This window comes from Eubalaena glacialis, chromosome 1, assembly GCF_028564815.1.
Source record: "Eubalaena glacialis isolate mEubGla1 chromosome 1, mEubGla1.1.hap2.+ XY, whole genome shotgun sequence".
In the NCBI taxonomy this organism is placed as follows: domain Eukaryota; kingdom Metazoa; phylum Chordata; class Mammalia; order Artiodactyla; family Balaenidae; genus Eubalaena; species Eubalaena glacialis.
In genome coordinates, this window is record NC_083716.1 from 66,308,865 (window position 1) to 66,597,222 (window position 288,358).

At 37.2% G+C, this 288,358-nt stretch overlaps 3 protein-coding genes, 2 non-coding genes and 1 pseudogene across 13 annotated transcripts; 3 read left to right on the forward strand and 3 right to left on the reverse strand.

Moving 5' to 3' along the window:
- The first annotated feature begins 16,124 nt into the window (after nt 1-16,124).
- Nucleotides 16,125-147,306, forward strand: HERC4 (HECT and RLD domain containing E3 ubiquitin protein ligase 4). 8 transcript variants are annotated; one of them, XM_061197753.1, is made up of 24 exons: nt 16,125-16,416; nt 18,197-18,501; nt 42,018-42,177; nt 49,300-49,376; nt 52,481-52,702; nt 53,809-53,900; nt 62,616-62,746; nt 75,199-75,359; nt 92,197-92,273; nt 92,869-92,993; nt 94,804-94,863; nt 95,008-95,119; nt 95,720-95,909; nt 97,262-97,434; nt 107,843-107,962; nt 119,652-119,750; nt 121,496-121,663; nt 121,890-122,033; nt 133,535-133,701; nt 134,354-134,420; nt 137,168-137,250; nt 140,668-140,851; nt 145,647-145,749; nt 146,634-147,306. In XM_061197753.1, exons 2-24 carry the CDS (start codon nt 18,276-18,278, stop codon nt 146,840-146,842), a joined length of 3,150 nt encoding a protein of 1,049 aa, XP_061053736.1. In that variant the 5' UTR covers nt 16,125-16,416; nt 18,197-18,275; the 3' UTR covers nt 146,843-147,306. The 8 variants fall into 8 exon arrangements, with proteins under 8 accessions (XP_061053736.1, XP_061053750.1, XP_061053742.1 ...); XM_061197767.1 differs by having other exon boundaries at nt 16,125-16,400; XM_061197759.1 differs by having other exon boundaries at nt 16,125-16,229.
- LOC133078890 (U6 spliceosomal RNA) lies at nt 39,388-39,492 on the reverse strand. Its single transcript, XR_009697966.1, has one exon. It is a non-coding gene; the product is annotated as a U6 spliceosomal RNA (small nuclear RNA).
- Nucleotides 147,307-151,081: 3,775 nt separating the features above from the next.
- SIRT1 (sirtuin 1) lies at nt 151,082-173,093 on the reverse strand. 2 transcript variants are annotated; one of them, XM_061197820.1, is made up of 9 exons: nt 172,663-173,093; nt 171,210-171,326; nt 169,889-170,130; nt 168,443-168,595; nt 159,751-159,898; nt 158,979-159,058; nt 157,958-158,144; nt 155,900-156,463; nt 151,082-153,109 (listed from the first exon to the last, which is right to left on the reverse strand). In XM_061197820.1, the coding sequence occupies exons 1-9, from the start codon at nt 173,039-173,041 to the stop codon at nt 152,781-152,783; spliced, it is 2,199 nt and encodes a 732-aa protein (XP_061053803.1). In that variant the 5' UTR covers nt 173,042-173,093; the 3' UTR covers nt 151,082-152,780. The 2 variants fall into 2 exon arrangements, with proteins under 2 accessions (XP_061053803.1, XP_061053812.1); XM_061197829.1 differs by lacking the exons at nt 168,443-168,595; nt 169,889-170,130; nt 171,210-171,326; nt 172,663-173,093 and adding an exon at nt 160,404-160,518.
- Nucleotides 173,094-221,256: 48,163 nt separating this feature from the next.
- LOC133078926 (U6 spliceosomal RNA) lies at nt 221,257-221,363 on the reverse strand. The gene has a single exon (XR_009697975.1). It is a non-coding gene; the product is annotated as a U6 spliceosomal RNA (small nuclear RNA).
- Nucleotides 221,364-237,994: 16,631 nt separating this feature from the next.
- DNAJC12 (DnaJ heat shock protein family (Hsp40) member C12) lies at nt 237,995-267,844 on the forward strand. The gene is made up of 5 exons (XM_061197841.1): nt 237,995-238,225; nt 245,103-245,181; nt 255,186-255,325; nt 261,902-262,106; nt 267,332-267,844. The coding sequence occupies exons 1-5, from the start codon at nt 238,148-238,150 to the stop codon at nt 267,424-267,426; spliced, it is 597 nt and encodes a 198-aa protein (XP_061053824.1). The 5' UTR covers nt 237,995-238,147; the 3' UTR covers nt 267,427-267,844.
- A 6,457-nt stretch (nt 267,845-274,301) lies between these two features.
- LOC133096301 (ferritin light chain-like) lies at nt 274,302-274,784 on the forward strand (annotated as a pseudogene).
- The last annotated feature ends 13,574 nt before the right edge of the window (nt 274,785-288,358 follow it).

The following is a 288,358-nucleotide window of genomic DNA, read 5'->3' on the forward strand; positions in this document are numbered from 1 at the left end:
AGAATAAGGATGCATGTGAATCAAATTTAAGAAAGATCCATCACCTCTTTTCAGAAACAAATAATAACTAGTACAGAAAGATGAGCAGTTTTAAAGTTGAGACATTGATATATGCCCTGTTTGATTTGAACATAGAGTGTTTAAAATTTATATCAGTGGTATAGTAAGATGTTTAAAAGAAAAAGTCAAATAAATGCTATAATTAGGCAGAGAGAAATTGTATTTAGAGCTGGATTCTACCTCCACCACTTATTATCTGAGAAGCCTTAGGCAAGTTATTTAATTTCTCTGTGCTTTAGTTTCCTCAGCTCTAAAAAATGGGTGAAATATTAGTACCTAACTCATGGGATTGCTGTGAGAATTAAGTAAATACTCTTAGAATAATACCTGGCTCCTAGCAAGTGGCCAATAAATGTTAACTATCATTATTACCATTCTTATCATAAAAAGATATATTTTAAGTAAACATATTTTAATCTGGCTTTGTGAAGTCACAGGGAGTGAAGTATACACATTTGCGCTGAGCTGTAAAGTCTAAGGAAAGGCCGGAGGCTGAATGGGCCATCTAGACTGATGACTCAGACACAGCCGCAGTTCAGGTTTCCAGACTGATTCAGTCCTTGGCTTCTGTCCTGACACTGACAACAAAAATGCCAATTAGTGCAAGAGTGATGAGTTTTTTTAACATAGGTGCTGTTCATTAGAGATTCAAATCAGATCACTTACAACTTGTATAGGACACCAATAGTGATCAACCAAGTTTAGTTGTAAACCAATGATATGGAGGTAAAATGCTTCATATCTAGTTACCGTGCTCCTGAACCATCTGCATCTGAATTCTAAATTCTCAACTCAGCTACTGCCAAGGGGCTAAACATAGCTAAAGGGTTGAAATTATAATTTGATCTGACAACTCAAGTATCAAACAAGCCTACTTTAGCCAAATAAGTAGAGTGGTGACAAATATCAGAGCAGTATATCCACTCTGTGGTATGTGCTTTATGACAAGAAAATAATTATTGAGAGTATTGGTAAATATCTTATTTCTTATCTGATCTAGAAAAGGGTGTCAGCATAGATTGGTATAAAACTTTGGGCTGACAAAACTATTGTTAAGGTTAAGTGATTTAGAGAGGAGAAATCTAGGGAAGTGAGGGATAACTTAGAATTCCCATGATCCTGAATTGTCTAATAGACTAATGTTGAATGTATATGAACACCACATGGAATAAGATAAAGAAGATTGAGATCTACTAAATAAATGCCGCTAATGATAATGATGATGAAGTGGAGTAGATGTCAAATACAAAGAGCAATGATGTTTTAAATCCTATTATTTAAATGATCTTTTGTACTAACACTACATTTGACAAGTGTTTTATTGTTTTTTATTAGCTATTTCTCATCAGAGTCCTGTCAGTAGATCTGATTTAATACTCACATTTTATATATGAGGAAGCTGACATAAAGAATAATTAACTAGTTAGGGGCTTCCCTGATGGCTCAGTGGTTAAGAATCTGCCTGCCAATGCAGGGGACACAGGTTCGAGCCCTGGTCCGGGAAGATCCCACATGCCGCAGAGCAGCTAAGCCCGTGCACCACAACTACTGAGCCTGCACTCTAGAGCCCGCGAGCCACAACTACTGAAGCCCGCATGCCACAACTACTGAAGCCTGCGAGCCTAGAGCCCATGCTCCGCAACAAGAGAAGCCATCGCAATGAGAAGCCCCCACACTGCAATGAAGAGTAGCCCCCGCGCACCGCAACTAGAGAAAGCCTGCGCACAGCAACGAAGACCCAATGCAGCCATAAATAAATAAATAAATAAATAAATAAATAAATAAATAAAATACAAAAAAAACTTGCCAACTTAAAAAAAAAACCATCTTCAGTCTTTTGAAACTCTTTATACAATATATGAATAAAATAAATCCTTGACATTCACAGTAGGGTGTACCCTAAGCCATTTGTGGATCCCTTATACCATTGTTGTATTTGATTTTTCAGATAAAATGTGTATGAGATCATAATTAGAGAACTGATGGTTGCTTAGGCTCAGGGACCATGTAAGTGACTAGCCCTGAACCCCCAGCTCCAGGTGTACATGTTCAAAGTGATACCTCAGCAAAATCACAAATTATTGTGTCATGGCCTTTCAGGATAGTTCCTTGTTTAGTCAAAAATGCCAAATGTTAAATGTGTGAATGCCAAGGGCTTTTTTGTATTTTTGATCAAATTCCTAAGTCCATGGCTGAGTGGCACTGCCAGTGGCAGGAAAGGGATGCTCACACTTGAGGAAGCCATGAATTCACTCAAGCTAGGTCCTCGGATGAAGTGAAGCCAGTTTGCAACCAAACAAACCCCTGGGTCCAGGATGTAGAGAGTAGGCTGTGGCCAGAGCTGGAGTGGGTCTGGCCTGGTTTAAACTCTGCTCCAGCCTAATAAGGAAAAACCAGCTGGTTTTGGGTCTCTGCCTTTGCCTTTAAGTCCTGATGTGACTTCTTTTCCCCAGGGTTTCTAATTAAAGAATAAAATTTAACTAGTTAAAAAAAAAATTAGTTCAGTGAGAAAGAATTAGTTCGGTTCTGAGAGTTTGAAACCTATACTCGTATATACCTCTTTAAACTTTAGTTATTCATTTTTAAAGAGCAATAAAGCTTGTATAAGATTTAAAAAAAAAAAGTCTTCAAAACAGTATTTATCATATGACCCTGTTTTATTTTTTTAAATTTTGGAGTACAATATTCCAAAATGTTAACTGGTTATAACTAGGTAGTGGAACTATGGAAGATTTTTCTCTCATATTTTTTCTTAGCTGTACTTTTAAAAAAACTTCTAATAAGGGTGTATTATATTTATAAAGAGAAAAAAAATGGTAAAAGTTGCCCCCAAGGCAAAAAAAGAAAAAAAAAAAAAAGCTTCAAGGACACCAGTAGAAAAAAGAAGCAAAATTTGGCTGTAGCCTAACTGATGGTCTCTACCTACCTATCTGTAAAATATATGTTTTTATATAAATATGTGTATCTATATCTACATCTGAAGAGATAATTGGAATTACCAGTAGGAAAGGGAAATCAAAGAAGAAAGAATCAGCAGTGTTCATCCAAGAGAGCCTATCTGCTCCTGATGGTAGGTAGTGCTGGCAGCTCCAGACCAACACTACCAGATGCCATAACCAATTACTTACCTTGCTCCAATCCATGCTCATACAACAGCATTCTGATTTCAATTGAGTTTTCTTTTTTTAAATAGACTTCTTTTATTTATTTTTATTTTTATTTTTTAAAATAAAATTTATTTATTTATTTTTGGCTGCATTGGGTCTTCGTTGCGGTGCGTGGGCTTCTCATTGCGGTGGCTTCTATTGTTGCAGAGCATGGGCTCTAGGTGCATGGGCTTCAGTAGTTGTGGCAGGCGGGCTCAGTAGTTGTGACTCATGGGCTCTAGAGTGCAGGCTCAGTAGTCGTGGCGCACGGGCTTAGTTGCTCCGCGGCATGTGGGATCTTCCCGGATCAGGGCTTGAACCCGTGTCCCCTGCATTGGCAGGCGGATTCTTAACCACTGCACCACCAGGGAAGTCCCTAGACTTCTTTTAAATAATAAGTTGGTAGGCGAATATGGCACTTAGTTTCCTCTCAAGCCATGTTTCTCATTGTAAATTAACAAATTGGAAATGTGGATGCTGCATTACTCCCTTGGGAGTTTGATTAATGTAAATACCTTGCAAAAGGACTGGATCGCCATAAGAGTTTTTGAAAAACAAATTAGGTTTCTGATCTTGGATAGCTGAGGACCAGACAATGAAACCTGGTGATTTCATCAAGGTAATTACAAGCTGCAAGATCTTATGACAGTCAACCAACTGGACTTCCCTAAGAAGCAATCCTGTAATTCAATGTGTGACCTTTAGCATGAAATAAATACATGGCAGGTGTGTCTTGGAGACCCTGCCATAAGATACTTCCACAATATGAACGATGGGGATGGCGTTTTAGCTATGATCCAGCCTATCTTTCTTAGCTTGGAGTTGTAGAGAAACTGAGGACCAGAGGAAGTAAGTCGGTTATCTAAGATTGCAGTTGATATCAGCTCAAACTTGAAATTATAATTGGTGCCTCCTAGTCCAGCATATGAAACTGTTTTCCATAGCCTTTATGAAATAATATCACAGCTGTAAAATGCACACATCCATGACTATATCTTCGTTTCCTGTTTTAAAAGGTATTTATTAACTAGTATGTTCAAAGCACTCTGCTAAGTTAAGATTTTCTTCAAATCTGCTCTATATGTTTTATAATATGAGTAAATGTTTAACACTGGGAGTAGGGTAGAGGAAAATATGGCTCTTTACTAAGAAGCTAATACATGCCAGGCACTGTTCTAGATACACTGCATCTTACTTTCATTTATTATATGATTAAATGCTTTTCAATAATGACGATTTTTATTTAATGATCATCTTGGATATGACCTGATGCAGTGAAGTGCATTCATTTAGGGCAGCAGTCCCTAACCCTTTTGGCACCAGGGACCAGTTTCATGGAAGACAATTTTTCCATGGACTGGGGCTGAGGGGGATGGTTTCGGGATGATTCAAGTGCATTACATTATTGTGCACTTTATTTCTATTATTATTACATTGTAAGATATAATGAAATTATTATACAACTCACCATAATGCTGACAGGAGCCGGAGCTCAGGCGGTAATGTGAGCGATGGGGAGCGTCTGTAAATACAGATGAAGCTTCGCTCAGTTGCTTGCTCCTCACCTCCTGCCGTGCGGCCCGGTTCCTAACAGGCCACGGACTGGTAGTGGTCCGTGGCCCGGCGGTTGGGGACCCCTGATTTAGCGTATCATTAGAGAACTTATATGGTACATGTCCAAAGGTTTTAGTAAATAATAAGTGAAAGTAATACTCCCAACGGAAGAGGTTCTTTTCTCTCTCGCTACACACTAAGCATCCCTCCCACCCCCCAAAAAAGCTCACAAAAGACCACATATTGTGTGATTCCATTTATATGAAATGTCCAGAATAGACAAATCTACAGAAACAGATAGTAAATTTGTGGTTGCCTAGGGTTGTGGGTGAGGGGAATGTGGGAAGAAAAGAGGAGCCACTGCTCTTGGGTATGGGTTTTTGTGGGGAGGGTGAGGAAACGTTCTACAGTTGATTGTGGCAATGGTTGCAAAGCTCTGTAGATATACTAAAAACCACTGAATTGTACACTTTAAATAGGTGAATTGTATGGTATGTGAATTATATCTCAATACAGCTGTAATTTTTTTAAAGTTCTAAATTTCTGCTGTCCAATTGCACAGTCCCTTCAGATCAACCCTGTGAGATACCCTCTTAATAGGATGAGAGGGTTTTACCATTAGTGAGTAGTAACTTCAAAAAAAAACAGGTAATATAAAAATGAATTCCAGCACAGAAGATAGGAACTTACAGAAACCATGGTGAGTGATAGATAAAATACGCCGACTGGGAATAGCTCATGTGCGTCCTAAAGTAAGTCACTGATCTAGTTCTTTATGAAACAACAACACAGGAAATCCTGGCCTCCTCCAGGATTCTGCTGTCTGTCTTCGACCAGCTCAACCACTCTGTACTTTGCCCATGAACAAAGCACACTGTGGCCCACTGAGTCCTATTTGTGGTATCTCTAATCTTTCCTTTTCGGACCTGCAGTATCTCATCCGTTTTTTTAATATCACTTGGAAGTGCTCTTTCCTCATTCTTCTTCCACCTGGTTTTACAGATTTTCTAGGACAGCCTCCTCCCTTTACCCCAACACTTGAAAAAAAACAGCACCTACACACCCCAGAGAGCCGCAGTTCAACAAGGTGAAAAGGTGTGGTTCAGATGAATACCTTGGGTGAGGATGGATACAAGAATAGTTTTATTGCTCTCTTAAGCATTAGATTCCTGGAGGCACCTGTTTACTAGGCAATATTAAATCTTTCCATTGTCTGGACATTCCCTTAAGAAATCGCTTGCTTTACCTCCCAAGGTGAGTTCTGAGGGAGGGCCTTACCTGGCACAAACTGCAGTGGATCTCCACAGGCTAAGGAGGGTTCCACCGGGGCTCCTGGCCCTTCCCCTCACTTGCTGAGTGCAGGGAAATCTGCCGTGGCTTTCCCTTCCTGGGCTTGCCCATCCTGCTAATTTTAGGCTGCTTCCTCATGCAGCCACCTTGGGTATCAGCATGTGGCTCCCCTCAGAGGAGCTATTTTCTCCTATGAGTCTCATTTGTTTACAACTTCTCTCCCTTTTCCTCCTCAACCCCACCTCTGTATAGCTGAGCTATTTCTTAGTAATAAATAAAATATCTTCCAGAATTATGCTTACTCTAATCTGAGTTTATTCCTGAATTCAAGGGACTAAGGAAAACTTTTTATATTAGATTTTAGTTGTACTTCCCAGTAGCCAGATTTCCAAATCATGTTTATCTAACAAATAAATTAGGTTTCTACTGTGGATAAGATATTAGGTCACAGGGATACAATGATGAGCGAAGCACATGTGTATTTCACTGATGTAATCTCAATAACAGATTTATCAAACTTCCACTGTGTTCCGTGCTCTCTGTTCAGACGTGGGAATAAAAAATTAATAAAGCAGAGCCCCTGTCCTCAAAGAGCTCATTAGATATTTCAGTATACATAGAGATTCAAAGAGGCAGGGCTTACAAATTCCTGAGACTTAGTTTTTATATAATGAATGGAAATTATGTCTTCATACATGTTATAGACATAATCAAACAAATTGCTTATTAACTTAAAGGATATAAATATACAAGGGCAGTAGACAAAATGGATACACTAAGCAGCATCTCATGGCTCTCCTTTACATGTCCCCTGGAGCATTTTGTTATTCTGTGGAGCCAGAGGGGTTGACGAACCTGGAGAAGCCATTCTAGGCAATCAAAGCACAGATGATGACTATCAATATAACAAGACACATTCAACTTAAGAGTTTTAGAGGTGATGGCAATGTTAATTAATGTATGTGGTATTCATTTCACAGTACATATGTGTATCAAATCATGACATTTTACACCTTAAACCTACGCAATATTATATGTCAATTATACCTCAATAATGCTGAAAAAAAAGATTTTTATTCTACTTGAACAGAATAAGACTGAACATATCCATTATTTATATGTGTGGATAATTGGCCCTGTAAGTTCATGGTGTGGGCATGTCTTCTACGTGAACATAACTAAGCTCCCCAATACTTGGAAAGAGGTCCTTAGCACCTTGTTGAGTAAAAATAGTTACAAAATTCCAAGATCCATTGAGTAAACATACTGATTTCTGTGTCTGTGCAACATACTTTGGAGTATGAAAAAACATCAGAATGATGTTCAGTAAATGTTCCCAGTATGTATCTCCTGAGGTGGTACCTCTGATATTTTCTTCTTTATATTTTACTGAATTGTTTAAATTATTAACAGTAATCATTAATATTTTAAAATAAAATCTATTTTAATTTTTAAATGAGAATTTCCCATACTAAACAAATTTAATTTTAAACAGAATAATTTTTTGTTAAATAAAAGAAACCATCTTATCCAGTCCCTCTATTTGTAACTAGGAGAAGGATGATAAGGTGTATCACCCTTACCATAGATTCAGTGTACAATTTTATTCTCTGATGATGTAGTACTTTTTAAAAAAAATGTTTTCCACACGAGAAACAATTCTAACATTCACCATTCCACAGGATTTCTATTTTATTGTCAACACTCTCAGTGCTTGCAAATGGGAGCAGTTTGAAAGCTGCTCTTTGGAAGTTAGCTTGCTGGGTAGTGCTTCCTTTTAAAGACTGAACAGATGAAGTTTGTTGTTTGTTGAAAGTGAACAGCACACGACCCTTCAATTCACCTCTTAATACCCCAATGTTTACAAAGAGTAATTTTTCTTCTCTTTATTTTTTTAAAGTAAAACAGCAGCTTGAACTGCATGGCATTTTTCTTGGGCAAACATTTTTGTCATTTTAATGTGGTTAAACTGTATTTAGGCGCTGTGGAGGTGGCAACTATAATTTGTCTTCTAGGAACACTCTGTCCTTCCTAGTCACTGATGCTCAACTGTTCCTTTAGGCTATCAGATCTCCACTGAGACAATAAAAATATATTTTTAAACTGTAATGAAAATCTGTCCACAAAAATGTGTTTTATTTATTTCTAAATGCCAGCTATTATGGCAATCTATTTCATTTTTCCTAAAGAAGCATGAGTAACAGTACACATTTTTTCAACATTTGCAATCAATGTGTATGAAAGTTATCTGTATGCTGAAGGCAACCAACAGTTGGTTCTAGAGCACGTAAGGAGTTCTGGGGGGTAGGGGAAAAGGGAAGGGAGTTTAAAAACCTTTTCAGTCTCCTTACTTTTGTGGCCTCTGTGCTGCTTTCATAAGATTTTTAATGCTTAATTAAGAAATGTGTTGTCGGGAATCCCCTGGTGGCCCAGTGGTTAGGACTCTGTGTTTTCACTGCAGGGGGCACGGGTTCGATCCCTGGTTGGGGAACTAAGATCCTGCATGCTGTGAGGCCAAAAAAAAAAATGTCAATTTCTCTTATAAAAAGTGATAATTGAATAAGATGCACAGCAAGTCTGTTTCTTTTATACCATTAGTTTGAAAGTTAGTAATAAAGGATTTAATAGATGAAGATACTCATGCTGTGGTTGACTTCTATGAAAGAAATAGTATTGTTAATTTGACTAAAACCTGTAGTTACAATTAGTTTTAGTCCTGATTCTATTTGAAGGCTGTGAGGCATGCCACTTAAAAATATACATATGTACATATGTATATATATGTGTGATATATGTGTGTTTGTATATATATATATATAAGATCTGGGCTTCCCTGGTGGCGCACTGGTTAAGAATCTGCCTGCCAATGCAAGGGACAGGGGTTTGAGCCCTGGCCCGGGAAGATCCCACATGCCGCGGCGCAACTAAGCCCGTGTGCCACAACTACTGAGCCTGAGCTCTAGAGCCCACAAGCCACAACTACTGAGCCCACGTGCCACAACTTACTGAAGCCTGCACGCCTAGAGCCCGTGCTCCGCAACAAGAGAAGCCATGACAATAAGAAGCCCACACACCGCAACGAAGAGTAGCCCCCCGCTCACCACAACTAGAGAAAGCCCATGCACAGCAACGAAGACCCAACACAGCCATAAATAAATAAATAAATAAATAAATAAATAAATAAATAAGATCTCACCCTTTGGCTTGATGCAGGTTATATTGCTGATTTACTTTGGTATGGGACCTGGCACAAGGAACAAAAAAAAGCAAACTTCCCAGATTTCATATTTCTTACAGCTAAATTTGAACTTTTCAACCTCAAATATCTTTATGAGACCGTTTGAAATCAGTAGCAACAAAATAGCTCAATTTGCAACCCAAAGTTTGACTGTTAAGCTCTAGTAGTTGAGATTCCGTCTCTTTATTGCTATTTTAATTGTTTTCTTTAAAAGAAAAACACATAGGGACTTCCCTGGTGGCGCGGTGGTTAAGAATCCGCCTGCCAATGCAGGGGACATAGGTTCGATCCCTGGTCCGGGAAGATCCCACATGCCTCGGAGCAGCTAAGCTCCGTGCGCCACAACTACTGAAGCACTCGTGCCTAGAGCCCGTGCCCCGCAACAAGAGAAGCCACTGCAATGAGAAGCACACGCACCGCAAGAGTAGCCCCTGCTCGCCGCAACTAGAGAAAGCCTGCGCACAGCAACGAAGACCCAACACAGCCAAAAATAAAAAAATAAGTAAATTTATTTTTAAAAAAATAGAAAAGAAAAACACATAGACTTAAAAGATTCATATATGTACAGACCCCACACTTAATACCATATTTCTTTGGTGATGCTCATTATTAATTAGAACTTGCAGAATTCTCATCTTGTGATTGCTGTGGGATAAAATTAATTTTAAAGCATAGTTTATCATACAGTTAAGACTTTGTTTTTAAAGACAACTTTTTTTTTTCTGCCAACCCTCCCCCCGCAAAAACAAAAGAAAACAACAACAACAAACACCATAGTCATTCTGAGCACTTTCTCTGTTTAGAAAGTATAGTAACTGGAATAATCACACTGTAATTTCAAAGGCATGGACACATCCCCACATACTGGTCAATGGCCACATTACATGTGATTTTTTTCAGGCTTATGCCTGTTTGAATGCGAGCTGAATTCCTGTAATTAGGGGATGGAAAACAAACACAAAGAAATTATAGAGAGTTATAAAAAGAGAGCATTTAAAAAATATTTCAGGTATTTATAATATGATCATTACTACTGTTTCACGCTGGGATACTGAGAAGAAAATTGGAGTCAGAATGTAAATTTAGAGCAGGAAATGAGATTAGTATAAATGTGAGAATGAAAGTTGAGAAGGATTCTATAATAAATATCCAGAATTATTATTCTTTATGTTGTTAAGTGGCATATATCATAACATGTAATATTATGAATAAAATTGTTTTGCTTGCATCTATTAAAAAGAGGGGGAATTTTTTTTCTGTGCTTTCTCATTTATGTGGCAGAAGAGAATTCTTTCTCCTATCTCACTCACTTCTGGGCTAGGCCCATACCCTGTAGGATAACAGAAAAAGGACTTTTTATGATGCAGTTCAAAAGGAAGAAAAAAATTGTTATGGGCTGAATTGTGTCCCCCTGCCAAATTCACATGCTTAAGTCCCAATCTCCAGTACCTCAGAATATGACTGTATTTGGAGATGGAGCTTTAAAGTGGTAATTAAGGTAAAATGAGTGGGCCCCAACCCAGTACACCTGGTGTCTCTATAAGAAGAAGAGACTAGGGCAGAGAGAATGCACAGAGGGAGGAATGGCCATAGGAACACCCAGCGAGGAGGTAGCCATCTGTAAGTCAAGGAGAGATGCCTCAGAAGAAACCAAACCTGCCAACACCTTGATGTCTGACTTCTAGCCTCCGGAACTGTGAGAAAATCAATTTCTGTTGTTTAAGCCACCCAGTCTGTGGTATTTTGGTATGGCAGCCGTACCAAACTAATACAGAAACACACTCTTGATTTTTCAAACTTAAAAAACAGACCACTTCATTTCTCCTAGTCAAAACCTGTCCTTCTCCTTCTTCCCTCAGCAGCTATCCTCATCTTGGTAAATGTCCTCAAGTCAGAAAACTACCAGTGGCCCAGCACTCCTCCCATTCTCTGCTCCCCTACAAACCATCCATCACAACTCTGTTAATTCTATTCCCAAAGTATGTTTTAAATCTACCTTCTTTACTTTATCTCCATCACAACCACCTTAGTCCCCACCGCTATTATCTCCCACTTGGATTATTATAAAAGCCTCCTAAATAATTTATCTCTGCCCATGTTCACCCTCCTGTAATTCAGCAATACTGTGCAGTTCAGCAACAAGAGTAATCTTTTTCTCAACAAATATAATCATTGCCCTCCTCTCCTGGCTTAAAACCCCTGAGCAGTACTTAGAGTAAAACTCCTTAATGTGGTCTTACTGACTGCCTATCACCAAACATTTCTTGTACCCTTGTGCTCCATCTATACTAATTTTCTTTCAGTTCCTGGAAAATGCCAAGTTCTTTCCTGCCTCAAGGGCTTCGTGTTTCTCCCTCCACCTAGAATATTTTCTCATCCCTATCTTCACAAGGCTTGATCCTTCTCTTTGGTTTCAGTTTTAATAGCAACCCCTCCACTGAGGACTTCACTGTCCGTTCTGTTCAAGGACTTACTCTATTATTCTCCATCTCTATCTCTTGTTTGTTTCCTTAGTATTTATTACAATTTGGAATACTTTTATTTGCCTGCCTACTTGTTTTTTCCTATCTCTACTACTAGAACGGGAAGGCAGCACAGAGTAGGTGTTCAGTAAAGATTTGTTGAAGAATCTTAAAATATCTGACTGCCATGTGTATATTCTGAGCTGACCAATGAGAAGGGATGACCATGGGGCCCATAAGACAGGGGATTAAAAGGACAGAATTCTCCAGATGGAGGGACTCACTGAGGGACTGAAGAAAACATGGCCATGCAACTGCTTGATTGAAGGCTCCAACCTTGGAAAGCAAGGGTGTGTAAAATAAAATAAAACGGGCTTTTCCTGTTGTCCACTCAAGGTGGAATCTACAATTTGGTGGCAATAGGTGATAAATTCTTTCGGACAATACCATCCTGTCCTTTCTCCCTTCCTTTTTTTTTTTTTTTTTTTTGCCATTCCTCACGGCTTATGAGATCTTAGTTCCCTGACCAAGGATCGATCCTGGGCCCCCAGCAGTGGAAGCACAGAGTCCGAAACACTGAACTGCCAGAGAATTCCCCATCCTGTCCTTTCAAAGTTAACAATAAAAGGATTAACCTTGCCATACATATCATTTCCCCACTGTTGGAACTTATGTTGTTTTTAATTTTTGCTTTTAGAAATAATATAACAATAAACATCTTTGTTCACAGTTTTATTTGCCTGCCTTTTTGTTTTTATCTCTCTCACCTACCAGAATTGGGAAAGAGGCACATAGTAGGTGCTTAATAAAGATTTGTTGAATGCACCTTGTATTTCCTTAGGACAGAGTCCAGAAGTGATATAATGTAGGTAAATAGTTCTGTGCAGTGTCTCACAATAATTATTGCTATTAATATGAACTATTGTTAAATGAAATTTACTGACTCTTGAAACATATTGCCAAATTTATTTATAAAAAGGTTGTAATAATTTACGTTGCCAGCACCATTAATTAATTAATTCAATAAATAATTTTTGAGCACATGCTATAGGCCAGGAACTGTTCAAGGTATTAAGGAACAGAGCACTTAGGAAAACAGACAAAGTCCCTGCCTTTATGGAGTTTTCTTTCTAGTGAAAAAGACAAACATTTATATATCTACCTATATAATATATATAGATTTTACATAATTATTTTATCTTTTAATTTTTTATAAATTTATTATTTTATTTTTGGCTGCGTTGGGTCTTTGTTGCTGTGCACAGGCTTTCTCTAGTAGCGGCGCACAGGCTTTCTCTAGTTGCTTCGTTGTGGTGCGTGGGCTTCTCATTGCGGTGGCTTCTCTTGTTGCAGAGCACGGGCTCTGGGCGCGCAGGCTCAATAGTTGTGGTGCACGGGCTTAGTTGCTCTGCAGCATGTGGGATCTTCCCGGACCATGGCTCGAACCCGTGTCCCCTGCATTGGCAGGCAGATTCTTAACCACCGTGCCACCAGGAAGTCCCAACATAATTATTTTAAATTTATCTATATATAACATATGTAATATAATAAATATATTATACATTTATGTATTATACAATAAATATCAGGTAGTGATAACAGATATAAGAGAAAATAAAGCAGGATAAGTTATTGAGAGTGAGGGGCTAATTTTTTGGATAGGGTGATCAGGGAAGACTGGGGAGGTGACATGAGCAGAGACTTGAATGAAGGAGGTTAGGTGGGGTACAGCACAAGCAGTATGGCTATATGGAAAGGAGCAGGGGAAAGAGTGGGACAGGATGAATATCTAGTTTTAGTGGTCTCTCAACAGTCTGAGCATTTTTTTAAATGAAAATAACACGATAGGTAAAAAATATTTTACTTTTGTTCTAAATAAAAATTATATCATCATTTGTGATATGGAATGCTTTCCCAAAAGTTCTCTTACTACTTGTTAGTTCAGGAGAGATAATGTTAGCAATAATAAAGCTAACATTTACAAAATACTGGCCATGTTCAAGGCACTGTACATGTTACCTTATTAAATCCTCACAACCCAGTGAGGCATGGATTATTAACTTCCCCCATTTATAGAAATTGTGACTGAGAAGTAATTTTCTGTAAAACAGACCATTAGTAAATGTCTATAGGTGTCTTTGGGAGGAGAGAAGGACAGAGGTCTGAGTGGCCTGTAGGCTCAGGCTCTGAATCCAGACAAACCAGCACCACAGGCCATACTCATCATCAATTACTCATGCTGCTTTTATACAACAAATTCACATTATCCTAATAAACTTCTGATGCTATACTTGTTTCACTTTTAAGGTAATCACAGGCTATTTTCTGAGATCTTGTACCACAGTTTCATAGATTTATAAGGTTAAAAGGAACATCTAGAAAAGTCTTTTCCACTTTCTACAAGCAAGACCTATATTTAAAAATATTCTAGAGAGAGATGCATCCATGTAGCAGAGATAGCTGTCCACTAATTCATGCTCTCTCTTCTATGGTATAAAGTAGTACCAGCGAACTCAGCAGGGTTTATGTTTCCCAGTCCCCTTGCATCTAGGGGTGTAGTAGTTCTAGCTAACATTATATGTGCAGATGTGATATGTGGCACCTCCCACACAAAAGTTTTAAGAAGCTCCTGGTGCCCTCATCTCCCCAAGTTCCTGGAAATTAGTTTTGACTCATTAGGAACACCCACTTGGAATGTTAAAAAGGTAAAAAATACACTCTTATCATGTTAACACTCATATTTTAGTGTTTATTTGTTGCAGCATCGATTACATATCTTAAAGACCCAAATCCCATAACTTCCCCTTTAATGATATATTCTGAGGCATCAAGTCCTGAAGATTAAAAGACAACAAAAGCCCTACAAGGGCAATGAAGCTATCAAAATAAGAATTAAGTATGTTTCATGGGCAACATCACCACTCCTAATATTGAAATTATGCTTTTTTTGCTTAAGTATCTTGTCATTTTTATTCTTATTTCTGTAATATACAGAAATAAGGTTGTGGATTGAATGGGGTTGCCAAGAGATGGTTGAAGTCCCAGCTTCCAGTGCCTGAGAATGTGACCTTATTGGGAAACAGGGTCTTTGTAGATGCAATCCAGTTAAAAAGAGGTCACAATGGATTAGGGTGGGTCTTAATCTAATGACTAGTGTCCTTATAAGAGGGACATTTGGACACAGAAACACAGGGAAGAACACCATATGGAGATGGAGGCAGGGATTTGAGTGGTGCATCTACAAGCCAAAGAATGCCAAGGATTGTCAGCAGCCACCAGAAGCTAGGAGAGAAGTATGGAGAAGATTCTCTGAGACCCCAAGAGACAACCAGTCCTGCTGCCTCTTTGATTTCAGATTTTGGCCTCCATAACTGTGAGACAATAAATTTCTGTTGTTTCAAGCCATCCAATTTGTGGTATAGTGTTATGGCAGCCCTAAGAAACTAAAACCCATACATATTCTAGCACAAACACTTTCCAATCTGAAATATATTTTTCAGTGAGATAAAGAAACATGGCTTACTGTGGAATTCTTTCTAGGTTCTCAACATTCACTCTGAAGTCAAGGTACTAGAAAAGTCTGACATAAAATTTCAAGAGTGCCTTGTTTCAAGTTTTCCTCCTTGACTGGCCTAGGAAATCCGGAGTTTGTTTTTGTGAGACAGGGACTCTAGCCATACACATTACTTAATTTTCTCTGAATGAAGGAGACCCTGCGTTATAAGTTTATCTTCCAGGGAGAGTGCAGAAAGTGATGGCAGCCAACACTTTATCGGGAGCCTGAACTGGTGGTGTTGATATTTAATGACAGTAGGCTCCATCATTGCTGCAATACATCTGGCATCCTCAGAATAGCTCTAGTTGCGGCTAAGGGATAAAATAAAAGACTTCAACAACCTTTATATCCGTATTTGTGATGTTTTATCTGCTACTTCAAATTCTCCTTGGATAAAGGTGGAATAAAATAATAGAAACTGGAACCAATAGGCAAAAAGACAACCTAGCCAAAAAAGGAAGAGATTTCCTTCACTAAAAGGCCCTAGTGCACGCTGAAACGCTGTGACAAGACACACCAAACACCTCCATTTATCTTGCAAATGCCAACTTCTGTGCTTCGCATTTTTCTCTTACGGCTACGCAAAGCACCACGCTGCGCAGGCGCCCGGGTCGGTGTGCCCTGGGAGGATTCCGGCGCAGGCGCGCGGGCCGCGAAGTGGGCGGGCCCGCGCGCGTGCTCCGCCGTTCACTTCCGGCCGACGCCGACCCCGACCCCTCCCCCGCGTTGCCTCCTCCCCCTCTCCCTTCTCCTCCCCAGTCTCTGCCCCAACTCTTCCCCGCCCCTTGCGCTCTCCGCCTCGCTCGCCTCCTGTCCTTCCCCTCCCGCTCCATCCGGGTTGCTGACGGCTGGCTCTGGGCTAGCGAGCAGTGGCGGCTGCTTTTCTCTGAGGAACCCGGTAAAGTTTCACAGGAGCCGAAGAGGTGAGCAGCGGAGCAGCTTCACCGACGCCGGAGGAGCTCTGGTGTTCGCAGCCACTGGCTGAAGGAGGAGGGTCCGGGAGCTGGAGACCTGTCTCAGCTGCTGCGCTGCCTCCCTCTTGCGGGAGGCGCCGCCCCCAGCCGCCCTGGGCTTCCCCTGCCTTGAGGGGCAGGGTGAGTCGTTGCCCCGGTGGGTTTGGGGGCGTGTGACGGCGTTAGGGAGGGGGCTGGGCGGATACAGGCCGGCCTGGCGCTGGGTGCTTTCTCAGCGTTTCCTCGGGCGGGGGGTGGGGGGGCGGAACGAGGGCAGTGTCGGGCCCCCTGGCCCGGGGGCTGGAATGTCGTACCTCCCTGGGGAAGGGCCTCCCTGGGACAAGGGCCGCCGAGGTGCCGAGCCTCGTCCGCTGGCCTCTGCGGCTGCTGCGAGCGGACGGCTGCAGTAGTTGACTGGTCGGCCCGCGAGGTTGGGTGTGTGCCGATGATTTCTCTCTCCCGGTCCCCCTCAGCTGATCTCAGTGCATATTCAGGGAATGATGGGAATAAACTGCTTCTCTTTCCCCTACCTGTTGCTGGCGAGAGGACGCCTTTCCCATTACCCCTCTTTTTTAAAGAAAAGTATTATTAAACCTCGTGCGTTGGAATTTGGGGTGTTGTCCTGTCCTGTCCTTAAAAAAACAAAACAAAAACCGGGAAGACAGTGCAGAACTCTCGGGAACTGTCGGGTTCTGATGCCCCAAAAGAATGAAATCAAACTTTTCTTAATGGATGGGTCATGGATGGAATGAGACAGCTTCAGCACTTGCTAGCCCGCACTTAGGAAAGTTGGATTTTGAAACTTCTTAGGTTCTGTGTAAGGAATGTGGGTACCTACACGGGAATAAGGCTGACTTCCTGTAATTGTGTTATTTAGTAACGCGATGTATCTAAAAATCTGTGTAGGTTTAGATGAAGTGGACTCTTTGTTATCCGTGTCTATATAAGCGAAGAAATATTCAGTCACCGTACTGGAAAGTTCTACAGATTTCGCCACCATACTCTTAGTGTCCCAGTCCGCATTTCTATTCTTGAAAACTCGGCAGTGCCGAGAGTTATTTGCAGTTTTTTTTCCATCTTCAAATAATTATCTCAGGGGTATAGATAGATGTAGATCGCCTTGGGGAGATATTTTTCAGTCATGGTTCCCACTCGAAATAGAAAATGTTGAATTTTGGGGGAGAGTCTTGATCTTTAAACTGCATACTTTTGTATTATAATTAGGTACACTGATTTAGTTTTTAAATTAAATTAGTAGTGAGGTCAGAGTGTTAATATTTTGATTTGTAAAGTATGATCTTTGGAGGTGATTTTCTTAAGATCAAAGCTTAACTAGAGAACTGTAATTTTATCTGGGGCCTGTTAGTTGGAAGAGTCTTTTAAGTTGTGGGAAACTCAAAGTTTCCATTATTGGCTTTATTTCTAGTACAGATAAGAACTTCAGTTTTCTGTTAATGTGGAGGTAGGTGTTAGAAAGTCTAATTATTCTGTGACTTGAGGGAGATTGCAAGGTTTTATGTTTCTTTAGTTGGCTAAATTTTTCACTGAGTATATATCTGATTTTGGGGGCAGTGGATAAATGTCGTATTTCTTGCTCCCACTGAAATTATTCAAAGCAAAAAGGAAAAAAAAGATTAACTTCATCAGGATACTTAATATTTCAATTTGATTAGTCTATTATAAGGCAACAGAAAGTCAAAACTAGTTAATATTTAGATTTTGCAAAGAATCATGGGGAGTGATGTATTTTTCCTAAACATTTCTGTATGATAATTTAAAAAATAACAACTGATTGGTTTTTGAAATTGAATGATACTTCTGTAACACATTATAAATTTCATGTTTACTACATAGTGATTATTGTAGCCTAGCACTTGAAAGAGCAGTTATACATTGTTTCCTTTGAGGTCATATTAACTTTTTTTCTATCTTCTCAGACATAGGGATACCTCCAACTTGCCAGTGTTTCAGAAGGGAGTGTTTTATTGAAACTGGAAGACCAAAAGAATTACAAACATGTTGTGCTGGGGAAATGCATCTTTTGGACAGCTAGGTTTGGGTGGAATTGATGAAGAAATTGTACTAGAGCCCAGAAAAAGTGACTTTTTTATAAATAAAAAGGTTCGAGATGTAGGATGTGGACTCAGACATACTGTATTTGTTCTGGATGATGGAACAGTATACACATGTGGATGTAATGATCTAGGGCAGCTAGGTCATGAAAAATCCAGAAAGAAACCAGGTAAGTTGAAAATTTTTTGTTTGCTATTTCTAATAATTATATCATTTAAGTTTGAAATGTCAAACAATTTCTCTAGTCCTAAACCCATGTTTTCTTTTTATCAAGCTTTGAAAGCAAACCAGGCATTAAATAGATCCTTTGCAGTTCGCATGCTTCTAAGTACTTTAATTATTTTGTGGTTTCTTTTTTAAACTACTGCTATTATAAACCCTTATTGTATGAAGCTGTGGTTTCAGAACATAATTATGGTGATGTAAAACAATATCGAAAACCACCCTGCAGTGTATAGATCTTCTTTGGTACTAAGTATATTGGTATATTGGTATACAGTATGTAGGTCCTCTTTTGTCAGTACTGTTCAGCCACCCTGGGCAGATTTTATTTTTTATCTTCTTATTTTTTTTTTCTGGGCAGATTTTAAATGCATAATTTACTGTGTTGTGTACCATATATCAGAAAGGGGGAAGATTAAGATGAAAGCTTTTTACTTTCACTTACTTGCCAAAAATATAATCCTAATTATTCTCTTGTTCTTCCTATTATATTTTAAATACATGATTTCATTTAGTTTGAAATATCTTTTATTTCCCTAGTATCTTACTGTCAAGTAATAACACTAGCTATTAAAAGTTTTGTGTCTATGAGATGTCCTGATTATGTAGTAGCCATCGGAACCAAATTTAAAATAATTTGTAGGATAATGAGAATTTTGAGGAATTTGGTCACATTTCATGTTCTGTTTTCCTGGATATACATATTTTAAAGTCAAATATTACCACACTTAGAAAAATTGTTATGTGAATTTCACTTTCAGTTGTGTTAACTAAAAGTTAATTCTTAAGATGGTAAATTCAGGTAAGATTACAGCTGTACTGATTTACAGTTTCTTTTAACTTTAACAATAATGGCACCTCAGTATTTTCTATGGCAGTTATCTTTCTTTACCACGTCATTATTTAAGTGGTTTCTATTGTTAGGCTACTTTTGAGAGGTTAATGTAAGTATAAGATATTAAGGTATTAAATTAAGGTATGTTACTCTTTTTTCATACCATCTCACCACCATGCCCAACCTCACTTTTCTACCTTGTAAATTACGGTGTAGTTTTCATCCTTCGTTGATAGGGTTTTAATCTCTTTTCTTCTGCCTTGATTTGTAATTTAATTTTTTTGGATGAATAGTAGTGATGCTTAATACAATAGGTTTAATTATTGTGAAACTCAAGGTAAATGGTAGTTTTCTTGTACTCTACCTCATGAAGAATATTCTATGGAATCTTATCAGATTTTCATAATCTTAGGCATTGAGGTTGTCATGTTGTTAGACATGAGTGGTAATTTATTGATATGTATTTGTTATCACTGCTTCAGAGGCAGATGGATCCTTTACCTTTTTTGCTTAGCTTGGAATGCTGCCTCAGGTTGAGATTTTCATGGTATTGGGGCTGTTACTATTCTTATACTTAACGTGCCCCACAGAAATAACTGAACATATCTCTGTATTGCTTTAGTAATTTGTCAGAGGCTTCAGGGCAAGTAGAAAGTACAAAGCTAGCACAAAGAAATTGCCAATATAGTTACTGAAATTTACTAAGATTTACATTTTTTAAATGTTATTAAACATCTGTTTTGTGTCCAACACAAGGGTGGTAGACACTGTGCACTAATAGTATAATGATTATTACAGTGCCTGGAACAGCTTTTAACCCTATAGGTGAGGTTCTGAGAAACTTAACTAGCCAGAAGAGGCTTCTTTGTGGTCATGCTGACACTGTGATGATTACATTGTGACATTTATATCACTCTGTTGATTCATCCTGGAAGCAATATTTGGTGATATAAAGTTGGGAGGGTGGGTTTACCTAATTTTTGATACCTCTTTAGGATTGCCTTGTTGTCCAGAGTACATCACAGTCTATGGAATAGAAAAATGAAAGGCATAAACTTTGTCTTTGAAAAATTTAGAGCCTGGGTTGGGCATTAAGGCATATGTAAATGAAATAACTAGAGAGAATTGAAATTTGACATAATGTGGTATGTATTTTGAGACTGGGAAGTTTAAATGATGGGAAATGTCATTGTGGGATAGAATTGAAGATTTCTGGGAGAAATTGAAGCCTTAAGTTTAATTCAGTGATTGGTCACATAAATAGCCAGAAGAAAATAAATCTAGAGCTGAAATAGCTTTATGGAAGAGAATCCTTATCCTGAGAAAAACTTTTTATTGCTAGAAGTCCAGATTCAATGATGTATTGAAGTGTACCTAGTTAAAGAGGTAGGAAAAAGTAAAAGTTCAAAGGGAGGTAGTTGCTCTGATAGGAACTTAATCTTTTAACCTCAGTTTTGATTTAAGGGGATTGAGTGGAAAAATGTAATAATGTCTTTAACCAAAATTATTTCCCTTTGGAATAATTCCTTAATGATTTAAATATACTCCTTTTCTAGCCTTTTTTTTTTTTTTTTTTTTTTAATTTGTGAGTTTGAGGAATGAATTAGAAGATACAGAGTTCTCATTTAATTGCTTTTGAAGTCTTTGGGTAACAGAATGAGTCTGGTTGAATTTTAGGACCATGTAATAAACATAGTTCACCTCATCAGAGCTTTAAACTTGTGTCATGAAGAAAGCAAACAGAAAGCTAAGAATTGTTTTCTTATAGAGATTGGCTTTATAAGCATACTGAATATTAAGGAGTAAAAGAGAAAGAGGTCGCCTCATTCATTAAGGATAAGCTATTCTTGAGAGTCATGGTAACCTACTGGAGGACTCAGCCTTACAGTGTAGTAAATAGATTTGACCTATGGCCTGTTGGGAGAAGTTTCCATTCTGGACATTCTAGTAACCACATGGGAAGATTTCACTCATTTCCTTTATTATACCAAGAGTGCAGATTACGTCCATGTTCATCTCCGTTCTCTTGTATATGTATAATCCTTACTGTCACTACTAGCTCTTTCTGAACTATTTCCAGAGAAGTGAACATCTATTTCACTTTCATGTATGTATTTTTCCTTCATAGGAATTTTTTTAAACCTTTTAAAATCTAGAGGCTCTCAATTTTTTCCTTAATTCGTAGCTAACAGGTAAATAGTATATTTAATCTTCAAAGTGCTAGGTCAGTCCCCCTAAATAAACTGTTAGTTTTATTTTTGTACTTCCAGATTTGCTTCTGGAAATTTTAAGATAACATTTAGAAAGTGTACTTTTCTTAATAAGATTATTTACTCACTGTGTAGCCAGCCATAGGTAAAATTTGGTGTCCATGGACCTAAATATATGTTTTACACACCTGTTTCCATTTGTTTTGTGTTAGAAACAGTGCTAAACTATTTTATGTCCATAATTTGCAAATAATGTGATACAGTTTGTTAAAAATGACTGTTTTAGTAGCATTTTATGGTGTACAAAGTTCTTTTGAATAGATTATGTATCTTATTTAATCCTCACAACAGTCTTGCTTGTTAGCTAGGGCAGGTGTTATGGTCCCTCTTTTTCAGATGAGGAAACTGAAGTTAAAAGAGCTTAACCACTAGAGTAGCAAATATTAAGAGAACACTCTAAACCCTGTGGTTTTATCTTTATCCCACAAAGTTTTGCCCCTGCCATATTTAGAAGGTAGAGGAATATTTATTCAAGGAGGAAACTAGTTTACATCATTATTTTAATGTAATTCTGAGGGTTTAAAAAACTCTTAAAAATTACTATTTTATGACTAAACGTATACAATGATGACATCATGTTTTTTTAATCCCTCCCCAGTCCCTTCCCTGTGCATAAATTCAAAGAGAAGCCATTTTAGGAACCGTGTAAGAAGGTTGAGAATTCTAGTTTCAGATGTAATATTGTATCAACACAAACTAAAAATTCAAATATATATGTTTTATTCTTGAACTGAAGACTGACTTCATTGCAAAGCCAGTAGTAGATGAAGTTTTAAATAGTATGATAAAATTTTTTGTAGCTTGTGCTCAACTCTTCTACTGAAGATAAAAATATTATGAGCATTGATTCTGTTTTTTGTGGCCCAAAATGGTAATTTCTACTGTTGATCATTCCAATAAAAACATTTTGGTCATATAGCAGTAATTTGCTTGCCTTTCTTGCTTCTTCATTTTCTGACCTGCTCTCTCTGTTCATAAAACATAAATCTATAAATGAACTCCTTAAGATATAGTTGAAATTTAAAAAGCAGTATAGCAAAATAAATGAATATATGTGGGAAATAAAATTATTCATATTAGAGTGGATTAAAAAATTCAAATAATCCCATATATTCCTTAATGAACCAAAGAAGCTCATTATGTTTTATAACTCCTAATTTTCATAATACCTTTTAAGGAAGAGAAGGATGTGGATGATATGAAGACTTGAAAAAATAATTACTTGGTTCAGGAATGGAGGCTTGCTTTGGATGCTTTACTTTGAGAAAGGTTAGTGTCCAAGAATCACAGTGTCGAGGGTAGGGAAAAAAAATCATAATGCAAACAGATGACTACTGTTAGAGAGATGTATAATAATACTTTACTTTGTGTAGGACCCTACATCTGAGGAATTTCAAGAGCATTACACAATAACTCATGGTTCCTTTCAAAATGCTTGTGACACAATTTGCAAGAATTATCCTCATCTTAGGGGATAAATTTACGGAGAAATGGCAGCACAAGTTGGTAAGTAACTTGTCAAAACAGCAGGTGACTGGTGAACAGCTATAAATTGAATCTGAAAATTTAAGTCTACCAGTCTCCTACCTTATTCACTAAATTGTGCTTATGTTTAGAATTATTTACAGTAGTATCTTCTATTTGAGGCAGATCAAATACTAATGCACAGATTGTTTTTTTGCCATTCTATTGATGGCCTATTGAAATGAATCATTATTTTATCAAGATGCTTGCATTGTGATACCACTTTGGTATTTCATTATAACCTTGTGTGGTATGAAGAATATTTAAACAAAGGAACAAACACTTACTGTGGTAACACACAGGCTTCTTTCCTCTGTTATATATCATATTCTCTATCCCTTTGTTATCTAATGCTGTGCTGTGCTACTATCCAAGGTCCATAGTAACTGCCAGGCACAACTGATTTGGTGGCTAACATTGGAACTTGGATTAATTATGTTGTATCAAGTCTGCCATGTATCTCTCTGTAGGATGCATTGGTTTGGTGAATGCGTTATAAAACCATTAACCCACAGAGAAGCAATGATAGTAGTAGATGCCTAATCTGAACAGTCTAACAAATAGAGCCTTCTTTAAATGATTTGGAACCAATGATTTTCTCTTTGTGTTTGGTATGTTAGTGTTTTTATTTGATTGGAAGTGAGCCACATATGTTCCTTGAAAGAACAGGAGTATGGAAAGTTTCACAGTTTGAGCAGTTACTCAGGATTCTTGTTACAGATGATAGCCAAGATGGTCTAGGTTCTATCACCTTAGTATAAGTACAGTCGTCTCTCAGAATCCGTGGAGGATTGGTTCCAGGACGCTCGAAGATACCAAAATCCATGGATGCTCAAGTCCCTTATATAAAATGGCATAGTATTTGCATATAACCTACACATATATTTTAAATCATTTCTAGATTACTTATAATACCTAATACAATGTAAATAGCTATAAATACAATGTAAATGATATGTAAATAGCTGCTGGCATGGGAAATTCAAGTTTTGCTTTTTGGAAATTTCTGGAATTTTTTTTTTTTCCCCCAAATACAGTTGACCTTTGAACAACATGGGTGTTAGGGGTACTGATCCCCCATGCAAGTGAAAGGCTCCATACTGCTATCTTTGCCTTAAAAACAAAGGGATTGAAAGTGACTCACCCAAGGGCAAGAAGCTGAAACAGTTTGGATAGAATCAGAACTCAAACCCTAGTTTTATATTACACATTTTGTGGTCTCTGAGCATAAACTTTCCCTTACACAAAGATCTGTAAAATGAAAATACAGGCATTATATTTATTGAAGTAAACCGATGTGTAAGTGGATCCTTGCAGTTCAAACCCATCTTGTTCAAGGGTCAGCTGTATTTTCCATCCACGTGTTGGTTGAATGCTGAGATGCGGAACTCACGGATAAGGAGGGCCAACTGTATTCTTTGGGTTGCATGTCCCCGATATGTCGTATGAGTGTAGCACTGTTGTTAAAGCTCATTTCTCACAAACCCCATGTATTTTTAAAATTGCTTTGAAGAAATAAATCAATTCTCACTTCATAGATATTAAGATTTCCTAGGCGGTAAGGCATATCAGGTACTTGGGATACATATTAAAACTAATAGAGAAAATGTATTCAGCCATTGTTATAGGGTTTCTTTGGACTAGGATTGTGTTAAGTGAGTAGAAAAGTGGTAAACATTAATAAAGAATCCATATTAAAAAGTCCATGGTTTATCTTGTTTCAGCTTCTATGGCTTTTTTTTTCCCCCATGCTGATGGAACTTAAAAGGCAATAATTATTTTTATATCTTAATGAATTGTTGTGATTACTTTACATGCTAGAAAAATCTGTTCTGTGTACAGTTGTATTACTGGAGTTAATTTTGTTAAAAGGGAAATTTCTTGAATTTTGGTGGCTTTCTTTAAACCATAATATTTTATTTACCTGGAATTACTCTTTTTTCTTCAGTTCTAGTATGGCAGAATTTTATTTTAGCTTTTCTTGGCCATAAGGAAAACATTCTGTAATTCTTTAGTAATGTGTTTTTCATGTTATTTTAAAATACCTTATTTCTTTATTAATATCTAAGTTTAGTTTCATTTTATTCCTTTGCTGGGTGTCATACTATTCTGAAATAACACATTTTTAGTTTTTCATAGTTTTATTACACATTCTTTTTTTAAAACTTATTTATTTATTTTTATTTTTGGCTACGTTGGGTCTTCGTTTCTGCATGAGGGCTTTCTTTAGCTGTGGTGAGTGGGGGCTACTCTTCGTTGCAGTGCACGGGCTTCTCATCGTGGTGGCTTCTCTTGCTGTGGAGCACGGGCTCTAGGCACACGGGCTTCAGTAGTTGTGGCTTGGGGGCTCTAGAGCGCAGGCTCAGTAGTTGTGGCACACGGGCTTAGTTGCTCCACGACATGTGAGATCTTCCCAGACCAGGGCTTGAACCCGTGTCCCCTGCATTGGCAGGCGGATTCTTAACCACTGCGCCACCAGGGAAGTCCCTTATTACATATTCTTGGGAGGGGAATCAGGAAATATAGGGAAAATAAAAATCAACTATAATGCCATCATGCACAGATAAATACTGCTGTCATTTGACAGTTTTTCTATACTCATATATGTTTCTGATTATGGACTGGGAATATGTTCTTCTTTCTCAACTTTTTTTTTCAGTAATAATTGAATAACACTTTAGTAAATATTTCCCCATGGTTTTAAAATACTGTTTAGGGATATTTTAATGATTATTTAACCTTTCATCATTTAAAAAAAAATTTATTTATTTTATTTATATTTGCTGTGTTGGGTCTTCGTTGCTGCACCCGGGCGTTCTCTAGTTGCAGCGAGCAGGGGCTACTCTTCGTTGCAGTGCGCGGGCTTCTCGTTGCGGTGGCTTCTCTTGTTGCGGAGCACGGGCTGTAGAGCGCAGGCTCAGTAGTTGTGGCTTGTGGGCTCTAGAGCGCTGGCTCAGTAGTTGTGGCACATGGGCTTTGTTGCTCCGCGGCATGTGGGATCTTCCTGGACCAGGGCTCGAACCTGTGTCCCCTGCATTGGCAGGCAGATTGTTAACCACTGTGCCACCAGGGAAGTCCCCAAGGAAACAAAGGTTTTGAAATCACAAGATGCAGTCACGTAGAAGTTCTTGATTTCACTAATAGCTGAAATAATTGTAACTATAAATTGTATATGTGCTGGTATGTAGGCAAGAGCCCCTGGGAAATGTGCCCTCTGAGAGAATGATGTTGCTTCTGTGAAAGAGAAATGAAAGTGAGGAAGGGATAGGGTAAGGCTAAAAGACCCTAAGGAGCAGAATTAGGAGTTTCTGAAGACAATTGGAGGAAAGTTTAGGTGCTTTACCTATAAGTTATACAATCTAAAAAATAAAACAAACTAGTGAAGATAACAAAAAAGAAACAGAGATACAGAGCACAAAATAGTGGTTACAGGTGAGGAGAGGGAAGGAAGGAGGGGCAAGATAGGGGTAGGGAATTAAGAGGCACTACTATGTATAAAGTAAATAAGCTACAAGGATATATTGCGCAGCACAGGGAATGTAGCCAATATTTTATAACTATAAATGGAGTATAATCTTTAAAAATTGTGAATCACTATGTTGTACACTTGAAACTTAGATAATATTGTAAATCAACTATACCTCAATTAAAAAACAAAACTTAGTGGAAACGAGATTCAATTAGATGTCAACAATCAAAGCAAAGGCAGCATTTACAATAGCAAGAAAAAGACAAAATGACTTAGGCATAACCTAAGAAATGTGTGAGACATAATATGAAGAAGACTTGAAAGCACATATGAGGGATAGAAAAAACTTGAAAAATTGAAACCACATTTGTGGATAGGAATACTCAACCTACATAGACCTGTCAGTTTCTCTAAAATTAATATCAGTTTAATATGATCCTAATAAAAATAGCAAGTGTTTTTTTTTTTCCCCCGCCAGGAACTCGACAAATGGATTCTCTAGTTCATATGGAAAAAATAAACCAATGTAGCCAGGAAAACTCTGAAAAACGAGAGCGAAATATATATATATATAAATAGATAGTAACATATTTTAATTTTAAAGCCTTGGTAGTTAAAACTGCCCCACAAATAGACATATTAAATAAAATAGAATAGAAAGACCAGACATAAACTTATAATCAACGGAGAAAAAAATTCAAGTGAGGGATAGTCAATAAATGATCTTGGTATAAGTAGGAGCATCATCTAGGGAATAAAAAAGTTGGATTAATACCTGACGCCGTGTATGTATTGGATAAATTCCAAATGAATCACATATTTAAATGTAAAGGCTACAATGATAAATGTGCTCAAAGAAAACATGGACTAATTTTTTTTTTTTAATTTTTTTTTATTAAAAAAATTTTTTTTTAAAACATCTTTATTGAAGTATAATTGCTTTACAATGGTGTGTTAGCTTCTGCTTTATAACAAAGTGAATCAGTTATACATATACATATGTTCCCATATCTTTTCCCTCTTGCATCTCCCTCCCTCCCACCCTCCCTATCTGGACTAATTTTTTAAAAATTATTTTGGAGTCAGGAAATCCTTTCTGAATTGTGAAAAGATAAAGTAAACTGCATGGAAGTAAAAATAATTTTGCTATGTAGAAGTCACTGTAAAAGTTAAAAGACAAATAGGAAATATTTATGAATTTTAATATTTATGTTGAAATCAAAATGCAAGTCTCCGAGATATAAAGCACTCCTAGAAATTGATGAGATAAGGAGAAGACAGTAGCAAAATGGGCAAAGGATAGGAAGAGGCACTTCACAGAAAAGGAAATACAAATGACTTTTAAACAGTGAATACTCTTCAGACTCATTCATACTAAGAGAAATGCGGAAGACTGTGTATGACTGGGGTATCCATCTCTGTATAGTGAGGCTGTCAGTAAATAAGTGTTCATAGGTTGTTAGTGTAAATTGATAAACCCTTATGAGGGTTATTTTGCCAGCATATATCAGAATTACAAATGCATAAACCCTTTCTCCAAGAAGTCCCAAGAGTATATAGCTCTTGATTTGATAGCTACGTTTGTACATATACAAAATGAGTGTTACTGCAACATTGTTTATAATAGCAAATATTAGAAACAATCTTATGACAGTCTGTTGGGAACTGGTAAAATAATTCAGTCAGTGTAATGCTATATAGTTATGAAGAGAATGAAGGAGTTTTTTGCATACTAATATAGAAAGAGCTCTAAGATAAATTAAGTAAAAAGAGCAAGGTGTAGAACATTGTGTATAAAGCTGTATTTTGGATTAAAAAAAGACAAATATACGTTTGTATTTGCTTATAGACATATTAAGAAAAACCCTGGAAGAATATATCCAACTAATAATGGTATTTATTCTTGGTGCAGAGGTAAGATGAGGGGTGAGAACTAGACTGGTAGAAGACATGGATGATAGACACAGATTTTTCCCTACATGTATTTAAAATAAAATGTAGACATATTATCTGTTAATTTTTTAAAAATAAAAGGGTAGGCTCTGGAATTAGAGTGCTTGGATACAAATCCTGGCTCTTTCACTTCTTAGCTATGTTATCTTGGGCACATAGCTTAGTCTCTGTGTTAAGTATTCTTTTCTGTAAAATTAGGATAATCATGCCAAGGGTGGTTGTAAGGGATTAATTAAGATATCACATGAAGTGCAAAGAACAATGCCTGGCATGTGGTAAGTGCTCAATAAATGTTTTCTTAAAAGAAAAAAGCCATTAATGTTAGTGTGAGAATGTAATTTTAGGTAAGCCTTACACTGAAGTGGCTATATGCTGTTTCTGTATGTTCCTTGAGATCGACAATACGTATCTTTTCATTTACAACTGAAATTCAGGCATTTATTCAACAGAGGATGTCTGCTTTGTCCTAGACATTGTGCTAACCATGAAAGTACTTCTTTATGTTTAGTCTTCAGTTACCTTGTTGGAGCTCATATTCAGAAATTACACCAAAATTTCCCAAAAATGTATGTTTGTTTTGTTTAGAGGTAATGTTATATCGGAGCAAGATATAAAATAAATTCGATTCCTTTACTGTTAGACTCTAAAGATATAGTAATAACAGAAAAAACATAGATGCCTTTTTTGTTCTTGTGAGAAGCACATAAATGATGGGAGTTAGATTCATCGTTTATTTTCAAAAGTTTATTTACTGAAGAGTAATTAATTAGAACATTTCTTGGTCCATTCAGGCTGCTACAACAAAATTACTATAGTCTGGGTGGTTTAAACAACAAACCTGTATTTCTCTCGGTTTTTGAGGCTGGGGAATCCAAGATCAAGGTGCTAGCAGATTTGTTACCTAGTGAGGACTTGCTTCTTGGTTCGTAGATGCCATCGTTTCATTGTGTCCTTATATGGTAGAAGGGTGAGGGAGCTGTCTAAGAAAGGGCACTAATCATGAGGGCTTCACCCTTATGACCTAATTACCTCCCAAAGCCCTACCTCCTAATACCATAACATTGGGGGCTAGAATTTCAGCATATGAATTTGGGGGAGGGGGTGACACAAACATACAGTCTATAACAGAAGGTATAGTTTGTGTACTGATGTTTTGAGGAACAGACACTTAAATTCTGCTTATTCATACTTTTAAACCTGCCCCTCCCAAAGTGATAAGCTGACCTTTAAATTTAAATTTTTAAATTTGTAAACTGTTCTAAGAATGTACATGTTGGATATGTTGGATATGGTATGGTAAAGTCATTGTGGCCATAAAGGGAAGAGAGAATGAGGCTTGGAAGTTCATTATGCTCACTGGTTCCAGAGAGAGGAGGTCACACTGCATGCCACACAGAGCTGCAGGGGAAGATACCAGGGTAGTCAGGAGGCAGAAAACAAGGGCTCAGGGGAGATTTTAGGGTTGTAGCCTTATTGAGGTTTTCCTGGGAAGGGCAAACTAGGCAGAATAAACAGTTTAGGATTGGCTAGTTTGATTTATTCCTCCAGGCTTTGGTCTATAGGGTTGGTTTCTTGTTTCCTGGTACCTGGCCCTGGGATGATTTAAGGTAAGGGAAATATGGGTTTGGTGTGTGAGAGTTAGATAAGGAGATAGTTGGTGGAATAAACTCTGGATTGGTCAGTTTGCATATGAAAGGCAGGTGTTGGTAGGAAGTTGTTATCTTTAGGAATTATCTAGTCCTGGGAGGCTCCGACTCTTCTGGTGTCTATAAGCCCCTCCCCCCACCAGTCCTATGTCAGCATCAAGAATATAGAAAGTAAGAATATAGTTAATTGTCTCTGTGATGAATGAATGCCAAATATACTAAAAAGAATCTAAGAAAGCACAGAACAAAAATTCTGGCAGTATATTCTGTGGGTTCATTCTTGCTAGTCTTAAAAAGAAATTGAAGTAAAGCAGCTATTTGATTGATAGTATATTTATGTTGGAGTTTCCCCTTCAAAGCAGTTAATTTCAGCAGTTCCTAGCCATCAAGAAAGGACTCTACTGAAGAAAAAATAATGTAAAGCCCCAAGTATTTATACAGTTTTAAGTATGTTTTGAAAATAGATTATTAAAGCATAACCTTGTTGTTTAAGTATTATTAACAAAAGGACAACAGTTCAATCAATAGGGAAATGTTTATATCTTAGTGCCTTTATCCGTGTAGTAGGGATGATGGTATACCTGTCTCATGGTATTATGAGGATTAAATGAGATTAAATAAACAAAGGGCTTAGCACAGTGCCAGGCACATAATCGTCTTGTGTATGTTACCTGTATACCTGTATGTAGGTACAAATGCATAAAAGGGATATGGGCTTGTAAACATATCCGTTATAAAGAATTTTTTAATCTAGTTACATCTCCATATGAACATTATTGTGGGCTGTCAACCAAGACATGTAAGTTACTGTATGTTAAGTTTTGGTTTTATCAAAGAACTCGTTAAAATGTTTTCATGACTATGAGTTGTACCATTCCAAATTCTTATTGGTAATTATTGGTGATAATTTTAGAGAATAAGCATTTTCATTAAATATTTTATGTTTTAGTTTTATTTAATTCTTAATTTTTTAGAATATATTTTATGATGATCATTATATGATTATATTAGACATCCTTTAAAAAGTGTCAGGAAACAATAATTTTACTTTAGGAATAGGGAAATAACATGCTGCCTTGAGTGAAGTAGCCATTTGGTTATTTGTTATCTCTATCACAAAATTAGCAATATGATTATTTAAAGTAAAAAAAAAAGCATTCTGAATTATTTATTGGTGTTATTCACTAATTCCAAGTGACTAATGTCTTCATCTTTTAAAAATTCAGCATCGTAAAATACATCAACTACACATTCACTTGTTCAATTAAACAATTAAAGAACCTAAAAGAAAAAAAACACTTGTAGATAATCAGTGTTGACAGTTTAGTATTTATTTTTCCAGTCTTTTCTCTGCATATATATTGGGGCTGTATGTGACATATTTTTATACAAGAATGGCGTTACACAGTACCTTTTTAATTTCACAATATAGCATCTTGTGAACATTAAGTTTCTAGAGATGGATATAAGTGAACTTTGCATTGCTCTAGTTGGAGTTTTGAGTTATTCAGAGAGAAGGGAAGAGGAAAATCTATATTTACAGCAACTAGTGAGGCATAGTAGGCAGAGGATTCTGGCTGAATTAAACATTTACTAAGTAATTGATATGGAGCTGCTTTTTTTTTTTTTTGGCTGCGTTGGGTCTTTGTTGCTGCACGCAGGCTTACTCTAGTTGCGTCGAGTGGGGGCTACTCTTAGTTGTGGTATATGGGCTTCTCATTGCGGTGGCTTCTCTTGTTGCAGAGCACGGGCTCTAGGCGCGTGGGCTTCGGTGGTTGTGGCTCACGGGCTCTAGAGTGCAGGCTCAGTAGTTGTGGCGCACGGGCTTAGTTGCTCCGCAGCATGTGGGATCTTCCCAGACCAGGGCTCGAACCTTTGTCCCATGCATTGGCAGGCGGATTCTCAACCACTGCGCCACCAGGGAAGCCCTGAATTGTGTTTTTAAAAACTCTAAAATTTTCTTTGCTCATGGAAATACTGCTAGATATCATAAATAGGTTTTCAAACCAATCTGTAAAACACATTATACCTAAGTGTAATACTCTATCAATAATTATATTTAACTGAGCTTTGTAACATTTTCTGTAGAAAAATTCATTGGAGTTTTACATTTGGGTGTCAGAATTTATCTTCACGCATCACTTATCCTGGCTTGTTTAGCTCTCTTGCTTTGTTGGTTCCAGAAAGCTTAAGATAGATATTTGTGAGCAGCATTTAACTTAACTATGTATCACATTTGAAATGTAAATAATACTTGACTATAGCCACTGTTTCCTAGAGAAGAAAATTTATCAGACCAGGTTAGTTATTTCCCTGGTATTTTGATTTGGAGAAACAAAGCACATTTGTTCCTGTGGGGTTTGGGGTCAGTTATAATTTGGGGACTGCCTATATCTTAAAAAAAAAATTCTTTTTTCCCCTGATTACCAAAATAGTACATTTCTATAACTTTTTAAAAGTTACAGAAATACATGATTTGAAAAGTGGAAGCCACTTTTTCCCTACATCCTAAAGATGACTACTACTATTTCTTTATATTTTCATATCTTTTATACCTGTATTAAAATACGTAATCCTGTACACATATACATAAAGTTCTGTGGTTCTCTTTTTCATTTAACGTATTTTTATCTTTTCATGTTATACTGTATAGACATTCATTTTAATAGAAGCACCAATTTCTATTACATGGATATTCCATAATTTATTTACCTACCTGTTACTGGAAGTCACGTTATTTCCTGTTGTTGTTGTTGTTGTTTCCCAGAAGGAAAGTTTCTGGGTCAGAGGACTTGCGTGTTTAGAATTGTAATACGCATTGCCAACTTGCTCTTGCTCTCTAAAAAGCTTTTTTTTTTTTTTTTTGAGCTTGTATTTTAAAGATCGTTTAGAGAAATGTGTCTTTTGCCAATTTTGTGTAAATTTTTTTTGCCATTTGAAAAGTTGTTTGGTATGGAAATAATGTAATTTGAACTAGAAACTTCTAAATTTCAAAATCAAGTTTATCTGTGATTGAATTATTCAGAATAAGTTATTTATTTCTGTGGATCACCTTTAAAACACAGATGGTAGTACTTGGGTAACTTGACACGAATGTTTTGAACCCAAAAATATTTATTTAAGTGTATTTGTTTGCTAGGGCTGCCATAACAAAGTACCACAAACTGGGTGGCTTAAGTAACAGAAATGTATTGTTTCACAGTTCTGGAGGCTAGAAATCCAACATCAGGGTGTCCTCAGCGTTGGTTCGTTCTAAAGATTATGAAGGAAGGATCCATTCCAGGCCTCTCTCCTAGCTTCTGGTGGTTTGCAAGCAATCGTTCACATGCATTTTCTTTGTGTGCTTTCTGTGATGACGTTTCCTCTTTTATTGGGACACAAGTCAAATTAAGGGCCTACCCTGCTCTGTGTGACCTCATCTTAACTAATTACATCCTTGATGGCCATTTTTCACATAAGGTCACATTCTGGGGTACTGGGGATTAGGACTTTCAGCATATGAATTTGGGGGTAACCCAATTTATCCCATAACAACAAGGTTTTGAGATCTGTAGATGAAAGAGGATACAGAGTAATGGTAATGTTTATATTTTCCTTCAAATAGCTGTTTTAGAATTTCGAATAAGATGCAACTTTTAAGAGATGCTAGTTGTGAATATGTTACTAATGGTGTGTCTGTAGTATTACCTTTATACCCAAAACACATTTTTTTACTGTTTACAAGGTTCTCAGAGCATGTTGTTACTGGTGATTATATCTTATTATCAGGTTAAAACCCGCTTAGCAAAAGACTTAATAGACCATCTTGTATATTTTGTGATTGGTTGTCTAGGAAGAAGTGTTTATGTGTACTGTTATTATTGATAAATCAGTCTGGGTCATAGTCAGTCAATACTCACAGAGCTTTTCATGGTCATTCCTGGACATGCACACATGCAGGGCAAAATACATGAGTCTCCCGATGTGTAGATTCCCAGCTGAGGTTCAACAAAGCACTGTTTTGCCTTCCTGTTACGTCCTTTTTGTGGTATATTTAGTGCCACATTTTTTGCATTTTTGTACTTTTTGTTGGTGATTTCAGTGTTTAAAATGACCCCCAAGCATACTGCTGAGGTGCTATCTAGTGTTCCTAAGCACAAGAAGGCTATGAAGTGTCGTAGAAAAAAATTCATTGAGGCATGAGTTTACAGTGCTGTTGGCTGTGAATTCAATGTTAATGAATCAATAATATAATTAAGATGTCTTTAAATGGAAACGCACATAACACAAGGTTATGAATTGATCATTTGATGAAATGTTGTGATCAGAGGCTTGTAGCAACCTAATCTTGTATTTTCCCTAGGGGCAGTCATTCAGTATTTGCTAAATAAGTATTTGTGGTGACTTTATGGAACATAACTACTGTGAATAACAAGAATTGATGTATTCCCAACTAGACTAAAATAAAAAGACTAAAATTTATAAGTGGAACAGTGATGGGGTTTCCTAGAAGGGTGGTGCAGTGGTGAAATAAATCATATGTAGCATTCTTTTCTTCATACATTGTGCAGAGTTTTGCATTATCTTTCAAGGAAGTGTGAAAGAAGTTTGGAGTCACTGTTTTTGTAGTTTTTATTTTTCTCTTTGTACCTTTCATTAACCACAGTTGAGAATGAAAAAAAAAATTTTTTTCTGTCCATAATGGCAAAGAGAAGAAAACTGACAGAGGAACATGTTCATAATTATGAGACAAATCAGAAGGTGAATGTAGATACACTGCTGTATGGATATGGTGAAATTGATCATGTAAGTGAACTCTTAAAGAATGAGTCTGGAGATGATATTCTACATGAATTTTCACAAACTCAGGAATTGGTGAACATATTTGTTAGATCCCAAAGGAAATAGGTTGTTCTTATTCAGTTACTTATTCAGATGGAAGGATTTTATCATGTAACATTTTACAGCAAGAACCTGGACCTATTCTGTGTTGCTAAAAGGATGTGCAACCGTATTCTTTCTTTTATGATGTTTCTGCAGCAAAATTTATTTGATGCAGTTTGTTAGTGAACAACTGCTGAAGTCAGAGGTGGATACAGGGGTAATTGGGAGGAAATAAATGATGTAGAAATGAAAACCGTCATTAGGTTGAACATTTTAATTGGTTTTTACAAATCTAAAAATGACAACATTTTGTGTTTATGGAGCAAAGAAGATGGCCTTTTTCTCCTTAATAAAATGATGCACCATCAGTTTTCAAAAATATTGCATTTTAACATTACAAGTGTAAGAAGAACCAGAAGTAATGATGAGCTAGGGCTTATTAGATTTGTATTTGGAATATATCTGCTGTCAGTATTTACAAGATGGATATGTTATATCTCTCTAGTTCTTTATCTTTTCTGTTTTTGCTCCTGTCTCTGAAAAATGTATTTTTTTCCTGCCTTTTTCAAGACAGTCTCCTCCACTTAAGTTTTCTTTGCTTTTTTGTGCCTCCCTAAACTAAATGTTCCTTTTTTCTTTCCTTGAAGAGAAATGTTGCGAACCATAAATACTGATATGAACAGTGTTACTTTTCTCAAACTTTTTATATGAACGTTTTGAAGCATAAAGAAAAGTAGAAAGAATAGCACAGTGACCAACAGTTAATATTTTACCACGTGTTTTTATCTGTACGTATTTGTATTTTTTTTAAAAAGTACCTTATTTCTGAACTATAGTCAACTGTAAGGATCGTGTGCTGTTATTAAACCTTTTCCAACAAGTTTAGCGTCATATGCTCATAATTCTAACATCTTCTTGTAGCTCCCATTTATCAAAGGAATCAATTGTTTTTGTTTTTTTTAGGAAATTTTCTTTTTTAAAAAATTAATTTATTTTTGGCTACATTGTGTCTTCATTGCTGCATGCAGGCTTTCTCTAGTTGCGGCGAGCGGGGGGCTACTCTTTGTTGCAGTGCGTGGGCTTCTCATTGCAATGGCTTCTCTTTGTTGCGGAGCACGGGCTCTAGGCGTGTGGGGCTTCAGTAGATGTGGTGCGCAGGCTCAGTAATTGTGGCTCGCGGGCTCTAGAGCGCAGGCTCAGTGATTGTGGCGCATGGGCTTAGTTGCCCCGCGGCATGTGGGATCTTCCTGGACCAGGGATCGAACCCGTGTCCCCTGCATTGGCAGGCGGATTCTTAACCACTGCACCACCAGGGAAGCCCCTCAGTTGTTTTTTAATGGGCTTTCTTGACAAGTTTTTCTTTTGTTTTCTGTCCTCTTCCATATATATCCATACTCAACCTAAATTAAAGTGAATTTAATCCCCACTTAACCCTCCCTTTTCTGTGTTCGTTGGCCTTGAAAGGCAAATGTAGCTTGGTGATTAAAACTTTGAGTTAGCATAATACCTGGTACATAGTAAACACTCAACAAATCTTAGCTGTTAGGTTTGGTATGAATTCTGTTTTGTTTTTTTCTCTTTCTCATACAGGGCATCATTAAGCCAGGTTTTCTAGTGAATTTTTTGGTTTGTTTTGCTGGGTTCATTTATTCCCCCTTCTTTCTTGCTTATCATTGACTCCTTTTTGCAAGCCACCTCGTTTCGAGCATTCATCCAGAATTTGACCTGGATGTGAAATGTCTCAATATAACATCTATCTAACTTTCTAGCATACTGGGGGGAAACAGTTGAGGTTTTTCATTTTAATTAGCCATTTGGAAAAAATAAGTAGTTTTTAATAATTGTACAGAGAACTTATCAGTTTGTATATTTGTTGTCTGAAAAGCCTGTATTAAGTAGTAGTCCCAAGACATATGTTATTATGTTTCTTTAATAATATATTTCTCAGTAGTTATTCATTCTCAAAATAGGTATCTTAGTAATTTGATGGGGCTCAAATTCTGAAAGAACCAAAATTATTTATCTTGAGTTTTTAGTATGTAGGAAAAGAAGTAAAGAGCCCAGTTCAGTTTTAAAGTGAAAAAAATGGTTTTTATACATTGCTTTAACTATTTTCTCTAATGTTCTATTTACTTTTTAAAATAATTTTAATTTTAATTTTGAATAGATAATATATTCACATGGTTCAAAAATCAAACTAATATAAATACACATTGAGAAGGTTTGCTCTTACACTTGACCACCCTATTTCCCCTTCTACCCACATCCCCTGTAGGCAACTATGTTTATTAGTTTTTTGTTTATCTTTTCAAAGTTTCTTTATGTAAATGTAAGCAAATATGAATATATATTCATATTCTTTCCTCTTCCTTACACAAAAAATAGCAAGTCATGTACATTATTCCACGTCTTGATTTTCTTTCCTACTTTGATAATATACCCTTGAGATCTTTCCATATCAGCATGTAGCATTTCCTCTTTATTTATGTTTTCAGAGCATAGTATCCCAGTGTGTGGATGGAATCCTTTATTGATGGATACTTGGAATATTTCCAGTCTTTTGTTATTATATACAGTACTGCAAACACGTAAATACACACCCATTCACACACACACGCACATATGTTTTTGTACTCTACCCTCCTAGGTTCTCCAGCTGGGGCTTGTCTAGACAAAGGACAGATTAACAAGGAGAAAAACAAAACAAGTTTATTGCCTTGCGTTTACATGCAGGAGCACTCAGTAATGAGTAACTTAAGGTGGTAGTAGAACATGGGCTTATATAGCATCTTAACAAAAGAACAATAAATAGAGAAGTAACAAGACGAAAAGGACTTTGAGTTTCTGGGGTGGGAAATTTTAGGAAGGTAAATATGTGGGGGAACTTAGATAAGGGCTGGTTAGTAAAGTTTGTTACGTAGTTTCTGCTGGTGCTGTCTCTGAGCTGATAAAGGTCTAGAGTTGCCTCCAGTGATTAATTCTTGTCCTTCCTGGTAGAGAGGGAAGGCGGGACACTTTTACAAATTTATGTCCTGCTTTTAGGCACATAGGAGAGCAGAGAGCTTTTCTTCTTAGTGGCCTTCAGGTCAAAGCAGTCCTTATGCCAAAGTGGCATATTTTGGGTTGGCATATTCTGCTGCCCTTTAGTACTTAGATGTATCTGCAGGGTATGGAATTGCTGGATCCAAAAGGTAGTTGCATATGTTTTGTTAGGTTTTGCCACATTCTTTTGCAAAAAGGTGGTTCTGTTTTGTACTTCCACTATCAATATACAAAAGTGCCTTATCCCCCAACAGATTGTCATCAAACTTATGGATTTTTATGAGATGAAAAATGTTATCTTGGTGTGTGTGTATTTATAAATAAACTTTTTTTAATTAATAAACTTTTTAAGAGCAGTTTAAAGTTCACAGCAAAATTGAGCAGAAAGTACAGAGTTCCCATACACTCTATACTACACGTATACAACCTCCCCCACTATCTGCAGCCTGTACCACAGTGGTACCTTTATTACCATTAATGAACCTGCATTGACACATCATTGTCATCCAGAGTCCATAGTTTACATTAGCATTCACTCTGTGTTGTACATTCAATGGGTTTTGATGACTGCATAATGATACTTAGTATTGTACAGAAGAGTAATAATATCGTACAGAATAGTTTCACTACCCTAAAAATCCCCTCTGCTCTGCCTGTTCATCCCTCCCTCCCTCTAACCCCAAGCAACCACTAATCTTTTTACTGTCTCCAAAGTTTTGCCTTTTCCAGAATGTCAAATGGTTGGATCGTACATTTTGTAGCCTTTTCAGATTGGCTTCTTTCACTTAGTTTCACACATTTTAGTTTCCTCCATGTGTTTTGTGGCTTGATAGCTCATTTCTTTTTAGCACTGAATAATATTCCACTGTCTGGATATACCACAGTTTATCCATTCACTTACTGAAGGACATTTTGATTGCTTCCAAGTTTTGGCAATTATGAATAAAGATGCTATAAACATCTGTGTGCACGTTTTTCTGTGGACATAAGTTTTCAACTCCTTTGAGTAAATACGAAAGAGCACAATTCCTGGATCATATAATGGTATGGTTTGTTTTGTAAGAAACTACCAAACTGTCTTCCAAAGTGTCTGTATCATTTTGCATGCCCATTAGCAATGAATGAGAGTTATTGTTGCTCTGTATCCTTACCAGTGTTTGGTATTGTCAGTGTTTTGGGTTTTGGCCATTTTTTTTTTTTTTTTGGATACTTTAGGTACTTTTTTATTGAAAAAAATATGGAACGCTTCACGAATTTGCGTGTCATCCTTGCACAGGGGCCATGCTAATCTTCTCTGTATTGTTCCAATTTTAGTATATGTGCTGCCGAAGCGAGCCATTTTAATAGGTTTATAGTGGTATCTCATTTAAATTTGCAGTTCCCTGTTGATATATGATGTACAACATGCCTTCATATGGTTATTTGCCATCTTTATGTCTTCTTGGTGTGGTGTCGGCTCACGTCTTTTGCACTGTTTTTTTAATTGGGTTGTTTATTTTCTTATTGTTGAGTTTTAAGAGGGTGGTTTTTTTTGTTTTTTTTTTTTTTGTGGATAACAGTCCTTTATTAGATGTGTCTTTTGCAGATATTTTCTCCCAGTCAGTGCGTTGTCTTCTCATTCCTTTGATAAACTTTTATAATTAAGTATGCAAAATAAAAGTGTATGGCTTTATGAATTTTCTAAGTGAACGTATTATTGGCTTCTCATTGTAGTTTGAATTTTCATTTCTCTCATCAGTGAAGTTGAACATCTTTTCATAGGATTAAGGGCCATTTCTGTTTCCTCTTTGTGTGAACTATCAGTTCACATCTTTTGCCCATTTTTCATTGAATTACTGCTCTCCCCAACCCCCGCCCCAGTTAGTCTTTAAATATTAGGGAGGTTATTTCTTTATTTGACATGAATAACGTTTTTCCTGTTTTTTTTTTTTAATCAGTCTTTTCACTTTGCTTTTAGTTTGTTTTGCTGTATTTGAAGAAATGATTTGAATTTTCTCTAATGGGTACATGGAATCTCTTCCTCTTTCCTTACCTACATAGCTTAGTGTCACTGTCTTCCAGAATTCTTCTTAGTATCTTTCAGGGCTTTAAAAAGTATCTCATGTTCCCCTGGTACCTTTTGTATATCTTTACCTTTGCATTTAATAACAATCCTTATCTCGCTTGTTTTTCTATAGACTGTAAACTCCTTGAGGACGAGAACTGTTTTATTTATCTTTGTGTGTCTAGTGCTTGGAGCACACATGGTATACAATAAATATTAGCGTTTGGTATGCATGATTGTTTCTTTGTTGCTTGGATTTTTGGTGCCTTTGATTTTACAGCCATTGCTATCTAATTTAAGTACTCTTCATATATTATTGTTGAACCAGCCAGTCTTATTCATCCTTCTTGTCATCCTTTCATTTCTGCTCTTTACTACATTTCCTTTCAGGATAGTTTTGGAGAGATATTGACTCATTTCAGGGGCCTCTGTGAAAGATTAACAGTTCTTTTGTGCATTTTACTTCTTTCTTTGTAATTAAGATTTATGGGATGCTTTGATGTAAATAAATGATGCCATACTTTTAAGTCCTTTTTCTTTTTTTTTTTTTTTGGTGGGGGGAGGCAATGTGTTATATATGTTTTGTTTTTATATGTTTCTACAATATAATTTTATAAGAACATATAAACAAAATATACACAAAAAGTGAGAGATTAGTATAGTGAACTTCCATGTACTATTCATCAACTTTACGAGTTATTAATTTGTAGTACTTTAAGGTAAGTACTTAAAATAACATATCATTAGAGTTATACAGATTCCTGAAGGCCGTCTAAGGGCTGACCTCCCACCCCAAAATGCAGAATAAGTAACCCAGATACAATTTGAATTTCTCTGTACATAGGGATTCAAACTTCTTTCATGTAATCTGCTTTATTATTGAACAACTGCATTTGTACATTGATCTAAAATGTGCTTCTGAAGAAACCCTGATTCAGTTTTAACAGCTCTGCAACAAGAGACTTTCAGTTAATGAAGACATAGCTTTCTTATTAGGCTAAAGAAGGTTAATTTTTTTAAAAAAAGGTTAATTTTAAATGGTGTCTTAAAAAAACTTGTACTAGTAAAAAAAAAACTGATAGACAATGCACATCTTAAAGAGACTAAGGAAGCAATTTCACTTTCTTTACTGATTTGTCAGTGGCTATTGACAGTCTTATGAAGGGCCAATATTTTAAATTAATTTCTGGTTAAAAGCTTGGACATGTTTTAACCACATGTGGAATTTTTATGTCTTTGATGTTAAAAGTAGCAGCCCATAAACTGATATCTATTTGTTATGGTCACATTGCCTTTCAGTTCTCTCCTCAGCGTATCTAGTAGATGCTTTATTTATGAGGTCTGTAAATAATTTGTTTCCTGTCAGAAATTGCTAATTCAGATTATTTCCTTAATTTCAGGATCACTCCATAGTAGTATCCATTTGGTAATGTATATGTCAGTTATGATTTTATTGTTAAAAAACAGCTGAGTTATTTAAATGGTTCCCTTTCAGCTGGACTCCTTTCTTTTATTGGTAATGGCTTTGAATGAAGAGCACTTTCGGAGAGAATCTTTATAAACCCTTAATTTCTTTCCCCAAATGTTAAAGTCACTTAGTATTCTGAGTTGATTATGCCCTATGACATATCTCTGTATCTACCACAGCAAGAATTTTGTATGGAACATATTTGTTAGGTTTTTGAGAATAACTGAAGTTATACTTAGTCTGTATTTCAGCATTTCCTTAGCTTTTTTGTACAAGATGAAGACTATTGTTTTATTCTTCTTGGGAGTTTAAAACTAGAATGTAATGTCTCTCTTCTTGATTTCTGTAGAGCAGGTTGTTGCACTGGATGCCCAAAATATCGTAGCTGTTTCGTGTGGAGAAGCTCATACATTAGCACTAAACGACAAGGGCCAGGTGTATGCTTGGGGTCTCGATTCTGATGGACAACTTGGCCTGCTAGGATCAGAGGAATGTATCAGAGTACCCAGGTAACGAAGGTGACCGACAAGAGGTCTTTAACAATCTTTTATAATAAATTTGCTATCTAAATTATTCTAATTACTACTGGGCATTTAAGAGTTGACACCGAATTACTTCTCCCCTTTGAGTTCTTAAGGCATTTACTAAGTAAGTTCTTGCCTTTAATTTGGATTGAGTGCTGTTTTTTATATACTCCGTATTTCCCCAAATTATTTATGTTTGTAAAGAAAAGGGGTAGGGAATGCATACTTTATTATAAATTTTCTCTCACTAAAAATTTTAAGTGGGTTAAGACTAATTTAAACCATTAATTATACTATCTTGAGTACCTCAGCTACTGAAATATTTATTAAATATTGGTTGTTTGCATGGTTCTTTTGTTTTTTTAGTCTTTATTGTTTTTATTGAATATAGAAGTCCCACATGCTTAAAGTGTAGAAAGAATAAGTCACTTTCTACGTTTTTACATAGCAGTGACCACAATTTAATTTATGCTAACCACTAATTCATCATAGAATTATTTCAAAATTTAAAAATAAGCAATGCTTCATCAATGTTGTAGTCTTACAGGTTTATATAGGACATAACCATTGCTGTAATATTAAAAACTGTAAGCGTGAACATAAAGATTTAAAGAAGAGTATCCAGTTCTTTTAGACATATAATTAATACACTAACTCATGCTTAGTGTTTAAAATTATACAAATTCTTGCCTCCTTAAACTCTTGTTTTTTGTTTTCTTTTTTCCCCCTAGTATTAGTTATAGGGACAAAAGAGAACTCTCCAGGGAACCAAGGTATTACACTAATTTTAGATATATTCCAGCTAGCATTTTTTGTAATATACACATATAGATATTTTGTTTTTAATTTAACATTGATAATGTTTGTTTTGGTTTAAGAAGTAGATGTAACTACTAGGATAAGAAAATGGAGCACAGGAACTAATATATTTCAGAACAGGAGGGAATTCCCTGGTGGTCCAGTGGTTAAGACTCCACGCTTTCACTGCTGCGGGCTTGGGTTCAATCTCTGGTCGGGTAACTAAGATCCCACAAGCTGCGCAGTGCAAAAAAAACAAAACAACAAACAAAAAAACAGAACAGGAGCTCTTATCGTTAGAAATGAGTTTTTTAAATAAAAAGCCCATAACCTTCCTCCATATATATATGTATGTCTGTTTAAAAACTTAAAGTATACATTTGAAGTATTTGCTTTGTTTTAGCATAGTAAAACGTTTTTTCATCTTTTGTTTGACATTTTATGTTTGTTCTAGTAATGAACTGTCTTTTGAGACTTTGGGATACACACATTAGCATGTTTTGTTTATTGAACTTGTAACCAAATTCCACAAAACTCCCCAAACAAATTTCTTCCCCTTTGTTTCTTCTGCAGTAGCAATTAAAAAACACACTTCCCATTATGCTTTTAGTGCCTCTTAATGATGGTGCTGTTGGGAGAGAAATTTTTTTCTTTAAGCTAAGTAAATTGAATTTTTTTAGTCATTTCAGTTTTGATTTCTTTTAGAAAATGTTAATTTGCAGCCAAATGGCTGTTGGCTACAAAATACAAAGCATTCATAGGAACAGAGTGATCTCACATTTGTCATATTGTCTACTGATTTTATTTCCTTCCACAAGTAATTGTTGTAGAATGGGATTTTTTATTTAAGATTTTTAAGAACTTTGTGTTTTTAGGATTGAAGAGAGACTTACATGTTAGATTTTCTAAGTCAGTATTTTCAAAACCATGATTCACAGCAAGGCTGTCTAGTTTCTCTATTTTTACTCCACTTAATTCTCTTAATTCTCATACTTAGTTTTTTTTTTTTTTTCTGTTCAGTTCTGGTATAAGAGATTTCAGTCAGTAATCCATAGATGATTAGTAAATGGAGAGAAAGGTAATTATAAGGAGAAGAGTTTATTATATAACGATTTATTTGAAGGTTGCCCAATAATTCTGTATTTGTGACTTTACTCTTTATGAACCTGGATGGGGACCTGTAAGAGATCTTGAGTCCTTTGGTTTAAACTTCTCTGTTTGTGTATTTACTGAACATCTATATTAATTTTAAGCTGTGTATTAAGGCATCTTTCCTGTTCAGTCTTCTCAGTTTTTCATGGACTAATCTGATTTGTTGTGACATATATATATCATTTTTACTGATGCTTTCATGTCTTAAAGGGCAATTTAATATTTCAGTAGAAATATATTTTTATGAAAGACCACCATTGATTTTTTTTTTTTTCTTTTTAAATCTCAGCACCAAATCATTTTTTAGATGCAAGGCTTTTTCTAGGTGCTTAGAGATGTCAGCCAACTTTGTAACTTTCACATGCATTTTGAATAAAATGTGTAGAGTATAGGAGGAAACTCAGACATATGTGAATAGGTTTTTAAAAATTAGTGTTTATGATTTTCATAAGAATGATCAGAAAAGTGAATATTCATATTAGGCTGTATTTTCTTGAGAACAAAACCCATTTTTATGTTAATAGATGAGAGTATGTAAATTAAGCAACACTTTAATTTTAAAGATGAATGTAAAATTAATAATAAATAGATTGTATTTGAAACTCTTACTCTTTGATAATCTTTTCCTACTTCTGATTTTGTTTTGTTTTGAAATCATTATTTCTTGGGGAAAGACAAATTATTCAATATCAGTGGTCTCTGTGGACCTGCATTTCTGGCTAGTCATTTCTTTTTATATGTAGGATATATGTTATTTATTTTTAAAAAAGTTAATCTGATTTTACTATCTTTTAGTTTAATGTAAATAGAAAAACAATTGTTGGCAATAAGGTTGTAGTTTATTTTTTAAAGTTCTGTTTTTTTTTGGACTTTGTAAGAAAAAATTATGACAGGATGGTATAATATGATGATTCTTGTGAGAACAGTGATTTCTGGGCTACAGGAACTAATTAAACATGTTTGAATTGTCACTTTGGTCAAAAATAAAATTTATTTTCTTGATTGAACTTTTAAAAGCATATTACAGGGAATTCCCTGGCGGTCCAGTGGTTAGGAGTTGGCGCTTTCACTGCCATGGCCCTGGTTTTTGATCCTGGTCGGGGAACTAAGATTCTGCAAGCCATGTGGCACTGCCCACCCCCCCCCAAAAAAGAAGTTTATTACAATTTCTGCCTAATATTAGCATCTGAAAGTGCAGAACATTTCAGATTAAAAAGAAAATTAAAAAAAAAAATTAGAAGAGTTTTTAATGGTAGAGACTAGATCAGTTGTTAGCCTAAATTTTTCAAAATCAAAGAGTTGGTGCTAAGACTTTTCTCAAATCAGTAAGAAAGTTGTGGCTTAATTGAAAAATAGAAAATTGTTGATTATGTTTTACTGGCAAAATATATTTTTAAAACCACTTTATTGAGGTATGATTGGCGTACAAAAAGCGGTACTTAATGTATACACCTTGATGAGTTTGAAATTGGCAAAATATTTAATGCTTTAGTTGTTCAGCTTCTTGATTATATAATATAAACTTTTCACTAGTCCTTGTTAACAGTTGTTAAAGAATTTTACCTTAACAGACAATTGGAAATGCCTGGTTTTTGTCTATATTGCCACTGTACATTAAGTTTGAAAAATGTAACAACACAACAGTACACATATTCAACAGTATATGTTTTGACTTCAAGACTTCCTAAGGGAGAGGTGTATAAATCTTATTTCCAAGTTTATTAACTGTTTTCTTACAAATTTCAAACATGTTTCAAAATTCAGTAAAAAATTATTCTTTTTCTTTTTTTTTGTGGTGAAGGAAAGTGTAGCATTTATTGCAAGGTGACAAGCAAGGAGAACGGGCAGCTAATACTCAAAAGACCCAAACTTCCTAATGGTTTTTAGGGATGGGTTTTTAAAGACAAAGTGAGGATGAGGGTCATGGGGAATGTGATCAGTTCATGCAATCTTCTGATTGGTGTGTGGTGAGGTAACCAGGTGAGGTCACAGAGATTGATCACGTTATCAGTCTTCAGGCTCCAGCCAGTCTGGGGGCTACGTGCTCATGGTCATCATTCTCTGTCTGGTTGGGGTCTGGTTTCTGTAAAAAAACTTCTTCCAAGGAGCTGAAATCACTTGATTCCACACATTCAAAGGCAAATGGCAAATACACCGGGCCATTTCTACATCCAAAAAGTCATGGCAGTAATTTGCAGAAAAGTCATCCAGATTATTGCAAGTTTGTTTTTTTTTTTCCATTGCAAGTTTTGATTGAGCCCATTATGTTGCTAACACTGTTTGAGCCTATTTCCTGAGAGAAGAGGCCACATCACATCATACAGACCACATGAGGAGCAGCAAGTGTGGTCAGGAGGCAGAACAGGAAGGCAAAATTATTCTTTTCTTTACAATGAATAATTTTAAATGTCATAGCCATTTAAAAATGTTTGACAAGAACTCTAAACTTTAGGGAGTTATTTTAAATTTATAAGCAGTTATAAAATGTTTACCCAAGACATCTGAATTCTGATTTTCTTTTCATAGTTCTGATTAATTAGGAATTTTCATGTATGTGTGTATATATATTTTTTATTTACAAAATTTATTCTGGCTGTTTTACTTTCCTGTTAACTGCATTTGAATCCTTTTAAAAATTGAAAACCAGAAAACATTTACATTATCTTTTTTACTCATTGGGGATTATTTTTGATTAATTCTATAAAATTTTGTTGCATTAAGAATTCTCTAATTTGTCTCTTTAGGAAAAATGGAACGTTGTAAAGTTGTTTTACTATTCACAAGTATTTTTGTTTCTTTTTTAAATTCCTGAAAGCTTAAAAAAACCAAAACAAAACAAGAAAGCATATCCTCTACTCTTCCCCACCCCCCCACAATCTTCAGTGTATTCAATCTCCATAGAGATGAAAGGAGAGGTTTTTTTCCTTTAAAACAGTAATGCCACAGAAGAATATCTTCACTTGTCTCTGTAGCAGACATGGCTAAAGAAATTAGCATTTATGTTATATTCTAAGCCGTATGATAATATTTTGGTAATGAGAATCACTTTCTGTAAATTGCTATGCAAATTTAGAAGTTTTTTGGAAGCAAATTTTATGAATAGTTTAATACTAAAGCCTCAAAGAAGTTGCAGATTCACTTATCCTCTACCAGTGGATACTTCACATACTTTTTTTTTTCCCCATATTTTTTGCCAGGCACTATGGTAGGTCTATGGATTCCATGGGTATAAGATAATAATAGTCCATCCTCACAGAGCTTATTGTTTGGCAGAGTATACTACTAATAATTAAATGAATAAGTACACCAGTAATTAGTAGAGTTAAATGCTGTGAAGGAAAAAAACATAGGATGCTATGAGAATGTAGAATTTTAAAAGATTTTACTTAGTCTTGCAAATTGGACTTGATATTTGGAACAATTGGTTTTTAAAAATACTTAATACAGTTCACTAGTCAGTGTATGATATGCCTAATATGCATAAGCAGTAACAGTAAATGTTTAGTAAGTTCAGCACAGTTGTACATATCTGTGTATTTTTTATTCCTGTTTTTGCATTGCCAGTGTTTGATTTTGCTAACTGCAAAAAAAAAAAAAATGACCTTTTGCTGTATTTGAATATCTGAAGGTACATTGGACCCTGTTAACTTGTTGGATTCTGCTAAATGTAGCAGTACAGCTCTCAAGCTTTGTAGGACATAAATCCACTAAATAAAATTATTTTTAATACAACAATGTGGAATTAGAGTAACTCTCTTTTTTCCCACTCAAAATTTGGTTTGCTGAAGCTGCCTCCTGAAAATCATGGGTATCAACACTCTGGTCAGAACTTGCTCCGGACTCTCAATATGGCAGAATCAGGTCAGGTGGCAGTATCAGGTAAAGGGAAATAAGAAACATAATATATTTCCACACCCCCTTTTTTCTTAGAAACATTCATTCAGGAAAAACAATGACCAAGTGAATGGGAGCTACATAAAGAAAACCTGGGATGGTTGATGCACATAGTTTCTTGATTTTTGTAGTGTTTTAACAGTTATCCTTTAAAATTACATTGCAGTTAAGGAAAAATCAGAAATCGGGGGAAAAAAGAAACTATAAAAAATATAAGTAAGAAACATGAGATGGCAGAAATATGACTGAACACATCACTGATCATAATACATATGAATTGATTAAATTTCTCTAGTAAAGAATTAAATTTAATATCACTGATTTAGATGCAAAGCAAAAGGATAGTCCAAAAGGGGAATAGGTTTCATAATTTGTGAATTGGTAGCACCACATGATAGGAATCTGTGTTGGTTCTTAAGGAACCTGACAGAGGAGAACATATAATAAACTAGGCCAAACACCAATTTTCGACAAATTAGATCATGTACATTTGTTTTACAAATATATTGCCAAGTTTCATACTTTAAGCTAAAGATTTTTCAAATTTTGATAATAATAACATCTGCATCATAAAAGCACTGAGGGGCTTCCCTGGTGGCACAGTGGTTAAGAATCCACCTGCCAATGCAGGGGACATGGGTTCGGGCCCTGGTCTGGGGAGATCCCACATGCCGCAGAACAACTAAGCCCATGAACCACAACTACTGAGCCTGCGCTCTAGAGCCCATGAGCCATAACTACTTAGCCTGCGTGCCACAGCTACTGAAGCCTGCTTGCCTAGAGCCCATGCTCCGCAACAATAGAAGCCACCGCAATGAGAAGCCCGCGCACTGCAATGAAGAATGGCCGCTGCTCGCCGCAACTGGAGAAAGCCCGCACGTAGCAACGAAGACCCAGTGCAGCCAAGAATAAAAATAAATTGATAAATAAATAAAATAAATTTATTAAAAAAATTTTAAAAAGCACTGAGCTGTGAGCATAGTTTACTGTGCTTAAATATTGTCCTTTCAAAGTGTTTTCTCATCATATCTCTTAATTTTTTCATATTTAGATTTTGTTTACTGATTTTAGCATAAATTTTTGGTAAATTGGGCCTGTATGAGAAAAAATATCATGAACTGCTAGGTCATGCTAGTAAGGAACTGCTGGTAAGGAAGCTACTTGCACATCGTAGGTGGTCAATAAATCGCATAAATAAATAGCATTCAGGATCCATTTATTAAATGGAATTAACTGATCCTGATCTCTCTTCTTATTTTCTAGAAATATTAAAAGTTTGTCGGATATCCAGATAGTACAGGTTGCTTGTGGTTACTATCATTCACTTGCACTTTCTAAAGGTAAGCATTGCTTTTATTTTCTTTCTCCTTTTCAGTTTTATTACTTGATACTTTAATTGAGCCGAAATTCCTCCCAACTTCGTTCTTATTAAAGATTGTCTTGGTTCTTCTTGATCCTTTTCATATCTATATACATTTTAGGATTAGCTAGTCAGTTTTCACAGATACTTAAGCTGTTGGGATTTTGATTGGGATTGCATTGCCTCTGTAAATCAGTTTGAGGAAAATCTTTATAATATTGAGTCTTTCAATTCTTGAGCATGCTATATCCCTCCATTTATTTTAATCTCTTTTTAATTTTTCTCAAGAGTATTTTGTTGTTTTCTGTGGAGAAGTCTTATACACGTTTTATTAGATTTTTCCCTAGATATTTCATATTTTTTGTTACTCTGGTGTCATTTTCAAATCGTTTATTACTAGCATATAGACATGAAATTGATTTTTTATGTCTAATTGTTCTTTAGCCTGCTGAACATTATTCCTTTATAGCTGGGGAAGTTTATAACTTGCCCAAGTTCATTTGCACTCACAGATAAACTTTTTATGAATAGAAACAGAGAAGTCTAAGTATCCTGTAACCTTTGTTTATTTGACTTCTTCCTATGCCAGCTAAGGATTATAACATGGGTTAGTAAAGAACCTGCCATATATTTGTTTTTTATCATTTAAAAAAATAAGTTCCAGTGGCTTCATTATTATTATTTTTAATTTATTAAATGCCTAGTGAGGCCTACTATGAATGAAACAGTAGACTAGAACTATAGGGAAATACGGATAAGTTAAGAGAAAGTTTTAGGGACTGTACCATCTAGTAGAAGAGGCAGATATACAAATAATGAGGCAGAAAAAATATATACTACTTTTGGTCAAAGGAAAAGTAAAATACGATGGGCATAAGGAAAAAAGTTTAATTAGTTTCAATCAGTAGAATTGGTAACAATAAAGAAGGGATTGATATTTGATGCAAGTCTTGAAAGATGATTACAATTTCTTCAGAATTGGAGAGGTTGTGAAGCAGCTACGGAAAATGTTGAGGATTGGCTAAGGTAATAGTACTAGTAAAGGCATAGAATCTGGGAAATATATCGTGTATTTGAGTATCGGAATATAGTTTTACGTGGGTATTTTGAGAGCATGGGAGACATTTTCATACTTCAGTTGAGACTAAAGTAAAAACAAATCTGTTACAAAGGGCCTTACATGCCATATTAAGGAATTTGGATTTATTCCATCAAAGGAATAAAGTAGGGGGTGGGGGCTGGCATCCCTGTATTCTTTGTTGTTACTTTGCCAGCTCCTCTTTTGATACTTTGGTAGGTAAATCCAAGATAAATTTAAACCCAAAGGTTTTACCAATGAGGACAGTTTTTCTGTCTTGAGGTATCTTACAGGTATTCTTTTCCCTTATTTAGCTTCATGTTTTAGCAGTATCTTACTCATATAATGGAAAAAAAAAATTTTTTTTTTTTTTGATCACTCAGTACAAACTAGGCACATTAGGGTGTACAGTAAACAGTGGTAAAGCAGTACACTACCAGCCCTTATGGTACAGTCACACAAATAACAATATAGTTACATACTATGAAAAAAGAGTGTAAAGAAAAAAGTTTGGGATATTTAGATCATATAACAGGGGGACTGAACTTAATCTGGCAGATCAAGGAAGGCTTCCTGCTGGGAGACAATAGAAGTAAACTAGACAAGGGTGAGGGGAAGGTTTAGGCAGAGTGTGTGAGACAGCAAGTGTGTGAGAAATGGTCATTGGAGAATATAAAGGAAGTTGAGTATGGCTAGAGTATAGTAAGTGAGGGAAGAGGCTGGTATGAAATGAGCTCAGAAACATAGGTAGATTTTACAGAACCTTATAAGCCTTGTTAAAAGTGTTTATTTCAAGAGCAGTGAGAAGGCACTGTTTTTTTCAGGTGAGCAGCATTTCAAATCTACATTTTTTAAAAAAGTCAACTCATTTGAGATTTATTATGAAATAAACACACAGACATAAATTTATAGAACAGTTTGAAACTTATCCAGACCATTATTAATGGTGTCTGTCATATATCAGACCTACATTTTTACATCTCTTTGTATATATACAAATGTCTGCTGGTATGTCCATAGAGTATTTCTGGAAGTACATATCAGCAGTTAGTAAGAGTGCTTGTCTCTTGGGAGAGGAACCAGGGATCTAGTTTTGAAGGGAGACTTACTTTTAATAAGTGTGTACTTATTTTATGGTATGAATTTTTAAAAATCAGATATCAGTGTGTCATTTATTAGCTTAGTGCCATTTATTTAATGAAAATAAGTAAAAAGATGTTTAAAGTTGCAAAAAATGTAGCAGTGGGTGAGCAAATGTGACAAGAGAACTATTACAGGAACCAGGTGAAATGGTGAGGAGTGGATCTATTCGCCATATTTTTCTTTAGAAAGAAAACTGTATATAACTTGATGATAGATTGTTAAAAATCTGTATATAAGGTAAGAGAGGTGAGGAGTATTAAGGATGACTCCTGTGTTTATGGTTTGTGCTGCTGAATCAGTTAAGGTGTTATCTACTGAGAATGAGGAACACTAGGAAGAGGTCCAGGTATGGGAGATAGGATGGGGGTCATGAGTTGAGTTTAGGGTATGTTGAGCTGGAAGTACCTTTCAAATATCGAAGTATAGCTGTCAGGTAAACAATTGGATACATGGGTTTATTGCTCAGAGGAGAGATCTGGGCTAGTGATAAATTTTGAATGTGATAGCATATAATTGATAACTGAAACCTTGAGCTTGAATGAGTACCTCCTGGGAGAAGTCATAGAATAAAAGTGAGACCTGAGGAATACTAAAAAGAGATGGTCCTTTCTTGAGGAACAACAGGAAATGAGATTATCCCCAGTTATGTGACTTACCCATTCATCAGTAAAGTAAGTCAAACTAAAACTGTATTAACATGGATTATTCAAGGTAGTATTGTTTCCATATAAGAAATAAATTTAATAAGGAGGAATATGTATTTTCATCAAATGAGAGGAAGAATATCCCAAAATAACTGATGATTTTCAAGTGAAATTTTCTTTGTGTGAGAAAAATAGTAATTTATGATTTTTGTTTTACAGCAAGTGAAGTCTTCTGTTGGGGACAGAATAAATATGGCCAGTTGGGTTTAGGCATTGACTGTAAAAAGCAAGCTTCACCACAACTGATTAAGTCTTTACTTGGAATCCCTTTCATGCAAATTGCAGCAGGAGGAGCCCATAGTTTTGTACTCACCCTTTCTGGAGCTATCTTTGGATGGGGACGCAACAAATTTGGTCAACTAGGTCTTAATGATGAAAATGGTAGGTTTGCATTATTTATAAATATATATTTAAAAAGAGATGATGTTTTGAGATATATCAGTGATTCTTAGTGTCAGAGAGAAGTGTACCCAAATCTTCCCTGGTGTTGAGGTGGGGATGAGAGGTTAATTTTAAAATTCCATTTGATAATAATATTTTTAGGAGATTGTGGGAAGGCCAAAAATATTATTTTATTCTAGAATAAAATATAGAAAGTATATCTGGACAAAAATCTTCAGTGTTGGATGTTCACTAAAAGAAAGTTGAGAAAAACATTACTTCAAATTGGTAATCACATTATCAGCCACCATCAGTGGAAAAAAATTATAAAATTATCCTGAAAAGTAACATGAAGTGTTCATCTATTTGAGTATTTCAAGGAAATATTTAAATCTGAGTCATTTAATTAATTACTGTTAACAGTGATGCTAGAGTCTTGAAAATAAACTTTTTGAATTTTAAAAAATTATAACTGCTTAAAACAAGTTTTGGGATCTTGGAAACTGATTTTTCATAGCTACATTGGGTTGAATGCCAGTATTTGAAATACAAAAACTAATTTAATGAAGTTCAACATAATTATAATGACTTAGAGACAAAAGTGAGTTGTTGATCTAGTAACAACTGCTAATGATAAATAATACTCTCAGAAAGAATTTTAAAATATTTTGTTTTGCATGAGAAAAATATGTCAGATTAGGACATTATATCTCTTTTCTGCTGTAAAATAGCAGAAAGTATAATTTTCAGGCTTTTTAAAGTAGGATCCTATGAGCTTAATTATCATGAGGTGAATATAAAGAATGATATGTGTGTATTAGAAGCAGTGAGATAGCTTTGAAATTCCTTGATTGAAGAGTCCTGTGCAGATTGGCATTTAGGCAGTTTAGCACTTGTTACTCTTTTTAGAGCTCTCCTTTATCACAGCATGAATAGAAAGGCGTGGGAGCCCAACTTAGTAGGCTTGTACCACAAAATCATTGAATTGTTAAAATTGTTTAGTTATCACCATCTTCCACAGTTCGGGAAGCTGTAGAGGAAACACATTTTAGAAGCTTTTAATTTTAAAAATACTGTTCGTTAATGTCTCTTGTTGGAATTTTCAGATAGGTATGTTCCTAATTTACTAAAGTCACTAAGAACTCAGAAAATAGTTTATATTTGTTGTGGAGAAGATCATACTGCTGCACTAACCAAGGTATTGTACTCCTATAAAACTTTTTTATTAATAGTTATGGTAGTTATTTCATAATTAGTGAATATTTTCATGATATTTACTTTGAAACTTGAGTGTTATTGATGTCTAAAAAGTAATTTATCTTAAAAAAGGGACTTGTTATTATCTGTTCTCAAAAACTATTTACATTAAATTTCAGCTGTTTCATGTTATGAAATGTGAATTGTGATCTACTGTTTGTGTGATGATAATATATATTGTTGAATTTTTCAACTTCATGTGAAATACTGCTTTAATAATACTGTGAATGAAATAATTCCTTTTTAGTTTGTCAGGCTTGCTGTGCTTTGTGTATCAATCCCATTTATATTGCATAACTCTGCCTAATTTTAATTTACCTCCCATGTGCCTTATAACAAGTAATAGAGACTGAATCCCTCTATTATCCATAGGCCAAGTATTATTCAAGCAGTTATAATGGGCTTTCATCACAATCTTGTTAATAGCTTTAACTCTGACCTCTCACTTTGTTGGGTATGTACCAGTTCAGTATCAATACTGTATAGTTCTCTAGCAATTAGAAGTAAAATGAAAATAAAAACATTAAACTAACCTTTACCAGCAGTATTATTTATTATAGTCATGTTAACGTAAAGGAACTGGCAAGTTATCATTGGCTAAATTAGAAATTAATGTTTTTGCTTCTTTATCTTTATATCCTGCATAGTAGATAAAATTGGCAAGAAAAAATTAACTTCTAATCAGATTTATAAAATTTCTACACACTTACTCCCACATTGGGAATTTTAGAAGAAGAATTATTCTCAGTCCTTATGAAATATAGTGTACTAAAGGTACTTTAAAAAATATTACAATGACCAGTTACAAAAGTTAATTTTTTAAAATTTTATATTATTTGCTTTTGAGTAAGGAAGTTTCACTATCCCTACTGATCTTATTACCATATTTCATTGATTTTTTTTTTGTCATTCAAATTGCAGATGTAATCACTGCTGGCAAGTTATAAATTTTAGTCATTCTATCATTGGTATTTAGGAGAAATAAGGCTGTGTTGAAGATAATAGTAAAAAATACTTTGTATAATATCATTCCATAGGACTAACTTTGTGGTAGAAAGATTCACATGTTAATGCTTTTCAAAGTCAGCCTTTCAGATAGCCACTCATCTTATTTTCCCAAGATTTCTAAATATTTCTCTTTATATCTATTGAGTTTTTTAAAAATGCTAATTCTATTAATCTGCTGTATTTCTCTCTCAGAACAGTAGCTGGTGATACTTGTTCACTGGAATTCTTGGTGTCTATTATTTTTAACAAAATCAGATAGTTTTAAATATTTCAAAAGTAAAATATTTTATTTTTCCTTGTTTAAAGTTAGAATATAGTTCTATATCAATGTCTTTTGCTTTTCTGGAAGAGCTTCTTGCAAATAGATTAGTTTTGCTTTACAAAGCAGTTTCCTTGTGCAAAACAAACATTAGGAAAACTTTTAAAACAGATTTTTAAAATCAGAATAGATGGAAAGACATGCATGTTAATGGATATGAGGACACTACCATAATGATGTCAATTTTTTTCAAGTTCTTTTACAAATTCTTTATGCAAATCACATATACATATACCTTTTGACTTATCAATCCCTTAGTAATTTTAAGAATCTGTTCCAAAGATACTAAGTTATGTATACACAAGGCCATTTATGGTGGCAGTATTTTAATAACAAAAGAAGAGAAGAAATCCAGATTCCCATCAGTAGCAGTCTAATTGAATAAACTATGGTAACTCCACTGCATGGAGTACCATGCCCTGTAAAACAGAATGAGGAAGATCTCTATATTATGTTGTGGAACGATTGTCAGGATATATTATTGTTAAGGAAAAAGAAGAAGGTACATGTTATTTATATTTGAAAAGAATTAATAGGTAGACCAAATGAGCCTTGCCTTATAGGTTTGACTTTGGAACCTAGAAACTGTTACACATAATTAAAAAGCTTATATGTTAAAAGAATTCTTCAAAATTACAAGTGGCACAAATACAGAAGAATTATTTTAGGGTATTTTAAAGTACAGTATTTTGTTGTGCATCACTGGTGGGAAATAGCCTAAAGATAAACCGAATTCGCAAAGAGGTCTTAAACTGCATTCTGTAGTCTTATTGTTAGTAGTAAAATTGGCAGCGTTTATTTTCAGTATATTGTATATAGAATAGGATAAAGCAATTAAGTATTTGTATTACTGTCATTAGAAACTATGATTTTCAGCTTAAGAGAAAAGAGATATAAAATGGTAGCAATTAAATTAAAACCCTGTAATCTTTGCTTTGAATCACAAGTATCAGTGTGAATTATTATTTTTCTCCTTCTAAAATAAGTTTGTCTTGTTTTGTTTTTGTTTTGTTTTTTGGTGTGTGGTGGTTTTTTGTTTTTGTTTTTTTTTTTTTTTTGCTATGACCACCAAAAGGTTCTAGAAATAACTAAACATTTGTAATCTGGAAGCAATGAACATCCTTTGATTGTTGTAGACTCTATACTAAAAAGAACCAGGGCTTTTTAGAGAAGAGTCTGATCTCATATCTGGGACCAAAAAAAAAAGTATGAAAATAGCCTTGAGTATTTTGTGTTACAGAAAAGCAAAGACTACTAAGATCATGTCACAAGGACAACTTGAAGGAGCTTTCAGTGGTTAACAAAAATAAGTAATGTCTACAATAAATGGAAAGATACCAAATATATAAAAATCTGTGACTTCATAATGATCGTCTTCTTACCCAAATCAACACAAAGCAAACTTCATTGCTTATCTTTGGAGGTTGCTAGGGCAACAACTTATTTTTCTAAAAATCTGTAAATGAGAAAGAAGCATTTCTTCTACCTCTTAATTGCAAATTGTATTTTATAATAACTCAATAGTTGATGAGTTAACTTCTCTATAGAAGAATTTTCGACTAATAAATTTAGAAGAAATAATAAGATTAGAAAATCTCCATTTTATATTCCCTAATGAAATAATGGATCTAGGCAAAGATCAACATTAAGCTTAATGGGGATAGATTAGGCTGAAACACACTGTCCCACTTACTTATTTTTAACTTTACCAATCAGACATATGCTTTCTGACATGGTGTAATAAAATACTAATCAAGAAAATTTAAATATGACCTCTATATTAAATAATATTAAAGAAATATTAAAGGGGTCAATTCCTCAAGAACATATAACAATTATACCTATATATGTTCCCAACACAGCAAATATTAACAAGTATTAACAGATCTGAAGGCAGAAATAGACAGCAACACAATAACAGTAGGGGACTTAAGTACCCCACTTTCAACAGAGGCTGGATCATCCTGACAGAAAATCAATAAGGAATATTTGACTTGAAGTACACTTTATATCAAATGGACCTAACAGACATATACAGAACATTGTATCCAAGAGTAGCAGGATATACATTCTTCTCAAGCAAACAGTGGAACATTCTGCAGGAGAGATCATGCTAGGTCAAAAACACATCTTAACAAATATAAGACAATTGAAATAATATCACGTATGTTTTCCAACCATAGTCGTATGAAACTAGGAATCATTAACAGGAGGAAAGCCGGAAAATTCACAAATATTTGGAAATTAAAAAGTACACTTCTGAATAATCATTGGGTCATAGAAGAAATAAAAGGGAAATTTAAAAATATCTTGAGAAATGAAAATGGGAACACAACATGACAAAACTTTTGGAAGCAACAAAAGCAGCTCTAATAGGGAAGTTTATAGCAATAAACACCTACATTAAGAAAAAAGATTGCAAATAAACAGCTTAACTTTATACCTCAAGGAACTAGGAAAAACATCATACTAAGTCCAAAGTTAGCAGAAGAAAGGGAATTACAAAGACCAGAGCAGAAATAAATGAAATAGAGATTAGAAAAACATCAGAGAAGAATAACACACCTAAGAGCTGTTTTTCTGAAAAGATTTTTTTTAATGGACAAATCTTTAGCTAGACTAAGAAGAAAAGACTCAAATCAAATGGGGAGGAGACATTACAACTGATAATGCAGAAATACAAAGGTTCATAAGAGACTACTATCAATAATTATATACCAACAAATTTATCAGATAACCTAGATGAAATGGGTACATTCCGGAAACATACAAACTGCCAAAACTGAATCATAAACAAAATCTGAATATGCCTCTGATGAGTAAGGAGATTGAATCAGTAGTCAAAAGTCTCCCAACAAAGAAAAGCCCAGGACTGGATGTCTTCAAAAATCTCCCAACGAAGAGAAGCTCATTCACTGGATGGTGAATTCTACTATTTAAAAACTAATTAACACCAGTCCATCTCAAACTCCTCTGAAAAACAGAAGAGGAGGGAACACTTCCAAACTTATTTTATAAGGCTGGCACCATCCTGATACCAAAGACACAGAAAGACACTGCAAGGAGAGTAAATTACAAGCCAACATCCTTGATGAATGTAGATGCAGAACTACTCAATACTAGCAAACTAAATTCAACAGTACATTTAAATGATTATATAGCCAGTGATCAAGTGGGATTTATCCCTGGGATGCAAGGATGGTTCAACATTTACAAATCAGTGTTATACACCACATTAACAGAATGAAGGGTACAAATCATATTATCATCTCAGTAGATACAGGAAAAGCATTTGATAAAATTGAGCATCTTTTTATGATAAAAACTGTCAACAAAGTGAATATGGAGGGAACATGCCTCAACATAATAAAGGCCGTCTATGACAAACCCACCACTAACATAATACTTAATGGTGAAAATTTGAAAGCTTTTCCTTTAAGATCAGGAACAAGACAGGATGCCCACTCTCACCACTGCTATTCAAGATAGTACTAGGAGTCCTAACCACAGCAGTTAGTCAAGAGAAAGAAATTAAAGGCATCCAAATTAGAAAGGAAAAACTAAAATTGTCTCTTTGCAGATGTCTTGATATTTTATATAGAAAACCCTAAAGGCTCCTCAAAAAATCTGTTAGAACCAATAAATACAGTGAAGTTGTAGGATACAAATTAACATATAAAAATCAGTTGCTGGGGGGGGGGGCTTCCCTGGTGGCTCAGTGGTTGAGAATCTGTCTGCCAATGTAGGGGACACAGGTTCGAGCCCTGGTCTGGGAAGATCCCACGTGCCACAGAGCAACTAAGCCTGTGCGCCACAACTACTGCGCCTATGCACTAGAACCCATGAGCCACAACTACTGAGCCTGTGTACTGCAACTACTGAAGCCCACACACCTAGAGCCTGTACTCTGCAACAAGAGAAACCACTGCAGTGAGAAGCCCGTGCACCGCAATGAAGAGTAGCCCCCACTCGCCTCAACTAGAGAAAGCCCGCACACAGCAATGAAGACCCAACACAGCCAAAAATAAATAAAAAATAGACTAAAAACTAAAAAAAAAAAAATCAGTTGCGGGACTTCCTTTGTAGTCCATTGGCTAAGACTCCATGCTCCCAATGCAGGGGGCCCGGGTTTGATCCCTGGTCAGGGAACTAGATCCCACATGCTGCAACTAAGAAGCTTGCATGCCACAACTGAAGATCCCACATGCTACCACAAAGATCCCACACACGACAATGAAGATCCTGCATGCCGCAACTAAGACCTGACGCAAACAAATAAGCAAGTAAATATTTTTTAAAGAATCGGTCGCGTTTTTATACACTGAAAACAAACTATCTGAAAGAGAAATTAAGCAGTAGTCGCATTTACAATAGTATCAAAAACGTAATGCTTAGTAATAAAGGTGAGCCAAGCAGATTAAAGACCTGTACACTGAAAACTATATGAGACATCAATGAAAGAAATTGAAGAAGACAGAAATAAATGGAAAGATATCTCATGTTCTTGGATTGGAAGAAGTAACATTGTTAAAATATCCATACTGCTCAAAGTGAGCTACAGATTCAATGCAATCCCTATCCAGATTCCAATGGCATTTTTCACAGAAATAGAGCAATCTTAAAATTCATATAGAACCACAAAAGACTCAGAATAGCCAAAGCAGTCTTGAGAAAGAACAATGAAGTGAAGGCATAACGGTTTCTGATTTTAAACTATATTACAAAGCTGTAGTAATCAAAGCAGTATGATACTGGCATAAAAGCAGACACATATACCAGTCAAACAGAATAGATAGCCCAGAAATAAATGCAACTAATCATTGATACGGTGCCAAGAGCACACAGTGGAAAAGGATAGTCTCTTCAATAAATGATGCTGGGAAATATGGATATCCATATGCAAAAACTGGACTCCTAATTCACACCACTCACAAAATGTAGCTCAAATGGAATAAAGACTTAAATGTAAGACCTGAAACTGTAAAACTCTTAGGAGAAAACATGGGGGGAAAGTTCCTTGACATTAGTCTTGGTAGGCATTTTTTGGATGTGACACCAAAAGCACACAGGTAACAAAAGCAAAAATAAACTAAAAGCTTCTGCACAGCAAAGAAAACAGTCAACAAAATGAAAAGTCATCCTGTGGAATGAGAGAAAATATTTGTAAATCATATATCTGATTAGGGGTTAATATCTAAAATATATAAGGAACTCACGTAACTCATGGCTGAAAAACAATCTAATTTTAAAAAGGGCAAAGGGCCAGAATAAACATTTTTCCAGAGGAGATATACAAATGACCAAAAGGTACATGAAAAGGGTGCTCAATGTCAATATCACAATCATCAGGAAAATGCAGATCAAGACCACAATGAGATATCACCTCACATCTGTTAGGATCGCTATAATTTAAAAAAAAAAAAGGACAAGTATATGGAGAAAAGGGGAGCCCTGTATACTGCTGGTGGGAATATAAATTGGTGCGGCCATTAGGGAAAACAATATGAAGCTTCCTCAAAAACTTAAAAATAGAACTACTGTAGGACCCAGCAGTTCCACTTTCGGATGTATTTCTGAAGGAAATGAAAACAGGATCTCAGAGAGATAAATACATTCTCATGTTTTTTGAAGCATTATTCACAATAGCCAAGATATTTAAACAACCTAAGTGTCCATTGCCAAATGAGTGGATAAAGGAAATGTGATGTGTACATGTTTGTGTGCATATGCGCACACACACACACACTGGAATATTATTCAGCCATAAAAAGGGGAAATCCTTTCATTTGTAACAACATATATGAACCTCAAGGGCATTATGGTAAGTGAAATAAGCCAGGCAAAGACAAACACTAAATGGTATCGCTTATATGTGGCATTGTTAAAAAAAAAAAGGGGGGGTGGGGATAGAAAGTCAAATTCATAGAAACAAAGAGTAGAATGGTGGTTGCCAGGGTGTAGGGGGTGAGGGAAATGGGGATATGTGGTCAAAGGGTACAAACTTTCTGTTACAAGATTATTAAATTCTGAGGATCTAATGTACAGTGTGGTGACTGTAATTAACGATACAGTATTCTATGCTTGAAATCTGCTAAGAGTAGATCTGAAGCTTTCTCACACACACACACACAAGAAGGATTATATGAGGTGATGGATGTGTTAATTAACTTGACTGGTAATAATTTCACAGAGTATATGTATGTCAAGTCATGTTGTGCCCTTTAAATATATACAATTTTATGTCAAGTCAATGATATCAATAAAACTGGAAAAAACATAAGAAATAAAAATTAACACTTGCTATTTCTGTCCAAAAAAAGGAAATTAATACTTTTTGTGTGATAATAGTATTGTGTCATATATTTTCATCTGTTAGAGGTATATGCCATTGAAGATACGTATGCATTTATATGTGAAATGATTTGTTGACCACAGTGTACTTTAAAGTACTCCAGTACTTTTTTTGCTTTAAAGTACCCCCAAAAAAGGGAAGTGGGAGGGGCATCAATGAAACAGGATTATCTAAGTTTTGCCAGTTGAAACTGAGTGATGTTATGTGATCATTCATATATAGATAAATATATATATGTATATATGTCTTTTGTGCATTTGTTTAAATTTCCCATGATAAAAAAATTTTAAACAGAAAAATCAATTTCCTTACATAGCAATCTGCATAAATAGTTATATCCTGCTTTCATCATTTAGTAGCATAAATTTGTATACATAGCTGCAACTATGAAGAAAAGCAATTGAATTGAAAAGTACTAACTGTGCTTGTGTTAAAATGTCATCATGAATTACTTTTTAAAAACATAACCTTTAATCCTGTTATGCATTTTTATGATAAATATTTTAAAGACCATTTATATTTTAGTAACTGTATGCTAAGAATAGCTATATTAGTGCACTCTCTGGTTACATATACTCTTTTTTTGCAGAGCTACTTTGGAAACTGAAAATGATACCATTTTTAGGTTTTGTGAAATTTTATAGGTGTGTACTTGGGATTCAACAAGACTATAATGATAGTAAAAGGCAATGCAAAAAATAATTATTAGTATCTCTTTAATGATGACTTTATAATGATGAGAACATAATTAAATACTTTTAAAATATGTGAAAACAATTAGCCATATCAGCCTGGAACTCTTAGATTTAAGACATTTTACCTTGAAAAGTCAAGGTATCTTGACTATCTTATCATCTGTTAAATTGCAAAGACAATAGAAGAGAAAATTTGACTCCATATTAAAGATTAACTTATTTTCCTGAAGATTATTTTATCAGGCTTTCTAATGACAAAGGGTTGTTTTTTTTTTTTTTTAGGAAGGTGGAGTGTTTACTTTTGGAGCTGGAGGGTATGGTCAGTTGGGTCATAACTCTACCAGTCATGAAATAAACCCAAGGAAAGTTTTTGAACTTATGGGAAGCATTGTCACTCAGATTGCTTGTGGAAGGTAAGCAGTTTTAGAAAAGAGTATTTTGATCTATAACCCAATTATTTAGGATTTTTTTTTTTTTTTTAACAGTCCAGGGGTCTTTTTTTTTTTAATCTATTATGCCATGAATTCATAGGGAATGGCTTCTAGCAGCTTAGGCCCCTTTCCATTGGTTCTCACAAAGTGTGCTTCTCTGGTGGAACAGGCTGGCACTTCATTTGAACCTGAGTGCCTTTCTATTTGGCTTCCTTTTTTTTTTTTTTTTTCTTTCTTTTTTTAATTGGAGTATAATTGCTTTACAATGTTGTTAGTTTCTGCTGTACAACAAAGTGAATCAGCTATGTGTATACATATATCCCCTCCCTCTTGGACCTCCCTCCCACCCCACCCCCCATCCCACCCATCTAGGTCATCACACACTGAGCTGAGCTCCCTGTGCTATACAGCAGGTTCCCACTAGCTATCTGTTTTACACATGGTAGTGTATATATGTCAATCCTAATCTCCTAATTCATTCCACCCTCCCGTTCTCTACATCTGCGTCTCTATTCCTGCCCTGCGAATAGGATAATCTGTACCATTTTTCTAGATTCCACATATATGCGTTAATATACGATATTTGTTTTTCTGACTTCACTCTGTATGCCAGACTTTAGGTCCATCCACGTCTCTACAAATGACCTAGTTTTGTTCCTTTTTATGGCTGAGTAATATTCCACTGTATATATGTACCACATCTTCTTTATCCATTTATCTGTCAGTGGACATATAGGTTGCTTCCATGTCCTGGCTATTGTGAATAGTGCTGCAATGAACATTGGGGTACATTTTTTTTTTTTTTTCTGATCATTTTTCTTCATATGTTTCAGGAAGCTATCATGGCTCTTAGGCTGCTGAATATGCTTGATATGTTCATTAATTCTCTTGGCAAGAAGAATCTTGCCCTTAACTTGTTTGTTTACAACAGTGCCAGTAGCATGCAGGGTAACATTGTAGACTCTTCCAGTTTTACCTTGGTAACATTTGTGGGGCCTTCCTTTTTGAACAGTGTCATTTCCTTGATGTTTACAGTATCACATAGTTTCTTGTAGATTTGCACGTGTTGTGGCCGAAGGAGGAACTTCATGTTTTCTGGAATGCCTCGATAAGATATAGCGGTGCCTCTCCTCTTTCCCTTTGTGTTGGTCATTTTTGCAAATTACTGTAACATGGTAGTTCCAGCTGAAAGTGGAGATTTTTAAAATGTTCAGGAATCTAGTAATCTAAAATAAAAAACGTTATCTTCTACATGCCTGATTTGCTGCTAAGGAATCATAGTAAGAGGAGAAACTTCTTTTATACTGATTATTTTACCTTTCTCTATTTGAAACAAATTTATCTGAGGCAAGATATTAATAAGGTAAATGTATTACTGTATATAACATTAAGTAAATATAATTTATTGTATGTAACATCACACTTGAAGGGAAACTATAGATCGTCTTTTTTTCTTTTGCTTTTCCACCTTTTTTTTCTTTAAAGAATGAAAAAATTGACCAATTAATTACTTAAGACATAAGATTAGTTAGTGGTGAAAGTTGAATTGGACTACTGATCTCCTGATTCCCAGTTCTTGGGAGTAAATAGGAGTCAGAGCTTTGTAACTGAGCTTCACCTTTGATGGATTAAATTTTGGTGGACTCCCCAGAGGCAAAATATCCTTTGCTTGACTAACTCAGTTTTGACCACTTAGCTTAGTTTTCCAGCTAGTATGTATCTTTATACAATATAGTTAAGTTTTCCAACATTAATTCAAGTACATAGAATTACACTGTAGGTAGCCTTTGGTGACTTTTTTTTTTTTTTTTTAACATCATGCTGTATGATTATCCATATGTGTGTAGCTATGGTTCTCCATCATTAGGTCTTATTGATGTGTTTTACTCAATTATATGCATATATAATTATTTTCTCAGTCATGGGCACTTGGGTATTTCCAGTTTTTGGCAAATACAAATAATGTTGCTTTGAACATTTATTATATAATATACATAAACTTTAATATTTCTAAAGTATATACCTAGAATGGAATTTCTGGGTCAGAGAGTATACTTAATTTGAGTTTTGCAGGTTAATGTCACCCTGTTTACCAGAATGGTTATACCAGTTTACCTTCCCATCACTATTGTATGAGAATTCCTATGTCCTTGTCACCATTTGGTATTGTTAGACTTTTAAATTTTTGCTAATCTCTTGGATATATAGTGGTACTTAATCATGATTTTAATTTGCATTTCCATGATTTGATAGGGATTGCATTGAGTTGGTAGATCACTTTCAGAAGTATTGACATCTTAACAATATTAAGTCTTTCAAACCATGAATGTGGGATGTCTTTCCATTTATTTAATTTCTTTCAGTAATATTTTGTAGTTTTTATTGTATGTCTTTTATCTATTTGCTTTCTCTATGCCTCACACTTTTTTTGTCCCTGATTTCCTACATTACTGTCTTCTTCTGTGTTTAGTTTGTTTTTTGAAGTGAAATGTTTTAGTTTCCTCTCATTTCCTTTTCTGTATATTCTATAGCTGTCTTTTTGTGGTTACCATGGGGATTACATTTAATATCCTAAAGTTATAACACTCTAACTCAAATTTATACTAGGTCAATTTCAATAACATACAAAAACTTTGTTCCTGTATAGCTCTGTCCCCACCCCATTTCATTTATTGGTGTCACAAGATAACTTTTGTATACATTGTGTGTCAGAAAACATAAATTAATAATTTTATGCATTAGTCTCTTAAATTCTGTAGAAAACAAAATTTGGAGGAAAAAACCACAAAATTACAATAATACTAGCTTTTATAATCACCCATATATTTACCTTTACTGAGATCTTTATTTTTTCATACAGCTTCAAGTTACTGTCTAGTGTCCTTTCATTTCAACCTGTAGGATTCCTTTTAGTATTTCTTAAAGGGCAGGGCTGGTGATAAACTCCCTGAGCTTCTATCTGTAAATGTCTTAATTTCTTTCTCACTTTTGAAGGACAGTTTTGTCAGATAATCAGATTCTTTGTTGACAGGTTTTTTCTTTCAGCAGTTTGAATATATAAGCCCACTGCCTTCTGACCTGCAAAGTTTCTGCTGAGAAATCTACTGAGAATCCTATTGAGGATCCCTTGTATGTGACAAGTCACTTCTCTCTTGCTTCATTCAGGTTTCTTTCTTTGTCTTTCGACAGTGTGATTGTAATATGTCTCAGTATGGGTCTCTTTCAGTTCTTCCTACATGGAGTTTCTTGAATGTTTATGTCTTTCATCAAGTTTGGGTATTTTTTGGTTATTATTTCTTCAAATGATCTCTCTCTATCTCTTTTTACCTTCTGGAACTCCCACAGTGCCTATGTTGGTCCACTTCATGATGTCCCATAGGTCCCTTAGGTTCTCTTTACTTTTGTTCAGTCTTTTTTCTTTCTTTTCCTGAGACTTAATAATTTTAATTGTTTTATGTTCAAGTTCCTGTATTCTTTTTTCTTTCTGCTCAAATCTGCCTTTGAATCCCTCCAGTGAGTTTTTTATTTTAGTTAATGTATTTTTCATCTCCAGAACTTCCTTTTGGTGTGTTTTTGGGTTTTCTATTTTTTTATTGATATTTCCATTTTCTTCATATATTGTTTTCTTGACTATTTCCATGTCTTCCTTTAGTTATTTGAGCATCTTTAAGAAAATTATTTTAGTTTTTGTCTATTAAGGTTCATCATCTGGTTGTTCTCAGGGAACAACCCTGTTGTTTTATTTTTTTAAAGTAGACTTTATTTTTTACAGCATTTTTAGGTTCACCAAAAAATTAAATGGTATATTTGTTTCAATTGATGAACCTACTGTTGACAAAAATAATCAATAAACAATCTGTAATAGGAAAAGAAAGGAGTTTTATTTGAACCAAACTGAGGACAATAGCCTGGAAGACAGCTTCTCATATAACTCTGAGGAACTACTCCTCCAGAGAAGCATGGTTTTCAGCACAGTTTTATATCTTGTCAGAAGAAAGAACATCAAACAAGTCAGGGATACATTCCTTCAGGGTTTCCCAAAAAACAGATCAGCATGTACACAGCAAGTCCATATGGCCTTGGCACCTGGGAAGAGAGTCTTATCATCTAAGGAGTGCCAGCATTGGCATCCCAGGAAGGGAGGGATTTAATCTTTATTTTTAACATGGATATTCTTTACTTCTGGTCATTGTGCCTGCCCTTTTCTTTAATAATTATAGCAGATATACAGTATATGTTTGATAGGCCATAAGCAGGCTGTTTTAGTTAGGATTAAAATCACGTTAACTTATGTATAAGCCAGAATGACTTCCCCATACCTCAATATGTGAACATTTCTTTCATCGCTACATTGACAGATCATTACAGGTGTACATAGTGTATGTTAGGGTTCATTCTGTGGGTTTGGACAAATGTATAATGATGTGCATCCACCATTATAGTATCATACAGGGTAATTTCAATGCCCTAAAAATCCTGTGTGCTCCCCTTATTTATCCTCCCCACTTCCCTAACTCCTGGCAGTCACTGATTTTTACTCTGATAGTTTTGCCTTTTCCGGAATGTAATATAGTTGGAGTCACATAGTATGTAGCCTTCTCAGGTTGTCTTCTTTCACTTAGTAATATGCATTTATGGTTCCTCCATGTTTTTTCATGGCTTGATTGCTGATTTCTTTTTAATGCTAACTAATATTCCAGTGTCTAGATGTACCAGTTTGTTTATCCATTCACCTACTGAAGGACATCTTGGTTGCTTCCAAGGTTTGGCAGTTATGAATAAAGCTATTATAAATATCTGTGTCAGGTTTTTGTGTAGACACAGGTTTTTAACTCCTTTGGGTGAATAATGAAGAGCAAAATTGCTGAATCATATTGTAACAGTATGTTTAGTTTTGTAAGAAACCATCAAACTGCCTTCCAAAGGAGCTATATCATTTTGGATTCCCATGTTGGTTTATTTTTTCCTTTGAATGGGCCTTACTTTCCAATTTCTTTGTATTCTCTGTGATTTTTTTTCTTTTTGAAAACTGTACATTTGAACCTAATAATGGGGTAACTCTAGAAATAATATTCTTTCCCTTCTCTAGGGTTTGCTGTTTTTTGTTTTGTTTTTATTTTTTGATTTTTATAGGTTGTCTCTGTGCCAAGGATCAGCCTGAGGTGTAAACATAAGGTCTTCTCAGGTCATTTCTGAGACTGCACCTTTTCCGGGGCATGCACAATGACTTTCTAAATTCCTGTGTATATGCAGTTACATTTGAATGTCCTAGATCTTAAATGACTGACTTCTAAAAGGGGCAGAAGAAAAAAGAAAGGGGAGAAAATAGAAGATAATAAAAGGGAAGAAAACACCACCCCTTTAAATCCTCTGGAAGTCTCTTCAGCTGGAGGGGAATAGGCTTGTAACAGTGGTCAGAAGGGGTGCAGAAAAGACTTACCCACCTTTGTATCTGTACCTCTGTGATCAGAAGCAGCAATCAGTGATCAGAGGACCAATCTCAAATATAAGGACAGGATCCTTATTGCCTACCCTGGCTCCCACAAGCTATGTCCGAGATACTCTTGGAGCACGTGGATTATTGCCTGTCACAGGGCTGAGGGTGAAGGGGTAGGTAGCTACTACTGTGCTAAATGCTGAAATTAATCAAAATTAATTGCAATTTACCACCCAAGCCTTCCCTTGGAAATTGCAAGCCTTTAATAGACTCCAGAGTTTTAAAATAGTTACATCAGACAGATTCTGTCACAGCAGTTGTTGTCTAAGTGAGGAGACAGATTCCTGGTGCTTCCTACGCCGCCATCTTCTCAGAATCATCCACTCATAGCTCCATCTTTGAAAACTCCTTTGCCCTCCTGCTTTTTAGTGCCACTGTTGCCATAAATTAAGGTCCATGTGTATGTGGATCTGTTTCTGTCATCTCTATCTTATTCTTTCAATATGTGTGTCTATCCCTGTTTGATTATTCTTGATTTCTCCTTGTATATCTGTCAGTTTTTGCTTTTGCTTTTGAGGCTGTGTTCTTAAGTGCATAAAATTTAAATTTTATCCATTTTTTTTTTTAAGTATTTTTTCCTATTTCTTTTTTTTTTTTACTTTTTTTTTATAATTCTTTATTTTATTTATTTATTTTTGGCTGTGTTGGGTCTTCATTTCTGTGCGAGGGCTTTCTCCAGTTGCGGCAAGCGGGGGCCACTCTTCATCGCGGTGTGTGGGCCTCTCACTATCGCAGCCTCTCTTGTTGCGGAGCACAGGCTCCAGACGCGCAGGCTCAGTAGTTGTGGCTCACGGGCCTAGTTGCTCCGCGGCATGTGGGATCTTGCCAGACCAGGGCTTGAATCCGTGTCCCCTACATTGGCAGGCAGATTCTCAACCACTGCGCCACCAGGGAAGCCCCCTATCCATTCTTGATGAATTGAACCTTTTGTCATTGTGGTGGTGATCCTCTAGATCTCTAATATCATTTTTGTTTCCTTAAAGTCTGTTTTATCTGATGTGAATAGAGCTCCACCTGCTTTTATATTGATATATATATATATATATATTTTTTTTACCTATTTATTTTTTTCCTATTCTTTTACTTTGTCTTTCTGTATGTTTTAGATGAATCTCATGTAAATAGCATTAAGTTAGATTTTTTAAAAAAAATCCATCCTAACAATCTTTGTCTTTTAAATGGACCGATTTGCCAAGTTTCATGTTTTTTTTATTATTACTAATATATTTGGGTTTAAACCTGCCATCATATTTTGTACTGTTTGTGCTACCTGTTTATTTTTGTTTTCTTTCTTTTCTTTTTTGCCTTTCTTTGGATTAATAATTTTTTTAGTCAGTTTATTTTTATTTTATTTTTTAAAATTTATTTATGTATGGCTGTGTTGGGTCTTCATTGCTGCGCGTGGGCTTTCTCTAGTTGCAGTGAGTGGGCTTCTCATTGCAGTGGCTTCTCTTGTCGCAGAGCATGGGCTCTAGGTGCGTGGGCTTCAATAGTTGTGGCACACGGGCTCAGTAGTTGTGGCACATGGGCTTAATTGCTCTGCGGCATGTGGGATCTTCCAGGACCAGGGCTTGAACCCGTGTCCCCTGCATTGGCAGGCGGATTCTTAACCACTGCACCACCAGGGAAGTCCTTTTAGTCAGTTTAATTCCCTCTACCCATTTGGAAATTTGGGAACTCTTTTTTAGTTGTTACTCTAGAAATAACAACATTAATCTTTAAGTTATGTTAATACTTTCCCCCTTTTCTGGAAGTTGTAAGACCTCCATTTACCTTCCCAACTTTTATTTCTCTATATTTATTTATTTTATTTTTTTGGCCACGCCATGCAGCATGTGGGATCTTAGTTCCCTGACCAGGGATTGAACCCATGCCCCCTGCATTGGGAGCGCAGAGTCTTAACAACTGGACCACCAGGGAATTCCCATTCATTCTCTATATATTTTTAAACCCCAGAAGAACATTGCTTCATAATAGTCAGTGTACATTTAGAAATGGCTCTACATATATTTACTACAATTTTTTTCTCTTTATTTTTTACAATTAGTTTCATTTTCCTTTTATCAGCCACCCTTTGGAATTTTCTTTAAGTAGATTTACAGGTGGCAGACTCTTTTGTGTAACTAAAAATGTCTGTATTGCACCTTCGTTCATGAATGATGTTATTGGTTATAGAATTCTAGCTTGGCATTTGCTTGCAGCACTTAAGATAACATTCTACTGTCTTTTGGCTTCAGTTCTTCTGAGAAGTTGGCTGCTGGTATGTTGCTCCTTTGAAGGTAATTTGTCTCTTTTCTCTCTCTCTCTTCAGTTTTGCTTTCATTTGTCAGGGTATGGATTTCCTCATTTTCTTACGGGACTTCTTGAATCTATGGAATAATCTCTCTTTAGATACAGCTTTTCCTTTCCTCATAGGACTCTGATTGGATGTGTATTAAATCGTCTCACTCCACCTTGTAGTCTTACTTTCCACATTTTTATCCCTCTTTGCTGCCTTCTTGATTATTTTTATGATTTATATTTCAGTTCATTAATTCTCATACTATATTTTTTGTTAAACCTATATTCTTGATTTTGATTATTGTGATTTTTCAGTTCTAGTGTTTCATACTGGTTCTTTTTAAAAATCTGAAACAATTTTTTTCTTTAATCTTTCCAGCTGTCTGTCAGTTTTCAACCTTGGCCTTTATTTCTTGGACATTAAACAAGTATGAAACATAATTATTCTAGATTCTTGTGTTTGAAAATTCTGATATCTGAAATCTTTTTTTTTCTCCTTTTTAAATTTATTTATTTATTTATTTATTTTATTTATGGCTGTGTTGGGTCTTCGTTTCTGTGTGAGGGCTTTCTCTAGTTGTGGCAAGTGGGGGCCACTCTTCATCGCGGTGCGCGGGCCTCTCATTATCGCGGCCTCTCTTGTTGCGGAGCATGGGCTCCAAACGCGCAGGCTCAGCAATTGTGGCTCACGGGCCTAGCCGCTCCGTGGCATGCGGGATCTTCCCAGACCAGGGCTCGAACCCGTGTCCCCTGCATTGGCAGGCAGATTCTCAACCACTGCGCCACCAGGGAAGCCCCTGATATCTGAAATCTTTAGGGATCTATTTCTATTGTTTCTTCTTTTTGCTAGGTTTTGTTCATGGTACCCTGTTTCTTTGCCCAGTTTTGTGTGTTTGACCATGTATTTGAAAAATTATTTATGGGGATGATTTGACAAAGCCTTCCTTTCCTTTTTTCGTATATGAATCAGGATAAAAGGTAAATAAAAGCTCAACATATAAGTGAGCAGAAATGCTTGCTATCTTAATCTTGTTTATTAGACTGTTGAAGTTATACATGAATATATATTCACTGAAATGTAGAGATTTCAGCTTTCCTTGTTTATCCACTTCATGAGTAATTCATTAAAAGATTATAAATATTTTTAGGTAATTTTTTTCCAATGAAATATTTAATCAGTCCCTTGTGAGATATCACAGATTGTTTAATGTTATCCAGTTTTGTAATTCTTTTTTTTAAAATATTTTAATATTTATTTATTTATTTAATTTATTTATTTATGGCTGTGTTGGGTCTTCGTTTCTGTGCGAGGGCTTTCTCTAGTTGTGGCAAGCAGGGGCCACTCTTCATAGCGGTGCGCGGACCTCTCACTATTGTGGCCTCTCTTGTTGCGGAGCACAGGCTCCAGACGCGCAGGCTCAGCAATTGTGGCTCACGGGCCTAGTTGCTCTGCGGCATGTGGGATCTTCCCAGACCAGGGCTCAAACCCATGTCCCCTACATTGGCAGGCAGATTCTCAACCACTGTGCCACCACGGAAGCCCAGTTTTGTAATTCTTAACAGTAAAAATGTGCTTGATTTGAATAGTTATTCTTAGCTCTGTAAACTTAGTTCTTTCCAGTAATTTTATTTATTTAATTATTGGACTGGGGAAGAATTTCAGTTATATATTAATTGAGATGTAAAAAATTATCTACAGAGGGAATGTCGGTTGGTATCATGACCAGTTTGATTTCCAGATAGTTGGTACTGTAAGAACTATGTATTATTTCCTTATTAAATAATTGTCAGAAACTTCCTGAAGGAAGCAGGCAACGGATATCAGAAATGTGAACTCATCAAAGAGGTAGTCCAAATGGAAAAGATTCAGATTCCAGTAGTATAGTGTCATATTGTTTTTGAGCTATGATATCAAATATAGGATTTGAGATAGTTATGTTTGTTCAGTGGCTCTCAACTCTTGACTTCATGCTGTAATCCTTTGGAGAGTTTTTAGTAATATGTATTGTTGCCTAGGCTCACTCCTAGGCAACTCCAAAATGCAGCCAGGGTTAAGAACCACTGCTTCAGTAGACCAGTTTGAGGAGGAATTTAACAAACTAGTATTGAGCAGTTGTTTTTAAACTGTTGATATGTTCCTTGGAAATGTCACAGCAGCTGCTTCCTGAAGGAGGCAGACTGGGCAATGTTAAACCCTTCTTCAGCTAGAACAGTTTGTCTGTTTTATATGCTAGAATTCCATTTAATGTTTATTTTGTTAAGAGTATCCTTGATTTAGAATTTTTTTATTAACCTCGGCTCATCTGGCTCTGAGATAAGATGGTTGTTAGAGTCTACTTAGTTTTCCAGTAATGTGACAGACTAGATAACTTGAAAACCCTTTTGAATCAAAACACCTTTTAAATAACATAGATTAGTTTACCAGCAAGTAAAGGGAATTCCGCAGGGCAAAAACAAGGAAATCTGAAAACCATACCTATTAGTTTGAACTGACTCTGGAGCTGCTCTGAAAAAATTTGCCAATCTAGGTAACGTATTAATTAGCTTATTTTGCTAAACAAATCACCCCAAAACTTAGTGGCTTAATAAAATTACCTATTTAGCTAGTAATTCTGTGGTTCAGTGATTTGGGCTGGGCTTAGCTGGGCAGTTCTTTTTTTTTTTTTTGGCTGCATTGCGTCTTTGTTGCTGCGCGTGGGCTTTCTCTAATTGCGGCAAATGGGGACTACTCTTTGTTGCGGTGCGTGGGCTTCTCATTGTGGTGGCTTCTCTTGTTGCAGAGCACAGGCTCTAGGAGTGCAGGCTTCAGTAGTTGTGGCACGTGGGCTCAGTAGTTGTGGCTTGCGGGCTTAGTTGCTCTGCAGTGTGTGGATCTTCCCGGACCAGGGCTCGAACCCGTGTCCCCTGCATTGGCAGGCAGATTCTTAACCACTGCGCCACCAGGGAAGTCCCTGGGCAGTTCTCATCTTAGCTGAACTTAGTTAATCAGCCGATGATCTGGGTAAGGGCTGGGTAGTCTGTGGGGACCTTAGCTGGGTCAGCTTGTCTCTGCTTCAGATTATATATCATCCTTCAAATGCTAACCTTGGGTTATTCTCATGATGGTAGAGCAGAGTTCCAAAAGAGAGAGGGGAAGAGTGCAAAGCCACTTGTGAGGCATAGGCTCGGATCTGATGCACTGTCATTTCTGCTGCATTCTGTTCAAAGCAAGCCGCAGGTCAGAGACCAGTTTTAAGACGTGGAGAAATAGATTCACCATCTTGGTGGGAACACCTGCAGAAGTCATATTGTAAGGATAATGGGTATCGGGAAAAGAATAACTTGGGTCCTTTTTATAAACAGTATACCACAGATGGCAAAGGAGTTTGGAATAGGAGATGAGGCCTAAGAACTGGTAGAGACAGTAGTGAGGCCTGTGAAACCATCTCCTCCCAGTAAAGCCGCCTCATGGGAAGCGTTCACAATGAAATATTCTCTTGCTAGTTTAAGGAGACTTTTCTGGCCTTGGCCTATTTTCTGGTTTGGATCTCCCCTCAGAATTTGTAACCACAGGACTGCCCTAAAGTAGGCTTGGGGCTTGTCAGAGTAGTCCTGGGTTGGTGTATATGTATTATATTTCACAATATATTAAGGGTTTTAAATGAAGTGACTGGCTGGCTGTTTTGAAAAAAAGAACTAGGAATGGTATAAAACATAGTCATTAAAAGTTTAAATTCAGTGGATAGTTGAAACAGCAGGTTGGACACACTGCTAAAGAGAAAAATAATGACTTGAAAGATAGATCCAAGGAAATTACTCACAAGGGGTATGGATATTAAAGAGAAGTTAAAAGACTGGTAGGGTATGTTGGGAAGCTGAAACGTTTGTCTAATATTATCAAGAAGAGAATTGAATAAATGGGAGAGAGACAGTTTTTGCAGAAATAACACTTAAGAATTTGTCAGACTTGATTGAAGCCATAAAACCTGAGATTGAGGAACACAAGGCCTGAGCTGGATAATCACCTTTAACCCATTCCTAAACATACAGTAGTGAAGCATCAGAAGGAGTTGGATAGGTTCACTGCTTAGCGGGTTTTCTTTAGCTTCAGTTCCGTAATTTCTTAGGTTTGCTTCCACTTGGAAATCTCTAGAGGAGTCTGAGTGTGTATACATAAGGATAAATTTCTCTTGAAGAAAGGAAACATTGTTTTATCATGCAGTTTTATATATACCAATCTTCTGCCCAGTTCTTATCTTAAAACTTTTGAGTGATGCCCAGATGGTGGGCCCTCATAGACCATAGAGCTCTAAGCTAGAACCTGACAGAGAGGGAAGGCGGCTGGGGAGCTTTCTTGGACAGCATAGTTAGATGCTACCTCTAGTGCTAAATCATATATTGTAAGGGATTCCAATATAGAGCTGGGCCTTTTTAAATTTGGACATTTGTGGGAATTTTCTGGAATATGCTTTATGCAGCCTGCCTGTGTGGTACAGAATTCATTCAGTATAGAGTAAGGCTATTAAATATTTTGTACAGAAAATTTTAGAACTATAATGGTTTTATTAACTTACTTTTGAAGACAAAAATTATATCAGTAATATTTGCTATGCTTTTCTGAATGTAAATTGTTTGAAAGGTAACATTAAGTCTGAGGTTTTCTATCATTTTACTCTAGGCAGCACACTTCTGCTTTTGTTCCTTCATCAGGACGAATTTATTCTTTTGGACTTGGTGGTAATGGACAGCTAGGAACTGGTTCAACAAGCAACAGAAAAAGTCCTTTCACTGTGAAAGGAAATTGGTTCCCTTATAATGGGCAATGTCCACCAGATTTTGGTAAGTTCTTTTACATTAAAGCTTTGCTGCACACACTAAAATTATTGTTAAAATGTTGCTCTTAAAAGATGAACTTTTCTATGTTTTAAATGAAAGAATTACAAGATACATTGTTTAGTGAAAATAGCAAGGTACAGAATACTGTATATGGTTGCTTAGTTTGTTTATATATATGCATAAGGAAACCCAGGATAAATAAAATAATGAAAGTAGGTTGGGCATATGGGAACTGAATGGTGACTAGATACCAGTGGGAGGGAAGTGTTTTTGTTTTTTATTTTTGATTATGGTAAAATACACATAATACAAAGTTTATGAACTTAGCGATTTTTAAGTGCACAGTCAGTAGTGTTAAGTACATTCACATTGTTGTGTAACTACCTCCAGAGCGTTTTTGTCTTGCAAAACTAAAACTCTGTGTTCATTAAACAACAATTCTCCATTCAGTCTTCCCACTAGCTGGCAACCATTCTGCATTCTGTCTCTGTGAATTTGACTTAGCTCTAAATATCTCATAAGTGGAATCATACAGTATTTGTTTTTTTGTGATTGGCTTGTTTTATAAACTTAACATAATGTCCTTAAGGTTCATCCATGTTACAGCATGTGTGTATAGACCACATTTTGTTTATCTGTGAATTGCTGATGGACATTTGGATTGTTTCCACCTTTTGACTACTGTGAATAATGCTGCTATAAACATGGGTGTATAAATGTCTCTTCAAGACCCTGCTTTCAATTCTTTGGGGTATATATGAGACTTTAAAATTATATAACATTTTCTATTTATCTGAAATTTGAACATATAAATATATTACCTATTCGAAATATTAAAATTTAAAATTTGCTTTTATATCCCTACTCCTTTAGCCAAATTTATATTTTTGTTTTGTCTTACTCTTTTAATAGATCTGGTTATCTTTTCAATGATACTAACTTACTACTTAAAGAATTTGAAATGTTCAGATGCTGTTTTCTCATTCACTTCTTTGACATGCTGCAACCAAAATGTACTTTTTAAAATATTTCCTTTACCATCCTAAACTATACCTCAGAATTGTTTTCTCGTTTATTTTATCTATGTTTGATTGTCTTTGGGATTTTTCTCTGAGTTGTGGGACTTGAGTCGAGACTATTCTGTGATGAACCTACTATGAAGGTTGACATTTGAAAAGGTCCATCACTTTTTTTTATTTAACAAAGGTCAGGATATGATACTATTTTTTTCTTGTTTTTGTTTGATTTTGTGTTAGAATATGGCTTCGCTTTCTTCCAGTCACTCTTAGGTTTGGAACCTGCATTTATTTTAGTAGTATCGTTCTTTTTCTTATGTCCTTAGGAGCATGTTGGTGTTTCATCATATCAGTTTCTTCCACAAGGCACCATTAATAACCTAACAAAGAGATTTGTAATTTAAAGCAGCATGGATATTGTAAGAAATCATGTATTTCTGTTTATACAGTTTAGTCACTTAGAGATGCATTTTGTTGCCTTTGAAACTGCATACCTTAAGATTAAAGTGGGAAAGGAAATGGAGTTCTAAAAGCAGTCATTTTTGCTACAATTTAGTTTCATTAAAAAATTGTTTATTCACAGTAGCCAAAAGGCATAAACAACTCATGTCCATCAACAGATGAATGGATAGAAAAGTATGGTATATACATGTAATTGAGTATTAGCCATATACAGGAATGAAATTTTGGTACATGCCACAGCATGGAAGAAACTTGAAAACGTGCTAAGTGAAAAAAGCCTGACACAAAAGGATAAATATTGTATGACTCCTCTTGTATGAGGTACCTAGAACAAATTTATAGAGACAGAACACTGGTTACCAGGGGCTGGAGGGAGGGGAGAATGAGGAGTTGTTTAATGGGTACAAATTTTCTGTTTGGGATGATAAAATGTACTGGAGGAGAATAATGGTGATAGTTGCACAACACTGTGAATTTGCTTGATGCCATGAATTAACACTTTAAAATGGTTAAAACAGTAAATTTTCTGTTAATGTATATCTTACCACTATTTTATATATATAATATATATAATGGCTGATAATTATTTTGTACTATACTAAAGCTGTGTAGGATAGGAACTAATTAAATGTGAATTTAATTTACTCAGCCCCTCTAGAAGTTAAGTCCGTGGCCCCCCACCATAAATCACATTGTTAGCATAAACTATCTGGTATGGCCTCAAGGCCACAGGTAAAAAAAGACACTCTTTTTTTCACACACACACACACACACACACACACACTGTATTTTATTTTTACAAGAGATAAATAAACTGACACCAAGCATTGTAAATGGATGACCACAACAAAAGCAACAATGATTGCAATTACCAAACACGAAACACACTCATACTATGTCATAATATTGACATTCAGTCCAGTAATCCTCCACTGTAACAGCTCCTTTACTTTGCAGTGAAAATTGATTTGTATATTTTTTGCCTCTGAGTCCTTGTGGGATTTATTTTATTTAATTTTAAAAAATTATTATTATTATTATTATTTTTTTATTCAAACAGAAAGTCACAAAAATTATAATCATCCTCATCAGTTCACTCAGTCCGAAGTAATTAATTTTTTTTTTTCATCTTGATCTTCTGTTAGCACTTTTATGAATTCATCACTTTTCCATTAGAGTTCTGAAAATGCTTATTCATTCAGTTCAGCAGTATGGTCAGTTACCAGAAACCTGTACTTGTCAGAGTCTTTTCCATGAATTCCTTGAAGATGAAACCCTTTTATAGGAACATTTTTGCAAAAGCGTCAGAGTACACCCAGAACTGTCTGTAAATGACAAAAGACTTAAAAATGACCATGGTTAAAGATTTGATGAAAGTTCATAATAATGCAATTGACAAGGAAATTTAGTTATTTCTGAGATACACATTTTAAAGTAATAACTAGAATTATGACGTATAACATTATACCAGAACATATAAGATTTTTAGAAATTTCATGTAATGTCTGAAATATTTATATTAACATATTTCCATACAAATAACCCAAAGAAAGTTTAGTATTAGTTGTTTTTTTTGTTTTTGTTTGTTTTTTTATACTGCAGGTTCTTATTAGTCATCAGTTTTATACACATCAGTGTATACATGTCAATCCCAATCGCCCAATTCAGCACACCACCATCCCCATCCCACCGTGGTTTTCCCCCCTTGGTGTCCGTACGTTTGTTCTCTACATCTGTGTCTCAACTTCTGCCCTGCAAACCAGTTCATCTGTACCATTTTTCTAGGTTCCACATACATGCGTTAATATACAATATTTGTTTTTCTCTTTCTGACTTACTTTACTCTGTATGACAGTCTCTAGGTCCATCCACGTCTCAACAAATGACTCAATTTCGTTCCTTTTTATGGTTGAGTAATATTCCATTGTATATATGTACCACAACTTCTTTATCCATTCGTCTGTCGATGGGCATTTAGGTTGCTTCCATGACCTGGCTATTGTAAATAGTGCTGCAATGAACATTGGGGTGCATGTGTCTTTTTGAATTATGCTTTTCTCTGGGTATATGCCCAGTAGTGGGATTGCTGGATCATATGGTAATTCTATTTTTAGTTTTTTAAGGAACCTCCATACTGTTCTCCATAGTGGCTGTATCAGTTTACATTCCCATCAACAGTGCAAGAGGGTTCCCTTTTCTCCACACCCTCTCCAGCATTTGTTGTTTGTAGATTTTCTGATGATGCCCATTCTAACTGGTGTGAGGTGATACCTCACTGTAGTTTTGATTTGCATTTCTCTAATAATTAGTGATGTTGAGCAGCTTTTCATGTGCTTCTTGGCCATCTGTATGTCTTCTTTGGAGAAATGTCTATTTAGGTCTTCTGCCCATTTTTGGATTGGGTTGTTTGTTTCTTTAATATTGAGCTGCATGAGCTGTTTATATATTTTGGAGATTAGTCCTTTGTCTGTTGATTCGTTTGCAAATATTTTCTCCCATTCTGAGGGTTGTCTTTTCGTCTTGTTTATGGTTTCCTTTGCTGTGCAAAAGCTTTGACGTTTCATTAGGTCCCATTTGTTTATTTTTGTTTTTATTTCCATTACTCTAGGAGGTGGATCAAAAAAGATCTTGCTGTGGTTTATGTCAAAGAGTGTTCTTCCTGTGTTTTCCTCCAAGAGTTTTATAATGTCCAGTCTTACATTTAGGTCTCGAATCCATTTTGAGTTTATTTTTGTGTATGGTGTTAGGGAGTGTTCTAATTTCATTCTTTGACATGTAGCTGTCCAGTTTTCCCAGCACCACTTATTGAAGAGACTGTCTTTTCTCCATTGTATAACCTTGCCTCCTTTGTCATAGGTTAGTTGACCATAGGTGCGTGGGTTTATCTCTGGGCTTTCTATCTTGTTCCATTGATCTATGTTTCTGTTTTTGTGCCAGTACCATATTGTCTTGATTACTGTAGCTTTGTAGTATAGTGTGAAGTCAGGGAGTCTGATTCCTCCAGCTCCGTTTTTTTCCCTCAAGACTGCTTTGGCTATTCGGGGTCTAAAATAAGACACTCTTAACAGGATATTCCCAAGACTTTGAGACTCTCTCCTTGGAACTAGGCAAAGGGCAAACTTTTCTTTAGAATGTTATAGTATTAGTGTATAGGAAAACTGTATTAGTTTGCTAGGGCTGCTATAATAAAATATCACAAACTCAGTTGCTTGAACAGTACAAATTTATTGACTCAGTTGTGAAGGCTAGAAGTCCAAGATCAAGGTGTTGACAGTGTTGCTTCCTTCTGAGGGCTATAAGGGAGAATCTGTTCCATGTGTCTTTCCTAGCTTTTGGTGGTTTGCTGGCAATCTTTGGTATTCCTTGGCTAGTAGATCTCTGCCTTCATCCTCCCATGGCATTCTCTCTATGTGCCTATCTGTGTCCAAATTTTGCCCTTTTATAAGGACACCAGTCATTTGGTATTAGTGGTCCACCCTACTCAAATATGACTTCAACTTACGTAATTACATCTACAGTGACCCTATTTCTGAATAAGGTCACTTTCTGAGGGTACTAAGGATTAGGACTTCAACGTATGAATTTTGGGGGAGCACAATTCATCACATGACAATGTCCCAGACCTGACAAGTTTTAATCTTCTGCTGCACCAGAGACATCATAAGCATTGGCTCCATAAGTACAACCAACTTTATTCTTTAAGATGACTTGTCATATCTAATTCAATAGCCATTGTTCTTAATATGACATGTCAGGTAAGTTCGTGGTTACGTAATTGATTAGCTCAATCAGTTATGAAAGAAGTACAAACTAGTGAGAAGGGGAACATATTCTTACTGAACCCATGCAGATAGCAACATTACTATTAAAAGAACAGAAACCTATTAAGTTTGAATTCTCATTGAATTCTGGGGATCAGCAAGAATCAGATAAAATGTTTTTAATTGACATAACATTATATTTGTTTCATGTATATAGCATAACAATTTGATATTTGTATATATTGCAAATGATCACCACAATAAGTCTAGTTAACATCTGTCACCATCGTTAAAAATTTTTTTCTTGTTATGAAACTAAGATTTACTCTCAGCAACTTTCTAATTTGCAGTACAGTATTATTAACTGTAGTCACCATACTGTACATTTCAGTCCCATGATTTAGTTATTTTATAACTGGAAGTTTGTGCCTTTTGACCTCCTTCATCCATTTTGCCTGGCCCGCACCCCCAGCCACCTCTGGCAACCACTAATCTGTTCTCCGTATCTATGAGCTTGGTTTCAGTTTGTTGTTGTTGTTTGTTTTTTAGATTCCACATGTAAGTGAGATCATACAGTATTTGTCTTTCTCTATCTGACTTATTTCACTTAGCATAATGCCCTCTAGGAATCATGTGTGTTGTCACAAATGACAAGATTTCCTTCTTTTTTATGGCTAAATAATATTCCATTGTATGTACGTGTGTATATACATGTGTGTATGTATACACTTACACACACACACACCCCATGTTTTCTTTATCCATTCGTCCATCAGTGGAAACTTAGGTTGCTTCCATACCTTGGCTATTGTAAATAATGCTAAAATGAACATGGTGGTGCATACATCTTTTCAAATTAGTGTTTTTGTTTTACCCAGAAGTGGAATTGCTGGATCATATGGTAGTTCTGTTTCTAATTTTTTGAAGAACCCCCATACTGTTTCCATAGTGGCTGCACCAATTTATATTCCCACTAACAGTGCACGAGGGTTCTCTTTTCTCCACATCTTCACCAACACTTGTTATCTCTTGTCTTTTTGATAATAGCCAGTCTAACAACTGTGAGTTGATATCTCCTTGTGATTTGCATTTCCCTGATGATTAATGATGTTGAGCATCTTTTCATGTGCCTGTAGGCCATCTGTATGTCTTCTTTGGTAAAATGTCTATTCAGCTCTTCTGCCTATTTTTTTAAACCAGGCTGTTTGTTTTTTGATGTTGAGTTACATGAGCTGTTTACATATTTTGGATATTAACCCCTTATCGGTCATATCATTGCAAATATTTTCTGCCAATCAGTAGGTTGTCTTTTTGTTTTGTCAGTGATTTCCTTTGCTGTGCAAAAGCTTTTAAGTCTAATTAGGTCCCATTTGTTTATTTTTGCTTTTGTTTCCTTTGCCTTAGGAGACAGATCCAAAAAAATATTGCTACGATTTATGTCAAAGAGTGATCTGCCTGTTTTCTTCTAGGAGTTTTATGGTTTCCGGTCTTACATTTTGGTCTTTAATCCATGTTGATGGTTTCCTTTGCTGTGCAGAAGCTTTTTAGTGTGATGTAGTCCTACTTGTTTATTTTTGCTTTTGATACTTTTGGTGCTAAATCCAAAAAATCATCCTCAACACTGATGTCAGGGAGCTTACTGCCTATGTTTTCTTCTAGGAGTTTTATGATTTAGGTCATATATTTGTCTTTAGTCCATTTTGAGTTAGTTTTTTTTTTTTATAAATTTATTTATCATTTTTGGCTGGGTCAGGTCTTCGTTGCTGCGTGCGGGCTTTCTCTAGTTGTGGCAAGCGGGGCTACTCTTCGTTGTGGTGCGCGGGCTTCTCATTGCAGTGGCTTCTCTTGTTGAGGAGCACGGGCTCTAGGTGCGCGGGCTTCAGTAGTTGTGGCTTGCGGGCTCTAGAGTGCAGGCTCAGTAGTTGTGGCGCACGGGCTTAGTTGCTCCGCAGCACGTGGGATCTTCCTGGACCAGGGCTTGAACCCGTGTCCCCTGCATTGGCAGGTGGATTCTTAACCACTGTACTACCAGGGAAGCCCTTGAGTTAGTTTTTGTGTATGGTGTAAGATAGTGGTCCAGTTTCCTTCTTTTGCATGTGGCTGTCCAGTTTTCCCAGCACTATTCATTGAAAAGACTGTCCTTTTCCCACTGTGTATTCTTAGTTCCTTTGTCCTAAATAAATTGATCATATATGCATTGGTTTATTTCTGGGCTGTCTATTCTGTCCCATTGATCTATGTCTGTTTTTAATGCTGATACCATACTGTTTTGATTACTGTAGTGTTGTAATATAGTTCAACCCTGCCCTCACTCTTGGTTGTCTCTCAAATCTTTGTTAATGTCCAAACAGTCTATATTATTTTTAGTGGCTCTCAGTTAGTTGAGAATGTGCCAAGACCTGTCAGTATCCCAAAGGGGAGAATTTCAGCAATACCTAGATTCAGGCTGATTGATGCCAGACCCTCAGGCAGTGGCTTTTAAGTATGCAAATGTATATCGTCCTGTGGGACTGCAAGGGAAAGTCACACTGCTGCCAGAACTAGGCAACCTAGAGGTGTCCCTTGGGTGGCAGCTGTGAAAATCAAGGCACCAGCTAAGGGTACAAGCTCCTTTCCAGGAGATATTGGCAAGTTAAAGCAAGGTAGAGGGAGAGCGCAAAGGTGGCATCCACCAGCTTTTGTCCCCAAAGGTCACCTCAGTAGGTTGCTAGAGGTGTAGAAGCCTTAGGCCAAAGCTCCAGGACAAGCAGATAGGCCTTTTTCACAGAAAACTGGGGCATGTTTCTGTTTGTTGTTTGTGCTGTGCACTGGGGGTGGTAGCCAACCCAAACCAACCAGTTGTTACAGTCCCATGGGACCCAGGATACAAGCCCAGCTGTCCACCAGAACCAGGCAATCAAGGGGCATCAGTTAGGTGGCAACCACAAAAATGGGGGCACCAGATGGGAATACGAGCTCCCCTATGGAAGAAACGGATGTTCTGGAGTGCAGCAGAGGGATGGTGCAAAGATAGGGCCCTCCTTCTGAGATCTCTGAGAGGATTACAACAGGCCCTTTGATGTGGGTTTAATTAGAAGCCTGCCTCTTAGGCCAAAGCTGTATTAGATAAACTAATAAGCCTCTTCTACAGAAAGATTGGACACCTCAGTCTGTTGCCTCTTGCTGTGCCCTGGGGTGGTAGTCAGTTAAGAACTCTTTGTCCATTGGTTTTAGTCCTGTGGGACCCTTGAGCATAATCCCCCCGCTGGCTCTCAGACTCAGGTGATCTAGAGGTGTGCCCTGAATGGCAGCTGCAAAAATCAGGGCCTCAGAAGAGGATATAAGCTCCTTTCCGGGAGATACTGGCAAGCTGAAGGGAGAAGAGAAATGTTTTTTTTAACATTTCATTTCAGCGTACCAAAGCAGAGTTTACAAAATTGATGTGAATTAGATTACTTTAGAAGAAGGAGAAATGACTCTCTATAAGGGAGATCCAGAAAACAGAAAATTAAAGCAAAGTTAAACATTATGGATCTTGGATTGTCAGTTTCATAAAACTGCTTATCAACTTAAAAAAATGTATGAGAAATCCTAATGTAGTCCACTGGTTTCTTTTGAAAGTTCTCTAAGCCATGTCTCCTCAGAAGCCTGTACCCAAGTGTCTATTCTTTGACGTATAAGTGGTTTCAAATACCAGGTACAGTCCTTTTCACAGGGCTCTGAGACTATCCTTCTTTGTTGAAAGTACAAACTCTGGCCTGTAGCTTATAGGAAGGCCTTCAGACAAGCATCAGAATAAAACAAAAACTAGTCAATAGATGACAGAGGCTTAAAATGACTATGGCTTATTTATTATTGATAATTGTCAAGTGGAAAGATATGACGAGGGTTCATAATAAGAATAAATACAGTTGACAAGGAAATTTGGTTGTTTCTGTGACATGGAGAACACATTAGAGGCATGTTTTGGAGATACTGTGGTTTGGTTCCAGAATACCACAGTAAAGTGAGTCAGATAAAACGTTTGGTTTCTTGGTGCATGTAAAAGTTATGTTTACACTATTCTGTAGTCTATTAAGTGTGCAGTAGCATTCTTTCTTTTAAAAATGTACATATTATATCTTAATTAAAAATACTTCATTACTAAAAAATGCTAACAATCATCTGACAACACAAATCATCAATTGCCACAAATCAGCAATTTGTAAAAACCACAATATCTATGAAGCACAATAAAGCGAGTTATGCCTGTATTCCAAAAAGGTTTTTAAACAAGAATGTTTCTAAAGATGATGATTAAGCCTAGTCTCAAAGAAGTCAGTGATTCCTTACATCTGATTTATGAATATGAATGAGTATAACTTTTTACAGTTGAAAAAAATCTTGAGATATAATATAATCCTGAGACCTAATGTACCAGGAATAACACCAAGAATATCAAGTAAAGAGATTCAGTAAGTCAGGGATCAAGTTTAGACATGTATATTTTTATAAAACGCCATTTGAAAATCACTGGCCTAGAAGATGATAGATGTGAATAAAATAAAGGTTCAATAATAACTGAAATTGGGGGAAAAAAAACTGAAATTAGGACAGACAGCACTGTACCGCCAGAACTTTTATAAAAACAGGAAAACTTGACAGAACTATTTCATAAGAGTTTTGAATAATGTTTCCCTTCATATTTAAACATATGGAAAGCAAGGACATTGATGAATCTCCATGGACTTCTCGTAAAACACTTTTTGAAATATATTAATTTTTGAAATTTTTATATTAATTATATTTACCATATAAATTAGAAATTTTTATAGTAATTACATTTTTGAAATATCTTTATTAATTTAGAGAGGTGAAATATTTATATTAATTACTTTTACCGTATAAATTTAACCTAGGGAAGGTTAAGTGTCTTCTGATTTGACAACTCTTCCCATGCAACTCTTATAATACTAACACATCAAATAAACTTAATTATTTCTAGCATCACTACTTATATGTTGAAAGAACAAATCATTGTGATTCTCCATAGCCTCTCTGGGAAATCTCAAAGATATTTTCACTAACACATAGAAGGTATCTTGGAAGTTTTATTTTTCTAAGTTTAGGATCTGATTCGGGGAAGTGTGTTAGTTTGCTAGGGCTGCCATAACAAAATACCACGGACTGGGTGGCTTAAACAGCAGAAATTTATTTTCTCACAGTTCCGGAAGCTACAAGTCTAAGATCATTCTTTTAGCAGGTTTGGTTTCTTCTGAAGCCTTGGCTCGCAAATGGCTACCTTCTTGCTGTGTCCTCATGTGACCTTTTCTCTGTTTGTGTGCGTTGCTGGTGTCTCTTCCTGTTCTTATAAGGACAGCAGGCATATTGGATTAGGGCCCCACCCTAACAGCCTCATTTTACCTTAATCACCTCTCTAAAGGTCCTATCTCCAAATACAGTCATATTCCGAGGTACTGAGGCTTACAGCTTCAACATATGAATTTGGGGGCGGGGGTGGACACAATTCAGCCCATAACAGGAAGACAAAAATTATTAAAAGATGTAACCTTTGATGCTTGAGAAATAATACTTGGTTACCTATTTTACTGAAGTGACAATAAAACATTTCAAAATAAATGTAAATGGTAATATGATTGAAAAGAACTTTAGCTTATTCATAAGTGAGGAGTCTTTGTTCTCTTTTTTTCCACTTAAATAATGAAAAACAAAATCAACATCAAGTATAGAAAATTATTCTAGTAAGACACAGAATTTTTGCTCTTTGACAGATTACACAAAAGTAAAAAAGTAACATAGGTGAAGGCATGGGAGCATACCCTTCAAAATTGAGTGAACTTTGCTAAGATTTTAACATATTGTATAGCTTCTTTCAGAATCAAGTATAAACCAAGGAAAATAAAATTCACTTACCATGTTGTGTCTTCAGTTATGTTCTTCCGTATTGTGGAACAAGCTGATAGTTGCTCAAGGACAGTGGTATTGTCTCAGAGGGTTCATGAGGTCAAAATGACTTTCATGTTAGTACTGTTATCTGTGTTAACATGCAGTGCCTTTGTTCTTGTTCATTTTCAGATAAGTCTATGAGTATTTTTAAAATTTCTTAATTTTCAGTTCTGATGTGGTATGTATTAGTGCTTTTAAGCCCTTTGGGGTCCTGAATAAGTCGTAAGAGTGTAAAGGGATTCAGAGATCATCAAAAAACTACTTTTCCTTGTAAGTCAAAGGCACATACATAGTTGTATCTCTGTCAGTATTGCTCCTAAATAGAAGTACACTTTACAGAATTGTAAATAGCTCAAACTCATCATTTAGGTAGATAAGTGTCTGAAGAGTGCCCTAATCAAGACTCAGTAAATGGGGGGTGGGAGTGGGGGAGGGTGCGTGGGCAGGGGAGCCTATTTCAAAATTTTCTGTTTTTCCTGACAGTGTATTTTGTAGAGAATAAGGAGGTGAACTAGCCCTCCTAGATATGACAACATATACTATAAAACTGTAACAGTTAAATCAGATTATTGGTATACATATAGACTTTTTTGTGTGTTTTTTAATTTATTATTTGGCTGCGTTGGGTCTTCATTACTGCCCGCGGGCTTTCTCTAGTTGTGGTGAGTGGGGGCTATTCTTTGTTGCGGTGCGCGGGCTTCTCGTTGCGGTGGCTTCTCTTGTTGCGGAGCACGGGCTCTAGGTGTGCGGGCTTCAGTAGTTGTGGCATGTGGACTCAGTAGTTGTGGCTCGCAGACTGTAGAGCGCAAGCTCAGTAGTTGTGGCACACGGGCTTAGTTGCTCTGTGGCGTGTGGGATCTTCCCGGACCAGGAACCCGTGTCCCCTGCATTGGCAGGAGGATTCTTGACCCCTGCACCACCAGGGAAGTCCCTAGACATTTAGATTATTATAGCTTAGTGGAAATCCGGGGGTGGGAGGGGAATCCATGTGTTGCCATTATTGTTGGGTTGGCCAAAAAGTTCGTTTGGTTTCCCGTAAGCTGGCTCTAGTAGCGCTTAGTTGTCTTTTACTTCATTTGAAACAATTTTGTTAGATTGTATTATGACAGCTGTCATATCAGTGTGCATTAAAAAAAGACTTATCAAAATTGGTGAATTTTTGTGCAGCCATTTTAATATTGAAGATGAAAAAAAAAGTAACTTTTTTGGCATATTATGCTTTATTATTTCAAGAAGGGTAAAAATGCAACTGAAACGCAAAGAAAAGATTTGTGCAGTGTATGGAGAAGGTGCTGGGACTGATCGAACGTGTCAAAAGTGGTTTGTGAAGTTTTGTGCTGGAGATTTCTTGTTGGACGATGTTCCACGGTCCGGTAGACCAGTTGAAGTTGATAGCGGTCAAATTGAGACATTAATTGAGAACAATCAACGTTATACCATGCAGGAGATAGCCAACATACTCAAAATATCCAAATCAAGCATCAAAAATCATTTGCACCAGCTTGGTTATGTTAATCGCTTTGGTGTTTGGGTTCCACATAAGTTAAGTGAAAAAAAACCTTCTTGATCGTATTTCTGCATGCAAATCTCTCCTTAAGCGTGATGAAAACATTCCATTTTTAAAATAAATTGTGATGGGTGATGAAAAATGGACACTGTACAATAATGTGGAACAGAAGAGATCATGGGGCAAGCGAAATGAACCACCACCAACCACACCAAAGGCTGGTCGTCAAAGAAGGGATGTTGTGTATATGGTGGGATTGGAAGGGAGTCCTCTATTATGAGCTCCTTCTGGAAAACCAAACGATTAATTCCAGCAAGTACTGCTCCCAATTAGACCAACTGAAAGCAGCACTTGACGAATAGTGTCTGGAATTAGTCAACAGAAAACGCATAATCTTCCTTCAGGATAATGCAGGATAATGCACATGTGTCTTTGATGACCAGGCAAAAACTGTTACAGCTTGGCTGGGAAGTTCTGATTCATCCGCCGTATTCACCAGACATTGCACCTTCGGATTTCCATTTATTTCGGTCTTTACAAAATTCTTTTAATGGAAAATATTTCAATTCCCTGGAAGACTGTAAATGGCACCTGGGACAGTTCTTTGATCAAAAAGATAAAAGGTTTTGGGAAGATGGAATTATGAAGTTGCCTGAAAAATGGCAGAAGGTAGTGGAACAAAACGGTGAATATGTTGTTGAATAAAGTTCTTGGTGAAAATGAAAAATGTCTTTTATTTTTACTTAGAAACCGAAGGAACTTTTTGGCCAACCCAGTATATAGGTTTTGTTCAAACTCCAGTTGATTGGCAGGGGCTCTTGGAGTTATAGGAAGGACTATATGAAGTGGAAGTTATGAGAAGGACTTTGAGAACACTTTCGGGATGGAGGAGAGTGCCGAAGTTGTTTAGTGTTGTGTGTTATAGGTAGAAGAGGTGTAGTGTCTCTTCATAACTTTAAAACAGGGCATCACTAATATGTGGAGAAGGGGAAAGAATTACTCAAAACATGAAAATTGGGAGGAAAATGTCAGTTTAGATCCTAACCTAACAGTATACACTAAAATAAATTATAGATGGATTAAAGTTAAATGTAAAAGAGTTCTTAAGAAAATAATTCTATAATTTGAGGATGGGAAAAACCTTTCTTACCATTATGGCAGTGAAAGTCATCATTAAGAAAGAGAGCAACTTCCCTGGTGGTCCAGTGGCTAAGGCTCCGCACTCCCAACGCAGGGGGCCCGGGTTCGATCCCTTGTCAGGGAACTAGATCCCACATGCTGCAGCGAAGATCCCGCGTGCTGCAACTAAGACCCAATGCAGCCAAATAAATAAATAAATATTTTTTAAAAAGAAACCCACTTTCTCTTTAAAAAAAAAAAAAAAAAGAATGAGATAAATACATTTGATTTAATGGAAAAAGAAACTTGTGAGTCAAAATTAAATAATTATTTAGAAAAAATGTTTGTAACGAATATAACCTGAGGTTAGTAGCCTGAATATCCAAAGTGCTCATACATATTGGTGTGTAAGACAGTAAGACACCTAATAAATGAATAAGACAAACATTTAGACATGTAATAGATAAAGGAAGTTAACGGAAATTCCCATTGAGGAAGTCCATGTTACTAAGAAACATGTAAAAATTATAATCAAATAAATACAAATTCAAAAAGCCAGACGATAGTAAATAAATGGAAAAGAACAGCATTAGTCTTTCCTATTACAGGTTAATGAACTATGTGGTAGATAGGGAGAAGCTAATGGTCCAACCACAAGATGAGGAAGTAATATTAGTGTATCATTTTTCAACCCACAGTGAATTAATGGTCTAAGCATTGGGCATCAATGGTTACTAACATCACAAAAAGGAGCCCAACTACACATTATGTGCTTACTGATGGAAGAACAGCCCCTTCCACCACCATGTAATAGTTTTGTCAAAATAATTGACTTATTAATCTAATTAAATCCTCTCTAGATCCAACTACCAATTTACAGGAAATACAGAAGACTGAGAGAAATGTTAGGAGAATCCTTGAGGATATAATCAGCAAAATCCAATCTGCAGGAAGCTGTGTAGGACAAATGACTAGGTTTCACAGACTTTTTTACAGTAGTAATTAAAAGGAAATTAAGGAAAATAATTTTTGGTGCCCTACTCACAGCCCCCAGAAACCCATTCATGTACTATAGATTAGTCATCCGTTTACTTGATGATTATTTAAAGAAGGCAGAATCACCTTTTAGGAACAAACGAATAACATCCTGCTAAATCTTTTGAGGAAGTGCATGACTTCGTGTAGACTTGTGAGGATGATGTAGAGAAAAGATTTTAAGTTGAATGATTGGTTTATTTAATATTTTAGATTTACCCTTTTAATCTGTTCTTAAAAATTTTTGGCCTTAGGGCAGTCTTGTTGTGGAAAATTTGGTCATATTAATGTTCTGATCTCTGAAGCTCTTATTATTAGTATTTTCTAAGCTAGATAATTTTTTATATTATATATTCATATTAAATATTTACTGAGTTCTTTTACAAATAAAACATTGTGCTTGGCAGTAGGGAATGATCAAGAAAATTAAGATGTGGTCCCTTCCTTAAGAATTTATAATTCTGTAGCAGTGGTGGTCACAAATAATACAAGGTGAAGAATTAGTCAACTAAAGAGTGGGGGGTCAGCAGTAGGAACACAGCAATGGATTATATTTGGAAATAACTAGCCTTAAGTTACATTGTGGAGCTATGGTGTTTTGGTATGTGATACTTCTAAATACTAGGCTAGCGGTATTTTTGATAATAGATACTCTTTCTATTTTGAGGTACAGGAGAGGAGAAAAAGGAAGAGGCTTTGAATATCTTTTTATAAAGGCACTTGATTGAAACGAAATTGAGTTATTTGTAGTGAGGTGGATGGACCTAGAGTCTGTCATACAGAGTGAAGTAAGTCAGAAAGAGAAAAACAAATACCGTATGCTAACACATATGTATGGAATCTAAAAAAAAAAAAAAAAGGTTCTGATGAACCTAGGGGCAGGACAGGAATAAAGCCGCAGATGTAGAGAATGGACTTGAGGACACAGGGAGGGGGAAGGGTAAGCTGGGACGAAGTGAGAGAGTAGCATTGACATATATACACTACCAAATGTAAAATAGATACTTAGTGGGAAGCAGCTGCATCTCACGGGGAGATCAGCTCGGTGCTTTGTGACCACCTAGAGGGGTGGGATAGGGAAGGGTGGGAGGGAGACGCAAGAGGGAGAGGATATGGGGATATATGTATACATGTAGCTGATTCACTTTGTTATACAGCAGAAACTAACAACATTGTAAAGCAATTATACTCCAATAAAGATGTTAAAAAAAAAAAGAAACAAACTTTTAAAGAAAAATAAACACCACAATAAAACACAAAACTTGAAAAAAAAGGCACTTTATTGTTCCTTCTTTACTTCTACTAAATTTGCGTATTAACTTTTATGTTTTTGGACCTGATTTGGGTGTTATTGATAAATAGTTGTTAACAAAGAGCTATGTGTGTCATCTTACTTTTGTACAACTATATTGAAAGAGAAAATAATTTTACATTATGAATTTTGCATTACTCAAGAAGATTTAACATATACTTGTTTGTTGTCATTCTTTTTAAAAGTAAATATTCCCTTTTTTTTTTTTTTTTGGCTGTACCCTGCGAGGCTTATGGGATCTTAGTTGCCCGACCAGGGATTGAACCCAGGCCACAAGCAGTGAAAACGCCAAGTCCTAACCACTGGACCACCAGGGAATTCCCCAAAATGAATATTCTTATTTTTTATTTTCTTCTGAGCTATCTTCTATACCTTTCATTCAATTTTTACACCATCTTCAGTTTAAAATATATTGAGATAATAAAGGTCTAGACTAGAAAATGCCATTTTTTGGTGAGCAGGTCAAAAGAAAGACTTGTAAAACTTATCAAATGCTTGTTGTGCTTGTGGGATCATTAACATTTGTCACTTGGTCAGTATCATCTCCATAGCAGTCAGAACATTCTCAGTCATTTTGTATCATTGAGCCCATGATCGGGAGGTCTCATTAAGTTAGATGATTAAGAGAAAATCCAGTAGCATATTTGATGCTCTGAAAAATGCATATAAATCTTGAATGTTTTATATTTTATTTTTATTACAGATTCTGAAGAATATTTCTGTGTAAAAAGAATTTTCTCAGGTGGAGATCAAAGCTTTTCACATTACTCTAATCCCCAGGTAATAGTAATCATATAAATAATTACTAAGCTCAGATAATTTAGAAGTTGTTTTTAAACCCATATTAATGTTCTTTATATGTTACAAAGTAATTGCCTTAATGTTTTTTTTCCTCGGGTCTACAAAATTTTTCGGATCCATTTGATAAGTTTTTTTTTTTTTCTTTATTTTTGGCTGCTTTGGGTCTTTGTTGCTGCACGTGGGGTTTCTCTAGTTGCAGCGAGCGGGGCTACTCTTCGTTGTGGTGCACAGGCTTCTCATTGCAGTGGCTTCTCTTTGTTGCAGAGCATGGGCTGTAGGTGCGCGGGCTTCAATAGTTGTGGCTCGCGGGCTCTAGAGCGCAGTCTCAGTAGTTGTGGCACACGGGCTTAGTTGCTCCGCAGCATGTGGGATCTTCCCAGACCAGGGCTCGAGCCTGTGTCCCCTGCATTGGCAGGCGGATTCCTAACCACTGTGCCACCAGGGAAATACCCATTTGATAAGTTTTTGTTCCAAGTGTTTAGTAGAGATTAACTTCCAAATACATGTGGAGGCGTGTCTTGGTTTATATATAATATCTCTTCCCTCTGACTCATCTACTTATTTTAAAATTTAGAACTGTGGGCCACCAGATGACTTTAGATATCCTAATCCTTCGAAGCAGATCTGGACTGTGAATGAAGCTCTAATTCAAAAATGGCTGAGCTACCCCTCTGGAAGATTTCCTGTAGAGATAGCCAAGTAAGAAAAATATTTTATCTACACAAAGTCTCTTAACTCCATGGTAGAGGAACCTGTACTTAGGAGTTTTTATTTAAATAAATATTTCATTAAATATCATTTACTGAATGGTTTATATACAAAAGTGTAATTGTCTAGAATTTCTGTAATAGTGAATACTTCAGGAGATCTCATTTAGATGTTTATAAGTTACAGTTCTTTCATATACATAATGATATATTAAATGATACCATAAAATATTAAATATAGCCACTTTAGGATTGGGTTTGCAAAAATGTTCCTTCTAGCTTCATAGTGGTCACTGTCTTTTAACTTCTATATTCCATGGAAGAGTTGAGTATTTCTTCTTTCTTGAATATTTTTCTTGAAGATGGACTTGTTTAGTACTTAAAGTTTTTGTTGTTGTTGAAGGTGGTGTAGGTATTTGGGATGAGGGGCTATAGCTGATCAGCTGTTTTTTAATTCTAAATTATTTTCCCAAACTAAAATTTTTCTTAAAAGCCTGAAGAGTAGTCTTCAGAAAAATAACATTCCAGATTAGATTTACCACCATGTGGAATTAAGAAAGTTAAATGTGCATGTTTATATAAAAAATTTTTTTAGGAACATCAGATTTATTTTATGAATCAGAGGACGGTAGTAATGTTTGAGAGAGTAATAAAGAGATAAACAGTAATACCTTTATCAAGATTTACTTAATCTTTAGTAATTTATAGAATTCTGATTTATTTATTTATTTATTTATTTTAAAAAGAGATTGGAGTTTATTTATTTATTTATTTTTGGCTGTGTTGGGTCTTCATTTCCGTGCGAGGGCTTTCTCTAGTTGCGGTAAGCGGGGGCCACTCCTCGTCGCGGTGCGTGGGCCTCTCACTGTCACGGCCTCTCTTGTTGTGGAGCGCAGGCTCAGTAGTTGTGGCTCACGGGCCCAGTTGCTCCGCAGCATGTGGGATCTTCCCGGACCAGGGCTTGAACCCGTGTCCCCTGCATTGGCAGGCAGATTCTCAACCACTGCGCCACCAGGGAAGCCCAAGAATTCTGATTTATTTTGAATGTTGGTTGGAGGAATGCTCTGTAGCATTAAATACTACATTTTATTTTTTATTAAATAATAAAGGTGATGTGGATTTTATCCACATACATAATAAATAAATAAATAAAAGGTGATTTTATTTTTTATTAAAAAATAAAGATGATGAATGGATAAAGAAGATGTGGCACATATATACAATGGAATATTACTCAGCCATAAAAAGGAACAAAATTGAGTTATTTGTAGTGAGGTGGATGGACCTAGAGTCTGTCATACAGAGTGAAGTAAGTCAGAAAGAGAAAAACAAATACTGTATGCTAATGTATATATACGGAATCTAAAAAAAAAAAAAAAAGGGTACGGATGAACCTAGTTGCAGGGCAGGAATAAAGAGGTAGACATACAGAATGGACTTGAGGACATGGGGTGGGAGGGGGAAGCTGGGGCGAAGTGAGAGTAGCATCGACATATATACCCTACCGAATGTAAAATAGTTGGCTGGTGGGAAGCAGCAGCATAGCACAGGGAGATCGGCTTGGTGCTTTGCGATGACCTAGAGGGGTGGGATAGGGAGGAGGGAAGGGAGGCTCAAGAGGGAGGGGATATGGGGACATGTGTATGCATATGGCTGATTCGCTTTGTTTTGCAACAGAAACTAACACAGTATTGTGAAGCAATTATACTCCAATAAAGATCTATTAAAAAAAGAAAAAACACCAAAGGTGAACAATTAGATTTCTCATTTTGTGATTTTGTGATTTTTAAATTTCTTTTTAGTGAAATAGATGGAACGTTTTCTTCGTCTGGTTGTCTAAATGGAAGTTTTTTAGCTGTTAGGTGAGTGACAATTCTTTGGTATACTGAATTTTTCAAATTTATTATATTAAATAATGTCATATTAAAAAGAAGTGAAAAAATTTTGAAGTTGCATTTTATTATTTTCTCTCTCTCTCTCTCTCTCTCTCTCTCTTTTTTAAATAGCAATGATGATCACTATAGAACAGGCATCAGATTTTCAGGGGTTGATATGAATGCTGCTAGGCTTTTATTCCACAAACTTATACAACCTGATCATCCTCAGATATCTCAGCAGGTTTGTTTTTAAAGTATTTTATATTTGTATTATGTAGCCTGTTGAGTTTTTTATTCCATGTTTTTTTATATGTTTGTGGCCTAATTAACTTTACAGTTTCATACACTTTATTAAGATGTCTGTATAATTTTATTTAATATACTAATATAATATACTAATTATTTAATATACTAATATAATGTCTGTATAATTTTATTTAATATACTAATATAAGAATTAAAATAGGGTATTATTTTAAACTGTTTGTAATGTAGCTGTCAAATATCTGAAAATCTTTCCAGATGTTCAGAGCAGACTCTTAATTACTTAATATTACCATGTTGGTTAAGTCTGTATAACTATAGATGTAGAGAGTTTAAATTGAGATATAAATATCTTATATGCAAGATTTTTAAAATTCTCTTAGCACTGCTTAGGCATTAATTTTCATTGTGCTCCAAGTACATTCATTGATTCATTGTAAGATGGTTTCTTTTTCTTTTTTTTTTTTTCCCTTCACCGTTTCACGTTTGCTGTAGTATAAGGTTTTCTTTTTCTTTCTTTTTTTGGAATATGCATTCATTTTAAATGAAGTAGGTTTTACTTTTTGTCAAAATATAGGTGGCAGCTAGCTTGGAAAAGAATCTTATTCCTAAACTGACTAGCTCCTTACCTGATGTTGAAGCATTGAGATTTTATCTTACTCTACCAGAATGTCCCCTGATGAGTGATTCCAACAATTTCACCACAATAGCAATTCCCTTTGGTACAGCTCTTGTGAACCTAGAAAAGGCACCACTGAAAGTACTTGGTAAGAATTTTAATACTTTTTTTTTTTTACAACCTTTTCTCTTTAAATGAAAATGCTCATAACTTCTTCTTTGCTGTTTGAAATTTTGCTACCCTGCTTATTTTGACATTGTCTTAAGGTGAGATAAACCTGTTTTTCAGTTTGTTGCTTTTTGCTAGTCATCTGATGCTAGTTGTTAGAGTTGGAGGCAAAGCATGTTAAATATTAAAATTTTAATCGAGCAGAACAGCAGAGACAGTATCAGGAAAGATAAAAACTGTTTTTCGTATTTGCCTTCCTCATCCCCTCCAGAGTGATCTTACTGTTAAAGAAGTAAAGGAGGAGGAACAATTAAAACTGAACAAACATGGGTATTAAATCCTCCTTGAACTTTATTAACCCTTTGCCTTGTATTTCCCTTACTTGCTAATTTTCTAATGTCTCTGCATGTAGGTGAGATTCCACCGTTTATTTGATCTTATTCCTCTGGGTTTTTGGCCTAAACTTTCCTCACTTTAATTTTTCTAATTGTATACATTTCATCTCTATCTGCTGGCCATTAGTTTGCCTGCTACATTTAGTAGCAGTGCTTTCCTTCTTAATAGTATTTGTTAGGTATGTGAATCTGAGATACATAAGAGTAATAAAATCAGTACAAGAAGTTTTAGGCTGAGGGTGAACAGAGGAAGCAACAAGCAAGGGGTAGAATCCTGGAATCTGAGGGAATTAGCCAGTGGTTAGAAGAATGAAGCAGGGACTCACAAGCATACTGCTTCCATGTTGTCAGAAGTTTTTGTATTCCTTTCTGTCTGCTGCATAAGATTGTCATATTTGTAGTTAATAACTACAAATAGTGAACGTGGGGAAGGACCGACATGGTATACTTTACATTGTTCAGTTTCTGTATTTGATTTTCAGGAGTACCTTGCATTTTTAGGATGGTGCTTCACAATATTTCAACTTTATGTTATGTAAGTTGAAAGATAAAAGTTGGAGAGATCTTTAAATATTGGAGCAATACAGTTTTAAAAGTGTTTTGTTTGAAAATTAAAATCCTAATTTCCAAAGCACTTTTTAACAAGTGGTCTTAATACTAGGTATTAAGTTTTTAATGTAGCTTAGGAAACCAAGAATGTAAATTCAATAGACCTTTCTTACTTTATTTTTGCTTTTGAGAGCTTTTAGAACCGTATTCTTTAACTTGAGGGTGGGGTGGTATCTATAAACCCTAGAAATGTTACGTAAAATACCATATTATGTGTATCTTCCTGAGGTTTTCAAAGGGTTAAGAGCCACTGCTTTCGAAAAAAAGTATGATTTTGAAAATTGTGACTTGTTAAATTTTATTTTGTGTGTTCACCCTTTAATAACAGAAAACTGGTGGTCAGTACTTGAACCTCCACTATTCCTCAAGATTGTAGAACTTTTTAAGGAGGTTGTGGTACATCTTTTGAAACTCTACAAGATCGGCATTCCCCCTTCTGAAAGAAGAATTTTCAACAGTTTTCTTCATACTGCATTAAAGGTTTTAGAAATATTACATAGGGTATGTCCAATAGTCCGTTTATTTTCCTCTCTCCCCATTGCCACTAACAGACTGATGATGTTTATTTTAACATGAATATATTACAGAATTAGATTGACATAAAAGATATTATAGGAATTTGGAGAAGTTATCTAAATTTTCCTTTAAAAGAAAGAATATATCTATACTTTAGAGCTTTGGTCTTATTTGACTTTGTTAGGCATTTATGGATAACTTGTCTGTAGTTGGGCAGAACAATAGCATACTAATGAATTAGATTCTCCTTATGTTTTTTTTGAAGAACATGATTTGTTAGTTTAAATAATACGCTTTTTGTTATTTATTGATGGTTATAATATGAACGAGATTTCATCCTAGTTGTGATTTTGAACATTTAAACTCATGTTCCTTTTGCTGTTGGGTACTAATAGCTTCAATCAAAGTACAATCTTTGAAACAGATCACTAACTTGAAATTGGAACCATATATAATTCATTAATTTGCCTATTGTTCTTTCCTGCCCTTCTTCCCAGTGGAAGAAATAGTCCCCTTTACACTTGTAGCAGTTCAAAGTTATATGAAGAAGTAGAGTCTCAGCTGTTTAATTAAAGATGGATTTGAGACATCCCTGACAGCTGGTAGGTATATCTCTGTTGTGCCATTTGGTATTTTTAAGATGCTATTTTGGGAGACATGACCTAAGGGAGAAGGATATGTTTCTAGCCTCTAGAATGACTGAAAAACCCATATGAACCTTTAATCTTTAGTTTCCTCCCCTTAACAGCTTCTTTAGTGTTTTCACACCCTTCTTGCCTGGTACTAAGGTAAATGATAAAGGGTAAAGGAGATAAGTCCTTCTGTTCTCTGTAAGAAAGAGCCCTTATGGACCATTGATTTTTCCCTTTTTATTCTTTTAATGAAGTTCCTGGGTACTTTCTCAACTACTTCTTGAACTTTTTTCTTTTGTATTTAGTATGTCTAAGCTCTCTAGAAAAACAAGTCATTTCTCTTATTATAACTGAAGATATGATAGCCATTTTTTTCGTAAGGGGAAATAAGTCATTCTTATGTTTGCCTTTCCCAGTCAAAGGCTTTCTTGCAGCACTTTAGGGTTAACTGGATTCTGCAGTAAACTGCTATTAAGATCTTCTGTTGTCATGGAATGGGTCTCTACTTTTCTTTATGCCTTTTGTCTAGGATTCAAGAGGTTGATTAGATTCTTTCTTTCCTCTGGACTCTCTTTTCCTACTACTTCAGTGACCCATCGTTTGTCAACAGGACCCTCTTCCCAAATAATTATTCATCCCCCCCCCTTTCTTATCTGCATTACCTCTTAAAAAAATTCTTTTTTCCCTTAGCTGTGTCTTTTTCCACAAATGAAAGTGAGGGAAGGAGAAGCGGAGGAGAAAATTGAACCTTTTGTCTTTCATAATTACAGACAGAACTTGAGCAAGTAATTTATGTGCCTGGCTCAGAAGCCTCAGTCTCTGTTGAGGAGAACCCTATGGGGTTCCAGCTCCAGAGACCTTTTTGATGGAGCCATGCTAGAACTAGGATCCTAAATTATTGCTAGCTGAAAGGAAAGGAAAATAATGTAACAGTGGCCAAGATTAGAAACCTCCATTGTACACTAATTCGTGTGAGCACTTTACTTATATCCCTCATTTAACTTTTTAAACTCTTTACAGTTATATTTTGTCCCTTAATCTGAGTATCAAAGGTCATAAACCAGTAAGTAGCAGAGTTGAAATACAAATCCAAATTGACTTCCAAAGTCCCTGCTGTTTCTAATGTACTTCTGTATCAGCAGATATAGTAATATAATATGTTTAGATGGTTCTTTGCTTTTATTTTATGCCCCTAGATCTAGAGGCTTATACTTCAGATTACAGATAGCATTGTATTGTTAAAAAAGACCATGATTCTAACTCCATCTGTGCTGCTTCTTATCAGTGTGATTTTGAACAAATCTTTCTCTTTATCACATATGCAAATGGAGAATCTTCTATAAAATAAGGATTGAAATAATGGCCTGATGGTTTCCCAGGATTGATGTATTGTTTAGATTACATAATATATATAATTATTATACATTCAGAGATTTTGTTATCACCACCACCATTTGGATGGGAAATTGCTATTTTTATCTTGATTCATTTGGTCATGAGGAAACTGAGTTCCTGTTTGAAGTTGTTACATACTCAAAAGCAGGGTAATAATGTTCCTGTTTGAAGTTGTTAAATACTCAAAAGCAGGGTAATAATGGTATCAGTTTCATAAGCATCTCTTACTGGGAGTCCTTGGGACAATCATTTATCTTTCTTTTACCTCTTACATTGGAGAAAACTTTACTTGATCCTAATCTGTCATAGATAACTGTGGATATTCACTATCAGAGATGATTCATTTTCATCTTTAGTGGAACCTAAATTGCTAATCAGAGATTTGTGTTTTTGAAGACACCTTGTGTCTGACAACTGTATATATTTCTTCTCTCTGCTCTGTGGTTAAGAATTAGGAAAAGTTTCTCACACAATTTCCTTCTTAACCTAATCCTGGAGCAGGATTAGGAACTGTAGAACTGGACTCTGTATTTCCTGATCATTTCAGGATATATGAATGACTTGTTTCTCCCTTATGTCATGTCCTTTGGAAAGCTTTGAATTAGAAATTATTCCCAGTGCTCCAAATGGCATCACAAGAAAGATAATTTTGGTACCTGCTGTCAGGAAGGGATGTATTACCACGCAAATGAGTTTGCTGGCAAGTAATTGTGTTATTTAGTAGTTTCTGAGTTTTCACACAGTACATTATAGAGATACTAATATGACAAAAGAAAAGACTTACTTTGTCTGACTAGCCTAAGTGCTACATATCATGCTAATCTTCTAAGTCAGTGATTTTCAACCCCCCCCCTTTTTTTTGCAAGGAACCCTTAAATAAACCCAAACAAATAAGACATATGTATACTTACCGTATACCACCTCTGAACTCACGTTTATAAATCAGAATACTAAACTGTAATTAAAATGCGAAATGTTATGATCAAACATACATAGATTTTATTTTGTACATTTTGGGCAGTAACACTGATTGTATAGGTTGTTTTGAACTTCTACCATGTGATTTCTTTTTTATTCATTTTACAAATATTTACTGAGTGCCTATTATGTGCTTATCATGGTACTAAACAGTAGTGATGCAGTGACAAGGAAAAGACGTGATTTCTGCCCTTGTTAAGATTATAAATGTAGGGACTTCCCTGGTGGTCCAGTGGCTAAGACTCCACGCTTCCAGTGCAGGGGCCTGAATTCGATCCCTGGTCAGGGAACTAGATCCCACATGCTGCAACTAAAGATCCCGTGTGGGCTTCCCTGGTGACGCAGTGGTTGAGAATCTGCCTGCCAATGCAGGGGACACGGGTTTGAGCCCTGGTCTGGGAAGATCCCACATGCCGCGGAGCAACTAGGCCCGTGAGCCACAATTACTGAGCCTGCGCGTCTGGAGCCTGTGCTCCGCAACAAGATAGGCTGCGATAATGAGAGGACTGCGCACCGTGATGATGAGTGGCCCCCACTTGCCACAACTAGAGAAAGCCCTCGCACAGAAACGAAGACCCACCACAGCCATAAATAAATAAATAAAAATTAAAAAAAAAAAAAAAAAGACTTTCTCTTTAAAAAAAAAAAAAAAAGATCCCGTGTGCCGCAATGAAGATCCCGAGTGCCGCAACTAAGACCTGGTGCAGCCAAATAAATCAATATTTTTTAAAATGCTTTAAAAAAAAAGATTATAAATGTAGAACAGTTGTATAATACAAGTAAGTAAGCATTTATGATACAGCATGGTAAGTGCTAGATTAAGGAAAATGAAGGGTGCTATGAAAACACATAGGAGGGCACATAACTCGGAAGAATTAAAAAAGACTTCCTGAAGAAAATAATGTCTTGTCAATCTTACCTACCATACAAATGTATTTTTATATATTTTTTTAAAACTTGATTTTATATGTAAATCTATATCCACGTCTTTTGGATCAGTCTTCTGTTCAGTGCCTAATTTCCCTATTTTTAAAGCAGTATTAACTGATTTTATCTTTAGTTATTAAATCACTGTGTCTGAATTAACTATCAGCCATCATTTCCCACCAAGTCTTAAGCTTGACTGAAATATGTTTGTTCCTGAACCAAACTTGATTTCTAAATTGTTAGTTTTTATTCTAACATAGCATTTCTTTTCAAAAACATATGTCATATCTGCAGGATGTAAAAACTGCAACACTGGTTGCTATTGGTGAAAGAAAATTTACCTTTAAAAATAATAAATATTCCAGATAAAGAAAAGTATATATCAGAGGTCAGTGGCATGTGAATCATTTTCAACAAGAGTCACTAAAATTTTTTTAAATAAATTTATTTATTTGTTTGTTTGTTTATGGCTGCGTTGGGTCTTTGTTGCTTGCGTGCAGACTTTCTCTAGTTGTAGCGAGTGGGGGCTACTCTTCATTGTGGTGTGTGGGCTTCTCATTGCAGTGGCTTCTCTTGTTGTGGAGCATGGGCTCTAGGCACATGGGCTTCAGTTGTTGTGTCACGTGGGCTCAGTAGTTGTGACGCTCAGGCTCAGTAGTTGTGGCTCACGGGCTTAGTTGCTCCGTGGCATGTGGGATCTTTCCCGGCCAGGGCTTGAACCTGTGTCCCCTGCATTGGCAGGCATATTCTTAACCACTGCGCCACCAGGGAAGTCCCAAGAGTCACTAAATTTTTTAAGTGTCCAATGTAATATAAAAGTTAATGTATATATTTATAAACATAAATATTGGAGAGGGAAAAGCCAATGAGTTTTTGTGTGTAATTATTGGGTATGTTTTCTTTTTTGGTAGAAAGAGTTTGGCTGTAGGGCAAGGATCTGAAGACTTTTTCTGTAAAGGGCTAGATAATAATATTTTATACTTTGTGAGCCGCATGGTTTCTGTTACAGCTGCTCAACTCTATCTTATGTTTTTGATGCTATTGTAAATGATAATTAAAATTTTTTGTTTTCTGATTGTTGCTAGCATGGAGAAATTTAGTTGAGTTTCTGTTGTTAGTGTGGTGAAATTTAGTTGAGTTTTCACCTTGTACTCTATGACCTTGATAAATTAATATTTCTCTTATAGATTCATTTGGATTTTTTATGTACACAGTCATGTTATTTTCTTGCCTTATTTTATTGGCTAAGACTTCCCAGTACAGTGTTGAATATAAGTGGTTGCAGTGGACATTCTTGTCTAATTCTTCATCTTAGAAAGAAAGCATTTAATATTTTACCCATAAGTATGATGTTAGCTGTAGAGTTGTGTTTTTGTTTTGTTTTGTTTTAAGGTGGGGTTTATCTGTTTATCTGTTTGCATTTAATATTTTACCCATAAGTATGATGTTAGCTTTAGAGTTGTGTTTTTGTTTTGTTTTGTTTTAAGGTGGGCTTTATCTGTTGAAGAAGTTCCCTTCTATTCCAGGTTTGCTGAGTGTGTTTATTATGAAGGGATGTTGAATTTTGTTAGATACTTTTTTCTGCATCTATTGAGATGAACAATTTTATTTATTTATTTTGCTTTTTTTCTGAAATTTAGTGAAATTCATTTATATTTGAATGTTAAACCAGTCTTGCATTCCTGGGATAAACTCCACTTGGACATTTTATATTATTTTATATATATTGTTGGATTTAATTTGCTCATATTTTGTTGAGGGTTTTATGTCTGTGTTCATGAGGGATGTTGTTCTGGTCAGTTTTGTTTCTCATCAGCTTTTTAGTATCAGGGTTATCCTAATTCATAAAGTGAATTAAGAAATGATCTATCTTTCTCTGTTTTCTGAGTTTGTTTAAGATTGGTATTATTGGGACTTCCTTGGTGGCACAGTGGTTAAGAATCCTCCTGCCAGTGTAGGCGACACGGGTTCAAGCCCTGGTCCAGGAAGATCCCACATGCCTGCAGAGCAGCTGGGCCCGTGCGCCGCAACTACTGAGCCTGCACTCTAGAGCCTGTGAGCCACAACTCCTGAGCCTATGTGCCACAACTAACTGAAGCCCATGCGCCTAGAGCCCGTGCTCTGCAGCAGGAGAAGCCACTGCAATGAGAAGCCCGTGCACTGCAGCGAAGAGTAGCCCCCACTCACCGCAAATAGAGAAAAGCCCGCGCACAGCAACGAAGACCCAACGCAGCCAAAAATAAATAAATAAATATATATATAATTTAAAACAAACAAACAAAACCACTTAGATATGTCACCTCTTGGGGGAAAAAAAAAAAAGATTGGTATTATTTCTTCCTTAAATGTTTGATAGAATTCACCAGTGAAGCTATCTTGGCCTGGAGTTTTCTTTTGGGAAATTTAAAAATTTAATATTAAATTTAAAAAATAGAGTGTAATTTATGTTTTCTGTTTCATATCTTTCCTTTCCTCTACTTGATTTGTCCTTAATTTGATTATCATTTTCCAGGTTCTTAAAGCTGAGGCTTTTTTTGGGGGGGTGGTGCTGTGCCATGCAGCGTGCAGGATTGAACCCCAGGCCATGGCAGTGAAAGTGCTGAGTCCTAACCACTAGACCACCAGGAAATTCCTGAGCCGAGGCTTATTAGATCATTGATTTTAGACCATTTATTCTAACATCATTTAATGCTATAAGTTTCCTTCTATGCTCTGCTTTACCAGAATTCCACAGATTTTGATGTGTTGTGTTTTTATTTTCATTAAGTCATCTCTGAGTCTGGCTCTGTTGATTACTTTGTCTCTAGACTTTTTTATGTGGTCTTTGTTTTATTTACTTATTTGCTTTTTGATATGTCTCACAATTTTTGGTTGTCTAAAATAGTGGGCGCTGAAGTAATTAGATTTAAATCCTGTATGTGTATACCTCTTATGTGGTTGTTAGTGTAGGGATTTAAGCCAATCTAATCTGCAGTTGAACTGGAATTGAGTTTTTAGTTTGCTATAGTTAACTTCATTGCACCGGAGACCTCAGATTCCTCTAATATTGTCTGATGCTTAAGGTGAAGGTGAAATGTCAAAGATTTCTTCTCAGTGTTTGTGCTTCACTCTGCATGCCTGCTCCAAAGAGGGGTTTCTCTCCCCACTTTTGCCCCTCCTCAGTGGTGAGCTGGTGTTGCTTGTTACTTAGTGCTTTCAAGATTGGTAGAAGAGAAGAGACAGAAAAGGTTCTTTGTTATTGTGGTACAGTGTTGGTCTTAGGTAGATAGCTGGGTGTGTACCAGGGTCTCGGGGATGGGATTTTCTCAGAGTTTCTGCTCCCACCCCCAGCAGTAGAGAGCCTCTAGTGCTACTGATACCAGATTCTGGGCTCAGGACAGTTCTTGTCCCCCTTCTTCCCAGGGATTGAGGATTTTTCCCCTCCTCCAGCAACATGGCATAGAATTTGCTTCCCCTTCCTCAGTGGCTTAAAGTTTTTGCTTTCTCTATGTGAGAGAAGGATCTGGACAGGGTGGTAGGCCTTGTTTCTTTCTCACAGAGGCAGCCAATGCCTTGCACCACTGAGAGAGTCTCTTGATCTCCTGCCGTGTTTCCACTCATCCTCCTGGGCACCCAGTAGAGGTCTGTGGCAAGAGTCTATGAGTGAGTGCAAACTGTCTGAGGCTCCCGGGGGTTTTATCCTCTGAAGTTATCCCATACTCAGCCTTAAGCAGTTTCTTAGAATTTTAGCTGATTTCTTCTTCGCTGCTTGTATGACAGTGCTAAACTTCCTCTTGCTCTGCCATGGTGACCCATTTCTTTGGAAGTATCTGTCCATCCTTGGACTTCAGGCTACTTGGTTATCTTGGGACTTTAGCTCTCTGATGGATACAAGGAAAGTTTGGGGTAATTTAGAAGTGTTTTAATTGCCAATTTTCTAGGATTTTCCAAATATATTTTTGTTATTGACTTTTAGTTTATTTCTGTTGTGGTCAAAGAACATACTTTGTATACATTGGATTCTTTTAAAGATATTTATTAAGGCTTGTTGTATGGTCCGGGTTATGATATGTTAGTGAACATTCCATGTACAATTACTGGGTGGAATGTTCTATTTTTTTCTTTCCATTTTATTGAGATATAACTGACATATAGCTCTGTATAAGTTTAAGGTGTACAGCAATAATGATTTGACTTACATACATTATGAAATGATTACCACAATAAGTTTACTCAACATCCATTATCTCATACAGATACAACATTAAAGACATAGAAAAAAATTTTTTTCCTTGTGATGAGAACTCTTAGGATTTACTCTCTTAACAACTTTCATACATATAACATACAGAAGTGTTAACTATATTTATGTTGTTTTACGTTACATCCCTAGTATTTATTTATCTTATAACTGGAAGTTGGTACCTTTTGACCCCCTTCATCCACTTCCCCCTCCCCCAACCCCCACCTCCGGTAACCACAAATCTGATCTCCTTTTCTATGAGTTTGTTTTTGAAGTACAGTTGACCTACAACACTATATTAGTTCCTGGTACAAAACATAATTTGATATTTCTATACATTTCAAAATGATTGCCATGGTAAGTCTAGTTGTCATCTGTCACCATACAAAGATATTGCATAATTATTGACTATATTTCCCACACTGTATACTTTCATACCTGTGACTCATTTATTTCATAACTGAAAGTTTGTACCTCTTTATCTCCTTCACCTATTTCTCTCCTGCCCCCACCTCCCTCCCTTCTGGCAACGAGTTCAAGTTGGTTGAAATTGATGTTCAAATCTTCCTTACTTACTGATTTTGCCCTTCTTTTTTTTTTTTTTGTAAATCAGTTACCAAGAGAGGGGTGTTAAAACTTCTAATGATGATGGTGGTTCTGTCAATTTTTCCTTGTATTTTGAAGCGCTGTTATTTGGGATTGTCATAACTTCTTGATAAATTAATTCTTTTATCATTATGAAATGTACCTTTTTTCCCTCTGGAGATGCTTGTCTTGAAATGTACTCTGAGAGTAGCCTTCCAGTTGCTGCTTTCTGTTGGGGCGTTGTCCGTCCCTGTCCCCCCACCCCATATCTCACTTGTGCTTTCATGGTTTAAGAGTTAGCCAAAGACGTGGGGGGGATTTACATGCAGATTTTGGGGCTTTGTCCTCAGGATTCCTTTCTGGGATTTTTCTTCCTCATTGTCTGCCATGTTGGCAGCTTCGATCTCACACTTCTCTGTCTGATAAAACTGTTGCTTTCTGCATGTGCTGCATCCCCTATCCCTTATGCTGCTTTGGAAGTACTCCCATGTTAAAAAAAAAATGTGGTTCTCAACATGTGCTTTCCTTCTTTCAGAGATTGTGTTCATTCTTGTTTCTGCCTGCTTTGGGTTGATCTCCAGTGTTTTTAAATAGTTGGTTTTTTTATATACTGTCCAGAGATTATAACTGTTATTGTCAGGAGGATTAGTCTGATACAAAGTACTCTGCCATATCCAGCACTAGAACTCCTCTAGTTTCTTTTAATTTAGAATAACCCCCACCTTTCGATCTTATTACCTTGACTTTTTGGAGAGTCCTGGCCAGTCTTCTTGTAAAGTTCCTACAATTAGGATAATCGTCTATTTCCTTATAATGATATTTAACTTGTTCCTCTTTTCCTGTATTTCCTATAAACTGGAATTTAAATCAAGGACTTGACTAGATTCAGGTTAGACATTTTCTTGGTTCACAGATAATGTCTGTACTTCCTGTTGCATTATATCAGCAGGAAAAAAAATTTTTTTTTTTTGGCCGTGCTTCGAGGCACGTGGGATCTTAGTTCCCTGACCAGGGATTGAACCTGCGCCCCCTGCAGTGGAAGCGCGGAGTCTTAACCACTGGACTGCCAGGGAAGTCCCAGCAGGAACGTAATATTTGATTGTCCCAGTATGGGTAGTGGTTAGTTCGATCACTCAGTTAAGGTGGTGGTCTCCACTGTTAAGGCTTGTTTTTCCTTTTGTAATTAGTAAGTAATTTCTAGGATGGTAATTTGCACTGTCTTCATTTTTCACATCCTACCCAAATGTCATCCTCTTAGTTTATTATAATCAGATGCCACTATTGAGTGACGGTTAACAAGCATTAGCTATTCTTACTATTATTTAAGTCCCATTCCCAACCAGAAGACTTTATAGTTTCTAGTCTTTGTATACTATATATACTTATGGTACATATCTCCTATTGTGTGGTGGTTACATAAATCTTTTTTAATAGATTTTGAGGTACTAAATACAGATATCACATCTTATATATCTTTGTGTTTCCCATAGCACTTAACTAGCATTTTGCATACGGTAGGCACTCAGTAAATTATTCTTTTATAGGAAGAGAAAATAACTAAGAAATCTCAAACCTTTTTCTATTTAAACATTTTTCAGTCTCTTTCTTAGGTACTGGTTAAATTTAATGTTAATTACATTTTTGTTTTTTGTAGGTAAATGAGAAAACTGGACAGATTATACAATATGATAAATTTTATATACATGAAGTACAAGAACTGATAGACATACGGAATGATTATATCAACTGGGTCCAACAGCAGGCCTATGGAATGGTATGTTTCCTATTGCATTTTATGATTTCATTTTTATGTATCATTTGTTCTAATACAAAAGGAACAATTGTGTATTTTTGAAACAATGAAGCTTTTTCAGAGCTTTTATTCAGAGCTCATTTTTTAAATAAAAACATATTGCAAAGGAGCAGCTATATATTATGCAGTATTTATAAGTAAGCATTCTGCTCTTATACCAAAGCCAAACCAAAGAGATAGATTACACTTTTCTACAGAAAAATGCAAATATGACTTATTTTTCTAAGTCTCATTTATTTTGCATGAGGTTGTCTCTTAATTCTCTGATGTTGAGGATACTGGAGTCTCTGATACTTGAACTCTAAGAACGTATTAAAATTGTGAGATCGGTGCCTCAGAACTACCAGAAGTGAGCTGTGGTACCGTTGATTCTAGTTTTTATTTTTCCCCTTTTATGTGCTTAATTTGATTTCAGTTTTTTGGCATACCTCCACAAGTGCCACATATTTCTTTCCATGTGGCTAAGTCTCTAATAACTAGATACTTAATTAAAATAATAGCATAGGGACTTCCCTGGCGGTCCAGTGGTTAAGACTCTGCGCTTCCACCGCAGGGGGTGAGGGTTCGATCGCTGGTCAGGGAACTAAGATCCCACGTGCCGCATGGCCAAAAAAATAAAAATAAAACTAATATCATAGTCTTATAAAACTTTAATTAGTCACACAAAATTTCAGTATAGAAATGGGTAAGCAGCTAGATATAAAACAGGTTTAGTACTCTTATTTGCTAACCATTATAATATACTTAAGCCCAACTTTTCCACCCCTGAAGCAGGTAATTTAAGCAATATGCATGTAGCAGTTCTAGGAAGGTGAATAGCCTTTCATTGCTTGCTAGGTACCAACTGCAAGCTCCTTGTGGATAGGCACTCTGTCAGTTTATTCACCAGCACTTCTTACAGTATCTCAAATATGTCTAGTAGGCACTTAAAAGTACAGTAGTTTTTGAATGGCAGTGCAGTTAGTGCATGCTGTTTTTAGGATGCTCTTACCTATAGGAATCAGGTCACTTCTAGAATATCTTTGCTTCCCTAGATACTTGGATCTGGATTGGGAGAGATTTGTTGATTTTATTTTTTCCTGCAGAATCACTAGGAGGCTCAGTCAGGTTTACAAACATCCTACAGATTTATGTCTGCTCATTTGCTTATTCAACAAATACTTATTAAGACTCTCCTTTGTAACAGGCACTTATTTAGGTATAAGAAATACAGTGATTAACCAGATGGATAAGGCCCTGTTCTCATGAAACTTATAATCTAGTGGGCAAGATGGATAGTAATCAAGTAAAGCAAAAAAAAAAAAAACAAGCTTATAATATGCACTATATAGAGAATTAAAATAAGAGAAGGTAATAAAGACAGGATGGTTTCTTGTGATTGGATGATCAGAAAAGTCTTGTCTAATGAAGTATGATCTGTAATCTAAATGACAAAAAGCAGCCATGTAAGATCAGAGCAAAGAAAATTTCAGGGAAAATTACATCTACTAAAAGACCTTAGGTGAGAGCAAGCTTGACATGTTTGAAGAATAGAAAAAGGCCAGTATGGCTAAAATACGGGAATGGGGAGAGTTCTGGGAAAGGATCAGAGAATTGGGCAGGTGCCAGATCATGGAAGGTTTAGTAAATTAGGATCGGGAACATGGATTTTATCTGAAGTGTTATGGTAAGCCGTTGGAGGGTGTTAAGCAGGGAGTGAATACTGTACAGTGTAATTTATATTCTGAAATAACCACTCTGTCAGCTGTGTGGAAGATAGAGTGAGGGGAGTGGAGTAGATTAGGGGAGAGAAAATGATGGGTTTGACTAGGATTGGTAGTTGTATAGATGGAAGATGGAAATGGCCTTGGGTACCTCTTGGAGGTAAAACGGCCAAGAATTGCTGCTGGATATGAGATGAGGAAAGGAGAGAAATCAACAAAGGAGATTAAGAGAGATAGGAGGAAAACTAGGAGAGAGTTGTGGAAACCAAAATTGAAAAGTGAAGGAGAAACCATATTGAACGCTGCTGAGAAATAGGATAAAACCATAGAATTGATCAATGCATTTGGTTACGTGAAGGTCATTGGTAACCTTGATAATGCCAGTCTAGAGTAAGTATGCTTAAGAGAAATTTAGTGGTGAGGATAGGGAACAAAAGCCATAGGCAGTACTCTCAAGAAGTTCTGCACTGAAGAAGAGGGAGTGAAAAAAGTAGGGTGGTTAGCTGGAGTCAAGGGACAACAGGTTTTAAGAAAGAAAATACTTGACCTCTGGAAAGTTTTGAATAAATATTTCCTTTTTTCTTCCCTATTTAAACTAAAGCTCTCACCTAGATAAAGCTTTTCAAACTCTTCCTCCAGTGAACCCCTAAGACAGGAGAAAAAACATATTTCTTGAGGTTATTAATTTTCCCTCTGCAGGACTTGTGTGAAGTCTCATATTTTATCTTCGAGAGAATGCAAATTTGGGGCTTCATAAATATTTACTGCAGGGGGGTGGTGGTGTGATGAATTAGGAGATTGGGATTGACATATATACTCTAATATGTATAAAATGGATAACAATAAGAACCTGCTGTATAAAAAAATAAATAAATAAAATTCAAAGATAAATAAATAAATAAATAAATATTTACTGCAATGTAAAAGGAATTAAAATTATTTACCATTGAGGAAAACTGATGATTCAGAAAATGAACTTTTTTTATCGAAAAACTTGCATGTAAACCCTGATACACCACCTAGATACCCTAGGTCTTTGAGCAGTGTTTTTGAGACTGGAGTGATTATATAGACTCCTTTTAAAATAAAATAATTCCTTTAAGAAGCTTAGTGTTCACTTACCTTATTTACGATTATCTTATTTAAATATATACAAACACTAAACTAGTTCTAAACTCCTGGTACATAGCTTTTAAAAGAATTCTTAAGGCATAACAAATTGGTAAATTAATTATAACTCTACAAATTTAATAATCAAGTTAATATTTGATATGGAAGATGATTATGTTCTCTTGATCAGGAATCTCAGCTCACAACCTAAATATGATAAGGAAGGAGTGTGACATAAGAGCACCTAGCTTCATATCCCACCTCAACATTTTCTTTTTGGTTTTTTTATTGAATATAATTCCTTGTGCTATACAGTAAATCCTTGTTGCTTATCTATTTTAATGTATAGTAGTTCATAGCTGTAATCCCCTACTCCTAATTTGTCCCTCCTCCCCCCTCCCCTTTGATAACCGTAAGTTTGTTTTCTGTGTCTGTGAGTCTGTTCTGTTTTGTATATAGATTCATTTGTATTATTTTTTAGATTCCACATGTAAGTGATATCATATAGTGTTTGTCTTTCTGTCTGACTTATTTCACTAAGCATTTCACTCTCTCCTGGAGAGTTCTATCCTCTTGGATCACTGTGAATTAGATCTGATGTTCTTTGACATCTGAATTTTTATCTGGTATGTAGGTCATAAACTACTTGTATTCTGAACAAGTTAAGAGAAATGCCAGTCTAATAGGATTTTTAAGCTAGCAGTAATCTTGTGCTACGTGGAAATGCTGTGGTTTGAATGTTTGCTTTTAAGCTTGGCAGGCTTTTATCCAAACTCCTCTTGGTATGTATCTGTGATGATATCAAATTGAATTTCCTTAGGAATTCTTTCAGTGCTACTGTTTTCTGGTAAGAGGGAGACAGTAGAGGACCACATTCTTATTTCTAGACTTTCTAAGTTGCTGTACTTAAAAATTGCTCTCTATTACTCTACTCTTTCAACCACATGTTTTTCCTTTCTCTCCATTTATAGACAGGCTGGTATTGAATAGGTGGTTGTGGCAGTGGAAACTTGTTCTTTAATGTGCATAGTGGACTTAATGTCACATCTTAGAAATCAGAATCTAGAATCCGTGATTTGGGTTCTTCTAGTCTTCTGGAAATAGAAGGATGACAATTTACTTTGAAGGTCTTTGACTAACTCTTTAGTTTATTAATTTATATTATGACATCTGAAGGTGCTTCTTTCTTTGAGAGAGTTCAGATCACTTTCACATTTACATATAACAATAAAGACTTTTCCTGAGGCTGTTTAATAGAATTCATGCTTGCATTACTAGTCTTAATACTAGGTTGAACATCATGTTGGCCCTGTAAGTAAAGTTAGTAAAGTTTTAAAGTGTCTATCCTAAAGATACTCACATGCTGTTTTGTGATGATATAGATGTGTATTTATGTGCACATAGACATATATACACATATATACGTGCTTATATCTATGTATACAATGTACATATGTATAGCATTATTGAACAAGAGTTATGATCTTGAAATAATTCCATTCCTTCATGTGACAGTTTAAAATATTCCTTGATAGAAGATAATTACTATGAATTATAAGAAATATGTCTATAAATTGTATTTATATATATACACACATATTTTATATATAAATATATACACGTATATATGTAAAACTTTACCTTGTTCTAAACACTGCAAGGAAATTATTTTACCTTTATTATATATTACCTTTATTATATTTCTCTTTATGCCATAGTCTGTTGAGATTTCTTTCTCCATTTCCTTTCTTTCCCAGTCAAGGATTTTAAGAATCCATCAGGAATATATACCTTAAACTAACACAGTGCTGTATGTCATTTATATCTCAATAGAACTAGAAGGAAAAAAACAAGATAAAAAAAAGAACCCGTCAGGTATATACTTTCCTGGTCTCTAAACATTAAAAAGTAATTCTGTGAAATTCTTTGCATTCCTTGTAATATACTCTTGTACAGCTGAGACTAACTTTTCACCTCATCCTCTTCCATTTTCCCATCCTGTTTCATCTGTTTCCCTTTTCATGTTTCCATGAAGTTTTTGCTTGATCCTCCTACTCCTGCTGGTTACTATATAAGCTTCTCTGTTTTGTTTGTTTTTCCAGACTCTGATATTAGGGTATGAAATTTTTTCAGTTGGATTCCTTTTGCTTTTTATCTGTTTTTCTCCCTCTACAATAATTTCTTGGCAAAATAAAAGAGCACATGAGTTCTCTTTTTATCTTCTGCTATTTGATGTTTTTCTCCACTTTCTAGGTACTAGTCTAAGTTTATTTGCTAACCTCTTTTAACTTTGCTCTAAAATTGTTTATAGAAATACTTTAGTGGGGAATTCCCTAGCGGTCCAATAGTCAGGGCTCCATGCTTTCACTGCCGAGGGCCAGGTTTGATCCCTGGTTGGGTAACTAGGATCCCACAAGCTGCACGGTGCGGCCAAACAAAAACAAAAACAAAAAAAAACAAAAAAAACTTTAGTGGTTACAACTAAACTCTTTGCTCTTTTTTCTTCCCTTTCTTATACTTTTCGTTACTATACATACATATCGATATATATCTAGTAAAAATTGATTAATTTAGAATAAAATGTAGAAAGGTCTGTGCTGAGTCTGTGCCTCTTATAATTAAAAGTCAAGTTAAGCATTTTTTAAAGTGCATATTCTACTATTTCAAGAACTGTGTATGCCTATATGTAAGACATGTCAGATAAAAGTAAGTCCTAATAAATAAATTTGATAAATTGGTGACATTTTTACAGTCTTTGATATTACACTTTATATATTTTTTAAGTCATAAATTTTATTTCAATATTAATTGTGCTGTGTTTGTAAATCATTACTGTGTTTCTTCTGTGGCATTAAGGTTTTGTACCTTAACTGCGGACAGTGCTGAGCTAACAGCATGGCATGCTCATCAGCAGACTAGGAAGATAGACTGACATACAGCTAGGGAGACCAGCTTTGGGAAGATAGGCCAGTACTTAACTTTCTAGGTTTGAGTTTCTTCCTCATTTAATGAAATGAAGAAATTAAAATACATTTGTGTTCTTTAATATTGCAATACATTTAATACTTGCAGTATAAACCTTGCAGCTGTAATATTTCCCAGAAAGTTCATACTTGCTTTTTAAAGTTCCCTTGTCATTTTTAATGGCATTAATGTTTTGCAGACACTTGGACTGATTCCTTATGCCTTGAATTACCAAGTTATATTGGTTTATTTTTCATTTTCTTCGTGTTTTAGAAGTATCTTTTTTTTTCTGCCTAGTCACCAACACCTTTCATATTTATTTGAATTACTTTAGTAACTTCGGTATCCTCTATTTATACCTCCTCAGAATAATCCTATGTTATACCCTTAAATAATGATGACACCAGCAATGATACAATGTTTTGCCATAAGTAATTTGTTGAAACTAAAACATGCCAAGGAGTTGCATCTTTTTTGTCTATAACTAACTAGAACTATCATTAACCATTGATGTTAAAAGCAGCCTTAGTGTAAGTCTGCTTTGGACCATGAGACCCTGACTTTTGAACATTCCTTTAGGCCTTTCTTACTCAAGTTTCTAGGACATTGGGTAACTAAAATTAGGCATGCCTTGACCTAATTTCAGGGCCCCCAGTCTACAAACAGCCAACAGTTAGTGCTTGAGTATGTGGATTTGGAGCCACTAGTAGGTCACACATTGAATGATGTGGTATATTTTTAGCAATAGACCTTTCATTGACCTCACGTATTTTGTAATATCCTGTCCGCACCCCCCACCACATTTTTTCCTTCTAAATTTTCCTTGGAAATACTACTTTGGTTCATTTAGACTTGCAACTAATATAACAACTATCTTGCAACTCTAATATTTCCCAGAGGAGTTTATCCTTGCTTTTTTACATATTTACATTTTTTCTTTTTAAATGTTTGAGCTTTTGTCTTAGATCCTTAACACTTAAATTGAAATTTCTAATAATGGCCTTAATATGGTTTTCCCTTTGATGCCTCTCCCCTAGGTAAATCATTTTGCCTGATATCTAATAGTCTCTTTTCCCAAGTTTTCCACATGTCCCATTATTTTTCATATTCCTTCTAGCTCACATCTGTCTCTACCATCAGACTTTTGTTCTGCTTTAATATGGTTTAGTTGCACTATAAATTCTGACTATCTTATTGGCTTCCAAGTGCTAAATGATATGCCTAGAACGTTTATCTGTTTACATGTAGCAATAAAAAAAGTGCATATATATTAATGTTTCATTATTAAGAATAAAATCCATCTTCCATGATACCAGGTATCAAATATAGTTTTCAAGCTGGCCATAGGTAGTCAGAAAATACTGAAAGGTGTTTCTTTGCTTATTCACACCTTCTTAGTTGTAATAGCACTTTAAAAAACATCCCACAAGATATACTATAAAAGTATTTCAGTTGTTCCTGTTAAATTGCTTTAAATTAAACTGAGTGTAATCTAAAAGGTTTTTTCTGCAGAACAGCTTGTAAATATATTCTTCTGTTCACACTGCTAATGGGGCACATATGTAGTGATAACTTGGTACTCTGAATTTTTTGAAAGAAGCTATTATCAATAATTACCTTTCTCAGAACAGGAAGTTAGAGTCATATTTTACTTAAGCTTACACTGCTTTGGCGTTATTTAGCACAATATAGTGAACAAACCCTAAGTGTTTGCTAATACCTTAAAACTTCCAGTGATACCCCTTGTGGCGTGCAAGAATTTAGCCAATTACAAAGTTAGAGGGAATCGTCCACACAAGACTGCCTTCACTTCTGATACCAATTGCAAGGTTAGAGGATTCCTAGAACCACTCTCAGGTTCAGTAATTTGCTACAAGACTTCACAGAACTAACTGGAAACTGTTATATTGACGTTTGTAGTTTATTATAGGGAAAGAGTACAGATTAAAACGCCAAGGGGAAAAGTGCATAAGGGTAGAGTCTGGGAAAGGTACCAAAGGCTGAGCTTCTGTTTTCCTCTCCCTGAGGAGTCATGGACAAGTTATTTTCCCAGCATCCATCTGTGTCAGTACTCTCAGGGTATTGCCAACCAAGGAAGCTCACTGGAGCCTTGGTGCGCAGAGTTTTTATTGAGGCTCCATCACATACTGCCCATGTGGCTGACCTTTACTTTCTAGACCTTCTGGAGGCAGAACTGATAACCACATGTCCCAGAGCCTCCAGGCAAACAAAGATACTCCTGTCCAGGTATGACATTCCAAAGTCCTGTGGATCATCTCCCAGTAGCTGAGGGCAAAATCAGACCTCTCTTTGGGTAAGATTAATTCCTCACTATACGAGGTGCCATCTGCAAATTTAGTAACATACTTTTGGAGATTCTAGCACTTTATTTGAGTCTATACCCTGAGAATATGTGAAAGCTTTCTTCAAGAAAGTGTTGTGCATTTCTGTTCAATGCAGTGGTAAGCTTTCATTATCATTTTCATTATTATATCCTTCATAAATACCTCTTTCTCTCTTCATTTCTTCTTTCTACTTACCAACCCCTATGCCCTGTCTTGTACTTTTTATTTTAGCTAATTCAGTGTTAAAGAACGCTTAATATAAGATACCTGTGTTTCACTGGTTATTTCAGATGAATAAAAACAGTTATGGCTTATTTTCTCACTTTGCACATAGCATTTTAATCTACTAAACACTTTTCAAATATTTTGTCAAGATTAACCAAGTCTTAAAGTCTGGGGGATATTTTCTCCATTTTCCAGGTGGAGAGATTGGGCCATAAAATTATTTCTTGAAGACCAAGTTAGGCTTAGGATTAGTTTCCCTGTTCTACCTAAATTCTGCAAATGGTGTACTTAGTTGCTGAAACCAAATTTCATTATGTTCAAGCCTCAATGATTTTATGATCACAAGATACCTGAAACGAAGGTCTTATTACATCTATAGATATATCAGGTATATGTGGAAAGGGTAAGTTTTGTTGTAGATTTATTTTGGTCTACTTCATTAATTCAGTATTCTGCTGTAGCGAAATAAATGAAATGCTGCTTTGAATAGAAATAGTTAAATTTGGACACTAACGTTGCTCTTTCCTCATTACTGTTACATTCTGCACTGCTGTCTTAGGATGTCAACCATGGATTAACTGAGGTAAGTTTGGTGTAATAAAGTCTCATGTTCAGAGTAAGGTATACTCGGTTTTGTCTTAAGTGATTGAAGACCCCAAAGTTCCTCTTTTTTGTGACTTTAAAACATATATATGTATATATACATATATATTTTAATGAGTGTATAGAACTTGCCCTGTATAACATTTCAGAGGAATTTTCTGAAGAAAATTAGACCCTCTGTTTTAGTTAGCATTGCACCTATATGATGCCTTTTAACAATGTTTGTCTTAAAATAGTTCCTATCCTCCTAAAACCTTCCAGTATAAAATTTACGGTGTCCTCAGAATACAAAAAAGCAAACTTATAAAATTTCACAAATGCCTACCCAGAAGGCAGAAAATGTTTTATGTTAGAGAAGTAGAATGATCTTCAATTTTTAAACTAATAATTGACACTCAAAATGGCCATAAAATTGAATAAACTTTCAGTATGATCATCTTCTTCACTTTGTTTAATGTACTATCTTAATATATAAAGTTCTGGCACTTTGGCTTACATAATCAACAATCCTGAGCCACCTTTTTAACACCTGGGAATGTTGTATTATACTGCTGTTATAGACTTTAGGTTTTGTTATTTGCTTTGCTTTTTCACAGCACTTGAACCAATGAAGCATTTAGAAGTAGCTTTAAACTATGGGCCTGACGTTGTTTGCTTCCTCATCCTCAAATAGAAGTAGCACATAAAATTATGAAATCAAAGAGTTTTGGAGCCAAAGGGGACTTTAGAAATCATCTCAGTCTTTTAGAGTTTCAGAGTAGTAAAAAGACTTTCTATCATCAATAGCTAGTTAGTGACACAAATACAGGGTGGAGGGTAAACTTGTCATATGAGAAATAGCCAAGAATGATAACTTACTTAAGGGTTAATGTAGCTCAGCATATTGTCTTACATGTTGAGAACAAGTTGATAGTCTTGTGTTCTATACTGATTGGGCAGTATTGAATGAATTTCATTGTTTTTGATGGCCATAGTTGAAAGAGGCTTAGACAAATTGAAATACATTTAAAAGAAGGCTATTGGGGGGCTTCCCTGGCGGCGCAGTGGTTGAGAATCTGCCTGCCAATGCAGGGGACACGGGTTTGAGCCCTGGTTTGGGAAGATCCCACATGCCGCAGAGTGACTAGGCCCGTGTGCCACAATTACTGAGTCTGCACGTCTGGAGCCTGTGCTCCGCAACAAGAGAGGCCGCAATAGTGAGAGGCCCGCGCACCGCGATGAAGAGTGGCCCCCACTTGCCGCAACTAGAGAAAGCCCTAGCACAGAAACGAAGACCCAACACAGCCATAAATAAATAAATAAATAAATTAAAAAAAAAAAAAAAAAAGCTATTGGGGACTTCCGTGATGGTCCAGCGGTTAAGACTCCATGCTCCCAATGCAGGGGGCCCAGGTTTGATCCCTGGTCAAGGAACTAGATCCCACATGCCGCAACTAAGACCCGGCACAGCCTAATAAATAAATAAATAAAATAAAAGAAGGCGGTTGGGATGGAGTAGAGCTGGAAACCATATTATTTTCAGGATGGTTGGAAAAACTGGGCATGTTTAGTGTGGGAAACCTAGGGAGAGCATGGCAGCACGAAGTATCTGAACCATATAAACTTCCCTGCAGGGGCAGAATGAAGACTGAAATAGAAAGCAAAGTGATGTATAGAAATGCAGATTCAGACTCAATATAAAGAACTTTCTAAGAACTTAAAAAGAAGAGGATTGTTTCATGGTGTATTAAGTCTTCACTGGAAGCGTTATAATAAGAAGGGTCTCTGTGTCAGGGCTGGCACAAAAATTTTGCTTTGTTGGGTATATGGTAGTATAACATCCTCCAACTGCAAGATCTGTGACTGGCAATTCTCTTTGTATTTTTCTGCCCTGTTAAAAACTTAGCAATCAATCACTATGTTTTACCTGCTAGGATAAATAATTGTCGATAAGGTGACTAATGTCTGATAATGGTAATAATAGATCAACTATTATTGATCAACTTTGAAGATTGACAGAAAATAATAATACTAATCGTGCTTATTTTGTAAGTTAAATGAATGAACAGATTGTTGGGCTCATAATAGTGTTGTCCCCCTAATGACCTGGCAGTAAATATCTGTTGAATGAATAAGTAGATTGCTTACCATTGGCCTCACTTGCTAGAGTAGCCCTAACATATGAGAACTGGGTACTGTATTTAACATAGGAGCCCCACATTTAGAATAAATTTGCAGCCTAATTCACTGAAACTTGGAGTTAATATGTTAAGCAAAAGATACCTGTAATTTACAATTTTATGGATTCTCAAGTATACAGTTCTCTCCCAAAATTAGGAATTAGGGTTATTCCAATGCCTCATCTAATTATCAGTAAAAATTCTATATTTAGAAATAAGCCACGTTTGACGTATGGACACCAAGGGGGGAAAGTGGCGGGGCGGGGGGGGGGTGGTGGTGTGATGAAGTGGGAGATTGGGATTGACATGTATACACTAATATGTATAAAATGGATAACTAATAAGAACCTGCTGTATAAAAAAATAAATAAAATTCAAAAATTAAAAAAAAAAGAAATAAGCCACATTTTATTTATAATTCCTGAATGACACAAAAGTGAATAAACCAAGAATATGATCAACTTTACACAAGAAATGACAGTACCTACAAGAAGTAAGTTACAAACCAATTTGTACTAATAAACTAATTTTTCATTTCTAGGTGGCAGATATCCCTGTTACAATCTGCACATATCCATTTGTATTTGACGCCCAAGCAAAAACTACTCTGTTACAAACAGATGCAGTCTTACAGATGCAGGTAAAATATTGTATAGTACTAATTTAATTTGAGAGTAGTTTTTGAATTGTTTCTCTGGTGATTTTTTAAAGTATTTGAAATGTCTTTGGGGATATTTTGTACCTTTGTGGTCTGTCTTTTGCAAAGCTACTTTTACCAAAGCACCTTTGGTACCTATGAAGAGGACTGTTGCATGTGAAATGTGTATTCTTATGAGGGATACTTATAATTTAGATTTTTATCATTTTATATCTAAAAAATGGTATAATCTTCTTTCATTATAGAAATATACAATCTTTATAAACAGTTTGACTAGTTTACTTGATAAAATGGTTTGTTTCAAATCTTGCTTTATTATATATTCCCTATTTATATACCTGGTAGAAGATGAAAATCAGTAGAGGTGAGGTGATGTTAAAGTAGGAGGCATTTGATCACTTTTTAGGAGGAGGGTATGAAATGTCCATGAAGAATGTTTTAGTAATAAATAAGGTACTTTCCTGAGGTTGGTCGTCTCCTCTTCCTCCTCCCCACTCTCCTTCCCCCCCGCCCCGCCCCCACTTTAGGCTGAACATTCTTTCCTTTATAATGAGAATTTTTAAAACTAGTTTACATTATGACCGTGAAGGACTACAGTAGGTTTGCTTTATCATTTGAACTTGTAAATTTAAAAGTTTTTGCGTTTCTTCCTCTGGTATAGAATATCAGACTATAGAGGCTGAGGACTAAGGATGAGATGAGACCTTGAGCACTTAATATTCCAAAAATGCTTTTAAAAATTACCCCTCCCCCAATTTTGATGGCAATTTTTATTCCTTTAAAATAAATGCATTTACTATTCTAAATTCTTCCATATATTTAAACAATAAATAATAGTAGGAGGAATTTTAGAGATGTGCTTATTTCCATGTTCATCAACAGAAGAAATAAATATTTTTGTAGGGTTCTATACTAACAGCTAGACTGCTAGTTTTTTAGCAATCTTTGTTAAACGATAAGTTAATCAGGACTTCCCTGGTGGTCCAGTGGTTAAGACTCTGTGCTCCCAATGCAGGGGGCCAGTGTTCGATCCCTGGTCAGGGAGCTAGATCCCACATGCTGCAACTACAAAATCCCACATGCTGCAACTAAAAAAAAGAAGATCCACACGCGGCAACAAAGATCCTACGTGCTGCAACTAAGACTTGGCGCAGCCAAATAAATCAATAAATATTAAAAAAAAAAAAAAAAGTTAATCACTTGGTGCTTTCAATGTAGGATATTCCATTTTAGAATTAAGAACACAAGGAAAATCATAGGAAAAAAATAAAAGCTTTAAATGGTAAAAGCCAAATGCTTGGTTTGTGAGCATATATGGTGATCACTCTACTAAATGAATTTCTATAAACCTTTTAGTTGGCCAGGCTGTTTCTTTTTCTCTTTAAAGGTTTGTTTTAATGCTGTTTTCTTTTTCTTCTCACTCTCCATCCTAGTTATTTTTTGAGAAACAGCAGTGTTCAGATTTATCATAATTATTACAGTTCCATGCTTACTTAGCTTAATGGTATCATCAGTTATACATTACTAGAAAAAAATTCAAAAGGATACTCTTTATGCTCAGTTTATTAAGCTCTGATGCTGTGCTGAATACTGTGTTAGGTGCTGTGTGAATTCAGTAGTATAGGAATTATAGGACATCTATAATTAGTAGGTTAGAGGTTAGCTTATTCAGTCACAGCAGCTTCTTTATAGCATTGCTATTAAATTTTTAATCTTTTGTTTTCTAGATGGCTATTGACCAGGCCCACAGACAGAACGTCTCCTCTCTTTTTCTCCCAGTGATTGAATCTGTGAATCCTTGCTTAATTCTAGTGGTACGTAGAGAAAATATAGTAGGAGATGCAATGGAAGTCCTTAGGAAAACAAAGAATATAGACTACAAAAAGCCACTCAAGGTAATTTAACATTTTCTGTTGTATAATTGGAACTTTTATTCAGAAAATATGTTTAAAGTTTTCCTGTTCATTTTTAGTGTATCTTTGAATCTTAATAAAAGTATATACTTAAAAAATTTTTAGCTATTAATTGCCACACTTTTATTCATAATAAATAACGTGTTGTAGGGTTTCCAGAATATACGTTCACTACTTTACATTCAGTGTTTGCATTAACCTATTTTAGGTTATATTTGTTGGAGAAGATGCTGTTGATGCAGGAGGGGTACGCAAAGAATTCTTCTTGCTCATCATGAGGGAATTATTGGATCCTAAATATGGCATGTTTAGGTATTATGAAGATTCCAGGCTCATTTGGTTTTCTGATAAGGTAAAAAGTCCAACCGTCTAAATTACTTCTATCTATCTATCTATCTATCTATCTATCTGTCTGTCTATATACACCTATGTATATATACCTATATGTTTCAGCTTAACTCAGTAATAAATAAGAGTTATTACTAGATACCTAACATTTTATTTACAGGTCTTCTTTATTACAATTTTAAAAATTGCAAACGTTTGGACTCAGAGTCATCAGAACACATTAATGCTTACCACACATTTCAGATTAGCAAAATAAATTACGGAATGGTCATCCTGAAAATGATGTTGACTGTTCTGCTGAATTAGATTTGAGGATTGAATAAGTACCAGATGAACTTTTCTTCTGGGGAGAATTAATTTATCATTAGGGATCATTGATTTCTCTACCTTATAATTTAGGGCAGAGGTAACTACTCAGCAAACTACAGTCCCTGAAAGTTCTTCCCAGCACATAAAGTCAGTGCCTACTCATTTACATATTGTCCATTGCTACTTTCTAGCTAAAACTGGCAGAGGCAGAGTGGGGAGTTACAACGAGCCCCTATGGCCAACAAAGCCTAAAATATTTACCGTCTGCCCCTTTACAGAAAAAGTTTGCTGGCCCCTGATTTAGAAACTGTAAGTGAAATGGATGGTTCAGTTTGTAGAACTCTGAGTTGAAAGAAATTTGAATTATTTACTATTTGTTCTAAAAACCTTGATGTATTATTTATTTATTCTTCCAGGAGACTGGCTGTCCTTTGTGATGTTAGCAGTCATGATGATCAGTGCCTAGGCTAGTTAATTTATTAAGGGTGGCAAAATGGTGCTACTCTAATTCTAACATTTCTTTTTCATTTTTGTAGCTTGGATACTTATATGTAAAGAAATTTTCTCATGTCTGCTATTTAATCCTTATTAGTACAGTTCATATGGGAAAGAATTCTCTCTGTAGTTACTTATTTTTCAAAAGAATTAGCATGTTCCAGTGGTGACAATTCATTTTTTGATTTTGTTTTCGAATATTATTATATATTCATGGACTTAAACATAGTTGATGTTTTCAGTCTATTGCAGTTGTTATCTTTATTAATATTATCCCATTTTTGTCCAGGGAGAGCTCTTCAACTCGGCACCTGAGTCCTTTTGACACAATCTTAATACTGTTTAGTAGCTTCCTTGCTACCTGGTGTACTTGGTGTGATAAAATGTTCCAGACTTATACATTTATTGCCTAACAATACCAACCTTTCAACCAATATTATGATAACTGAAAATACAGTTGACCCTTGAACAACACAGGTTTGAACTGTGTAGGTTCACTTATACGCAGATTTTTTTCAATAAATACATACTGTGATACTATACGATCCTCAGTTGGTTGAATCTAAGGATGGAGGACCGACTATAAGATTATACTCAGATTTTCGACAGCACAGGGGATCAGCGCCCCAACCCCTGAGCTGTTCAAGGGTCAACTGTAGTTTTGTTTTGTTTTGTTTCATTTTAGAGTATTTTGCAGGGTATTTTTGCCCTTTGAGTATACCCCAGGTGAGATACACAGGCAAATAACTGTGTTTTGATATCACTTGAAATTGGTACACTCTGTATCATTATACCAAGTAGATACACACTTAGGTTAACTTGTAGAATTTTTAATTTTTAAGGATTGCTTGTTTAATTTCAATTTAGTTTTATAGTTATATGAAATTGTTACATAGTTCCAAAGTCAAGTCTACAAAATAAGGTATCTAAAAAAGTCTAACTTTTGTCTCTACCCCCTCCACTGTATTTCCTCCCTCCTCTTAAAGTTATTCTTTTCAAAAGAAATGTTACGGTTTAACCTTTTTTGAAAAAATAAATATAAGTACGTATGTAGTAGTATACCACATACCAATGTCAGTTTCCTGGTTTTAAGTATGGTTATTTAAGCTGTTATTATTGGGGAAAACTGAGTAAAGGGTACAGAGGAATTCTGTACTATTTGTGTAATTTCTTGTGAGTGTTAAAGTATTTGAAAATAAGAAGTATTTTTAAAAAGAAGTGCTATACTATACATATTTTTTTCTCCATCAAGAAAGGGTATTTTATTTTACATGAGAAATTAAAGCATGTTTACATGTTGTTGTGATTAATTACTCAGAAAGTAGAAAATCAGCCATGCAGGAGGGGATATCAGCTGCAGGAGCACAGTCCTTAAGTTGTGAAGAAAAGATGGAGATGAGTATGCTAGTGGAGGATTGACTCCAGTCAGACACATAGATCCATAATATCATGAGAGAAAGCCAAGTATATATATGTAAATACAAATCTTCTGGTAGATTTGATGGTGGGAGGTTGTGAAAGTTCTCTTAGAATTATTTCTACTTTACAGTGAAATAAGACGCAAGTTTGTTAGAAAGTTCGAATGGGGGAAGGTTGTTAGAGGTTTGAAGAAGAAAGGAGAAAGTGAAATAATCACTTAGGGGAGTGGGAAAATAAGATGACCATGTAAATAAATACAGGGTTAGACTGGCGGCATTGGAGGCCCATTTGAAACTTACGTTCATGAATTTTAAAAGGAGACCAATCAACATGGTTGTGTTTTTTTTCTTTAGTCACATTTAGCTGCTTAGGTAGAGGTGAAAATGAGACAGACAGTTGATTTAACTAGGTTGTGGTTTTAGCAAGTGAGTATAAACAGAAGGGAAGAAAGGGCAGGGGAATGATTATCTTGATGGGTTATGGAATTTAAGCTTTGTAAGGAGGAAAATGTAATGACTTGGTTGGGAGGTGATGATTTTTTAAAATGTAGTGTGGTTAATGGATTGTAGTTGCTGGTGGAGTTGAGTTGTAGTGTGAGTCAAAGTATTGGGGGGGCGGTGAGTTACAAAGTAGGAAATGATGGTCAGATAGGGGATGCTTAAAATTTGGATGGTTGCATTTAAATATAAAATATGACCATGGGAATGGGTGTCTGAGATGTGATGGGAGGACAAGACTGTTGGAAAATTGCAGTTCAAGGGACTGAGAGGCTAGTGTGTTGGATGCCTTTTTTGGCCCGGGTATTGAAATCGTCAAAAACGATGGCAGGAATAGTGGTAGAAAAAGAAAGCAAAAGATAGTGCCAGAATCTGTGAATGAGTGCACTGTGAATGTCTTTAGATGCCAGCATAAGGAACAGTAGCAGGGAAATGGTCAGTTGGCATGTGTTTCACAGAAGCTGGGATTTTAAGAAGGCAAATGGAAGGAGGTCTAGAAGGAGTGAAGAGCCAGGAGACCTATCTCTAGGCCTGGTTGTATGAGGGGTTGGAAGGTTAAACAAACACCATTTATTATGAGCTGCAGGGGAAATAGCATCCTCAGGAGACAGCCTTGTTCATTTAGAAAAGGGGTGGGCTTCCCTGGTGGCGCAGTGGTTGAGAATCTGCCTGCTAGTGCAGGGGACACGGGTTCGAGCCCTGGTCTGGGAAGATCCCACATGCCGCGGAGCAACTAAACCCGTGAGCCACAACTACTGAGCCTGCACGTCTGGAGCCTGTGCTCCGCAACAAGAGAGGCCGCAATAGTGAGAGGCCCGCGCACCGCGATGAAGAGTGGCCCCCGCTTGCCACAACTAGAGAAAGCCCTCGCACAGAAACAAAGACCCAACACAGCCAAAAAATAATAAATAAATTAATTAATTTAAAAAAAAAAGAAAAGGGGCAAGGAGAATTTGGAGAAGTTTAGGATATAGGCAGTTTTCCAAATGATAGATTGTGAGTTCCAGAACAGAGAAGGGGTTTGGTGGAGCAGGGACAGTTAGTAACATTGTGTCAGATTTTAGGGCCTGTCCACTGCCACATGGAAGTGGGATTAGGGACAACCTGTGAGTTTTTAGGCCTCCTTTGTTGACAGTCAGGCATGTAAGACATGGTTGAATAGTCGTGATGGCCTCTGAGGTAGGTGGGCAATCTGTTCAAATTATGGTCTCTTTCTTGGCACTGATCTCTTAGGGCAGTTTGTAGTGGTGTAGCAGATAGAATTTGAAGAGGGTCCATGGGGCGGAGGCCTGTCTGCCGGGAACACAAAGAGTTCTATGGGCCTCTATTCAGTTCTGCAGAAAGGTAATGTTTTGAGACCAGGGGAGGGGCATTCGTAACAAGCTTTATTGTGGATCTTTGTGGGTTTTTTTGGCCGTGCCCTTGCGGCATGCGGGATCTTAATTCCCCAACCAGGGCTCAAACCCGTGCTCCCTGCAATGGAAGTGCGGAGTCCTAACCACTGGACCAGCAGGGAATTCCTTGTGGATCTCTTATACCTTTTCAGTTATATCTTGATTTGAGCAATAGGAGCCGCATAGAGCTGGCTCTTCTTCTGTGTACTTTTGACATGTCCCCATTATTCTTTAATTATTCCTTACATTTGGTACAGAAAATGTTCCAGGCTCATTTTGTGTTTTCTCTACCCCAGTCCTGGCATTAGCCATTTCTCCTAAGAGCCCTGACTTCCTTAAGTATAAAATGGTATTTAGAAATCAAGTTCTGGATGCTAAGTGTACTCATTGCTACCAAGGAGTCATTGCTTTCAGAGTCTCACAGCAGACAGAACTAGGAACTATATGTATGTATACAGACATGGCATACATCTCCTGGTTTTCAACATGTATGGATATTTATATATATGTATACATGTACACACACATATATGTGTGTGTATATATATACATACACACATGTTAAAAACCATGAGATGATACTGATACCTCTAATTCTATACAAACACCACAGAGTTTACTTTAGCCTTCTCCCTTTCCATTTTATGTGACTTAAATCACTAGTGAGAAACTTAACAGCCATCATCTTCCAGGTTTTACTCAGTAAGTAGCTAGTCTTCTGGTTACATTGGCCAAAAGCTTAGCCCCAGACACACTGGACCACCTCCTCAGAGAAGGTGTAGGAAGGAGGGAGGAAGGCAGAGGGCTATATGTTCTTTTTAATTTAATATTATTTTTAATGAGGTGAAATTCACATAACATAAAATTCATCATTTTAAGCATTTTAAAATGTACAATTCATTGGCATTTAGTACATTCACAGTGTTGTGCAACCATCGCCACTCTCTAGTTCCAGAACATTTCATTACCTCAAAAGGAAACCTGTAGACATTAAGCAGTTTCTCCCCATTTCCTTCTCCCTTCAGCTTCAGACAATCACTGCTTTACTATCTATCTCTGTGGCTTCGTCTATTCTTGATATTTGCTGTTAATGGAAACCATATAGTGTATGGCCTTTGGTGTCTGGCTTCTTTCACTTAGGATAATGTTTCCAAGGCTCATCCATGTTGTATCATGTGTCAGTACTTCATTCCTTTTTATAGTTGAATAATATTCCATTATATAGATATACCACATTTGTTTATTCATTCATCAGTTGATGGACATTTGGGTTGTTTACCTCTTTTGGCTAAATATTGTGAAAAGTACTGCTGTGAAAACTTGTGTACAAGTTATTGTTTCCAGTTCTTTTGGGTATATACCTATGAATGGAATTGTTAGGTCATGTGATAATTCTGTTTGACTTTTTGAGGAACCACCAAACTGTTTTCCACAATGGCTGTACCGTTTTACATTCCCATCAGCAGTACATGAGGATTACAATTTCTCTACAATCCTGGTCAACATTTGCCACTTTCCTTTTAAAAAATATATGTATATATATATTTTTAAAAATATAGTTTATATATGTATTTCTGTATTTTTCTTATTATGATAGTGGGTATGAAGTGGTATCTCACTGTGGTTTTCTAAAATGAATTTATTTATTTATTTATTTATTTTGGCTGCACCGCGTCTTAGTTGCGGCACGTGGGATCTTTGCTGCAGCATGTTTACTTGTGGCATGCAGGCTTCTTAGTTGCAGCATGCATGTGGAATCTAGTTCCCTGACCAGGGATTGAACCTGGGGCCCCCTGCATTGGGAGTGTGTAGTCTTACCCACCAGACTACCAGGGAAGTCCCTCTCATTGTGATTTGATTTGCATCCCCTACTGGCTAATGATGTGCTTGTTTGGCCATTTGTATGCCCTCTTTAGCAAAATGTCTTTTTAAGTCTTATACACTTTTTCAATTGGCTTGTTTTTCTTTTTGTTGCTGAGTTTTAGGAGTTCTTTTATGTATTCTGGATACTAGACCCTTGTCAAATATATGATTTGCAAATATTCTCTCCCAGTGTATGAATTATCTTTTTACTTTCTTGCTAATGTCCTTTGATAACAAAAGTTTTAAATTTTGGTGAAGTCTTTTTTTTTTTGTCTATTATGTTATTGCTTGTGCTTTTTGGTGTTACAACTAAGAAACCATGGACAAATTCAAGGTCATGAAGATTTACCCCTGAGTTTTCTTGTAAGAGTTTTATAGTTTTAGCTGTTATATTTAGGTCTTTGATCTATTTTGAGTTCATTTTTGTCCATGGTGTGAGGTAAGAGTTCAACTTCATTCTTTGCATGTGAATACCTGGTTGTCCCACCATTGTTTGTTAAGTCTTGGCACCCTGTTGAAAATTAATTGACTGTAGCTATATGGATTTATTTCTGGACTCTCAATTTTATTCCAGTGGTGTATATGTCTATTCTTATGCTAGTACTACACTGTCTTATTTACTATAGCTTTGTAGATTTTAAAATTGGAATGTGTGAGTTCTCCCACTTTGTTCTTCTCGTTCAAGATTCTTTTGACTATTAGCGGTCCCTTACAATTCTGTATGAATTTTACAGTTAGCTTTTCCATTTCTGCAAAAAAGGCCATTGAGGTTTTGATAGAGAATGCATTGAATCAGTTTGGGAAGTATGGCCATCTTAACAATACTGTCTTCTAGTCTATGAACATGGGATGTCTTTCCAGTTATTTAGGTCTTTTAATTTCTTTCAGCAATGTTTTGTAGTTTTCAGTGTACAAGTCTTACACTTCCTTGGTTAAATTTATTTCTAAGTATTTTATTCTTTTTGATGCTATCATAAATGGAATTATTTTCTTTATTTTTGGTTCATTGCTACTGTGTAGAAATAGAGCTGATTTTTTGTGTGTTGATCATGTGCTGAATTCATTTATTAGCACTAATAGTTTTGTGCATTCTTTAGGATTTCTGTATACAAGATCATGTCACCTATAAATTCAATAGATTTAATTTTACTTCTTTCTTTCCAATTTATGTACCTTTATTTCTTGTCTAATTGCCCCACCTTGAACTTCCAGTATGCTTTCAAATGCAAGTGGTGACAGTGGACATGCTTCTCAATTTTTCCTGATCTGAGTGGAATGTCAACTGTGGGTTTTTCATAAATACCTTGAATCATGTTAAGGAAATTCCCTTCTATACCTAGTTTATTGAGTTATTTATCATGAAGGGGTGTTGGATTTTATTCATATGTTTTTTTCTGCATCAGTTGAGATGATCATGTGGTTTCCTTCCTTCATTCCATTATGTGATGTATTACATTGGTTGATTTTCTTATGTTGAACGACGTTGCAATCCTGGGATAAAGCCCACTTGGTCGTGGTGTGTAATCCTTTTAATGTGCTGCTGGATTCAGTTTCCTAGTATTCTGTTGATGATTTTTCTGTTCTTATTTGTAAGGAATACTGCTGTATAGTTTTCTTTTGTGTGTGTGTGTGATGTCGTTGTCTGGCTTTGGTATCATGGTATCCCTGACCTCATAGAATGAGTTAAGAACTGTTTCCTTCTCTTCCATTTCTTGGAAGAGTTTGAGAATGATTGGTGTTAATTCTTCTAAATGTTTGGTAGAATATGGTCTCAGGTTTTTGTTGGTTGGAAGGTTTTTGATTGATGATTCAACCTCTTGTTACAAGTTTCTTTAGGTTTTCTAATTCTTCTAGTGTCAGTTGGTAGTTTGTGTGTTTCTAGGAATTTGTCCATTTCATCTGGATTATCTGTTTTGATGGCATGCAGTTATTCATAGTATTCTCTTATAATCCTTTTTATTTCTCTGAGGTTGATAGTAATGTCCACACTTTCGGTCCTGATTTTAGTAAGTCTTCTCCCTTTTTTTCTTGGTCATTCTAGCTAAAGGTTTGTTAATTCTGTTGATCTTTTAAAAGAATCACCTTTAGGTTTTGTTGCTTTGTGTATTGCTTTTCCATTCTCATTTCATTTATCTCCACTTTAATCTTTATTATTTTCCCCCTCTGCTAGGTTTGGGTTTGGTTTGCTCTTCTTTTTGTAGTTCCTTAGGATATAAAGTTAGGTTATTTATTTGAGAAATTGTTTCCTTTTAATTAACTAATTAATTAATTTTTTTATTTGGCTGCATCAGGTCTTAGTTGTGGCACGCAGGATCTTCGTTGTGGTGCGTGGGCCTCTCTCTAGCTGTGGTGCGTGGGCTCAGTAGTTGCGGTGCACGGGCCCAGTAGTTGTGGCACACGGGCTCCACAGCACGTGGGCTCAGTAGTTGTGGCACGCAGGCTGTCTAGTTACGGCACATGGGCTTAGTTGCCCCGTGGCATGTGGGATCCTCGTTCCCCGACCAGGGATCGAACCTACGTCCCTTACATTGGAAGGCGGATTCTTAACCACTGGGCCACCAGGGAAGTCCTCTCTTTTTTAATAGATGTTTACAAATATAAAAACTTCTTTTTGAGCACTGCTTTCCCTGCATTCCGTAAGTTTTTGTGTGTGTATTTTCATTTTCAGGAGTCTCTAAGTATTTTCTGATTTCCCTTGTGATACCTTCTTTGACCCACTGGTTTTTCTAAGAGTGTGTTATTTAATTTCCACATCTTTGTGAATTTTCCGTATTTCCTTCTGATATTGATTTCTAGTTTCATTCCATTATGTTCTGAAAAGATATATTTTATGATTTTAATCTTTTTAAATGTAGTCGTTTAAAATTTATTGTTTTTCTTTGTTTCCCATAATACCTCTTATTCATCCAGTTTTCTTGTGTTTGTTTCTTTTGTCTTTTTCTTGTGGTTCTTGGCTGTTTATTATTTTAGAGTGTGACACTGAAATGCTACCTAGATACTTTATGTGTATGGGCACTGTGTACTGGCCCTATTCATAGAGTGATTAGGTGGGGGCCTTTCAAGGGCGAACCCTCAAATGTCAGCATGTATAAGTTTTTTATTCTTTGTGTTTACAGGAAAGGTTGTAGCCCTGGCTGTCAGTGTTCTAGTAGTGTTCCAAACACTGGAAAGGGAAGCTAGGATTCTCACTGTTCACTGTACAGACCTTCATTTGATCCCTTTGTTTTTAATGCAGCACCCTGACCATTAGCTACCTCAGATTCCAGAGCCTCTTTTAGTTCATCCTTTCCAAAAAGGCAACGGCCTTTCCACCAAGCATCCTATTTTCAACGCCACTCTAATACCTCTGACTTTCAGATTCTTATGTTTTACTAACTGAGCTACCTGGACTACCTCTGACTTTACAGGTATTAATTGGCACTTCCAGTTCCTGAGCCTATAGGACAGATGAACTTGTTTTTTACTGGCTTTCCTCTACAAGCTACTGTTTCAGTTTTTTCTGCTTTACTGAAACAGACAAACTATCCATTTACTTTTCATATTTTGAAATATTGAAATCTCTTTAGTGCTATTAAACCCTCCCCTATTCTTTTTTTCTTGTGGGTTTATGCCATTTTTATTCCTTTATTCTCACTTAGAGGGATTTCTGGAAGAAGAGAGATTAACACATATTCAGGCTGCCCTACTTAAGAAGGACTTTCTAAACTTCAACACAATGTAGGACATCACAGAAGAAAATGTTTAATTTGACCAATGAAAAATATGGTATAACAAAACATAAAAAGCATATATGTAACAAAGATGACACAGGGTAATAACCCTGACATATGATGAATTCAGATACAAATATATAAGTAAACACTAGCCCCCAAAAGATAAATGGGCCAAGTATACAAAGAGGCATTTCACAAACACACAAATCCCTAATTTTCAGTATCACTAATAGTAAAAAATATATAATAAAACAAGTTTTCATTTTTTAACTCAGAAGTATGTTTTATGTGTCTATGGTATGTGTATGCAGATGAAAATGTGGAAAGATAGTCATTTTCCTGGACTACAAATGGCGATACAAACTAGAACAGTTGCGGAGGAAAAGAGTTTGATAGTATGCTTAACTTTCCTTTGACTTTGAAATTCTTCCTTGCAAAGCAGAATTTCTTCTAAGGAAGTATTCCAAACTATGGACCAAAATATATGCAAAAAAGATGCCCATCTTCTTTTGAAAATTACTAGCTAATTAGAATAATATTTATTGAGCCTTTACTGTGTGCTTCAGGAACTGTGCTAAAAGCATTTTACATACATTATTCCACTTAATCCTCACAACAACCATATGAAATTAATACTACTATTATCTTGGAAACACTGAGGCTAGATAGTGAATGAACCAGGTCTGGAGCCCCAGATCTAGTTTAAAAATTGTTTGCTCTTAATTGTCATGTTTACAGAATTTACTGTGACCATATGTTAATTCTCTAAAGATTACTGGGGTGGGAGAGGTGAGGGGAATAAGCATTGTTTTTAATATTTTAATCTAAATGTCCAACTACAGTTAAAATAGCTAACTTAGTAAGCCATGGAACTTTTATATGATATAATATGCAACCATTAAAAATTGTATTTTGGAAGAATTTTTTTTAAATTAATTAATTTGTTTTTGGCTGCTTTTGGTCTTTGTTGCTGCGTTCAGGCTTTCTCTAGTTGCAGTGAGCGGGGGCTACTCTTCATTGTGGTGCGTGGGCTTCTCACTGCAGTGACTTCTCTTATTGTGGAGCATAGGCTCTAGGCGCATGGGCTCTAGAGCGCAGGCTCAGTAGTTGTGGCGCACGGGCTTAGCTGCTCTGCAGCATGTGGGATCTTCCCGGACCAGGGCTCGAACCTGTGTCCCCTGCATTGGCAGGTGGATTCTTAACCACTGTGCCACCAGGGAGGTCCTGGAAGAATATTTAATGACATAAGAAAATACTTGTGTTGTAATTAGAAAAATGAGAAAGCCTTAAATATAATATGTTTTAAATTATTTTTCTGAACTTATAGTAGATGGAAATACATTAAAAAAATTTTAAATCGTTGTTTTTGGGTGTTTCTAAGTGATTGGATTACAGGTGTTTAATTCATTTTCTTCTTTAGGTTTTTTATTTTCCAAATTTTGAATGTGTATAATTTTTTAAATCAGAAAAAAGTTCTAGTAATCATTTCATTTATTAATGTAATGCTTAATGATGTGAAAATGATTCTATTTCTGGGGAAAAAGCCAGTTGTGAAATTATATGTTTAGTATCATCTCAACTAGATTTTAATTTTGTTTGTCCCAGAAAATACATTGAATGGAAATGTGCAAAAATACTAACAGTGATATTGTCCCAGGGAGATGGGAATGAGAATGAACTTTTTTCCTATTATTCATTACTTTTTTCTGTATCTCCAAAATTTTCTACCACAAGTATGTGTTTTTGTAATCAGAGAAAGTTTAATATTTTAACTTGGAGAACAAGTCTTTACTTATTTTTCCTTTATAATTTTAGACATTTGAAGACAGTGATTTGTTCCACTTGATTGGTGTTATCTGTGGATTAGCAATTTATAATTTTACTATTGTGGACCTCCATTTTCCTTTGGCTTTGTATAAGAAACTGCTAAAAAAGAAGCCATCTCTGGATGATTTGAAAGAACTAATGCCTGATGTTGGGAGGTTAGTTGTAAAAAGTGGCAAGAGTGGGGTTTAGAAAATAGGAAATGGGGAATGTTCAGAAGCTTTCCTTTTAGGAATAATTATGTTTCTGTTGTTCTTGTTGAATTTCCAAAATAAACTAATAGCCCTTCTAATAAAGGAAAACCCATTGTGTTACTCAGACTGAGAATTTTCTACTGAAAGCGTTATGTGTATAAAACCATGTACTGAATTTTTAGTTTAACAATACTTTGTGAATATCTGATAATAAATTTAGGAAGGTAATGTTTCCTGAATGTAGTTAAATGATTTATTTGGACTTTTACTTCTAATCACCTTCATTCCTACATGTAATATGTAAAGTTTCTTTTTATTTATTACATAAAATGGAATAAAAATTGTATATAAATAAGAACAAGTGTTGAAAATGGGTGGATACATGCTTTTGTATTCAAAGCAAGAGATGAAAGCCTTAGAGTAGGTTTTTTTTTTCTTCAGCATTGTTTATAAGATTGCCATTGTACCTCCACCATTCTGAAACAAATATAAAAGTACAAATTAACAAAAGGATTTGATCAAGAATGAATGAGAAATATATACTTTAGTCATAAGCAAAATAGTCAAAATACTCAATAATATTTTACTTCAAAGAAACATATATATTGTTTTTCAGAAGCATGCAACAGTTACTGGATTATCCAGAAGATAATGTTGAGGAAACATTTTGTCTTAATTTTACGGTAAGATGGAAAGACATAGAGTAGCCTGAGTGTTCATCATCCTTTTTATTTATCAGCTGTGCCTTATGGTTTTTCTTTATTTTGATGGATGGAATTCTTAAAGAACCCTTTAGCTAACATTTATTGAGCATTAACTATATGCTAGTCACAGTACATGCATTATTTCATTTAATCCTCATAATCCCAAGAGATAGGTATTATTATCCTTATTTTACATATAAAGAAAACTGTAAACAATCATCACATTTCAGAGAGAGTATTTGTATCCAGCTCTGTGACTTCAAAACCTATGTTGTTTAACATTATACCAAAGATCTTTACAAATATAGGAGGTCCTCTTTATTCAAGTGTTCATTTTTTGAGTCTGCAATTACAAGAATGTTTACAGAAGCATAGGTTATTGTAATGTGAAAATATTCACTAATGAATTTGCCACCTAAAAGATTAATTCCCACTCAGATATCCCTTTCACACTAACATTCATCCTTGCCTATTATTTAGTCTTACAGTTAGATGCAATACAAATACAAATACAAATACATTGGAATATTATATGGAAAATGAAATTGCAAATCTTGTAAAAGATGCAGAACTTAATTCTCTGAGAGAGGTGTTCAGTAAATCATCCAGTTACATGCAAAGCCATTGACAAATGAGAATCTGGCAGAAGTAGACTAGTTGACAACTAAAGAAGAGAAAATCAGCAAGGATTATAAGTCACTTCAGAAGTAACAATTTCAGTATTATAAATCAGACTCTTGGGAAAATGGTAAAACCTTCAGTTTTTCTTTTTTTATGTCTTTTCTTTTCAAAAACGTTGTGTGTCCCCCACCCCTAAACAGTTCTCTTTATGTTTTTATGGTCAAAGCTGACAAAAGATACCATATTCCGCTATCACACAACTTGCCAAAAAAATTACGTGCCCCCTCAAAAAAGTTTATCCATTCTTTGATCATTTTAAGAATTGGCACAGGGCTTCCCTGGTGGCGCAGTGGTTGAGAATCTGCCTGCCAATGCAGGGGACACGGGTTCGAGCCCTGGTCTGGGAAGATCCCACATGCCGCGGAGTGACTAGGCCCGTGAGCCACAGTTGCTGAGCCTGCGCGTATGGAGCCTGTGCTCCGCAACAAGAGAGGCCGCGATAGAGGCCCGCGCACCGCGATGAAGAGTGGCCCCCACTTGCCGCAACCAGAGAAAGCCCTCGCACAGAAACGAAGACCCAACACAGCCATAAATAAATAAATAAATAAAATTAAAAAAAAAAAGAAGAATTGGCACATAGTTTAGTTATAAGAAAATTTGATAGATTTAGGGGAAATAAGTTAATTTATTTTAGTAATGTTTAATTGTTTTCAAGAAAAAAAATCCTCCTTGGACTTCTGTTTACTATGAAATTTTAGTTCTCCTTTTCAGTTGATTCACTTACAACCATGTCAGTTATCATTGAATCTTTACTGATCATCTCAATTGACTGAAACATTGGGTTCCAAGCAATTTAATTTCTGATTTATCAATCACCAAGTTTGTGAATGCTTAGTATATTTAAGAACTGTGGTAATTGAAACATTCCTTCCTATTACCATTTCTTTCCTAGACGTTCAGTGGCTCTTTATTACTTGTAGAATAATAGCTTTATAATGGACTTCAAAGACCTTTGTAATCTGGCTTTCTTTCTAACTTTCAATGTATCCTTCCATTCATACTACATTTTGTCATGTCTCACAATATTCTTTTATATACCTTACCATCCCTGTTTTTTAGGGGCGTACTTTTTTTTGATATTTGCTCTCATATCTATTCTTTTGTTCAATCTCTGTCCTCAGTCAGAAATTTCCACCCTCTCCTAATCTTTCAGAGCCCTACTTGCCCTTCTAGGTGCTTTTCAAATGACATTTCTTCCTCAAGGTTTTTAATACTTCCTCTAGTTAGAAGTAAGTTTTCTTTCTTCTGTGGTCTGATAGTATTTTGTTCATGTCTCTATTATAGCATTTATTTTATTATAATGAGTTGTTTACATATCACATTTCTCTTCTTTTATTAGATAGTAAACTCCAGAGCAGGGATTTATTCATCTCTTACCATCCCACTCCCACCATAGTGTTTTATAGACAACAGATACTAAAAAAAATGTTTTAAAAGAAGAGGATAGTATTCCAAAAAAAAGGGAATAGGAAGAGGAAAGATTCAAAGGTGGGAATGGTAACATTTATAGGAAAATGAGCACACTAGTAAGGGAAATAAAAAGTTTCAAATAACCGACTCTTTATAGACCAAATTAATGGCAAACTGGAAAAACAACCTGTAATTAAGAATGCAGCAAGGAAGAATTCAAGAGTAGCAGCTATCATGTGGGAAGAATGCATAGCTAGTCTAAACTGAATGCATTCTGACTTGGAGTCTTTCACTTGTCGGTGGAAAACATCCTTTCTAATATTTTACTCCTATAGTGACCCTTCTGAAGTTTTACACATGATAAATACTCAGTTTCATGTTTTTAACAAACCAAACACTTGTTAATTTGTAATTAGTTAGTCAAGGTAGGATTTCAAACTGCCAGAGAAGAGGAAGATTTCTAGTTGTGGCTTTATGCAGAATTCACAAATAAGCTTATGGTAGCAGAATTTTACCGCAAATTTATTACTTCTTATATTTAATGAGAGAAAGGTAGATTATAATAATAGGTTATTAAAATAATCTAATAAGTTTTGAGTCTGACATTGACTTTTTTTAAAAATTTAAATTAATAGATCACAGTTGAAAACTTTGGTGCAACAGAAGTGAAAGAACTGGTTCTAAATGGTGCAGACACAGCTGTTAACAAACAAAATCGGTAAGTGAATTATAAGCAGCATCAGTGGTAGTAAAAAGATTCAGTAGGCATTTTCTTCTGTATTTAGAAATATGTCACAACCTTAAGTTTTTACTCAGATAAAACTTATTTTGAATGGTAAGGACGTAATTAATCTTCCTTTTGCTCCTTTTAAGATATTAATAAAGGGATTAAAAGATCATTAACAACAAGAACAAAGAGAAGGGAGAGGAGGCAACAGCAAACATATTTTTGGAAGCTAGAAACCAGTGGTGCCTGACTTGAGCCAGCCAGAAAAAGCTGCAACATAAGATGGACTGGGAGCCAGGAAGGCAGTCAGTTCATGTTGCAGAACAAAGGCTCAGGCATTGAGAATAAAAAACAGGTTAAAATGTATATGTATGTGGAGTTTAAGGGGAAGCTGGAAACAGAAAGATTGGCTGTTATAAGAAGCAGTTAGAAACCCATTTCCCTTAGTACACAAGTAGCTGGCAACTTCCCCTCTCCAGCATAGGCAGATTGGAAATTTACATTCTGGGGAGATTGAACTAAAGGAACTTTGGATTTGAGGGCAGTTAGGCACAGCCAGGGACAAAGGGCTGAAATGAAAACAGGGAGATTAAGTGACAGTCTACAGCTCCCTCTTCCTTGACACTCTATATTGGAGGATTCTTCTCTGGGAAAACTGCCTAACTTTTAAATGTAAATGAATAACCAAAGATCAGTAGACATTTAAGAAAAGACCAAAACAGTGAAAAAGAATGCCAGGGAAACACAGTGTAGGATGAAAAACAAAACTTCAATGAAAATTGAAATCAGTATCCTCAAGATGGTAAGAGTAGCATCCATAAGGATACTATGAAAAACTGAAAAAAATTCACTGAAGGAAATGGAATGAATGAAATTTGTCAAAAGAAATGGTACGAAAAAAAACTTCCCAGAACTGAATGACATGCCTTTTAAGATGAAAAGCATGGGAACTGAAAAAACATATGCCAAGGGAAAAATACATGAAATTTCAAAACCCAAAGAAAAAGGGACCCTAAAACCTTTCAGAAAAAAAAAAGCAGACCATACACAAAGAATTAAGAATCAAAATAACATCAGACTTCTAAAGAATGACACTGAAGCTAGGAGATCAAAATTCTGGGAAAAAATTATTTTTAACATAGAATTCTATATTGAAACTATCAAGTATGTGGTGTATAAAAACATTTTTATACATGCAGAGTCTCAGAGAATTTACTTCCAACGCATTTTTCTTAAGAAGTTACTGGAGGATGTGTCCTATCAAAACAAGGAATTGAACCAAGAACGAGGAAGACAGAGGATCCAAAAAAAAAAAAAATAGGAGAGACAAAGAGGAACAGCAGTGTGTACATGATTTAGAAAGAGCAATCAATCTGCAGTAGATCAAGAAGATGGAGGGCTCCAGGAGGAATGTCTTCAGGAGAAAAATGCAACCTAATATATTTGAATGAATCTAGAGATTGACATTTCTGTTGAAGCTGGAGATGAGGTAGCAACCTAAGGGAAACAAAAGTTCTTTTTAAGAAAAGTAATCATAGAATATTCCCTAGCTGAATATTTATAATCATAAAAATGTTAACAATAAATATTGAACCAATATTCAGTATTCACTTCACCAGATAATATTTATAATTGTAAATCAAGGAATAACAATGGAACTGTGTTGTTGAAGTTTGAAGGTAAATATCAGAAGGAATAGCAAAAATAGTTAACAAATAGTTGTCTTCAAATTGCCAGGGACTTGATCCAAATGATTATAATCCTGATTCTACTACTTAGAAGCTGTATAACTAAGTTTAGGTAAATTAGTTTATGTCTCCATGCCTCATAGTCTCTTTTTCCGTAAAATGGGATGGTAAATTATACATACGTCATGGGGTTATTTTGAGGATTAAATGAGGCGATAATCTTAAAATGCTTAGAATAGTACCTAGCACATGTATGTGCTCAGTAAATGTTGGCTGTTGGGATTATTACTGTTTGACATTTTAAACTGTATATACTTCTACTTTGATAAAAAATAAAGCTGTTTTAAAAATGTGAAAAAAATGTAGGTCTTTCTACTTACCCTTTAAAAAAAATCTTGGTTTTGAAAAACTTTGACTATGATTTAGAAAGATTGTTTTTTTCAGCTTTTAAAGTTTCTATTGTTGGACTAATTCTTTAAGTTTCTAACAAATATTGTTTCCCATAGATTATTTAGTTTAGAAGTAATTTAAAGAATTTTGATCTTTGCACTGCCAGTCCTAGTTACATAATGGAAGTGTTGAAGGCAAAAATGTTAGCACATAAAACAATTTAACCTTTTGTACTTGAGACTTAACTAGTATAAATTTGACTTTCTAATTAGATTAATTATAAAGTTATGCCTTACAAAATTATCTGTGTCTTCTCATCAGAACCTTATGCTGATAAGCATATGCTATTATTAATTTTTCCTTAGGGCCCCCCAGTTTTATAATGTCCTCCTTTAACCTTTTTTTTTTCCCCTCTTTGTAAATTCAGTTTGGTATTATTTTAAACTTTGCTAAAATGATTATCTGTAGATGACTAAATTTACCAGTATTCCCATTTATAGAATCATCCTTTTTAATTTGGAAAACAAGAGTATGAAATATTGAAATCCTCTAGTACCCATTTCTCATTATTGGTTTGACCAGATAGCTCATAAAGTGTTTGTGTCTATCAGAACAAATTGAATAAAATTGTAGTTCTAATTATGGGTAAAGGGGTTTCCTTTTTTCATCATGGTTTCCTTTTGTATCGTAACAGGAAGAAAAGCATCAAAAGTGTTCATGTGTATGTGTGTATTTATATGTATGTGCACATACATTTGAAAAGAAACTGCACTTGTAATCTTTAATGATTATCCTTAAAGAATACTTAGTGTCCCTCTTGGGTTTTTAGTTTTTTAAATAAATTGTGTTATCAGATTCCTTGAAACCCAAGGAAAAACAGACTGTAGTCTGTCAAATAGTCTGAATCCCAAAGCTCTCATTTTTTTTTTGTCACCTAGTATTTTTAAGAGGTTATTCTTTTTAGGGATGTATGTGGAATGGTACATATAAATTCTGAATAATTTGTGAATAATTTTAAAATATTTTTGATAGCCATTTGTATCATCATTCTCCCCATTAGGAAATGAAATCTTTCACTTAGAAATAGCCTAAGAATGGCTGTAAATGAGAGATTGTACATGCCTTATAGATATACCAGATTTTTGTATAGAAAGAATAATAGACTTCTTCATAAAGACTTTGTCCCTTTGAACCTTACTCATACTTTCTCAGTTTTATACATAAGTAGCAAAAAGTACAGCTGCATTCAAAGTTTTAATAAGACTTCAATATGTATTCTCTATAAAAAATGATTTTTATATTCTGTGCATGTGTGCTTTTTCATTTCTAGGCAGGAGTTTGTTGATGCTTATGTGGATTACATATTCAATAAATCAGTGGGTTCTTTATTTGACGCTTTTCATGCGGGCTTTCATAAGGTCTGTGGAGGAAAAGTCCTTCAGCTCTTCCAGCCTAATGAACTACAAGCAATGGTTATTGGAAATACAAATTATGACTGGAAGCAACTGGAAAAGGTAGGGGAAAACAAATCTATGATATTGTTTAAATGGAAAGGCAAAAGGAAAACATGGCTTGTTCTTGCTCTTTCATTTATTATTTTCCATTTTACACTATTTAGTACTATCGTTTTTATAGGAAAACACTGTACCCTTCTTACTCCACAATGAATGAATTTTAATTGTATGAATTAGATAGCATTTTTGTATCTCTGGTATTGGTGGTATTCATATAGAAAAATGTTATCTATGACAGAGGCTGAATAGAAGCCCCAGCTAAAACTGAATGGGTTTTCATTCTGCCTCAATCCTAGGAAAACCATTATGAAAAGCACTCACAGTGATTAAGATCTTTGTTTCCTTTTTTTTCTGATTCTTCTCAATGTTAAATTTTTTATCAGAGAATAAATAATACTCATGATCTTCATTACTGATGCCTTAACCAATACAGGAAACTTTAGGGAGAAGATTGGGAATTTTTAAACAACTTTTTTTCTTTTCCTTCTTTTCTATACAAGTAATTCTCAGATATTTCTTCAGATAAACATTTAGTAAAAAGTGCTAGGTTAGATCAACTTTAAGAAAGATGTATGCAGGGTTGATCTGTACATTTTTCCGTCTTTGTAATCTAGCAACCTCTGATACAGCTTTTGCATTAGTAGTTCTATACTGTATACCTATTAAGTTAGCTAACATAAAAAAATATGTTACTAAGTCTAACAAGGATACAAGCATTGGGAACTTTCATACATTGCTGTTGAGAATACAAATGATACAGCCACTTTGGAAACAGTTTGACATTTTCTCATAAAATTAAACATATATTTGTTACATTCTCTAGCAGTTCCATTCCTAGATATTATGTTCACACAAAAATCTGTAAACAAGGGAGGAAAGAGGCATTTTTGTTTAATGGGTACAGAGTTTCAGTTTTGCAAGATGAAAAGCTTCTGGAGTTGGAAAGTGGTGATGGTTGCATGTAATGCCAATGTATTTAATGCTACCAAACTGTACACTTTAAAAAGGTTAAGATGATCAGCTTCAGGTTATGTGTATTTTACTACAAGTTTTTTTTTTAATTATGTTTTAAAAAATCTGCAAACAAGTCAAAAACTGGAAACAACGCAGATGTCCTTCAGTGGGTGAATGGATAAACTAACTGTGCTGCATCCATACAGTAGAATACTACTGTGTGTTAAAACAGAAGGCATAATTGACACATGCAACACCTGAGATGACTCTCAGAGTCCTTATGCTGAGTGAAAGAAGTCAGTCTCAGAGAATTACATACCATAGGATTCCCCTTACATGACATTCTTGAAAAGCCAAAACTATGGTGAACAGGGGCTAGGGATGGAGAGAGTGTGACTGCAGAGGGGTAACACAAGAGAGTTATTTGGGGTGATGGAATTGTTCAGTATCCTGATTGTGGTGGTGGTTTATCTACACATGTGTTTAAAACTCATGGAACTATACACACATCAGAAAAAGTCAATTTTACTGTGTAATAATTCAGGGAATAAAATTTTTAAATTAAAAAAAAAATTAGGACTTCTGGTTAGACGTATTGGAATAAACACATTTTTCTCTGCTCCCTCCCAAAATCTCACTAGAATGACAATAAAGGAATAAAAATAGCAATAACCACCCCCCCCCCAAAAAAAATACAGTGAGCAAGAGAAAAAATAGTTTTGGAAGATAGAAAGTAGGTGGATGGGGACTTCCCTGGTGGTCCAATGGTAAAGAATCCGCCTTCCAATGCAGGGGACGTGCGTTTGCTCCCTGGTCAGGGAACTAAGATCCCACATGCCGCGGGGCAAATAAGCCCGCCCGCCACAACTACTGAGCTCACGCGCCTCAACAAGAGAGCCTGCACGCCGCAAACTACAGAGCCCACATGCTCTGGAGCCCCTGCGCCACAACTAGAGAGAGAAAACCTGCACGCCACAACTAGAGAGAGACCCGAAGAGACAGTGCACCATAACGAGAAGATCCCGCATGCCTCAACAAAGATCCCGTGTGCTGCAGCTAAGACCCAATGCAGCCAAAAAAATAAGGAAAATAAATAAATAAAATAAATATTTTTAAAAATAGAGAGAATAGGTGGATGAGTTGAGTGACTTAGAACAAAGAAAATTGAATTCGAAGCCTCCAGAGGGACAGGGTTGTCAAGAGGCAACCTGTGTCACACTGTAGAATCTCTGAAAGGCTCAGGAATTGGTACATCATGCTACTGTAATGGCAGGGATGCAGGGCAGGGCTAAAAGCAATAGGATTACTTCAGAGGTAATTTAAGGAATTATTAGGCCTCTCACATCCCCTTTCCTACCCAGCAAAATACAACTCTGGAGAGAGGCTTTAGAATCTGGGAAAACAGGTAGAACTGAAGCTGGCACTCAGAAAGCTGGTAGCCAGGCTTAAATCCTCTAGGAAGGAGATTGAAGATTTCTTTTTGGGGGTAAATTGACCTGCTGAAGAGAAGAAAGCTGTATTGACTTTAAGGATACCCCAGTGGAAATGGACCCCACCTCCAGTCACTCTACAATGAAAACAATGTAATGACCTCTCATCACACTTTAGATCCTACACAGTTTATCCTTCTTGCCTCATCTTCTTTCATTCCTCCTCTCACTCTGCTTCAGCCTTATTGGCTTCTTTGCTGAGCCTAGAACCCTCCAGTCTTGTGGCCTTTCTATTTCCTGTGCCTGGAATTCTCTTCACCTTGGTAATTCCAAATGTTTCTTGCTCTCACTTCCTTTATGTCTTTATATCTTTTCAGAGACCTTCACTGGGTAACTTACTAAAAATTGCACATGTGCACATATACATCCCTATTTCCCTTCTGTGCTTTTATTTTTCTTCTTTGAATTTGACTAAATAAAATTTTACTTAATTGTTTTTACTGTCTGCTGCTCCTTACCCCCCACTACAAATGTAAGCACCATAAAGGCAGGATTTTTTTCTCTTTGTTCACTGCTGTATTCCCAGAGCCTTAGAAGGATACTCAGCAAGTAGTTAAAACCTTGCCTGAAGATATAACTGATAGAAGTGTTCATTCAGTAAGACAAGACATTTTTTTAGTATATTTTAGTGTACTTAGTTTTTTCCACTGTGTATCTGATTCATTATAATTTCATTGATTATGATTTGTGACTTTAAATGCTCTTCTTCATCAGGACTGTGTACACATTTCCCCAGAACCATCTTGAGGTTTAAAAAAAAAAAAAAGGAAAACAGAAAAATCTAGGCATCCTCCTTTCATTTCCCCACTAACATGCTCACAGACTAATTCAAACAAGTTAATACATCAGCTGATTTCTAAAATTCAAACCATTTTCTCCAAACCTTTATAAATTAATAGCAAATATGTTGTGGATTTCTCAAGAGTTCAGTGATTGAGATAATCATGGCTACAAAAAGAGCCCCAAATTCAAGAAGCCCACAAGCAAATATTCATTGAGCCCCTACTGGATGCCTGATACTATGCAACAGATTAGGAAGAGAGCAGTAAATAAGATTGAGACATGGTCTTTGTCCTCTAGTAAGGAAGCTGGACATTAAATAATTGAACTGTGATGAATATAAAGGAAGAGAGTTTAGTGAATGGTATATAAGGAGAAGCCTGACCTAGGGTACAGAAACTGGGAAAGCCTCTCATAGATGGTACTGTTCACCAGGTAAGTAAGAACTTTGTTCACTGAAGTTTCCCCATGGCCCCAAACTTTGACTAAAGCTCATTATATATGTGCTGAATGCGTCAATGAATGAATTAGGTGGCATTTAATCTGAACCCTAAAGGATAAATAGAAATGAGCCTGATGAACAAGGAAAGGAGGGGGTGTGTGTTACAGGGGAAGTATATTAGCTGTTCTGTTGCAAATCACCCCAAAACATAGTGGCTGAAAGATGACAGTGACATTTATTGTCTCACATAGTTTCTGAGGGTCTAGAGTTCAGAGGTGGTTTAGTCCAGTGATTTTAGCTCAGAGGTCTCTCATGTGGTTGCAGTCATAATACTGACTGTTGCTGTTAGTCATCCGAGATTTAAGGATAGAATTTCCCTTCCAAGATGGCTCACTCCCATGGCTGTTGACCAAAGGCCTCAGAATCTCACCATGAGGACCTCTCCATGGGGCTGTTTGAATGTCCTCATGAAATGGCAGCTGGCTCCCCCTCAGAGTGAGTGATCAAAAAGAAGCTAAAGCCACAGAAGTTTTTGTCATCTAGCCTCAGAAGTCATGTATTCTCATATCTACAGTATCCTAATGATCAGAGGTCAGGTCTGTTCGGTGTGGGCGGGGACTACACAAGGGCGTGAACAGCAGGAGGTAGAGATCTTGGAGGGCCGTCTTGGGAACCACCACAGAAAATTACTAGTGTTGCTCTTAGAGCCATTTATTTTTTAAAGAGAAGATAGAATAATACAAAATAATTAGTATGACTTCTGTTCATCAATATCGGGAAAGAAAATTTTATAATTATTACAGATACTTAATTCCATGTTGAACTTTAATAATCCATTAATATTTTAGTAATTCTGGTTTATCCTTTAAATATTAACTTTGGAAGATGATATTACAATCCTATCATGTTCTTTGAATTGGTAGGGGGGAAACATTTCTGCTGATTCATACGTATTTTCTTCCCTTTCCCCTGGAACTAATAGTTACAAAATGCCCAAGGAGTAGTAAGTAATTAACTGAATCACATGAGTTTCAAACACCTGGACAATGTTAGCTTTATGTGCTAAGGAAGCCAGTTTGTCAGATTCGCGATATCCCTTAATATTAATAAAAGGTTGTGTTGTTTTTAGAATACAGAATACAAAGGAGAATATTGGGCAGAACATCCTACAATAAAAATGTTTTGGGAAGTATTTCACGAATTACCATTGGAAAAGAAAAAACAATTTTTGTGTAAGTATTTCTAATTTTGTGTTTTATGAGAACGGAATCTAATAAACTTATTCTCACAGGAGATTAATTGATTCAGTTTAGTGGATAAGGTTTTTTCCTTATTATTCCAAGGTCCTGTTTTTAATTTTTTTAAATCTACATTATTACATGCGTTTTCGTATTTTGAAAGCTAAATGCAGTTAGCTTCCAAAATAGAATTGGTTCTTTCAGATGAAAGAAAACAATTTATAACACTGATTTACAATAAACTAGGGATGTAATTCCTTTTAGAATTTCTAGAAAGATCTCTGCAGTATAGCTCTTTTCTGTGTTCAGTCTTCATTTTCTTTTTCTCTTTGCTTCTGCATGAAAACTTTGGGAATTGGTGTAGAAAATAGAACTCTTCTATTCCAGGACTTCTCTTATTTATAGCCTAATCTGTGTCTGTTTTGCATATCATAGGATGACAGGTCATTCTTCAGTGATTTGAGTTTTGGCTGCCAATTATAAATTTCTGTTTAAAAATGACAGAAACAAGACAAGTAGAACAAGGGATCATAATCAAAACTGCATTTTGTTTATAAACTAGTTCTAAATGGCTATTCTTTTCAAAAAGAAGGTCTCTCAGAATGTTTCAGGGACAATAGTAATTCATGTGTCAAACATTTATTAAGCATCTCCTGTGTGCTAATATTAAGATTACACTTTGAAAGAAAAAATATTGTTTGGATGTGTCTCAAAATCATGCTTCCACAAATTCTGGAGATCGGCTTCCAGTAGAAGTAACATTTCCATTAGAGCAAATGTTACTGTAAAGCTTTGCTGTAGTGATTGTCTTAATAACTTGATACTCCATATTGTTATTTTGATAAAAGTAGTTGGCTCAATGGTTTTTTTCTTGTTAGTATTTTTGACAGGTAGTGATCGCATTCCTATTCTTGGTATGAAGAGTCTAATACTAGTCATCCAGTCAACAGGAGGTGGTGAGGAATATCTCCCAGTTTCCCATACCTGTTTTAATCTTCTGGATCTTCCAAAATATACGGACAAAGAAACTCTACGCTCTAAACTGATCCAAGCTATTGATCAAAATGAAGGCTTCAGTTTAATATAACTTTGGAGTTATAACTGTTCAGTTTACTGCAAAAGCATTAAACTAATTATTAGTGTGTTTTTTTGTGGTGATGAATTCAGCAAGGTGACAGAGGTACTATTATAATTCTTACTTGCAAAATGTTCAATGCAATGAGTATTCATGAAAGCCAAAAAATATTAAAGGAAATGAACAAACTGTGTTAATATTAAACTTACTGTACAGCACCATGGATTTTTTTTTTTTTTTGCCATCTTCCAATAAACATACAAGTATTGTGAATACATGGAAGTTTTACTAACATGAATTTTAAGAGTTTGCATATTTCACAAATGATCTGGTGTGAGTGCATGAAAATGTTGCTTAATTTTTCTTCAATCATGGCTGGAAAACCTTTAACTTTGGCCTGCAATAGTCATTTGATTATTTTTTCATTTTGTAAATACTGTTAAGTTTTGTAATAAAATAGTTATGTTCTGATACCAGTACAGTTTCTATGGTTGTAATTGAACTGAGCTGACTTTTAAGGGTTAAAAATTATTATTTAAACCTTATTCTGAGAATCTATGAAAGCAAAAAATTAGTATGGTGAAAATAGTCTTTGTTTTTTTGCTAGAATACATGTCCTTGTGCAAATCTAAATTACAAATAGAGTTCTCTAAATAACTTATAGTTCTTTCCTTTTGTGACTCGAGATACTATTGATAAATGGGAGGTTATCAGAAAGCTTAATATTTAGTAATGGAAGAACTTTGTCCTACAGTTGCCAGAATACAGTCACTGACTACTATGAGAACCAGTCACTGGGTTATAGCTTTTAAAACTATTGATGCTGCAGGTTGGTAAACAGAATTTTCAGTGCTTTAGAACTATTTACTTGAATTTTAAGAAACATCTTAACAGTTTTATGGTGCTGATGCTTAGTTATCTCCTGTCATTAAATTGTAACACTGAGTGATGCAACACATGTGACTTTCTGCTATAATGCAAATATTTATTTTTTAAATTTATTTTTTAAATGCCATGAAAACTGTTTAATAAAGATTCATTGGTTTAATATTTAAACTTTCATTGGTTCTCACATAAGATTCTAAATTCTTCAAAAAGAGTAATGTCTCAGGGAAGGTCTCTTAAAATTTTGGATTGATAGTTCCCATTCCCATACAAATTCATCTATTTTATAGAGGTCCCCAAGTCTCTCATCTGTAATTCTAAAATCCAGAACAACTTTGAAAAAAAATTGTGTATATAATTTTACAGCAAAACCTGATCTGAACTGTTGAGGCTATTTATGGTATTAAATGGGACTATTTGTACGTTTTACTGTGGCAACGTTTAATGTGTTTGATTACTTTCTGTGTTTGATCTAGGTGCTGCTTCAGACCTCTATGGGTTGCTACATTATGTGTGCTTTAAAAAATTCTTTAACATTCATAATTCCAAAATGCAAATGAGCCCAAGGGTTTTGGAGAAGAGATTGTGGACCTGTACTTTTATTAACTTCACTTATTTATTTATATTTTGGCTGCGTTGGATCTTTGTTGCTGCGCGCAGTCTTTCTCTGCGGCGAGTGGGGGCTACTCTTCGTTGTGGTGCACGGGCTTCTCACTGCGGTGGCTTCTCTTGTTGTGGAGCACAGGCTCTAGGTGTCCGGGCTCCAGTAGTTGCAGCACAGGGGCTCAGTAGTTGTGGCTCACAGGCTCCAGAGCGCAGGCTCAGTAGTTGTGGTGCACGGGCTTAGTTGCTCCACAGCATGTGGGATCTTCCCGGACCAGGGACTGAACCCGTGTCTCCTGCATTGGCAGGCGGATTCTTAACCACTGCGCCATCAGGGAAGTCCCATGGACCTGTACTTTTCAGTAGTTTAACAAACTTCGGTGTACCATAGGTGTCTTTCTATAGATACAAGCCCTAATAATTTTCCTTAAAGTACATTTTTCCCAATGAAAATTCTTCCATGTATCTGATATTATAGTTTCCCTGCACATGCTTTCCTTGAGAATATTGATTATTCACATCGAAAATATAAATGTTATGTATAGATGGTTTTTTTTTTTAATAATCTGTTTGCTATGAAGCTCATCTGTGAAATAGCAGCCACTTTGGATTAATACAGGTGGAGTTCGTTTAACAAATATTTTAACAAGGGCCTGACATCTTATCTGGGAACACAACAGGACAAGGCATAATTTGGGTAAGTCTGATATTTTCCTGTTTCTGTTGCTGCAGACCTACAGTAGAATTAACAGCAGGGAGATTCATGGTAGAAAATTAAAATACCACTGAAGATTTTTCAAATTGCCATTTGCTTATTAAAAAGCAACAAAAATACCGAGCTTTATAGATTAGAAGGTAGGCAAATGCTGAGTTCATTAACTTATAAGGACCATGATTAGTGAGTTGGCTAAACTTTTTAAAATACTTGGCCTCCACATAGACCTATTTGTAAGAGCAACTGTATGTTTTTAGCTCTCCTGTTTTAAGTCAGTAGTAATTTTAACCAATAGCCATTGTTCAGACTGATTGAGAAGGCAGTAGAACCAAGACACGCCTTTAAATTGGCATGAAATAAAACCAGAATGTAGTTTTCAAAACTGAGAGACCTAAATTAAGAGCCCCAGCCTTCACATAGGGCCCACTCATAAGGACCATTCATTAGGGTTGATTTCTAACAGGTTTGGTTTTTCTTTTTTTGCCTTGTAGATGATTTTCACTGCATTTAGTTTAACCAGAAGTCTTTTGATGAAGTGTAATATGTATAAGGCAGTCTTCCTCTGCATATGGTGAGTTCTCTGAAAGCAAGGGCAAATGGTCCTGCTCTCAGACTCTTCCTGATCCCCGACCTGTTTTGCACGTGGGCCATCCAAACTCCTTATGATAGTTTTGTTGTCCTTTCTGAATAGTTCAGTAGCTCCCCACTCTTACACCGCTAACACTTCTAGAGATAAATTGGGAATAGTCTGTTTTATATAAGTCTGCCTTACCTTCCCTGTTAGGCCAGCCCCCGGAAATGGAGTGTTAAATGCAGAAGGGAACTCCCCAATTCCTTTCCCTTCTCAACCCTTACTAATCACCTGGGGCTACTTTTTAATACTATGTGCAAGCCCCACCTTAGGCCTGTTAAATGTCACCTCTAAGAGGTGATGCTCAGGTTACTTTCAAAAATTTCCCAGGTGATCTTTAATCCCAATTGGGAGGCACTTAAAAAGAGGAGTCATTAGACCATTTCTCCACATTTCTGCTAGCATCCCAAGGCTGACTTTGTTCATTTTTAAGGAGTCGGAAGAGCTTTTTGATTATAAGTCTAGGAGTTGAGACTTGTTTCAAATAAAATTTATCAAATAATGCTGTAAGGTAGATGCTAATTAAACCATGTGCCATTAATTAGGGTATTGCATCAGTGGAATATATGATGCATTAACCAAGGGAAGTGGAAACAGCACTGAATACATGGCTTTAATTAAATCAGGTCTTGCCAGGTACTTGATTACTTAAAATGACCACGTACTCTCCTTTTTAAGGTATGAACTACCTGACTTCTTTTTCCATTTTGTGCATATATGGAATGATGTCACTGTTCCTTATTTTTATAACATCTGTGGATGGGATTTTACAGGAATTTTTCTAGTGCAAACAAGATATACAGGGGCAGAGGGGTTTTCTTGTTTTTAGATTCAAAAGTTTGCTGGGGAGGAAGGCAAGCGACCTGAGAGCAGGAAACTGCCAGTCAAGATTTATTCATTACATCTTTGTAAGGGGCGTGTTCCTGCCCTCTTGAATAGTAGGTTTCCGGGTCAGCCTCAGAAAGTTCATACCAAATGTGATCTAGAGTCATTTTTTGTCCACTCCTTGTGTTTAGACACAGGATTACAGCAGATGAGTTCAAAGTGCTGGTCCTTTGTCAAATCGTCATATGTCAAGTTAGTTATTCTTAGGCAGGGTTAAAGGAGGGGAAAAGGCAGGGCCTAAGGCTCCTGGCCTAGAATGGTTGAAATATTAGTTTTGAAACGTTTGGTGATGCACCAGTTGCTACAACCAGAACTTTCATTGTCAAAGTACTGTTCTGGTGAGACTGATAGATATAAATTGAATGAAGAAATGTAGTATGAAAAGAAAGCATCTAATATAGACCTCAAAGCTGTACAAAAGCTGCAAAACTTTAAAATTTTATACCTTAAACCATGTAAGTTAACAGAAAAAAGTCAAATGACAATTTTAATAGACTTTAAAACAGTGTACAAGTATAAAACACTGGTTTTGTATTTCAAAAGTTGGAGGAAGATATCCAGTCATTAAACAGTCTACAAAACATATGCCGGTAGATTACATAAAAGACTATGTACAATATAAAAAGAGCTGAAAACAGTCTTCACTGTAAAAATAAGTTAAAACAAATTTTTCAATTTAAAATATCATCTATAGCACAAACACAGATCATGCAAATGGCAAACTAAATATACTGCATTCTTTAGTGTAGTCAAATAAATTCAGATTGAGACATCTTTCAGGTAGGGAAATGGCCATTCAATAAAATTCTTTTCTCTGGCAGTAACGGTCCTAGCTGGGTATTTTATGCTTAAAGAACAGCTATATTTCAAACCCTTTTTGTTACATTGTAATAAATACTAAAGCAACACAGGAATACTTTATTTGAAAGCAATGTTGGAAAGGTCTGCAAAATAAATTCTTACTGTGCAATTTTATAAAGTATGAACTTTTTTGAAAGGCTAGAAGCTTCTGCAGCTGAAAAAGTTGATCTCTAGTTTTAAGGCAGGCTAAGCTTTTAAATACGTTATAAGAACTAGTTTAATTAACTATTCTGCTATTACAAGTTACACCACGCTCATCTCCATAATACTAGGCTAGTAGTTTGGTGTTTATTACACCAAATCCTCCCAACAGGAAACGTACTTACTGGCTTTGAAACTGTAATCAGGGAGTCTGCTGCTCTCATTAATGGGGGGGGGGGGAGAGGCAACAGTCCAAAATACTACACTCTCCCCCCAGTTGAAGTACCATTATTATTGATTCATAAAGGCTTTGCAAATTCACATCTTGGCAGTTTAATACTTATGGAAAGGATCAATGCAAGCTCTACCACCGTGATTGATTGATAGGTATATTTAAACAACAATGGCAAATATTCTCAAAACTAAGGGGACCCAGGCAGGCACTATTGTTTCTAAAGCAATTGAAACATTTCCAAAGCATTTATTTGTTTTTTAGGTTAGTTTTATGAGCCAATATAGACATTACTACATGTCCACAGGAAGTACAAAAGCCATCTTCATTTGAACAAATACAATATTCCAGAAACTGTTAGCACCAAGTCTCACTTTAAAAAGCAAAGACAACTGAGTGCTCTCCCACATATTGTTGACTTCCTTCTACTCAGATTGCATGTCATGAGATATTTTTAAAAGTTAGCTGCCACAAGTTTTGGAAAATGCCAGTGTTTGAAAATAGGTAATTGTGCTAATAAAGAATCAAAAGTTTAGCGGAACAGAGAATGAGGATTTCAAACCATTCAGTGCTACAAAGAAAAGTGTGAAAATACCATTCTTTGGTCTAGATTAGCTGTTCCCTTTACATTAATTTAACATTCCAATGGCTTTTTGAAAAATTTAAAATGTAGAACCTCACTAGGCAAAAACAAAATTATATATACATATGGATGTATCATACAAATGAACCTTTAAAAGAAAGTCCTGTCCAACAGCTGATTAAAGATACTTAGGTACCTTTCTTTTTTAAAAAAAGAGTTAGTGTTCGAGTGTATAAGCACAGAAATAAGTAAGTTAAAAATTACCCATGGGGGAAAAGAACTGTTTTACCAGTCTATAAATATTATACCTTTCTGGTGTCCTTGCTCTGTTGAGTTCACAAGTAAACATTCAACTTGACATGCTCAAGATCCCAATGCTGGTGGAACAATTCCTGTACCTGGACAAATACTACATTATGATTTGTTCGATGGATAGTTAATGCTTGTTGCTTCCTGTTTCATAGATGTAGCTTCATTAACTGCCTCTTGATCACCTCCATCAGCTCCAAATCCAGTTCCTCCGGCTCTCTCATTAACATCAGCATCATCTTCCAAACCATTGTAAAATTCTTCAATCTCACTTTCATCCTCCATAGGTTCTTCTAAACTTGGACTCTGGCATGTGCCACTATCACTGTTACTGCCACAAGAACTAGAGGATAAGACATCATCTTCAGAGTCTGAATATACCTCAGCACCATGGAAAATATAACGGTTTGGTGGTAAAAACAGATATTGATTACCTGAAATACAGTAATAAGAGAGAAGTGGGTTATTTCCAGTTTTCTAAGACTTGGTCTGAGTGGGCTGTCTGGAATAAAGTGTAGGTTCTAGCCTTTTACCTGAGTATCATTACTAGAGGCTATTACTGTAGTTTCTCAAAAACAAGCTATAGAATCACTCAGTCCTGCATGAAAATCTTAGTTCTGCCACTCATCAACTTTGTAAATTGGGAGAGTTATCTCTGTGCCTCAATTTCCTCATCTGGATATGAAATAATTTTCACAACCCTATGAGGCAAGTATGAAAAAAATGTAGACAGCCATGTTCAATGAAACTCACTTAACCAACTCCTTTGAACAGATTTGATGAGATGAAATGCCACCACCCACCCTCTGAATCAATCTATTTTTACAAGAGTCCTATCACGTTAAAGTGTGAGAAGCACTGATCTAGCACTGGCCTTTTAAGCTTTCTTTCCCAACGCCCTCCCAAATTAGCATTTGCAATATAAGATTTGACCTCCGATGGTAAGAAGCATTCCCTGCTTTTGTTTACATTTTGATGTAAGTGAATGGGTAGGAACCTTAAACATTAATGATGAAATATTTTATACCCTTACATTCACAAGCACCAAGTACCTTCTGACTTAAGTCTGTTATCACACGGTGTTATATTTATTGTACCATATCCCAGACTGATTCACAAAACCCTGACTAACTGCATAGTTTATCTGGAGTGACATACCATCTACCAAACATACCTAAGTTTCTCTTCAAAATGACTTTCAAGCTTTTTTATACCCCATCATGACCCAGTTCTCACCTATTATGTGTTGCAGCATGGAAACCACTTATTTCATTATGTTTCGGTGACTGGAGAAAGAAAACCCCACCTGGTGCTTCTTATTAGGGCCATCTCCTTTGAATCACATCCCCTCACAGTCTTTTAAAGGGTCCCAGCACATGGCTCTCCTGCCCTTTCCTTTCTATAGGTTAGGCCATGTTTATAAAAAGAACACTTCAGGGACTTCCCTGGCAGTCCAGTGGTTAAATTAAGACTCTGCGCTCTCAATACAGGGGGCCTGGGTTCTATCCCTGCTGGGGGAACTAAGATCCCGCATGCCGTGCGGAGCAGCCAAAATAATAAATAAATTAAAAAAAAATTCTTTCTGCTCTGGCCCCCCCTGAAGAACTGAATCATCTATTTCTCAGTGGAAGTACCCTATACCTGCCTGTTTCTGCCCTCTTGGCAACCCTCAAGACATTTACATTTTACTTCCTATATGCTCCAACTTCCTCCCTTTCAGCCTCGACCTCACAACAAACAGTGGCAAACTAAAATGAGTGAGTAAAGTCCAGCTGTTGTTTGGTTTTAACCGCTAAAAATGTTAAGTTTTACACTCTTTACATCAGTTATCTTTTCAAATGCTCACAATGCTATGAGAGAGAAGTAGATCTGACAACTCAGTCTAATTCCAAAGCCTGTACCTTTAAAGGTCTAAATTGGTAGAATAAAACCAAGGTATAATACCAATTTCCTGGGGCAGAGTTTTGTATGTTTGACCCATCTGTCAAAAAGACAGCCAGAGAATGCTGCCAGTGCCTAGGCAGACTTTGTATATGATAGAGACTTATCTTACCTGACTAAATCAACAGTAATTTCTCTACTTCTGACTCTTGCCACATTTGAAAGCGTAAGTAAGTATTCTTCTATGCTCTTTCTAGTTTTCCCCACGGAAGACTTCCCCTAATTACAGTTCAAGATCAAAGTCAGAACTTAGGTTTTTTAGAAAGCCTTCAATAACCTAGTGCCCTCCAAGTAGCATAAACCTTTTAAAATATCACCTATTTTTGTAATGATATACACAAATATCAGTAGCTTGATCGGTGTCTCCAGAACTTGCTGTATGGAAAATGCCCAAAGGCTTATTCAACTGAACTAAAATTTATTCAGAGCCAATGATTACAACACTTAATACATTTGTCTCAAATTTCTTGTCAGTTTTCACCATGTATAGTAAGTGGAATGGGACTTAATGTTTTAAGCTGTACAAAGTTGTTGCATCTAAGAGCACAAGTTTCTGTTTGATTAATACTTGGTCATAAGTGGTTTCAAAAAGTAGAAAGTGATTTCACTTATGTTAATACTTATGGATAGGGACTTCCCTGGTGTCGCAGAGGTTAAGAATCCGCCTGCCAATGCAGGGGACACGGGTTCGAGCCCTGCTCCGGGAAGATCCCACATGCTGCAGAGCAACTAAGCCCGTGTGCCACAACTACTGAGCCTGCGCTCTAAAACTCAGCTCACAAGCCACAACTACTGAGCCCTAGTGCTGCAACTACTGAAGCCCGTGCGCCGCAACAAGAGAAGCCACCGCAATGAGAAGTCCGCGCACTGCAACGAAGAGCAGCCCCCGCTCGCCACAGCTAGAGAAAGCCTGTGCACAGCAACAAAGACCCAATGCAGCCAAAATTAATTATTTTTTTAAAAAACTAATTGATAAAAAGACTTCCCATGTGTCAAAACAGGGTAGATGGTATTTCTGATACTCAGTGGTGAAGAACCAGCTGTTTTCTAGATCTGAAACAACACCACCTAATGGTTGAGAACCCAGAATCCACCTGGTTCTTCCACACCCTAGTCGTTACCTTGCCTGGGGTACTTAACCTCCATGGTCCTCGGTTTCCCACCTGTACCAGAGTAGTAATAGTTCCTGCCTCACGATACTAAAATCAGAAAATGAAAAGTCACTGACAAATATTTCGTTAGAATAATTATAACCTTCAAAATGTTTCAACAGCCTTTCTTACCATCAAGCCGTTTACTAATCTGCTCCTTTGCGAGTCTAGCTGGCCAGCATTTTCTCACTGTTTCAGCAACTGAAGTTCTTTCATTTTTCTCCCCAGTATTGGAGGCAACATTCTTCAAATCCGGACTCTCCAACTGTTCATTAACACTTTCAATGCTCCTAGCAGAAGTCTGTACTTCCTGTGATTTTTCTTCGACACAGTTTTTTGATTCAGACACATCTGGATCATCACCATTACTCTTTGTTTCTTGGTCTAAAAGAGTGACAATCACTGAAGAATCTGCTGGTGAGGTTCCTTCTGGTGAACTCGAGCCTTCTGAAATATTGAGGGGTGTGGGTGGCAACTCTGACAAATGAGCCAATTCTTTTTGTGTTCGTGGAGGTTTTTCAGTAATTTCTGAAAGCTTTACAGGGCTGCAGCAAAGTTTGGCGTATTCACCACCTAACCTGTGACACAATTCATTAATAATGACATCACAGTCTCCAAGAAGCTCTACATCAAAATGCAGGTGAGGCAAAGGTTCCCTATTAATTAATATCTGAGGCACTTCATGGGGTATGGAACCTAAGAATAGGGTGAAAAAAGTAAGAATTAGAGAAAGGAAGGGAGGTACACTAATAAAACCAAAAGAAATGCATTATGTAAAAATCTAACAGAATTCCCTGGCGGTCCAGTGGTTAGGACTGCGCTTTAATTGCCACGGCCAGGGTTCTATCCCTGGTCAGGGAACCAAGATCCTGCAAGACGTGAGGCATGGCCAAAAAAAAAAAATCTAACATGCTCCCAATACCAAAGAAGACACCCAACTGTAGTGTTCAACCAAGCTATTACATACCATCAAACTATCAAACAGATGAGCAGCAAAATTTCAGGTTCTGCTCCTGTCACCTGGTTACCTCTGGGTAATCACCTCAGACTTTTTATTCTGTATTCAATTTCCTTGTCTGTATAATGGGGTAATAACAGTACTTCTCCATAAGCTTGCAGTGAACACTGAGTTAATATGCAGAGAAGAGTTCTTGGCACAGTATAGGTAATAGTTATCTACTAAAATGGCTTCTGATATGTGAAAATTCATACCAGTCTGTTCTCCACTATTATGTACCAATGTCTTACACTTTTTAAAAAGTACCTTTGCCTATCACCAACACATTTTACTACCCCACAGGAAACTTGGAAGAAGTTCTCTGCCTCACATTTAAATAGAAAAAAATAACTCGCAAATAAGCTTATACATTAAATTTTCTTTCTTTTTTTTAGTTACAAATTGTCCTATAATCTACTTTAATAGAATTTCACAGCTACTTGGGGAAGGCTGAGTTAAACTGCTAGAGCCACTACCTGTGGGCTAGGAAAAAGATGCAGAATTGGGAGAGTTTAACTCTCTGTTTCTTCCAGTTTGCTCTAGCTATCCGTTTGCTGGTATGGAGGTCCAATTTTAATTCTCCAGTTAAGGGTTTGATATACTATCCTCTCCTCCTTCCCTCACTTCTATGGCACAAATGATGCTACTGAATTAGTCCCTCTATCTTCCTCCCCCTTGCTTGCTCACTAGAGGGAGAAAAAAGGTAGTATGGGAGCATGGATTAAAGAAATATTCTTGAGAATAATAGGGACTTAAATTGTTTTTGAGCATTTTTATACACATGAACACCCTTGTGGGTAGAGCTGATCCACATAAAATGATTGACAAGGCATGACTGTTACTCTTTCAAATTAAGACTAAAAATACAGATTATTTTTAATATGTTTCCTCAGTATATGTAAAATTAGCTCATGCTAACTCCTGCCACATTAAAGCACATTCCACCGAAAAGTTTAAGTTGAACTGTTTCCCTTTGTTATTACTTCTGTTTTGAAAGCCCTCTTCCCCCACTGAAATGTCAGATTAACCAATCTTCCTGAGCAAGAATATGTCACCTAAAAAAATTAAAGTTTGGCTCTTCACCACTCTTTAACAAAAAACAGAATAAGATAATTGGGGTCTACTCTACAGACCCACAACCCATGGCAAAATATATAGAAATGGTTCTCTAAAAAAAATCATCACCCACTTACTCGGAATTAGTGCTACTGGTCTTACTTTCAGGGAAGACCCAATAACAATGAGAAGATCAACTTCATCTTTGTCATACTTCATGGCTCTATGAAACTGTTCTGGTAAATTTTCACCAAAAAAGACAATCTCTGGTTTCATGATAGCAAGTGGTTCATCAGCTGGGCACCTAGGACATCGAGGAACCACCTGCATGTTCCAGATTTTAGTTGAGGTGGGAAAGAGAAGGGCAAGCCGAGTTAGAAAGAGTCAACATTTCCACACTTCCCAAGAATTCATTTCAAAATTATCAAAGAAAACAGAAAAGCTGTGGATAAATTGCAGGGAAAACTGGATAAAACCTAAACATCAACTATCAATGACCCGTTAGTTTATTAACATACAATGAAATAAAATTTTGCTATTATCTGTGTATGCTGCTATTATGATATCTGTATAGACCTACATTTGATATTCAAGAGTCCATTATATATTAAGAGGAAAAAGCAGCATGTGTATATATGTACACAGATGAGACTTAACTTTTAAAAAATAAAAGTTTGTAAAATACGATTCCATTTTAATATGCTATCTTCTCATAATTATATGATCAACTATATATGCAGCTAAACATACAGAATTTATTTCTGGGTGGTTTTCATTCTCTGCCATATTTTCCTGTATTTTTTGGTCAATGAGCATACATGAAATATTTTTTACAAAATGAATCTGACAGGCACTTTTAAAAAGGGAGAGTAAGGAGAAAAACTAATGTTAAGTAACACCACACTTAATGATCTGGGTTTTTATTTTAGGCTTATATATTAGGTAGTCAACTTCATCAATCAAGAGATTATGGAGCAATGTTTTTAACTTAAGGTTTTGAAAGGTTTTTGTGTATTTCTCTGGAGTTCCCAATGGTAACTAACATTTGTTTTCCTGGATGTTTCTGTACCACATAAATACTTCCAGAAAAAAAGGACTGAGGTAAAAGAAACAGATCAGAGACATGCACAATTCCTAAGATATGGGTGATAAATTTACCTGATTAAAAATATCTCCTCGTACAGCTTCACAGTCAACTTTATATTTACAAATCAGGCAAGATGCTGTTGCAAAGGAACCTAAAAACAACCAACAAATATATGCTTTATTAAAGAAATTTTTCCATTTCTTAAATAACGGTTATAATGTAAGCTTGACAACAGAAAAGCTAGCGACTTTAAAATTTTTAAGAGACTCCATGAGAGAGATGCTGATATAATGATGCTTCCTAAAGCTACTCTTTTAATAAAATATACCAACTCCTCCAGGACTAAAACTGCAGACTTGGAAGGTTACAACTCTATTACCTTAGCTTAACAGCTGTGTTTCAAAAACAGTTTAGATACATAAGAATATGGTCTATTCATACTTGTTTTAGATTTAGTCTTCAAATTTCTAAAGCCTATCCATCTGAACTACTCAGAAGTTCCTTTGGTTTCCTAAAGATGCCATGTTTTTTTCATCCATAGCTAATATTACTTTTGTAATCAAAAAAGGTTATTTAAAAGAATTTAATGTTACATAATTGCTGCATCTTTTGAAATCCAAAAGCATATTAATATCTGACATTTTGTACAATTAAGTGTCAAGGCCAATATTTCTGGTTTCATATTTTTGCAGTCTACTTTCCTTATCTACAATTGATCAGATAACATGATTAAACAATAAGGCTTAATCTCCATTCCTGGATGGCAGCCTTTTTTCTAATCCTAACTTTTCCTACAAAACTAACTAATATGTAACAGAAAAAGCAATCCTGAAGTTTACTAACCATGACACTGAATTATCCTTTGGATTCCTGCAACCTGTTCCAGTGTATCTATGTTCTGAGTATAGTTGCGAAGTAGTTTTCCTTCCTTATCTGACAAGGCTATGAATTTGTGACAAAGAGATGGTTGGAATTGTCCAGGATATATTTCCTAGATAACGCAAAAAGCAGAAAAAAGATTATGTGTTAACAAATGTCACAGGTTTAGGTTTAACAACAACAAAAAAACAAAACTACCAATGATAATTAAAAAACAATACATGAGCATCTCAAAGCATCTAGATGGATGCCACACACACTTACGAAAGGATTGTTGCTGTCATATGTGTAAAACTCAGCAATTAGTGAACATGGCCTCTTGGAAAGGATAAAGTCGACCCACAAACATCTCTTATAAATGCTAATTGATATTTTAATAAAAGTCAGAAGAAATACATACCTTAATATATATCTAATTTTTGTTGGCTGCAAATGATTTTTTTTTTGTAAGGAAAAAGGGAAAAAGTTTAAATTGAAATTAAAGATATCAAAGATATGGTGACTTTTTTAAAACTAAAAAAGGCACTGTCAACATAATATTAAAAAAATTTTTGATTCATCATTTATTATAAATATCAACCTGTTGGAAGTTTAAAGCTGAAGTTTTAATTCCTTACCAAAATTGTTTTCCTTCCACTGCACAGGCACATACTGGTATAGTACAGAGTTGCTCATGAATGCTGAGTTGCTGGATTTTGTGTGTGTGTTTTTCCCCCCAAATAATGCTTCAATGCTGTTTCTTCTTTAAAAACAAAGAATTCAGATATACACATGGCAAAAAGATCAGAGAAAAAGTATCAATTTTGGTCCTCTCAACTTTTGACAGTGTTTTCATTAAACTTCATATAGTAAGTGACTATGGCAAAGGAAGTTTCTTCTCTTTTTTCTTTGAAGTAGTAGTTCTGCCTACTTCCTTACCATTCATTACAGCCTCTAACCTATTACAATGCTAGCAAAAAACAAGATACAACCGTATGTCCATCAACAGAGGACTGGTTGTAGAAATATGGTACATCCATAATAGTGGAGTATGCAGCCATTAAAATGAATGAGGGAGGTCTAGATACACTGACCTGGAAGATGGCCCATGATATATGTGAAAAAAAATCAAGCTAGTCACCACTGTGTATAGCTTTGTTTTTGTTGTTTTGTTATTAAGCAAAAATGGGAAGTATATGCAAAGTATATAGATACATTCATTTAAACATCAAGTCAGGAAGGATACAAACAATCTATAAAATGGGGGTGGGGGGGTAGGGGACTTCACTTCTGACATTATACAAAAAAGTTTGACAGTAAGATTCTAGACGACTACTTCTAACCTACTTAATATTTCAAGTTTAGAAAAAACTATCTACCGGGATACCTTTTAAGTAAAAATAATACGCAAATCTCATTATAAAGACTATCACATCCATGTCCATATGCTGCTAAAAATGTTATATAAAACCCAAGAATTCTGCCCCTCATTCAAATTTTTATCATAAAGTTCATCAACTTTGCAATTTAAGAAAGACAATGCATATAGAAAGAAGTAACAAGTGAAGAGTTTATTAAAGCTAATGTTTATAGAAAACTGAAAGCCACATTATGTTTTGGACCATTAGGTTGTGCTCTCTATTAACCACTGTTTTCTCCCCAGGTTGCTTTGTTCTAATGCATTTACATTTAGAGGATTAAACACCAGCACCTTGCAAACCTCCCCTCTGGAAACAGCTGTTAAAAAGAGTATTTTAACAAATATTATAATATTCTAGGCAACAGATAAAACAGGATCTAAAGTAGTAAGAAAAGTGCTAACAGCATGCCAAAAGCAGCACAAGAACAAATGGCTGACTACCTCCAGAACAAGGCTGGGCAGCACGAACACCAGGACTCCATCCTCCTGGAATGAACTTTTGTGTGCCTCATCCTCACCCTTTTTAAAAGGGGAGGGTAAGAAGAACAAAAACCTGTGGGACACTAGATTCAGCTCTACACTCTAGTTTCCCTTCATGTCGTATCAGTTCAGGGTAATTTAGTCCTTAAATTTACAAATCAATTCCTGTAGTTGGGAATAATTTATGAAGGGTTTGTTTCATCTTATAAGCCTACATTTTATGATGATTTGAAACTTAACTTTGTTTTCTTTCAAATATGCAGTGGATCATGTCTGAATCATTGGATTTAATACTGTGTTCAAACTAAGGGATATAATCTGAAATAATGGGAAAAAAATTACTCTGAAAGGACTGTTTTTTAATAGAAATTACTCCTAAATCAGGCTCTTACTTAACAAGGAAAGTTTGCTAAAAACTAATTGACTGGAGATACAACTTTCAGATAAAATATAGATTAATTCTTCATGTTGAAACTGTGACACGCTAGTTCTAAGCAAGACAGGCCATCCCAAATCTGAACCTCCTTAAGTGCCATTAAGGAACCAATCATGTGGGCTGGACCATTATAATTGCCACAGGGATCCATTTAGAATAGAGTGGAAGCACAGCTGGGACCAAAGGCTCAAATACTATTAAAATGACAGGCTGCTTTCACAGCAGTGTCCAGAAACATGCGAACAATCCAGTAATTGGCCATAGGCAACCAATGTGACCAAAACTAAAGCTTAGAACTATCTGCCACAGTAAGCTTTCATGTAGAAATAATGGTTTTTCTCCAGAGACGCTCTCTGCTTGCTTGCTTGCTTCTCAAAATTTCTAGCAATATGAATGAGATTCCAGTCAAAAGCAGGGGTGTTAACTGCAGCCCCTCAAAACTAAAAGGACTCATCAAAGTTTGAGATGCCACTATTTACTAGGTAGTAGGTAGAGCTGTTAAGAAACTAGAATTTACATTCTCCATGCTGTCAAAAAAATAAGTGAAACTAATTGATCCTGGTAAGGAAAATCCTCATAATCTCTGGTCTTGTTTCATTCATTCCACAACACCATAGACAACTCAAAATCTTACCTAATCAATACTTGCAAATTAAATTAAGTCACCTGACAAATTTAACTACTTTTTTCCTGTTAACCTCTGGCTTCCCCAAGGAACTCAAGCTTCAGCAAACTTTTTCCACACTGGGACAGCAGATAGCAAATATTCTCAAGTCTTCTATTGTAGTACATATGCAGCCACAGGCAATAGGCCAATGAATGAGCATAGCTGTGTTCCAGTGAAACTTTATTTACAATCACTGATGTTAGAATTTCATATAATGTTCATATGATGTGAAGTATTATTCTTTTGATTTTTTTCCCCATCCATTTAAAAATTTTAGTTCACAGCTGTACAAAAAAACGCAGTGGGCCACATTTGGACTGAGGCTGTAATTTGCCGGCCCCTGTACTAATCTAACACAAGGGAATTTCAATTAGTCAAGCATTCGTTACTACTTAATGTAATTAACAGGCATAAAAGGAGCACTTTATAATAATGCTGCAGACTGGGCTGAGGACTGGGTTTTTACATTTTCAAGGACTGTAAAGGAAAAGAACACAGTATGACAGAGTTCCCATGTGGTCCACAAAGCAGGTTACATTTACTACCTGGCCCTTTACAGAAAAAGGTCTGCTGACCCTCCTGTAGACATATATCCCCCATCTTGCAGATGAAAAAACCAAAGCATAGAAGTAACGCCCAAAGTCACAAGAGCTAGCAAGTAGCAGAACTATCATTCAAACCCAGTTTTGATGCCAAAGTGCAGCTCTTAACCACTATGCAATTTCTGATCCCTCAACCTCATGTTTCCTATTTTTCTTTTAGGCTAAATACCATTTCTATTAGGTATTGCAAATCAGTCCACTAAAACTAATCTAGTAAGTATATTTCACATTGCACATCCTTCACAGGATTAGTGGAGACTGGAATTCCAATCACCCTCTAATGTAAAAACACTCTTCAAGAATACATGTTCTCGGGGACTTCCCTGGTGGCCGGGGGGTTAAGACTCCATGCTCCCAATGCAGGGGGCCCTAGTTTGATCCCTGGTCAGGGAACCAGATCCCACATGCATGCTGCAGCTAAGAGTTCACATGCCACAACTAAGGAGCTGGTGAGCCACAACTAAGGAGCCCGCCTGCTGCAACTAAGACCAGGCGCAACCAAATAAATAAATATATATAAAAAACAAACAAACAAAAAAAACCCACACATGTTCTCGGTAATTCCCTGGCAGTCCTGTGGTTAAGGACTTGGTGCTTTCACTGCCATGCCCTGGGATCAATCCCTGGTCAGGGAACTAAGATCCACAAGCTGCAGGTTGCGGCCAAAAAAAAGCATGTTCTCACAAATCAGTATGAGGAAGAAAAGCATCTCAATGGAAAAAAAAAAATAGCTAAGAACAGACAGGCAACTCAAGGATATACACATGGCAAGTAGTAAGAAGCAGTCATCTACACTAGTAAACAAAAACAGAACACTAATGAGAAGATGCTAATTTTTTATTTATTACACTGATAGTTTTAACTGCCTTAAAAACAACTCTAGATATCCACTAATAGGAGACTGATTATACATATTGTGGTACAACTATCAAACAGTACTATGCAGCCTTTTCTTTAAAATGAGGTATATCTAAGTGCCACCATGAAACTATTTCCAAGGATATTAAATGGGAAAAAAGCAGTGTAGAGAAAAGGGTACGTGATTCTGTCGGTAATCATTTTTAAAGTATTATTAGAAACTTACAATACCTCTCCCCCCTACACACACACAAACAGGTTTACTCATTTTTTTTTTCCCTAGAAGGAAACCCAATGAAACATTTTACCATGGTAACCTTTGAGAAAGAGATTAGAGGTAGGGAAGACTGAAGGGAGAGGCCAACTATCGTTTGTTGTGTACTGTTTCAATTTCTTTATAAAACCATATACACAACATACACACCCCCACACACACCCACACACACACACTTTCTAAAAAATACATTAATACTAATAACGTATCACGGGAGGCTTTTTTTGTGGGGGAGAGGGCATGGGCATGCTAAATCAGTTTTCTCATACACTTCTACACTTCTGATGGGAGTATATATTATTCAACCTTTCCAGGCAGCAATAAGGTAAAACAAATCAGGACCCTTAGCAGTTTTGCTTTCAGAAATTTATCCTAAGAACATTATAAACATACCAAAAAGGACAATCAGAGCAATACCTTTTTAATAACAGAAAGCAGGAAACATCCAAAAGCAACACTTGCAGGATTAGTTACAGTAGACCACTTGATGAACACTATGACCGTTATCAAGTATTCAAGCATCTGAAAGTTTATTAAACAGAAATACTACAAATCCAAAGCAGTAGGTAAAACAGCCCATTTTTATAATATACACCCAAATATAATACTCTAATTATATGTAATCCACCTACACAAGTCAGTATTAACATACTGTCTTCAAGTGAATGGGACTGTGGCCTTTTTTGGGGGTGGGGGTGTGTGCTTTTTTTGATTTTTAAGTAATGAGCTGGTTTTGAAATTTCTTAGCTTTGTAACTACATAATCTGGTATCTCTGCACATTATCAATAAAGTGACAATTTACTGAATAAATATGTTTTTGGAAGTTCATATTTCTCCCTCTACTTTTTCTTGAATTTTATCACTTTAAGGGAAAGAACAGTCACTGTATTCAATATGGGGGAGCAACTACACTCTCTGAACACAGTCCTTTAAAGAAAACAAAAAAAAGTTATTTTATACAACCTCGGTTTCACCTTCACTGACTCTTAAACCACTCATTTTTATCAGCACCAGTGAATTTAGACTCCTCAGAACCATGACCACAACCTCATTATCAATTTAAAGCCTTATTATGCAAGAGGACAACAGTTCAGAACAAGAATATATAGCTTTAATGTTGGCCTTAATTGTTCTTGTGTAGAAGAATTCAAAGCGGTACTAAAGCTAGGCGCACTTAACATGCTGGTGCTCAAACGGGGAGCAATCTTGCAGGAGACATTTGGCAACATCTGGACACATTTTTGATTGTCAAGACTGGGGTGGGGGACTAATGGCATTTAAAGGGAGGAGGCCATTGGTTGCTGCTAAATATCCTACGGTGCACAGGACGGCTACTCACAGCAAAGAATTATCCATCCCAAAGAGTTAACAGGTTGAGAAACTGCTCTGATGAACCAGCTACCTCTTTCACACACCTCTCCGTTACTTTTGAGTTTCCAGTCATCTAGATATAGATAACCATCATCACTGCTGATACATGAAGTTCAAAATTTTTTATAAGTTTCAAGTTGATTACTGGAAAGATTCAAATTTCTTAGTAGCCTGCAAAATTTTCAAATTTAGTTTTCAGTTCTAGCAAGTAAATCATATCCAAGAAAATCTAATGTAATTTCCCCATTTTACTCTAATTCCCATTTATAAGCACACTTGCACAAAACAAAATTATTTCTTTAGATAGTCCATCAATTTAAGCTAATACCATGTATTCTGAATTGGCAGAGCTTTTCTTATAGTTATGTAAATAGACCACATGATTTGAAAGTAGCTGAGGTTATCCTTTAATGGAAATTCAGGTCCACTTCACTTCTATGCTCATTAAAAAATAATCACTAATACAAAAGACCCTTTCAAATATACTAAAGTTTAGCAACAGCAATTTTACAATTTCTTTCCATAAAGCTAAACTATAGAAAAAAGACTTCTAAAGTAAAATTTCTTGGGACTTCCCGGGTGGTCCAAAGGCTAAAGACTCCACGCTCCCAATGCAGGGGACCTGGGTTCGATCCCTGGTCAGAAAACTAGATCCCACATGCCGCAACTACAAGATCCCACGTGCCACAACTACAAGATCCCGCGTGCCGCAACTACATGATCCCACCCGGCACACCCAAATAAATAAATTAATTAAAAAAAAAAAAAAGATAAAATTTCTTGGGTATGGTATAATGTGTAGTTATCCCTCCATATCTGCAGGTTCCACATCCTTGGATTCAACCAACTGTAGACTGAAAATATTCAGAGAAAAAGAATTCCAGAAAATTCTAAAAACCAAAACTTATATTTGCTGCACCAGCGACTATTAACATCATACAAGCATACCTCAGAGACATCATGAGTTTGGTTCCAGACCATAGCAATAAAGTGAATTATCCCAGTAAAGTCAGTCAAATGAATTTTTTGGTTTCCCTGTACATATAAAGTTATTTTTATACTATATGGTAATCTATTATGTATGCAATAGCATTATGTCTCAAAAAAAGTACATACCTTAATTAAAAATACTTTATTGCTAAAAAATGCTAACCATCATCTAAGTCCTCAGCAGTAACAAAGATCACTGATCCCAGATCACAGTAACAAATAATGAAAAAGTCTGAAATACTGTGAATGACCAAAATGTGACACAGAGACACCAAGTGAGCAAATGCTGTTGGAAAAATGGCACCCACAGACTCGATCACAATCCCTCAAATTTGTAAAAACAAAAAAAGCCCACAGAATCTGTGACGGGCAATAAAGTGAAGCAAAATAAAACAAGGTATGCCTATACTAGGTATTATAAGTAATCTAGAGGTGATTTAAAGTATACAAGGAGGGGACTTCCCTGGTGGTCCAGTGGTTAAGAATCCACCTTCCAATGCAGGGGACGTTCAATCCCTGGTCAGGGAACTAAGATTCCACATGCCGCAGGGCAACTGAGCCCGCGCTCCTCAATTAGAGAAGCCCCTCATGCCTCAACGAAGATCCAGCAACTAAGACCAGATGCAGCCAAAAATAAAATAAAATTAAAAAAAAGAAAGTATACAGGGAGGATGTGCATAGGTTATATGCAAATACTATGCCATTTTATATGAGGGACTAGAGCATCCTCAGATTTTGGTATCTGAGGGATCCTGGAACTAATCCCCCTCAGATACCAAGGGAAGACTGTAACATCAAACTTTAAACTCCAGAGCAGAGCTGCCAAATAAAAACATAATATGAATCATATACACAATTCAAATTTTCTAGTAACCACATTAACAATGTGAAATCTTCCTCATTTATAACCCAATATCAAAGTATTATTATTTACACATATAATCATTATATATATATATAATAAAACTTATATTTTGCATGTTTTCTATACTAGGTTTCCAAAATCTGGTATGTCTTCCACACTTACATAACATCTCAGAACACTTATGCACTCAACAGCCCCACGTGGCAAATGGCTTCTGAACTGAACAGAGCAGCACTAAAGACGCTAGAGCATAACAGATCAACCTTGACTCAAATGCAATCTAAGACTCTTCTCCACCTCTGATCACAAATTTCTCAGGCACATCCTCATGTATTAAAACCTAGCTACTATAAAACATACCAAAGGCAGATGTTATGATCTTTATGATCCATAAAAAATATTCAAAATCAAAACAGTGATGTTTCTTTTATATGATCTACTAACCTCTAAAAAAGCCTGGACAATGTAAAGGCCATTACTGAAGTGCAAATTTGAAAAATATGCAATAGCCTCTTCTTTGAAAATAAGCTCAATCCTAAAATGAAGAAAAGCAAATGACAGTCCCTTCTGGGAAGAAGGGAATTCTGACTAAAATGACTTTATTTCAGTGATTTTACTCCACCACAGTACTAATAGTCAATTTACTAGACTGCCATTCAAAATAATTTTTCATGAGAGAAGGACAAAGAAACAACTAGAAGAGTTTGTAGTACCTTTGCAAACTTGAAGAATGGTCTTGGATCTTTTCTGAAATATTCAATGTCAAACATTGCTTGAGGATCTGGAAGGTCTGGAAAGTCTACTGCAAGGCGAGCATAAATACCATCTCTTGACCTGAAGTCAGGTATTCCACAAGAAACAGAAACCTGAAATACGCATGGCATAATTTGTACAATTAAATCTTCTGCTACCTTAATAATTATTAGTCCTCTTATCACACAATTAGGGAAGAGTTGAAAAATATTTTTAGTTTGAAACTTCTTTTGGGGAATGGAGATAATGCCCTACTTTAATTTCTAATAGAAATAAAGCACTCAAAAAACCAGTATAATTAAATCCATCACATATTCCATTCATAATGGGGTAAAGAATTTTAAGTCAGGCTAACTTTAAACCTTTATAAGCATTTATCCAACAAATTAAAACAATTCCAACTTGACTGAGAACGAAGTAAACCATTCCAAATTATTTTAACTAGAAAGCAGGCAAGAATTTCTATTACAGTCAAGTATTTCCAAAGGAATCCCTCTTCTAGGTTAGAGTGCTACTACTTCAAGAACGCTAAATTTCTTCATTTTCCTTAAAAAACTATGTTGTACAATATTTCAATTTTTAAGAATAGATTTAAACACTATGCTTTTTCTACAAATAAACCTTGACATTACAAATAGGGACTTCAGAAGTTATCCTTTTGTTTCACAATTTTGTCAGCGTTTACTCCACTTTAGTCTCAGAGCAAAACAAACTTGTCTAAATCACATCGGGGAGCAAAGCATAACTATTCTTCATGATCATTTAAGATTAAATAACACCCTCCCTTAACCAAAAGGTCAGAAAGCAGGACTGATTTTTCTCCAACAGCTGTCCTGGTTGCTACCATGTAACATATTCTGTATTCAACACACAATATGAAATAGCCTAAGTAACTAGTTATTTGAGACCTAAAGTGGAACAAATGAAAAATCTCAACCCACCACAATTATATCACCTTAATTTAAAATGGAGGAGAGGTAGGAATCTGTTACCTTTCCAACACTGCGTTACTTGCGAACACATATTAGGTTCCCGGTTTCCCCATGAAGATCAAACAAATAACCAATTTCTCTATCAGACCCTGACACACTTTAATGCAAGCAAAATTCCCTGCATCTCCTTAGAAGTTGTGGTATAATGTAGGTAAAACTCTTGCCTTAATTCCACTTACCTACTGTGCCAGGAAACAGAAGTGAATCCTTTTTAAGGTTACTGAGAGGTTTTTAAAAAACTGAACCAATTTAGTAATTGCTCCTGCACTCACTTTTTAGCAGTTTCCAAACACAAATGCCCATCATCATGTAAGGATAAATTCTTCTACACCAGAAAAATGTTTTTGAATTGGACAAGACTTAAGAAAAAACATACACCACCCCCCATACTAGTGCTTTATACATGTTACATACCCCAGCTCCAGTTAGAACTATTATTTTTTTGCACTCTTGCAGTAATTTCACAGCATCTTCAATTGTATTAATATCTTTTCTTTTTTTCCTTTTTGGTGGTTCTGAAAGGATATTAATAACAATCTGCCACAGTGTCATATCGTCCAATTCAGGTGGAGGAATTGTTTCTGGCAGTAAATCTTTAAGAATCGTTCGAGGATCTGTGCCAATCATGAGATGTTGCTGAACAAAAGTATATGGACCTATATCAAGAGGGAGAAGAACTAGATCAGATCCACTTCCAAGTAATTGAAAATCTCATTTATTTTTTGAAGTAACAAATTAGCAATGCTTAACGCTGTTTTGCAGAGTAAAAAAATGCACTATAAAGGTGTTTCATTCACAGCATCTTCAGATCTAATGCTATATCCCAAAGAGATTAGGGAGATCAGGAGTTGAGCCTGCCCCTAGAGCTATAAAATACCAAGTATGTATTTTAAGAGTCAAACTAATTAACTACTAGAATTAAATTTGTATGGTTAAAATCTAGAAAAATACAACATAAACATAACAGAAGTATGTACAAAAGGGTTCTACAAATCAACACAGGAAAGATCTTACCAGTCCCGAAAGCCCACACTATTTATCATTAAAGACATAAAGAAAAAAAGAAAAGGAAATCTATACTTTACTATCTTTAAAATTTTTCCAGTAATAATCTTCAAGTTAATCTTAACCAGTCTCCCAAAATGATACATACAATGCTGATGTTCTGAGCTTTAATTCTTTACCCTGAAATTTCTTAGATCAGCTCCTAGCTTGAGAAAACCAAAAATACAGTAAATATAAACACTAAAAAGGAACTAATCATTACTATGTTTAAGCAGTCAAGGCATTTTTGAAAAAAACCAGCACATTAAGAGAAAGAACATTTTGAGATGGTCATGTTACTACCTTGGTAAAAAAATCTGATACTGTGCTCTACTTCAAAATATTTCTCATTTCATCAAAATACTTAATAAATATTTACTGAGGACAAACTATGTGCCAGGCACTTTTCTAGGCACTGACAAAACAGTCTACAAATCAGTCAGAAATCCCTGCCCCCGTGGGACTTATATGCTAGTACAGGAAACCAGCAATAAAAAAGTTACATACAGAGATTATTTAAAAACAAAAACAAAACAAAGCCCTAGACTTTCCCTAAAACCAAGATGACATTAAATCTCATCAAACACCTAAGAACCTCATCACCAGGCTACAAAGGGACAGAGAAATATATTTTTTGTTGACATAAAAGGAGAATACTGAAAAAGATAGCTCTTAAACTGTGAAACCATACCTATCCGTGGTCTTGGAGTCCAGTCACTAGAACTTGCATGTGAGGCTCTATCATCCTCATCACTTTCACATGAATGGAAACCGTTGGTGATGATTTCATCACCAAACAGAAGGTTATCTGCAAAAGAAACCAAAAGGAACTCAAGGTTTCTGAAACAATCTGCAGCTAAAATTATGAAGATCTATAATTATGATAAACAATTTTCAATGAATAAAGCACTTAACATTCATACTGCCTGTGTAAAGAATGCCTACTGGATCAATCTGCACCGTTCACAGGAACAGTATATCCTCATCTTTAGGGATTCTGCTTGGAATCTAAGTTTCAGTTCATCAAAATCTAGAAAGAAATTACGTCTACTTAATCAAAACACAAAAAGTAGTAACCTAGTTAGACTGAATTTATCGATCACAAATAATAGTTCATAAAACTTATCAAATAAAAATTTACCCAAAAAAGTCGTACAAATATAACCATGGCAACTTGCACTTCTCTTATATAACACTAAACCTACAAAAATACCTTTGCATTATTCGTTTCCCTTATTAATCTATGTTTCTTGAAAACAGGGGTTGTTTTTCTAATCCAATCCCTAATGCACACGTTGTTGCCTTTTGATATGATCAAATGGTCCACTGATTGGACTTATTGATACAAATAATAAAGACGCACATCTATCCGGATAGAAACTCTGAAACACTCAAGGATGACAAGACATATACAACTATCACATCTGCTTTACTATGCCAGAAAAATGTCAATTCGTGTTTCAGGGTTACATATACACACACAAGAAGATACTTAATCTAAAAACCATTATAAGAACATGATTAGAGGAAAAATACTACTCAAAGTACTCTAAAACTACTATTACTCTCCTATGCCCACTATTAGTTGCACCACAGAAGGGTAACGTCTTTAGAAGCAACTACACTCTTTAAAATTTAAAACAAGTTTAAAAATAAAGGCCCTCCAAAAAAAAAAAACCAAACACACACAAATTGCACAGGTGTCAGTTAGCAAAGGCAACTGCAAAAGGTTGGTGCAAGGGACAGTCAAAAAGTTTCAGGTTTAAGTGTGCGGGGGCGGTGGGAGGGTGGACTGAGAAGCAAAAGACATTTAACAAAAGCAATACGTTAAAAGAGTGGGAGGGGAGAGAAACTTTTTTTTAAAACCAGCTGCGCGGCTAGCCCGCCCCGCGGCTGCGCAAAGCGCGAGGCCACTGGGGCGGGCCGCAGGCCGAGGGAGGAGGGAGGGAGTGAGTCCTCGGGCCGCTCCGGCAGCCGGGCCCGCAGCCTCGGAGGCGCGCAGCTAAGGAGGGCCCTAGTGGGAAGGGGGACGCCGTAGAGCCAGCCCCGAGCCCCCAGCCCGCCCGACACTCCCCCACCCCAGGAGGGGCCCCGGGAGGAGGAGGGGGGGATGCGCAGTCCCGGCCCGCCCGCGCCCTGCGCACCTCGGTACCCAATAGCCGCCGCCGCCTCTTCCTCCTCCTCGCCCTCGTCGTCGTCGTCGTCGTAGAAGTCGTCGGCCGGCGGCGCCTCCCGGGATAGGCCCTGTAAGCCCGTCCCATTGTCTCCTTCTCCGGCCGCCGCCGCCTGGGCCTCCCGCCACAGCGCCGCCGCCGCCACCGGGCAGCCGCCGGCCGCCGCCGGCAGCTCACGCTCGGGGGCCGCCCCGCCGGGCTCGCCCGGGCTCCGCCCGACGCCGGGGCCGTCTCTCCGCGGCCTCTTGCGGAGCGGCTCCCCGGCAGGCGGCGACGGGGCCTCCCTCTCAGCCGTCACTGCCGAGGGGGAGCCGCCGGGCTGAAAGGCGAGCGCCGCCTCGTCCGCCATCTTTCAACTGCCTCTCTGGCCCTTCTCCCTCGCCTCCTCTCCTCCCGCTCGACTCGCGGCACTGGCGCCCCCGCGGCTCCGGCTGCGGGAGATTTAAACCCCGTCACGTGACCCGCCCCTTTTCGCCCCCGCCCTCCCGCCGCTCCCGCCACCCACGCGGGCCGGACCACAACACGGCGGGTCACGTGGCAGGCGGAGGCGGTGTGGGCCGGGAGGAAACGCGGCCAGGGCTGCTGCGGCCCCACCCCTCGGCGGCAGGCGAGTCTTGCAGCCAAACTTGTCTTTCAAACTGTCGTCAAATCACTGCTGCCTGGTTGGGTCAAGTTTTGGTTCGTACTGCGGGTTTCCGCTTTTGCCAGAAGTGCACACCTTGCTCGCCTTACTTTGTCTTTTCTGGATTTACGCTAAGGGTTAAAACTTAGTTCCTGAAAGGCGATCAGGAATGAAGCTGGCCAAGGCTCAGCTTCCTGAAATACGCTAGGTAGTCGGTCTATTTGTTAACGGTTATCAGTAGACGCAAAAGGACACAGTTAACTCTTCAACCTCCTCACCCCATTCTGACAACTCCTCTTTGCCTCCTTTTTTCTCTTTGCTTCTCTCCTCCTGAGCCGGTTGCTTTTTCTCCCTCTCTCCATCCCTTGTAGGCTGGTGTAGGTTGTCAAATCCTGAAAGGCGCGTGTCAGCCCTGGAAAGACCTTTGACGGGGGTGGGAGGGTGATCAGCCTATCTGCTTTCTGGCCCCAGCTTGGCTCCAAATGTGGGATTTACCTTCTCTGGGCTTCATGAAATGAGTATACAGGGTCAAGTGGGGCGTTATGAGGAGAACTGGACTGAGCATGACTTGGCCCCTATAAACATCTGAATTTGGGTTAGAATTTGAGGTCCTTCCCTTCTAGCGTGAGCAATTTATTTAGCTTTTCTAAACCCAATGTCTTCATCTCTAAAATGCTAATACCTATTTTGTAGGGTTGTGATGAGAAATAAGATAGCCAGATGTAAAGTGAGGGGTACATAATAGCTAAAAAATATTAGTTACTTTCCTACTTGAAGCCCCTCTACTTTCCACTTTTCCTGAAATTTCCAGGACTCTGTCACTCCACATCTAGCCTTAAGCAAGGACCCATATAGTACATGGCAGATCCAGAGCCAAACTTGGCAGGCATCTCTGCCTCTGGACATGGCACTTCTATCCACTTAAGGGACCTCTGTGAGTTTATAGTATATCAGTCCTTAAGCTTAAAGTGGGTTCTGTCTATACCATGCCAATTACTGTTTGAACTTAAGAAACCAACTTATGGTGTTTCTTCCTTTAAAAAAAAAAAAAGTTCTAATTTTGAAAATGTAACTCTGGGGTCCCATCTAAAGCCAAAAGTCTTTGTACCTCAAATTAAACCGAGAATCTCTCCTTAACAACTGGTTGCTTCATTTCTGAAAGTGATGATCTCCTTCTTCCTAGAAGCCTTGAAATCATTGAAGTGTTCCTTCAGATTGATGCCCTCTACTGAATCAGTCAGCAAATCCTGTTGTCTTTTCTTCCCTCCTACATTCTTTCCAGTTCCTAACTACATAGGCACCTCACCCTTCCTGGCTGACATACTTAGCCCTGTTTTCTCCCTACTTCATCTATCTTATCTCACAAAATATTTCATAAATTGATTCTCAGCTATGTTGGTAGGATGTAATATATAAGAGACTCAGTATCCTATCAAAATAGAGAATTCCCAGAGTTTTTGAAAAAGACATTTGTAAGCTTATGGACATCCTATTATTTCATTCATTCATTTATATATGTTGTGCATCAAAGACACTTGATGGTGTTTATTAAATGCTGTGTGATCACTGTGATTACTAGTGTACTGAAAGGTCAGATGGGGCACACATGGCCGGTAGGATAAATGAGAGACAGAAATTGTATTCCAAAACAAAAATGAACCCTCCTAACTAGAGTTATGGCCTTACCAGTAGTTGAAAACTACTTGCATGAAATTCAGGTCATTCTTAGCCCCTAAAGCTGTCAAATTCACATTCAGTTTTTCAAATCTCCCATTAATCTGGTGTTGACCTTCTTGTAAATATTTTTAGCATTACTGTTCTCTAAATTGAGCTTTTCATATTACAAAGCCACTTTTTTAAAATGAGGAAGCTCTTTAAGTTCTCATATGGAATGATCTCCAAGTTGCATAGTGCAAACTGTAGAACAGTGTGTACAGTATAGTGCTATTTGTGAAAAAATAAAAGGGGGGGTGTGTGGAAAGGAGACCAAATGTATGTATTTGCTTCTATACGTGCAAAATAACTCTGGAAGCACTTAAAATACATACGTGCCTGCCACGTATTTGTCATACTTTTTTGCCTGTGCCTCCTTCCCTAGAACAAGTCCTCTCTACTCCTTATTCAGTACATTAGACTCTAATGATTAGAGAGCACATTCCCCTATTTTATTTGTTAACTTATTTTTCTCTGTGTGTTTTATTGATTGTCCCCCCCCAACTATAGCAGGAATTTTGTTCATCTGGTTCACCTCTGTATTGTCAGCTGTCTAGTAGAGAACTGGCACATATATTTATCACATATATTTATTGAATGAAAGAATAAATGAAGAACATAAAGGAAGCTTGGCACGTAGGAAAACAATTATTTAATGAAGGGTGATGGAAAGCATGGATGCTTAAAAAAAAAAAAAAGGCAAGGCAAGGAAATTCAGTTTGTAGCCAGCACAGTTCACATGAGAAAGTTAGTGAAACATATAATATGAGACTTCTGGTACCTTGGTTGACATGATGAACATTGGTGCATTGGGCTGTGAGGTGTCTTCCAACACCAACAACCAAATCTCTGATTCTCCAGACAATAACTGGGTGTTCAACAATTCAACTCATTTTTGACACTAAATACTGGGAGTTGGTGAACACCCCACAGCTCAAGGTCTTAGTCTCACAGGACTGCCCCCACTTCAGATGCCAGTCACAAGTCCTAGACCTCCTGGACTTCTGACCAACTGGCTATGAATTGAGAGTTCCCATGACACCCTCCTAAAGTTCAATAATTTCCTAGAGTGGCTCACAGAACTCAATAAGACACATCACTTATATTTACAAAGTAAAGATAACTTTTGTATCCTTACAAAGGATACACATGAACAGCCAGATGAAGAGGTACAAAGGCAAAGTCCACAAAGGTCCTGAGCAAGGGGGCTTCTGTCATGTGGAGTTGGGGTGCCTACCCTCCCAGCACTTCATTGTGTTCACCAGCTTGGAAGCTCTCTGAATCTCCTTGTTCAAGAGTTTATATAGAACTTAATCTCTAGCACACCCTGCCCCTCACTCTGGAGGTCAGGAGTAGAGCTTAAAAGTTCCCATCCTCTAATCACTTGGTCCTTCTGGTGACCTGCCCATCTCAAAGCTATCTTGGGGGTCCCACCCTAAGGCCTACCTTAAGCTACCTCATTAGCATAAACTCAGGAGTGCTGGAAGGGCCTTCTTATAAATAATAAATGATGCTCCTATCACTCAGGAAACTACAAGGGTGTTAGGAGTTCTGTGTTTGGAACAGGGGACAAAAACAAAATATTTTGTATTATACCAAAGACTGTCATAGACGTCAGACACTAGTCACTAAGATTTTTAACTTGTTTTCTAGTCCTCAGCTTTCTCTTTTTTTTTTTTTGTTTTGTTTTTTATTTTAATTTTTTGGCCAAGCCACACAGCTTGTGGGATCTCACTTCCCCAGCCAGGGATTGAACCCAGGCCACGGCAGTGAAAGCCCAGAATCCTAACCACTAGGCCACCAGGGAACTCCCCTAGTCCTCAGCTTTCTAAGCAGACTTCAACAGTAATTTGGTTTCCCATAAAAAATTTTCCACTTGGGAGAAAATGTTCAAAGAGCCAACATTAATATTCTGGCTGACTTCACAATTCTATTTAAATAAACAAATAAATTGGCCTTATACCCTTGATATAAGTCTCACATGACTACAATTAGTAGGGGAGTTAGTATCAACTTTTTTTGTACTAAAAAAAATGATATTGGTAGAATGATTACTATTGTGAAAAAATACAAATACAGATTCCTACCTTACACTAGATACAAAAATAAATTCCAGGTAGACCGAAGATCTAAAGGAAAAAATACAAAAAAAATATTATAAGACATTTTAGAATATTATATAACTTTGCATCAAGAAAAACCTTTTTAACTGAGACAGGAAACATTTAAAATAGATATATTTTACTATATAAAAATTGTAAATATGTTCAAATCTATTTATAGACAGGAATATGCAAGTAAAACAATGAGGTTCCATTTTTCACTCCTCAAACACACAAAAACAAAACAAATTTTATTTTTACCATCTATTGCTTACCAGGATATGGGGAAACTGATACTATAATACATTATTGTCATAGTGTTGGAAAGTAATCTGGAAATATTTATTAAAATTATAAATACCATACATATACCTATACATTTCAATTCAAAATCTCATTTAGCTTAAAGAAATAAAAGTGTGAATATGTAAGGCTATGAACACAAGAATGTTTATATGGCATTAATGTTGTTGGGAAAAAAGTGCAGAAACAATCCCAATGTCTTCAACAGAAAACCTGTTGATCAAATTATGATTTATACATACTATGGCATATTATACAACCATTAAAAAGATCTATAACTGTTGTTCTTGAGGACTGTTTATATGATACACTGGGAGTGACAAAAGTAAGTTGCACAAAAATGTGTATATTATGATCCTTTTTTATTATTTAATAAATATACCTTTTTATTATTTAAAAACCCCTATATACCTATATAGAAACCTATATACAAATATGGCTGTAGAGGCTTGGAAGAAGTATGGAAAGTTACATATCAAAATGCTAACGTTTTAACATCCATGATGAAGGGGGTGGGAATTATTGGCAGGGTTGAAGACACCTCAATAAATGTTTCTTGCCAAAATATGTATTAAAATGAACACTTTTAAAAAATATAATTTAAAAGCAAAAGAGTAATCATTTTTTGAATCTACAACCTGAGGGCTAGGCTCTGGGTTCTGGTGGCCTCAAAAAGCCCTTCCCACCCTGTGAGGCCTGAGCCATTGGCTGACTTTCCTGTCTTACATTGCTTCTTTTTAAATTTCCTACGTATAACCACAAGTTTAGCAGATGTTATTCTTTCACAGCTTCATGTGTTCTTTTGTCTTTTTGATTAGGTTATAAGTGTTATACTTCCCTACAGAATTTAGTATTCTGTACCTTATCAAACACCATTTGGGAAGCTGTGTGGGACTTCCAAACCAAATCAAACAGACAGTTTGGTAATGTAGCCTGCCTTCCACCAGCAACATAAAGATCGAGACCAATGGTTCTCAACTGGAGTGATTTTGACCCCCTTTCCTCCAGGGGATATTTGGCAATCTGGAGACATTTTTGGTTGTCACAGCTCAGAGGGAGGATGTACTACTGACATTCAGCAGATAGAGGCCAGTGATACTGTTAAACATTCTACAGTGCAGAGGACAACCCCTCACAACAAAGAATTACCCAGCCAAAATGTCAAGTGCACAGTTGAGAAACTCTGGCCTACAGTCATGTGGCTATACACAAGGAAGCCTGGGAAACTGTATCATTCAGGGTGACAGAATGGAACTGAGGGCAAACAGACAATGATCAGCATTGAAATATAGTCTAGGAGGAGATAAACATGGCAGAGTAGGAGGACTTGGAGTTCACCTCCCCCTGCAAATACAACAAAAATACATATAGGGACTTCCCTGATGGTCCAGTGCGTGAGACTCCATGCTCCAAATGCAGGGGGCCCGGGTTTGATCCCTGGTTCAATCCCTGGTTCCCTGGGGGGAACTGGATCCTGCATGCATGCCGCAACTGAGTCCGCATGCCACAACTAAGAAGTCCTCATGCCGCAACTAAAGATCCCGCATGCCACAACAAAGATCCCACGTGCAGCAACTAAGACCTGGCACAGCCAAAATAAATAAATAAATAAATATTTTTTAAAAATCTGCATGTGGAGCAATTCTCACTAAAAACAAACTGGAGACAGACAGAAAGACTCCTGTAAAACCAAGGCTGTAAGGAAGATCCACATGGAATTGGAGAGGAGGGAAAAAGAAGCAATCAGGTTGGGACCTGCATGCCTGGGAAGGGACATGGAAGAGGAGGGGGATTATATATACTCAGAGATCCTCCCCAGGGAGTGAGCAGTTCAAACCAAATAACTGGGCACCCCACCCTGGGGTACGACACTGGAAGGATGAGTCCCCTTAGCTGGTTAGAAAACCAGTGGGACTATAGCAGGGCTGTAAGAAACCTAGACTCTGCTTGTGAACAGTGTGCACACACTTGTTTACTCCTGAAACAAGGCAGAGGAAACAGAATGGAACTGCCTGGGACACTGGCCTGTTTCCTGCGACCGACAGTGCATGACCCAGGCTGAGTCGAGCACCAGCTCCAGCCCCACTAGTTCCATGATGCAGCTCCACTTTAGGACAAGGACTGTCACAGGCAAGGAGAGTATGCAGTGGTAGGGGACAGAGCTGACTCAGGCCCAAGCAGCAACTGAGCCAGGTGAGGGCAGACATTGCTGGCACTTGGGGTGGCAGCAGTTGGGGAGTGGTCTGGAACTCTGGTGCCAGGACCACTCTAGCTCATGCCACAACCCAAATCAAGCACCTGCTCAGTCCCTCTTGCTCCAGCACTGCTCCCCTCTGGGGTGAGGGTACCAATGCTGGGAGGGTGGAAAGCACACATTTAGAGGGGAAAAAACAAACATGGACCCTACCCTCAGGGCTTTTGCTCTAGCAACTTGAGACCTGCCCCCACCCCCAGTAGGCTGGTGCTGGCCACTGAGCAGAGGAGGAGCCCCAGCTCACACCTTGCCCTGGCTCTAGCCCCTCCATCTCTAAACCCACCTCCTACCAAGATGATAGCTGCCAGGACACCGTGGAGGAAGATGTGACTCACACTCATGTCAGATACAGCTCTCCCACCAAAGCCACTGGGCACATGCAAACTGTATAGGGATGCTCTCACACAAGGACACTTCTTCAAGACCTGGATAAGTAAATGTTTCACCTAATTTCATAGGGACAGAGAAAGTTAAGCAAAATGAGAAGACAGGGGAATTTGTTTCAAATGAAAGAACAAGAGAAAAACCCTGAACAAACAACTAATGAAACAGAGGTAAATAATTTACCAGATAAAGCATTCAAAGCATTAGTAATAAGAATGCAAACACAATAGGGAAAAGAGTAGATGAACACAGTGAGAATTTTAACAAGGAACTAGAAAAAAAAAAAAAAAGAATCAGTCAGAACTGAAGAATACAGGGGGACTTACCTGGTGGCCCAGTGGTTAAGAATCTGCCTTCCAAGGGGATGCAGGTTCGATCCCTGGTCAGGGAACTAAGATCCCACATGCCATGAGGCAACTAAGCCCGCACGCTGCGACTACTGAGCCTGCATGCCACAACTAGAGAGCCCGTGTGCCGCAACTACTGAGCCCATGCACTCTGGAGTGTGTGCACCACAGTGAGAGAGAAGTCGGTGTGCCGCAATGAAAGATCCTTATACACAACTAAGACCCATTGCAGCCAAAAATAAATAAACAAACAAACAAACAAATAAATATTTAAAAAAAGAACTGAAGAATACAATAACTGAAATGAAAAACACAAGAGAAGGAATTAACAGCTGAGTAGGTGATACAGAAGAATGCATAAATGATCTGGAAGGCAACTTATGATGGAAATCACCCAATCAGAACTGCAAAAAGAAAAAAAATTTTAAAAATGAGACTGCTTAAAGGGACCTGTAGAACAACATCAAACATATCAACATTCACATTATAGGGTTCCCAGAAGGAGAAGAGAGAGAGAAAGGGGTTGAAAATGTGTTTGGTGAAATTATGGCTGAAAACTTCCCAAAATTAAAGAAGGAAACAGATATCCAGGTACAGGAGGCAGAAGGGATCCCAAACAAGATGAACCCAAACAGACCCACACCAAAACATATCATAATTTAAAATGGCAAAAGAGAAAGAGAAAGAGAGAATTCTAAAGGCAGCAAGAGAAGAACAAAGAGTCATGTACAAGGGAACCCCCATTAGGCTATCAGCTGATTCCTCTGCAGAAACTTTGCAGGCCAGAAGAGAGTGGCATGATTTTATTTAAAGTGCTGAAAGGGAAAAACCTACAACCTTACCCAGCAAGATTATCATTTACAATTGAAGGAGAGATAAACAACTTCTCTGAAAAGCAAAAATTAAAAGAGTTCACGAATACTAAACCAATCCTAAAAGACATGTTATAGAGTCTTCTCTAAGTGGAAAAGAAAAGTCTTCAACAAGGAGTAAGAATCTACTGGAAAGGAAAAATCCCAAAAGTAAAGGCAAATATATAATACAGACTGAGGATCAACCACTTAAATAAGCTTATACCAAGATTAAAACAAAAAAAAATTGTAAAATCAACTGTAACTACAACAAAGAGTTAAGGGATAAACATGAAGATGTAAAATATGACATCAAAAACACAAAACATGGGGCAGGGGAGTAAAAAATATAGATTTTTTTGAAGAATGTGTTTGAACTTAAGTGACTACCAGTTTAAAACAAGTAATAGATATGGTTACAGGTCAACATATATGAACCTCATGGTAACAACAAATGAAAAATCTGTAGTAGAGGGACTTCCCTGGTGGTGCATGGTTAGGACTCCTTGCTTTCACTGCCAAGGGCTTGGGTTCAATCCCTGCTCAGGGAACTAAGATCCCACAAGCCACATGGTGTGGCCACAAAACAAAACAAAACAAAACCTACAATAGATACACAAAAACTAGAGTGAAAGGATCACAAGCATACTACTAAAGAAAATCATCAAACCACAGGAAACAAAATCAAGAGAACAAGAAAAGAACAGAGAAGAGCTATAAAAACAACCAGAAAACAAGAAACAAAATGGCAATAAATACATAGCTATCAATGATCACTTTAGAATCCATTTCAGTAGCTCCAATTACCATCTGGAATATGCTAATGATTTGACAAAAAAATCTCTCAATGCTCCAAATCTCTCTTTGGAACCCTAGATATATGTATCTGAAACATTCTAAACCACAGAATCATGTCAAAACAACATGTGGGAAACTGAATCATCATCTATCAACTGAAAATCTATTACAGGCAAACTTTATTTTATTTTTATTTTATTTTATTTTATTTTTTTGGCTGCATTGGGTCTTCATTGCTGTGTGTGGGCCCTCTCTAGTTGCGGTGAGTGGGGGCTACTCTTCATTGTGGTGTGCGGGCTTCTCATTGTGGTGGCTTCTCTTGTGGAGCACAGGCTCTAGGCACGTGGGCTTCAGTAGTTACGGCACATGGGCTCTAGGGCACAGGCTCAGTAGCTGTGGTGCACAGGCTTAGTTGCTCTGTGGCCCATGAGATCTGCCCAGACCAGGGATCGAACCTGTGTCCCCTGCATTGGCAGGCGGATTCTTAACCACTGCACCACCAGGGAAGTCCCTACAGGTAAACTTTAAAAGGCATTAAGGGAGACAGAAACAAGATGACAGAGTAGAAGTACGTGAGCTCACACTCTCTCACAAAAATACCAAAATCACAACTAACCACTGAACCATTGACAAAAAAACACTGGAACCTACCAAAAAAGATACCCTACATCCAAAGACAAAGAAGAAGTCACAACAAGATGGTAGGAGGGGTGCAATCACAATAAAATCAAATCCCATACCTGCTGGGTGGGTGACCCACAAACTGGAAAATAAATATACCACAGAAGTTCTCCCATAGGAGTGAAAGTTCTGAGCCCCACGTCAGGCTCCCCAGCCTGAGGGTCTCTCAAAGGGAGGAGGAGCCCCCAGAGAATTTGACTTTGAAGACCAAAGAGGTTTGATCGCAGGAATTCCCCAGGACTGGGGGAAACAGAAATTCCACTCTTGAAGGGCGCACACAAGGTTTCATGTGCACCAGAACCCAGGGAAAAAAGCAATGACCTCATAAGAGACTGGGCCAGACATACCTGTTAGTATTGGAGGGTCTCCTGCAGAGGCTGGGGGCAGCTGTAGCTCACTGCGGGGACAAAGACACTGGCAGCAAATCAATCAATGTGATACACCATATTAACAAATTGAAGAATAAAAACCATATGGTCATCTCAATAGATGCAGAAAAAGCTTCTGACAAACTTCAACACCCATTTATGATAAAAACTCTCCAGAAAGTGGGCATAGAGGGAAACTACCTCAACATAATAAAGGCCATATATGACAAACCCACAGTAAACATCATTCTCAATGGTGAAAAACTGAAAGCATTTCCTCTAAGATCAGGAACAAGACAAGGATGTCCACTCCCGCCATTATTATTATTATTTTTTCTTTTAACATCTTTATTGGAGTATAATTGCTTTACAATGGTGTGTTAGTTTCTGCTTTATAACAAAGTGAATCAGTTATACATATACATATATCCCCATATCTCTTCCCTCTTGCGTCTCCCTCCCTCCCACCCTCCCTATCCCACCCCTCTAGGTGGTCACAAAGCACCGAGCTGATCTCCCTGTGCTATGCGGCTGCTTCCCACTAGCTATCTATTTTACATTTGGTAGTGTATATATGTCCATGCCACTCTCTCACCCTGTCACATCTTACCCCTCCCCCTCCCCATATCCTCAAGTCCATTCTCTAGTAGGTCTGTGTCTTTATTCCCGTCTTGCCACTAGGTTCTTCATGACCTTTTTTTTTTTCTTCCTTAGATTCCATATATATGTGTTAGCATACTGTATTTGTTTTTCTCTTTATGACTTACTTCACTCTGTATGACAGACTCTAACTCCATCCACCTCACTACAAATAACTCCATTTCATTTCTTTTTATGGCTGAGTAATATTCCATTGTATATATGTGCCACATCTTCTTTATCCATTCATCCGATGATGGACACTTAGGTTGCTTCCATGTCCTGGCTATTGTAAATAGTGCTGCAGTGAACATTTTGTTACATTACTCTTTTTGAATTATGGTTTTCTCAGGGTATATGCCCAGTAGTGGGATCGCTGGGTCGTATGGTAGTTCTATTTTTAGTTTTTTAAGGAACCTCCATACTGTTCTCCAAAGTGGCTGTATCAATTTACATTCCCACCAACAGTGCAGGAGTGTTCCCTTTTCTCCACACCCTCTCCAGCATTTATTGTTTCTAGATTTTTTGATGATGGCCATTCTGACCGGTGTGAGAGGATATCTCATTGTAGTTTTGATTTGCATTTCTCTAATGATTAATGATGTTGAGCATTCTTTCATGTGTCTGTTGGCAATCTGTATATCTTCTTTGGAGAAATATCTATTTAGGTCTTCTGCCCATTTTTGGATTGGGTTGTTTGTTTTTTTGTTATTGAGCTGCATGAGCTGCTTGTAAATCTTGAAGATTAATCCTTTGTCAGTTGCTTCATTTGCAAATATTTTCTCCCATTCTGAGGGTTGTCTTTTGGTCTTGTTTATGGTTTCCTTTGCTGTGCAAAAGCTTTTAAGTTTCATTAGGTCCCATTTGTTTATTTGTGTTTTTATTTCCATTTCTCTAGGACCTGGGTCAAAAAGGATCTTGCTGTGATTTATGTCATAGAGTGTTCTGCCTATGTTTTCCTCTAAGAGTTTGATAGTGTCTGGCCTTACATTTAGGTCTTTAATCCATTTTGAGTTTATTTTTGTGTATGGTGTTAGGGAGTGTTCTAATTTCATACTTTTACATGTACCTGTCCAGTTTTCCCAGCACCACTTATTGAAGAGGCTGTCTTTTCTCCACTGTATATGCTTGCCTCCCTTATCAAAGATAAGGTGACCATATGTGCGTGGGTTTATCTCTGGGCTTTCTATCCTGTTCCATTGATCTATGTTTCTGTTTTTGTGCCAGTACCAAACTGTCTTGATTACTGTAGCTTTGTAATATAGTCTGAAGTCAGGGAGCCTGATTCCTCCAGCTCCATTTTTCGTTCTCAAGATTGCTTTGGCTATTTGGGGTCTTTTGCGTTTCCATACAAATTGTGAACTTTTTTGTTCTAGTTTTGTGAAAAATGCCATTGGTAGTATGATAGGGATTGCATTGAATCTGTAGATTGCTTTGGGTAGTAGAGTCATTTTCACAATGTTGATTCTTCCAATCCAAGAACATGGTATATCTCTCCATCTATTTGTATCATCTTTAATTTCTTTCATCAGTGTCTTATAATTTTCTGCATACAGGTCTTTTGTCTCCTTAGGTAGGTTTATTCCTAGATATTTTATTCTTTTTGTTGCAATGGTAAACGGGAGTGTTTTCTTAATTTCACTTTCAGATTTTTCATCATTAGTGTATAGGAATGCAAGAGATTTCTGTGCATTAATTTTGTATCCTGCTACTTTACCAAATTCATTGATTAGCTCTAGTAGTTTTCTGGTAGCATCTTTAGGATTCTCTATGTATAGTATCCTGTCATCTGCAAACAGTGACAGCTTTACTTCTTCTTTTCCAATTTGGATTCCTTTTATTTCTTTTACTTCTCTGATTGCTGTGGCTAACACTTCCAAAACTATGTTGAATAATAGTGGTGAAAGTGGGCAACCTTGTCTTGTTCCTGATCTTAGTGGAAATGGTTTCAGTTTTTCACCATTGAGGAGAATGTTGGCTGTGGGTTTGTCATATATGGCCTTTATTATGTTGAGGAAAGTTCCCTCTATGCCTACTTTCTGCAGGGCTTTTACCATAAATGGGTGTTGAATTTTGTTGAAAGCTTTCTCTGCATCTAGTGAGATGATCACATGGTTTTTCTCCTTCAATTTGTAAATATGATGTATCACGTTGATTGATTTGCGTATATTGAAGAATCCTTTCATTCCTGGAATAAACCTCACTTGATCATGGTGTATGATCCTTTTAATGTGCTGTTGGATTCTGTTTGCTAGTATTTTGTTGAGGATTTTTGCATCTATGTTCATCAGTGATATTGGCCTGTAGTTTTCTTTCTTTGTGACATCTTTGTCTGGTTTTGGTATCAGGGTGATGGTGGCCTCGTAGAATGAGTTTGGGAGTGTTCCTCCTTCTGCTATATTTTGGAAGAGTCTGAGAAGGATAGGTGTTAGCCCTTCTCTAAATGTTTGAGAGAATTCGCCTGTGAAGCCATCTGGTCCTGGGCTTTTGTGTGTTGGAAGATTTTTAATCACAGTTTCAATTTCAGTGCTTGTGATTGGTCTGTTCGTATTCTCTATTTCTTCCTGGTTCAGTCTCGGAAGGTTGTGCATTTCTAATAATTTGTCCATTTCTTCCAGGTTGTCCATTTTATTGGCATAGAGTTGCTTGTAGTAATCTCTCATGATCCTTTGTATTTCTGCAGTGTCAGTTGTTACTTCTCCTTTTTCATTTCTAATTCTATTGATTTGAGTCTTCTCCCTTTTTCTCTTGATGAGTCTGGCTAATGGTTTATCAATTTTGTTTATCTTCGCAAAGAACCAGCTTTTAGTTTTATTGATCTTTGCTATTGTCTCCTTCATTTCTTTTTCATTTATTTCTGATCTGATCTTTATGATTTCTTTCCTTCTGCTAGCTTTGGGGTTTTTTTGTTCTTCTTTCTCTAATTGCTTTAGGTGCAAGGTTAGGTTGTTTATTCGAGATGTTTCCTGTTTCTTGAGGTAGGCTTGTATTGCTATAAACTTCCTTCTTAGAACTGCTTTTGCTGCATCCCATAGGTTTTGGGTCGTCGTGTCTCCATTGTCATTCGTTTCTAGGTATTTTTTGATTTCCCTTTGATTTCTTCAGTGATCACTTCGTTATTAAGCAGTGTATTGTGTAGCCTCCATGTGTTTGTATTTTTTACAGATCTTTTCCTGTAATTGGTATCTAGTCTCATAGCACTGTGGTCGGAAAAGATACTTGATACGATTTCAATTTTCTTAAATTTACCAAGGCTTGATTTGTGACCCAAGATATGATCTATCCTGGAGAATGTTCCATAAGCACTTGAGAAAAATGTGTATTCCGTTGTTTTTGGGTGGAATGTCCTATAAATATCAATTAAGTCCATCTTGTTTAATGTATCATTTAAATCTTGTGTTTCCTTATTTATTTTCATTTTGGATGATCTGTCCATTGGTGAAAGTGGGGTGTTAAAGTCCCCTACTATGATTGTGTTACTGTCGATTTCCCCTTTTATGGCTGTTAGTATTTGCCTTATGTACTGAGGTGCTCCTATGTTGTGTGCATAAATATTTACAATTGTTATACCTTCTTCTTGGATCCATCCCTTGATCATTATATAGTGTCCTTCTTTGTCTCTTGTAATAGTCTTTATTTTAAACTCTATTTTGTCTGATATGAGAATTGCTACTCCAGCTTTCTTTTGATTTCCGTTTGCATGGAATATCTTTTTCCATCCCCTCACTTTCAGTCTGTATGTGTCCCTAGGTCTGAAGTGGGTCTCTTGTAGACAGCATATATACGGGTCTTGTTTTTGTATCCATTCAGCCAGTCTGTGTCTTTTGGTGGGAGCATTTAATCCATTTACATTTAAGGTAATTATCAATATGTATGTTCCTATTCCCATTTTCTTAAATGTTTTGGGTTTGTTATTGTAGGTGTTTTCCTTCTCTTGTGTTTCTTGCCTAGTGAAGTTCCTTTAGCATTTGTTGTAAAGCTGGTTTGGTGGTGCTGAACTCTCTCAGTTTTGCTTGTCTGTAAAGGTTTTAATTTCTCCATCAATCTGAATGAGATCCTTGCTGGGTAGAGTAATCTTGGTTGTAGGTTTTTCTCCTTCATCACTTTAAGTATATCCTGCCACTCCCTTCTGGCTTGCAGAGTTTCTGCTGAAATCAGCTGTTAACCTTATGGGGATGCCCTTGTGTGTTATTTGTTGTTTTTCCCTTGCTGCTTTTAATATGTTTTCTTTTTATTTAATTTTTGATGGTTTGATTAATATGTGTCTTGGTGTGTTTCTCCTTGGATTTATCCTGTATGGGACTCTCTGTGCTTCCAGGACTTGATTAACTATTTCCTTTCCCATATTAGGGAAGTTTTCAACTATAATCTCTTCAAATATTTTCTCAGTCCCTTTCTTTTTCTCTTCTTCTTCTGGGACCCCTATAATTCGAATGTTGGTGCGTTTAATGTTGTCACAGAGGTCTCTGAGACTGATCTCAGTTCTTTTCATTCTTTTTTCTTTATTCTGCTCTGCAGTAGTTATTTCCACTATTTTATCTTCCAGGTCACTTACCTGTTCTTCTGCCTCAGTTATTCTGCTATTGATCCCTTCTAGAGTATTTTTAATTTCATTTATTGTGTTTTTCATCATCGCTTGGTTCCTCTTTAGTTCTTTGACGTCCTTGTTAAATGTTTCTTGCATTTTGTCTATTCTATTTCCAAGATTTTGGATCATCTTTACTATCATTATTCTGAATTCTTTTTCAGGTAGACTGCCTATTTCCTCTTCATTTGTTAGGTCTGGTGTGTTTTGACCCTGCTCCTTCATCTGCTGTGTGTTTTTCTGTCTTCTCATTTTGCTTATCTTACTGTGTTTGGGGTCTCCTTTTCACAGGCTGCAGGTTCGTAGTTCATGTTGTTTTTGGTATCTGTCCCCAGTGGCTAAGGTTGGTCCAGTGGGTTGTGTAGGCTTCCTGGTGGAGGGGACTCGTGCCTGTGTTCTGGTGGATGAGGCTGGATCTTGTCTTTCTGGTGGGCATGTCCACGTCTGGTGGTGTGTTTTGGGGTGTCTGTGGCCTTATTATGATTTTAGGCAGCCTCTCTGCTAATGGGTGGGGCTGTGTTCCTGTCCTGCTAGTTGTTTGGCATAGGGTGTCCAGCACTGTAGCTTGCTGGTCGTTGAGTGAAGCTGGGTCTTGATGCTGAGATGGAGATCTCTGAGAGATTTTCACCGTTTGGTATTATGTGGAGCTGGGAGGTCTCTTGTGGACCAGTGTCCTGAAGTTGGCTCCCCCACCTCAGAGGCACAGCCCTGATGCCTGGCTGGAGCACCAAGAGCCTTTCATCCACATGGCTCAGAATAAAAGGGAAAAAAAATAGAAAGAAAGAAAGAAAGAGGATAAAATAGAATAAAATAAAATAAAATAAAGCTATTATAATAAAAAATAAGAAAAAAATTATTAAGAAAAAGTTTATTAAGAAAAAAATTTTTTTTAATTTTTTTAAATAAATTTATTAATTTTTTAAAATAAAAAATAAGAAAAAAATTATTAAGAAAAAATTTATTAAGAAAAAAATTTTTAATTTTTTAGAATAGAAAATAAATTAAGAAAAACATTTTTTAATTTTTTAAAATAAAATATAAGGAAAAGATTATTAAGAAAAAATTTATTAAGAAAAAAAAATTTTTAAGTTAAAAAAAAAAAAAAACAGATGGACCGAACCCTAGGACAAATGGTGAAAGCAAAGCTATACAGACAAAATCTCACCCAGAAGCATACACATATACACTCACAAAAAAAGGAAAAGGGGAAAAATTAATATATCCTGCTCCCAAAGCCCACCTCCTGAATTTGGGATGATTCATTGTCTATTCAGGTATTCAACAGATGCAGGCACATCAAGTTGTTTGTGGAGCTTTAATCTGCTGCTTCTGCGGCTGCTGGGAGAAATTTCCCTTTCTCTTCTTTGTTCGCACAGCTCCTGGGGTTCAGCTTTGGATTTGGACCCGCCCCTGTGTGTAGGTCGCCTGAGGGCGTCTGTTCTTCGCTCACACAGGACGGGGTTAGAGGAGCAGCTGCTTCAGGGGCTCTGGCTCACTCAGGCCGGGGGGTGGGGGAGGTACGGATGCGGGGCGAGCCTGCGGCAGCAGAGGCCGGCGGGACGTTGCAGCAGCCCGAGGCGCGCCGTGCGTTTTCCCGGGGAAGTTGTCCCTGGATCACGGGACCCTGGCAGTGGTGGGCGGCACAGGCTCCCGGGAGGGGTGGTGTGGATAGTGACCTGTGCTCGCACACAGGCTTCTTGGTGGCGGCAGCAGCAGCCTTAGCGTCTCATGCCCGTCTCTGGGGTCCGCGCTGATAGCCGTGGCTCACGCCCATCTCTGGAACTCGTTTAGGCGGCGCTCTGAATCCCCTCTCCTTGCGCACCGCGAAACAAAGAGGCAAGAAAAAGTCTCTTGCCTCTTCGGCAGCTTCAGACTTTTTCCCGGACTCCCTCCCGGCTAGCTGTGGTGAGCTAACCCCTTCAGGCTGTGTTCACGCAGCCAACCCCAGTCCTCTCCCTGCGATCCGACCAAAGCCCGAGCCTCAGCTCCCAGCCCCCGCCCGCCCCGGCGGGTGAGCAGACAAGCCTCTCGGGCTGGTGAGTGCTGGTTGGCACCACTCCTCTGTGCGGGAATCTCTCCACTTTGCCCTCCGCACCCCTGTGGCTGCACTCTCCTCCGTGGCTCCGAAGCTTCCCCCCTCTGCCACCCGCAGTCTCTGCCCACAAAGGGGCTTCCTAGTGTGTGGAAACCTTTCCTCCTTCACAGCTCCCTCCCACTGGTGCAGGTCCCGTCCCTATTCTTTTGTCTCTGTTATTTCTTTTTTCTTTTGCCCTACCCAAGTACGTGGGGAGTTTCTTGCCTTTTGGGAGGTCTGACGTCTTCTGCCAGCGTTCAGTGGGTGTTCTGTAGGAGCAGTTCCATGTGTAGATGTATTTCTAATGTATCTGTGGGAAGGAAGGTGATCTCCGCGTCTTACTCTTCCGCCATCTTGCCCAGAACACCCCCCCCACCGCCATTATTATTTAACATAGTTTTGGAAGTCCTAGCCAGGGCAATCAGAGAAGAAAAAGAAATAAAAGGAATACAAATTGGAAAAGAAGAAGTAAAACTGGCACCGTTTGCAGATGACATGATACTATACATAGATAATCCTAAAGATGCCACCAGAAAACTTCTAGAGCTAATCAATGAATTTGGTAAAGTTGCAGGATACAAAATTAATGCACAGAAATCTCTTGCATACCTATACACTAACAACAAAAGGTCAGAAAGAGAAATTAAGGAAACAATCCCATTCACCACTGCAACATAAAGAATAAAATACCTAGGAATAAACCTACCTAAGGAGGTAAAAGACCTGTACTCAGAAAACTATAAGACACTGATGAAAGAAATCAAAGATGACACAAACAGATGGAGAGATATACCATGTTCTTGGATTGGAAGAATCAATATTGTGAAAATGACTATATTACCCAAAGCAATCTACAGATTCAGTGCAATCCCTATCAAATTACCAATGGCATTTTTCACAGAACTAGAACAAAAAAAAACTCTTAAAATCTGTATGGAGACACAAAAGGCCCGGAATAGCCAAACAACCTTGAGGGAAAAAAGCAGAGCTGAAGGAATCAGACTCCCTGACTTCAGACTATACTACAAAGCTACAGTAATCAAGACAATATGGTACTGGCACAAAAACAGAAATATAGATCAATGGAATAGGATAGAAAGCCCAGAGATAAACCCACACACATATGGTCACCTTATCTTTGATAAAGGAGGCAAGAATATACAATGGAGAAAACACAGCCTCTTCAATAAGTGGTGCTGGGAAAACTGGACAGCCACATGTAAAAGAATTAAATTAGAACACTCCCCAACACCATACACAAAAATAAACTCAAAATGGATTAAAGACCTAAATGTAAGCCCGGACACTATAAAACTCTTAGAGGAAAACATAGGAAGAACACTCTTTGACTTAAATCACAGAAAGATCTTTTTTGACCCACTTCCTAGAGAAATGGAAATAAAAATGAAAATAAACAAATGGGACCTAATGAAACTTAAAAGCTTTTGCACAGCATAGGAAACTATAAACAAGATGAAAAGACAACCCTCAGAACGGGAGAAAATATTTGCAAACAAATCAATGGACAAAGGACTAATCTCCAAAATATATAAACAGCTCATGCAGCTTAATATTAAAAAAACAAAAAACCCAATCAAAAAATGGGCAGAAGACCTAAATAGACATTTCTCCAAAGAAGACATACAGATGGCCAAGAGGCACATGAAAAGCTACTCAACATCACTAATTATTAGAGAAATGCAAAACAAAACTACAAAGAGGTATCACCTCACGCCAGTTAGAATGGGCATCATCAGAAAATCTACAAACAACAAATGCTGGAGAGGGTGTGGAGAAAAGGGAACCCTCTTGCACTGTTGGTGGGAATGTAAATTGATACAGCCACTATGGAGAATGGTATGGAGGTTCCTTAAAAAACTAAAAATAGAATTACCATATGATACAGCAATCCCACTACTGGGCATATACCCAGAGAAAACCATAATTCGAAAAGACACATGCACCGCAGTGTTCACTGCAGCACTATTTACAATAACCAGGTCATGGAAGCAACCTAAATGCTCATTGACAGACGAATGGATAAAGAAGATGTGGTACGTATATACAATGGAATATTACTCAGCCATAAAAAGGAAAGAAGTTGGGTCATTTGCAGAGACGTGGATGGACCTAGGGACTGTCATACAGAGTGAAGTAAGTCAGAAAGAGAAGAACAAATATCATATATTAACGTACATATGTGGAATCTAGAAAAGTGCTACAGATGAACCGGTTTGCAAGGCAGAAATAGAGACACAGATGTAGAGAACAAACATATGGACACCAAGTGGGGAAAGTGGTGGTAGGGGGGTTGGTGGTGGTGGGGTGAATTGGGTGATTGGGATTGAAATCTATACACTAATATGTATAAAATAGATAACTAATAAAATCTGCTGTATACAAAAATAAATAAAATAAAATTCAAAAATTCAAAAAAAAAAGACAAAAAAAATTAAATTAAAAAAAAAAAGGACACTGGCAGCTGTAGTTCTGAGGAGTACTCATTGGCCTGAGCTCTCCTGGAGGCCACCATTTTCTTGCCAGGACCTGGCCCCACCTAACAGCCTATGGGCTCCAGTGCTGGGATGCATCAGGTGACAAGGCGGGAACACAGCCCCACCCTCAGCAGGCGGGATGCTTAGAGTCTTCCTGAGAACACAACTGTCCACTAAACACCCCCCTTGACATGGCCCTTCCCACCAGAGGGACAAGACCCAGCTCCACCCACCAGTGGGCAGGAAGCAGTGCCTCCCACCAGGAAGCCTGCTCAAGCCTCTTAGACAGCCGCATCCAGGAGGCAGACAGCAGAAGCAAGAAGAACTACAACCCTGCAGCCTGTGGAATAGAAACCGCAATCACAGAAAGTTAGACAAAATGAGACGGCAGAGGAATATGTCCCAGAGGAAGGAACAAGATAAAACCCCAGATGAACAACTAAGTGAAGCAGAGATAGGCAATCTACCAGAAAAAGAATTCAGAGTAATGATAGTAAAGATGATCTAAGTTCTCAGAAGAAGAATGGAGGCATAGATCAAGAAGATAAAAGAAATGTTTAACAAAGAACTAGAAGAACTAAAGAACAAACAGAGAATTACAATAAAATAACTGAAATGAAAAAAATCTCCAAAATTTACAAACAGCTCATGTGGCTCAATATCAAAAAAAAAACGCAATCAAAAAATGATCAGAATGGGATAGGGAGGGTGGGAGGGAGGGAGATACAAGAGGGAAGAGATATGGGGACATACGTATATGTATAACTGATTCACTTTGTTATAAAGCAGAAACTAACACACCATTGTAAAGCAATTATACTCCAATAAAGATGTTAAAAAAAAAATGGTCAGAAGACCTAAATAGACATTTCTTGAAAGAAGACATACAGATCGCCAAGAGGCACATGAAAAGATGCTCAATATCGCTAATTAGTAGAGAAATGCAAATCAAAACTACAAGATATCACCTCACACTAGTCAGAATGGCCATAATCAAAAAGTCTACAAAGCGCAAATGCTGGAGAGTGTGTGGAGAAAAGGGAAGCCTCCTACACTGTTCGTGGGAATGTAAATTGGTACAGCCGCTATGGAGAACAATACGGAGGTTCCTTAAAAAACTAAGAATAGAGCTACCATATGATCCAGTGATCCCACTCCTGGGCAAATATCCAGAGAAAACCATGGTTTGAAAAGATACATGCACCCCAATGTTCATTACAGTGCTATTTACAATAGCCAAGATATGGATGCAATTTAAATGTCCATCGACAGAGGAATAGATAAAGAAGAAGTGGTACATATATACAATGCAACATCACTCAGCCATTAAAAAGATTGAAATAGGGGCTTCCCTGGTGGCGCAGTGGTTAAGAATCCACCTGCCAATGCAGGAGACACAGGTTTGAACCTTGGTCTGGGAAGATCCCACATGTCACAGAGCAATTAAGCCCATGCGCCACAACTACTGAGCCCAAACGCCTAGAGCCTGTGCTCCACAACAAGAGAAGCCACTGCAATGAGAAGCCTGTGCACCGCAATGAAGAGTAGCCCCCACTCGCCTCAACTAGAGAAAACCCACGTGCAGCCAAAAATAAAATAAATAAATTTTTTAAAAAAGGAAAAGGATTTAAAAAAAAAGAAAAAAGATTGAAATAATGCCGTTTGCAGCAACATGGATGGATCGGAGATTATCATACTAAGTGAAATAAGTCAGACAGAGAAAGACAAATATCATTATCATATCGCTTATATGTGGAATATAATAAAATGGTACAAACAAACTTATAGGGACTTCCCTGGTGGCACAGTGGTTTAGAATCTGCCTGCCAATGCAGGGGACATGGGTTCGAGCCCTGGTCCAGGAAGACCCCACATGCCATGGAGCAACTAACCCATGTGCCACAACTACTGAGCCTGCGCTCTAGAGCCCATGTGCCACAACTACTGAGCCCGTGTGCCACAACTACTGAAGCCCATGCACCTAGAGCCCATGCTCTGCAACAATAGAAGCCACTGCAATGAGAAGCCCACGCACAGCAACGAAGACCCAATGCAGCCAAAAATAAAAAATTAAATTAAAAAAAAGATTAGGAGACCACCTGAGACCCTGCACGACACACCCTAATCTTGTCAGCAACCCCACCCTTTAAAAAAAAAAACTTATATACAAAACACAAACAGACTCACAGACTTAGAGAATGAATTTCTGGTTACCAGGGTAGGGGGAGGATAGATCGGGAGTTTGGGATTGACCATAATGCTATATTTAAAATAGATAACTAACAAGGACCTACTGTATAGCACAAGCAACTCTGCTCAATATTCTGTAACAACCTAAATGGGAAAAGAATTTTAAAAAGAATAAATACATGTATATGCATAACTGAATTTGTTAATCAACTACACTCCAATATAAAATAAAAAATTTTTAAAAGACTATAAAACATTATTTAAAAAATCACTTTAAGTGTCAAAATAAACAAATGGGACCTAATTAGACTTAAAAGCTTTTGCACAACAAAGGAAACCACTGACAAAAGACAGCTTATTGAATGGGAGAAAATATTTGCAAATGATATGACAGATAAGAGGTTAATATCCAAAATATATAAACAGCTCATACAACTCAATATAAAAAAAAGATTAAAAAATGGACAGAAGATCTGAATAAACATATTTCCAAAGAAGACATATAGATTGTCAATGGGCACAAGAAAAGATGCTCAACATCATTAACCATCAGAGAAATGCAAATCAAAACCACATTGAGATATCACCTCACACCTGTCAGAATGGCTATCATCAAAAAAGTCTACAAATAACAAATGTTGGCAACGACGTAGAGAAAAGGGTACCCTCATGCCCTGGTGGTGGAAATGTAAATTGGTGCAGCCAGTATGGAAAACAGTATGGATGTTCCTCAAAATACTAAAAACAGAACTACCTTAGGGTCCAGCAATTCCAATCCTGGGTACATATCCAAAAACAAAAACAAAACACTACTTCTAAAAGATACATGCTCCCCAGTGTTCACAGCAGCATTATTTACAATAGCCTATATATATATATATATATATATATATATATATATATATAAGTTGTTCATAAAAAAGAATGAAATTTTGGCATTCACAACAACATGGATGGACCTAGAGGGTATTATGTTTAGTGAAATAAATCAGAGAAAGACAAATACTGTATGTTATCAATTATATGTGGTTTCTAAAAAATAAAACAGGGAATTCCCTGGCAGTCCAGTGGTTAGGATGCCACGCTTCCACTGCAGGGGGCACAGGTTCAATCACTGGTCAGGGAATTAAGATCCTGCATGCCATGCAGCATGGCCAAAAAATAAATAAGTAAGTAATCAAAAATAAAAATAAAACAAACAAATGAATATAACAAAACAGAAACAGACTCATAGGTATAGAGAACAAACTGGTGGTTACCAGTGGGGAGAGGGAAAGGGGGGGGGCAAGATAGGGGTAGGGGATTAAGAGGTACAAACTACTATGTATAAAATAAAAAAACAAGAAGAATATATTGTACAGTACAGGGAGTTATAGCCATGATTTATAATAACTTTAAATCCAGTATAAAATAATCTATAAATATATTGAATCACTATGTGGCACACCTGAAACTAATATAATTTTGTAAATCAACTATACTTCCAAATAAATAAATAAATAAAATGTAGCAGTGAAACTATGTAACTAGTGTGTCCATTGGTTCCACCCATTATAACTTTATAAAAAGTTTCCTATTAGCTTATCACTTAATGGATCCACTTCTTTAATGATGTTCTTTGATGAATGGAAGTATTCATTTTAATGTGGACTAATTTACCAATCTTGTTCTTTATATTCAGTTGTTTGTTTTCTTTTTTTCCCCATTTAAAAAATTTTGACATATAACATTGTATTAGTTTCAGGTGTACAACATAAGGATTCAATATATGTATACATTGTGAAATGATATGTTAACCAAAATACCTTTAGTTAACATTTTTCATCACACATAATTTTTTGTGTGTGATGAGAATTTTTAAGATTAACTCTCTGAGTAACTTTCAAAAAATAATATAGTATTGTTGGGCTTCCCTGGTGGCACAGTGGTTGAGAATCCGCCTGCAAATGCAGGAGACACGGGTTCGAGCCCTGGTCCAGGAAGATCCCACATGCCGCGGAGCAACTAAGCCCGCGCGCCACAACTACTGAAGCCCGTGTGCCTAGAGCCCATGTTCCACAACTACTGAGCCCGCGTGCCACAACTACTGAAGCCCGCACACCTAGAGCCCCTGCTCCGCAACAAGAGAAGCCACCACAATGAGAAGCCCGCGCACGACAACGAAGAGTAGGCCCTGCTCACCGCAACTAGAGAAAGGCTGCGTGCAGCAATGAAGACCCAACACAGCCAAAAATAAATAAATAAATAAATTTATTTAAAAAAAAAAAAAAAAATATATATATAGTATTGTTAACTATAGTCTAGTCACCATGTTCTACATTATACCCCAGGACATATCTTCTAACTGGAAGTTTGTGCCTTTTGACCACCTTCACCCATTTCGCCTACCCCCTCCCCCCCCCGGCAACCATCAATCTGTTCTCTATGAGTTCAGTTTGCTTGTTTGTTTTTAGATTCCACATATAAATGATATCATACAGTATTTATCTTTCTCTTTCTAACTTACTTCACTTAGCATATGCCCTAAAGGTCCATCCAGGTCTTCCCTGGTGGTCCAGTGGTTAAGACTCCACACTTCTTGGAGGGGTGCAAGGGGTGTGGGTTCCATCCCTGGTTGGGAAGCTAAGATCCCACATGCCACATGGTGTGGTCAAAAAAATATTTAAAAAAAAAAGCTAGTGACTAAAGGTGCATCCATGTTGTCAGAAACCACAAGATTTCTTTCTTTTTTTATGGCTGAATAACATATAATATATATTACATTTTTCTTTATACATTCATCTGTTGATGGACGCAAGCTCTTTCCATTTCTTGGCTATTGGAAATAATGCTGCAATGAACATGGGGGTGCAGATATCTTTTCTAGATAGTGATTTTGTTTTTTTCAGATAAATACCCAGAACTGGAATTGTTGGATGATATAGTAGTTATATTTTTAATTTTTTGAGGAATTTCTACACTATTTTCCATAATGGTTGCCTTCCCAATAACATTACACAGGTTCCCTTTTCTCCACATCCTCCCCAACACTTACCTCTTATCTTTTTGATGATGGCCATTCTGATGGGTGTAAGGTTTTGATTTGCCTTTTCCTGATCATTGGTGATTTTGAGCACCTTTTCATCTACCTCTTGTGGATTTGTATATCTTCTTTGGAAAAATGTCTATCAGATCCTCTGCTTATTGTTTAATCAGATTATTTTATTTTCTACTGAGTTGTAGGAGTTTTAGATAGATAGATAGATAGATAGATAGATAGATAGATAGATAGATAGATAGATAGATAGATAGATAGATATAGATAGATAGATATTAACCCCTTATCAGATATACGATTTGCAAATATCTTCTCCCATTTGGTAGGTTGATTTTTCATTTTATTGATGGTTTCCTTTGCTGTACAGAAGCTTTTTATTTATTTTTTAACTTTTTATTTATTTATTTTTTTGGCCACACTGCACGGCTTGCAGGATCTTAGTTCCCTGACCAGGGACTAAACCCGAGCTCTGGCAGTGAAAGTGCTGAGTCATAACCACTGGACTGCCAGGGAATTCCCTACAGAAGCTTTTTAGTTTGATGTAGTCCCACTTGTTTATTTTTGCTTTTGTTGCCTTTGCTTTTGGTGTCAAATCTAAAAAGTCACTGCCAAGACCAATGTCTGGGAGCTTAGCCCCTGTGTTTTCTTCTAGTAAGTTTATGGTTTCAGGTTTTACGTTCAAGTCTTTAATGCATTTTGAGTTGATTTTTGTGTTTGGTGTAAGATAGTGGTCCAGTTTCATTCTTTTGCACATGGCTATCCAGTTTTCCCAACACCATTTACTGAGGACACTATCCTTTCCCCATTGTATATTCTTGGCTCCTTCGTTGTGTTTTTTAAGTTCTCTATATATTCTGGGTCAAATTCCTTTCTTAGATATGTGATTTGCAAATATTTCTCCCAGTCTGCAACTTGTCTTTTTATTCTATTAACCAGCTCCTTTGCAGAGCAGAGGTTTTTAATATTGATAAAGATCAATTTATTCTTTTTCCTTTTATGAATTTTTCTGTTGGTATCATATCTATAAACTCTTTGCTTAACCCAATGTCACAAATATTTTCTTTCTTTTTTTTTTTTGGCCACCCTGCGCAGCTTGCAGGATCTTAGTTCCCTGACCAGGGATTGAATCCAGGCCCTCAGCAGTGAAAGTGTGGAGTCCTAACTACTGGACCACCAGGGAATTCCCTGGAAGTTTTATAGTTGCACACTTTACATTTAAGTATATGCTTCATCTTGGGTTAGTTTTTGCATAAAGTATTTAAGTATGGGTCAAGGCACTTTTTGTTTTTGTTTTGTTATTTTTTGCCTATGGATATCTACTTGTTCTATCACCATTTCTTGAAAATACTATCCCTTCTATGTTTAATTGCCTTTGTACCTTTGTCAAAAATCAATTGATCATATTTGCGTGGGTCTCTTTCTGGACTCTATTCTGTTCCATGGATGTACATCTCTACTCTTTCACCAGTACTACACTATCTTAATTGTGTAGCTTTATAGTAAATCTTGAATTCTGGTAATATGTCCTCCAACTTTGTTCTTCTCTTTCAAAATTGTTCGGGCTATTTTAATTCTTTTGACTTTCCATATAAAATTTTAGATTCAGGTTATCAGTATCTATCTAAAAAATCTTGCTGGGATTTTGACTGGGATTACGTTGAAACAATAAATCAATTTGGAGAGAATCGACATCATAACAATACTAAGTGTTCAAATATTCCAACAGAGCACACCTCCCTATTTCTTTAGATCTTTGATATACTTCAACAGTGTTTTGTAGCTTTCAGTATAAAGATCCTGCACATCTTTTATCAGATTTATACCTAAATATTTCATTTTTGGGTAGCTACTATAAATGCTAATTTAAAATATTTTAGAATTCTAATTGTTCATTACCAGAATATAAAAATACAATCGATTTTTAAAATATCCTACTTATCTCTGACTTTGCTAAACTCATTTATTAGTTTTAGGAGCTTTTTAGTAGATTCTTTGATATTGTCTACATAAACAATCATGTTGTCTGAGAATAGAGACAGTTTTATTCTTTCTTTTCAAATCTGTATGTGTTTTCTTGTTCTTGCCTTACTGCACTGGTTATAATTTCCAATATGATGTTGAATGGGAATAATGAGAGTAGATATTCTTGCCTTCTTCAGATATTAGAAGGAAACATTCAGTCTTTCCTATTATGTACGATGTTAGCTGTAACTTTTTGTAGATGTTCTTTCTCAGGAGACGAAAGTTCTGTTTACCCCTAGTTTGCTGAGAGGTTTTTTTTTTAATCATAAACAGATGTTGAATTTTCTTTTCATCCCCAAAGCTTTTTTAAAAATATTTATTTATTTATTTTTGGCTGTGCCGGGTCTCAGGTGCAGCACATGGGATCTTCGTTGTGGTACGCAGGATACTTTGTAGTTGCAGCATGTGGACTTCTTAGTTGTGGCATGTGAACTGTTAGTTGCGGCAAGCATGCAGGATCTAGTTCCCCGACCAGGGATCGAACTCAGTCCCCCTGCATTGGGAGTGTGGAGTCTTACCCACTGGACCACCAGGGAAGTCCCTGAATTTTCTTAAATGCTTTTTCTGCACCTATTGAGATGATCATATGGTTTTTCTTCCTTAGTCTCTTGAAACAGTGAGTTATACTGATTGATTTTTGAATATTGAGCCAGCCTTGCATTCCCAGGATAACTTCCACTGGATTCATTTTGCTAACATTTTGTAAAAGATTGCTGCATCTATGTTAGTGGTACTCATCTGTAGTTTTAATTTGTTCTAATAGCTTTCTCCGGTTTGGGGCTCAGGGTAATGCAGACTTCCCAAAATGAGCTGGAAAGTGTTCTCGTCTCTTCTATTTTCTGGTATTATTTCTTCCTTAAATGTTTGTAGTCTGGAGTTTTCTTTGTTGATTTTTTTTTTTAACTTATATATATATATATATATATTTATTTATTTATTTATTTTTGGCTGCGTTGGGTCTTCATTGCTGCGTGCGGGCTTTCTTTTTAGTTGCGGCGAGCGGGGGCTACTCTTCATTGTGGTGCATGGGCTTCTTATTGTGGTGGCTTCTCGTGTGGAGCACGGGCTCTAGGCCCATGCGGGCTTCAGTAGTTGTGGCTTGTGGGCTCTAGAGCACAGGCTCAGTAGTTGTGGTGCATGGGCTTAGTTGCTCCACGGCATGTGGGATCGTCCCAGACCAGAGATCAAACCCATGTCCTCGGCATGGGCAGGCGGATTCTCAACCACTGTGCCACCAGGGAAGCCCTGTTGGAGGACTTTTAACTACAAATTCAGTTTCTTCAATAGATCTAGAACTAAGAAGGTTATCTATTTCTTCTTGCGTGAGTTTTGGTACTTTTTAATCCTTCAAAGAATTTGTTCCTTTCTTCTAAGTAATTTAATTAATGGGACTAGACTTATTTGGAGTACAGTGACACCTTGGATATATTTCGGCTTTGGTTCTAGACCACCATGATAAAGCGAAAAATGCAATAAAGTGAGTCACATAAATTTTTTGGTTTCCCTGTGCATATAAAAGGTGTTATGTTTACACTATACTATAGCCTAGTAAGTGATGTCTGAAAAAAATGTACAGATCTTACTTAAGAAATATTTATTGCTAAAAAATGCTAACCGGGACTTCTCTGGTGGCGCAGTGGTTAAGATTCTGCACTCCCAATGCAGGGGGCCTGGGTTTGACCCCTGGCCAGGGAACAAGATTCCACATGCATGCCACAGCTAAGAGTTAGCATGCCACAACTAAGGAGGTGGTGAGCCACAACTAAGGAGCCAGTGAGCCGCAACTAAGGAGCCCATGTGTGAGCTGCAACTAAGACCCGGCGCAACCAAATAAATAATACATAAAAATTTTAAAATAAATAAATAAATAAAATGCTAACCGCCTTCCGAAAATGCAGGGTTGCCACAAATCTTCAATTTGTAAAAAACGCAAAGTCTGTGAACTGCAATAAACTGAAGAGTGATAAAACGAGGCATGACTGTATTATTATTATTATTTTAATATATTTATTTATTAATTTTTGGCTGCATTGGGTCTTCGTTGCTGCACACAGGCTTTCTCTAGCTGTGGCGAGCAGGGGCTACTCTTTGTTGCGGTGCACGGGTTTCTCATTGCGGTGGCTTCTCTTGTTGCGGAGCATGGGCTCTAGGCACACGGGCTTCAGTAGTTGTGGCACGCAGGCTCAGTAGTTGTGGCTCGTGGGCTCTAGAGTGCAGGCTCAGTAGTTGTGGCCATGGGCTTAGTTGCTCTGCGGCATGTGGGATCTTCCCACACCAGGGCTTGAACCCATGTCCCCTGCATTAGCAGGCAGATCCTTAACAACTGCGTCACCAGGGAAGTCCCTGACTGTATTATTATTATCTTTTAGATGTCTGTAGAGTCTGCAGTAATACCGCCTCTTTCATTCCTAATATTGGTAATTTGTTCTTTTAAAAAATATTTATTTATTCATTTATTTTGGCTGTGCTGGGTCTTAGCTGTGGCATGCGGACTTCTTAGTTGTGGCATGTGAACTTCTTAGTTGCAGCACGTGAACTCTTCGCTTCGGCATGCATGTGGGATCTAGTTCCCCAACCAGGCATGGAACCCAGGCCCCCTGCATTGGGAGCACAGAGTCTTACCCACTGGACCACCAGGGAAGTCCCGATATTGGTAATTTGTGTCTTGTCCTTTTTTTTTCTTGGTCATTCTGGCCAGAGGTTTATTACTTTTATTGATCAGAATTAGGGAATTTCCTTCTCCAGCTCTCTCCTCTCCAGATTTTCCCCATACTCTCTAGCTACCAGGGTCCCCTTTTCTCAGTTTTCTTTCTTTTTTTTTTGCCACACCATGCAGCATGTGGGATCTTAGTTCCCCAACCAGGGATTGAACCTGTGCCCCCTGCAGTGGAAGCACAGAATCTTAACCACTGGGCCACCAGAGAAGTCCCCTTTTCTCAGTTTTCTCACTAGAAGGATTAGTTTTTTTCTTGGAGTTTTAGTTGCCAGGCTGCCACAGAGTTCTGCATGATTGGGGCCAACTTTTGGGCAAAGCAGTGAAACAAAAGAGAGAAAAAATAATGAGGATTCCCCTGACACTCTTCAGATCACAGGGTCCATTTATCTCAGTTCTTCTGGCCTAAAAGATAGGTTTCTTGTTGGGATTTTAAATTCCTATGCTACTGCCACCACAGTGTAGCTCTGCGACTGGGGCTGTGCTTGTGGTAGGGCCAGAAGAGGAAAAAAAAAAGGATATTTCCTCCACATTCTCCTGCTTGTAGGAACTCTCTTTCATGGTCTTCTGACCAGAAATACAGCATTTCGCTAGGAGTTTTTGAAGCCTGTGACAACTGTGCAGTTATGTGCTGTGGCTATCTTTGGGTAGCCAGGAGATAAAAGATTAAAAATATGGGAAACTCATTCCTGTATGTGTCCTTCTTCACCTTTGGGTCCCCTCCCCAATCTGCCTGTTACTATTTACTTTTATTTATTTATTTTTTTAAGATACTTTCTTTTCTTTTTTAAAAATATTTATTCATTTATTTTGGCTGTGCTGGGTCTCAGCTGTAGCATGCGGGATCTTCGTTGTGGCATGTTTTTTTTTTTTGTGGCATGTTTTTAGTTGCAGCATGCAGGCTTCTTCTTAGTTGCAGCATGCAGACTCTTAGCCACGGCATGCATGCGGGATCTAGTTCCCTGACCAGGGATCGAACCCAGACCCCCTGCATTGGGAGCATGGAGTCCCACTAACTGGACCACCTGGGAAGTCCCTACTATTTACTTTTAAAGAGTCCTTTTGTATTTTTGTCCAGAGTTTTTAGTTCTAATCATTGGGAAAGATAGGGTATAGTGGGCTTACTCCATCTGGGTCAGTACCAGAAGTCTTGTAAAGTCTTTTATGGATCACATATCATACTTCTGTACTATAAAAATATATATTTAAGTTGAAATTTAGTTTAAAAAATTCCCCTGAGTGTTAAAAACATTTCTTCTGGATTGAGTTACTATTACCATTATTATTATGCAACTTATCAAAACAACATTAATATGATTCTGATAATTATTAAGAAAAAAATTTGTTGGAAGAGCTATCTTAATGACATGAATGGGAGTTTTAAATTTTTAAAAAATTATTTTAATATATGTGAAAGAATATTAGTTATTATTAGAATGGGACAGGTCCAGCATCAATAATCTCTGAAAAACCTTCTCCATCTATATAAGTAGATGTAAATGGAAGGAATTCTGTTATTGCTCTGTCACCCAATGCTTTGAACTTCTTCCTAGTTATATGCCCAAAATCACATAATTTTCTATTTTCAAAAGTTATTTTTAATGATTTAATAGCTGTCAATTTGATTAGTTTCTCCTTTGGTTTTTGGAAGAACTGGAAACTACCTGACTTTCAAAAGGATTTGTTACTTAGTGATTTGTCATTCACTTCTTCATTTTGCAAGAAAGTTAGCAAGACTTACCGACTAACTATCAATAATACCCAGTTTTCTTCTATTAGAGGTACCTTGTTTAATCTAATAAAGGCTAGAATATTAAATATTGTTAAATTCAATACAACAAAACACTTTTGATCATAAAATTTACATTGCTTTAGTTTTCACATTTGAAATGAAAAATTTCCTCAGTTACCTTAGACACATTTAAACAGCTCAATAGCCACATGTGGCTAGTGGTTACTCTACTGGGCAGTGTAGGTTTAGAAAATGTCCACCACATAATCTAAATAGTAAAGCTAGTCCTCATTATCAACCTAATCAGCAAAATCAAATTTACTTTCTGTCAGAAAAAGTCTTCATTTCTCAAGCAAAAATTATGTTAATGTGCAATGTAACTGTTATCAAAACACTTTATAAGCTATATAAACTATATAACACTTCTTAAACTACTATAAAAACATATAAAATAGATTACTAAAAGCAGCCAAATAAGATTTTAAAGGTGGTCAAAAGGTGCAAACTTCCAGTTACAAAATAAATAAGTTCTGGAGATGTAATGTACAGCATTGGTGACTATAGCTAGTATCTGGGAGGAAGAGTTTTCCTCTACCCTTCTAAGTTCTTCAGGCTGGTCTAACAATTAAATTGACATGAGACAGATTAACAGGAGAAAAATCAAACAGAAGTTTTATAACATGTGTACACAGGAAAGACCCAGGAGAACTGAGTAATGGTCTAAACCCTCACCTTAAATACCATCTTCACCTAAAGACAAAAGAGGGCATTGGGGTAGTAGTTTGGGACTTCAAAGGAGAGGAAGGCAATTTACATGGAGATGCATAAGCAGATATTAGGTAAACAAATGTTTGCTGGGTCATGCAGAGACAATGGGACACAGAGAGGAATTTTAACTAGGATTTTGCTAGCTTCCTCCCTATCTACCACACCTAGTTTGTTTTGTAATATCTCTGGTGATAGCTCCCTTCCTGGAACATTCTTTTAAGAGGTTAGGGGGAAGGTCAAAGTTTCTTCCTAAGGCTTTTGGCCCTTAAAAATAAAAGGCTAATATAATCTTCATGCCAAAGAGACACATTTTGGGGTGGCAAATTTTGCTCCCCTACATTATTAATAGTGTATTCTATATTTAAGTGTTGCTAAGAGAGTAGATCTTAAAATTTTCATCACAAGAAAAAAAAATTGTAACTATGTGTGGTGATGGATGTTAACTAGACTTACTGTGGTGATGATTTTGCAATACAGTCAGCCCTTGAACGACTTGAGCGTTAGGGGCACTGACCTCCTGCAGTTGAAAATCCACTTTACAGTTGGCCCTCCATTTCTGCAGTTCAGCATCTGCAGATTCAACCAACCTCAGATTGTATAGTACTGTAGTACACATTTACTGAAAAAAATCCACACATAAATGGACCCACGCAATTCAAACCTGTGTTGTTCAAGTGTCAACTGTATATATGTATATCAAATCATTATGTTGTACATCTGAAATTAATATGTTACATGTCAGTTATATCTCAATAAAAAAAAATAAATGAATAAACAGAAAAAATATTTAATCACATTTTTGTAAGATCAACTTACATACTACTAAAACTTCTGTAAATAATATATTTAATGTATAATTAATAGAATTTTAAAAGTAAGTATTCGATAATGTCACAAAAACTTGAATGAATATAACCTCTTTTCCATTCTGTAAGGTCAGTGACCACCTATTTTTTTCACTTTTGGATTCAGATTTTCACCCAATGCCTAGCATATTGCTCTGGAGCTCAATAAATGTTTTTTGAATGAATCATAAAGTTCGTAATCATTAATACTGTATAACTTCACATAGCCAATTAAGATTTGGTACTAGTGCCTCGAAGGAAGAGTCAGAAACCCAACGGAGAAAACTAAGATGAGTAATATTTTCTTCTCTAGCTTCCAATTCCTAATGCTGGGAAGCCCCTTGAACAGTATTTTCTCATTCGAAATATGTCTCCATACTTGAGAGATAATGGTATAAATCAGAATGATCTGCTGTAGTCTAACAATTTTTCCTGGACTTCATGTGGCAGAAATTTCTCTGTGGTTAAGTGGTAAATATAACAGGCTAACTTCAGATTAGTAAGTGAGGTTCCATCCTAATAGCACAGACCTTCTGAGGAAAAGTTTGTGCAGAAGATTTGTACTTACCTTGTGGGTTGCCAAAGAGGGCACTGGCTCAAGTTGAAAGACACAGTAATGTCCCCTAAACATAACCAAAGTATGGTATAATTATTAGGCCAGCTCCTACAGAATTCAAAAATGGTCAGGAATCCAGGTGATGTTTTCTTGGAAAAACCTCTGCCACTTAACACCTCTTGTATGGAGCCTCTGATATTTCACTGAACTTTTTGATGTTTCTACCTACTTTTATCAGTTCAAATAACAACAAATACATTTGAGTTAAAACTTTATCAAGGCCTATTTTTAAATCCACTTCACCACAAGTATTGCTTCTACTTGAAATCTTCACTTATTTTCATTTTTATTTTTTTTAAATTTTATTTATTTATTTTTGGCTGCGTTGGATCTTCATTGCTGTGCGCAGGCTTTCTCTAGTTGCGGCAAGCAGGGGCTACTCTTTGTTGTGGTGCGCGGGCTTCTCATTGCGGTGGCTTCTCTTGTTGCAGAGCAAGGGCTCTAGGCGCCCAGGCTTCAGTAGTTGTGGTGCGTGGGCTCTAGAGCGCAGGCTCAGGAGTTGTGGCTCACAGGCTTAGTTGCTCTGCGGCATGTGGGATCTTCCCGGACCAGGGCTCGAACCCGTGTCCCCTGCATTGGCAGGTGGATTCTTAACCACTGTGCCACCAGGGAAGCCCTATTTTCATTTTAAAATATTTCTATTTCTGTAGAACCCGGTACATGATATTTTCTATTTTATAAATCTAGCACTATAGTAGTTATTTGTACATTTGTATTATTTCACCCATTTGGTATTAAGCTTTTTAAGGATATTGAGGTTATCTTTGTATTTAGTCTTCAACCAATCATTCAATCAATACTATGAAGTATTTACTATATATTGGGCAATGTGATACATAAAGGGATATAAACATGGACAAGAAATAAATAGTTCCTGACCATATGGAACTTGGGGAGTATACTGCTTATTATTCAGATAGAAGGCATTCAATAAGTATTTACAGAATGTACATGAGGAAACTCTTTTTGTGGTAGGCGGGATGAACAAATGCAGCATCTGCTGCAATTATAATTAAAATATTAGCTAGGTGGACTGCAACGTTACCAAATAATTAAATTAATAAATCATACTTAAATCCACGATAATAGTGGTAAAGGAATAAAGTAGGTAATTAAAATCACAGTTAATCTATCATTTCATTATGGAAGGAAAATTACCATGAAGATTAAGTATCACCTCCAGGTAACGGGTAAAATTCCTAGGCAGCAAAAACCCTGTCCTAGCAAGCACACTACTTCCTGGAACAAGAAAGCTGTTGATTCAGAGATGATGAATTTGATAAAGAAAAAAATGTTATAAGGATGTATCATATAAAATAGGTCACTAAAAGCAGCCAGATAAGATTAAACCACCTTTGGCCTAATATAAATTAATCTTTTTTTATTATAAGTGACAAAACATGATACTAAATCTAAGGCTGATATCATTTAATTTGCAATAATGCAATATAATGTACAGCTAAAATTATGTTACTTATAAAGTTGGAGGTATGATAAGAGATGTGACATTCCTAAGCAAATATATGTGTGCATATTGGTCCCTGGTATTTGTTTTTTAGAAACAGTTAAATAAGGATTATGAAATAATTCCATTAATTAAAGATGAATCCTGAAATTATTCCATTAATTTTTCTGGACACCATCGTCATCGCATTTTTCCTATGTACTTAGCAAAAATGGAAAGTTATCTAATGCTAAAACTTAATCAGCTGTTCCAGACACTAAAATATAATTTTGGTTTTGGTAATAGAAGGCAGAAAACATTAAACATTTTTGAAAATAGAAGTAAGATGAAAATGGTGTGATAGGCAGAATTCTAAAATGTCCCCTAAGATTCCTGTCCTGGTGTACACACCCTCTCATCATCCTCTCCTCCTGAGTGTGGGTGGGGCCTGTGAATATGATGGGATAGCTACTCCCTTGATTAGGTTACATTCTATAAGCCTGTTTTAACTGACTGGTGAGATTCTCTTTCTGGCTTTGAAGAAGTAAGCGCCCATGTTTTGAGAGTGCTTATGAGAGGACCACCTGGCAAGGAACTGCAGGGGCCTCTAGGGGCAGAGAGTGGACCCCATCTGACAGCCAGCAAGAAAGCTGGTACCTCAGTCCTACAACCAAGCTAAATTCAGGCAACCACTAGCAAGTCGGAAGAGGATCTCTAGCCTCAGATGAGCTCAGACCCCCAGACTATACCTTGATTGCAGCTTTTGAGAACCTGAGTAGTAGATTCAGTTAAACCCTGCGAAGGACTCCTGATGCATGGAAACTGCAATAATCAATGTATGCTCTTTGAGGGACTTCCCTGGTGATCCAGTGGTTAAGACGCCGCACTTCCAACTGCAGGGGGTGGAGGTTCGATCACTGGTCGGGGAACTAAGATCCAGCATGCCACATGGCATGGCCAAAAGAAAAAAACAAAACAAAACACAGGGGTTAGGGATGCCGACCCTCTGTGCAGTCAATGTATGTTCTTTGAGCTTCTAAGCTTACACCTATCTGGTATAAGCAGATAGGGTAGGAGGTCCCTGGAGAAAGAGAACTAGGCATGGCTTTCTTGACATAAGAGAAGCCATTTTTTGCCTCCTGGCCACAGTGCTTGCCCTTTAACAGGTCTCAGTAATTAATGATCTTAAGACAAGTGAGGGAATGCAAGAACAAAGGAAAAGCAGTCAAGAAACAATACATGAGCAATAAATACAGTGCTGGTTCCTCCTCAAGGGATACACATAACAATCTGATACAGAACTTCGAGTTCTGCAGGAACTATGGCCCCCACCCAGGTGGAGGATGCTGAGACCCCAAACTGGTCTGAATGTAAGGAATGATGATGTTGTTCTTTTCTGACCCTTGTGACTTCAGTCAATTAAACCTTGGACTCTGGCAACCTTTGCCCCAATTCTATGCTGAATTCTCTTCTGCTCAAGCCCCTTCATGAATATGCATACACCAGCCCGAACCCCTTCATGAATAAACAGGTACCCTTAGCTTAAAACTTCCCCAATTTTGCTGTTCAGGGAGACACTGCTTTGGGAAAGATCCCCGGTGTTCTCCTTGCTTACTTCAAGTAATAAATCCTTCCTTCTCCTGCTCTTTGGCTTGGTTGTGTCTTTTGGCTCAACACCCACCAAGAGGCAAACCTAGTTTTCAGGTAACAGTGGTAACTTTTTATGCAACATAGAAAACAAACAGGTGGTCTGTAGTAAGGTAATAAATATTTTGGGTGTGACTTAATAAAACATGCTGTAATTATTGTATTTAATACTCCACACAGAATCTAAAAGAAATTACTTAAAATGTTTATCTATGGGTTTTAATCCAGTGTCAAAACTTTTGAAAGATCTGGTACTCCAAGGAAACTTTCTAGTTACATTTAAAAGAACTAGCCTTACTAACCTATACTGCTTCAGCTACCCAACTGTGTTTTCTTGCCAGCTAATGACACATCCTGAGGATTAGTGCTGTAATAGATGAGAATTTTTAAAACTTAAATTCATAATAAAAGCTATTTTAAGCCTTTCACTATTTCTTACTGAAGCACTCTTTGCTTTCCCCAGACTTTCTTTTATGAGCAGTGCATTCTTGGACAATAGTTGGAGAATTAAAAAAAAAGAGGTTGTTAAACAAGAATCACCACCACTCCTATTGTCCACACTATTTTAGAACATTCCAAGGCTGAAACACCCCATTTATAAATCAGTGATGCACCCTTAACAGAAATATGTTTAAGTCTGGGGAAGGCTGGAAGCTAAGGAGGATTTATGGCATCTTGATTAAACGTTAGAGAGGCCATTTCCAATTGTCGATTTGTATGGCATCTTAGAAGTTCTCACACTTGGGACATCGTTACACTGCAGTAATATTCAGAATGGACATGAGGAGTCTTTTTTCTTTAGGGTAGGAGAAAGGCTGTTGTGAAGGGGAAAAGGGGACGGATAGCCTGAGTCATGCTATGGAAAGGTACAGTTGAGGGTCTGGGAACAGAATTTCTTAAAAATCCTACACAGCTCCTTACCCCTGGACATTCTTCTAGTACTGCAGTTTGAACACCTTCGCCCTAGAATATGGGCTCCTCCCTGTATTTCTTCCAGGCCTCCCCTCCCTTAGCACTCACTGGGCAAGGCAGGTAATAGAAAAGTAGACAATGGCCTCCCAACGTCCTCCGAGACAGGAGACTTCTGTCCTAACTGGACAAGGCAGGATAACCACAGTCAGTTTCTTGCTTTGTAATTCTCCGTTACATATTTCCTGAAAGCCATTTTTTTAATCTCATTATTTCAGAAAGGCACATTACCATGTGAAATGAACCATTCCCTTTAAGTCCCCAACAGAGTTTTGTTGAACACCTACCTCATGCAAAAATTCTGTTTCACTGGGGGAGGGGATGTTGAGAGAAGAAGGTTCCTGAGTTTCAGGAACTGGCAGTCCAGATGGGGAAACAGACTCACGTTTAGAAAACTCAGACATAAGATCGTTTTGTTTTAAACAACATCTATCCTCCTGAAGATCTCTCATCAATTCAAATGTTTTTCAAGACTAATTTGAACAAAAGTCTGTGGTGAAATGATTTTTGTTTAGCAGCTCAGGTAGCAACAGTATCTGCAATGGCCTCAGTTCCCCAGCTTTGGAATCATATAATTCTTGGTGAATTTTTTAACTTGGGAAATGTTCATTTTCTCCATATTTACACATTCACTAGAACATGTATTAATATTCTTATACCACAGGATTTTACCATTTTATAATTCATATTCTCAAATAGTGCATCTGCTTTTCTGTCCGAGGAAGAAAAGTACTGTAACGCAATTGAATGTGTTTTGAGGAGAGCACTTTATTTTGTAAATTAAACATCGGGACTCGGAGATGTGTCATCTGGCACTTGGTAGGTGGGCAACAAACGAGTATTGAAACAACAAAAAAGAAAAATCAAACCAAAAAAAAAAAAAAAAGGAAAGAAAAATAAAGAGGAAAAACAAATGAATAATGCAGTAAACTCACTCTCAGGGTGCAGTGTACACATGTGGTGGAAATGAGACAGTTTCCGAAAATCCTGAACAAGTTTTGGAAGACTTTTTGTGGGTGGGGGTTAGAGGGGGGGCAAACAATATACCTGAAAAAAAAGAAAAAACAAAAAACAATGGGACGGAAAGAGGCAGTTTTGCTCTGCCTGAAGCTCGAATGTAATCACTCAGTACTGCCCATCAAACTGGGATTTGCACTTCCCCACTCTCCTGTTAAGCCTGCAGGGCAAAGAGGGGGGAGGGGGGAGGTTTGTTCTTCCCTCATACATTCCTTCCCTCTCAGACCAAAAGGAGCTGGATATGGAGACACAAAAGTTTAACAACTGAGGTGGAAAAAGGTCAATCAGAAAACACACCCAAGAGCAAACCCAGGGCATTGCCAAGGGGAACTGGATACTGAACCATAGGAGGATTATATCCAGAGGGCAGACGTCCCAAAATCGGGGTGGGGAGGTGGAGGGCAGTAGATTCCAGGTCAGCACTAAGACCAGTGTGAGACCTGGGGACTGGGAAGGTACCGAAATCTAAATCTTAATGTAGCATCTTAAAGTTTACTTTAAATAATCCAATAGAAGGAGATGGCAGTTTCTAGGGCCCTTATTATGCAAAAAATGCTCAGTGAATCTTTGAAGGGAGTCATTTTAAAGATAGAGGAATGGAATCCAGGTGGAACTGGACAAGCACTGATTTTCAGCCTTGGCTTCTCTCTGGGGAGCTCTTAAAAACCTGGATGCTGAGGCCGCACCCCAGACTGATTATATCAGAATCTCTGGGGGTTGGACCCAGGCATCAAAATTTTTAAAGCTGCTCAGCTGATTCCAGTATACAATGAAGTCCCACTGAAAGACTCTTTTGGAGACAGCTGGGACACCCAGTTCTTAACCTTCCAGGCAGATGCTCATTGCATTTAAGTTAATATATTTCTAAGTCAAACTTTGATTTAGTCTGTGAGAAGAACTCAAAGGTAGATATATCAGGGCATAATTGATAATTAGAGCATATATTCCACAGGAGCTATTGTAGAAGGTATCACATTTCTTAGTTGGCTTCCTCCCTTCCTCTTTTCTTTTAGAGCCCAGAAGTTTTAAGTGAACTAAATAGTACTTTGAGGCCTGAGAGTCTCTAAGTCTTCCTGGGTCTTCAGGGTTTTAAACAAATTTCTATAACCTCAATTTTATGTAGTTTGAACTTGAAACTGCTTCACAAAGTAACCGCAGTCAGAGTGAAGTGATCATCCTTTTTCTTTCTTTCTTTCTTTTTTTTTTTTGGCTGCACCCTAGAGGCTTGCAGGATCTTAGTTCCCTGACCAGGGAGTGAACCTGGCCCCGGCAGTTAAAGTGCCTAGTCCTAACCACTGGACTGCCAGGGAATTCCAGATCATTGTTTTTCTTTCTTTTTTAAAAAAATAAATTTATAAATTTATTTATTTATTTATTTATGGCTGCATTGGGTCTTCGTTGCTGTGCGCGGGCTTCCTCTAGTTGCTACAAGTGGAGGCTACGCTTTGTTGCGGTGCGCGGGCTTCTCACTGCGGTGGCTTTTCTTGTTGCGGAGCACAGGCTCTAGGAGTGCAGGCTTCAGTAGTTGTGGCACGTGGGCTCAGTAGTTGTGGCTCGACGGCTCTAGAGCACAGGCTCAGTAGTTGTGGCACACAGGCTTAGCTGCTCCACAGCATGTGGGATCTTCCCAGACCAAGGATCGAACCCGTGTCCCCTGCATTGGCAGGTGGATTCTTAACCACTGCGCCACCAGGGAAGTCCCTCAATCATTATTTTTCAATGAAGTTAAAATGATAAACAGATATGCACGAATATTAACTTACATTTTGATGAGTTTTGGTAAATGAATACAACACCTGTGTAACCACCACTCCAAGATGTGGAAAATTTCCATCACCCCAGGAAATTTCTTTATGCCCTTTACCCCTCTCCCCATAGCAACCACTCTTCCAATTTCCACCTTCCTAGATCAGTTTTGCCTGTTCTTGAACCTAATTGGAATGGAATTACACATCATGTACTCTTCACGGTGATCTTTTTAAAAACACAAATTGGATCATGTAAATCCTCTGTTGAAAACCTTTAATGGCTCCCTATTACTCTTGGAATAAAATCCAGATTTCTCCTTGTGTCCAGAAAGGGCCTGTATCCCTCTTAATCCTCTAGCACTGCCTCCCAACTCTCTCCCGTGCTTACTATGATGGTGATCTAGTGACCCTGGTTACCCTTCCTAGCTCCTTCCTACCTGGGGACTTGGCTCAGCTGTATTCCCCCGTTAACTCCTACTCACTTTCAGGCATTGTCTTAAATATTACCTCCTCTCAGAGGCATTCCCTGGTGCCCCAATTCTAAATTAGGTTCTCCTTAGGTTTTCATTTCTGTCACTATCACAGTTAGTAATTATATATTTACACATATTTGTTTTAAAAACTTTTGCCTGCGCCGCATGGTATGCTGGATCTTAGTTACATGTATTTATTCTACTTTAAAACTGTCTATCTCCTTCACTTTACCCACAAGGGTAGGGGCCATGTCTATTTTGTTCACCACTGTATTCCCAGCTTGTAGCCCAGAGCCTGAAACATATTAGGTGTTCAATAAATATTTGATAAAATAAATGAATAAAATGGTTTAATTTGACTCTTGAATCTACTGAGTTGCAAAATGATAAAAAAAAAAAGAGATGGGGAAGAAAGGCAAGAAAGATGTGGGCAGGTAAGAGTGGGATTCTGAAGGAGAGCTGCTCCTCTTTAATCGTGAATAGTGAGAGCGAGGAATGTGTGTTATATACAACAATGGAAAGAACACTCGGGAACGAGTCAGATCACCTAGTTGGCTGACTTCTCTGGACCTGTAACCCATCTCCTCATTTATAAAATGCAGGATCTGGACTAGAACATTTCATCAGTACTGCCTCTCCTCCACGGAGCACGTGGAAATATATGGGGGTATTTTCCACAGTTCCACAATACTTGGAGACCACTATCGGCAGTTATTAGTTCAGAGCACCAGGAACGTTAAATGTCTTGCATTGTATGACACAGTCTCAACCCTGTATTATCCAAAGTATGTGTTGAGAAACACTATAATACGATTCTATGAATCTAGTAGGCATGGCCTGTGGTTCCTCATTTTGTGATACTTCATAGACTATCTTCCAGGTAAAAGCTTATTGCATTTAAATTACCTTACTTAGAAAATTATCTATTTATAAGTCAGACTGCTTGCTTTAGTCTGTGATAAAAACTTAATGGTATGGGACTTCCCTGGTGGCACAGTGGTTAAGAATCTGCCTGCCAATGCAGGGGACATGGGTTCAAGCCCTGGTCTGGGAAGATCCCACATGCCGCAGAGCAACTAAGCCTGTGCGCCGCAACTACTGAGCCTGTGCTCTAGAGCCCGCGAGCCACAACTACTGAAGCCCATGTGCCACAACTACTGAAGCCTGCGCACCTAGAGCCCATGCTCCGCAGCAAAGAGAAGCCACTGCAATGAGAAGCCCGCGCACCACAACGAAGAGTAGCCCCCGCTCTCCACAACTAGAGAAAGCCCGCGCGAAGAAACGAAGACCCAACGCAGCCAAAAACAAACAAATAAATAAATATATTTTAAAAAAACCTTAATGGTAGACATACTATCAGGGAATAATTGATATTTGAGGTGTATATTCCACAGGAACTATGTAGAAGATATCATATTTATTAGTTTCTTCTCCTTCCTTTTTTTTCTTAAAGAGCACAGTAGTGGTAAGCATTTCTCTAAGAAATTAAAAGAGCTTGATGCTATTTCATTCTTCCTTAGTAGAAGTGTAGGTAGACGTCAATTTACATTTGGGAAACTGTTATGGACTGAATGTTTGTGTCCCCCCAAAATCATACAATGAAACCCTAACACTTAATGTGATGGTATTTGGAGGTGGGGCCTTTAGCGGGTTATTAGGTTTAGATGAGGTCATGAGGGTGTTGTCCCCATGATGGGATTAATGTCCTTATGGGAAGACTTATTAGAGGAAGAGAGACCAGTGCTCCCACTTTCTGCCATGTGAGGACAGTGAGAAGGTGGTCGTCTGCAAGAGAGAAGTCTCTTACCAGGGAACCAAATTGGCTGGCACCTTGATCTTAGACTTCCCAGCCTCTAGAACTGTGAGAAATAAATTCCTGTTGTTTAAGCCACCCAGTGTATGGTATTTTGTTAAGGCAGCCTGAGCTGACTAATACAGAAACTAAGGCTCAAAGAAGAAAAACATTAAAATTATACAGAGAACCCTTCTGTGGTAAGGTTGATATTTTTAGTGTTGTGCTTCCTAGGCTAATGTTTTACCCACCAGAACTGACTCTCAATTATAGTAATTAAGGAGACTATTTGTTAAGTGTAGTCTTATTGTCACAATTCTAGGGCCCTTGCCCACTCTAAAATTCTATGTTGTTAAATATATATATATATATGGTGGAAACAACACAAGTGTCCATCAACTGACAAATGGATTTAAAAATGTTTATTCATACCATGGAATATTATTTGGCCATAAAAGGGAATGAAGTACCAAAGCATGATACAACATGGATGAATCTTAAAATCGTTAGTACTAAGTGAAAGAAGCCTCTCACAAAAACCTACTTATTATATGATTCCATTTATATGCAATGTCCAGAAAATGCAAATCTATAGAGAAAGTAGATTTGTGGTTTCTTAGGTCTGGGGGTAATGGAGGGATGGGGACTGACATCTAAAGGATATGGGTTTCTTTTTGAGGTGACGCAAACGTTCTAAAATTGACTGTGGGTGGGGGTAGGGATAAATTAGGTTGGGATTGCCATATACACACTACTATATATAAAACAGATAACTAATATGAACCTACTGTATAGCACAGGGAACTCTACTCAGTACTCTGTAATGACCTATATGGGAATAGAATCTAAAAGAGTAGATAAATGTGTATGTATAACTGATACACTTTGCTGTACAGCAGAAACTAACACAACATTGTAAATCAACTATACTCCAATAAAAATTAATAAAAAAATAAAATTAACAGCGGTGATGGTTGCACCTCTGTGCAACTGTGTTGATGGTTGTGAATATACTAAAAACCATTCAACTGTATACTTTAAGTGGGTGAATTACACGGTTATGTGAACTTACATCGATAAAGCTATTTTAAAAATATGAAAAGGTATTCAACTTCATGCATACTTACAGAAATGAAAATAAGAACAACAACCATTTTTCATCCATCAGATTGGCAAACATTTTCAAGCCTATAATATTTAGGACTCGGCGAGGGTGTGGGGAAGTTGGTGCTCTTGTACACTGCTGGTGGGAGTAGAAATTGAGGCAGCCTTCTTGGAGGGAAATCTGGTAAGACGTTTCATGATTCTATATATATATGAACCTATATCAGTAGGTGTGTATACACACATACACACACCTATTGATTTAGTCATTCCACTTCCAGGAATTTATGCCACTGTACAGTTATCAAGCATAAAAATGATTACCAAAACATTGATTACAATAACAAAAATTGAAAACAACCAAAAGTCAATTAATAGAGAATTGAGCAAAATAAATGATAGATCCATATAAATTATGAATATCATGCAGCTGTTAAAAGAATGAAGGTGCAGAACAGTATATATATAATATGCTACTGTTTTGTGCAAAAAAGGGAAGAAAATAAGAATTAAAAAATACATGTATATGTGTGTTTGCATAAAGAAGGATACACAAAAACTAATATAAATGGTTACCTGGTTGAGTAGGAACTAAGTAGATATTAGGCAGAAATGGATGTCAAACTTTTCACTGAATACCTCTTACATTGTTTTATTTTTGAGGCTTTTGAATATCTAACCAGAATAAATTAAATTAAAAAATTAAGAATATGACTGAAATAAAAGAATAAAGCTTATCTACAGTAAGTAAAATACAACTTATACAAGATACTTTTCTTTTTTTTTTTTTTTTTTACATCCCCTCTCTAGTTTTCTAGTTTTCATTTTCCCCATCTATTTCATTTTTGGAGACATGCTTCCATTTGTTCTGAATTCTCTATAAACCTTATCATCTCAAGATACTTTAAGTGAAATAAAAAAGTTACAGAATAGTAAGTACAGCACTCTTTCATGTACTTATTCAATTAACAAATACTTTTAGGTCCTTAATTTATGCTCTAGATACTAGTGATATGGAAGAAAATAAGGCAGCCAAGGTTCCTGCTATCATGGAGATTACATTTTAATAATGAGTAGGTAGGCAAGCACATAAACAAGGTAATCTCAAACAGTGATAGAAGAAAATAAAACATGGTGATGGGGAGTGACTTGGGTTGGGGAATAGTTACTTGATGGGTGTCACAAAGATCTCTCTGAGGAAATAACCTATGAACTAACCCCTGAGTGAGGATAACCTGGGAGAATAGAGTGGTCCAGGAAGATAATGTAGTGAGTGCAAAGGTCTTGAGAATGGAACAAGTTGGCAAGTTTGAAGATCTAGAATATAGTCTGTAGAGCAGGCAGAGAGTGGTAGGAGATGAAGTCAGAGTGGTAGTCAGGGGACAAATCACGGGTTTAAATAAAAGAATAATACGTATATTTGCATATAAATTGAAAATATCCGGAAGGACACACAAAATCTTATTAACCTTATTAAGTGGCTATTTTGTAGGGATAATGGTTAGTAGGACTCTAATTTCCTATATTCCAGCAGGATTTGGATTTTTAAAAGTATTTTAAAGTGCATAAAAGAAATATGCTTCAAAGGAAAAAAATGTTGAGTGTTGAAGTAGGAATCTGGGAAAGTGAATTTTGTACCTAGAAGCTTGATGATTCCTTTGGTCCTAGTCCCTCTAGTGGCGGCTGTGAGGCAGTGCTGGTTACAGTGTCTAAGCACAAGCATCCCATGGTGAGAGCTAAAGTATCGTTAATGAACTCTGAAATACTCAGAAGTTTGAATTCTTGAAATCGTGTAATCCTTGCCACATGGTGAGTGGGAAAAATCCAAAAATCGCTACAGTGATTGTTAGTCACCTACTGTATACCATAAAGCAGGGGCCAGCAAAGTCTTCAGATTTTAAAATCAAAACATGAGGAAAACGCTCCAGTGCAGTAGTCTTACAACTGTGTGGCTTAAACATCTAGGCCCTGGTCACACCATCTCTTCTGAGCCTTTCCTCAGGCCTATAATGCCCTGTCTTCTCTCCACCTGGACGAGCTACATCTTCCACCCCTCTTGGTCAGCTCACCCCTTCTACATAGCTTCCCCCAACAACTTGCTTTGCCCCCTCCTTAACTCATCCCTTGGCATTTCCTGACCAGGATAAAAATAGCTGACGTTTAGGGAGCTGTCACTGGGTACCAGACACCATGTTAATTAATGTTACCTTGTTCAATCCTCAAATCAATCCTGTGAGGTGGTCCTGTTATTACCCACCTCATACAGATGGAGAAGGTAGACCTGAGGCATCGGGCACAAAGTAGGATCAGGGCTGCTAAGTGGTAGCTTGCAGTTGAATCCCTGACTCTAGACGACAGGCATTTAGCCCGCAATCGATAATTGAATACAGTTTTTTATTTGGATAGATATTGACTATATAATCAGTGTAGATCACAGGGCATAAATTCAGATGTATATAGGGACCAGGATGTGAGTACAGAGAACCTGACATAATAGTCTTTTTTATATATATATATATATATAAAAAAATTTTTTTATTTATTTAATTTTTAGCTGCATTGGGTCTTCGTTGCTGCGTGCAGGCTTTCTCTAGTTGCGGCGAGCAGGGGCTACTCTTCGTTGCAGTGCGCGGGCTTCTCATTGCAGTGGCTTCTCTTGTTGAAGAGCACAGGCTCTAGGTGTGCAGGCTTCAGTAGTTGTGGCACACGGGCTCAGTAGTTGTGGCACATGGGCTTAGTTGCTCCGCAGCATGTGGGATCTTTCCAGACCAGGGCTCGAACCCTTGTCCCTTGCATTGGCAGGCGGATTCTTAACCACTGTGCCACCAGGGAAGGCCAAGTTTCTTGTTTTTATTCCATTCATATTTCCTGAGTATCAGATTAATATCCATGGTCTAGGTCATACCTTGATGCACATTATAATCACTGGCCATAGCTTTAAAAAAAAAAAAAATCCATGCCCCGCCCCTAGAAACTCCATTTTAACTGATCTACAGAAGGGTCCTGGCACTGGTATGTGTGTATATATGTATATACATATATGTGTATGTATATGTGTGTGTGTATATATGTATATTCACCAAGTGATTTTTTTTGGCTGGGCCACCGGCTTGTGGGATCAAACCCAGGCCCCTTGCAGTGGAAGCCCAGAGTCCTAACCACTGGACCGCCAGGGAATTCCCCACCAAGTGATTTTAATGTGTAGCCAGACTAGAGGATCACTGGTCTAGGTTCTGGGAATCAGAACTCATAGGACCAGACAATCTCAGATCTTACTGCCAGAAGTTATCTCATGAGTTATTTGGCCCAGTTTCATGCACTTAAGTCACTATTTTCCTAAAACTACCATCATATCTGATTTGGCTACTATATTACCAATATACTCCACTGCAATTCTATTTGAGAAGAGGGGAAAAAAGCTGAAATGTCAGGGAGATATTCAAGTGCTTGTTTCCCAAACATAATCAAGTGACTGTTCAAGGAACTTCTGTTTAAAAGAAATCTGTTACAGTAATAGTAGGTCAAAACTAATAACTCAGTGACTTCTGCCTCACTAACAAGTGGCATATTAACCACTTTTCTATGATAATTAAAAATGAATTTTTTTAACGTTTTTATTGGAGCATAATTGCTTTACAATGGTGTGTTAGTTTCTGCTTTATAACAAAGTGAATCAGTTATACATATACATATATCCCCATATCTCTTCCCTCTTGCGTCTCCCTCCCTCCCACCCTCCCTATCCCACCCCTCTAGCTGGTCACAAAGCACTGAGCTGATCTCCCTGTGCTATGCGGCTGCTTCCCACTAGCTATCTATTTTACATTTGGTAGTGTATATATGTCCATATATACACTACCACTCTCTCACTTTGTCCCAGCTTACCCTTCCCTCTCCCAGTGTCCTCAAGTCCATTCTCTAGTAGGTCTGTGTCTTTATTCCCATCTTGCCCCAGGCTCTTCATGACCTTTTTTTTAGATTCCATATATATGTGTTAGCATAAGGTATTTGTTTTACTCTTTCTGACTTACTTCACTCTGTATGACAGACTCTAGGTCCATCCACCTCACTACAAATAACTCAATTTCGTTTCTTTTTATGGCTGAGTAATATTCCGTTGTATACATGTGCCACATCTTCTTTATCCATTCATCTGTCCATGGACATGTAGGTTGCTTCCATGTCCTGGCTATTGTAAATAGAGCTGCAATGAACATTGTGGTACATGACTAAAAATATGGAACGCTTCACGAATTTGCGTGTCATCCTTGCGTAGGGGCCACAGTAATCTTCTCTGTATCGTTCCAATTTTAGTATATGTGCTGCCGAAGCGAGCACAAAAGTGAATTATTTTTTAAAAAGAGAGAACACACACACACATAGTAAAAATGAGAAAGGTATAAAAGTACACAGTAAAGTGTACCTGCCATTCCTGTACTTGAGCCATCAAGTCTGCCTCCCTGAAGGCAGCTACTCTTATGGGTTTCCTGGGTATCTTTCCAGAGACATTATAAACTTATTTTTTATTTTCATATTTTGGCTTCAGTTAGGAATCTTTACTTCCGTCACTCTTTTGACAGATCCTTCAATACTTCCTTAAGCGCAAAGGTGTTAAGGTTAGAGGGGGAAAGAACGATCCACTGTGAGAGTGTTAGAACTTGAAAGGACCTCAGAGATCATCCTGTCCTCTGCTATTCCAAGTGTGGCCCCTGGATTAACAGGGACTTCACCTGGGGGCTTGTCAGAAATGCAGAATCTCAGACCTCACCTAGACATCCTGAAGCAGATGTTTTATCTTCACCAAATCACCAGGTGATTCGTGTGGACTTTTAAGTTTGAGAATCATTGCTCTGATCTGACATCCTCCTTCTCAAATCAAGGAAGCGTGGGTCAACAAGGAGCCAGTAGAGAGCTGATACGAGAAATCAGGTCTCCTAACAGCCTTGTCAAGTGCATTTTCTGAAATGCCTAAATTCTGGCCAGATAATCTGATGCAGTGTTTTTACGCATTTTATTCACTATGAGCTTTGGAGTCAGACACAGCACGGTTCAAATGCTAGCTTTACCAATGGAACATAGTAGGAGCTCAATAATGGTGATTATACTTCCTGTTATTACCGTTATTTTTTAAAAATAAAGAATTTTTCAGAGCAGTTTTAGGTTCACAGCCAAACTAAGCAGAGTTCCCATTTACTCCCGTCCCCCACTATCGATCTTCGCACACATTAACAAGTGAATTACTAGCATTTGTCATTGCACTTTGCACTTGATTAAAACCTCAAAGCAATGTTTCAACAGCCTTTAACGAATCATTTACAGATTCTATGCCTGACTTAGCAGAAAGACTCTTTTTTTTTTTTTTTTTTTAATTTTAAATATATCCTGTTCCTGTCTCAGAATGCTGTTCTGCTCTGGCAGTCAGGGAGGGATTTTATCAGGCAGCCTAACAAAATGGAGGGACTAAAACATAGGGAGGCTAAGGTCCTGGCAGGTTCCGTTTTCTTTCCACTGGATCTTATGTTGGAACAGAGCAGCAGATTCTGAGGAAAAGACGTTGGGAGGTAGGAGCTAAATCGGAAGCTAGGCCTTTTTATCAGAGAGCTCAGCTGGTGTCCAAAACCCCAGCGTGAATCGGGAGCAGGGAAATCAGAACGAATGGTTGCAGGCACTTTCTGGAACTTGGGGTTTGGCGCCTTGGAAGTTCGGGTTCCGAAGAACCGCAAGGGAAAGGTGCCGATTTTGCCCTGGACAACAGAACTTAGCGTGAGACTGGAAGGAAAAGGGAGAAGCAGGAGGAGAGCTGCACATCTGAGAACGACTCTGGTAGCTGGCCGCGCAGAGCTCACCTATGGGCTGCCTAACTTCTGTCCTCGTTCGGAGCTTCTGGGGCTTGTAAACTCTTACCTCCCAGCCTTTCTCCTTTACTTTTGAGCAGAGTTAGCTTTTTTCTTCCCATTTAAAGCCTACGACCCGTGACGTTAAAAAAAAAAAGCACTTCCGGAGGGACGTTTCCTGGAGACCGGAAGTAGCTGGGCTGTCTCCTGTCGCTCCTTTTCACGCAGTTTTCGCGATGCCTTGTGGGAGTTGTAGGCCCGGGGCCGAAGAGACTGGGCGGTTTTTCTGGTCCTGAGGTTGGGCCCCTGATGCTGCGCGACTTGAGGTGCAAAGAACTTCAGCGATGTTAAAAAGTTCTATGTGAATTCTATGATATATTTTGTACTATGTATTTTTAAAGGTTTTTTTTTTTAACCAGCATTTGTAAGTTAAATTATATTTGCTCTTTTAAAAAGCATACTAAAAAAGCATAAAGAAGAAAACAAAAGTGGTGAGATGACTATATTGACTTCGTACAAACAGTTCAGAAAGATGTAAGCTGAAGCTAAAAGCCTTTCTTCTGTACCTGCCCAGCTCCCTCTCTGAAAAGGAATCCACATATATGATTTTTAAAGAAAAAAATCAGTTGCAAATGTACATACAGTTGACCCTTGAACAAAACGGATTTGAAATGCAGGGGTCCACTTTTATAGGGATTTTTTTTCAATAAATATATGAATTATGAAAAAGTGCACAGAAGAGATAATGCTATCATACTCTTCTCAACCTTCCTTTTTCATGTGATAATCCATCATAGAGATCTCTCCATACCGCACAAAAAGAGCTATCTTACTGTTTTTTTAATGGCTTTATAGTAGTAGATCATAACACAAATACCGTACTTTATTCATCCACTGATCTCTTCTTCTCCATCCCATTGAGGGACATTTTGGTTGTTTCCAATTTTTTTCTGTTGCAAAGAATTTTGCAATGACCTCCTTGAACATATATTGGTGTACATCACAGGGTAAATTTGTAGAGAAAAATTGTCCAGTCAACAAGATATAAGTTTTATAAAAGTTGATAAATACCACCAAATTGCTAAATTGTACCAATTTACATTCATATCCGACAACGTATGAAAGTGTTTACTTTCTCACTTCTGCTCTAGCACCGGGTATTATCAAACTTTAGACATTTTGCTTCTCTGAGAGGTGAACAATTTATCTTCCTTTGAGTGATTAGCAGTTTCATAATTATGACTGAGGTTGCACTCATAGTTATATGTTTATTGGCTATTTATGTTTCTGAAACTAGTCATATTCCTGACCCAATCTTCTGTTGGGTTGTTAATATATATTTTTAAAAATAAATTTATTTATTTATTTTTGCCTGCATTGGGTCTTCGTTGCTGCACGCGGGCTTTCCCTAGTTGTGGCGAGCGGGGGCTACTCTTAGTTGCGGTGCGCGGCTTCTCATTGTGGTGGCTTCTCTTGTTGCGGAGCACAAGCTCTAGGTGCACAGGCTTCAGTAGTTGTGGTACGCAGGCTCTAGAGCGCAGGCTCAGTAGTTGTGGCGCACAGACTTAGTTACTCTGCGGTATGTGGGATATTCCCAGACCAGGGCTCGAACCCGTGCCCCTGCATTGGCAGGTGGATTCTTAACCACTGTGCCACCAGGGAAGTCCTGTTAATCTTTTTCTTACTGATTTGTTTACACTTTTTTTAAACTGGGGAAGTCAGCCTTTTGTCTGTTACGGGAATTGTGAAATTTTTTTGCTTGTACATTATTTATCTCCTGATTTTGCTTTTGTATTTTTATGCCACACACATGTGCTTAATTTTTTTTAGAGAAAATCCTTTATTTATTATTATTATTTTTTAAATATTTATTTATTTATTTGGCTGTGTCAGGTCTTAGTTGCGGCACACGGGATCTTTTGTTGCAGCGCATGGTCTCTCTGGTTGTGGCGCATGGGCTCTAGAGTGTATGGTCTTAGTTGCCCCTTGGCATGTGGGCTATTAATCCGACCAGGGATTGAACCCGCTTCCCCTGCATTGGAAGGGGGATTCTTAACCACTGGATCACCAGGGAAGTCCTTTTTTTTTTCTTTTAAGGTAAGAAGTGGATTTATTTAGAGAGAAACACTCCACAGAGAGAGTGTAGGCCATCTCAGAAGGTGAGAGGCCCACATGTGCTTAATTTTTGCATAGTCATGTTTATTAATTTTTTTCCTATGGCTTCTGGGTTATTTGGTTATCTGTAATTTATTTTGATATAAGGAGGAATGGCTCTAGCTTTATCATTTATCATTTCTTCAAAATACTAGCCAGTGGTCCCAACATGATTTTTATTACCTTTACCATTAGAGGGAAAAACCCAGTGAACATTAAAAATACACCCTATCAAAAAAAAAAAAAATACACCCTATCATAAGATGCTGCAACAAGTTTAAATTTTTAAAATTAATTAATTAATTAATTATTTTTGGCTGCATTGGCCTTTCGTTTCTGCGCGTGGGCTTTCTCTAGTTGTGGCAAGCGGGGGCTTCTCTTGTTGCAGAGCACGGGCTCTAGGTGCGTGGGCTTCAGTAGTTGCAGCACGTGGGCTCAGTAGTTTTGGCGCACAGGCTCTAGGGAATGCAGGCTTCAGTAGTTGTGGCTCGTGGGCTCTAGAGCACAGGCTCAGTGGTCGTGGCGCATGGGCTTAGTTGCTCTGAGAGATGTGGTATCTTCCCGGAACAGGGATCGAACCCGTGTCCCCTGCATTGCCAGGCGGATTCTTAACCACTGCACCACCAGGGAAGTCTTGCAGCAAGTTTAAAGGTTAGTTTTGGGGAAAAGAGTAGAAATAAATAAGTGCACTCTACTTTTCTCAAAACACATGCTTACCTGTATTAAATAATACCCCCAAAAGGTTGCTAATATTTATTAAAATAAGTAATGAAGACTTTTCTAATCAATATACAACTTAAAAAAGAGAATAAATTGTGAAAATGATTTTAAAAATTAAAATGATTGAAGAATTCCCAAATTGAGGAAGTATTATGTATGTTCAAATATAAAGCAAAGTTATTCCCCAGATCATCCTTTAGAAAAAAATGTAGATGGCTCATACTTGTAACCTTACAAAGTTTCTCATACATTGGAAGAATAGCACTATTCTTAAATTAATACGCTTTTTCATAATATAGTATTTTAAATATGTATGTTGAAGTAAATTTAAAAGGTTGAATATTATGTCGTTTGATCATTTTATATATAACTAAATAATGAAATTTAAGTATTACATGTAAGCATTTGACTATTTTATATATAATATATATACTATATTCATATGTAATATATACAAATATGGCCCTAAACTCATTTTTTGTTTTTGTTTTTGCATTGTCTCATTGGTGAAACTTAGACTTGGCTTTTATTCAGGCCTGGATGATGTATTCTTGCCATTTTGTTATTGTTTGATCAAGGCTTTAGTGCGGATACAGTGGTGCAATACATTAAACTTAGAAGAAGTTCTGAAGTATAAACATCATTTAGAAAAATGGTGAAAAATACAAGAAGAAATAGCTAAATGTTTTACCATATTGGCCTCTAGGCAGAGGGAGGTATGAGGCAAGTCTTCCACTTTTTTGTTAAAAACTTGGAATACTATGTCCTTTTAAAGAACCCAAAACTCATGAGGATGTACAACACTGATGTAAATAAAAATTAATTTGAAAATAGGAATGTGAAGTTTGTGTTAGTTTTTATAATAAGAAAAACATGAGGATGTTTGGTTGGGCACTTCCTTTTAAGATTTTCTTTTTCTCCGATTATAAAATCACACTGTAAGCATTTTCATCAAGGGCTTATCAAACTCAACGTTTTATTTAAATATTTATATAAATATATATTTAAATATATATAATTGAGTTATATGTGACATACAATAATACATTAGTTTCAAGTGTACAACATAGTGATTTAATTTTTTTTTTTTCTGCACCTCGTGCCTTGCGGCATCTCAGTTCCCCAACCAGGGATTGAACCTGGGCCGAGGCAGTGAAAGCACTGAATCCTAACCACTAGACCACCAGGGAACTCCCATGATTCGATATACATATATATATATTTTAATACCAGGTGCTACTATTTTATTTTTTTTATATTTATTTATTTATTTTTATTTGGTTGCGCTGAGTCTTAGTTGCAGCACGTGTGCTCCTTAGTTGCGGCTTGGGGGCTCCTTAGTTGTGGCAGGCAAACTGTTAGTTGCGGCATGCATGTGGGATCTAGTTCCCTGACCAGGGATCAAACCCAGGCTCCCTGCATTGGGAGAACGGAGTCCTACCTACTGCACCACCAGAGAAGTCCCTTGATATTTTTATACATTATAAAATAATCACCACAATAAGTCCAGTTACCATCCGTTACCACCAAGCAAAGTTGTTACAATTGATATTTTTATTTTGGGGATGTGACCTTGTAAGTAATCCAGTCAGTACTATTATTAAAAAATAACAGAACCTCAAAGACTTAAAACAAGTTGAGAAGGAGATTTTTACTGAATTCTGACAGTGAAAATAAATATGGAGATATCAAAATGAGGAAAATAACCAGTAATGCTGTGTAAACCTGTAACATCACAATATAAAGGACACCTTCAACTGGGTGCTTATTGAATTGTGAGCTCTTTCTCTTTAATCCTTACCTGTATCCCAAGGGGTGCTGTGAGTTGAGGGCACTAAGGAGGGAGGAGCCATTCAGAGCCAAGGTGTCAGAAATGTAGGCCACAGTTCAGTAAATAATATGATAGATAATACGTTATGATGCAGGTGTAGTCTGTTACTAGAATTGCCTAATTCCAGGTTTTTGAGGAAAGGAATGAAACCTTCAGTTGATTTTATTCTGTCACATACATTATGCCTACATGGAATAATAATTTTGGTAAAACTCAGTTACAGGATGTAGGGGGAGCAAAAGAAATTATCAGAATTCTTTATTTTTTTAAAGAAGCAAGAACTACAGGTACTTTGTGAGTATATATCCAATAGGCTCTCAGTAAATCCCTACTGACTTACACATGTTAAGTTTCTTTTCTAAAACGTGCCAACATGAGTGAAAGACCATAAGAACAAGAGTATTCAGTGTAGTATTCTTTGTAAGAGCTGAAGATTGGAAGTGTCTGACACTAAGGAACTGAGATATATATATATATATAATATATATATATATAATATATATATATTACATATATATATATGTAAATATATTTGTAAATGCAATGACTGCAAAAATGAAACTCTGTTAGCAGTGGGTACCTCAGTTACCTTGGGAAGAAAACTGGTGGCTGGAAGACCAAGGGTGGAGGGACACTTATCTTTCATGCCTACCGTTTTGCACCTTTAAAATTTTGTTCTGACTACAGTCCTGCAGCCTGTGGAACAAAAAACACATTCACAGAAAGATAGACAAGATGAAAAGGCAGAGGGCTATGTACCAGATGAAGGAACAAGATAAAACCTCAGAAACACAACTAAATGAAGTGGAGATAGGCAACCTTCCAGAAAAAGAATTCAGAATAATGATAGTGAAGATGATCCAGGACCTCGGAAAAAGAATGGAGGCAAAGATTGAGAAGATGCAAGAAATGTTTAACAGAGACCTAGAAGAATTAAAGAACAAACAAACAGAGATGAACAATACAATAACTGAAATGAAAACTACACTAGAAGGAATCAATAGCAGAATAACTGAGGCAGAAGAACAGATAAGTTACCTGGAAGACAGAATGGTGGAGTTCACTGCTGCAGAACAGACTAAAGAAAAAAGAATGAAAAGAAATGAAGACAGCCTAAGAGACCTCTGGGACAACATTAAACGCAACAACATTCGCATTATAGGGGTCCCAGAAGGAGAAGAGAGAGAGAAATGACACGAGAAAATATTTGAAGAGATTATAGTCGAAAACTTCCCTAACATGGGAAAGGAAATAGCCATCCAAGTCCAGGAAGCGCAGAGAGTCCCATACAAGATAAACCCAAGGAGAAACATGCCGAGACACATAGTAATTAAATTGGCAAAAATTAAAGACAATGAAAAATTATTGAAAGCAGCAAGGGAAAAACGACAAATAACATACAAGGGAACTCCCATAAGGTTAACAGCTGATTTCTCAGCAGAAACTCTACAAGTCAGAAGGGAGTGGCATGATATACTTAAAGTGATGAAAGGGAAGAACCTACAACCAAGATTACTCTACCCGGCAAGGATCTCATTCAGATTCGATGGAGAAAACAAAAGCTTTACAGAAAAGCAAAAGCTAAGAGAATTCAGCACCACCAAACCAGCTCTACAACAAATGCTAAAGGAACTTCTCTAAGTGGGAAACACAAGAGAAGAAAAGGACCTACAAAATCAAACCCAAAACAATTAAGAAAATGGTCATAGGAACATACATATCAATAATTACCTTAAACGTGAATGGATTAAATGCTCCAACCAAAAGACACAGGCTTGCTGAATGGATACAAAAACAAGACCCATATATATGTTGTCTACAAGAGACCCACTTCAGACCTAGGGACACATACAGACTGAAAGTAAGGGGATGGAAAAAGATATTCCATGCAAATGGAAATCAAAAGAAAGCTGGAGTAGCAATACTCATATCAGATAAAATAGACTTTAAAATAAAGAATGTTACAAAAGAGAAGGAAGGACACTACATAATGATCAAGAGATCAATCCAAGAAGAAGATATAACAATTATAAATATATATGCACCCAACATAGGAGCACCTCAATACATAAGGCAACTGCTAACAGCTATAAAAGAGGAAATTGACAGTAACACAATACTAGTGGGGGACTTTAACACCTCACTTACACCAATGGACAGATCATCCAAAATGAAAATAAATATTGAAACAGAAGCTTTAAATGACACAACAGACCAGATAGATTTCATTGATATTTATAGGACATTCCATCCAAAAACAGCAGATTACACTTTCTTCTCAAGTGTGCACAGAACATTCTCCAGGATAGATCACATCTTGGGGCACAAATCAAGCCTCAGTAAATTTAAGAAAATTGAAATCATATCAAGCATCTTTTCTGACCACAACGCTATGAGATTAGAAATGAATTACAGGGAAAAAAACGTAAAAAACACAAACACATGGAGGCTAAACAATACGTTACTAAATAACCAAGAGATCACTGAAGAAATCAAAGAGGAAATCAAAAAATACCTAGAGACAAATGACAATGAAAACACGACGATCCAAAACCTATGGGATGCAGCAAAAGCAGTTGTAAGAGGGAAGTTTATAGCTATACAAGCCTACCTCAAGAAACAAGAAAAATCTCAAATAAACGATCTAACCTTACACCTAAAGGAACTAGAGAAAGAAGAACAAACAAAACCCAAAGTTAGCAGAAGGAAAGAAATCATAAAGATCAGAGCAGAAATAAATGAAATAGAAACAAAGAAAACAATAGCAAAGATCCATAAAACTAAAAGCTGGTTATTTGAGAAGATAAACAAAATTGATAAACCATTAGCCAGACTCATCAAGAAAAAGAGGGAGAGGACTCAAAGCAATAAAATTAGAAATGAAAAAGGAGAAGTTACAACAGACACCGCAGAAATACAAAACATCCTAAGAGACTACTACAAGCAACTCTATGCCAATAAAATGGACAACCTGGAAGAAATGGAGAAATTCTTAGAAAGGTATAACCTTCCAAGACTGAACCAGGAAGAAATAGAAAATATGAACAGACCAATCACAAGGAATGGAATTGAAACTGTGATTAAAAATCTTCCAACAAACAGAAGTCCAGGACCAGATGGATTCACAGGTGAATTCTATCAAACATTTAGAGAAGAGCTAACACCCATCCTTCTGAAACTCTTCCAAAAAATTATGGAGGAAGGAGCACTCCCAAACTCATTCTATGAGGTCACCATCACCCTGATACCAAAACGAGACAAAGATACTACAAAAAAAGAAAATTACAGACCGATATCACTGATAAATATAAACGCAAAACTCCTCAGCAAGATACTAGCAAACAGAATCCAACAACACATTAAAAGGATCACACACCATGATCAAGTGGTATTTATCCCAGAGATGCAAGGATTCTTCAATATACACAAATCAATCAATGTGATACACCATATTAACAAATTGAAGAATAAAAACCATATGATCATCTCAATAGATGCAGAAAAAGCTTTTGACAAAATTCAACACCCATTTATGATAAAAACTCTCCAGAAAGTGGGCATAGAGGGAAACTACCTCAACATAATAAAGGCCATATATGACAAACCCATAGCAAACATCATTCTCAATGGTGAAAAACTGAAAGCATTTCCTCAAAGATCAGGAACAAGACAAGGATGTCCACTCACGCCACTATTATTCAACATAGTTTTGGAAGTCCTAGCCACAGCAATCAGGGAAGCAAAAGAAATAAAAGGAATACAAATTGGAAAAGAAGAAATAAAACTGTCACTGTTTGCAGATGACATGATACTATATATAGAGAATCATAAAGATGCCACTAGAAAACTACTAGAGCTAATCAATGAATTTGGTAAAGTTGCAGGATACAAAATTAATGCACAGAAATCTCTTGCATTCCTATACACTAATGATGAAAAATCTGAAAGAGAAATTAAGGAAACACTCCCATTTACCATTGCAACAAAAAGAATAAAATACCTAGGAATAAACCTACCTAGGGAGACAAAAGACCTATATGCAGAAAACTATAAGACACTGATGAAAGAAATTAAAGATGATACCAACAGATGGAGAGATGCACCATGTTCTTGGATTGGAAGAATCAATATTGTGAAAATGACTATACTACCCAAAGCAATTTACAGATTCAATACAATCCCTGTCAAATTACCAATGGCATTTTCTATGGAACTAGAACAAAAAATCTTAAAATTTGTATGGAGACACAAAAGACCCCGAATAGCCAAAGCAGTCTTGAGGGAAAAAAAAGGAGCTGGAGGAATCAAGACTCCCTGACTTCAGACTATACTACAAAGCTACAGTAATCAAGACAATATGGTACTGGCACAAAAACAGAAACATAGATCAATGCAAAAAGATAGAAAGCCCAGAGATAAACCCACACACCTATGGTCAACTAATCTATGACAAAGGAGGCAGGAATATACAATGGAGAAAAGACAGTCTCTTCAATAAGTGGTGCTAGGAAAACTGGACAGCTACATGTCAAAGAATGAAATTAGAACACTCCCTAACACCATACACAAAAATAAACTCAAAAAGGATTAAAGACCTAAATGTAAGACAGGACACTATAAAACTCATAGAGGAAAACATAGGAAGAACACTCTTTGACATAAATCACAGCAAGATCTTTTTTGATCCACCTCCTAGAGTAATGGAAATAAAAACAAAAATAAACAAATGGGACCTAATGAAACTTCAAAGCTTTTGCACAGCAAAGGAAACCATAAACAAGACGAAAAGACAACCCTCAGAATGGGAGAAAATATTTGCAAACGAATCAACGGACAAAGGATTAATCTCCAAAATATATAAACAGCTCATGCAGCTCAACATTAGAAAAACAAACAACCCAATCCAAGAATGGGTGGAAGACCTAAACAGACATTTCTCCAAAGAAGACATACAGATGGCCAAGAAGCACATGGAAAGCTGCTCAACATCACTAATTATTAGAGAAATGCAAATCAAAACTACAGTGAGGTATCACCTCACACCAGTTAGAATGGGCATCATCAGAAAATCTACAAACAACAAATGCTGGAGAGGGTGTGGAGAAAAGGGAACCCTCTTGCACTGTTGGTGGGAATGTAAACTGATACAGCCACTATGGAGAACAGTATGGAGGTTCCTTAAAAAACTAAAAATAGAATTACCATATGATCCAGCAATCCCACTACTGGGCATATACCCAGAGAAAACCATAATTCAAAAAGACACATGCACCCCAATGTTCATTGCAGCACTATTTACAATAGCCAGGTTGTGGAAGCAACCTAAATGCCCATCGACAGACGAATGGATAAAGAAGTGGTACATATATACAATGGAATATTACTCAGCCATAAAAAGGAACGAAATTGAGTCATTTGTTGAGATGTGAATGGATCTAGAGACTGTCATACAGAGTGAAGTAAGTCAGAAAGAGAAAAACAAATACCGTATATTAACACATATATGTGGAACCTAGAAAAATGGTACAGATGAACCGGTTTGCAGGGCAGAAATTGAGACACAGATGTAGAGAACAAACGTATGGACACCAAGGGGGGAAAGCGGCGGGTTGGTGGGTGTGGTGGTGTGATGAATTGGGCGTTTGGGATTGACATGTATACACTGATGTGTATAAAATTGATGACTAATAAGAACCTGCTCTATAAAAAAATAAATAAAATAAAATTCAAAAATTAAAAAAAAAAAAAAAGAGCGACCGTATAACATGGGAAGTCTATTCAACATTCTGTAATAACCTACATGGGAAGATGATCCGTAGATGAATAGATATGTATATGTACAAATGAATCAGATTGTATACTCCTAGAACAAGCAATATTGTAATCAAATTACTCTGATAAAAAATTAAAAATAAAAAAAACGAACAATAAGTCATGAGACATAAAAAAAATAAAAAAAAGAATTGCAGGTGTATTAGTCAGGGTTCTCCAGAGAAACAGAAGCAATAGGATTTGTGTGTAGATAGAGATAGAGAGAGAGAGAGAGAGAGAGATATACATAGAGAGAGAGAGAGAGAGAGAGAGAGAAAAGAAAAAAAATTTTGTTCTATGTGCATGTAGTGCCCATTAAAAAAATAAAATTTAAAATAAGATTTAAATTCAAATTCAGGGTTAAACCACATTTGTCATTGTTTTCCAGTGTTTCCTTGTTTCAAATGCACACAGCCGCCAGATTTAATCTTCATAAAACTTCACTTTTAACATGTCACATGCTTGAGAAACTACAGCAGTTCCCTGTTACCTCCGCACTGGCTCAGTGTTCTTGGCCTGATCATCAAGGCTCTCCACATTCTGGCCCAGGTCTCATCTTCAACACTAGTCTTAAAGGCTTTTCTCTTCAACATATTCTGCTGTAAAGTTGTTTTCCTCACCTTTCCCTGAACATGCTATGGACGTTTTCATCTCTCTTCGACAGCTTTTACATTTTGCCCCTTCCTCTTTTTTTCCATGTAATTTGTGAATGCGTCTATGAATTTCTTTTACATTTTCCCTCAAAACCACACAATTTAGCATTTGATTATGTAATGTGCTAAAGCTTAATTTGAGTTAATCTTGTGTTCTCAACGAAATTAATTTTCTGATACGTGAGGTGTGGTGATTAAAGCATAGTCCTATTCAAGGAATAAGGAGCAGGGTTCAGCATAGTTTCCATTGCACTGTGATTCCTGTAAGCAAGGGATCACTCAGAAGAGACAACAATTGGACCTGCCAGTGGCCAAGACCCCTGTGAGAGGGGAAGCTCTGCGATGGCAGGATTCATTTCGTTCTTCTTTGTTCAACCCACAGCACAGTGTTAGCTGCTTTGAAGGGTGAATAAATTGGCTTATTACATGCAGTAGAGCATGCAGCAAACCAAACCAAACCAACTGAAGAACAAATTCTTGAATAGGGCCCTCTGAATTGTCATCTCTACTAAGTCAGTAAATAGCTACGTGATGTTTGGTGTTTTGCAGTTTTTACTGACTTTTTTTTTTTTACATCTTTATTGGATTATAATTGCTTTACAGCGTTGTTAGTTTCTGCTGTACAACAAAGTGAATCAGGTATATGTATACATATATCCCCATATCCCCTCCCTCTTGTGTCTCCCTCCCACCCTCCCTATCCCACCCCTCTTGGTGGTCACAAAGCATCGAGCTGATCTCCCTGTGCTATGCAGCAGCTTCCCACTAGCCATCCATTTTACATTTGGTAGTGTATACATGAACTGACTTGTTTTTTATTGCTTTTTTCTTATTACTTGAATATTATATGTTTATCCTAGCAAATGTAGATGAGTAAAAAGAATGAAATATAAATCACCTGTGACCCTGTTACCTAGTGACAATTGGTCTATTTTGGTGTATATGCTTTTGCATATTTTATAAATATACATACCATATACAGATGGTCCCTGACTTACAATGGTTCAATTTAGGATTTTTCAACTTTACAATGGTGTAAAAGAGATACGTGTACAGTAGAAACCGTACTTTGAACTTTGAATTTGGATCTTTTCCCAGGCTAGCGACATGTGGTATGATACTCAATAAGTATTCAATAAGTTACATTAAATATTCAACACTTTATTATAAAATAGGCTTCTGTTAGGTGATTTTTCCCAACTGTAGGCTAATGTAATTGTTTTGAGCACATTTAAGGTAGGCTAGGCTAAGTTATGGTGTTCAGTAATTTAGGTGGGTTAAAAGCATTTTTGACTTAGGATGGGTTTATCGTGTTGTAACCCCATGGTAAGGGGTCGAGGAAGATCTGTATATTTATAAAACAGGAATCATACCATACTTCTAAAACTTAACTTTTATATTTTTTTCCTTTTTAAATTGAGATATAACTTATACCCAATAATGTGCATAAGTCTCAGTGCTCAGTGAATGTTTATAATAATGCATATTGTTTGTAACCTTTTTCTTCACCTGACAATGTGTGAACATTTCCCAGGCATTAAATATTTTTCTATATCATTTTAAATGACTACACGGTATACTACTGTATGTGGATCATTATTTAAATGATTGTTGGACATTTAATTTTCCTAAAAAATTTTCATTATTGTAACTGTGTTTTGGTAAAGATAACCAGCTGTATCTTTGTACACATTCTTGATTATAATCTTTGCATAAATTCCTGGGTATGGAATTGCCTAGACAACATTATGTAAAATTCTGACTTTTGAAATGCCAATTTCCATTTCAGAAAGGATGTACCAATTTCTTCTGCTGCCAGCAGATTTTTCTTTTAAATATTCATTTATTTACTTGTCTGTGCCAGTTCTTAGTTGCAGCACGTGTGATCATCGTTTTGGCACGCGGGATCTTTAGTTGAGGCATGTGGGATATAGCTCCCTGACCAGGGATCGGACCCAGGCCCCCCCTGCATTGGGAGTGCGGAGACTTAGCCACTGAACCACCAGGGAAGTCCCCTGCTGCGAGCAGATGTTGAATGTGTCTAGGACTCTTTACTAACTTTAATATGCAGAAGGTGAGAACAATATTGGTCTAGGAAAAGAGACTTCCATTGCATTTAATAAAACATGAATGGCTGCTTTACCAAAATTCCTTTCTTAATCATCTTTTCTTTTTGTTCTTTAGAACAACATCAAAGCATTGTCCTGCCTGTTCTCAGGATAGAGAGTAATGCAGCAAACTTTTTTTTCTGGGCAAGGTTGTCTAGTGTTCGAGGGATATAACTTTTCTTTTTGATTGTGGTAAAATATATATAACATAAAATTTACCATTTTAATCATTTTAAGCATACAGTTCAGTGGCATTAAGAACATTCACACTGTTGTGCAACCATCACCACCATCCAACTCCAGAACTTTTTTCATCTTCCCAAACTGAAACTCCATACCCATTAAACAGTAACTCCCCATTTGTCCCTCTCCCCAGCCTCCTGGTAACCTCTATTTTTCTTTCTGTCTCTATGAATTTGACTACTCTAGGTATCTCATATAAGTGAAACCATACAGAATTTGTCTTTTGTGATTGGCTTATTTCACTTAGCATAATGTCTTCAAGGTTCATCCATGTAGCATGTGTCGGAATTTCCTTTCCTTTTAAGGCTGAATAATATCCCACTGTATGTATATACCACATTTTGTTTATTCTTCTGTTAATGGACACTTGGGTTGCTTCTACATCTTGGCTATCGTGAATAGTGATGCTATGATCATGGGTGTACAAATATCTGTTTGAGTTCCTTTTTTCAATTCTTTTGGGTATACCAGAAGTGGAATTGCTGGATCATATGGTAATTCTATGTTTAATTTTTTGAGGAATCACCACTGTTTTTCATAGCTGTAACTTCATATCCTTTTAAGGCCATTTGTTAGTTATTCTGGTCAGGATTTTGTGATGCCCAAATGGGCCTCCAAATACCTCAAGGATTGTGAAATTTCCAAAACAAAATTTGTACTTTGTTTTAAAATTCCACACCAAACTTTCAGCAAGAAATGATATATAATGAAGGATTAGTAAAAATGGTACTTCAGTGATTTCTCTTCAGAAATAAACCTTAAAAAAGATGTATATTGGTGAGCTCAATGAAAAAGTATTTTTTTAAGGCGATAGTTTATGGAGGCATTTAAAGGGTTAAGGCAGTTAAAATGTATCCCTGACCACTCACTTTCTTCTCTAAATCCTGCATTTCTTAGGGCCACAGTGAGCTGAAATACAGGCACCCTGGACCCACCCTAGGCCAGACACACTCCTGAGTGTGGGGAGAGCCAGCCAGGAGAAATGGCACAGTGATCAGACCCCAGTCATCATACAGTTCTCCTTCTCACTGGCATATTTTATTTCCTTTGTGGCACAAATCACTATTTTAAATAATCCTCTTTGTTTGCATGTGTCTTGTCTGCCTCCCTCTGTCAGAATGTAAGCTCCCTAAAAACAGAGACTTGTCTACCACAACTTTTTCTACAATTGTGCTGAGCATAAAATAGGTCCTCAGTAAATATTTATTGAATGAATAGATTGTCAAATGAATACAAATTTGCTTTCTTAGTCTATTTCTTTCTACTCTTAAACTATTTTAAAACTTATGAAATACTCTAAACACTCAGAAAAGCGCCTACTACTCATATTTAACAAATCCTAAGATTTTACCATAATGCTTCAATTTTTTTTTCTATCCCTTAAAAAAAATGGAAAAAGATAAAAATATATAGGAGATGAAAAGATGGCCAATTTGGGGAGTGTGTAAAAATGGACAGTCTTTGTCAACTCATGAAAGGAATGGTTCATCTACATCGCTTACATAAATTCAAACTACAGATCCCAGGCAGCACTGCAACAGTTCTGCTCGTGGGCTATTCTTTTCTCTTGTATAAACAGCCAATGAAAGGTAGAGTTTACAAAGGTCTAGGATGACATCTGGTGTGTTGACTGTGGCCAGACTTAAATCTAGTTATTGTCGTTTGGAACGCGCAGCTGTAAACCAGACCTCATAAGGCTTTTCCTGTTAATTCGCAGTTCATTGTGCCTCTTGTCTCAGAGGGAAGAAAAGCTGATTTAGTAATCTAAATGGACGCGATACTGAATTACAGGTTGGAAGATACTGAAGATTACTACACGTTACTGGGATGTGATGAACTGTCTTCGGTAAGGCAGTGAATAATGCCGTTCTTTTTCACAACAGTATTTCAAGTTTCTATTTAAGGTTTTAATTTGGAACTCACGTTGCCTAAAAATCTAATCTTGTATTATTTTAAAGCACTTTTGGCTCAGAGAAAGTTAAGGACTTAAATATGTGCTGGGTCTTTACTTGAATAGTGTCCTTTTTCAGTTTTATGGAAGCTTCTGATTGAATATGTGTATTCTGGCACATGGCCATAGACTCTATTTCAAATATACTAAAAATACATATTTGAAATTTAATTGTAATTGCTATTGGCAGTGTTTCATAGTATACATAAGCTATATCTTTATTATGGTAATTTACACTGTAATTGAGATGAGATGTAATTTTCTAGTAATTAGTGATTTTTAAATGTTTTATTAAAATATGTAGTTTTATGTGAGCAGTTAAATTATATAAACCAAGAAACATCCTTTTATGTTAATATTTCAAATTGTGTGAAAGGAATTACTTCTTTAAAGTCTGGCTTCTGAAACAAAATGTGTGAAAACTCTGTAATTGTTCACTTGATCTATAATGGAACAATGTTTTTAAAGGTCCCTGTAGATAATTATAAAGGTTGTAAAAGTTTTTTAAATTAGGGAAAGCTCATTTATAATTCTACCTCCCAAGGGTAACACTATTAATGTTTGGTATATTAATCACCAGTCTTTTTCTTATATATGTATTTTTGAAGACAAGTTTGCTTTTTATCCATTAACATTATAACAAGGATTTCTCCAGGCTACTAAAGATTCTTCATATATATGTTAATGATTGCATATTTCATTTTACTATTGTACCACAATTGGTTATTCTTTTATTGTTAAACATTTCATTTATTTACCGTTTTTTAATATTTTAAATATTGAGATGAATATGAAATATATTTCAATTATATTATTAAATATATTCATATTATTTTATATTTATATAACAAGTATTAAAATATTTATTTTATTTTATTACTAAAATATAGCTATTAATATTAAAATATTTTAAAGCAAATTATTTTTCTATTCATCTTTGTTTCATAAGGCTGGAGTTAAGTAATAAAATGCACTTCGTTTTGTTTGGAGAATAGAATAATATTGGACACAAAGGATTATCTCTAATTTCGTCACCCTGAGGAAGTTATCTTAGGTACCTTGTAGTTAAACACACTTATAGCAACTGAGAAAGCTTATTATGTGTTATTCATACTTTGGATTATACTCTTGCCAAATAATTTTTGAAGGAACTATTTGAAGCAAAGGAACATAATTTAATTTGAAAAGTTTCACGATTCGGATTTATAAAAAATATTGTCATGCTAGGTTATAAAGTAAAGGTTGTAATATCCCCTTAATAAATCTCTTGACCCTTTAGTCAGTCTTTTGTAGTTATGTTATTGTCTTTTCAATCTTTCTACAAAGAAAGATTAGTTTTGACTAGACTAAAAAAAATGATCCTGTTGTTTATTTATGTTTATAACAGTTTCATTTTGTGGTTACCAGTTACAGTCATACTCTGTGTATACCGTAGCATATATTAAAAGGAGAATAAAAGCATTGTCTTGACATTCCTTCTTCCGGATGTATTTTACTAATTCTGTCAATGGCATAGCATGTGTAGGTAACAGTCATTTATTTAAAATGCAATGACCTGTCACAATTTTGTCGATTCTTTTTATATATATCTTCCCCCCTGCCCTGCCTTTTTTTTTGTTTGTTTTGGCCACACCGCTCGGCTTGCGGGATCTTAGTTCCCTGACCAGGGATCAAACCCGTGCCCCCTGCAGTGGAAGGGCGGAGTCCTGACCACTGGACTGCCAAGGAATTCCCCTCTCCCCTCTTTTTATATGTATCCTTCTCACTGAAAAATATTTTAATGCCTTTTTTTGAGTATTACTATGACATTTCCTTTACTTAAATTGTGATGCATGGATTTTCTTTACTTCAAATATTCCTTGATCTGATGCTCTAAAAAATTAACCAGAACTGTTCCTATCCAAGAGCAATTTAGCAGTTATAATTTCAAAGCAGCTTGATATTTTGATTCTACTTACAACAATTGAGTTGAGATACACACATAATTCTTTGCTTTAGTATACAGTTCTTACACTTTAAAGCGTGTGTTGGAAGTTAATTAAATGACATATATGAGGCCACAGGAGGATTTCCATGCTGTTGAGTAGAAAACAAATACCCCGTTCAAAAACATTTACTGAAATTTGAGCCCAAATCAGTTAGCTTTTCCTCCCTATATCAGATTTTACATAGACACATGCTATGAAATCTTCTGAAGTCCTTATTGATGCATATACCACACACTAGTGGTGTAAGGCATCCTTTTGGGTGTGGATCTTAATTGATTTTTTAATATCTGGTCATCATTTCAGTAGTAATAAGAAGACTTTTTCATTTCAAGATTTCATGGACTTGAAAACTGAGCATAAACTCAATAAATAGAAACACCTATTTTTTTTTCTAGTTCTCTTTCTTATTGACTTCAGACCACCTGGCTTTAAATCTTAACCATTTATTGGCTATGTGACCTTGGGAAAATTATTTAACTTTTCTATGGATGGGTTTCCTAATCTGCAAATGGGGATAATAATAGTACCCACCTCATGGAGGTGTTGTTGGGATTAAATGAGACATGATACATAAGGTGCTTAGAATGGTGCCTGGCATACAGTAAGTTGTCGTGGTTGAGGGAGTTGTTTTGGCCTCACAGTAACACTGTACACTTGGAACTTCATAAATTCATTCTATTTTTTAAAAATCAATTAATTAATTTATTTTTGGCTGCATTGGGTCTTCATTGCTGCGCGTGGGCTCTCTCTAGTTGCTGCAGGAGGGGGCTACTCTTCCTTGTGGTGCACGAGCTTTTCATTGCAGTGGCTTCTCTTGTTGCGAAGCACGGGCTCTAGGTGTGCAGGCTTCAGTAGTTGTAGCTCGCGGGCTCTAGAGTACAGGCTCAGTAGTTTTGGCGCACGGGCTTAGTTGCTCCGCAGCATGTGGGGTCTTCCTGGACCAGGGCTCGAACCTGTGTCCCCTGCATTGGCAGGCGGATTCTTAACCACTGCACCACCAGGGAAGTCCCCATTCTATTCTATAATTCACATTATTTTTAAAATATTTTATTTTGAAATGATTTTTAATAGAATTTTTTGAAGAGCAATTTTAGGTTCATAGCAAAATGGGGGGCAAGATACAGAGGTTTCCCATATACCTGCCCCCTCCACTGATGCATAGCTTCTCCCATTATCCACATTCCCACCAGAGTTACAACTGATGAACCTACATTGACACATCATCATCACCCAAAGTCTATAGTTTACATTATGGTTCACTCTTGGGTTTGTACTTTCTGTGGGTTTGGACAAGTGTATAATGACATTTATCCACCTTATCATAGTGTATCATAGAGAGTAGTTTCTCTGCTCTAAAAATCCTCTGTGCTCCATCTATATTGGAATAATTTTTGGCTTACAGAAAAGTTGCAAACATAATAGAGTTCTTGTATACACTTCACTTCAATAAGCTTCCTTAATGTTAACATCATATTTAATGGTAGTACAATTATCAAAATCAGAAAATTAACATTGGTACAATAGTATTAACTCAACCAGTGGTTATCAAGCATCTTTTGTAAAGGACCAGATAGACAGGGTCAGCACTAGGGTGAGGCAAGCAGAGTGCTTATGATGCAAAATTTAAGGAGGCACTAACTCTCAGGGTTTCTGCAAGTGCAGAGACCTGAGAGAGAGTGAGTACTTCCTTAAACCCAGGTGTCCTGCTTGTCTCATCTTTTGTTTTTGTTTTTGTTTTTTTTTTGGCATGTGCGGCAAGTGGGATCTTAGTTCCCTGACCAGAGATCGAACCCGTGTCCCCTGCATTGGGAACGCAGATTCTTAACTGCTGGACCGCCACGGAAGTCCCTGCTTGTGTCATCTTGGTGCTGACCCTGAGATAGCAAATATTTTAGATTTTGCAGGATTTATGGTCTCTGCCACAACCACTCAATTCGGCCATTGTGAGAAAGTAGCTATAGATAACATGTAAATGAATGACCATGGTTGTCTTCCAATAAAACTTTATTTTAAAAACAGGTGGTGGGCCAGATGTGGGCCGTGGGCCAGAGTTAGTCAACCCCTGATCTAAAGTATAGGGCTCCTTCCAATTTCATCAATTTTTCTACTAATGCCCTTTTTCCTCTTCCAAGATCCAAGCCAGGATCCTTTATTGTACTTAGTTGTCTGGTTCCCTTATTTTCCTCCAAAATGACAATTTTTCATATCTTCCTTGTCTTTCAAGACCTGGACACTTTGAAGAGTAGTGGTGAGTTGTTTTGTAGAATGTCCCTCAATTTTGGTTTGCTTGATCTTTTCCCATGATTAGAGTGAGTTTATGTGTTTTGGAAAGAACACCCCAGAAGTGATGGTGTGCCTTTCTCAGTGCATCATTTCAGGGGTACCTGATGTAGATATGTCTTATTAACGTTGATCATTTGGTTAAGATGTGTCTGTCAGCTTTCTTCTGCCAGGTTTTTGCAGTGTAGGGTTACTATTTTCCCTTTTGTAGTTAACAAATATATTGGTGACAGTTCTTTGAGACCACAGTGTTTCTCCTCAAACGTTCATCCACTGATTTTAGCATCCTTTAGGGAATCTTGCCTATAAGAGTTACTGTTATGGTGTTTGCCTAATGGTGACTTTCTATTTTCCTCATCCACTTGCATTTATTACTTGGAATTCTTCTGTAAAGAAAAGCTACCGCTTCTCCCACATTTACTTACTTATTCAACTATTTTTGTCACTGTGGATTAATAGATAGTTATTGTATTTTATGGATTTTAACCCAGTATTACCATTGTATATTTTATGGCTCAAATCACTTCTATAGCTCATGTTAATTAATTATCATTTCATTAGAATGATGTAAGATGATCTCTCATGAAATCTATTTCAGGGATATTACTAATATCCGGCGTTTTGTGGGAAAAATCCAGTTTCAAACTAAGTAAATCAAAATGATGGATGTTAACCCACTTATTAAAATGAGTCTTGTCTTTTCTGCAACATATTCTGTAGCATATACATTTCCAGCACACGAATCAATGCATTCTTTTAATGAATAAATCACATTTTCAGAACGCTCCTATTACACTACAGTCATGTTATTTGAAGAATATCTGTCAGTCTATAATCAAGTATTCATTCAACACTTGGCATTGGTCCAGTACTAGACATGATGGGGGGAGAACAAAACAAAAAAGTGAGACATGGTGCGAGTGTGTAAGGAAATTGGCATCCAGTCGAAGAATCAAAGCTCATACAGAGGAAACAATTCCAGGACAAATAAGTACTGTGCTGTGCCGTACTGTTTATAAGTGCAACAGGAATTAAGGAAAGAATATCTGAGAAGACTTCAGAGAAGAGATGGGGCATGAAACGATCTTACTTGGTTAAAATTTAAATGCATGGAGGGAGAGTCAGAGGGCATTTGTGTGGCCAGGGAAAAGCTGGGGAAGATCCGTTCAAGCGGGATTCAAATTAGTCCCTATTGCACACGAGTATTTCCTGGCACAGAGCAAAATACTGTGCTATTAGGATATGGAAAAGATAAGTTTTTAAGTTTTAAAATTTAATTTCTAAAATTAATATATGTTCAATAAAGAAATGAGGGGTATGAAGAGAGCAGAGAGAAAAATGCTTAATGTTTGGGAGTATGACATAGGCATGCCAATTATGTGTGCATATATGCTGTATTTATGTATTATGTAATAAGTATATGTGTATATGTATAAATATTTATATGTATATTTTTGTATGTGTTTGGAGTCAGACTGTCTGAGTTGAAATCCTGGCTTTGCCACTTAGTAGCTCTGTGACTTTGGGAAAATTACTTAACTTTCCTATGCCTTGGTTTCCTAATCTGCAAAATGGGAATAATAATAGTACCCACCTCGTAGAGTTGCTGTGGGAATTAAATGAGATGCTATATATAAAGTACTTAGAACAGTGCCTGGCACATAGTAGGTCTCAATAAATCTTAGCTATTATTATCATTATCTTTATTTTACATATACACACATATACATATGTTACATAATTCCTTTTGAGAAAACATTAAGGTTTTATACCATACATAACACTTTGTAGCTTACCTTTTCTCATAGAATGCATTATATAAAATTTCTCAGATTATTGTCTTCTACTAAAAGATGATTTTTTTAATGACTGCAAAATATCCCATCTTATAGCTATATTACAATTAACTTTAACAAATATCCTATTACTAGGCACATAGGTTTTTGTTTAAAATGTATAACTTTTTAATTTAATTAATTAATTAACGAATTTATTTTTGGCTGCATTGGGTCTTTGTTGCTGCGTGCGGGCTTTCTCTAGTTGCGGCAAGTGGGGGCTACTCTTCGTTGCGGTGCGCAGGCTTCTCATTGCGGTGGCTTCTCTTGTTGCAGAGCATGGGCTCTAGGTGCACAGGTTTCCGTATTTGTGGCACGCGGGCTCAGTAGTTGTGGCTTGCCAGCTCTAGAGTGCAGGCTCAGTAGTTGTGGCGCACAGGCTTAGTTGCTCCGCGGCATGTGGGATCTTCCCGGACCAGGGCTCGAACCAGTGTCCCCTGCATTGGCAGGCGGGTTCTTAACCACTGCGCCACCAGGGAAGTCCCGGATACTTTCTGAATTTTGTTATTGAGAAAATAATTTCTTAGAGTAAAAAGTCAAAGTACAAATATAGGGATCAAAATAAAAAGTTGGGTGATCATGGCTTTTTTGGGAAAAACTGACACCCAACTTCTTCCTTCATTCCATTCAAATTGGATTCCTTATTTTAAACATTGATTTTTGTTTTAGGCGGAACAAATCCTGGCAGAATTTAAGGTCAGGGCCCTGGAATGTCACCCCGACAAGCATCCTGAAAACTCCAAAGCTGGTAAGTATTTAATAATGGCTGTTTCTCATGAAAATGTATAGCATAGAGATCTAAAAAGGCTTTAATAGTAACTTCATTTTCTTTTATCTATTTACACTCAAAATTATTCTTTCATTCAATGCCAAAGAATGTTTTTGCACTATCAGATGGAAGGTGAGGAGGGAATTGGGTAGGGTCTTTTTTCTAACAGTAGTCATTTGATATTCATTTATCTTTCTGCTATAATGTTCTGCTTCATGGTTTAAAATTTGTCCAGTTTATGCTTTATTTCACCAGTTCTCGAATGTTAACATGACTTAAATATGTTTGTAACCAGGTGGTTGTCTTGATGAGAACCTTGCTGTGTTTTCTTCATTTTGAAGACATGAATAGGTCCATATATATTATATAATAATATATTCATACATTTTTTTTCTTTATCATATTTTAAATTTCATGATCATAAATTTATATATAAATGCTTTTGTGTATCTCAGCTTGAAAAAATACAAGCAAACCAATAATCCTTCCTTAACCTGTCACCCTCCTGCTCCTTCCCTATCTCTTGCCTTCCCTTTAGAGCCAAACTTCCTGAAAAAGAAGTCCACAGTTGGTATCTCTACTTCCCTTTTGCCCTTTTCATTTTATCTCAGTCTGATTTCCTCCTCACCTTTCTAGGAAACAGTTCTTGTAATAGTCACCAAGGACTTCCTGGCTGCCAAATCCTATGGTCCACATTTTAGTCCTCACCTTCCCTGAGCTTGCATCAGAATTTGGCACTATTGACCAAGCTCACCTTCTTGACACTCCTTTTTCTTAGCTACCAGGATACGTATGCCCTTATGCTTTTCCTCCTACTTCTTGGGCTGCTCTTTCTGTCTCCTTTGTGACTTCCTTCCCTTCTGTCCTAAGGTTCCCTTCTAAATTCTCTTCTGGGTTTACTCCCCACTTTTTCTCTGGAGTTTTGTCCAACTCTGTGGTTTCAATCATCAGCTATTTGTTGATGGCTCTCCAATCTATCCTTAACTCAGTTCTCATTCCTCAGTTTCAGACTGTAGCTTCAACTGCTTCTTGGAAATCTCCTTTTGGAGACAATTCAAAGTCACTCTGTCAAAAACTGGACTCGTTATTCATCCTCCTCTCACCTCTTAAAATCATGCTCCTCTCACCTCTTAAAATCATGCTCATTTTTCTCTGTTTCCCCATCTCAATAAATGGCACCACCACATTCAGTTGGTCAGGCAAAAACCTGTCTCCTTTCTCTGCCTCACATCTACATCTGATTGACTACCAAATGCTGGTGATTTGCCTTCTGCATCTCTCTCCTGTAGGTCCTCTTCCCTCCATCCTCAGAGCCACTGCAGTAGGTAAGCCACTATCATTTCATGCCAGAATCCTTACAGGACTCCTTTAATTGCTTCACACTGCAAATAGTGGTCTTTCTTTCTAGTTATGGAAAGAAATAAAAGATTTAATAGGTACAAAACAGTACAAAGAATACTATAACAAATGCCCATGTATGTATCACACAGCTTAAAACTTTACCAGTGCAGTTGAAATCTCTTGTGTATTCCTACCCTGATTTTACCCTCAGGGTAGGTAATACTATCTTAAATTTGATGACTATGTTTACTATATGTGTATACTATAGGTATGTGTATAGTATGTGTATACATATGATTTTTCTATAAGGAAAATATTATGATTAAGACCTGTCTATAACTCCATATTTCACAAATGGTAAGACCCAACCCCTCTTCATTAAAAAAAATTTTTCCCTTATCGTAAATCTCTTAATTAATTTTCTCTAGAAATCATTGATCCCTTTGATTTGTATAAACAAGTCATTTTCTAATGTATGAAGTCATCTTTTGTTAGATACTTAACTATTATTTCTGCTCATTTGACCTTCCTCCTTTTTTTTGGCCACGACACATGGCTTTCAGGATCTTAGTTCCCTGACCAGGGATTGAAGCCAGGCCCCCTGCAGTGGAAGCAAGGAATCCTAATCACTGGACCACCAGGGAAGTCCCTCCCCTTTTTTATTAAGGCAATGTGAACAAATCATAAGTGTAAACCTGATAAATTTTTGTCCACATATAACCAGTTTAACCACTGCCCAGATGAAGATGTAGAACATTTCCACCACCCCAGGGAAAGTCCCTTTTCATTTCCTGTTCAGTGTCAGCACCCTCTCCCATTTTTGGATCTTTATCATCATTGATTAGTTTTGCCTAGTTTTGAATTTCATGTAAATGGAATCATACAGTATGTATTCTTCTGCGTGTAGCTTCTTTCGCTTTACCTTATGTCTGTGATATTTACCCATATTGTACGTGTAGCAATAGTTCATTCTTTGCCATTGCTGGGCCTTTAGGTACAAGCCCCTTCATGCTGTGCTCCCCCCACTTATCTCTCTATCCTCATTTTCTCTCCACCACCATGCTTACAACCCCACGTTTCAGCCACTCACAACTACCTTGGTTCCTTAATGTGCCCTGCTCTCCACTTTTTAGACCTTTACACCTATTACTTTCTTTGCCTAGAACATCCCCGAGGCCTGCCCACCTCCCTGCCCTGCTTTTGATTGGTTGGGTCGTGCTCCTGAGTCAGGTCTCAGCTTAGCCATCACTTCCTCTGGGATTTATGTGTGCCCCAGAGCACCCAACATATACGTCAGGTGGCCAACTGTGTATCATATTGTCCTCTTGTTGATAATTTGTTTATTAGTCATACTGGAAGCTCAGTGAGGCTGGCTTCCTGCTTATCTCATTCAAAGTGGTATGCCTTGCACCTAGCACAGCACCTGCCATGGAGGACAGCTACTTTGTGCACATAATTTCTTGAATGAGTGAAAGAATGAATTCGTGAACATTTCTGTAGGAGACATATGAATTACCTCTCTAAACTAGAGGTAATATTAAGATAGATGTCCTAGCATAAAAGTATAAAAATTTGATAAACACTTAAAAAAAACCCACCACCACAGATTATTCTTTAACTGGGTTCCTCTCCAGTGAAGCGTGGCTTTGAGTTGTTTTTCTGTCCCAGCAAACAATTTCTATTCAGGATGCATGACGAATCATTGTGCAATCATTGCCATTCTAGTTGCTATAGTGTTGGGGGTTTTCATGTATGGGCTACCTCAAGGCTTCTTGTTCAGAGAAACACTGGACTGTGTAAATATTGTTTAAAATGAAAAGGTACACAGACATCAATATCTTCCCTTGTCAGGCTTGCAGTAGATAGATGATTCAACCTTTGGGTAGAAATTGCTTTGAAATCTGTTTAAGCAACCATTTACTTAATTTGAATTAATATGGCTTTCTGAAAATTTAAGTGGTTCTTTACACACTTGGAGAAGGGTTAAGGTTACTGATAAAAATATTTTAAAATGTGAAACAAAAATTCACCCTGATGCTGATTTTAGCTTGACTGAAATCCAGAATATATTGGACAGATTTTGAAACATATTTCATTAAGGTGAAAGGCTAAGCCTTTAGAACAACTGCAGGTAGAAGAAATCAAACTTGTATATACACTTTTTTGGTTTGCTAAATGTAGTCTCAACCACTGCCACTGAAATGACTGATTTGGTAGCATGACGGAGTAGTAGATATGAACACAGGTTTGTCTGTCTGGATTGCTCCTAGCTCCCACTTATGAGCTAGTTGATTTTGGGCAACCTCTTTGAGCCTCAACATACTCTTAGGTAGAATGGGTAGACTAATAGCATATTATTACTTCATGTGTCTGCTGTGAGGATTAAATGATGTATCTTGCATGTAGGAAGAACTCGATGAATGTTGGCAACTATGAGTCAGTGGACTTTCTTTTCCTGTTTTTATGCAGCATTCCAAGATAAAAATTTAACAAAATGGGATAGTTTTCTTTTTGTAAGTAAACATTAGATCGTTCTCCTTCTCATTAAAAAAAAATCTAAATCTAAGGCTTTTAGAGATCTTTGCTCTGCAGTTGTGGGTGATGTAGGCAGGACTGGTTGTGCTATAGAAATTGTGTTACTGAGATCAAAAGCCTCTGGCTGGTACTCATGCCAGTCCTATGTGCACATAACAGTAATGGTTTCAGACCAATGCTTTATTAACTTCTCTTGAGCCTGAAGAAAGGGATTTCAAACTAAATTAAGGACCCGTGAAATGGTATTTTTGTTATTGATTTGCAGGCTTCAAAGACATTTGAATATTTGAAGAAGGGGAACTCTTTGTCTCTTACTAACTGAAATCTTTCAATGTTTCAATGTTTTCCTACTTTAAAATCTCTTTATTGCATTTTCCCCCTTGGAATAAAAATAACATACAGTGTTAAATAATGTTGAAAGTGAAAGTCTGCTCTTATCTCTTTTTGCTAGAGAACCACTATTAACAGTTGGTGTATTTTCCTCCAGATTGTTTTCAAAGCATGCCCTGATATCACATTATTATTATTATTATTTCTCAAGTAATTGTAAGTGGCCTACATTTAAATTGTGGCTATAATAATAATAATACAAATTATACTATGAAATATGAATTAAAAGAACCTCTGTATTTTCAAAGTAGACCTAGGAGTTAAATCAGAATGTCTCTTAAAGGTTCCATCATCATTTGCTTGTATAAGCTTATAAAATGAGATCTCTCTTCCCAGAACTGGTATATGTTTATTTTGTATGATTCATTTGATTAGCTGATATATTAAAGGACAAATATAAATCCAAACTCATTTTTATTAAATGTGGTGAAGGGTATGGAACAAGGAAAAGGCCACCTAACAGGAAAGGTAAGGTCTCTTTTGTTTCTGCTTATCAACTGCTGTTGAGGGATTGATATTAGAATAATTCTTTCATTCCGGAAACTCTGGAAAATGAGGCCAACAATTACGTGCAAACAGAAGGTGAATCATAGATAAAAATGTAAACCTTTACAACCTCTGCTCTAGTAGTAACTGGCATGTGCATCCATGGTGATAATTTAATGAGCTTTTTATCCCGTTGGAAAAAGTGACACCTCATTTATACATTGGGACATTTACACTGTCGTCAGCAACAGGAAGGATTACTCACTGGAGCTAGCAGCTATTGCAAGATGTTTTTTATGTGTTTGTTTTCCTTAGCTTTTAATAACCCCATCTTTAGTGTCTTCCCTTTAATCTGTTAATTGCTACTACCTCCAGCAGTGATATTAAATGACCTATTACGTACCTGTGCTGCCCAGCTTTGGACAGGGTCCTGGAGGTGCCCTGCCATGGTTGGCAGTTTCTCTGGCTGCTGGAGGAACACTTGAAGTGGTGGTGTTTGGGGGATTAGAGCTCAGGAACAGCAGCTCTGTACCAATTGAGGTACAGAAGTATTTCAGTAGTTTCACAATTGGTATGGTGGTACCATCAGTATTGACTGTACATTTGCCCTAACATCTTCTGTTTCAAAGGATATTGACTACTTCCCATGAGGTATTTTTAAGCACCATCAGGATAATTTTAATTATTTTTCCCATTGATACTATTAAAACGTGCCTAATTCACAAAATGTTTTAAGGGCATGTGTCATTTCTTTGGTGCTTAGAGCTCAGGGAATAGCATTATATGAATATCTTTATATTCACATCCAAATTGGAAGCATTCACTCATTCATTCATTGAACAAATACTTTTTGAGCACCTACGACACTGCTCTAGTACAAGGGATGCAGCAGAAACAAAACAAAGTCTCTGCCTTCATGGGGTTTGTATTCTCATGGAGGAGACAGATCATAAACAAATAACTATATATAATGTCAGGGGGTACTATGAAGAAAAGTAAAGCAGGGCAAGGGAAAGAAAGGAATGGGGCTGATGGAGTGGGCAGTTATTTTATGTAGCATGGTCAGAGAAAACTCCATCGACAAGACAACATCTGAGCCGACATCTGGAGGAAGTAAGTCATGTGAGTGCTTGGGGTGAAAGTGTTCTTGGTTGAAAGGACAGCAAGTGCCAAGTCCTGGGGCTGGAGTGTGCTTGGTGTACTCAAGGAACAACAGGGAACCTACTATGGCTGTAGCGAGGGAGATGGGAAAAATAGGAGGAATAGGAGGGGACTTTCTTTGTGGTCCAGTGGTTAAGAATCTCTCTTCCAATGCAGGGGACGCGGGTTAGATCCCTGGCTGGGGAACTAAGATCCCACATGCTGTGGGGCAACTAAGCCCACGTGCCACAACCACTGAGCCCGTGCGCCACAACTAGAGCGAAGCCTGAGCACTGCAATGAAGAGCCCGTGTGCTGCAATGAAAGATCCCGCATGCCGCAACTAAGACCCGACACAGCCAAAAATAAATAAATAAATAAATATTAAAAAAAAAATGAGGTCAGAGAAGGAAGAGAGGGGCAGAGGGCAGGCAGAGCATGTCAGACCTAGTAGCCATGGTAAGAATTTTCAATTTAATTCTAAGAGAGATGAAAAGTCAAAATGGAAGTAATTTTGAGCAGAGGAGTGACATTATGTGACTTTTTTTTTTTCTTTTTTGGGCCGTGAGGCTTGTGGGATCAGCTTGTGGGATCTTAGTTCCCCCACCAGGGATTGAACCCGCACCCCCCGCAGTGAAAGTAGAGTCCTAACCACTGGACCGCCAGGGAATTCCCTATGTGACTTATTTTTAAAAAGATCACTCTGACTGCTGTGTAGAACATAGACTGAGGCAAAGGCAGGGAGATCAGTTGAGAAGCTAGTATAATAATCCAGCCAAGAGAGGATGGTGGCTTGGACCAGAGTGATGGCAGTGGAGGCGGGGACAAGAGGTCAGATCTTGGATACATTTTAAAGTAGAGCCAACAGGATTTGCTAATGAATTAGAAATGAAATGTGAGAGAAAGAGAAGAGTCAAGGATGACTCCAAGTGTTTAGAAAACTAGTACAGTATGTCCTGACTCCCCATGCAGAACCAGTCTTGCTTCTATATTTCTCTTTATCACACTGTATTGAAATGATTTGCTTATATGTCTGCTTCCTTACTAGACTCTGAGTTTCTCAAGGGTACAACCTGGATCTTAGTGATGAATAAGGAAGATTTTTATTATCCCTGGAGATGAAGGAGAAAGTGGAGATTAGAGGGTAATATGTATTGCAGGAAAATGGAAGGGGCAGGAAGGCAGTCAAGTGTAGCCTTCCCAGTTGGGGAGCCTGGCAGGCTTGGGTTTGAATTGTGGCTCCATCACTTGTAGCTTAGGGACTTGGGGCAAGTTATACGAACCTCCTTCAGCCTTAGACTATGTAAAATGTGAATAATACTAATAATATCCACCTCATAAAATTGTTGTGAACATGAAAGAAACTCTACATTCATTAGCAATCACTTCCCATTTCCTCCTGCCCAGCCCCTGGCAATCACGAATCTAATTACTGTATAGATTTGTCTATTCTATTTCATATAAATGGCATCACACAGTAAGTGGCCTTTTGTGACTATCTTCTTTCATTTAGCATAATGTTTTCAAGGTTCATCCATGTTGTAGCATATACCACATTTTGTTTATCCACCTATTGGTTGACAGACATTTGAGTTGTTTCCACTTTTTAGCTCGTATGAATAAAGCTGCTATGGGCATTCATATACAAGTTTTTATATGTGTGGACATATGTTTTCAGTTCTCTTGAGTATATACTTAGGGTTGAAATTCTTGGGTCAAATGGTAATTCTATGTTTAACATTTTGAGGAACTACCAAACTGTAGTTCAAAGCAGGAACATTGTTTTACAATCCCACCTGTATGAGGCTTCCAATTTCTCCACATCCTCACCAACACTTGTTATTATCTATCTTTTTTTAAAAAATCATTCTGGTAGGTGTGCAGTGGTATCTCACTGTGGTTCTGATTTGTACTTCCCCAGTGACTAATGATGTTGAGCAGCTTCCCATGTGCTTATTGGCCATTTGTGTATCTTTGGAGAAATGTCTATTCAAATCCCTTGTCAATTTTTAAATGAAGGTATTGGTCTTCATTGTAAGACCAGGTAGCAGGTATTGGTCTTCAGTTGTAAGAGTTTTTTATACATTTTAGATACAACTCCTTCATCAGATCTATGATTTGCAAATATTTTCTCCCAGTCTATGTCTTGTCTTTTCACTTTCTTGATGGTGTTCTTTGAAGCACAAACATTTCAGTTTTGATGAAGTACAATTTTTCATTTTTTCTTTTGCTGCTGTGCTTGTGATTTTGGCATTATATCTAAGGAGCCATTGCCTAATCCAAGGTCACAAAGATTTACTTCTATATTTTTTTCTTATAACTTTAGCTCTTACATTTTGACCGTTTTGAGTTAATATTTGCATATGGGATTCAGCTTCATTTTAAAAAAAATTTATTTATTTTTATTTTTGGCTGTGTTGGGTCTTCATTGCTGCGTGCGGGCTTTCTTTAGTTGCAGCAAGCAGGGGCTACTCTTCGTAGCAGTGCGTGGGCTTCTCATTGCGGTGGCTTCTCTTCTTGTGGAGCATGGGCTCTAGGCACGTGGGCTTCAGTAGTTGTGGCGCATGGGCTTAGTTGCTCCGCAGCATGTGGGATCTTCCTGGGCTAGGGATCGAACCTGTGTCCCCTGCATTGGCAGGCGGATTCGTAAGCACTGCGTCACCAGGGAAGCCCCAACTTCATTCTTTTGCATGTGGATATCCAGTTGTCCCAGCCTATTTGTAGAAAAGACTTTTCTTTCCCAATCGAATTGTCTTGGTAGAATTGTAAAAAAACCAATTGACTGTAAATGTGAGGGTTTATTTCTGGACTCTCAATATCCCATTTGTTTACATTTGTCCTTATGGCAATACCACCACACTGTTTTCCTTACTATAGCTTTGTAGAAAGTTTTAGATTGGGAAGTGTGAGTTCTTCCACTTTTGTTCTTATTTTTCAAGATTGTTTTGACTATTCTGGGTGCCTTGTATTTGCATATGGATTGTCAATTTCTGCAAAAAAAGGCAGCTGGGATTTTGATAGAGACTGTGTTGAATCTGTAGATCAGTTTGGGAAATATTACCATCTTAGCAATATTAGATCTTCTGATCCATGAACATGGATGTCTTTCCATTTATTTAGATATTTAATTTCTTTCAACAATGTTTTATAGTTTTCAGTGAACTTTCATTAACATTTCTCAAGTATTTTATTTTTTTGATGCTATTGTAAATGGAATTGTTTCCTTAATTTCATTTTCAGATTGTTCATTGCTAATGTATAGAAACACCATAGATTTTTGTATATTGGTCTTGTATCCTGCTCTATAGAAAGTTTTAACTTCACTGAGGAGCAGAAGACATATTGGAAGTGTTTCCAACAGGTCTTGAAAAGTTTCTATTATATGCCATCTGGTCAAATAGATCAGTGACAAAGCTACCATTTATCAACCACCTACCATGTTATTTCCTGTGTTTATAACCTCCCAGTAGCTTCCCATTGCTCTTACAAGAAAAAACAGACCAGAATCCTTAGCATAACCTCTAAGGTCCTGGGTGACCGGGCCCTTGTCTACTCTACAGGCCCACCCCTCATTGTTCTTCCCCTGACCCATGTCTTCCTGCCAAATTGGCGTCCTCTACTTCCTCTAAATAAACATGCTTTTTTTTTTTTTTTGCCTTAGAGTCTTCATTTACACTGTTCCTCTAACCTGCTCATTACCCTCTATCACACTACCACTAGAAAAGGTAGTTTTCTTCCTAGTAGACAAGATTGTAATTTTTCCAATGTTTATAAATGTCTATCCCGTGAGGTAGATTATGTCTGTTGTTCACATCTGTGTCATCAGCACCTGGGAGAGCACCTGGCACATCACTGGAGCTCAGTAAAGGGAGTGGATAAACAGTGAGCCAGGTACATTACGTACAAAATCTCACTTGTCCTTATGATGCACTTTACAAATGAGGAAACTAAAGCTTGATGAAGTGAACTGGCCCAAGGTTACACAGCTGATAAATAACAGAGACATATTTCAGTGAGATCAGTTTGATTGTATGGGAGTTTAAAAATAACTCCTCCGGGAAAGTAGTGCTCATTTTTAAATTTGTTTTCTAGTGGAGACTTTTCAGAAACTGCAGAAGGCAAAGGAGATTTTGACTAATGAAGCAAGTCGAGCCCGCTATGACCACTGGCGAAGGAGCCAGATATCGATGCCATTCCAGCAGTGGGAAGCTTTGAGTGACTCGGTGAAAACGGTAGGTTTCTCTCTGGGATTAAGTGAATTTATGAAGCTCAGGCTGCCCCTGGATTAGACTCACATAGTAGCTTAAAGAGTCAGCAGACAAGAGGAGAGAGAAGACCAAGAGGCTGGTAGTATCTAGATATAACACAGTGTCCACCAAATCCTGTGAAGGGAAAGTCAGTACATCAGGGCCAGAAGAGCCTCTGACTACATTTGTCAGTCTCTTTGGCTGTTTGATTCAGTATATGTATATGCTCCCTGTTATCATTTACTGTTTTATACATTCTGGTAACTGTGCTTCTCAAGTTGCTCATATAATACTGCCGAATCTTGAACCATTGCAAATTCATATTCTCCATCTTTTTAGTTCATATGAGCCTGTTCTCTTCTCAAGGCTTAATAAATTCAATAAAAAACAGGACCTAATTAATCAAAGAAAACTGTAAATTATTTTTAAATTATTCCCGCTATTAATTCTGGTGAAAGAATTGTTGGATAGATGCAGAGAGACTTTTTAAACCATTGTGTTATTTTCCTTCATGCCATTAAAAAGACTAAATACAAAATAATCTCTGTAATTACTGTGTTATGTATTTATTTTGTTCTTCCATGGACCTTTGTAGATTGTAGAGATAATGTAATTTTAAAGGTTTTTACATACTTAGACATGACTTATTATCTGGCTTTTTTTTTTACAGGGACATTTTTCAATAACATGAGACTTAGAATGCATAAGTTACCTTATACGGAAGTCTTCAGGGACATATTAGAATTAGTGTATAAAGTGATTCACATCTCTTGAATTACAGCTCTTCAAGATTACATTTAGATTCCTTCTTGATAGTTCTTATTTTAAGGAGACTTGAGCAAATTGTTTTGTCACTGATAAAAGACCTGTAACAATGAGGGAGGGTCTTTGAAGTAATGGGGAAGAACAATGAAAAACTCTCAAAGTATGTAGTTAAAGCCACTCTACGTAACATGTAAACTGTTTTCTTCATCTCATTTTGGAATGCAGTGTATATTCATATGGTTTAAGGTGGGTTAAGTATTTATGAAGGACTAACCATAAGATTGTTGAATATATACACAAAATAACTAGAGAGAATCTCTAAAAAAATAGTGACAGCTTCACATACACAAAAATAAGATTTTTTTCTTTTACATTGTGTATATCCAAAATTCCTTGTTAACCCTGACTAAATAAACATTGTTCTGTCACCTCTACATAACTATATTTCTAGTCTCTCGAGTGTTACACACTGTAACTGCTACTGAATTAGTGACCCTTGTTATTTTAATGCCTTTTGATTTATAGTTCATTTTTCTTGACGATCCACTGAACTCTGTTACTTAACTTTAACTGCTAATATCAAGTTAGCTGTGGATTTTTCAAAACCTCTTCTCCAAGTCCCTGCTCTAGTTTATATTGCAGACGTCTTTCCATTAAATACTAATGTCCTGTCTCCAAACACATCATTTCTGCTTAGAATTTAGCTTAACTATGAACTCTTTGAGGTCTTACAATAATTACATATCAGATCTTACTGGCTGCATCATTAGTCTTGTCAGCAAAGTTGAAATATTATGCTGGGCTAGCATTTGGTTCAGGATTTATTTTTATTAGTGGTACAAAAATGATGAGATGCATATCCTTCTACTGTAAATCAGCAGTGATATTTTTCCCTGCACAGTCTTCTTTGGGCTCAACCTTGTCTTTCTGACTTACTTTTGTTCTATTGCTCAGTGAACTTTGAAACCACTATACCAAGTTTCATGTGTTTTGTACCTCATTCGATAGATTTTCTGTAACTTCCTTTCATTCCTTTCTGTTCTAATCCTCACAGAGACTTCTGCATGTGAAAACCTCACCTCTCTCTATAACATTTTAGTTGTTGTTTTTTGTGTGTGTGCATTTCATTTGTCCATCCTTTCACACTCACTACTCTAGAGAAATTAATAACAATTGTCATACCTAGTATTGTCATCACCTATTAGATCACCATCCTTTTGTAGATAAACATCACCATCAGGGTGTTTGGATTAGGTATATTATATATGTCATTCTGACAATAAAATGGTTATAATTTAGGATTATAGGTGAAATTTTAGGTTTATCTAAAACACATCTGCATGTTCGCTTGCCCTAAAAGTGCAGGACAAATCACAATGCACTTTTTTAAAATTTTATTTTTTTAAATTTTTTTTACACAATGCACTTTTGCAGCGTCACACAGGTTCGTATTACAGGAATCTCCTTGGGAGAATTCCTCAAATGAACCATAGCTTCAGGGTGGACACATTTTTATCATCCAAGAGTGATCAAACTCTAACAGGTATTTTTTTTTTTTCCTCACACCAAGTCCCTGTCACTTCACTAGCTATTAAGTTTTCTTTTCCATTTTAGAAGTTCCTCCTGATAGTCTAATTTGTAAAAATATTTCAAGAATTCATTCAGGTCAGTGAATATGTTGGAAATTTAAGTCTAGATATGTGATGTTGGTTTAAAAAAAGGGATTATGAAGTGAGGACTTCAGTAACTGTGGCCTTTGGGATCTTGGAATAACTTGAAAACAGACACCTTTCCAGCTCAAAGAATCTTAGAGAAATCATCGTTGTCTTGCTAAATGGTTTTACCCCAAGGGATCCAGGGTATGAATGGCTCTCCCTCTGGCTCCAAAATATATGGCTTTAGGATGGTTGTGGGAAAATGGTTGCAGTCAAAATAAAATTCTGAGAAAAAATTCTCATAAGCCGTTAAAAATGTCCCATGCTGTATCAATTGCTACAAATGCTTTCAAAGTATTTACTATAGGTCAGTCATTAACCCTCACCACCCATCTAAGGCAGACTGCAGGCACTTTTATTCCAAGAGAAAAGTACTGAGGCAAGAGTTGATACATTGTATACAGGCCACCTAGCTGACCTGTGATACATACATCTAACGTTTTCAGCTCTCTGGGTCCTGAATTCTTGAATTTCTTCCTCTCAGTTTTTCACTAACTTTCTCAATATCTTTCCCCCTCCACAAACGAAGCCACTGACCAGCCTCCTCTATTCCGCTCACATGCAAAAAACCCAAGAAACCAAGCAAAGAAAACAACAAACCAAACCAAAACCAGATTATGTTTTACACCAGCTGAGGCCATTGCCTCTTTTTAAAATTAACATTTTTATTTTGATATAAAACCTACAGAAAAAAATGCTTAATACCTGCATTTACAATTTAGCAAATGGCTGTGAAGTGTGTACTCTGTAACCACCCTTCACCCCAACACACATATTACTGGCACCGAGAAGCTCCCTCCTTATACTGATATATTTTGGCAACCATAACTCAATCTAATTTTTAAACTCTAGTTGTACATATATATAATCTTGTTATAGAAAATTTAGAACACACCAAAAAATAAAAAGAAAGACAAAAGAAAAAATAACTTAACAATGCTGCCATGCAAAGATAACCCCATTAGTATTTTGGTGCATTTCCTTCCAGTGTTTTCTGCCCTTCATTTGTTAGTGTGAGAGCTGGTTACACTGAACGGTGGCAGTAACTGTTTTATGGGGTCTTTTTTGGGGGAAGAAGATTCAGGATGACGCTCCTTTGCAGTTGGGGAGAGATAGGTTGAATGCGGGAAGAAGTGAGTTCTCAGGTTGGATTAGGGCAGAAGGCTTGAATATACTTAAGGTTTTAGGCTGTGTACAGGCTATATTGCCCTCCAGTCTGTATATTTTATGTATATGTATCTATCTATATATCTATATACCTATATTTGAATATATCTTTCTACCTTTTAATTTAGTCGAGATCATGCTATTTGTGATCATATTGGCTATTATTTATAAACACCATGTCATTAACATTTCCCAATTCTCTTAAAAAACGATGATGAACAGATTTATTTAAAAGATTACAAGAAGGCATTTTACCCCTTTGTACTTTCCCTTTCTTCTTGGTGAGGTGCTTCTCCTGGCTCCTGCCAGTGTGGCCAGTGTTAATACTCCTGAGACAGGTGGTAAGAAATTGTGGTGGTAAGAAATCTAAGCTCTTTAAGATACTAATGATCTCTGCCCCTTCCCCGCTGCCCCCCACTTCCCACCTCCCTCCGCCCCACGTAGCGAACTTGGCCGAGTACACACGTAATGGGCCACCGCCTGCCTACACTGATTTGTTTAAACTAGCAAATAAAGTGGTGCTCTGGGGAGAAGTTGGCAACCGCAGTATTTTGAGATAGTTCAGACCTCAGTGCACTAAAGATGAAAAGCCTGATGCCCCTTGCAACATGGGGCACGTGTGTAGCAGAGGCAGTGGCCCCTGTCATAGTTTGTGGCACAGTTTTGTATTTTTTTTGTGGCACAGTTTTTAAATGTCACAACTTCTGAGCTTATTCGCTAAGCCTTGGACTTTAGAAAAATCAATGTTTTATTTGGTTTGGTTTCTTTGCTTTGCTTTTATTCTGTTTTTTTTTTGCAGCACAGGAAAAGAATATCCTGGATATTAGGAGAATAATATACTCTGGGTTTTAAACTTGCCCAAATATGTGGCTTATGGGTTTTTCTTGGGTTTCTGAGTAACAGAGGTAGTATGTCACTGTTCAGCAGTGCTTCAGAAATAGCATCCCACAATACCCAGATGAAGTTTCAAGAAACAGTTATGTTTATTATTTTGGTTGATGTCAGGGCTAATTATTCTACTTGAAATATTCTTGACACAGCAAACTCTCACTCTTTCTTACTCTGTATTCATCTATTCGTCTTTTCATTTATCTACCCATCCATCCAATTTTAAACATTTTAATAGGAAACACAGGGAGCTTCCTGACGGTCCAGTGGTTAGGAGTGGTGCTTTCACTGTCGTGGCCCAGGTTCAATCCCTGGTCGGGGAACTAAGATTCCGCAAGCCACACTGCAGCCAAAAAAAAAAAAGACAAAGGAAATACGTATACAGGACACACGTGAAAAAGGTACAAAAGGATGTATGGGGAAAAGTAATTGTCTTGTGCTTTTGCTCCATTTTGAAGATCCATTTTTCATTTTTTCCTCACTCCTGACACTACCATCAGAAGCCAGAGCTAGGTGGGAAAAATTACACCGTTAAGTTACTTGGCAAAGGACCATCACCCAAGTATATTGGACGCAGTTCTAGGATGTCAGGTTTCTGGGGAGAGTTTTCAAGTGTTTTGGATCTTGTGTTTGTCTAAAAATATAAAAGTTTTACCAGAAGTTAGTGGGCAATGCCCAACACTTGATTTATGGTCCCTGATTTTTTTAAATTGTAAATTAAAAAAATATAATAAAACAACACTTTTGTTTAAAAAAATCAAAACAGTACAATAGGATATGTAATAAAAAGCGAGTCCATCCTCATTCCAGACTCCAGTTCTACTCCCTTCTCTCAGAAAGCCACCATCGCAGTTTCTTGTGTTTCCTTCCAGAAACCTTCCATACAGTATACACATACACATTCATATTATCATTAAAAAAATTGAAAGATATTTAGAAAGTTCTCATTATTTTGATGATAACTGGACTTTAAGTGAATCCACTTAAAATTAGGACAAATATTTCACAGTAAATATTGATTGACTTTCTGCTTTGTGCCATGAGTTTTCTTAAAGAGAAGATGTGTAACCCAGAATTCTAATATTTGCCAACTCTTCATTGATCATGGCTGGATGGAAGGTCACAATAGTAGAGTGGGGATAGTAGTTACAACAGTAGTAGGTTTAATCTCTGGCATGGCTCAAGGTACACAGCCCAATTGTCTGTTTTTTGATAGTAAAATACACATAAAACTTACCATTTTAACCATTTTAAAGTGTACATTTCAGTGGCATTAAGTACATTCCCAGTGTTTTTTACCCATGATCACTATCTAGTTCCAGAACTTTTTCATCACCCCCAAAGGAAACCCTGTACCTGTTAGCAATCACTCCCTATTCCCCTCTCTCCAGCTTCTGGTAATCACTAATCTGCTTTCTATCTGTATGGATTTGTCTATTCTGGAATTATACAATATGTGCTTTTTATGTCTGGCTTCTTTTACTAAGCATAATGTTTTCAAGGTTTATCCACTTTGTAGTACTTTCCTCCTTTTTTATGGCCAAATAATATTCCATTTTATGAATATGCCACATTTTTGTTTATTCATTCATGAATTGATGGACATTTGGATTGTTTCCACCTTTTGGCTCTTGTGACTAGTGCTGCTATGAACACTTGTGTTTAAGTTTTTCTTTGAACGCTTGTTTTCAATTCTTTTGTGTCTAGGAATTGAATTGCTGGGTCATATAGTAATTTTATGCCTAATTTTCTAAGAAAACATATCATTCTTTGAATCTCTCTGATGCTGGTCGCTTTGCTTTCTACCAGGATATGGATTTCTCCTTATATCATTAGTTTTCCAAATCAGTGAGGATTAATTGATTAACATCTGAATTAATTGATTAATATCTGGCTAATAGTCAAGTCTAACATTTTGTTAATCAGCACTATAATAGTAGGTTAGGTGTTACCACATATTGAACTTTAAATATACAAACTATATAATATTGATTTTATATTATACATCTGCTTTCAATTAATGTAGTCGATGCACTGGGCTGCCAGAGGTAAAAAAGATCTGATGTTGGAAGAATCTGACCAGACTCATACCGACAAAATTGAAAATGAGGAATGGAATGAGCAAAAAGAGATAAAGAATGAGGAGTTCGGTCCAACCACAGAGAAAATGGAGCAAAAAGAATCCAAATCCATGGAGAAGTCATTCTCCTCACAAAATCCAGATTCTCCAGGTAAGTCATCTCATGTAGCTTTGCAGAACAGAGAAGGTGTGAAATTAAAAGGCTCATTTTATATTGTATTTATTCTCAACCTTTCCAGCTACATAGTAGTGCCAAATATAAGGGTTGGTTTAGCACCTTAAAAGATACTTACCTAGCATTGATACAGAAACTAGAAGATATATTCCTTAATACATTCCTTGCAAGGGAAAACTTGATACATTTCTGGGATCGTCATCTGCTTTAATAAAACAGTATTAGCTAACATGTGTTGGGAATTTACTATGTGTAGTTCTTTACATATATTACTTTACATCTATTATCTTGTTTAATGTTAATTTTACATATATTAATTTATTTAATCCTCATTACAAGTTTGTGAGGTTGGTACCAATATTATAAATTTGTTTATTTATTTGTTTTTATTTTTGGCTGTGTTGGGTCTTCGTTGCTGTGCGCGGGCCCTCTCCAGTTGCAGCCAGCGGGGGCCACTCTTCGTTGCGGTGAGCGGGCCCCTCATTGCGGTGGCCTCTCTTATTGCGGAGCATGGGCTCCAGGCGTGCGGGCCTCAGCAGTTGTGGCACGCAGGCTCTAGAGCGCAGGCTCAGTAGCCATAGCGCACAGGCCCAGTTGCTCCGTGGCATGGGGGATCTTCCCGGGTCAGGGATCAAACCCATGTCCGCTGCATTGCCAGGCGGACTCCCAACCACTCTGCCAGCAGGGAAGCCCAGGTTGGTACCAATATTATTCTCATTGTATAGATGAGAAAACTGAAGCCTAGAGAGGTTGAATAATTTTCTCAAGGTTATCCAGCTTGTATGTGGCAGGGAAGGGGTCTGAACTGAGGCAGTTTGGTTGCAGAGTCTGCATTCTAAGGCATTGCACTATTCTGAGAAGATACCTTATCTGTAAGTAGCTTTATAGACATCTGACCCATGTATATATCCACAGAGGTTAAACTCTCGGCTCCCCAGCTATACTACCTGGGTTCACATCCTAGCTCTACTATTTATTATCTGTATTACTTGGTAAAAGTTACTTAACTTCTCTACACTTCAGTTTTCTCATCTACAAAATAGAGATCAGAATTGTACCTTCTCATAAAGTTACCATGAGGATTAAATGAGACGATCCATGCAAAATGCTTAGCACAGTGATTTGCCTACAGCAGGCCCTTGATAATTGTTAGCTGTTGTTATCATTTCTTTGTCTATCTGGCCATCCCACTTTATTTATCTTGTACAGGTGTGTTATGTACACACACTTTAACTGTCCTCCAAATTCTTGATTCTCATGGTTGTGATACAACACCCCACTAGAATTTAGCCTTTAAGTAAAAGGTTCCTGAATGTTCTCAAACACTTCTTACAAAAAAGATAATTCGATAGTTTGTGGTGAACTATAGTCTTTCTAGAGATAGTCACTTCAAAACTCTCTTTGGGGAGAACTTTTACATGCTCACTACTTGTTGGGAATAAAGATTCTTAGAGCTTCGTTCAGGTGCCTCTGCTGGTTACCCAAGAGATCCTTTCATAGAGCCTGCAGTTGACTGCATCAGCCGCATAACTGGCAGTGGTTATAATATAACAAACCAATGAAAGCAGAAGCTCGAATGTCCTGAAAACAGTGTTTTAGGCAAACATACACATACAAACACCCACCCACAGGCATCCACAGACAAACACGTGAATGTTTCTCCATTTAGCCTTGGAATGTTCAGATCTGGGCTTCCGGAACCCCTGGGGCCTCCCTGTGACTTTATGTTTCAGATTCAGACCTATTCTGAGTTCACCAGAGTTGAGGGGGTTGATCATGTCAGATTCTCACACTGAGGCCCCACTTAAATCCCTTTCATAAAGATTCTATAAAATTTTCTCTTTCTTTTCAAAAATAGTTATTTAGATATTTAAAAACCCCAAAGTAATATGAGCTTATCATTAAAAATTCAAAGAATCACATATAGACAACAATTTAGTGTCTACCCTAGTCTCATCCTTCTCTGCTTCTACTTCCTGAAGTAACCAATGCAGATGCCCAGGTGTGTCTCCTTCCATAGCCTTTGTTTGTCTATGCTAAGCATATGTATAAGCATATGTTCGTTTGTGAGGGCTTTACAAATAAAGAATGGGGTTATACTGTGCACATTCCTCTCTGTTATACAGTAGCTAAGAGCACAGACTCTGGAACCAGAGCCTAGCTTTTCCCACTGATGAGTTGTGTGACCTTGGGCAAGTGAGATAACCTCTCTGTATTTGCATTTTCTTATCTCTATATAATGGTTAAAATGTTTGTGTCTACCTCTACCTTGTAAGGTCTTTTTTTTTTTTTTTTTTTTGTCTGCGCTGGATCTTCGTTGCTGCTGCGCGTAGGCTTTCTCTGGTTGCGGTGCGCGGGCTTCTCATTGCGGTGGCTTCTCTTGTTGCAGAGCACGGCCTCTAGGCGTGCTGGCTTCAGTAGTTGTGGTGTGCGGGCTTCCACGGGCTCTAGAGCGCAGGCTCAGTAGTTGTGGCGCACGGGATTAGTTGCTTGGCGGCATGTGGGGTCTTCCCGGACCAGGGATCGAACCCGTGTGCCCTGCATTGGCAGGCGGATTCTTAACCACTGCGCCACCAGGGAAGCCTTTTCTTCTTTTTTTTTTTTTTTGTAAGGTCTTTTTGAGCAGTAAATAACATATGTAAAATATTTAGACCTGGTACATGGCCATTGCTTTTTTAATGTTAGCTTTTATTACTATGGGACTCCTCCTTAGACCCTTATATTTAGAATGAACTCATTAAGAATGAACAGCTGATAAATATTCCACAGTGTAGATATATTGTAATTTACTCAGAACAAATTGTGATGCCAGTTTTGATACCCTCACATTGTGAAATGTATTCTCTTCCTGTGGTTGAGGAATGAAGCAGAGGGGGTGAGAGGAGGGAGGATCACTGTTTTGAAAGCTGTTGTTGGAGAATAAGAATTATGCAATTTTGCTGAAGGCTGCATTTACCAGTATTTTCTTAATGCTGTTTAAGAGATTATTGGCTGTTCTGAGTAGTGCCTTAAAGTTGGGGTTTCATATGCCGAAGCACAGTTGCCTGATTATCTATAATTTCATTTGACTGCAGTGTAAATTTTTATAACATCAGCATTTAAGAAATATTATTCATGTCAGCTTTACCAAGCCCTGAGTGGCTTCCCACATAACTTTTCAGCATTTTTGTTAATTTCCTCAAGCAGTGCTTGATATTTACTTTGAAGTTTGCCTTCTGATGCCTCTTCTGTGATGAGCTTCTATCAAATAGTCCCCATGATTTTCTGATTCTTCATTGCAACCAGGAAAATAAGGAGCACGGCATCTGAAAACCCATGTGCGAGACAATCTTACTTTTACTTTCTTTTCATTTAAATATGCAATAAATGTGCCTTCTGATGAATACAATTCTAGAATCAAACATCCTGGAGTAAAAAAAATATGTAGCAGATGCTGTTGATGTGCTAACATATCCTCCGGGCATTGCCAACCCTACAGCTCCCACCAGAGGGCTTTCTCTGGCAGTGGGTCCAGCTTGGCAGCAGTGAGTGGGCAGTTAAGTACCAGGGAGTAAACACGCTGTGGGTGTAGCCATCAGATGATAATGAATGGGAGTGGGAGGCCAAATTCCCCAGCGCCTTCACCCTTCAAGTGGAATAACTCTGAGGGGTCTTTATAGACTTGGTTCCTTTCCCTACCAGGGTCTCCTGGGATCACCTCCCCAATTAGCCACTTGCATTCAAGTTCTTGTCTGGGGTCTACTTCTAGGGGGACCCAAACTGGAAAACATCTTTTCAAACTACAGAAATAACATGTATTTAGTGTAGAAATGTGAGAAAATATGGTCAAGCAAAAGGAAGAAAATACAATAACTTGTAGTCTTACCACTTAGGGAAATATTTATTATTGTTATTTTGGTATATTTTAAGATATGTTAGTATACCTAAAATGAAAAGGATATTACTGTACATATTTTGTGTGCGTGTTTCAATTACAGGTTGTCAGAAACAATTTCCTTTTTGCTTTTTCCCCAAATGGCAATTCTTTAGATTTTTTTCTCTGATAATTCTAAAGAGAGTGCAGATCCTATTTTCCTGGGATAATCACTGTCAACTATTCTGTGTATATTTTTTCCTACTAGATATTTAGATAATACTTTAAATATCAATGGAGGCATATTTAATATATTATTCTGTAACCTGCTTTTTCATTAGCAATATTATAAAAGTAAAAAATGATACAAGGCATACTTGTTCATCACAGAAAAATAAGAAAATACAGATAAACAAAAAAAGAGTATAAAAAATGAAAATCATATCTATTCCAACTCTTCAGGAATAGTTACTGTTAACATTTAGGGGTAATTCCTTATAGACTTAAAAAAATTTTATATAAATACCCATGTAAATATGAATTTATGAATGAGATCATGCTATCTAAACTGTTTCCTAACTACCAGTTACTTAGCAATATGTTATGAACATTTTTCTATGGTGATAAATATTAAAACATTGTTAATGACTATATCAAAGCCTTTTAACCAATTTTCTATTACTGAAGATTTAGACTGTTTCTTGATTTTTTAAACATTTACAAATGGTATCATAATAAACATCCTTAGAGTTAAGCCCTTGAGCGCATCATGATTATTTCATTAGGATAAATTTCTAGAAGTAGAATTATTGGCTTAAAGGTTTATACTTTTTAATGAGTTTGATAAATATTGCCAAATTGCCTGCTAGAAGAGTTTTGCCAGTTTACACTTCCTGCAGTAGAGAATGAAAATGACCTTTTCTCTAGTTTTCAACAAAATTGTTTATTAGAATAAAAAAAAAAATCTTACTACTGTGGAATAAATTATTTGTATTTCCAGGGATCCTTTCCATTGACCTTTTACTTTTGACAGCTATTTGAAAGTAGTTTCCAATTTGCTTGCAGATGAATTGTCAAAATTCCCACCACTGGAAGTATCTATAAATATCCTTTTATTAATAAGCATTTAAACACGTAAGGCCCTCTAATCCATATAAACCAATTCCTGTTCATAAGGATTCAAAAGTCTGGTATCCATTTCTGTAAGATATTAATAATTCACACCAAAGACTTACCCTTACATTTCACTTATTGCAATGAAATCGAATCAACAAGCTGTATTACTATTACAAATAAGCTTGACTTTTCCTACCTCTGATTTTAAAATATTCTCTTCTCTCTTCTACAGGTTTTTCAGATGTGAACTGTTGGCACCTTCGTTTCCGCTGGTCTGGGGATGCTCCTTCAGAACTCCTGAGGAAATTCAGAAACTATGAAATATGAAATGTCCCTGCTCCATAGGGGGGAGAGGGGGAGAGGGGGAGAGAGAGAGAGAGAGAGAGAGAGAGAGAGAGAGAGAGAGAGAGAGATCATTCCCTGTGCTGCCAACATACAGTCTTCGTTCAAATCTTAAAAATGTCATGTTTGTGAATTGCTGAGTACCAATTCATTCCTCCATCCTTGATCCTGTTCTCTCAATATGTTTTCTAAACAGGAAAATTTTTAGACTAGTTTCTTTCAATATTTAAGTAAATTACGGCTCTTAGATCCAGAGTAGATTGTATTATGTGCGTTTTCCTGTTAATGTTATTTATAGAAATCCATTAAAAATCGATCTCTATATTTAAATATTTCATTGATATACCATGATCTTTATGAGTGCTAGATGTACAAGAAATGTTTTCTGACGCTGGATTTAAAATGAAATGTGAAATTACTTGTCTAAACTCCATTGAATGAAATAAATAATTTTCCCAAACTTCATAATGAATTTATAATTCAACTGTATTTTTAAAATAATTTGAATAAGTATTTCTACTTCAATCTTAATAATTATAAATTTAAAAGGTTATTATTCATTTGAGAAAATGTTTTTACAAGATTTCTTTTATTATATAGCAGGGGATAAACTTATAAACTATGTTCTAACTATGAAAATGGGCCTGTTAGGTAACATATCCTTTTTAGATTGGAATTACTAGGTTTGTCATGTGTAGTCTATGGTTATTTTTTGTTTGGAAACAAGTGAATGAAAAATTAAGAAGAAAAATGATTTTAGAGCAGGGGTTCCTTGGTCAAAACAGAGTTTTCATTGGTCTATAGCAAAATGAAAAATATAAAAATATAGGAAGTTTTTTTAAAAAAAATAAATTTATTTATTGGCCGCGTTGGGTCTTAGCTGCTGTGCGTGGGCTTTCTCTAGTTGCGGCGAGCATGGGCTACTCTTTGCGTGGTGCGCGGGCTTCTCATTGCGGTGGCTTCTCTTGTTGCAGAGCACGGGCTCTAGGCGCACAGGTTTCAGTAGTTGTGGCGCACGGGCGGCTTAGTTGCTCCACGGCATGTGGGATCTTCCCGGACCAGGGCTCGAACCCGTGTCCCCTGCACTGGCAGGCGGATTCTCAACCACTGCGCCACCAGGGAAGTCCCAGGAAGTTTCTTTAAAAAGCAAAATTATGTCCTTCCTAACTTTGTGGTTTAAAATGTGCTTTTTTAAAAAAAAAAAATTAATCAATTTATTTTTTATTTTTGGCTGTGTTGGGTCTTTGTTGCTGTGCGCGGGCTTTCTTTAGTTGCGGTGAGCGGGGGCTACTCTTTGTTGTGGTGCGCAGGCTTCTCATTGCGGTGGCCTCTCGTTGCAGAGCACGGGCTCTAGGCACATGGGCTTCAGTAGCTGTGGCTCGCGGGCTCAGTCGTTGTGGCTCATGGGCTCTAGAGCACAGGCTCAGTAGTTGTGGCGCATGGGCTTAGTTGCTCCGCGGCATGTGGGGTCTTCCCGGACCAGGGCTTGAACCCGTGTCCCCTGCATTGGCAGGCAGATTCTTAACCTCTGCACCACCAGGTAAGTCCCTTTGTTTTAAAAAAAATTATTTATTTATTTATTTATGGCTTTGTCAGGTCTTCATTGCTGCGTGTGGGCTTTCTCTAGTTGCAGCGAGCAGGGGCTACTCTTCATTGCAGTGCGTGTGCTTCTCATTGCGGTGGCTTCTCTTGTTGCAGAGCACAGGCTCTAGGTGCGTGGGCTTCAGTAGTTGTGGCACATGGGCTCAGTAGCTGTGGCTTGCGGGCTCTAGAGTGCAGGCTCAGTAGTTGTGGCACATGGGCTTAGTTGCTCCACGGCATGTGGGATCTTCCTGGACCAGGGCTCGAACGTGTGTTCCCCGCACTGACAGGCAGATGCTTAACCACTTCGCCACCAGGGAAGTCCCAAAATATGTGCTTCCTTTTATGAAATAGTATCATAGTAGATTGTATTGGTTTGTTGGGCTGCCATAACAAAATACCACAGACTGGATGCCTTAAACAATATTTCTCATGGTTCTGGAAGCTAGAAGTCCAAGATCAAGGCATGTGCATATTTGGTTTCTTTTGAGGCCTCTCTCCTTGCTTTGCAGATGGCCACTTTTTCCTCACAAAGTCCTTTCTTCTTATAAGGACATCAGGCATATTGGATTAGGGCCCCACCCTAAAAGCCTCCTTTAACTTCATCTCTTTAAAGACCTTATCTCCAAATAAGGTTACATTCTGAGGTACTGGGAGTTGGGACTTCAATAAATGAATTTTGGCGAACACAATTCAGTCCATAAAATAGATGAAAACTTTTTTTTTTTTAAACAAATACAACCCTGTATTAGTTCCCTTAATATTATTTGAAGTTCTGCTGTTTTGTCAAATCCAAAAGCCAGGGCCAGACATTTAGAGAATTTTTCGACCACCATTTTACTACTTCAGTAAAATGGGATCTGTTACTATATCTGCAATTTTTATTTCAAAGATAGAAAGTAAATGCAAAAGAGATAGCACATTAAATTAATAAAATGAGCTTTAGGACTACAGTTGCCTGTCATAATGCCTGCCTGGCCCAAGTGGGCACTCAAATAAATGCCAGATTGAATAAGTGAATTTTTGAATCTAAGAATCAAGGTTTTAACTGTTTTCTCTTTTTTTCCCCAGTCTGTCTGATTTACAACACTGATGACTTTTAATGACTTGTTAAGGGGAAAAACACTCCCACTCCCATGATCCGCTCTGCTTTTGTCACAGACATATTTCCCAATTGTTGACAAGACTGAGCACTAGCTCTTGTTTACTTTCCTCTCTCATGATGTTTGAAGCCTCCAAATAAGAAATGAGAAATAGTGTCACTTGAATAGGGGTTTCTGATGGGTCAGGCTTGTGCTAAGCACTTTATTTACTTGATCCCATCTAACTTAGTAGACCTTTCATTCTTAAATACTCTCCTGAACTCAAAGTTTAAAAAGGGAGGGGACTGTGCTTTGATAATAGTGTTTCTCTTTGAATGAAAAGTAAGAAGAAACCTGGATAACTTTTCCTCAGTAATTTGTTTGAATGCCCCAGTGTGTCCAGCACCACCACAATTGTATGTATGTGTGATGGCACATTTTCAAAGCCATTTATTTTTGGATTATGGCTTGACTTCATGGTATAGCAAACTGATTATGAAAAGATAATTTTATAAAAAGGTGATTAAGCTCTTGAGTCAGCTCTAAAGGGTAAAGATAATTAGTTTCTCTCATATTTGATATTGAATGAGTGAATGAATGAAGCATATATTTCTTGAGAACATTATTATGTGATATATATCGTACCAGTGTTTGTGTAGGATATAAAAAATGCTTAAGTCAAGTTTATGCTCTCAAGTAGTTGATAATTTAGTGAAATAAGACAGGTATCTGAATATCTTATAGTTTAAAAGGAGCACGTTGCATTAGTTTAAGTATGTAATGTGCTTAGAACATGCTGGGCACATAGTAAGCACTATGTGTACTAGTTACTATTCTTATGTGTTAAACCTTGTGATAATCAATTAACAGAATTGTGGCCTCCCTCCCTCCTCAACCCCTTTCCTCCAGTTCTCCATCTCAGAGACACTGTTTCTTGCCTATCCTTCCATAGATATCCTGTGCTTTACACACGTCCATGTGTTTCTGTTCTTTTCTTTACCCAAATGGGAACGCTACCTTGCTGCACATCGCCCATTTATTCAGTTACTATGTACTGGAGATTTTTCCATTTTTAATATGGAAGTGCTACCTTGTTCTTTTTATCTGCTACATGGCTTTCCATTGTGTGGATGAACCATAATTTACTTAATTTGTCTTCTATTGAAGCCTTTCCAGGTTATTTACAGGCATTTTTTTTTCAAACACAAATAGCAATGTAGTGAATAGCTTTACACACAGTATTTCTTACATGTGAAGTATACCTGTAAGATAAATACCTCTTACTGGAATGAATCAAAGAACATGTATGTACATTTAGAATTTGATTACCATGTTCTTAAGCAAACAACAGATGCAATTTGGCAAGTTTCAGAGATCTTAGGGCCATTGGATTGGAAAACCCAGAAAACAGTGTGTGTTCATTGGGATTCTTGTCTTTGGTCTTTTTCACTCTAGGATAGACTCCGTTGAGTGGCTCAGTTTGAAGCACTATGCTTATGGAAAAATTTACCCAGCTGGCCCCCCACCAACCCCCTTCCCAGGGAGTGCCCAAGATATAAAGCAATAATAAAATTAGAGTATACTTTTCTTCTGGTACCTTCCACAGAGACAGGACGAGATCAGGGTGTTTTTTTTCAGTGTTATGGCTTCTTGCCTTCTGCGTGTCCCGAAATGTTGAAACACAATTCTAAAACATTTTTTGCTCTTTTAAGTTAAGGACAACTCAGTAGAGCAACTCTGGAAAACCCAGGCAGAATTCACAATTTCCTATGATCCCAAACAGTTTCCAGTCTCCCACGGACATATACCAGCCTGTCAAAAACATGTCCTTTGACGAGCAAATTAGAAATGCAAAAAAGACTTTGCAGATACTTCTTGTAAAGAGAGAGCTGGATCAGGGGAAGACAAGGTTGTTTTCCCGCTTGTGAATTTTCATATCCTTTCCGTGCCCAGATCTGATGGTGGTTACAAGATCAATCACAGCGGCAAGTGTCGATGACTAATGCAGTTATTGAGAGAGGCCTTTAATTTCCTGGAGGCAAACACCATCACCCGCCACGTCCACATCACAGACGAGAAGATGCCAGGGCTACTGGGGAGTCAGTGATGGAAGAAATTACAAAACTGATGCAATTACTGAGAAAATGATGAAATGTCTCACAAAGAAAGGCTTCAATTTCCTTCAATTTCAGGTTTTGTGATATGCATCAGTGTGGCTGTGTCTTCAGTATTATTCTCAGCTCCCTGTGTCTTCTTACCCTCATGGTGGGAGAACATTTTGTATCAGGCAGATCATCCTCACCCTTTCTCCTCTCACCCTGGCTCTTTCATTTCTTCCAATGTTTTTTGCTATGATGATTTCTTTTATTAATTAGCAGCCAAGAGTAAATGTTTTCACAGTGGAATCTAGGTTAGGTTTATGGAGAACTAGATCTTTTTCTGGTTCTAACCGACGGTGGGATTTAGGGCAAATCAATGGAATTCTCTGATTCACTTTCTTGTACCTGTGGCTGAAATTAAGAATCTTTTCTTTATAGAACATAGGCTCTTGGCTCAGGACCAGGTCCAGAGTTGGCCTGTTTAGGGCCTTGGGTGGGAGCCAGGAGAGCGTGGAAACTGATAAGGAGTGTGTAGTGCAGAAGTAGAAGTCAAGGATTAGTGACGACAGAGAAGGCAGAGAAAGAAGACGTGTTTTTTTCCATCATTCTTTCTAATAACTCTTCCTTTCTTACTGTTCTTTTAAGTAAAAGGGCTGAGATAGAAAACGAGAGATTACAATTAAGTATGTATATCTAGATGCACAGCCTTAAACACCTCAATTATCTTTTTACATTCAGCTGAGTTCGATACCATTCTTGATAGCATTCCACCTCTGAAGACAATGGTGATTTGTTTTCGGAGTATATTAAAATATTTAAATACTTTCCAGCTTGTTAGACTATCAGGGGAGGCTCTAAAACAGGGATAATAAATAATAATAACAACAACAACTCCTACCTTTACCAGTTTCCAAAGCATTTTCTCATGTGTCTTGTTTAAACCTCACGACTAACTCCATTTTCTTGAGGAAGTTGTACCTTTTGTTACATCCTAAAAACCACAATAGAATGGAAAACAGATTTTAAAATTTAATTAAAAAAAAATTTTTTTTTAAGCCAGTGTTCTCAATCTTGGAATCCACCTGGGGAACGTGAAACCCCTGATACCTGGGTCCCAAACCCAGAGGTTCTGATTTAACTGGCCTCTGTGTCAATCCCAAGGGCGTTGGGTTTTCACAGCTCCAGGTAACACTAAAGTGCCACGTGGTTGAGGACCACGTGGCTTAAACAAATAGGTTATATATGAAACGGTTAACTTCTTGATGTCTCTACCTGTATACAGGAGACCAGAGCTCTCCCTTCCGTGCCACCAGTTATTTCTGGGGCTCCCTACGGCCCCAGAAGAACTTCATTTGGGCTCCCAAACAGGTCTATGAGTGGCAGCCACCGCCTTGCCTTCGCCAGGGTTCTCTCTGGTTCTCATCCCCAGCCCACGAGGCCGCTTGGAGCGCCCCCTGCTGCCGCTGACGGGCGCTGAGCACCTGTCGGCGGGAAGAAAGGCCTCCTCCGGGTCCTGTTTCCGAGGCTGGTTCTCACGGGTTTCAACAGTTCCCCAGCGGCTAGGACTCGCCCCCTAACCGAGGGGTCAAAGATGCTGACTTCCCGGCTTGACTGGGAGCACCGACCTAGCTCTCTCCTCCCGCCCTCCTCTTCTCTCACGTTGGCCTCACCCCAACGCCTTTCTTCTGCCAGCTGGGGGCGGGTTGGAGGGGTGGGGCGGCGGAGGAACACCTGGACTGATGACGCACAGGATTCTGGGGGTTGAGTGTGTGGAGGGGAGGGTAATGTGTCTCCACCCGTAGCGACTGGCTAAAAGTGCTCAGTTTTAGGAATTCCATCTGTGTTAAAGCAATAGAAATGTGGTATGGAGACGTTTAGAAATAGAAGCCCAGCAGTGGGCTCTGAGGTCCCGCGGATGTGCCGCTTGCTTCAACAGTGTTTGGACTGAACCGACCCAGTGACGCCCCTTCCTCCAGGCTCCAACCACCCTCTAAGCTTTTCTCCAGTTGCAACCTTCAGAATCTACCCTCAGCTATCCTCGGCCACCGGGACTGGCCAACACCATTTTTTGAGCTTAACTCGTTATTACTGATCAACCATGAGCTCCCATATTCTTCAGAATTATTCCGCGGAGGTAGAGGCTGTCGTCAACCGCCTGGTCAACATGCATCTGCGTGCCTCCTACACCTACCTCTCTCTGGGCTTCTATTTCCACCTCCACCATGTGGCTCTGGAGGGCGTGGGGCACCTTTTCCAGGAATCGGCTGAGGAGAAGCGCGAGGTGTCAAGCCTCTCTTGAAAACACAAAACTAGTGCAGCTGCCACAAGCCCTTCCAGGATGTGCAGAAGCCATCTCAAGATAAGTGGGGTAAAACCCAGGACACTGTGGAAGCCACCATACTCATGGTCTGTCCGCGCAGACTTCCACCTCTGTGACTTCCTGGAGAGCCGCCTCCTAGATGGGCAAGTGAAACTCATCAAGAAGATGGGCGACCACCTGACCAACCTCCGCAGGGTGGCTGGTCCCCAGGCGGGGCTGGGCGAGTATCCCTTCCAAAGGCTCACCCTCAAGCACCACTAGGAGCCTCCGAAGCCCAGCGGCCTTTGAGGAGTCCCTCTGGTGTCAGGGCTTGTCTCTGAAGCGCCTCTCGGCAACCACTAGGCAGCTTTTTAAACACCCTGGAGCCCTCTCCCAAGCCTTGGACCAAATAGAAACACTAAAGCTTTTTGCAGGGGGAAAAAAAAAAAAAGAAGCCCACGTGAAGGTTGTTTACCAGATAATACTTAAACTGAAATGATTAGCTATGTGGCCTCAGGCAAGTCCTTTACTTCTACTTCTCTGAACCCATTTCCTGCCTTGTAAAATGAGGAGATGTGAAACGAAAGCAGGAAAATTGGGAATCAAAAGAAGACTGTTCTGGATTTGATTCTTCTCTTCTGGTTTAAATTCAAGGAATTAGGGAGCCTTTTCATCAAGGCAAGGACAGTACACTGGCAGACATCCATGGTGACATCTTCCATGGTGTGAAGCGTGTGGTTAAGAAGGTGGCTCTGGAGACAGCAATTACCATCAGGGTAACCTTAGGTAAGTTCATTAATCTCCCTGTGCCTCAGTTTCCTTATCAGTAAAATGGGATAGTAACTACATTTATTATAGGACACAAATATTAACTATTAATAGTAACGATTGGGAAAGAAAATCAGAGAGTGAATAAAAAGATTTTTTCCCAACACCATCCCATTCTCTAAAATGGTACTCCAGCATCACCCAGGTGCTTGTTACAAATGCAAATTATTGGACCCAACCCCAAACCTACTCAATCAGAAACTATGAGGGGCAAGGCCCAGGAATCTGTTTTGGAATCTTTCCGGAATCTCTAGGGGATTCTTATGCATGCTAAAGTTTGAGCAGCACCGTTCTAGAATCTTCCTCCCCAAAGTGTGGTCCAAACCCCAGAATCATCAGCATCTCCTGGGAATTTGTTAGACATTCAGAATCTTGGGCCTCACTCTGGATGTGCTAAATTGTAATCTGTGTTTTAACAAGATCCCCAGGTATTTCTATGTACGTTAAATCTTGAGAAGCACTGCCCTAGAACTGCATCTTTAATTTAGTAGCCACTAGCCATGTGTGGCTATTAAAATTAAATTAATTAAAATGAAATAACATTAGAAATTCAGTTCTTCAGTCACACTAGCCATATTTCAAGTGCTTAAGAGCCACATGTGGCTAGTGGTTACAGTATTGGACACTGCAGATTATAGAACATTTCTACCATCTCAGAAGGTTCTATTGGACAGTGCAGCTCTAGAATAATTATTACTATAATTATTTTTTTGTGACCACAGAGCATCTAGATGAAGCAGATTACCTGGGGCAAGGTTGACAGACTCTAATGTTTAAATGAGCCAAGCAGGTGAAGTAAGTGAATGAAGTAGACCAGTTATAAGAGAATGAAAAGCACAAGGGCAATGGTAAGTGGCCAGTGATTCTCCACATCCATGCTGGGACTACAGCTGGGAGTGCTGGTGACTGTGGTAATCTGAGAAAAGCATGTTTAGATCCAGCCAATGTTACCATGGAGGAGGCTAAGCCCAGGCTAGGATAGATTGTTCTATTTTTGTTTAAGAAGCTAGACATCTGGATTTTTATGTGATTCTTAAATTTTGATTACTAAGTCAAAATTTAAAAAATGCTGTGCTAGCCAAGGAGACATTCATGAAAGCCTCGTTTGGCCTTGATGTTGTGACCTTGAAATCAAGCTGTCTAGTTCTGCCTTGCAAGGTCAGTTGTTTGCCCTGTGCATGTCCTCCTTTCTTGCCTCTGTTTCTTCTTTCTTCACTTCTTTTGATCTTTTCTTTGCTTTCCCTTCCCTTTTTTCTTTTCTCTCTCTTCCTTTAATTTTTCTTTCATTCAGTAAGCATTTATTGAATGCTCTCTTTGTGCCAGGCATGGTGCTAGAGACTCAGGATACAAAGATGAATCAACATTGCCAGTCCACTCAAAGAGCCCACAGTTTAGTGGGAGACTCAGCTATGACCATAGATAATGAGAGTGCAATTTGAGGAGTGCTGTAGTAGAGGTATGTCCAAAGCCTTATGGAGTGGTAAATAATGGAGTAAGCCAACTTTGAGGGGAAGGGATCAGAGAGGTCTTCACACATGTGGGATATCTGAGCTGAGTTTTGAAGGATGTGCAGGAGTTTTCCAGGTTGAAGGGCTGGGATAGAAGTGGGAGAGGGTATTTTTAGTGGAAGGAACAGCTTGGAGGCTTGACAGTACTTTGTGTGTTTAGCAAGAAAATTTCTGGGTGGCTGATGTGTAAAGTATTGTATATAAAGTGATTTACTAGACCTCCTTGTTCTTAAAAGTCTGTCTGCTAGCCACTCTCTGCCACTATTTGAGCCACTTCCTCCTACCCCCAGGCTCCTTTCACCCCAGCCTCGTACCCCTGAATCTACAACCTGCTTCTAGAATCTCACCCTCCACCTTTCCCCTCCCCTGCTGTCTTTCTACTCCCTTCTCCCTCCTGCCAAGATCTTGCTCCATCCACTTAAAATTCAGAGTGCCCTTTACATATTCAAAACCATCTGGTGCTCAACCAACCAGAGGGAGAATAAAGATGCTGAGATTGTTAACCCATTTAAATGTCAATGACTCTGAGGTTTTTATTTGGATCCTGATTAAACAAAGTGTTAGAAACCTAAGACAATTTTTTTGAAGTATAGTTGATTTACGATGTTGAGTTAATTTCTGCTGTATAGAAAATTGACTCAATTATACACACACACACACACATATATATATATATATATATATGTTCTTTTTTATATTCTTCTCCATTATGGTTTATCTCAGGATATTGAATATAGTTCCCTGTGCTGTACAGTAGGACCTTGTTGCTTATCCAACCTGAGACAATTTATGAGATGATTGGAAATTTGAACACTAACTGGATATTAATGATTAACATTTTTAGGTGTAATAATGGTATTGTGGGCATGTTAAAATGAAAGTCTTAATCTTTAGAGATGCATCGGATATTTATAGATGAATTGATATGAAGTCTGGGATTTGCTTCAAAATTACATAGGAGTGAGGGGAATTGAGGTACAGATGAAACAAGATTGGCTATGAATTGGTTATTGTTGAACCTGGGTGATAGGTACATAAGGGTTCATTATGTTAGACTCTCTAATTCTCTGTATGCTTGCATATATATAATATTCAAAATACTCCATGCTATTTGTTGAATTGTGTCCTTCAAAAAGATATGTTGAAGTCCTAACTCTTGGTACCTCTGAATGTGGCCTTATTTGGAAATAGGGTCTTTTCAAATGTAATCAAGTTAAGATGAGGTTATTAGGGTGGGCCCTAATTCAGTATGACTGAATTTCCCCTTAAATTTCCCCTTATAAGAAGGGGGAAATTTAAACAGTCAACTAATATTTGACAAGGGAGCCAAGAATACTCAACAAGGAAAGGATAGTCTTATCTATTGAAATAAATCGTGTTGGGAAAACTAGCTAACCACATGCAGAATACAGTTGGACCTGTATTTTATACTGCTTAAACAATTAATTTAAAATGGATTAAAGACTAAAACGTAAGACCTGAAACCGTAAAACTCCTAGAAGAAAACATGGGTGGTAAGCTCCTTGACATTGGTCTTGGCAATAATTTTTTGATTATGACACCAAAAGAACAAGCAACAAAAGCAAATATTAGTAAGTGGGACAACAACAAACTAAAAAGCTTATGCACAGCAAAAGAAACAATCAACAAGATTAAAAGGCAACCTATGGAGTGGGTGAAAAGTATTTGCAAATAATATACCTGATAAGGGGTTAATATCCAAAATATATAAAAAATTCATACAACTCAATAGCAAAAAACCAAATAATCCCATTAAAAAATGGTCAGATGATCAGAATAGACATTTTTCCAAAGAAGACATAAAGATGGCCAACCGGTCCATGAAAAGATGCTCAACATCACTAATCATCAGGGAAATGCAAATCAAAACCACAATGAGATATCACCTTACACCTCTTAGAATTAGTATCATCAAAAAACAAACAAAAACCCCGAGATAACAAGTGTTGGTGAAGATGCAGAGAAAAGGGAACCCTTGTGCACTGTAAATGGAATGCAAATTTGTGCAGCCACTATGGAAAACAGTGTGGGGTTCCTCAAAAAATTAAAAATAGAACTGCCATGTAATCTAGCAATCTCACTTCTAGGTATATATCCAAAGGAAATGAAAACAGGATCTTGATGAGATATCTGCACTCCCATGTTCATTACCTCTTTATTCATAATAGCCAAGATGTGGAAACAACCTAAGTGTCTGTCAACAGATGAATGGATAAAGTAGATGTGGTACATATACACAACGGAATACTATTCAGCCATGAGAAAGAAGGAAATCCTGTCATTTGTGTCAACATGGATGAATCTTGAGGGCATTATGCTAAGCGAAGTAAATCAGACAGAGGAAGACAAATGCTGTATGGTATCACTTATACATGGAATCCCCAAAAGCCAAAAGTCATAGAACAGAGAATACAATAGTGGTTTACCAGGATAGGGGAAATAGGGAAATGTTGGTCAAAGGGTACAAACTTCCAGCTATACGATGAATAAGTTCTGAGGACCCAAGGTACAGCATGGTGATTATAGTTAATAATACTGTATTATATACTTGAAAGTATATAAAAGTAGATCTTAAATGTTCTCACCACAAAAAAGAAATGGCAAGTATGTGAGGCGATGGAGGTATCAATATTAGCTAATGGTGTGGTGGTAATCATTTTGCAGCATATAAGTGTATCAAATCAACATGTTGTACACCTTAAACTTTCATAGTGTTATATGTCAGTTATATATCACTGAAGGTGGAAAATAACAGGAAGGGGGGAATTTGGATGGAGACACACAGGGGAAGTTCCATGTGACTGGCGGAGGCAGAGACTAGAGTGGTTAGCTGCCAAGAAACCCAAGGATTGATGGCTACTGCCAGACTAGGAAGAGGCAAGGAAGGATTCTCCTCTTGAGTCTTCACAGGGAGCATGATCCTAAGAAGACCTTGATTTCTAGCCTCCGGAACTGTGGGGCAATAAAGGTTTGTTGGCTCAAGTTACCCAGTTTGTGGTTCTTTGTTTTGGCAGCCCTAGGAAACTAATGCACTCCATAATAAAAAGTTAAAATAGTAACTATATAACTTAAACTCTTCTTTTTTTCTTTGCTTCCTCTTCTACCACATCATAATCTAAACATCTTCAGTATAGGTCCATCTTGGACATGGTATTCTGTTACTTTGAATAAGGACAATGACAGAGAACTGACAATCTAAATAAGAGGGAGAGGTTGAGGTAGAGGTAAGGAAGGTGGGATTAGAAGAAAACTAGACAAATGCATAAACCACCGCACAAAACTACACAGCCCCACAAGACCCCTAGAATTTCCTGAATAAGCCAAGCTCCTCTGGGCCTCTGTTAGTTCCTTCCTGGGGTCACAGACTTGGCTTTTGGTCTTGGATCTGCCATTTTCTAACTCAGAGACATTGGGCAAGCCATTCAATACAAAAGATTTATTTTCTCCTCAGTAAAGTGAGGGGGTGCCCTACACTGGCTCAGGTGCTCCTACATCATCTGAAACAATCTGTGCCTACTGTAGCGTGCATCACCTGCTTGTTATTGGTTACTATCGCTACTACAAGACTGTGAGCTTCTTGAAACAGGACCTGTCTTGTTCACCACTGGATCCCCTCACTGAGTCCCTGACCTCATGCACAGTAGACCAACAAAAGTAGTTTGGTACAACAACACTGTATTTGTGATAATCTTATACAAATCTATGGTAAAAATTCTCTTTCAGAGAGCTAGAGAAAAAGCCATTTGTTTGCACGTAACTCTTTAACTCTTTACTCTGAGTTCTGCTAGGGACTGATCTTCCACTTCTATTTGGCTGTCAGTCTCTGAGAGCCTCCCTCCCCACCGGGGCTGCCACCTCATTGAGCTCTGACATTGCTTGTGCATTTGGTACAATGCCCAAAACTGTGCTGAGGACAACTAAAGTGCTTGCCCAGGGTAGATTTTTTTTTTTTTTAATTTTTGGTTCCGCTGGGTCTTCGTTGCTACATGCGGGCTTTCTCTAGTTGCGGCAAGCAGGGGCTACTCTTCGTTGTGGTGCGCAGGTTTCTCATTGCGGTGGCTTCTCTTGTTGTGGAGCAGGGGCTCTACGTGCGCAGGCTTCAGTAGTTGTGGCTCGCGGGCTCTAGAGCACAGGCTCAGGAGTTGTGGCGCACAGGCTTAGTTGCTCCGCGGCATGTTGGATCTTCCCGGACCAGGGATCGAACCCGTGTCCCCTGCATTGGCAGGCAGATTCTTAACCACTGCGCCACCAGGGTAGATTTTTTTTGTGTGTTTGAAGTTTTGTGCTTTTCAATGATGAGAGTTAAGCCTTACAACTAGTTTCAGAGAGGAAACAAGAAAGTGACACAGTACTGTAGGTGTTTAACAAGGGCTTGGAAAGAAGGATTTTTGTTTGCTTAAGGGAAGACATCAGAACTGCAGATATGCATGTAATGTTGAAGCCCTGAAGAAAAATGAGTCAGGGAGAGCACTTCAAACACAGGCAGGTTGGTTTCTGCAATGAGTATCAAATGAGATCTCTCTTTAGGAGTGGTTTCATTTCAGGATAAAGGGGAATTTCACAGTGCACAGATACTGTGTGAAAAATGTGTAATCTGGTATCTAGCAATTTTGGCAGAGTGGTAGATACGTCAAGACTTTGGCATTTTGGTGAACTAGTTTTACAAAAAGTGTGGCTATTTCTTTATAAGGTGATTTCTAAGATCTTTCCTATTCTAAATTTCTGTGCGTCTCTGAGTAGAATTTTTTTCTATTCTATTTTCAAAATTATCCAAAGTAAGTTCTATCTACGCTAAAAATTGATGGAAGGTATGACAAGAAAGTGTTAAGACTTTTCTTCCAGCAATATATTCACATGGTCCCCTAAAAAAAAAGTTCTTAAAATCTGTAAGCGCGTGTCACCATTCCTCAGATGGCCACAAGATGGCAGCCTTGGGCTAGTAGTAGGAGAAGGGTCCACCCCCCCCCCCCCCCCCAAAAAGCATTTGTTAGTTGCTGTGATGTTGCAAAAAGAATCCAGATCTGGTTGTTTCTTTGCCTCTGCACCTCTACAGTGTGGTCAGCTGGTATCCTTGTCCACCATAGACATTTCATGAATAAAAACCTAGAAGAAATCTTAAGCAATCCTGCAATTCTGAAAGTTGCTCAGGCCAGTATGCTGATGCCAATGCTGTGTGGAAGAGAAATACTTTGTTCACAAAGGGAATGTGTGTGTGTGTGTGCGTGTGCGTGCGCGCGCACGCCAAGGACCACTGGTTATCTGAAACTTTGTGGTCATAGGTAGGATTGATGCAGAAGCTTAGAGATACATTTTAGCATGTTAGGAAATAGGGTGTAGGGAGGAGTAATACTGAAAATATAATTAAATATCACTAAATGATGTTAATAATGAATTAAGTGTCACTGTATGGTAACCTTCAACAGGATAGGGACAGGTTGTTTTGTTGACCACTGAATCCCTTGAATATAAAAAAGTTGCCACACTTTGACTACCTTCTCCACCCAATTCTGGTCTTATTTGCACTGTTTCCTCCACAATGACACTTTTTGAGAATGGACCCAGAAGGACCTCTTACTGGACTACACTCCCCCTCCTCCCCATTCCCAGCCTCTTTTCTGCCTCTATCTTGACTATTTTCAGTACAGATATACTTCCTATCCCAAGGATCTATACCAGTGTTTTATTTACAAAGTGTGGTCATTAGACACCCCTGCATCTCAATCATTTAAAAAAAGTGTAGAGTCCTGGGCTCACCTCATATTTATTGAATCTGAATCTCCAACATTGAGGTGCAGGGATTGTGTTTTTAATAATCTGTCATAGGTGATTCTTCTAATGTTTGAGAATCTCTGACATAAAAAGAACCCCTCACTGCCCTGGATTCTGGTGGGTCAAGGAAGATACTTCCTCAAATAGCCTGTAAAGTAAGGAAAGAGAGAAGATGATGATGATTGATTATGATGATGGTCTATACCATAGTAGACCCACATGTATCTCAGAATCAGTCAGTCAGGGCCAGCTAACCCCAATATCTCCAGGGACAGATGCTGGATCATCATATTGCCAATAAAAACAGAAAGTAACATGATTAATTACTGCAATCATTCAGGCTGAATTTAGTTTTGCAAAAGTTCTTTTAAATGCTGGAACACGGGGCAAGGAGGATACTAGGGGAGGGGTGGATAAATCTTATAATCTAATAGAGTTACCCCAAAAGTAGATGTTAAGACCATAACCCTTAGCTTGAAATTCATTAGCCTCTATCCTTTGAAATTGCTGTCTTTTCACCGTGAGGCTCAATTGTTTTCAGTAGGGATTCCCCCAAGGGTCAATTTCAGCAGCAGTTTTAGGGACCAGTAGCTGATTCACTAGAAAGTCAGAAATTGAGCAGCAAGTACAACTAGTAAACAAATGTATGGTAAAACATAGAAACTGTAATAGTAATCAAAGAAAAACAAATCAAATAAAAATGAGGAGTGCTTACCTGTTAAACTAGCAAAAAAAAGTTGCAGGTGAGAATATTCAATGTATATAAGGGTTTCGTGATTCCAGCTTTCTTATGCATTATTGGTGGCACTATACATTGGCACAGCTCTTTAGCAATGCAGTTTACGAATATGTATATAGAGACATAAAAATGTTCATATTCTTTGCCTCAATATTCTCATTCTTGGAGATGTAGATCCTAAAGAAATAACATAAAACATGGAAAAAAGCTTACATCTCAGAGATGTACATCACATCGTTACTTAACATCATTGTTTAGCAAAAAAAAAAAAAAAAAAGGAAGCAGCCTCCGTGTGCAACAATTGCTTCGTTAAATTTGATGTAGCTACTGTTTAGTTTGTTAGAGAGACATTAAAAGTCATGATTAGGAAGAAAAACAAGAGCAAAAACCTTATGAAATAATTTTAATGAAAAATATAAAATATACTATATACTATTGTTAAAAAAAGAGGCGTCAGGCCGCAAATGGAGTCACCTGTGCTAAGCCTACATCATCAAACTGAAACTTAATACCTAACCTAGTTGCAGATTCAATCTCTCCCCAGAATGTAGTTTTAACTAGTCAGTTCGGAATTCTCTGGTCAGCAAGAATGAGGTAATCTGCCACATAACCCTTTTCCATCCCCCAAAGGAAGATGAGGTCATCCGCTCTTTCCTCATCCCTTCCCCCTTTGCCTATGAAAACCTTCCATTTTGTACAGTTCCTCAGAGCTCCTTTCTACTTGCTAGATGAGGTGCTGCCCAATTCACGAATTGTGCAATCAAGCCAATTAGATCTTTAAAATCTACTCAGTTGAATTTTGTTTTTTAATACTATATTATTTCCTGTGTATCTCTCTGTGTTTGAAATAGTCAGTGATTTAATTTTAAATGCAACTATGTATTAAACTATATACATATAGAACAGGAAAGAAATAGACCACAGTGATAAAGTTGGTGTGTTGGGCTTCCCTGGTGGCGCAGTGGTTGAGACTCTGCCTGCTAATGCTGGGGACACGGGTTCGAGCCCTGGTCTGGGAAGTTATCACATGCCGCGAAGCAGCTAGGCCTGTGAGCCACAATTACTGAGCCTGCACGTCTGGAGCCTGTGCTCCGCAACAAGAGAGGCCGCGACAGTGAGAGGCCTGCGCACCGCGATGAAGAGTGGCCCCCGCTCGCCTCAACTAGAGGAAGCCCTCGCACAGAAACGAAGACCCAACACAGCCATAAATAAATAAATAAACCCAACGTTTAAAAAAAAAAAAAGTTGGTGTGTTAAGGTGCTCAGTTACGACTAATTATTTTTATTTTCTGTTTTCCAAGTTTTATGTAAGGCAGGGTCCTGGCTACCTCCTTTTTCCCCTTCAGACCCACGCTCTGCCCTGTTTTCAGCTGCAGGGACTGATCAGTGGCGTTTGGCCGATGGGGAGGCCCAGTCAGAGAGTGGAGGGAGGGAGAAGAGTGAGCAGGTTCAGCCCTCTCCCTGCAGGATCACCGTGCACGACTCCTCTGGAGCAGCCCTCTCCTCGGAACTCTCTTCTGGGTTCCGGTGGCCGCTCCATCTCCTTATAAAAGGCACAGCGTGAGAACTGTGAGTTTCAGTTTTACTCGGGGACTTACTGAGGACTACAGCCTGGGGGACAACCTCTCGGAGAGCTCTGAGGAACTGCTCTGAGGAGGTAAGGGGAGAGGCCAGTATCTATGTGATTTTGGCTGAGGAGTAGGTACGACCCAGCACACATCTCAGTAGAAGGTTGCTGCTAGTCACGGGGAACAGATATCTCAGTTAATTATTTTTGTGCTTTTCTAAGTATGGGAAGATGCAAGAATCCGGGTTCATAAAATTTTCTTCCTGAAATATAACTATCTAAGGGCCTGTTTTGCCTGTTTCCCCAAAGCACAGAGTGCCTCATCCTGTCCTTAGTCCTGAATTCCTTTCAGGGTGTACTGTAGGTCAGTGACTGCGGTGGCTACTGACTTAATCCTTGTAGAACTGGATGGCAAGGGACATTCTTTATTTGCACCACTTTGCTGTCCCTTGTGGTTTTTCTATACCCTCTCCATACATTTGAAAATAGTCTTTTTTACTAAACCCATATAGAATTGCTGTAAATTGAGTGTGCCTTCTGTTTCTTGCTGAGATACTTACTGATACTGTATTAAGCATGCCCTTTTATTTTCTGTATTTCTGAGGCTTTGACATCTAGGGCCTTACTAACCCTGGAGAGACTGTCCCTCCCAGGCTAGCCAATTCCTGGAGACAGTAAACATCTCACCTGCAAGCATGCCTTTTGTATGCAGATGAACCAACCCTGAGCCCACACCCCTACCACCTCAGGGCCACTATTCCCATGTCCTCATCACTCCAGGGCCAGATACCAGGCATCTAGGAACAACCCTTATATACCCAAGAGCCTGCTGAAATCATTCAAACTAGCCAATCCTAAACCTATTTACCCTGCCTCACCAGCTCCTTCTCACAGAAACCAAAGTAGAGACTAGCCCACATTTCCCCCTTGCTTCCTCTACTCTGGACAGACCCAGAGCTTCCCAGCATTGCCCCACCCCCATCCCCAATGGCTTGGCATGACTCCTCCCTTTGGTAACTGTTGCCAACTAAAAATTGTCACTTGCCATCTGCCTTTACAAGAATTAGGTCACAAGCCGCTGCAGTTGCTGAGCTTCAACACACCCTGAAAGGGGTTCAGGAATGAGGCACTCTGTGCTCTGGGAAAAACTGGCAGAACAGGCATTCAGATAGTTAGATATTTTCAGGAGATTTTATGAGCCCAATTTCTTGCATCTCCTCATATCTAGAAAAGCACTAAAATCATTAATGGAGACATTTGTTCCTCATAACTAGCAGCAACCTTCTGCTTAGATGTGTGCTTGACTACAGGTATCTCCCTTCACTAAACTCATATATAATACTGATCTTCCCCTTGACCTCTTCGGAGCAGTACCTCAGAGCTCTCTGAGAGGCTGTCTCCCAGGCTATAGTCCTCATTTTGCCCCCAATAAAACTTAATTCGCAACTCTCACCTTGTGCATTTCTTTTCAGTCAACACTGCCAATAACAAATTATCTTTTCAGTGGTAATCTCCGGATCTGTTGTCCTCACCATACCTGAATAATAAAACCTACATTTTAGAACAGATATAAGCATTTTGATACTTTTATCATTTTTTTCAAATATAATGCCCACCAGAACCTGTGACATTGCAGAAGAGTCATAACTGGGAAATGTTATAGCTGTGTGGTGGGCTTTAGCAGAAAAGATGTGTTTAAAAAAAAGAGGCCCCAAATGAAGTCATTTGTCCCTGAAACAGCAAGACTTAATTGCAGTTTCAACTCCTCCCAGAAATGTGTCCTTTTAAACAGTCAATCTGAAATTTCCTCATCAGCCCTACTGAGGTAACCTGTGTGACAAAGACTCCTACCGTTCCCTTCCCCCCAAAGAAGTTGGCCTGGCCTGAAACAATCTTTTCTTTTGCTATTACCTTTTTGTCCCACCCCATTCTGCCTGTAAAAATCTTCCATTTTTGTACAACGCCTCAGAGCCTTTCTATTTACTAGATGGGATGCTGCCTGATTCAAGAATTGTTGAAGAAAGCCATTTAGATCTTCAAATTTACACAGTTGAATTTTGGTTTTTGACATATGAAAACCTCTCCTTATTTCCTCAATAGCCAAATATTCCCCTCAATGAGAATGCTATAGTAATAGTAACAGATGATAAAAAAGAGCAACTAAAACATTGAAATATGAAGATATAGCCTAGTCAGTGGCAGGTTGGGTGTTTTATAGAGACAATCTTGAGAAAAATGGTTAGAGGTTTATTTTTTTTAATGAAGCTTAAAAAGCATTGGGGATAAAAACAAAGAATAATTTAGAAAGATGTACTACTCAAAGGTGGTGCTGATGTATTAATACATGTTAGAAACGAGTGGCCGGGAAGCATCAATCTGCCTGAGCTGTGGTCATTTTTCAAGCCTGGATGAATGTGAAGCAAAATCAAATTGTCACAAGTAGATTTGAACGATATATTGGCTAATTTTCATGGCCAAAGCAAGAACAGGAAAAGCAATAGATAAGAGTGTCTCTGAACCTCTTTGCCAGCATTTAAGAAATAAATTTGTTTCTACAGTGAATCCACCCTCAAGTCAGTTTTGCAAAGTAGTTGGGACTGTGCCATGATATTAATGTAGGTACTGAAAAAAATTCATCAAGTCATCCATCTTACCCCTGAAAGTTTCTACAAGTAGAAACAGGAACTGAGAGTGGGTCTGGTGGACCTCTCATCACTCCCTTGCCTTACAAATAACCATTGTCATTCTGCAGGGAAGGTTCAGACTTGCATTCTTTGTAACTCCAGACTTTGCTGTCCTTTTTTTTTTTTTTTTTAAGAATCCTCCCTGTCTTTTTTTTTTAATTTTACACTTTATTTATTTATTTATTTTTGGCTGTGTTGGGTCTTTGTTTCTGTGCGAGGGCTTTCTCTAGTTGTGGCGAGTGGGGGCCACTCTTCATGGCGGTGCGCGGGCCTCTCACTGTCGCGGCCTCTCTTGTTGCGGAGCACAGGCTCCAGACATGCGCAGGCTCAGTAGTTGTGGCTCACGGGCCTAGTTGCTCCACGGCATGTGGGATCTTCCCAGACCAGGGCTCGAACCCGTGTCCCCTACATTAGCAGGCAGATTCTCAACCACTGCGCCACCAGGGAAGCCCCTTTGCTGTCCTTTTTATGGGCCAGAGGCAGTGAGCACTATCCCCAGAGAGCATTGAGTTAGCAGAGGCTGTGGTCACAGAAATTACTCTTGGAGCATCTTGAATTGTTAATAAAAATTCCAGGAAGCCCGGTAATTACTGGGTACAATATGGAGCTAAGCAGAGGAGAGGGGAAACAGAAGGGGGAAGGGAAGGGAAAGTTTCCAAGAATTGACTCATTTGAGATGTCAAAAGGTAACTGAGTACTTTTACTTCTAGTCCTTCCTTTCCCCTGGAAATGGAATAGAT

Excerpts from the sequence above, each read along its gene's own strand:
- HERC4 (XM_061197753.1), top strand. The coding sequence starts at position 18,276 with ATGTTGTGCTGGGGAAATGCATCTTTTGGACAGCTAGGTTTGGGTGGA. Across the intron at positions 52,703-53,808 it reads AGGTCTTAATGATGAAAATG|ATAGGTATGTTCCTAATTTA; the intron begins GTAGGTTTGCAT and ends TGGAATTTTCAG. Across the intron at positions 122,034-133,534 it reads TCATTTGGTTTTCTGATAAG|ACATTTGAAGACAGTGATTT; the intron begins GTAAAAAGTCCA and ends TTATAATTTTAG.
- DNAJC12 (XM_061197841.1), top strand. The coding sequence starts at position 238,148 with ATGGACGCGATACTGAATTACAGGTTGGAAGATACTGAAGATTACTAC. Across the intron at positions 255,326-261,901 it reads TGAGTGACTCGGTGAAAACG|TCGATGCACTGGGCTGCCAG; the intron begins GTAGGTTTCTCT and ends CAATTAATGTAG. Across the intron at positions 262,107-267,331 it reads ACAAAATCCAGATTCTCCAG|GTTTTTCAGATGTGAACTGT; the intron begins GTAAGTCATCTC and ends TCTCTTCTACAG.
- SIRT1 (XM_061197820.1), bottom strand. The coding sequence starts at position 173,041 with ATGGCGGACGAGGCGGCGCTCGCCTTTCAGCCCGGCGGCTCCCCCTCG. Across the intron at positions 168,596-169,888 it reads TAGTTCTAACTGGAGCTGGG|GTTTCTGTTTCTTGTGGAAT; the intron begins GTATGTAACATG and ends TGCGTATTTCAG. Across the intron at positions 159,899-168,442 it reads CATTCTTCAAGTTTGCAAAG|GAAATATATCCTGGACAATT; the intron begins GTACTACAAACT and ends TGCGTTATCTAG.